The 285,714-nt window shown below is 42.8% G+C and overlaps 12 protein-coding genes across 31 annotated transcripts; 2 read left to right on the top strand and 10 right to left on the bottom strand.

The window, feature by feature from the left end:
• The first annotated feature begins 16,032 nt into the window (after nt 1-16,032).
• TMEM14A (transmembrane protein 14A) lies at nt 16,033-23,561 on the top strand. The gene is made up of 5 exons (XM_082047929.1): nt 16,033-16,310; nt 17,630-17,715; nt 20,334-20,435; nt 21,908-21,995; nt 22,976-23,561. The coding sequence occupies exons 2-5, from the start codon at nt 17,640-17,642 to the stop codon at nt 23,013-23,015; spliced, it is 306 nt and encodes a 101-aa protein (XP_081904055.1). The 5' UTR covers nt 16,033-16,310; nt 17,630-17,639; the 3' UTR covers nt 23,016-23,561.
• Nucleotides 23,562-25,123: 1,562 nt separating this feature from the next.
• LOC309437307 (glutathione S-transferase) lies at nt 25,124-35,553 on the bottom strand. 2 transcript variants are annotated; one of them, XM_082047570.1, is made up of 8 exons: nt 35,494-35,535; nt 34,475-34,598; nt 31,757-31,863; nt 30,614-30,665; nt 30,240-30,372; nt 29,117-29,258; nt 26,094-26,225; nt 25,124-25,465 (listed from the first exon to the last, which is right to left on the bottom strand). In XM_082047570.1, exons 3-8 carry the CDS (start codon nt 31,841-31,843, stop codon nt 25,343-25,345), a joined length of 669 nt encoding a protein of 222 aa, XP_081903696.1. In that variant the 5' UTR covers nt 31,844-31,863; nt 34,475-34,598; nt 35,494-35,535; the 3' UTR covers nt 25,124-25,342. The 2 variants fall into 2 exon arrangements, with proteins under 2 accessions (XP_081903696.1, XP_081903695.1); XM_082047569.1 differs by lacking the exon at nt 34,475-34,598 and having other exon boundaries at nt 35,494-35,553.
• A 2,104-nt stretch (nt 35,554-37,657) lies between these two features.
• On the bottom strand, nt 37,658-45,880 carry LOC309437308 (glutathione S-transferase-like). Its single transcript, XM_082047571.1, has 7 exons — nt 45,801-45,880; nt 42,826-42,935; nt 41,849-41,900; nt 39,896-40,028; nt 38,888-39,029; nt 38,580-38,711; nt 37,658-38,269 (listed from the first exon to the last, which is right to left on the bottom strand). Exons 2-7 carry the CDS (start codon nt 42,910-42,912, stop codon nt 38,150-38,152), a joined length of 666 nt encoding a protein of 221 aa, XP_081903697.1. The 5' UTR covers nt 42,913-42,935; nt 45,801-45,880; the 3' UTR covers nt 37,658-38,149.
• Nucleotides 45,881-47,463: 1,583 nt separating this feature from the next.
• LOC309438392 (glutathione S-transferase-like) lies at nt 47,464-52,427 on the bottom strand. The gene is made up of 6 exons (XM_082049677.1): nt 52,302-52,427; nt 51,326-51,377; nt 49,370-49,502; nt 48,374-48,515; nt 48,066-48,197; nt 47,464-47,756 (listed from the first exon to the last, which is right to left on the bottom strand). Exons 1-6 carry the CDS (start codon nt 52,386-52,388, stop codon nt 47,637-47,639), a joined length of 666 nt encoding a protein of 221 aa, XP_081905803.1. The 5' UTR covers nt 52,389-52,427; the 3' UTR covers nt 47,464-47,636.
• A 13,186-nt stretch (nt 52,428-65,613) lies between these two features.
• LOC309438389 (glutathione S-transferase-like) lies at nt 65,614-70,671 on the bottom strand. Its single transcript, XM_082049672.1, has 6 exons — nt 70,320-70,671; nt 69,498-69,549; nt 67,535-67,667; nt 66,552-66,693; nt 66,244-66,375; nt 65,614-65,933 (listed from the first exon to the last, which is right to left on the bottom strand). Exons 1-6 carry the CDS (start codon nt 70,506-70,508, stop codon nt 65,814-65,816), a joined length of 768 nt encoding a protein of 255 aa, XP_081905798.1. The 5' UTR covers nt 70,509-70,671; the 3' UTR covers nt 65,614-65,813.
• Nucleotides 70,672-83,994: 13,323 nt separating this feature from the next.
• On the bottom strand, nt 83,995-88,852 carry LOC309438391 (glutathione S-transferase-like). The gene is made up of 6 exons (XM_082049676.1): nt 88,748-88,852; nt 87,925-87,976; nt 85,961-86,093; nt 84,961-85,102; nt 84,653-84,784; nt 83,995-84,342 (listed from the first exon to the last, which is right to left on the bottom strand). Exons 1-6 carry the CDS (start codon nt 88,832-88,834, stop codon nt 84,223-84,225), a joined length of 666 nt encoding a protein of 221 aa, XP_081905802.1. The 5' UTR covers nt 88,835-88,852; the 3' UTR covers nt 83,995-84,222.
• Nucleotides 88,853-98,985: 10,133 nt separating this feature from the next.
• Nucleotides 98,986-134,843, bottom strand: LOC309438062 (uncharacterized protein). Its single transcript, XM_082048969.1, has 16 exons — nt 134,810-134,843; nt 134,294-134,358; nt 131,863-131,969; nt 130,053-130,104; nt 129,182-129,314; nt 127,274-127,415; nt 125,998-126,129; nt 125,286-125,428; nt 109,085-109,093; nt 107,373-107,443; nt 104,816-104,925; nt 103,853-103,904; nt 101,523-101,655; nt 100,528-100,669; nt 99,545-99,676; nt 98,986-99,222 (listed from the first exon to the last, which is right to left on the bottom strand). The coding sequence occupies exons 3-16, from the start codon at nt 131,947-131,949 to the stop codon at nt 99,103-99,105; spliced, it is 1,458 nt and encodes a 485-aa protein (XP_081905095.1). The 5' UTR covers nt 131,950-131,969; nt 134,294-134,358; nt 134,810-134,843; the 3' UTR covers nt 98,986-99,102.
• Nucleotides 109,493-121,436, bottom strand: LOC309438390 (glutathione S-transferase 3-like). 3 transcript variants are annotated; one of them, XM_082049673.1, is made up of 7 exons: nt 121,350-121,436; nt 117,965-118,070; nt 117,207-117,258; nt 113,595-113,727; nt 113,102-113,243; nt 111,896-112,027; nt 109,493-109,661 (listed from the first exon to the last, which is right to left on the bottom strand). In XM_082049673.1, exons 2-7 carry the CDS (start codon nt 118,049-118,051, stop codon nt 109,539-109,541), a joined length of 669 nt encoding a protein of 222 aa, XP_081905799.1. In that variant the 5' UTR covers nt 118,052-118,070; nt 121,350-121,436; the 3' UTR covers nt 109,493-109,538. The 3 variants fall into 3 exon arrangements, with proteins under 3 accessions (XP_081905799.1, XP_081905800.1, XP_081905801.1); XM_082049674.1 differs by lacking the exon at nt 121,350-121,436 and adding an exon at nt 121,074-121,204; XM_082049675.1 differs by lacking the exon at nt 111,896-112,027.
• A 1,946-nt stretch (nt 134,844-136,789) lies between the features above and the next one.
• CILK1 (ciliogenesis associated kinase 1) lies at nt 136,790-162,857 on the bottom strand. Of its 12 annotated transcripts, none has more exons than XM_082049571.1 (15): nt 162,738-162,857; nt 161,938-162,029; nt 156,836-157,002; nt 154,916-154,970; nt 153,254-153,375; nt 151,253-151,332; nt 150,416-150,548; nt 149,766-149,937; nt 149,039-149,206; nt 146,293-146,589; nt 145,005-145,195; nt 144,282-144,433; nt 142,760-142,888; nt 140,859-140,972; nt 136,790-140,398 (listed from the first exon to the last, which is right to left on the bottom strand). In XM_082049571.1, the coding sequence occupies exons 3-15, from the start codon at nt 156,934-156,936 to the stop codon at nt 140,244-140,246; spliced, it is 1,869 nt and encodes a 622-aa protein (XP_081905697.1). In that variant the 5' UTR covers nt 156,937-157,002; nt 161,938-162,029; nt 162,738-162,857; the 3' UTR covers nt 136,790-140,243. The 12 variants fall into 12 exon arrangements, 9 of the variants coding, with proteins under 9 accessions (XP_081905697.1, XP_081905695.1, XP_081905694.1 ...); XM_082049569.1 differs by lacking the exon at nt 162,738-162,857 and adding an exon at nt 162,194-162,483; XR_014183762.1 differs by lacking the exons at nt 161,938-162,029; nt 162,738-162,857 and adding exons at nt 142,141-142,165; nt 160,304-160,449 and having other exon boundaries at nt 140,257-140,398; nt 156,836-157,085.
• On the top strand, nt 162,793-182,586 carry FBXO9 (F-box protein 9). 3 transcript variants are annotated; one of them, XM_082049593.1, is made up of 14 exons: nt 162,796-162,963; nt 166,788-166,865; nt 167,840-167,998; nt 168,435-168,492; nt 170,366-170,465; nt 172,864-172,994; nt 175,827-175,941; nt 176,666-176,784; nt 177,078-177,168; nt 178,136-178,231; nt 178,969-179,062; nt 179,806-179,960; nt 181,216-181,364; nt 181,783-182,586. In XM_082049593.1, the coding sequence occupies exons 1-13, from the start codon at nt 162,961-162,963 to the stop codon at nt 181,322-181,324; spliced, it is 1,308 nt and encodes a 435-aa protein (XP_081905719.1). In that variant the 5' UTR covers nt 162,796-162,960; the 3' UTR covers nt 181,325-181,364; nt 181,783-182,586. The 3 variants fall into 3 exon arrangements, with proteins under 3 accessions (XP_081905720.1, XP_081905719.1, XP_081905718.1); XM_082049594.1 differs by lacking the exon at nt 181,783-182,586 and having other exon boundaries at nt 162,793-162,963; nt 179,832-179,960; nt 181,216-181,765; XM_082049592.1 differs by lacking the exon at nt 181,783-182,586 and having other exon boundaries at nt 181,216-181,765.
• A 14,812-nt stretch (nt 182,587-197,398) lies between these two features.
• On the bottom strand, nt 197,399-205,621 carry GCM1 (glial cells missing transcription factor 1). 3 transcript variants are annotated; one of them, XM_082048899.1, is made up of 5 exons: nt 205,442-205,621; nt 203,406-203,658; nt 202,350-202,462; nt 201,238-201,366; nt 197,399-198,056 (listed from the first exon to the last, which is right to left on the bottom strand). In XM_082048899.1, the coding sequence occupies exons 1-5, from the start codon at nt 205,541-205,543 to the stop codon at nt 197,598-197,600; spliced, it is 1,056 nt and encodes a 351-aa protein (XP_081905025.1). In that variant the 5' UTR covers nt 205,544-205,621; the 3' UTR covers nt 197,399-197,597. The 3 variants fall into 3 exon arrangements, with proteins under 3 accessions (XP_081905025.1, XP_081905027.1, XP_081905026.1); XM_082048901.1 differs by having other exon boundaries at nt 197,399-197,718; XM_082048900.1 differs by lacking the exon at nt 197,399-198,056 and adding an exon at nt 200,485-200,677.
• A 25,643-nt stretch (nt 205,622-231,264) lies between these two features.
• ELOVL5 (ELOVL fatty acid elongase 5) lies at nt 231,265-269,841 on the bottom strand. 2 transcript variants are annotated; one of them, XM_082049712.1, is made up of 8 exons: nt 269,762-269,841; nt 248,277-248,344; nt 246,220-246,407; nt 239,114-239,191; nt 238,311-238,482; nt 236,654-236,778; nt 234,629-234,763; nt 231,265-233,198 (listed from the first exon to the last, which is right to left on the bottom strand). In XM_082049712.1, the coding sequence occupies exons 2-8, from the start codon at nt 248,332-248,334 to the stop codon at nt 233,067-233,069; spliced, it is 888 nt and encodes a 295-aa protein (XP_081905838.1). In that variant the 5' UTR covers nt 248,335-248,344; nt 269,762-269,841; the 3' UTR covers nt 231,265-233,066. The 2 variants fall into 2 exon arrangements, with proteins under 2 accessions (XP_081905838.1, XP_081905839.1); XM_082049713.1 differs by having other exon boundaries at nt 248,277-248,342; nt 269,757-269,833.
• Nucleotides 269,842-285,714: the final 15,873 nt, after the last annotated feature.

Raw genomic sequence — 285,714 nt, 5'->3', positions numbered from 1 at the left:
TCCCTCTGAAAACATCTTTTCTGCAGATTGAACAAGCCCAGCTCCCTCAGCCTTTCCTCACAGCGCATGTGCTCCAGCCCTGACCATCTTGGCAGCCTCCACTTAAGTTGCTCCAGTTTATCTGTGTGTTGCAAGGGGAGAACTGGGGGCAAAAATGGACCATCTAATCTAGATGAGGTCTAATGAATGTGAAGAGAAGGCAATAAGCATTACCCCAAATCAACATACCATTACAAGTCCAGATGCAGTTGGCCATCCCTGCTGCCAGGGCTCTCTGCTGGCTCAGGCTCACCTCGCTGCACACCAGGACCCTCAGGGACTCTTCAGCAGAGCTGCCCCCAAACAATCAGGCCCTGGCTTGAATCACTGACAGGGTTTTTTCACAGAATCACAAAATGGCTGAGGTTCAAAGGGACCTCTGGAGGTCAACTGGTCCAATCTCTCTGCTCAAGCAGGGCCACCTAAAGTGGGTTGCCCGGGACCATGTCTGGATTGCTTTAGAGTATCTCTAAAGACGGAGACTCTACAACCTCTCCAGGCAACCTGTGCCCATGCTCAGTCACCTCCCTGTGTTACAGTTTGTGCCCATTGCCTCTTGTCCTGTCACTGGGCAGCACTAAAAAGAACCCGGCTCCATCTTCTTTTTTACCCTCTCTTCAAGCATTTATACACATTGATGAGACTTGCCTGAGCCTTTTCACAGAACATTCGCAGCTCTCTCAGCTTTTCTTCAATAGGAGAGATGCTCCAGTCCCTTCATCATCTTTGGGAAGCCCAGAACTGGACACAGCACTTCAGTGCGGCCTTACCAGTGCTGAGCAGAGAAGAAGTATCCCCTCCCTCAACATGTTGACAACACTTCTCCAAACACAGCTCAGGATATCATTGGCCTTCTTTGCTTCAAGGGCACACTGATGGCTTGTGTTTGCCACTCCAGGTGTACAATTTTGTATCTGTTCTTGTTGAATCTCATATTGTCCCTGTTGGCCCAACAGGCTCCAGCCTGACTAAGTCCTTCTGAACAGCAGTCCTGCCCCAAAGTGTACCAGCTGGTCACCCCACTACTGCACTTAGTGTCATCTGCAAACCTGATAAGAATACTCTCCCTCCCTCATCTCCTCTGGGTCATTGATGAAGATGTTAAACAGGACAGGTCTCAGGACAGAGCCCTGTGGTACCCCACTTGTTAATGACCTCTAGGTGGAGTACCAACCATCAGCCACTACCTGCTGAGCCCAACCATCTGACTACTTTCTTTTTGAACCAAAGAATGCTTAAAAATTTCACTTGAAGGTTTAGAAAACCTTATAAGCAGAGGCTGGCCAATCTGAGACTGATCAAGATTGCTTCATGAAGATCTGGGGTTTCGGTTGTTCTAATTTTGTGGATGAATTGGTTGGAGGAATTTTCACGTTTGGCTCCTCTTATAGTCAGCAGAGAGATAGAAAGAGGAAGAGCCTTACACAAAGGATAACCCATTCTATTCACTCTAATACAGATTTTTAAGACAGATGAGAAAAAATCACTGCGGGTTATATGTCTCCACTGAGGCAAAAGCTTAAGCAACTGGTTCATTGTTAAACAACTAACTTGCCTACAGCTCAGGTCAGTGAGATGGGCCATACACTTGCCATCTTTGTATTTTGATTCCCTGTCTGTAAAATGAGGGTGCTAATGCCTCCTTGTTCCTCACATTCTAACTGTATGTAACTACTAAGTTAATCTGAAAGGTGTTTTGCCTGGTGCCTACAGTAATGATAACTGACATTTTTTTGAGCCTCTGATTGGCTTCATGCTACTACTATTAATGATAAGAGGATGGAAGATGGAGCTTCTAGAGCAAATAAATTGTGAGCATCTGCACACAACATAAAAAACTCACATAGAAGTGGCATGAAGCAAAAAATAAGGCAGTGAATTTTCACAGTTTCTCACTCTCTCAACCTTTTGAACTGCTGCCAGCTTCAAATCTAAACTAGCATATTTCTTATTTTGCTGTTTTCAACATGAGATAATTATAGCTCATTGTTCCACAGCTTACTGTGTAAAATGCTGAGCAGTACTTCTGTCTATTCTTCTTAGCTCTGAGGAACTTTAACTACTTTTGAGTCTTGTGTCCCAGATAACCACCATTTTAGCAGTTAAAAGTTCATTAAAAACAAGGCCAAACATAGATGAAAATGCCAACAAAAACATGTCTGAAAAGACAGATGATTTGGCAGTGCCAATAGAAACAGGTTTTCTCACACTATATTTTTAAATACATCTAATGAACATTTCATAAACTTTAAATATATTTGATGAAACGGTCTTTCTACAAATTGTCCTAAGGCTGGGAAATTTAAAAATGTAAATGATACTCTGAAGCAGCACCCAATGAGGACACTTTCTGCAAATATCCACGTGTATTTTTTTCGTGACCTAGGGTTCAAATTTCTCTACTGTTTAACGCACTATGAAAATAAGTTTATACTATAATACACAATGAAAATGAAGATGGAAAAAGCACGTTTGAGTTGCACTCCTGCACGTTTCCACAATTAGGAAGGCAACAGTTCCCTTGGGGTCGCCTTCTTTGGCTGTGAAGGAAAAGAGCTGGTTAGTATTTCCAAAACATTTCTGTGTTATTCCACAACATCAAGTGGCTCAACAAAAGGATGTTCCTTCTCCCAATCTTTTAATCCAAACTCCAAGTGAAAAACATATCACTAGAAAACATTCTTTTAGAGGTTCCTCAATTTTTCCGTTTTCATCTGAAGTTTTCCACATTGAAAAGATGCTCAGATCATCCCTTCCCTCAGCTTGAAATTTGCTAAAGAGAAGGTCCTCAGCAAAAATGCTAATGAGAAGGTCCTCCGCATTTTTCTTCTTTGTGGGTGGGTAGGGAAAAAACAGTGCTTTTCTTGCCAGCAGAAAAACAGTGTGGGTGAACAGGACAGCAGAATCTTAGATTAGGACAGACATTCATCACTGACAGATGGAACAAAGGTCAAATAATTTCTTACTAGAAAATATCTAATATAACGAAGCACACTTGGAAACACAAGTTGCAACCAGAATTCCTGGCCAGGTCACAGCAATAAAATCTATTTTTCTACATTTAAAACTAAAGTACTAAATGATTATGAGGAAGCTTTCTGTCTTGTAGGACTGGCTGAGGAAGCTGTCAGGGTCAGGGCTGGCAAACAGGCAGCATGGCAGGACCACAACCTGAGCAGGGCAGTAAAAGCGTGTCCCTGTGTCAGCAGGCATGTGCCACAGCCCAGATGTCTGTGGAAACACACACTCACCAGACTCTGAAATGATTGTTCAGAGCACAAGTGGGGCGGTTCTAGCAGAATGCAGGCTCAGTAGCCACCACCCCTGCCAGGGCACTGGCTGGCAGCAAGAGGACACAAATATAACCACTGGCATGATTGTCTGTTATGAGGGGAACAATTTTGTATTTGCCAGAGGCAGCAAATATCCCCACAAAAACTGTTGTTCACTCATTCATAACAGTTTACGGCATTGTTTGCAATGTATTCCAATGAGAACCTGATGGTCATTCAGAGATACAAAATGAGCCTCTTTGTTATGCTGATGATAAAAAGAGGCAAACATAAAGTTCTTGTTAAAGAATTAAAAAAAAAAAAACAAAAACAAAACCAGAATGTTTTCATTAACCCATCAGAAGCCTGACATCGTACCAAGAATCTCTGACTAAAGTCATATTTGTTTTACAGGAATATTTTTGGTGAGAAAAATATCTGGAGTTATATTGATTGGTCCTTGTTTATGTTAAGAAAATTCTATGTAACAGGAAGGTCAAGGCGCTGCACAGAGAACCAAGCAGGGTATGATGCAGTTCTTTAAGGAGATTGAAAATCACCCATATAGTAATTATTTATTATGGAGATGTTCAGAAGCATGTAACTTCCACTAAAAATGTCAGGAGTTGAGTTCATAAATTCCCTGTACCTTCAAAGCTTTTTCTCTTCTAGTGTCATGGAAATTGATGTTGTTTCTACATTTTCTTCTTAACTGCTGCAGAACTTGAGCAATAATGATCCAACTCCAAGTATGCTGTGCTCACATGAACTAAAACAGAAAAATAATAAATCCAGTGAATGTGAAATGTGAAACAGAAGAGGAAAAAAAAAAATCATACAAGTATGTAAGATATAAAAAATGAGGCTAGGAATTATATCTAGTTATGTGGTCACCTTGATAACTTCAACAAAGAGCCTTTCCAGATTGGTTTTGAGCCAACCTGGTGCTTTTCTCTTATTAAATTACTTCAGTGATTTGTAGTCCTGTTTGTATGCTATTTCCTCCTATTTTAGTCTTCACAGGATCAGTGAAATGTTAGCTCAGGGCTACTTTCTCTCTGAAGCACAAGAGGCTTAGTCAACCTGTACTGCATAAACATCTGTAAGTACATAGATCAATTGATTTACCAAAGGCAGGACAGCATCTAACTTACCCTTTCCTTCCTGTCCTGAGATACCAAAGATTAGAGACACGAGATGCATTTATTATCTTTTTTCACTATGCCTGAACAACTGTCATAGAAATACAGTTCTGCTAAGTCTGTAGACTAAGAACCAAGGATACTTTGACTCCCCGTGCTTTGCCACCACAACAGGCCTTTAAGGTATGAAAGCCTATCAGGTAAGCAGCCAAATCCCACTGAGTTTCTTTCCATTTCTGAAGGACAGTCAGGGAGGTGTGTAACGTGGGACTGAAATAAAAGGGATAGCTCCAAATTTGGCAAAGTGAGACAGTCCTGTTCCTTTTTGAGGGCCTGAAATATACAGAAATAGGATAGATAGTTCTTCTTGATGTGGCGCCTTCCATTCAAAAGAATCTTGGGGACAGGCAAATGCTTTCACACGCTGCTGAGAGCCTGATGCTCGCCAGGTGGAGTTCTGGGCCCATGATCTGAGACAGCTGTAAGGACTAACACAGGTAGCTGGAGCTGCAGGAAGCAGAAGCAGGCTGCTCTTAACTAGATCAGACCTAGATAAGTCCCAAAGATAAGTCCCTTTATTAAAACAAGGCCTGTGACATCTTAAACAACCACAGTGTGTCAGGACAACAGCCAAGCCAGTGTTTCCAGTGCCACTTGGAAATTTGATGTACCCATTGAAGAACATTCTTCAGATTCCAGTGTCCCAAACTGTGCAGCTTGATAGTCTCCCAGCTCTACCTGGCGGTGCAAACTGACCCAGGAGCACATCTGATCTGAACCCACCATTCACATGTGTCTTCAGCCTCCTTGTGTCTGATCTCCCTGACACCTGATCACCACCGTGACCAACAAATTTGATCACTCACAAGTGAATCAGACTGAGAAAAAGACTCACTTCCATCTGACAGTTTTAAAAGCTCTTGTTCAAGGAAGAATATTTGTCAACATTGATTTGAGCTTCTCAGGAGCAGCGGAAAGGAGATCTTCTGTTTTCCCATGGTGTGTATTCCAAACCCAAGGAAAAAAAACTGCAGACCGTGAATGCAGCTAAAACAGGCACATCTGTATCTCTGCCTGAACACTACACTGAGTCCCTGTTTTTACCCACTGTTCTAGCTAAGATGGCTGAATTACAAGGTCACGTATTTTGCTGAAGGCCGTATCATGAGTCATTTGATTAAAACTCTGCCCTTCCTGGCTCTCAGTTCTTTGCTCTACTCATTAGCACACACAATGTAATGAAATGTTGGAATATCCCCAGAAGGGAGTCTTGCTTAGACCACTTCCTCTGTAGTTCACCACCACAGACCTCAATTCTTGGTTTGGGCAGCTTTCCAGCTGAACTACATGATGCAAAATAACATTTTAAGTTAAATTTCAAGTGGGATAATGAGCAGCCACAGAACTTCAACATTATTCTAAATTTAAACAAAACAGCAAGAGGAATTTTAGAGAGTATTCAAGAGAGTAAACAGAATAGAGGCTAAGCAAATAGATAGCGGACACTATTTGTCCTTCTTATTATCCCTCTTGACAAGTGTTCTTTGATGCATTTAGTAACTTATGACCTCCTTTGCCTTTTTTTCAATTTTTAGCAAAAATTCTTTACCCAACTCTGTAACCCAGGATAACTGAAAACTGAAAAGCTGGTAAAATTAACCAGCTGTGCTGACTGATGAGAAATCATTGATAACATTAGATACTTTATTAAGGTTGCATTAAAACTCTTCTATTTAATTACAGTTTAAGGTGTGGTTCATTTTATAAACTCACAGGGTGTTGGAATGAAAGATGTGATAGTTCCCATGTAACCTCATAAATTCTCTTGCTAGTCAGTCTCGAGTCTATGAGCTCTAATAAAATTCTCATGAGAACACAGTATCCGTCCATAAAAACTCCTGAACCCCCCATGGGAATAGGCTGGTTTAGAAGGGTTCAGAGGTTCAAGACTGTGGTTTATTTATTAAAATTTTCTCAGTAAATATATCATGGTATAATAGATAACAACCACACTGTTCTGTGCTAGTAACATCCGTCTTCTATAAAACACATTAAGAGTAAGCCTCAAAAATAGGAAGAACCTTAAGTTACATTTAAATGTGGGTGCACCGAACCTTTTCTCAAAAAGAGGCTGAAATCATAAACAAGAGTGAGAATTTGCTTCCTTATTTTTCCCCTCATAAAACCACTGTCACGAGGAGCAGCTAAAATATACCTCTATGCAAAGCTATTAAAAAGGAATTCAGATCACCTGAGCTTTTAATAGACAGGGCTAAGGTTAGACACTTATTGTCCCAAAGGACAATGATGATTTAAGAGATAACACAGCTATAGTATCAGAAGTGTGATTCTGATCAGGAACAACATGTCCATGCTGGAAATCCAAGCACTGTATATCATCGGTGGTTGAAGGCTCTCAACCAACGTCACCTCCTCCCTTACACCACCTCCAAACGAACCCTAAAAAAGAAAAGTGCAGCCTCTTTCCCTTGGACCCAGTGAACAGCAGTAGGAATGTGACAGACAGCAGTAGCTTCTTTGAGGCAATATTATACCCAAGAACTGCTCAGACACTCTAGTGATGAACTTGATAACTTGTTGGTGTCAGACTAATTATTCTAACACAGTCATTTCCACCATAAACAGCTCCTTAGGAAGGAAGAGTATCACTGAAATCCAGACAGATCTAATTTTCTTTTTTTTTTTTTCTGTTGGAAAGCAAAACTATTTGGTCTAGATACTGAATCTCTGTTATTGTTTTCTTGAAGAACACTCTCACCCTAAGAAAGAGTAAGTCCTTCATAGATGGCTTATGGCAGGTCACTTCAGGCCTTCAGAGGCAGGGTGGTGGGAACAGGGAAGTGACAAAGTCCCTTCCCCCCAGCACTACAGCCAGCTGCCAGCTCTGAAAACAAGCAGGCAGCCAACCTGGCCCAAAAGACAGCACAACACAGCCCCCGCACACTGCATGACCCAGGACCACTTCTGCCAAAAGCTCTGTTAGTCTAAGGTGCTATGCGTAGTCTCTACTTCTACTTCTCAGCAGCGCCCATACCCTCCACTCTTCTGCTGGTACTTCTTTATTGGGAGAAAATGAGAGAGGAGGATGCTATGTGGAAAGGGTGGAACACCCTTGCATCTTCCCTGCCATGCCTTCCTGGGACACAAATGTGTAGTCTTCATCCTTAGCTGCTCTGCACTCTGTACCACATCCCATACTCCTCTCCCCGTTCCCTACCACTGATGCGATGTTTGCCTGTAAAGAGCACAATCCTGCACAGCAAATGAACCATTAGCCTCATCTCTCCGTAGTCTGTGCGCATACAGATCCTGCTCAGAAAAATGAACTTTGTTTTGATCACTGCCAACTGCCCACTGAAATGTAAATGTGCTTTATGTTTTATTCTCTGTATATTTCAAATGACTCGAAGCAACTTCACAGACTTCCTTCGCTTACCATAACACCACCTTGCATATGTTCAGAAAATTTGCTTAGCTTGGGTAAAAAGTTCTGGCTTTTTATTTCAAAGCAGTGTACTTTAAACCCTGCTGGGACTGCGTTTTTATTAAAAACTCTCTGTATCTTTCCTTGCTCTCCGTGCGAGCTCAGCACATGTACAGTATTCAAATGCCCGGATTAGAGATAATTAACAAAAATATTCAAACAAACTTTCTTTTTTTTTTTTCCTGAAAAAGGCAAAACTTACTCTGTGTGTGTGCACACATGCTCATGCATGTGACAGAGCTGGTTTCCTTCACACTGACACACCTAATAAAAGTTTAAATAGAAATGCATGTGTAAAATTTGACTGTTCAACATGTAAAGTAACCCTTAAAAGTCTTTCTTAATTTCTTAATGAAATCAAGAGTTTGATATCACAAGTAGCATACACCATTATTTGCTGTTAACCAGCTATAGCTGTGCACATGCAGGAAGTCTGCAGGCACAGTGCCTTTATGTATCTATACTTATTTTCTCTGGAATAGGGCTGGCATTTGCATTTGCCAAATTGCTTACACCATAAGGATAAGAGAGAGCAAGGGAATACAACATTCATTGATTTTGCAAAGTAGAAACTAGATGCAAATTCCATTATAGCCCACTCAAAATCCTAAAGCTTTAGGGAAAGCTTCTGTTTGCATTTTAGCTCCAGTAAGAATAGTGACCTGTAAATTACACAGCACATATTTTGAAAAATGTCAAACTTACAAGGATTTACAGGGGTCACTTCATCCATCAGGGAACTGCAGAGACAGGGGGAAACAAGTTTGTGATATAAAGAGATAGGACACAGAAGTGAAAGACAAAAGACCAAGAATACCGTACTCCCTTAAAAAATGTAGAGGATAATAGGTAGACACACTATAAACGTTAACACTGGATTATCCTTCAGCTTGTAAAATATGTCAGGAGACCTTAAACACCTACAGATGGTCAATGCCTCAATTTTCAATTATCTCTGACACATGGTCCTTCCCTGTGGTTCAGCGCTCATATGCCAAGAACAGTGATTAGAGACTGACTCAGAGGCAAGAGCAGTGCCACACTTTGCAGCTGTATTCAGAGTCAGATCCAGACTTTTCCTTGCATGTCCATCTGCAATTCAAATGCCCACCTGAAGACATACTGAAATGAGCGCAGTCACATAGCTCTATCCCCCTACCCTGATTTACCACCATAAATCACACTGTATTGAGAGAAAAGGCTATTCATCAGTCACATTAAGTCTTCAGAACTTATCTGTATCCTTTCTAGAAGCTAACAGCTCTGCATACACTTAATGCATTAAATTATCAATGCAACTCTCTTCCATTCCCAAAAGCTGAGGATTCTGTTATGGATCAAATCATCAGTTAAACTATTGGCCAGTAACCACAAAATCTGAGCCAACTGCTGACAAACCAAATCCATAATGGGCATTTATACTAAATTAATCATGTAACACGTGGCATTTGTTAGTACTTTACCACATTGTACACAGTCTGGATATTTCCTGACTCCAGTTCCAGTTTCAATCATGGCTCTTCATTTTGTGTAAAACATCCAAAAAGAAAATGATCCAAATGTCTTTATCACCTCAGAAAATAAAACTGTGGGAGTGTGAAATGTAAATTCTTCATCATCCCATAAAGCACCAGGCCCAGATGGCCTCTCTGCACAGTTTTTCCAATGATCCAATTTGCTCCTTCCGTCTCATTTACGATCTCTTTATTGAGAATCATCATAGGTGTCCAAAAGACATTTAGTAAGGCAATCATTAATTTTATTTTGGGATTTTGGAGCCTGAACAGAGTCCACAAATAGGTTTGCTTGCCCACTTATCATTACCTTCAGCCATGTGGGGTGCATCCAGAACACCACATCTCCCTCAGGTTTGAGCAGCGTCAGCCATACAACTACAGGCAGCTGCCTGGTCGTGCCCCTTCTCTCCCTGCTCCCGTGGCCTCCCAAGGATGGTTTTCCATCACCATGGGCCTGGTAGGGATGCAGAGCCTCCCCCTTGACAAATGGCACAGATAATGTCACCTGTGAAGATGAAGATGTGTCCAAAGTGTGTGTGTCTGTGGATCAAATACACCAAACTGATTGTCTTACAGCATTTGCCCAAACTGATCACCTTACAGAAGATGATCGTCAGACAGATTAAACAGTAACCAGGGAATTACAGAGAGACTTCACACAAAGCAGGAGTCAGACTAAAAAGAAGTATAAAAGAAGCACAGAAACTCTTAACAGAAGGGAGAGACCTTGGAGGGGAAACGGCTTTCTTAAGAGCGTGTGGTTCAGGCAACAACTTGTAGGGAGCTGCAGGGCTCTGCATGAATGCAGAGGACCCACATCTCCCGCAGGAGGCACAGGTTAACAGGGAGAGCTGCCATCTTCAGGAAGGGGGGTATTTCTGGAACCCAGACTGCCACGAGTGGGGGTGCAGACAGTTCTGTGCATGTGTGTGCCCATGAGCACCCGTGTGCTTATATGTGCACAGAGGCAGCTTAGGGGTTAGTTACAGGAGACTGTTCAGAAACCTCCCATATGGTTTGCCCGTATGGTTTGTCTCTTGTGTTATTGATCTTGTATGCATAGTTCACAGATTGCTGGTTAATTACGTACTGTTCATCAAGCAACAAACTTATTTGATCCGTATTTATTTTAAACCATGTGAACACAGCAGTTTTTTCCCTGCAATGCCTCACAAGTTGCTGAAGCAAACAGAGATGTCTATAGCTTTATGTTTTCTTCCACAGTATTTACACTGAATATATTCTTGTAAAGAATCAATTCATGTTTAGTTAATCACATCTAAACACAGGTGAGATCACTCAAGTGAATGCAACATTTGTCTCAAAATAATTATTCTGAAGTAAAATATTACATATATGGTTATTTCACACCTATTTCCCAGGAGTTTATATGCAGAGGTTACATAGCACTTGTAATTAAACATGCTCTTATGCTTCAATTTGGGGATCAGCACTCATTTGCACCATGTTTTCCCTTTGAGTTCTCTGTGAAAAGAACAAACCGGGCTGGACTCGGAGCTCAGTTAACACAAGCCAACAAAGAAGAGCCTTAGGTAAGCCCCACTAAAGAATCAAAATCTTTAACAGTACAAGCAGTTTTTGCATGTTGTAGAGTTTCTCTACTCTTACAGAGTTTTTTTCTGTAACATCAACTCAGAATTTCTTTTTTTCTGTAAGGCAGACAAATCTTTTCAATTTTACACATTCAATTGGCCTGGCCAATTCTTCCTCTTTCCATAGCTGTAATAACACACTCCAGTATTCCCCAAAGCATGTTTGCTCCACAAGCCTGGATATGCTAGTTGGTGCTAATTTGCTGTCCTGACTTTCCCAGACTGCACTCATACAAATGTAGGCGGTTTGGTCCAAAGTGTGGACTTGGCGATAGCATCACAGCCCTGAACACGGCCCAGCACTGATGCACCAGCAGCGAGAGCAAACTCGCTGCACATCCTCACAGCACGGACAGGGCATAAGCAGGCCATTGGCTCTAACACTTCCCAAAACATGAACTTTGAACAACTTGGTAGAGGAAATTTAAGAGAAAAATAACCTATTTCTGGACTGAGATTGTAACTGAATATCCCAGCCAAAGATAATTTTATTTCACAAAATTGCAAACCTCACATGAGGGTTTATAGTGGAAAAACACTGGCAGGCCATTGTCTGTGGCATTGTATTCACAATGCTGCAATTATAGCTTTACCATAATGAGTGTAACTCTGTGGTCAGACAGATGGCAAGAATATGATATTTTTCCACTGAATACTTCTTCCTGCATAGATGTTTGGCTTGAAATTTGTAGTTTAAGTTGCAGTGTTATTGGCATTATTTTTCTCACATTTTAATTTTTGGGGACTGATCTATATAAGTGCTTTAACTTGGCTTCTCCTTTTAGGTGTACAAATATAAATTACTTCACTTTTTTTTTTTTCTAAGCTTGATTAATTGCATGTAAAAGTAGACATGTAAACACTTTCTATCATTTGATGTTTATAATCCTCCCTTTGCACCCACAGCAGTACTCCCTTGGGTTTTATCAGCCACAAAAACGAAGACAGCTTTTTTTCTCTTTTTTCTTATTAGGTGACTGCTGTTATTAGGTAAGATCCCTGAGGTTTCACTGAGCTGTGTTCCTCCAGGCTGGCTTGGCAGGAGGTGTATCCTAACCCACGCTGCCTGATGACAACCACCACGAGATACCAGTCTTACGCCTACTGGGAGCTCCTTTACCACATGGTTGTGGAAGGTTTCTGGCCCATCTGCATTGCACAAACAGCAAAAAAAAAAATCCTTAGCAGAGACCAAAGATCTGGCTCCATAATCAAGCAAGCATGAAATACAGTACAGTCTAATATACCCTCATGTACCCAAGTGTGGGATGAGCTTTGGAACAGGGAAAAGGAAAACAACGTCTGAACTGTTAAAAAATGTAACTTCTGATAGGTCTAAAAGATGGGTTGGTAATCATCACTGGAGCCTGATGAGCAGTGGTCTTCTTTACTGGATGTCTGAAGTCTAATGAGCTCTGAAGAGGAAACAAGGTCAGAATCTCACTGGAAAAGAGCTGGAACCAGAATATTACTTTGAGGGCCCAAGCCTATTCACCACTTTTTCTCAGTAGTACTTGTGTAAGCAATACTCCTGATGTTAATGTGATTATCTAAAGGCAGAAGGAATATTCATACAAATAAGGGTTGGGATTCATGCCTAGTCATCTGTCTAATCTGGCACTCTCCTTCGGCTGCACTACATGTTTTCCAGCAGAAGACTCTCAAATAATATATCCAAAACACACTGATACCCTGGGGGAAAATTCTATCATAGCTTATGAAATCTTTCCTAGGACATGAGTATTCATCAAGTTCTGTGCAGACAGCACAGAAGGATCCCAGGGGGAAAGGGCAACATCGGGAGGGCTATTGTGAAGCCTAAGGGTCCCTTTCTAAATATCAGGTTTCACGGAGGTAAGAGAACATGCATTTTAAAAACCATATTTTTCTCCTCTTCCTTTTCTGTAGTCCCACCTGAGGAAGAGAACAATCTTTTGCAAAAAAAAAAAAATCTTCCAGATGCTATCTAAACATGCTCCTTTTCCCCCACTCAGGACCTCTTCTTCTGTCTCTGGTATTTCGGAGGCACTCTTATATTTCTACAGATCCCTTCTGGTATCATATTATGTTCTGGGATAACAGTTAGCAAGAAATCTTACTTGGAGATTACAACTATGAATAGTCTTCAGTGTTAACACAGGATTATCAATAAAAACTGTAAACAGCTGACAGCAGGAGACAGGCCTTTTATGTGACTCATCCTGCCAACACCTGCTCTAACAACAGGTAACCTGAGCAAAAATGTTCAAGGGGAGGGAGATGGGCTACGTTACATTTAATCCCAAGCCCCTTAAAGGCTTCTTGTTTTTTATAGAGAACACTAGCAAAGCAAGGCACAAGCTCAGCCTTTCTCCAGAGAAAGAGAACACATTCAGATGTGAATGTACATGGGCCTAAAAAAGGTCACACATGATCAACATGGGTGGAAATTTCTGGGGACTGGGCTGTACAATTTTAAGAAGCCTCCACCCAACATTTTTAACCCTGTTTCTCTTCAGGTCACATTTTCATGAAGATGGAAAAATATATCCCTGAAATTAAACCAATTTACTTGCCAAATTTGAAAGCTCTTTTTCCAAACCAGAGGGATGCCAGAGGCTGTTCGGTGAAATGGCTACGATTATAATGGACAAAACCGTGTATTCTCCCCTAAATTCACCCTCGTAGTTGGCTCAATTGTTGTAAATGTAACTTTCCAAAAACAAAGCAAACAAATCATAACACAAACCAAAACAATGAAAACAAGTTAAAATAAACAGCTGGAAACAGATACCCAACAGGGGAAATCTCAGCTCAAATTGGCAGTTATGAACAACTGAAAACTAGAATAGAAAACGCTTAGCAACACTAACATCAGCTTTGCTTCTAGCTCTGTTATACCCCGCTGTTAGGACTGAGGGGCTGGATTTATCATGCCACCAACAAACTAATTTAATGAAGTGTCCTCTCATTAAAAACCTCCCATGGGAGACTACCTGTGCTGTAAAATACAGCAGCCATTTCACATTAGACTATGGTTTAAGTAACAGCTTGAACAAAACAATGCCAAATACTTTTTGTAATTGAAAATGGAAGGGAACATGTCAAGCAGCATATAATTACGCTAATTCAAATCTAGCCCAGACTTCAGGGTTACCCAGTCTATTTTCGTGAGGTGTATAACTGAATCAGTAACCACAACTGGTCATTATCCCAGAGGTGCCAAAAGACACTGTATTTTTTCCACTTTGGAACCCCCTTAAATAGAATTGCGTGGGTTTGCTCCATTTAATCCACTGTTTACTGTGCTTTTCAAGAGCCATAAATCTCAGAATACTTCATAAAGAAATCCAAGATTTCTGGATTTCAGCTTATGACTCTGCTTTTGGTTTGCATTTTGGAGCCGTCCTGCCCTCAAGTGTCCTATGTTTGTTTTCTGAAGTTGCTGTACCTTCAGTCTTCCTTCCCACAGACACTGATGAGATAAGGAAAGCAGTTCTGTTTTCCACCAGGCAGATGGAATTGGACAGCTCGCATGGAGTGGGTTTGTGTCACAGCAGTTAAACACTTAACAGAAAAAACAAATGGAACTTTAAGAGTGGAAATTAAATATGTTAACACTAATGAGGATACTGATTCACTTTCCAGCAAGCTCTTTGGAGCGGAAAACACCCACATCTTTAAGCAAAGAAATCTAAAGGAAACACAAGATTTTGGCAGGGATTTTCAAGTGACCCCTGAAGAAGGCAGGTATCCAAGTCCCATCACACAGCATTGTCCGTCTCTCCCTGTTGTGGCCGTGTTTATGCTCAGCTTGTTTGTGGGGACAATGGAAGCATGGGGAATGTCACATACAGGCATCCCTCAATTACTGCTGAAGGACACATTCTTTATTGGTCAAGAACGGCTCACTTGAGAGAAAGCTAAAGAAATACTGAGGAAAGTGAGAAAATACAGATTAAAAATAGCTTTTAGTGGAGTTGCTCCAGCAAATGGGGCTAGCAGATGAGAAGTCAAAGTGTTAAAATAACTACATCAAGCAGTTTCATAAGTTAGCTATGTGTGTAGAATCTGGGTCTTGGACTTTGCGCCTGTTGGTTTCTCCTGACAAAGAAAGAACATCAGCGTTTGGTCCATGTGCCTGCTCGCCTGACTTCACGCAGGCAACCTTCTAAGTTTCAGGGAGGCAGAGGAGGAAAACAGGGAACTGCTTGAGAGAGTCCAGCACAAGGCCACAAAGGTGAATAAGGCAGTGGAGCATCTCCCGTATGAGGAAAGGCTGATTGAGCTGGGGCTGAGGCAACCTCATTAATGTTTATAAATATATAAAGGGTGAGTTTCACGAGGATGGAGCCAGGCTATTCTCGGTTACAACCAATGATAGGACAAGGGGCAATGGGTATAAACTGGAACACAGGAGGTTCCATTTAAATTTGAGAAGAAACTTCTTCTCAGTGAGGGTGACAGAACACTGGAACAGGCTGCCCAGTGGGGTTGTGGAGTCTCCTTCTCTGGAAACATTCAAAACCCACCTGGATGCCTTCCAGTGTAACCTCATCTAGGTGTTCCTGCTCTGGCAGGGGGGAATTGGACTGGATGATCTTTCGAGGTCCCTTCTAATCCCCAACATTCTGTGATTCTGTGAGAAGGAGAAGCCACCCCGTGTGATGGGCAGAGGTGTGCCCGGCACAGCGCTGGCCCTGTCGCCGGGCCGTGGGGTGTCTCTGGGATGGCACAGGCAGGACACCCCAGCCCCTACCCAGGGACGGGCGCCCTTCGGGGACAAGTGGCTCTGCAAACACAACTCTCTCGTTCACTTCTTCCATCCCCCGCAAGGCGGGCCAGGGTTTTCAGGCTGAAAAGACTAGAATAAGCCCTGGACCGTTCTGCTGCCCGTGGAGCCCCGGCAGACGAGCCGCCTGAGGGCAGGACGAGGGAGTCCCACAAGCCGCCAGCCCCGGAGCCAGGACACAAACCGCCGCTCCCCCCGCGCAAGCAGCTCCGCAAGCGGCGGCGCGGCCGAGCCCCGCGGCGGCGCCGCCGTGATGGCAGCCGGCGCCCTCCTTCCCCGCCCGGGAGCCGGCCCGCCGAGGGGCCGCAGCCGGGGAGGGGGCGGCTCGGCGGGCGCCGCTGGCTCAGCCGAACGACGGCGCAGGGCCCGGGACGCCTCACGGCGGCCGCCGGGCGCGGGAGGCGGGGCCGGTGGAGGTCGAAGGGCAGCGGGGCGGGCGCGGCGGGACGAGGTACGGCCGGGCGGCCGAGGGGGGTCTAGCGAGGCTGAGCCGCGGCGGGGGCGGCCGAGAGCGGGCGGGCTGCGGGGAGGGCGGCGGCACACCCCGACCGCGGCCACCGGCCTTCTCCGGAGGCTCGGCCGCCAGGGGCGGGGAAGCGAGCGCGGGGCTGCACCGAGCGGAGGCGGGAGGAGCGGGGGAAGCGGACGGGGGGCGCGGCGGGCAGGAGGGGGAGTCCCCACCCGCGGGAAAGCTCCTGGCCTCGGGCCGCCTGCCTGCCTGGGCTGCAGGGGCCGGGCGGATGGAAGGCCGAGCTTTGAGCTTAGCCTGCGGCTCCGCAGTACTCCGTTTGGGGGTGCTGTGGGTCCCTAAAACCGCCTGCTTTCCTGCGGCGGCGACGGCTGGGGGAGGAGGGTGGGGAAGGCTCGCTGTGAGTTGCTCATCTTAATATTAAAGGCTTGATGTGAAATTATGAGTGTCTCCCTTTTCCTGCCACCCCTTTAACACTAAGACCAAAGACACAGCTGCTCAAGGGAAGCTGGCACTTAATTAAGGGTGCACTTAATTGGGGAGATGGAGGGGTCAGGTGCATGGCTCCGGGCGGTGGGGCCGCTCGCGCCTCTGCCGGCTCAGCCGGCGCAGCGGGGAGCGGTGTCACCGCAGTAACTTCTGAAATGTTTCTTGGAGGACAGAAGCTTAACTTAGGGATAATACACCAACATCTAAAGTTGAAACAAAAGGTGCATAGACAGAAACAGGGTAAAGCTTCTGTATCTATAGCTTCCTGAAGCTGCCCTAGGTTTCTGCCTGGAAGCTTTGTGTCGACTCTGAAAACTCTTCTGCCTGGTGCTGCAGGGCCTCTGACATCCCGCCTGAAGGGCAGCAGGGACAACCTGGTTGACAGGGCTCCAAGCTGTGTGCTGTGAAGATCTGTATGTGTCCATTGCATCTGCCCGGATCCACCGTATGGCACAGTGCAATAAATGTGATACTTCAGGCAGTGGCAAGCTTTTAGCTTGCATGCATGTATTCTTAATGGAAAAAGAGATGCCAAATACGTGCCTGACATACCAATTTTCCCAAATGGAAATGCAGTAGACATAGATACTGAGGTGAAAGGAAGGGCAGCAGTTAGTGAAAAGATAATGAAGTAGCCAATAGACACGCTGTCACCATTTCAGTGTTTCGACACAGTAGTCAAACATGACTTAGGAGAGTGTAGTGTTATTTAGAGCACTTTAAGTAATGACTTTTTTTTTTTCTTTTTTTTTTTTTTTTACGAGGAGGAGGGAACTTGTTTGTCCTCATTTGCAATGTGTTCTCTTCTCCAGAGTTGGGACCATGGCTGTTGACTGGATTGGTTTTGCATATGCTGCATTGCTGGCTGTCGGAGGTGTTGTAGGATACACTCATAAAGGTAAACACAGGGACAGTAGGATTTAGAAATTATGTATTTGAGTTTCATTGCTGCTGTGCTTTATAAAAAATAATTGATGTGAGACGTGAAAACTTTGCTGCATGACTGCATCTTAAATCCATCCTGCACTAAAAATGAGCTGAGTCTCATGAGATTTACTTGGGTCAACTTAAGCATTTAAGTGCTCACTTTTTTTGTTACTCTAACCGATGAGTTTGTTTCCAGGGCAAAAAGTGGCTGTGATGTTATCTTTGACCTTCAGTGTATTTTGGACCTTCTCATTTCCTGTAGCATTTCCTGGGTTGACCAGGTAGATAATCTTCAGGTTTGCTGATGACACCAAGCTGGGAGGAGTGGCTGACGCCAGAAGGCTGTGCTGCCATCCAGAGAGAACTGGACAGGCTGGAGAGCTGGGCGGGGAAAAAATTAATGAAATATAACAAGGGAAAGTGTAGAGTCTTGCATCTGAGCAGGAACAACCCCAGGTTCCAGTATAGGTTGGGGAACAACCTGTTGGAGAGCAGCATAGAGGAAAGGGACCTGGGGGTCCTGGTGGACAGCAGGATGACCATGAGCCAGCACTGTGCTCTTGTGGCCAAGAAGGCCAATGGCATCCTGGGGTGTATTAGAAGGGGGGTGGTTAGTAGGTCAAGAGAAGTTCTTCTCCCCCTCTACTCTGCCCTGGTGAGACCACATCTGGAATATTGTGTCCAGTTGTGGGCCCCTCAGTTCAAGAAGGACAGGGAGCTGCTGAAGAGAGTCCAGCATAGAGCAACAAAGATGATTAAGGGAGTGGAACATCTCCCTTATGAGGAAAGGCTGAGGGAGCTGGGTCTCTTTAGCTTGGAGAAGAGGAGACTGAGGGGTGACATTATTAATGTTTACAAATATATAAAGGGTGAGTGTCACGAGGATGGAGCCAGGCTCTTCTCGGTGACAACCAACGGTGGGACAAGGGGTAATGGTTTCAAACTAGAACACAAGAGGTTCCACTTAAATTTGAGAAGAAACTTCTTCTCAGTGAGGATGACAGACCACTGGAACAGGCTGCCCAGGGGGGTTGTGGAGTCTCCTTCTCTGGAGACATTCGAAACCCGTTTGGACATATTCCTGTGTAGCCTCATCTAGGTGTTCCTGCTCCGGCAGGGGGATTGGACTAGGTGATCTTTTGAGGTCTCTTCCAATCCCTAACATTCTGTGATTCTGTGATCTTCGATTAAAGCTTATTTTCTACAGAGTCATCCTGTCTTGATTTTGAGATTTCCAGGTGTACTCTGGAAAGAAAACCCTTTACCTGCATATGCTGATCTAGTGGTTAATTATCTCTTGGATATTAACTCTGAGATAATCAGGTCTTAGGTTATCATGTACTATAAAGCAGATTTTCCACATTGCAGTAATTTTTGCAGTCCTTTCCAGCGAGCAGCGCCCTGCCCGGCTGGGCACCACATCCCGGCAGAGGTCGCGGCGGTACCGGGGACGTCCACGCGGGGTCTCCAGCCTGGCCCCTGTTTGCTCTCCCTCAAAGTGCACATCCCAGGAGCACATCAGTCTTCTTTGCTGTGGCTGTTATAACCCCGATTCTTGCAACTCAGGGTCACTATTTCCCTGTGTAGTGTGCACATGCTTTGCTCTTAGAAACATGGATTTTCATTTGACTTTAAGAAAACACTGTAGTTTTTTGTTTGCACACAGCTGCACTCACTGACTATCCCATTTGCTTTTTCTCTTCACCCTTTAATAGTTGGTCAGCCCTTGTGGCAAATCTAGATTACTTTTTATTGGTAATGATTTGTGTTTTCATGCAAATTCTTGGTCAAAAATATTCAGTATAACAGGGCTGGGAGCTAAAAGACATCTGGAGATCTCAATTTCTTCATTTTTAAACATTTTGGGACCAGCTTAATCCAGTTAATGCCTGCTGTACTGATTCTACACTTTTATCATACGGTACCCAGTCAAATGCCTATTCAGAAATGTAGGTGTATTACTGAAACTCTGGGCTTTATGAACCAGTTTTGTCATAGCACTGAAAGAAGATACTGAGTTACTTTTAAAAGCTGTACTCTCGTCTTCATTGTCATCGAATTGTTTTAACTCATTTTCAATACATTATTAGTTAAATGTGATGTTGATGATACCATTTGTTTGTCCAGGACTAATGTCAAACTGAAAGGTTTATGACTACACGTGTTGTCCAATTTACCCTTTTTATATATTGACAGATTTCTAACATTTTTGGAGACTCCCAGGTGCTGTAACGTGTAGTTAAAATCAACAGCTAGTCCAGACAAATTATAAAAATGTTTTTAAAGTATGGTAGAGAAAATAGCCAAATTTAGGTTTGTGCTTCAAAAATTATTTTTCCCAAATTGCAAGTATTACGAGATCTTCTTCATCTCCATCTAATCTAGTCACTTTTTCCCAGTGCCATGCAAGAAGATGACCCAGTTACAGAAAAATTACCTGTCTGTGCACAATGTGTGCACTAGTTGCACTGTGGGAAAATTGGTTCTGGTTTTAAACTATTTGGATAATACTCTGTAGAGACAGAACTCCTATGTCAAGATCGAGCTTAAAGATGTATTGAGAAATAACATTTGAATGGTTTCTTGCAGGTAGTAAAATCTCTTTAGCTGCTGGTCTCGCCTTTGGTTCTGTGGCTGGTTACGGAGCTTACTGCGTAACACGCGATCCAAGAAATGTGAAGATATCATTGTGTAAGTGTTTTACTGTAGTAAACAAAGAAAAAAAAACAGCAAAAACAAGCAGTTTCCAGAATTGCATGTAAAATTATCTTGTATTGAATTTTCAGCATTGTTTTGGTTTAAATGTTACTTTTTTCTTAATAGAGTTATACATTTCAACTTAGCTTGCAGAAATCAAGAGCTTAAATGTGTAACTGTTTGCCAGATAAGGCAGATGATTCACACAAAGCCAGCAGGTGTGCATTATCGTTTGGCAGCTCCTCCTGTTACTAGATGGTTGCCTAACACTGCAAATATTGTGAAATCCAGCTCAGAAACATGGGAGAGTACTGGAATAAAATCATTAAAGCTACAGATTAGAATGTAATTTGAGAGGTAAAGTAGGTGTGGGATTCAGTCTTGCATAATGTAATGCATCCTTAGCTCCCAGTGAAACAAATAGCGTGACTTAGCGTTTTTCCTTTGCTGATAAGAAAGATGGGATACAAACTGCGCAATAATTGTCACGTTAGCTGGTTTGCCATGAAAGACAAGGAACTACAGTGATTAAGCAGATGGTTTAACTGCTCCATAAAAAAGGGAAGGGATTTGTGTAACTGCCATAAAGCCCAGCTGCCCGTGAGAAGTCCTGCCTCTCTGGCCGCTTCTAGGAACCATTTCATTTGACAGTCTTTAATGAAGTTAGCCAGCTTTGCAGAGTTTATGTATTCTCATTAATGTTCTCATTTCTGTAGCACTCTGCATCCACAGCTTGATAGGAAATCACCTTGCCTGATCAGTTCATTGCTACCTCCATTTTTAGGTAAAACTGCTCCAGGAAGAAGATGCAATTCCTTTCATGATGTTTGTTCTCTGCTACTTGCACTGCGTTTGTTGCCCTCTTGGGCTGTCCACCTCTTGTCACAGATAAGGATGGTTCCCTCCTAGCTAAAGGAAACAAGGGAGTCTTGATGAAGGAGACATTGGTAGCCATATGCTGTAGTGAAAACAAGTGGCAAACCTTCCAATCTAGTTTTTAAGGCTCAGCAGATGAAGAGCCAGCATTATGAAAGGAAAAGAGATGAAGCAGGATGCTCTACTTAGAAAACACCTGCAATGATCTAGGGTGGTGGGGTTTATGAGACACTATTCTTGTAGTTCAGCATGCATGTCACTGTTATGATGAAGATTCTTCCTATTTTATTTGTATCCCTGTGAATTTAGATATGGAAGAGCAGAATTCACTGTTTGACAAAGTTACTTTGCATTTGTGGAATAGGATTTAGCATTCTGCTGTACCAGGAAACAGTATTTGTAGCTGAAAGAAATCATAGCAGTGTATTTTGGCAAAACAAGAATGTTTTATAGGCCCTCTCTCTGATCTAATTTTTTTTTAAATTGTAGTTCATAGCAAAACATAGCAATGACCTTTGATGCCTCTCCATGTTCCTGAATGGTCCTCTGGGATGAGTGAGAACATAAATATATTGAATTGTCTTTTACAGTTTCAGCTTTTCTTTTGACCATTATAATGGGAATGAGGTTCAAGAGGTCCAAGAAATTAATGCCAGCCGGACTAGTAGCATGCCTGAGGTAAACATGTATTGAGGATCTTAATGTAAATATCTCACTGATTTTGAAATAGTTGCCATTCAATATCTGATTCAAGCCAGTATCAGTGGAAGTTACTATCATCCAGCAACTGTTTTAAGTGAAATTAGTTTGGAGGTCACAGTCCTGTTTCCAGTGGACAGATTTTTCATTTCACTAGGCAGATACATGAGATATGGAGTGACTAGCTCAGCAAAGAAAGGAGATATCTGCAATTAAATATTAATGCATAATGATAAGGTTCTTGGAAGAACCTGAGGTAAGCCTCGGTGGTTTTGAACACATACGTGTAAAATCAGTCATCTAGTTTAATACAACACAGTCATCTTAAAAGAGACCAGCACTTTGGTTCAGAAGTGCTGCATTCACTGCTACTCAGCACCTTTGAAAGCTGAGACATTTTTGACCTGACCTAGGACCTTTGGTCAGTATTACTGCAAATCATGATGTTTCCAACCAGTCTGATGACTTTGTTGCTGGTGCTTATTTTGGCATTCTGTAAAACATAATTTTCTGTACTTATTATTTTGGAATTAAATTATTAAGTTGAAACTTTTTCCCCACTCAGTCTGTAACTCAAAATATTTTTCAACTGTAAGTCAGAATCTCTGTCTTCTGATGGACGAATGACTGTTGCTTCATTGTCACCAGATAGTAAAACTCCATGGACTGTGTTACTCCAAATACATACAGAAAGGAAAAAATCAGACGCAAATTGTCAAGATGCAAAATTTAAGAATCAGGACTTAAGCTGGAAAATGTTATTTTCCATTGTGGTTGGCTTTTCAAGCCTAGGCAGACAGCTGAGGCTGTAGATTTAGACATTTTGAAAGATTGCTTGCTGGGGGCTGTAGTGTCAGGTATTTATGAATGCGCTGTTACTTAATGATGACTTTAGCTGGTTTTGTTCATGCACAGCCGTATTTATGGTTTTTGTTCTGTTGTGTTGTGGTTTTTTTCAGCCTTTTGATGATTTTGAGGCTTGTTTTTATGCTGCTGTAGAAGAATTTAGCAGCTTGAGAACCGAAGTATGACTGCCATGGCCAGCGAACAAAGAGGCAAGCTCTCCAGACTTGAAAGACAAGTTTGAACATGAGTCTTGCCTTGCATTTATTTTCTGTAAAAGATCTGTACCTGTAATATGATTATTGACATTTGCTGATATTTTGAAAGCTTTTTTTAGAAACTAAAACCAATGTTTTATTGAGGATATATTTTGATCTACTTTCATTTAAGCAGTCTGTTGACTCAAGAGATCTTTCCCTGGAAGTTTGATCTCTTTCGGGGGTGTTGAGCACCCCAAGAAATTGAGTTAGTCTTGGACTGTATCTCTAAGAGAAGAATATATATAATACGTTTATGCTAAGAAGATGTATTGAACCATAATTTTGTAGCTTCTGAGATTAAGTAATCAATTCTAATCATATTGTCAGTCACTAATCAATAAAGGCATGAGCCTGTACGGTGTTGCACTAGAAAACCCACCTTTCTGACACCAGTTCTACATGTAAAAACTATCATCAGTGTTCAAATAAAACATAAAATGTTCAAGGCTCCTCAGTTTTTTTCTGCAGACCAGGGCAGTTTTGTCACTGAAAGAGTCTGGTGATCTGCTCTGTACTCACTGCTGGTTTAAAGCATGTACTGTGCTCTAAGTTCCCACTGACATGAACCACAAGCTGAGGAATTTTCACCATCTTGCACAAATAGGTTCTAAACTCTCAGTCTCAGTCCTCTTTAACAGGTTTGCCAGTGTGGTCTTACGCAGATTATCTTGCTGGAGTCCTCCCCAGGAATGTGCAGCCAAATCAATAGGAAACTGATTATGGGTGAGTGCACTACTGAAGACAAAGAGAAATTTTGCTTCATTTTTTTCATACAGTGCTTGCTTACAAAGGGCGTCATATGTAAATCTCAGTGCTGTGCAAATCCATCAGCAGAATACCAGGCTTATTATCCTTGGCGGGGGCTTAGGTGGTGACAAGGTGCTGTGAGCAGCTCAGATGTGTAAGGCGCAACTGACCAGAAAAGAAAAAGGGCCAAAAAAAAAAAAAACCCTAAAACAAACACCAGCCCTAAACCACAGCTTCCAGCACCAGAATCTTTTGCTAATAAATGCTGTTATCAGTCATATCCGGGTCTTGCCAGGCTTTCAGGTGATTTTGCTGGTGTGTTATGGACGTCAGATTGAGATGACAGCTGGACACATAAAATGTGGTTCATTTCATCCTGAAGCGGAACTTCAAGCGATATCAGAGGAATTGAACTGCCACGTACCATAGCAGGTCTTTTGTGTAGGTCAGAAAAGGAGCGAACGTTGCTGAGCAGCAGCTCTGTTTACACACGGCCTAATCAGTTCAAGTTCTACTGAGAAAAGCAACTAATTGCAAGGAAGACGAATAGTTCATGGCACAGTTCTTCAAGAGGACAGCGATGGTTCCCACAAAATTAGGGTAAAGAATCCAAAATAGCAGTGAATGCTTTAAGCACTGTTGAGATAAAATTATTTTACTGAACAGGTAAGTAGGAAGTGCAGTTCTCTTTACAACTACTTGGGAAGTGACTGGAATAGGTAAAACTTTACAAAAAACAAACAAACAAACAAAAACAATCAAGAGGGATTTTCCTTGCTGTGACCCATCTAGCCAAGCAGCCAAAAAAAGACAAAGGGGATAGGTGGTTTCAATGGGTGAAAACCATATCAGGTGAATTGAACACACATGGACTCGATCTCTCAGTGAACAAAATCTCTTCTGAGAGATTAATGTGGGGATTAAACAGGTTTTTTTACTTCTGCCCATGAACTTATGAGGATCATGAATCTATCATTAATTTTTTAAACCACAGTTCTGAAAGTACAGAGCAGAAGTGAAATACAGCAGGGGGACAGTGAACTTTGATCTAGGAGATGACCTAGTGAGGAAAAAAGGATAGATTCGGGCCCAAATTTAAATAATTTCCCCATTTTTATGGAGTGGCTCTTCTCTCCTCCAGTTTATTAAAATGTGGGAAGGGGAAGAGGGGTTTCTTTGCACAGTACTCTGGAAGTTGCAACTGAAACATTTTACCCTACCAGGCTTGTATTGTAATTAAAAAACAAAACAAACATACAAAGTATCAGCATATTTTATTTCATGTAACTGCTCCATGAAATACCACTTTCTGGACTCAACAGGTCCAAATCAGTCTTCTACTCTAATTTAAAAGTGTATCCTGTTTCAATGATTATCACATGATGCAAGCTACAGAGCACATCTCTGCAGTTTACACTTAACAAGGCACAGCTCTGCTAATACACTGCAGTTGTGTTATCTTCAGCAGCCACGCGATTACATATTGAATATTTTCTTCACATTGGCAACAGACTTTTCGTCTAGTGGTGGCTTCCTCTGGCTGCCAGGCTGCAAGAATTTTTTGATTGTTGGAATGTTGCTTGTTCTTCCTTTAAAAGCCTGTAAGAAGCAGCAATAAAGCCAATGAGGTCATGAAACCATAATTCCATTCTTTATAGCTTATAAATCAAGTGACTTGGATTTTTACTTCTCAGACATACTTATTAAAGAGAGAAACGTAGTAGCTCCTTATAGCCAGCTCAGCATTCAGCATTTTCCATTGAAAAAAAAAAAGAGGCAAGGACAGTAATACCTCAATGCAAAGCACTGTGGAAGACAAGACATAATAAACTTAACAGCTCTTGTATATGATTTCTTCAAAATATAATTTTGCCAGAAAAAAAAGGATAGGAACTGCAGACACAACAAGCTGCAGACTTCCCCTACTGATGCCAACTGCTGTGTTTGAAGACATGGAAGGAACAGTTACAAGACCCAACTGGCAGGGTTAGTCAGTGAGCTCCTGCCAGCTGAGAACAGCTGGGAAAAGCAGAGCTGGAGAAAGGTGGAGCTCGCAGCAGCTCTGGGGACAAAGCAGAGCACGTGTGTTCAGGTTGTTGTAGTCAACACAAGCAGACCAGAGAACTGTCAGTACAACGGGTCAGAGATTTAAACATCAGTTAGCGTTTAAAACTGGGCAGTGACATCTGTATGTTACACTCCATCTTGACATCAGGTGGTTACTAACCTGTAGCAGAGGGAATGCAGACAGTACATCAGGCTTACATTCTTCTACCATTAAAATGGCTTCCAGCAGATGGATGTCTGCCCAGCTTAACGTGTTGCCAACAAGATAATCATGCCCATGATCTTTTAAGGCCTACAAAATATCAATGAAAAAGTCACATAAGATGTAAGACTTTTATCTAGGTATTTCATTACAAGTGGATTTCTACAGAAATACACAGCAGAGCAAATCTATGCAGGAAATCTGTAAAGTTAGAAAATGACAGGTATTCTCACAACAAAAAATTAAATCAGAACTCATGTTTCAGTGTGCTAAGGTGAATATTGCAGCACAGCTTCAGAATGGTTACCAGCTCTCCAGCCTACCCTTTTCCTGAAGACTATCACCCTTGTAGCAGAAGGAGGAGAAGGAAATACGTCTGTGCCTAACACACTCTAATGCTACACTTCAACAACAAGTACGTACTAAAACTAGGACATCAGTCTGTAACTTTCGAAGCTGATTCCTTCTCTAGTCCCACCTGCCAGTTTTACTATGGACAAGGAGTAACCTCTGACAAGAGGCAAGGTACCTTCACGTAGTTATTTTCCATATTGTTCCAACAAGGTCCACCACAGCTCGTCTGTCAAAGCCCTATGGAAATTCCCAACCAGAGCATCAGAACCAGTTCACCTGCAGTGCTTCATGTTGCCTTGCGCTGCTCTATCTGGCTGCTGTTTAAAGTGAACACTCATAGCTACCAGTACTTTCTATCAGGATTGCATAACACACAGAGTGCAGGTCCTGCTAAGCGGAATCAAAATACAATTTAAACAGCTGGCAAAGAAGGAAAATTCCTAATCCTTCTAACAAAGTTAGCTAGGGTAAAAATCATGGAGAAGTTTAGCTGTGTCTTTACCATAAGTGAACAAGGATTATTTTAAATACTTTCCTCCGGTGAGCAAACACACTAAAACAAAGGGGAGGATGATAGTATCAGGCTTGCCCATGACAAACTGTGGGATGGGACACCACGGTTAGAGGCACAGGGTGCTAGTGACGGCCCTCAGCCTGTGGCTCTGAGACATGCTGGGTACACTGCAGCACACTGGAACTCTTATGGAAATAAGCCAGGGGCTCCTGAGGTAACAGAAACCAACAAGGCAACACCAGTGAAATACTTCAAAGGAACTAAGGGGTGTTCCTCTAAGAAGGTGACACGGCTGACAGCCCAGCTGAAGAGCCTCTACACCAATGCATGCAGCATGGGCAACAAACCAAAGGAGCTGGAAGCCACCATGCTGCTAGAAGGCTACAAGCTAGTTACCATTACTGAAACTTGGTGGGACAGATCCCATGACTGGAGTGTGGTGATCAATGGCTACAGGCTGTTCAGAAGGGACAGATGAGGATGGAGGGGTGGAGGGGTTGTCCTCTACATTAAGAGATGGATAGTGGTAAAGACCTGTCCCCGAAGAATAACCACAAGCAGGTCGAAAGCTTATGGGTAAGAATCAGAGACCAGGGCAACAACGAGAACCTTGTGGTTGGTGTCTACTACAGGCTGCCTGATCAGGGGGAGACGATTGATGAAGCCTTCTCACACCAGCTACAGGAGGCATCGCACTTGCAGGCTCTTTTCCTACCAGGGACTCTACCCACCCCAACATCTGCTGGAAAAGTAGCCCAGCGAGCTGTAAGTAATCCAGGAAACAACTGGAGTGCACTGAGGATAACTTCCTCAGCCAGGTAATAGACAGCCCTACCATGGGGGATGCAAAGATCAGCATGTACAATCAACCTCTCTCAGCACTGCCTTCCACTGGTACGGCAGTGGATCTGTGTGAATTACGACTACAGGAGTGCTGGCTTATGTCATTTATGTGCGCTTTTTTTTTTTTCACAGGGCAGCCTCTGTGGGTTTCACTTGTACAATTTAAGGCTCTGATAAAGAACAACATGAAATTGCATCAAGTCCTGTATTTTTTGAATGGACTTCAGCTGCCTGTGAACCAAGGATTCAAGCTAGAAATCTGGCCCAGCTCTGAAACAACACAGCTTTGTACGCTTAGCACAGACTTCCAAGGAGACTGCTACACTCTGAAAAAGCACTGTGAGAGTCTGTATAGTACAACCATACAAGGTACAAAAGGTAAAACTACAAATAGAAGTAGGATAGTGAAATTAGGATCACAGCTGGCTAAATTCAAACAGAAGAATGTTAACACACACACACACACACACGCAAAAATTAAAATATCCTGAAAGGAAAAACAAAGCACCAGAACAAACAGCAAGTTGGTAGAAAATGGCAACTAAGTAACATCCAGCTACATTCCAGGGAGAAGCACAGAACAATCTGTCCCCTCCTGACCAAGTCTTCCCTAGCCAGAAAGACTCTCCATGTGCTCTACTGGGGTAGCAAGCATACCAATGCTTCATGTAGCTCATCAGAGGCCAACTCTTGAGCACGTGCAAGCCAGTAAACAATTGCTTTATGCTTTTAAGCTATAATACATCTATCTTGTTTGCAGAGCCTCTTTGTGCACACCTAAGGATGCCCAAATAGTAATTTAGAATAAGACAGTAGTAGTCTGTAAGTATAACATGTTTAAGCAATGAGTTTGAGAAAAATCACAGAATTAGGACCTTAACTATAAAGCCCAATTATATTTAATGTTGAACAGCAAGAGTATATATGCTTTCAGACAATAAGTTCTGAAATCTGGCACAGGTATTTAAATTATTAATTTATGCAAAATGCTAGGAACTATCAGAGTAGCTTAGTAGCTCAGTTTAAGAAGTAGGATCTGTTCTTTGAGGAGTCTTAATGAAGACAGCAAAGATACTCAGTACTGAAACCAGCCCAATATTATTTTGTGGCCCTCTTTTCACATGGCTGAATACTGGCTCCATCATACAGTTCCAGAGTCGTACTGTCGCTTCCCTTCTGGAAGGGAGGTGTGTGGGGACAGGGGAGTGGGCTGGGAGCGAACCTGTACCCCACTTTACTGTCTGTGGACTACTGGTGATATAGCACTTACCTTTTCATAAACAGGAAAGTACCTGGTTGTAGCTCGTTCAATGATCAAGGCAAGATTCTTTTCTTTTGTGTCAGCTGGTTGAAAAGGGAGATGCATGATCATTCCCATCAGGTCTGTTGTTCCCTCCACATACATATCAATCCTGAAACAAATATTTTTATTTAACATTTATCATTTGAACATTCCATTTTGGTTACTTTCCTGAAATACGATGCTGAAGTGATAATGGAGTAAAGTGCTGATTAATGAATGTAGCATTAAGACACTAGTTTCCTTCCTTGTTCTTCCACTTTGATTACAGCTCAGTTTTTTTCAAAGCACAGATCTTTATAAAAAGGCACAGAGTGTCTGCAACAAGCCAGGCACAAATAAGAGTCTGCAACTAATGTATTTAAAGTGGAGTTCACACTGTTTTCCACTGATAACCTGTTTATCTATACTGTGGGAGAAAAGACCACATAAGCAAACCACTCTAGTGGAAAAAAGTTTTGAGATCTAATTGTGAAAGAATCAAGCAATAAATTGCCAATTGCCAGCTCAGACATGCCAGTGCATAGTAATTCCCACAATCTCTGGAGTTGCCCCTCCATTATCACAGAATAAATCCTTTGCAATAAGTTGCAGTCACTTAGATTAAGGACTTGACCTTCTGCATGACTTGTTTTTTAAGAAAAGAGTAAATAAGGATTTTTGCTTTTGCATTATCCTTTTAGTTATGACAATGGAAAGTATCTACAGCTTACATAGGAAAGCAATATTAGGAAATATTGCTTAAACTTTCAGTAGCATTAAGCCCCTGAACATGCCTTTTTTAAAATTAGCTGTGAAAGATTTTGAATAAGTAAATTAGAACGCTTTAAAGACATTTCATTTTTTGCAGTCAGCTGTAGTTTTTACTACTGCTTTCCAGTAAAACAAACAAAAGACAAACTTAGCCTTTATTATTATATTATTATATTCATAAATCAGAAAGTCCATTCACCCAATCCCTGGATCCAAAGAGACAAAGCACTGGCAGATGTATATGCACCTTTACATGCAGATATTTCAAAGCAATATTCTTCTCACAAATTTTAGAAACAATAGAAGAGTATTAGTAAGGATGGTAGCACCGGTACCATACCAGGCTCTCTCCTTCAGATCCTTCCCATAGAGGTTGTACTTTGCTGCTATGTAGCTGAGGATGGCTCTGGTCTGCACCATCTTCATCCCATCAATCTCTACCATGGGCACTTGCTGGAACATCAGGGATCCATCTAGGGAAGAAAAAGCCGCAAATGACTCAGACTGCTGCAGTACTACACTGAATCTGAGAAAGAGACCTGGTAACACACAAAGACATTTCTAGTTCTGAGGGATGAAAGCATTCGCAAGCTAGCAGGTCTCTCAAATCTCTCTAGAAGTCATATCATATTGGAGGTCTTAGAAAAATCTCAACTGTTGTCCTTTTACTATATTGGTGTGAATTTATGTTCAGGGTACAGTTTACAGACTCACCATTGCGTAATTTTTCTAGGTCTTCCTTCTTTTCTATGAATTCTTCCTCAAACTGAAAAACACAGACAGGAAACACTGTGTCACTGTGAAGGGAATGGGGAAGTGGAAGGAAGCCTGGAAACTAGACTCCGCCTCTCCACACTATTCCCCATACTTCTCATGATTACATTGACTCCCTACGCCTGTTCTTCATCTCTGCTCCAGCAAATAGCCCAGGACTAGAGTGTCCCAACCCCACAGTAACATATAGTGCTTTACACTTAAAAAGACCCTTTCCTTCATTATAAAGACCAGTCTACATGACTTCCCGAACAATTAACAGACACCAAATCATCCACTGAAAAGCAGCTGATGCCGCGTGAAATACTGATAAATTTCTAATAAGTTACGCCTCTGTTACAAAGCATTTATCTCCTTCTTTTCTCCCACTGGCATGTTGGGCTTTTTTCAGTTAGGAGGGCATTTGAGAGAGGGCAAAATCTCCGTTTCCTCAGCACTCGTGCTCTGCAGCTTCTCCATCAGCAACATTCACAAGTGAGCATCATTACAAAGCCATTTCTTTCTAATACAGTATAAATAGTTTCTGAGAAAACAATTTCAAAGCACCGTATTCAAGCAAAAATAGCATGTAGAAATTAAGATGCCTTAGGATGGTTTTCACCTGATGTTAATGTAGATAGCTGCACTGCAGCTTCACTGATTTCTCCCACTCGGGTAGGAACTAAAGAATAAAAAGCACTTTGTTTGGAGATAATGTTCTAAAGATTTTCATGTGGGACACACGGTCTTTCAGTGGAGAACAATCATGAGACTCAGAGAAGTAATGAGCATTCAGAAAACCTCAGACATAACACAGTTTTGGTCTGGAACAACAATTTAAGATCTCCTCAGCTTAAAGTAAGTTTCAAAAATGACACTTAACAATCCTCTTTATATGTTAAAATCCTTTTACTGGGCAACTGTTGCTCAAAGAATACATTAAATAAAACCACATGAGACAGTGTATCACTGAATCTAAGTATTCTGCATCACAACATGTGATGTGCATATCTCTAAGCATAGATGTAATTGGGAAACATTTTCAAAGAATACTTACTTTAATCACAGATTAATCTTATCACCTTATCGAAGAAAGATACAAACCTCAACCCCAGCAGCTGCTAACAGCCATCGGATTGACTCCATCTTCCCCCTTCCCTTGGTGTAGTGCAGCTTGGGTTTCCCTGCCATGATTTCAGAGTTCTTGTTTCCTGATAAATTCAAGAAAATGATCTTATAGCAAGCACGTTCTAAATTAGCATTTAAAATGTTCCACTCTGAACTGCTAAATCGTGTTGGATGAATGTGAAAGTCGAAGGGCAATGAAGACCCAGATACTTGGGCTTGATTCAACCAAGTTTCTTGTGGATTAGTGGAAAAAAAGAAAAAGTACACATTACCAGGAGAGTATGCAGCGATTCAAAAAAGAATCACGACAGAATGTAATAAGTATCTATCAAATCATATCTTAACACAGCTTTAAGAACTCATGAGAGTTTTACAACGAAAGCAGAATTGTAGGATATTCCTGAATAAATACATTTTAAAACTTGTAGTGATATAATCTATTTAGTAGGTGTTGGGTTTTGTGACAGTGTCCCTGTCATACCAGGTTTGAAAATGTACAATGTCAAATTAATTGCTTCACAAGAACACCAACCCAGAGACACCAGCACTGTCTTCATGTCTCTCATTATGAAGTTTCAGAGCTCCATGCTGTTCTGCCTTTAGGAATATGAGCTTATAACAGCAATATATATTCCAGCATATATTTCTCCAGGCTTGCTGTCTTCCATATTTAGCTAGTTATGTTTTGACCACTACCCAAATAGCAACGTATCAATTATAGATAATCTGGTCCAACTTCAAGACCCATTCCAATTTATAAACAACAGTTAAACTGTAACATGAATTTATAACCTATTTGCTCTGAAAATTAACTTTAAAATCAAAACCAAACAAATGAGACCACGACCTCTGTTGGAAAGACAAGTCCTGGACAATGCCCCCAGCAGCAGGGGGCTGAAGTCAGCCCACTGGATGAAGGCGCTGGGATGAAACACTTAACTTCAGATTTCACTAACACCAAGGGCAGTCACACACCACAGTATGAACCCAACAGCTGATGTGAGCCTGGCGCTGGAAACAAAGCTAACACTGTATTCTTATCGCTAATGGGTCCCAGAAGGATGAAGCAAATTTAATAAGAAGACAGAGTCACAGATTAACAGAGTGCTTCATCATTAAGGCAAAGTTTTGTCTGTTTACATGCAGGATTATTTATTCTTGCATAGACTGCACAGTATGTAATTGAGCCACAAAATGGAAACTTTGGCCATAATTCTAAAGACACCAATGAAGAGGCACACATAAATAGCACAGCAGTGAGAGGAGAGACTGCATCCCTGGCCATCTTCACCAAACTCCTTTGTGTTGGCTGGACTCACAGAAGAAATCTGGTACCTCAGCCCAAAATACAGGTCTTCAAAAACATTGCTAAGCTTCCACCAATCCCTGGCAATGCTTATAACCCCAAATGCCTCAACCTCTTCCAACAAAGTTCTCCTGACACATAAATATGTGCTTGATAAGAAAGACTTGATTACGTCTTGAGAGTTCAGACTTGGCATCCAGTCTAGTGCTGCTGGATGCCCAGCTGGAGTTCTAATAACAGCAACAGGGCACATAAACAAGGCATTTAGAGAAGGGACTTGTGCTCTAGACCCCTCACAAGCCTCATCACCCTCCTCTGAACTCTCTCCAGCACCTCAATGTCCTTCTTATGATGAGGGGCCCAAAACTAAACACAGTATTCAAGGTGGGACCTCACCAGTGCTGAGTACAAGGGGTTGGTCACTTCTCTGATCCTGCTGGCCACACTATTCCTGATGCAAGCCAGGATGCTGTTGGCCTTTTTGGCCCCCTGGGCACACTGCTGGCTCATATTAAGCCCGCTGTCAATCAACACCCCCAGATCTCTCTCTGCCAGGCAGCTTTCCAGCCACTCTTCCCCGAGCCTGTAGCGCTGCCTGGGGTTGTTGTGACCCAAGTGCAGGATCCGGCACTTGGCCTTGTTGAACCTCATACAATTGGCCTCAGCCCAATGACCCAGCCAGTCCAGATCCCTCTGTATGGCCTTCCTACCCTCCAGCAGACCAACACTCCCACCCAATTTGGTTTCACCTGCAAACTTACTAAGGGTGCGCTCAATCCCCTCATTCAGATCATTGATAAAGAGATTAAACAGAACTGGGTTCAGTACTGAGCCCTGCAGAACACCACTCATCACCGGCCACCAACTGGATTTGGCTCCATTCACCACAACTCCTTTGGCCCAGCCACCCAAGCAGTTTACCCAGCACTACAAGGACAGGTCAGCATAAGCAGAAAGAACAAACTTCCCTGACCTCTCCCTGAAGCAGAGGTAGAGCTCATAAGGGTGAGCCCAGCCAGAGCCCTGCCTGCCAGAGCTCAGTGCTCCACTTCAAACAGCCAGGAAAGCTGAAGAACAGAGCAAGTTCAGATACCAACACAGGAAAAAAGTTCAGGTATCAACATAACTTGTACTTGTTCATCACGGTTTCGTGTAGGGATTGGCCAAGGTTTGAGTCTTCTTGCTCAGGTACCAAAAATCTTACATTTTCCTAAAACTGCACTGCTTAAGGACTGAATGCTTACACAGGGTTGCAAAGTACTTTGGTGACACTATTACTGCTCTGCATTGAATACCCGTTGGTAAAGCAATGAGTCATAAAAGAGTGCCCAAGCTGGTAAATTATACTTCTTAAATAGCAACAATGGACCTGAAAAGAAATCACAAACCTTCTTGATGTTCTAGTGGATCCGACCTTCCTTGGACCTCAGCCAGGTAGTTGACAGAGTAACAGCTACCACTGTGATCACTGTATTAAAGAGTCACTTTGTCCAAAATAATTCAGGCACCAGCCTTTCAAAGAGAAACAAGTTAAGTGAAATTAACAGCAAGCTCAGAATTGGCTGCAAGATCTTAAAGACTCTTCCGAATTGGACGTGGACCCCAAAGCAGCTCCTCGCAACCCTCACACAGAGCTGCACAGGGCTGCTCCACACAGTGACCCTCCAGCACAGACCTCGGACTGCACTGGGCCCGGCTTGCTCTCGGGGCAGTCTTAAGACTAATTGCTAATCAGTGTGGGCTTCCTACCAGGATTCAGGCCAAGTCTGGGCTCAAATTGCCTTCCTTCCGCAACCTGGGCTAGGAGGAGCGTTTGAACGAGGTGAACGGCAAACTACCCCGAGAGATTTTGAAACCTTTAACTCCAAACAGCAACTCAGGTTCAGATTCCCTTCTGATCCCACCCAGAGCCAAACACAACCCCGCTCCGCGCACACCCACCCCCCGGCCTGGGCTCCTGCTGCCGGGGAGCAGGTGGGGTCGCCCCGGACACCCACCCCGGCCAGCGCCGCAGGACGCTCCAGCACCTTCCCGGAGCAAAGGCCGCTCTGCCGCGCACCCGCCTTTCGCCCTCCCGGCTGGGGCCCGGCTGGCGGACCCAGCCCCGGTGTGCGGGCTCCGACCCCTGCGCGGGTGGCCCGAGAGGACAGGCAGCCCTGTCCTGCCCTCCCTCCCTCCACACCCCGCCACGGCGCCAATCGCACTCCTGCGGCTCCGCAGAGGCGGCAGCACACGGTCCCACGGCCGGCGATCAGCCCGCGGAGCAGCCGCCCGCCCGGCGCCCCGCCACAGGCCGCGCTTCGCAGCAGCAATTCACACCGGGCACACTTCCTCCGCCGCCCCGCCCCGCCCCGCGGAGCCGCCGACCCCCGCAGCAGGTCCCCAGCCCGCCGCTGACAGTACTCACCGCACCACCGCCTGATCTCCGGCCCCACCGATCCCCCCAGACTGCCCGACCCAACCGCCGACCGGGCCCGCCCCTCAGCGGCTCCGGCTGCTGCTCTCGGGGGCCGTGCTGGGCAGCCTGCCCGCCCCCTCCCTCCCTCAGGCCTGGTGACCGCAGCTTCACAGGATCCTAGAATAGTGTTAGTTGCAAGGGAACCTTAAAACCAGCTCGTCCAACACCCTCTGCCATGAGCAGGGACATCTCCAACTACATCAGGCTGCTCAGAGTCCCGTCCAGCCTGACCTTGACTGGGGTCGGGGTCGGGGTATCTACCACCTCTCTGGGCAACCCGTACCAGTGTTTCACCACCCTTATTGTAAAATTTCACCAAGGGCCAGTTAAGTCCTGCAGCTAAGCTGCATCCCTAAGCCTGCAAGTGTAGCTGAGGGAAAAGCCACCTCAGGCTTGTCCCCGAAGGCTTGTGAAGTGACTTTCTCCGTGGCGCTGGCTTGGAGGCAAGTGGAGTGCTGCGGCTGCACCTCAGAGGGACACGGCAGCCGGGGCACGGGGGGCTGGAGAAAGGATTTGAGGCCCCTGAGGCAGCGGTGAGAGGGTCACAGGGATGATGTGACTGGGGAAAGGGCCTGGGCCACAGCCCCTGTGCAAGGGCTGCCAAGCTGTTGGCGTGCCAGGGACTCTGGCTCTGTGTGGCCAAACGCTGGGGTGTGTGCACGGGCTCCTAAAACCACTGGGCTGTGCAGGGACTCACACAGCAGAGAGTTGGCAGCCACAGCCAAAGTTTCTGCCTTGAGTTTCTGACAGTGCCCAGCAGCTGCAAGTGCTGCCGGAATGCTTTGGTGAGGCACGAGGGAAACAGCTCTTCCAACAACGCTGAGTGATATGTGCTCTGCTGCAGAAAAACATTGTGTTTTTTCCTTTCTTGATGCTAAAAACTGATTCTAGCTTCATGATATTGCTTCTAAAGAAACTGTTTGCTTTAGCAAGAGTTTTAGTGCCCTGAGTTTGCCCACCCTAAAACTGCCAGTACTAGACCATTAGTCGGTTTTAGTGTACTGGCTGTTGCATTTACATACTTGGTTGATTTAGTCTTAAATAATATACATATTTATGTGTTCAACTGTCTTGCTATCCTCTCAGTAGCAGAGATTGATATAAGTGATTATAATGTACAACTCACATGCAACTTGTATTTCACTGAGGTTAATATAAAGTGACATAACAAAGTGGTGCAAAGTGCTTTTAGCTTCTGTATTAGACCTTTTGTTAAAGGAAATATTGGTGAAGCTACAAGAGTTTAAATGTCTAGTGACCAAACAGAGGTGCAGTGGGGCCTTTGGTCCCAGTGTACTCCAAGTTAAGTTCAGAGGAAAGCTGAATCCAAAGCTGTCATCCCTATGAAACCAGAACCTGCAGGCTTTGCCTGGCATTTCCCAGAACACATGCATCACCCACTGTTTGGGCTAAAAAGTCTCTTCATTTTCCAGCCAATCTTGGCAATGCCAGAAAGACAGAACCAGAGAACCCTTAGGTGTGTAAGTAGCAGCAAGAAGTCATGAAACAAACTGGTCTTCATTGTCAAGAGTAAGACTTTATTTCAGGTATTCTCTGTGAAAAATGCAGTTGTGATTCGTGCTAAGATGTTTAATGTTTACAGGTATAACCAAATGAGGCACGGACTCTGAACCTGGAAAAGGGAAAGGTGGTTAAATTCTATGTAAAAAGTTATGTAACTTGTTTAGGAATTTATATTGATAGAGCGAACTAACATTTAGGGTTAAGCAACTATATAATAAGGGCCTACTAACAAGCTAACATTTTAAACCACATAATTAATATCTACTTTAGAGCTGAATGTAACTAATTGTGCTAAAAAAAGCAGGACTTCATTAAATGCCAAGATAAGAAGTTTTACAGCACCAGCTGCAACCTTGAGGAGACAAGATAGTCAAGATGTACAGCAAAAAGGGGGCGCCAGTCTGGTTTCAGTCGGTTTGGTAGCTTGGGTTCCAGCCAGTTCCTCCTAATGAGCCAAAGGTAAAAAGTCCACTGTGACGAAGCTGAAGGAGCCTTCATCAAAAGACCTCTAAAGACCCTTCCTCAAATTCACCAAGTGACATTGCGCAGGCGCAACAGGGGAGGGTCAAGGAGGGGAGTATGTAAATGATTATCTGAGACTTATTTTAATAAAAAGCGGGAAAGGTCATGAATATGTATAGGCATTTCTGGGGTCATTATGAATATGTAATACCATACTGTATTTAAGCACACTTCTTATTGTTAAAAGTGTGCGTGTTGGGCGGAGTGAATCCCCCGCGCACCCAGCGCTGTTTTACTTATGCTCTAATGAACACGTGTTTAAGGAATACAAGGAATTGGATTAAACGTTGTTTATCCATAGAAAAAGCGTAAGTTATTTATTTCACTCTTAAGTAATTGAAGACATTTTTGCTGTCCAGTGTATCCCTTAATTCAGTCAACTATTTCATTTGCTGGCATGCTCCTGCAGATTTACATTAGAAATGTCTGTGGTAGTCTAAAACCAGTGCTGTAGTTAAGGAGAGATCAAAAACTTTTTCACTGTTTTCATTAATTCCACTTCACTGCTATCAGCAAACACAAGGACCGTGATAGAGTTTCTGTGGGTTTAGGTTGCTGCTCAGTAGAAAATTTCCATGATTTTTGGTAAATCTTCTTCTTTCGTTGGTGGTTTCCTCTGGCTGCCAGGCTGCAGGAATTTCTTTATTGTGGGGATATTGCTTATTCTTGCTTTAAAACTCTACAAAACAAAACCAAAACAGCACTATGGTAACTGTCAGACATTTAAATGTTATTCATGCTCATAAAAAACCCATTGTGCATTGATCCTGCAAAAGAATCTACATGCTTCACCCTCTTACACTTTTGTGGCTACAGTGACAGCAAGTAGCAATAACCGTCAGTATCTGGGGCCAACTAAAAGTACTTTGGATGTTCGGTTTTGTCTTTCATTTCTTTCCTCACCCTCCCACTCCACCATATTTCTCAGCCAGTTTAAATCAGTGGTCCTGCTTTGATTCACTGTCCATTAAAACTGTCCATTCGGTTACCTGCAAGAGAGGAAACTGGGCAAGGATATCAGGCTTGCATTCCTCCATCATTAAAATCGTTTCAAGTAATAGCACATCTGCCCTGCTAAATTGGTTGCCAACAAGAAAGTCTTGTCCATGGTCTTTCAAAACCTGAAAACAGAGAACCAGAAGCAGATGTGATTTTTTGTTTTACTTCAAAGAAATGTCAAACACTGCATGGAGTTATCCTTAAAAGAAGGAATTACAGTAAGAACATCTGTAGTGCAAAGGAACAATCTGACCACACTGTGCCATATTAACTAAGCTGCTACATCTTTGTCACCTACCTTCTCAAAGACTGGGAAGTATCTGTTTGTGGCCTTGTCCACAATAGTAGCCAAATGTTGCTCCTTTTTATCCGCTGGTTGGAAACAATGGTGCATGATTAACTCATTCAGATCCAATAATCCTTCCACGTACATATCAATTCTGAAATGAAGATATTCAGCTGGTCAAGTCAAACACAGTAGGTCTGAATAGCACGACATCTACCAGCGATAACTTCACTCTCCACCTCTTCTATCCAGCAGATTGGGGCAGCAGATTGGGGCAGCTCCCCCCGATTGCAGTAGCTTCTGGGGGGAAAAGGGAGAGTGTGACAAAAGACAAGTGCAAAGGGCCTCACCAAAAACTAGAGAACTGCACCATATCCATTTTTCACTACAAGCAATACTTATCTGTATTAAGTGGGTTTATTTGAACCTGAGTACAAAATTGGCATATGTGTCCTCCAAACTTGTGCTAAAAGTCCAATCGGACACGGTAAGTTACACGGCGGGTCTATATAGTTCCTAAAAAAGATCCTAAAATATATTAACCTGTGCTAATTAACTTGAGGCATTTAAAAATACTTCAAGTAAAACCACATGCCTTCAGAGTCCTGCCCTTTAATCACCAGTTAATAATTCTAATTCTGATTACTGGTTGTTATTAGAGAGAAGGGTTTTGTTTCCATCAAAGACATTTCTCTGAACTTCATGTGGTGAAAATCCCTGCTGCTGACAACTGCAGGAGAAAGCGCAAAGCTGTGCCAGTGAGACAGTCTGCCCTCTGCACTCCCAACTGCTTTCATCTGATGACTCTATTGACCTTGGGCCTTCATGAACTTCTTTGCTCCGTCCCGCCTACCTAATGGAGCTGCTGTTGGAACATCACCTGCAGCCACAGTCAGCACGTGCCATGTGAAAAACTGCTCTATCACCCTGAATCTCACTGTGAGCTGGGATATTCCTGTGTTACACAGAGAGGTAGGACGGACTCTAGTCTAACAAACAAAGGTGGTACTGCTACCGTACAGGGCTCTCTCCTTCAGGTCCTTCCCGTAGAGGTTATACTTTGCTGCTATGTAGTTGAGGATGGCTCTGGTCTGCACCATCTTCATCCCATCTATCTCCACCATGGGCACTTGCTGAAACAGCAGGAATCCATCTAGGGAAATGAGGACAAGACAAGGAGACATTCAGTCTCTGAATGAGAATCATTAGTGGGTGTTTGGCAAAGTAACCACACATACTATTTTTAATTAGAAACATAGAATCATAGAATTATTTAGGTTGGAAAAGACCCTTAATATCCTTGAGCCCAACCATTAACCTAGCAGTGCCAAAGTTAACCACTTCCCTGAGCAGCCTATTCCAGGGCTCGATAACCCTTTTGGTGGCAACCTTCCTCATTCCCATAGCACGGATGGAAAATGCTTACCATGAAACCAAGAACCACCTTTCAGGGACATGTTAATAACTTACTATTATATCAATCTGCTTCTTATATTTCTTCAATTCTGAGGAAGCAGCCAAGTGCAGAACTTTTAGCAGTCAGACAGTGAAAAAGGACAAGTCCTACACCGCACAGCCCTAACTCAGATGATTTTCATGGAGGTTAATACAGATCTGACCTGCAATGAACCTGTTTCTGTCATGCTTTGGTAAGTGTTATGGAAATCTGTACTATTTAAGGGCTCAACAACATATGATAAGAATATAAATACAAATATTAATATCTTTGTGACTACTGTATTGATTTTATACAATTACATACATTATATACATTATGACAATGACATACATTATATACATATATATACTTTATACAATGACATACTTTATACAATGACGTACAGGCATGAAGCAGGAAGTATTGATATTTGACAAGAGCCAAATATCACTTGTTGTGAGACTGCAGCCATGTAAATCCCTTACTAGTCTGTAGAAATCTTATTCTGGCAAGGAAGAAGACAAAATACCTCCAGGAACTGATCAAAGAAGCAAGTCAGAGTGTTTTCTTTATGGAATCATATCTTTTGACTCAACTGATCAGCTACATCCATCTTTGTATCCACTGTATGCCAAGAAGGCAGAGAAACTGCCTGCTATTAAGGGCCCATTTTCATTTATGCTTGTGTCTCAAAATTCTCCTTGAAAGCTGGCAGGCAGATCCAGTCATTTTTCCTAAAGAAGAGCAGGACTGCAAATCCCAACCCTGGCTTAGGCAGGTCATTGCCCAAATGCCTCTTAAACAGTGACAGTCTTGGAATATCAAGCACCACCCCAGGAAGCTTCTTCTGCTGTTTGACCACCATCTTGCTAAAGAAATGCTTCCTAATGTCCAGTTTACACCTCCCCTGGTGCAGCTCTGAAACATCCCCACGCGTCCTGTCACTGGATACCAGGGAGAAGAGATTGGCACCTCCCTCTCCACTTCCCTTCCCAAATGTCAGTGTCATCTGCACAGGATGGAAGACAAAGATAGCAAAGGGAGAAGCTGCCATGGGAAACAGGAATGCATCAGAGGTACAGGTTAACCTCAGAAATGTGGAACTCCGGCTTCATATGGATTGTAACACAAAAGCTTTGTAGGTAACCTAAAACACAAATGAATTTCAGGATGACCTGACGACAAAAACCTGTATTGTTGCAGGATGGGAGGCATGGTCACAAACTGAAACACAAGAGAGTCAATTGCCTGGAATTCAGCAAGGGTTTTTTTACTGTGAGAGTTACTCAACATGGACATGGGCTGTCCAGAGATCGGGGCAGATGATCTTGAGAGGTTCGTTCTGACCTCAGCCCTTCTGTGATTCAGTGAAGTCTGAAACAACTGGGTGAATGATGCCATGTAACACTGCAGGGTGCAGCTGTGTTACCCCATGTACACTGCAGTCTAGATGTTCTTTTTAAGAGACATAAGCCTCCATAGGCTTCCTAAGACAAACTATTATTGTTATTAAAAATCGTAAGAAGCGAACTCACCCGTCTTTAACTGCATTAGATGATCCTTTGTTTCTATAAAAGATTCATCAAACTGCAGGAAATAGAGAAGAAACGTTATGTTGTCACTGCATGTTTTACGTTCTATCAATGGCTTCTGCTTTGCATGGGACAGTGAGGGCACAAAGAGCTGTGTTTGGGGGAAGCAATATCTTTAATTTTTTTTTTTTTGCCTCTGTCATATTGTCTCCTCTTCCCTCTCCCATACGATTCATATTTTTGTGCAGGCAAGATTTCTTTTAAGCTGAGGTGACTGAGAGGCACAAAACTCTGTCTGCCAAGCAAACAAGGACCACGCCATGTCTGTTGTCAGTACTGGCAAGAAATGGTGCAGGCAGAGGAGGGGATAAGTAAATTCACATTGCAAGCAAGACTGTGTTATAGGTCCTTGGCCACAAGCTGGCAAAAGGATGGATGAAGAGATGATGTGCCCTGTGCAGCTTTCTACGCAGTGCCCGTCACCATGACAAAAACTCACAGCTCTTAAAACGCACAAATTCCCACACTCCCTCTCCCATTTAATATCAGAAATTGTAAGAGGTAAAAACAATTACTTGTTTTTTTATAATATGCAATAGCTTCAGGGATGAGCTACATGTTAATAGGCATAATATTTTTTTGCTATTTTGAACACTGGGATTTAACTGGAGGCTTTCTGAGTTAAAAGTCCTGGACCCTTGTGATCAGAAGTTCTTCTTCTGTGACTATAATTTTTTTCTGTCACTAGCTACAGGGGAGAGGCATTTGTGGTGCTACCGGTAGGCTTGACGCATGATGCTTGGAAGGTGAAATGGGAACCCTAAGCCCTCCTGCTTAGGGTAAGTGGGTGGTCATTGTTGGCTTGGTCAGCAATGCCCTAAAGACAGACCTTGAAACTTCTGGTCACTCATGTTTTTTTATATGGAACAGTGAAAATATGTATTTGTCACACACTCCTAGAATAAAAAAGAATGACAAACCTCAACCCCGGCTGCTGCCAGTAGCCACCGTATGGATTCCATTCGGCCTCGTCCATTGTCATAATGCAGCCTGGGTTTCGCAGCCATGTTTCTATGTGCCTGATTTCCTACTGTTTGAAATAAAGAAGTAAGATTTGCAAAATAAGGATTCAGAATGCTGGTTTGGGTCTCTAACTGGTTCCAAAGCATTGTTCAAAGTTGCTTGTTTGAAACCAATTTAGGTCCAAGACTCTCTTCACATAAGTAGAGGAGGTATAAGTCTGTACTGAGACACTGCATGTTGTCATTTTGCCTTAAGATATCTTTTCTGTGAGTAGTTTCATTAAGCAGTACTCTGCAATTGGCCTGTGTCAGAAAACAAGCAAATCAAAGCCTCTTTGCATCACAAAGCATTCTGCACAGACCAAAAAGTAGGGTGCATGAGTTACACTGCTCTGTTTATTTTGGCTTTATCTCATAGAATCATAGAATCATTTCAGCTGGAAGAGACCCTCAGGATTATCGAGTCCAACCATAACCTAACCTACCTCTAGCACTAAACTATGTCCCTTAGAACCTCGGCTAAACACCTTTTGAACACCTCCAGGGATGGTGACTCCACCACATCCCTGGGTAGCCTGTTCCAATGCCTCACAACCCTTTCCATTCAGAAATATCCAATCTAAACTTCCCCTGGCACAACTTGAGGCCATTTCCACTTATCCTATCACTTGCTACTTGGGAGAAGAGCCCAACACCCTCCATCTTACAACCTCCTTTCCAGTAGCCCTAGACAGCAATTATGTCTCCCCTCAGTCTCCTTTTCTCCAGGCTAAACAGCCCCAGTTCATTCAAACACTCCTCATAAGACTTGTGCTTCAGGCCCCTCAACAGCTTTGTCACCCTCCTCTGCACTCTCTCTAGTACCTCAATGTCCTTCTTATGATGAGGGGCCAAAAACTAAACACAGTATTCAAGGTGGGACCTCACTAACACCAAGTACAATGGTAAAATCTAGTCTTGCTTGTGACACCATGCCTGATACAAGTCAGGATGCTGTTGGCCTTTCTGGCCACCTGGGCACACTGCTGGCTCATATTCAGCCCGCTGTCAATCAACACCCCCAGATCCCTCTCTGCCAGGCAGCTTTCCAGCCACTCTTCCCTGAACCTGTAGCGCTGCCTGGGGTTGTTGTGACCCAAGTGCAGGATCCGGCACTTGGCCTTGCTGAACCTCATACAATTGGCCTCAGCCCAATGATGCAGCCAGTCCAGATCCCTCTGTATGGCCTTCCTACCCTCCAGCAGACCAACACTCCCACCCAATTTGGTTTCACCTGCAAACTTACTAAGGGTGTGCTCAATCCCCTCATTCAGATCATTGATAAAGATATTACACAGAACTGGGCTCAGTACTGAGCCCTGCAGAACACCACTCATCACCGGCCACCAACTGGATTTGGCTCCATTCACCACAACTCCTTTGGCCCAGCCACCCAGGCAGTTCTTTACCCAGCACTACAAGGACAGGCCAGCATAAGCAGAAAGAACAAACTTCCCTGACTTCTCCCTGAAGCAGAGGTAGAGCTCATAAGGATGAGCCCAGCCAGAGCCCTGCCTGCCAGAGCTCAGTGCTCCACTTCAAACAGCCAGGAAAGCTGAAGAACAGAGCAAGTTCAGATACCAACACAGGAAAAAAGTTCAGATATCAACATAACTTGTACTTGTTCATCACGGTTTCGTGTAGGGATTGGCCAAGGCTTGAGTCTTCTTGCTCAGGTACCAAAAATCTTACATTTTCCTAAAACTGCACTGCTTAAGGACTGAACGCTTACACAGGGTTGCAAAGTACTTTGGTGACACTATTACTGCTCTGCATTGAATACCCCTTGGTAAAGCAATGAGTCATAAAAGAGTGCCCAAGCTGGTAAATTATACTTCTTAAATAGCAACAATGGACCTGAAAAGAAATCACAAACCTTCTTGATGTCCAATGGATCCGACCTTCCTTGGACCTCAGCCAGGTAGTTGACAGAGTAACAGCTACCACTGTGATCACTGTATTAAAGAGTCACTTTGTCCAAAATAATTCAGGCACCAGCCTTTCAAAGAGAAACAAGTTAAGTGAAATTAACAGCAAGCTCAGAATTGGCTGCAAGATCTTAAAGACTCTTCCGAATTGGACGTGGACCCCAAAGCAGCTCCTCGCAACCCTCACACAGAGCTGCACAGGGCTGCTCCACACAGTGACCCTCCAGCACAGACCTCGGACTGCACTGGGCCCGGCTTGCTCTCGAGGCAGTCTTAAGACTAATTGCTAATCAGTGTGGGCTTCCTACCAGGATTCAGGCCAAGTCTGGGCTCAAAATGCCTTCCTTCCGCCACCTGGGCTAGGAGGAGCGTTTGAACGAGGTGAACGGCAAACTACCCCGAGAGATTTTGAAACCTTTAACTCCAAACAGCAACTCAGGTTCAGATTCCCTTCTGATCCCACCCAGAGCCAAACACAACCCCGCTCCGCGCACACCCACCCCCCGGCCTGGGCTCCTGCTGCCGGGGAGCAGGTGGGGTCGCCCCGGACACCCACCCCGGCCAGCGCCGCAGGACGCTCCAGCACCTTCCCGGAGCAAAGGCCGCTCTGCCGCGCACCCGCCTTTCGCCCTCCCGGCTGGGGCCCGGCTGGCGGACCCAGCCCCGGTGTGCGGGCTCCGACCCCTGCGCGGGTGGCCCGAGAGGACAGGCAGCCCTGTCCTGCCCTCCCTCCCTCCACACCCCGCCACGGCGCCAATCGCACTCCTGCGGCTCCGCAGAGGCGGCAGCACACGGTCCCACGGCCGGCGATCAGCCCGCGGAGCAGCCGCCCGCCCGGCGCCCCGCCACAGGCCGCGCTTCGCAGCAGCAATTCACACCGGGCACACTTCCTCCGCCGCCCCGCCCCGCCCCGCGGAGCCGCCGACCCCCGCAGCAGGTCCCCAGCCCGCCGCTGACAGTACTCACCGCACCACCGCCTGATCTCCGGGCCACCGATCCCCCCAGACTGCCCGACCCAACCCCCGACCGGGCCCGCCCCTCAGCGGCTCCGGCGCTGCTCTCGGGGGCCGTGCTGGGCAGCCTGCCCGCCCCCTCCCTCCCTCAGGCCTGGTGACCGCAGCTTCACAGGATCCTAGAATAGTTTTAGTTGCAAGGGAACCTTAAAACCAGCTCGTCCAACACCCTCTGCCATGAGCAGGGACATCTCCAACTACATCAGGCTGCTCGGAGCCCCGTCCAGCCTGACCTTGACTGTCTTCAGGGTCGGGGTATCTACCACCTCTCTGGGCAACCTGTACCAGTGTTTCACCACCCTTATTGTAAAATTTCACCAAGGGCCAGTTAAGTCCTGCAGCTAAGCTGCATCCCTAAGCTCTGCAAGTGTAGCTGAGGGAAAAGCCACCTCAGGCTTGTCCCCGAAGGCTTGTGAAGTGACTTTCTCCGTGGCGCTGGCTTGGAGGCAAGTGGAGTGCTGCGGCTGCACCTCAGAGGGACACGGCAGCCGGGGCACGGGGGGCTGGAGAAAGGATTTGAGGCCCCTGAGGCAGCGGTGAGAGGGTCACAGGGATGATGTGACTGGGGAAAGGGCCTGGGCCACAGCCCCTGTGCAAGGGCTGCCAAGCTGTTGGCGTGCCAGGGACTCTGGCTCTGTATGGCCAAATGCTGGGGTGTGTGCACGGGCTCCTAAAACCACTGGGCTGTGCAGGGACTCACACAGCAGAGAGTTGGCAGCCACAGCCAAAGTTTCTGCCTTGAGTTTCTGACAGTGCCCAGCAGCTGCAAGTGCTGCCCGGATGCTTTGGTGAGGCACGAGGGAAACAGCTCTTCCAACAACGCTGAGTGATATGTGCTCTGCTGCAGAAAAGCATTGTGTTTTTTCCTTTCTTGATGCTAAAAACTGATTCTAGCTTCATGATATTGCTTCTAAAGAAACTGTTTGCCTTAGCAAGAGTTTTAGTGCCCTGAGTTTGCCCACCCTAAAACTGCCAGTACTAGACCATTAGTCGGTTTTAGTGTACTGGCTGTTGCATTTACATACTTGGTTGATTTAGTCTTAAATAATACACATATTTATGTGTTCAACTGTCTTGCTATCCTCTCAGTAGTAGAGATTGATATAAGTGATTATAATGTACAACTCACATGCAACTTGTATTTCACTGAGGTTAATATAAAGTGACATAACAAAGTGGTGCAAAGTGCTTTTAGCTTCTGTATTAGACCTTTTGTTAAAGGAAATATTGGTGAAGCTACAAGAGTTTAAATGTCTAGTGACAAAACAGAGGTGCAGTGGGGCCTCTGGTCCCAGTGTACTCCAAGTTAAGTTCAGAGGAAAGCTGAATCCAAAGCTGTCATCCCTACGAAACCAGAACCTGCAGGCTTTGCCTGGCATTTCCCAGAACACATGCATCACCCACTCTTTGGGCTAAAAAGTCTCTTCATTTTCCAGCCAATCTTGGCAATGCCAGAAAGACAGAACCAGAGAACCCTTAGGTGTGTAAGTAGCAGCAAGAAGTCATGAAACAAACTGGTCTTCATTGTCAAGAGTAAGACTTTATTTCAGGTATTCTCTTAAGTAATGGAAGACATTTTTGTTGTCCAGTGTATCCCTTAATTCAGTCAACTATTTCATTTGCTGGCATGCTCCTGCAGATTTACATTAGAAATGTCTGTGGTAGTCTAAAACCAGTGCTGTAGTTAAGGAGAGATCAAAAACTTTTTCACTGTTTTCATTAATTCCACTTCACTGCTATCATCAAACACAAGGACCGTGATAGAGTTTCTGTGGGTTTAGGTTGCTGCTCAGTGGAAAATTTTCATGATTTTTGGTAAATCTTCTTCTTTCAGTGGTGGTTTCCTCTGGCTGCCAGGCTGCAGGAATTTCTTTATTGTGGGGATATTGCTTATTCTTGCTTTAAAACTCTACAAAACAAAACCAAAACAGCACTGTGGTAACTGTCAGACATTTAAATGTTATTCATGCTCTAAAAAACCCCATTGTGCATTGATCCTGCAAAAGAATCTACATGCTTCACCCTCTTACACTTTGTGGCTACAGTGACAGCAAGTAGCAATAACCATCAGTATCTGGGGCCAACTAAAAGTACTTTGGATGTTTGGTTTTGTCTTTCATTTCTTTCCTCACCCTCCCACTCCACCATATTTCTCAGCCAGTTTAAATCAGTGGTCCTGCTTTGATTCACTGTCCATTAAAACTGTCCATTCGGTTACCTGCAAGAGAGGAAACTGGGCAAGGATATCAGGCTTGCATTCCTCCGCCATTAAAATCGTTTCAAGTAGTAGCACATCTGCCCTGCTAAATTGGTTGCCAACAAGAAAGTCTTGTCCATGGTCTTTCAAAACCTGAAAACAGAGAACCAGAAGCAGGTGTGATTTTTTGTTTTTCTTCAAAGAAATGTCAAACACTGCATGGAGTTATCCTTGAAAGAAGAAATTACAGTAAGAACATCTGTAGTGCAAACGAACGATCTGACCACACTGTGCCATATTAACTAAGCTGCTACATCTTTGTCACCTACCTTCTCAAAGACCGGGAAGTATCTGTTTGTGGCCTTGTCCACAATAGTAGCCAAATGTTGCTCCTTTTTATCCGCTGGTTGGATACAATGGTGCATGATTAACTCATTCAGATCAAATAATCCTTCCACGTACATATCAATTCTGAAATGAAGATATTCAGCTAGTCAAGTCAAACACAGTAGGTCTGAATAGCACGACATCTACCAGCAATAACTTCACTCTCCACCTCTTCTATCCAGCATGCGCAGCTTGGAGCAGTTCCCCCCGATTGCAGTAGCTTCGGGGGGAAAAGGGAGAGTGTGGCAAAAGACAAGTGCAAAGTGCCTCACCAAAAACTAGAGGACTGCACCATGTCCATTTTTCACTACAAGCGATACTTATCTGTTTTAAGTGAGTTTATTTGAACCTGAGTACAAAATTGGCATGGGTGTCCTCCAAACTTGTGCTAAAAGTCCAATCGGACACGGTAAGTTACACAGCGGGTCTATATAGATCCTAAAAAAGATCCTAAAATATATTAACCTGTGCTAGTTAACTTGAGGCATTTAAAAATACTTCAAGTGAAACCACGTGCCTTCAGAGTCCTGCCCTTTAATCACCAGTTAATAATTCTAATTCTGATTACTGGTTGTTATTAGTTAGAAGGTTTTTGTTTCCACCAAAGACATTTCTCTGAACTTGATGTGCTGAAAATCCCTGCTGCTGACAACTGCAGGAGAAAGCGCAAAGCTGTGCCAGTGAGACAGTCTGCCCTCTGCACTCCCAACTGCTTTCATCTGATGACTCTATTGACCTTGGGCCTTCATGAAATCCTTTGCTCCGTCCCGCCTACCTAATGGAGCTGCTGTTGGAACATCACCTGCAGCCACAGTCAGCACGTGCCACGTGAAAAACTGCTCTGTCACCCTGAATCTCACTGCGAGCTGGGATGTTCCTGTGTTACACAGAGAGGTAGGACGGACTCTAGTCTAACAAAGGTGGTACTGCTACCGTACAGGGCTCTCTCCTTCAGGTCCTTCCCGTAGAGGTTGTACTTTGCTGCTATGTAGTTGAGGATGGCTCTGGTCTGCACCATCTTCATCCCTTCGATCTCCACCATGGGCACTTGCTGAAACAGCAGGAATCCATCTAGGGAAATGGGGACAAGACAAGGAGACATTCAGTCTCTGAATGAGAACCATTAGCGGGTGTTTGGCAAAGTAACCACACATACTATTTTTAATTAGAAACATAGAATCATTTAGGTTGGAAAAGACCCTTAATATCCTTGAGCCCAACCATTAACCTAGCAGTGCCAAAGCCACCACTAAACCATGTCCCTAAGCACCACATCTACATGTCTTCCAAATAACCCCAGGGCTGGTGACTCAACCACTTCCCTGGGCAGCCTATTCCAGGGCTCGATAACCCTTTTGGTGGCAACCTTCCTCATTCCCATAGCACGGATGGAAAATGCTTACCATGAAACCAAGAACCACCTTTCAGGAACATGATAATAACCTACTATTATATCAATCTGCTTCTTATATTTCTTCAATTCTGAGGAAGCAGCCAAGTGCAGAACTTTGAGCAGTCGCACAGTGAAAAAGGACAAGTCCTACACCGCACAGCCCTAACTCAGATGGTTTTCATGGAGGTTAATACAGATGAGAAGGACTGGAGGAACTGACCTGCAATGAACCCGTTTCTGTCATGCTTTGGTAAGTGTTATGGAAACCTGTACTATTTAAGGGCTCAACAACATATGATAAGAATATAAATACATATATTAATATCTTTTTGACTACTGTATTGACTTTATACAATGACATACATCTGTACAGGCATGAAGCAGGAAGTATTGATATTTGACAAGAGCCAAATATCACTTGTTGTGAGACTGCAGCCATGTAAATCCCTTACTAGTCTGTAGAAATCTTATTCCGTCAAGGAAGAAGACAAAATACCTCCAGGAACTGATCAAAGAAGCAAGTCAGAGTGTTTTCTTTATGGAATCATATCTTTTGACTCAACTGATCAGCTACATCCATCTTTGTATCCAGTGTATGCCAAGAAGGCAGAGAAACTGCCTGCTATTAAGGGCCCATTTTCATTTATGCTTGTGTCTCAAAATTCTCCTTGAAAGCTGGCAGGCAGATCCAGTCATTTTTCCTAAAGAAGAGCAGGACTGCAAATCCCAACCCTGGCTTAGGCAGGTCATTGCCCAAATGCCTCTTAAACAGTGACAGTCTTGGAATATCAAGCACCACCCTAGGAAGCTTCTTCTGCTGTTTGACCACCATCTTGCTAAAGAAATGCTTCCTAATGTCCAGTTTACACCTCCCCTGGTGCAGCTCTGAAACATCCCCACACGTCCTGTCACTGGATACCAGGGAGAGGAGATTGGGACCTCGCTCTCCACTTCCCCTCCCAAATGTCAGTGTCATCTGCACAGGATGGAAGCTAAAGATAGCAAAGGGAGAAGCTGCCCTGGGAAACAGGAATGCATTAGAGGTACAGGTTAACCTCAGAAATGTGGAACTCCGGTTTCATATGGATTGTAACACAAAAGCTTTGTAGGTAACCTAAAACACAAATGAATTTCAGGATGACCTGATGAAAAACCCTGCATTGTCGCAGGATGGGAGGCATGGCCACAAACTGTAACACAGGAGAGTCAATCGCCTGGACTTCAGCAAAGGCTTTTTTACTGTGAGAGTTACTCAACATAGACATGGGCTGTCCAGAGATCGGGGCAGATGATCTTGAGGGGTTCGTTCTGACCTCAGCCCTTCTGTGATTCAGTGAAGTCTGAAACAACTGGGTAAATGATGCCATGTAACACTGCAGGGTGCAGCTGTGTTACCCCATGTACACTGCAGTCTAGATGTTCTTTTTAAGAGACATAAGCCTCCATAGGCTTCCTAAGACAAACTATTATTGTTATTAAAAATCGTAAGAAGCGAACTCACCCGTCTTTAACTTCATTAGATGATCCTTTGTTTCTATAAAAGATTCATCAAACTGCAGGAAATAGAGAAGAAACGTTATGTTGTCACTGCATGTTTTACGTTCTATCAATGGCTCCTGCTTTGCATGGGACAGTGAGGGCACAAAGAGCTGTGTTTGGGGGAAGCAATATCTTTAATTTTTTTTTTTTTGCCTCTGTCATATTGTCTCCTCTTCCCTCTCCCATACGATTCATATTTTTGTGCAGGCAAGATTTCTTTTAAGCTGAGGTGACTGAGAGGCACAAAACTCTGTCTGCCAAGCAAACAAGGACCACGCCACGTCTGTTGTCAGTGCTGGCAAGAGATGGTGCAGGCAGAGGGGGGGATAAGTAAATTCACATTGCAAGCAAGACTGTGTTATAGGTCCTTGGCCACAAGCTGGGAAATGAATGGATGAAGAGATGATGTGCCCTGTGTTGCTTTCTACGCAGTGCCCGTCACCATGACAAAAACTCACAGCTCTTAAAACACACAAATTCCCACACTCCCTCTCCCATTTAATATCAGAAATTGTAAGAGGGAAAAACAATTACTGGGTTTTTTATAATATGCAATAACTTCAGGGATGAGCTACATGTTAATAGGCATAATAATTTTTTGCTATTTTGAACACTGGGATTTAACTGGAGGCTTTCAGAGTTAAAAGTCCTGGACCCTTGTGATCAGAAGTTCTTCTTCTGTGACTATAATTTTTTTTCTGTCACTAGCTACAGGGGAGAGGCATTTATGGTGCTACCAGGAGGCTTGACACATGATGCTTGGAAGGTGAAATGGGAACCCTAAGCCCTCCTGCTTAGGGTAAGCGGGTGGTCATTGTTGGCTTGGTCAGCAATGCCCTAAAGACAGACCTTGAAACTTCTGGTCACTCAAGTTTTTTATATGGAACAGTGAAGATATGTATTTGTCACACACTCCTAGAATAAAAAGAATGACAAACCTCAACCCCGGCTGCTGCCAATAACCACCGGATTGATTCCATTCGGCCTCGTCCATTGGGATAGTGCAGCCTGGGTTTCGCAGCCATGTTTCTATGTGCCTGATTTCCTACTGTTTGAAATAAAGAAGTAAGATTTGCAAAATAAGGATTCAGAATGCTGGTTTGAGTCTCTAACTGGTTCCAAAGCATTGTTCAAAGTTGCTTGTTTGAAACCAATTTATGGTCCAATACTCTTTTCACATAAGTAGAGGAGGTATAAGACTGTACTGAGACACTGCATGTTGTCATTTTGCCTTAAGATATCTTTTCTGTGAGTAGTTTCATTAAGCAGTACTCTGCAATTGGCCTGTGTCAGAAAACAAGCAAATCAAAGCCTCTTTGCATCACAAAGCATTCTGCACAGACCAAAAAGTAGGGTGCATGAGTTACACTGCTCTGTTTATTTTGGCTTTATCTCATAGAATCATAGAATCATTTCAGCTGGAAGAGACCCTCAGGATTATCGAGTCCAACCATAACCTAACCTACCTCTAGCACTAAACTATGTCCCTTAGAACCTCTGCTAAACGCCTTTTGAACACCTCCAGGGATGGTGACTCCACCACATCCCTGGGCAGCCTGTTCCAATGCCTCACAACCCTTTCCATTCAGAAATATCCAATCTAAACCTCCCCTGGCACAACTTGAGGCCATTTCCACTTGTCCTATCACTTGCTACTTGGGAGAAGAGCCCAACACCCTCCATGTTACAACCTCCTTTCCAGTAGCCCTAGACAGCAATTATGTCTCCCCTCAGTCTCCTTTTCTCCAGGCTAAACAGCCCCAGTTCATTCAAACGCTCCTCATAAGACTTATGCTTCAGGCCCCTCAACAGCTTTGTCACCCTCCTCTGCACTCTCTCTAGTACTTCAATGTCCTTCTTATGATGAGGGGCCCAAAACTAAACACAGTATTCAAGGTGGGACCTCACTAACACCAAGTACAATGGTAAAATCTAGTCTTGCTGGTGACACTATTCCTGATACAAGTCAGGATGCTGTTGGCCTTTCTGGCCACCTGGGTACACTGCTGGCTCATACTCAGCCCGCTGTCAATCAACATCCCCAGATCTCTCTCTGCCAGGCAGCTTTCCAGCCACTCTTCCCCGAGCCTGTAGCACTGCCTGGGGTTCACCACAACTCTTTGGGCCTAACCAGTTCTTTATACATCGCAGAGCACACCCATCCAGGCCATGAGCTGCCGGCTTCATAAGGAAAATGCTGTGGGATACAGTGTCAAAGGCTTTACTGAAGTCTAAGTTCACAACATCCATGGCCTTTCCCTCATCTACTAGGTGGGCCACCTTATCATAGGAGATCAGGTTGGTCAAACAGGACCTGCCTTTCATAAACCCACATTGACTGGGCCTGATAATATGATTCTGTTGTAAGTGCCGTGTGATGTTACTCAAGATCATCTGCTCCATGACCTTTCCCATCACTGAGGTCAGACTGACAGGTCTGTAGTTCCCCAGATCGTCCTTCTGGCCCTTTTTGTAGGTGGATGTCACCTTAGCCAACTTCCAGTTAACTGGGACCTCTCCAGGTAGCCAAGATTGCTGGTACGTAATGGAAAGTGGCTCAGTGATCACCTCTGCCAGCTCCCTCAGCACCCTTGGGTGTACCCCATCTGGCCCCATAGACTTGTGGGTGTCCAAGTGGTCTCTAACCATTTCCTCTTGGTTTATTTGGGCTTCATTCTGCTCCCCATCCCTGTCTTCTGGCTCAGGGGGCTGGCTACCTGGAGCACAACTGATCTGACTATTAAAGACTGAGGAAAGGAAAGCATTTAGTACCTCAGCCTTTCCCTCATCTTCTGTCATGATGTTTCCCTCCACATCCATCAGGGGATGGAGATTCTCCTTAGCCCTCCTCTTGGTGCTAATATATTTATAGAAACATTTCTTGTTGCCTTTCACAGTGGTGGCCAGGTTCAGCACTAGTTGGGCTTTGACCCTTCTGATTTTCTCCCTGCTTAAGCTCACAGAGTTCTTGCATTCCTCCTGAGTGGCCTGCCCCTCCTTCCAAAGGTTATAAATTCTCTTTTTATTCCTAAGTTCCAGCTGTGGCTGTGTATTCAGCCAGCATGGCCTTCTTCCCTGCCGGCTCACCTTCTGGCACACAGGGGCAGCCTGCTCCTGCGCCTCTAAGATTATCTTCTTGAAGAGAGACAAGCCTTCCTGCACTCCTTTGTCCTTCGGGACTGCCTGCCAAGGGACTCTGCAAACCAGCCTTCTGAACAGGTCAGAGTCTGCCCTTTGGATGTCCAAAGTAGCACTTCTGCTGACCACCCTTCTAACTTCTTCAAGGACAGTAAACTCAATCATTCATGATTGCTATACCCAAGGCAACCTCCAACTGACACGTTGCCCACAAGCCCTTTTCCATTTACAAACAACAGATCTCATGGGGCTCCTTCCCTGGTAGTCTCAGTAGCCAGCTGTAACCTCAGCTGTAATCTCAGGACACGGTTTACTTTTTAATCAGGTATACAATATAAAACTCGGCAATTGCTGGACTTTCTCCAGCAGCTATTACACTGTGATATAAGTTTTTTGTTTGTTTGTTTGTTTGTTTTTACCGCATTGTAAGCATTCAATCTCATTTACAGTGCTCCCTGCTCCTCTTATTTCTTTAGGCAAGCACCCAAAGATGTGGAATTTGATTTTGACTCTGGTAACCTTTAACGCAGACAGAGCCAAGGTGCAATATCTCCTAGGTTCAATTTTAATTCTTTGCTGGAATAAAAGCAATGAAGGTTTCTAGACAGACCCTCATCCCCCTGCTTCAGAACCAGTGCATGCACATCAGCAGCAAGCACATAGGCAGTGCCTGGTTTATAGTGGCTTCACAGTTATTAATATTGTGTCAACAATAAACTGAAGCTTTAACAGCAGCACAAGCAAATTGCTACCAAAAAATATATTCCCCTTGTAAATAACATGTAATCTTCTCTACAATAGGGAGACAAGGGTGAGAGATACCACTCCACACTTCTGAAATCTAAATTTCTTGGTTTTTAAATCTGTCCACCTAGAAAGCAGTTGATTAATAATTGAACATTTGATGCACATAGCTGTGTTAGTAAAAAAGTACCTACAGGTATTTAATCCATAAAACCCAGTCACTGACTTAGTTTCAAGTACACCAATTCCCTCTGTATATCCAAAAATCCAAAAAGCTTACCTTGTATCCAGTGTAATTCACTCTAAGCTCTCAGCAGCTTTGCCTTGAGATTATATAGGTCTCTAGCCCCTCCCGACAAATAATAGTACACAGTTCTCTGGCAATGGGAAACTCCTATCTCATATAACAATGAATAAATAATAAAAAAATAAGATCTGTTTAATCACTTATGACCTACAGAAAATAAATTCCTGACTCATGCTGTGTACAAATCTGAGGTTCACGAGAGTTCACGATCATTGCAAACATCTGTGCCAGCAGAAAATTGTATGCTTCCCATTTTCATTGTTTGGCAACCTGCTAGTTGAAAATAATCGGAAGAGCTGAAAAGCTCCCATGATTTAAAAAAATACTGTGGTAGTAATCAAAATTTTATTTTAATATTTTATTGTTTGTCACTTTTAGCAGATTGCTGCTTTACACAAGTCACATCAACTAATTCAGCTTGAATCCTTCATAAGCTTCCTTCTCTTACTTAGAGATGGAGGATATTCCTTCAGGACGTTTTTATCTGCTGAATTTCATTCCTGGACATCATAGAAGATTTTTTTCTGTTTCCGTCAAAAATGTTTCCCTGAATTTGACCTGGTGAAAACACATGCCAAAGACAACTCTAGGAGACAGTGACCAAAGAGCGGCATCAGAACACAGACTGCCCTCTGCACTCTGGACTGCGTTCTTCTGATAACTCTGTTGACTTCCGAGAGTCAATACAGCAGAAACTCCTGTGCACCATCCTGCCTGTCTAATCCAGTTGATTAACTGTTGTAGATATCACCTGCAGGCAAGGTCAACGTGCGATACAAAAATCTGCTTAATCACCCTGAACGTAGCTGTGAGCTGGGATATTATTCTTGTATTACACAGGGAAGTTGTATGAATTGTAGTCTATCAAACAAAAAAATGAGTTTTTACTGTATAGGGGGCTCTCTCCTTCAGATCCTTCCCATAGACATTGTATTTTGCTGCTATGTAGCTGAGAATGATCCTTCTCTCATCGGTCTCCACCACTGGTGCCGGTTTGACCGATGTGTTCCATGACCGACATTAAAATAAGTGGCATTATTTATTTAGAGCTAGAACCACACAAGGACAAGGCTTCAGAATGGTCATCACTGCAACGTCTTGTCTTTCAGGAGATGCCCAGCTCCCAGATGGAGCACTCTGTATCCCCTATGGCACCTGAGGAGATTCAGCCTTCACAGAATGGGACTGACAGCACATCCTTCTGGTTCGTGCTCTTTTCTTTCTGATTTCCCTCTGTCCCCTTCTTACATTTGGGAGGTTGTTCTCTCCAGCCTCCAAGAGCCTGCAGCAGGGCTTGGTCACCTATGCAGAGGTGGCCACACCACTGTGCACGTTCCAGGGCGTCCTTGGCCCCCAGCCGCTGCCGCGGAGAGCCCGGCACTGCAGGCCGCACCGCGGCAGGACAAACAGCCCTGTGGGGATGTCACCGAGAGCCTGGCTGTCTGTGCTCTGCACAGCAGAAACCCACTCTTGGTATTTCTAGAGAAGCACAAGCTGCCTACATTCGGTTTTCTGTTAACATCCAGCCTGAATTAGTTTGTTCATGTTTTACAATGGAACAAAACTCTACCTGAGAATTTGCTTGCTTGAGAAGTGACAGCTTTCCCCTCTGGCTCCTGGGAGTGCTGATGTTTGCTGTTAGCACAGGGCCTTTTAAGAGTAAAAGATCAAACTGCACTACCGGAAACAGTGTTTCTGGCACTGTTGGACAGACATGACTTAGCACGCAGCAGCAAGCGCAATGTGGAGCTACAATTGAACCTTCCCCTGCACAGATATGCGTGCTGAGGTGTGTCTGGTAGTGTTTCAGAAATCCAAACTCACTCTTAGGTAGTTTGGCTGGATTAATCATTTGTAGGCCTGGCCGTGATAAGCTCTAGGAGATCTGCAAGGTCCGGTGACTTGACCTCCACCGTGTTAGAGAACTGCAAGGTAAGAAAACATGCTTTCAAGCATGAAAGTTAGTGACACTGTAGACAACTTGGGAAAACTCATCTCACCTAACTTGGTAGACACCTAGTCTAGCTGTCTAGTGTCTTTTACATAGGTGTCAATTCAGGTCTAAATTCAGGAGGAATCCCTCATCATGCATTTGAGCTACGTTAGATATCCAAACTACTCAAAGGGTGCTGTCTCAGATGAGCAGTTAAAAATTGAGATGAAGCCAGTCTCTGCAACCTTTCCTTAGGAGTAGAAGAGAGGAGAAGGAGTCTTCAGAGTGTGATTCATCCCGACACTGACATTTCCTAACCTATCAGAGGTTTCCATCAAGATTTCAGGAGAATCCTCTTCAACAAATGTACTAGCCTAAATAAAAGTGAAATATACAATACAGTCTGTCTTCGAATTTAACAGGATGTTTGGAAACGTCACTTCGCTGAGCTTGTAAAGTGTTTTGGAAAACGCTATAAAAGTGTCATTTGTATCTTACATGCCCGAAGGCATCCAGTCTCTTGAGTACTCTAGTTTCAGAGTCACCATCCAGGAGTTAAAACTAGGGGAAATCTCAAAGATACCCTAATAAGTTAGGAGTGAGTGTTCACCTCAGCTACTGCTGCTGGGCACAAGCTTGTTTCCATTTAGCCTCTTCCTTTAAAACAATAAGGAATAAATATATATGTAATTCTTCAGACATGATACTGTTTTATTGACAAAGCATTGGAAAATGTTTTGTGTCATCTGGATTTGTGAATTTCCTCTCTATATGAAACACATCAGAGCTATATTAATTTGGGATGGAGCTGTGTTAAAAATTATGAGCTAAAATTTAAAATGTACTTGCAAGTGAAATAGGTGAACACACAAACTGTTGTGTCATATTGTATCAGCGGGGACAACAGAGACTGTAGAGAAGGGATGCGAGGGCGAAAAATCATGGACTCCACAAAAAAGCCAAATCCACACACCGAGATGAGACACAGCCTATCACAGAGTTGCACAAGTCTGAATATTGAAATAAAGCTAGCATGCTAGAAAGAAAAGTAGCAGCTGTCGCACACAAAATCTTATCATCACGTTCACGCAGTAAGGAACTAAATTACTCATAATCTTCTGTATTATCACAAACCACACATTTTGAGTCAATGGATTCTCATGATTTAACAGTCTGTGAACTTACTGTACCATATAACAGGCAAAGACTTACCAAACTATAATATGCTTAAACAGATACCTACAAAGAAAACAGATTAATAAGGAAAGCATCTTGCAAACTTCAGCAAGTTTTCTATGATCCGTGTGTTATCAGTTAATTCTCAGCTTGTTGAAGTTCAAACCGTTCCGCCTGTAAAACTGTCTGAAATGATTTGATGATCTCTTGTAGAGTTTTGTTTTGTCCTGCTCTTCTCACCTTAAAGACAACATTAATTGCAACAAAGTGTTATACTTCAAGAGCCTATTCTCCGGACACTTTTCCCAATCATTTAACTTATACAGCAGCCACCATTAATTACAATATTTCACACGATCTTCCTTCTTCATATTTTCAAGTGCTTTCCTATGTTTTAAAAAACATTCCACTACCGATTTCTTAGGAACATGACTGAAAACAGTCATTCCTGACCCCATCTCGTAAGTAAAAACCATGAGAAGAGGGAGGGAAGGGGGAAGCCCAGGGCTGCTTGCAGCGCAAGTGGGAAAAGTGGGGAGAAGGTTTTTTACGGTGTACTTGTACCACAAAGAAACAATTCTAACAACAACCAGTAAAACAATTAACTCACATTCCTGACAAGCTGCTTGATTTTCAGAGAGGCAATGCACAGAAGCATGTAATATGTACTGTAAAACTCGCAGATAACATGTTGATAGCAAACATTAGCATTCTCTACTGCTAATTTCAACACCAGTGCTTCCTTAACTTCTAAGTTTTCAACCTGCTTACTGATGGCCTCTTGAAGATGGTCAATAAATTGCATGTGATTCTCATTGGGACCCTGATTAATGCCCGGTCCAGCTTGCTGCGGCGGGGGGCGGGTGCCACTTGGGCTCCAGCGCGCACTGACCTGTTTTGTCAGGGAGACCCAGCAGCACCGTTACCTGGCTGAGCAGTAAGCGGTTCAAAGGTGCAATGCAAAAATTGAGATACTGTCTTGAATAAGTGTAACTGTGATCCATATGCATATTTGAATTTGGTATATGGTTTTCATATCTGAGCTCAGTATTTTAGTTAGCGTATATATATATTTGGTACCAAAAGAACTTTGTTTGGGGAGATAATTACAAAATGGGAACTGGTTCCACTGCTAAAATTTCACTTTGCTCCCCCTTAGGATGCATCCTTACACGTTAGAGTAACTTTGAGGGGAAATATTCTGAAAAAAGAAAACTTGAAATGATACTTTACTCGAATGTGGCTTAAATGTGGAATTCTGGGGTTTAGTGCTGTATTGCAATTAATGTTGTTATGCAGAACTTTGGAAAAAATTTGGTGAAGTGTGGTACTGTAAGTTAATTTGTCAATTTTTGAGGCCAGAAAAGAATTTAAATTGTTAAAATCTGAATCGCATAGAAAAAAAACCAAAAAACATAAAACAAACAAAAAAATCAAACCGACAAAAAACACAAACAAAACAAACACCTAAATGCTATGATAGATGTGAATTTGGAAGAGGTTGTATTTAAAAGTTGCTAGAATATTAACTGATTTGGATCTAGGAAAATAGAATCATGGATTTATGTTTATTATACTGGTTTTTGACATCTGTACATTGTAAAAGGTAAATGGAGCTAAGGAATGAAACTATTGCTGAGCTACTTGAAATTGCATATAAAGTGTATTATGGTTGGAATGAAATGGGAAAACAAAAAAGCAAAATATCCCAGGCCTGTGTGCAGCTCATTGTAACTGAGGAGTTTACCAGAGCCTCCCACTTCGTACCAGCCATTATGCCAGCTGTGTGACCTTGGTTATATCTAAACTGCAGCAAGAAGAGAAAGGAAAAAAAAATGGAAAAACCTGGCTGCCCGCTTTTAAAGCGGTGAAAGGGGGGTTTTCTCTCTCCCCCACTGCAGTGATGTAATACTGAATGGAGCAGTCCGAGGGTGAAGCTTAAAGGCATCCTGAGCAGACCCGTAGTTCTAATGAAACTGGAAAATTAAACCAAAAATTTGTTAATAGACTTATTCTGTGGTAACTAGTTGTAAGAGACTTCTTAGTAAATTCACCATGCTAGTTTTTGAGGTCATGGGAGAGAACGAAAGAAAGGCCGTTTTTTGAGACCAATAGAATGCCAAATCTGGAACAAAGTTTTAATACATGAATTCTTGTAGTTGCCAGAAAGTCCTATACCTCTCTTAGGTTAAGATTTGTTAAGTAAATTGTAAGCTCAAATAACCTTTTCTGAGAATTCTGTTTAGTTGCATGTCCTGCAAGAAGCTGCTTGGATGGTGCAGATCTGCTTGCTGCAAGTGAGAAATCTCCAAGGAAATTTCAAATGCTGTATTTCCACTAGTATTAACAGCCAATGTTGCAATAAAGCAAATACTACACTAATAGATCTGAAACAGGACTTTGATCTGGGAAAAAAAAAAAAAATCGAATAAATATGACAGCCAAAATGGAGTTAGAAACTTTGAGGAATAAATTTATGAAAACCTTACAGGCTGACTGCATTCGATTGGACTTGCAGAATTGTCTGTTTATAGCTACAACACAGAAACAACCTTTGGCTATTGTGGGACAGTATGATGAGATTGCTAACAGACTGATATGCCAATTGTTACTCTGATCAAGAAATGCAGGGAATGAATTTAAGTCTTAATAGGCCATGATCCTTTTGTCATATATGTACCATTTGTGAAATTTAATTCTGATTTTTTTAGTATTTGTAATCTGTCTTTGTAAATTGCACTAGCTGATTTTCTTAACAGCACAGCTTTTGGCATGCATAAATGTAAACTGTAAATTGCTGCAGAACCTGCAAGTCTTTAACATCAGGTCACAGACCGTACTTGTATCTGGTCTGATCCTACATACTTGCACAGTTTTTGTTGATGGTTCTGGGAAGTCTCATAAAGCTGTAGTGGTTTGGCGTGAAGATAACAATTGGTATCATTCTGTAAAAATTATTGAAGGTTCAACCCAATTAGCAGAACTTGGCTCAGCTTTACATTACTTAGAGCTTTTAAGGAGCAACCTCTAAATTTGATTTGTGATTCTGAGTATATAGTCCAGGTCCAACGCACATATCTGATTCTGAACTGTGATTTTGTTTTGGTTTGGTTTTTTAAAAACAAAAAGGGGGGAGAAGTAGGGAAACCACCACAAAACCAATTGTCAAAAGCATTCTATGTGATGAATCCCTTATATCTAAGTAGTGCAGCCCAAATTTGCCCTGTGATGAAACACTTTGCAAGTGTGGCCCAAAACCATGCTAAATCAGAAAGAACCTACATTAGTTATGGCCAAATCACTAGTTAATGGTAAATGGAAAAGGCCACATCAATTAATAACCTGGGGGAGAGGTTATGCTTGTGTCTTTACAGATCAAGGGCCGCAATGGTTGCTGGCACGAAACGTGAAACCTGTGTTATGTTCCTGACAATGATTGTTGCAGCTGCTGTGTTTTGGATGCCTGCACAGACAAAGACTAACATGTGGAGTACTTTAGCCAACATGACTGACCAGGACTCTATATGCCTAACTACGATGTCTCCGGAAAACCCGTTCCACACATGCTTGGTTGGTGTCTTCCTTGATGACTACAGCAGCATCACACGACTGTTTCAAAATAGTGGTCGATGCAGAGGCATTGCAACGAACTGTAATAATACTAACATGGCACTTTGGATTAATTGCCTCCTGGAAGCAGACATTGAACCACAGGAACTGGAACTGCTGGCATCTATGCCCATGGACACTTGTATCAACCTGGTTTGTGAAGAGTGTCAGAACAATATACAAGAACATGAATGGATAAACTGCAAAATATTAATGCTACCCTTGGTGACTATAGAAATGAAACTCAATGGTGTAATGCCTCGCAGAAGAATCCAAGGGGTGTCATTGATAATGTGGGAGAGCAACCCCAAAACCTCCTGTATGGTGTATGATTGATCTGTGGAGACAGAGCCTGGCCAGGAATTCCTTCTAATGCTGTTGGAGGACTGTGTATTTCGGGACTATTAACTCTCTTAACGTCCAATGTATCTATGATAATAGATTACAGAAGAGCAAGATGAGAAAAACACATTTTGCATGCATATGAATAAAAATGTGATGATAATGTAGATTTTTGGGGATCAAGGTTAAGAGTTTTAGGATCTCTTGTATCTGGTGTTGGCACAGCTAAAGCTTTAAATATTTTAGAAAAATTAGGATGCTGGCTAGTTAAGCAAACTAACAGAACTTCTAAGGCTTTAAGTGGACTTTTGTTAGATGTAGATTCTGTAAGACATGCCACACGGCAGAGTAGAGCTGCGATAGACTTTTTGTTATTAGCTCAAGGACATGGGTGTGAAGATTTTGATGGGATTCGTTAAATAAATTGCTTAGTGGTTGGGGGTTTTTAGGATGGTTGTTATCAGTAGCGAAAAGAGGACTGATTGTTTTGATGATTGTTGTGGTTGTGTTAGTAATCTTGCCATGCATGATTTCTCTGCTGCAAAGGGCCCTGCAGCAGACAATGAAGGCAATTTTTTTTAGGACAAAAACAAAAAGGGGAAATTGTGGGAGACTACAGTGGGTCCGTGGATTCCCTGACGGAGGGCATGGGAACAGAAATTAGCCTTGAAGATATGAAGGCCTACCCGTGAGAAAGATGGGAGTAAAGGAGTATCCAGAGATGTTAAGGATGTACCCGTGAGAGAGAAGGGAGTAAAAGAGTAACATTGATGATAGCAAAAATAGCCAATGACATGTTACTGCTGTAACTTGTAACCAATAGTGAAGAGACACATGAATTGGTAAAACTGTATAAAAATGCACTTGTGGCAATAAATGGCATCTACTACTTTCATCCTGGAAGAACTTGGTCTATGTTGTTTGTCCATCTCAACCACGACACGTGGGTCTCTCGGGGCACGAGCAAGATGCTGCCGCCGAGAGCCCCCCTCCCCGGGATGGAGACTCCGCTTGCCTTGCCGCCACGGGTGTGAGTAAAACTTCTCACAGAATTGCGAGTATATTTATACTTTCCATGCTCAATATTAGCACGTGTAAAATTAATCCTCGCAGAATCGCGGGTGTATTTTCCTTCCGTGCACATATGCACGTGTAACTTTCCGTGCACATTTGCACTCGTAACGTTCAATGCTCAATACGAGCACGTGTATAAATTATTTCCTTGCACAATCATGAGTGTATTTTCCTCCCGTGCTTCCACATAAGCACGTGTAGTATTCCGTGCACATTTGCATGTGTAAGTAACTTAACCCTCGCAGGATTGTGAGTGTATTATAAATTTACCCTCGCAGAATTGCGAGTGTACACTTCCCGTACTCACTACGAGTTCATGTGTCTTTTCATTATTGGTTGCAAGTTACAGCACTAACATCTCATTGGCTAATTTTGCTATCATCCATGTTATTCTTCTATCCCCTTCTCTCTCACGGGTACATCTCTTCTCTCTCACGTGTACAACTCCATATCTCCAGATGCTCCTTTACTCCCATCCTTCTCAGGGGTAAACCTGCCCTGAGTTTGCCCAGCCTAAAACTGCCACTACTAGACCATTAGTTGGTTTTAGTGTACTGGCTGTTGCATTTACATAGTTGGTTGATTTCGTCTTAAATAATACACATATTTATGTGTATTATGTTCAGCTGTCTTGCTATCCGCTCAGTAGTAGAGCTTGATATAAGTGATTATAATGTACAACTCACATGCAACTTACAAGCTCTCTTCATTTTCCAGCAGCTCTTGGGAATGCCAGGAAGACAGAACCAGAAGCTGCTGGTGACCGCAGCTTCACAGGATCCTAGAATAGTTTTAGTTGCAAGGGAACCTTAAAACCAGCTCGTCCAACACCCTCTGCCATGAGCAGGGACATCTCCAACTAGATCAGGCTGCTCGGAGCCCCGTCCAGCCTGACCCTGACTGTCTTCAGGGTCGGGGTATCTACCACCTCTTTGGGCAACCCGTACCAGTGTTTCACCACCCTTATTGTAAAATTTCACCAAGGGCCAGTTAAGTCCTGCAGCTAAGCTGCATCCCTAAGCCTGCAAGTGTAGCTGAGGGAAAAGCCACCTCAGGCTTGTCCCCGAAGGCTTGTGAAGTGACTTTCTCCGTGGCGCTGGCTTGGAGGCAAGTGGAGTGCTGCGGCTGCACCTCAGAGGGACACGGCAGCCGGGGCACGGGGGGCTGGAGAAAGGATTTGAGGCCCCTGAGGCAGCGGTGAGAGGGTCACAGGGATGATGTGACTGGGGAAAGGGCCTGGGCCACAGCCCCTGTGCAAGGGCTGCCAAGCTGTTGGCGTGCCAGGGACTCTGGCTCTGTGTGGCCAAACGCTGGGGTGTGTGCACGGGCTCCTAAAACCACTGGGCTGTGCAGGGACTCACACAGCAGAGAGTTGGCAGCCACAGCCAAAGTTTCTGCCTTGAGTTTCTGACAGTGCCCAGCAGCTGCAAGTGCTGCCCGAATGCTTTGGTGAGGCACGAGGGAAACAGCTCTTCCAACAACGCTGAGTGATATGTGCTCTGCTGCAGAAAAACATTGTGTTTTTTCCTTTCTTGATGCTAAAAACTGATTCTAGCTTCATGATATTGCTTCTAAAGAAACTGTTTGCCTTAGCAAGAGTTTTAGTGCCCTGAGTTTGCCCACCCTAAAACTGCCAGTACTAGACCATTAGTTGGTTTTAGTGTACTGGCTGTTGCATTTACATACTTGGTTGATTTAGTCTTAAATAATACACATATTTATGTGTTCAACTGTCTTGCTATCCTCTCAGTAGTAGAGCTTGATATAAGTGATTATAATATACAACTCACATGCAACTTATATTTCACTGAGTTTAATATAAAGTGACATAACCAAGTGGTCATGAAACAAACTGGTCTTCATTGTCAAGAGTAAGACTTTATTTCAGGTATTCTCTTAAGTAATGGAAGACATTTTTGTTGTCCAGTGTATCCCTTAATTCAGTCAACTATTTCATTTGCTGGCATGCTCCTGCAGATTTACATTAGAAATGTCTGTGGTAGTCTAAAACCAGTGCTGTAGTTAAGGAGAGATCAAAAACTTTTTCACTGTTTTCATTAATTCCACTTCACCACTGTCATCAAACACAAGGACCGTGATAGAGTTTCTGTGGGTTTAGGTTGCTGCTCAGTGGAAAATTTTCATGATTTTTGGTAAATCTTCTTCTTTCAGTGGTGGTTTCCTCTGGCTGCCAGGCTGCAGGAATTTCTTTATTGTGGGGATATTGCTTATTCTTGCTTTAAAACTCTACAAAACAAAACCAAAACAGCACTGTGGTAACTGTCAGACATTTAAATGTTATTCATGCTCTAAAAAACCCCATTGTGCATTGATCCTGCAAAAGAATCTACATGCTTCACCCTCTTACACTTCTGTGGCTACAGTGACAGCAAGTAGCAATAACCGTCAGTATCTGGGGCCAACTAAAAGTACTTTGGATGCTTGGTTTTGTCTTTCATTTCTTTCCTCACCCTCCCACTCCCCCATATTTCTCAGCCAGTTTAAATCAGTGGTCCTGCTTTGATTCACTGTCCATTAAAACCGTCCATTCGGTTACCTGCAAGAGAGGAAACTGGGCAAGGATATCAGGCTTGCATTCCTCCGCCATTAAAATAGTTTCAAGTAGTAGCACATCTGCCCTGCTAAATTGGTTGCCAACAAGAAAGTCTTGTCCATGGTATTTCAAACCCTGAAAACAGAGAACCAGAAGCAGGTGTGATTTTTTGTTTTTCTTCAAAGAAATGTCAAACACTGCATGGAGTTATCCTTGAAAGAAGAAATTACAGTAAGAACATCTGTAGTGCAAACGAACGATCTGACCACACTGTGCCATATTAACTAAGCTGCTACATCTTTGTCACCTACCTTCTCAAAGACCGGGAAGTATCTGTTTGTGGCCTTGTCCACAATAGTAGCCAAATGTTGCTCCTTTTTATCCGCTGGTTGGATACAATGGTGCATGATTAACTCATTCAGATCAAATAATCCTTCCACGTACATATCAATTCTGAAATGAAGATATTCAGCTAGTCAAGTCAAACACAGTAGGTCTGAACAGCAAGACATCTACCAGCAATAACTTCACTCTCCACCTCTTCTATCCAGCATGCGCAGCTTGGAGCAGTTCCCCCCGATTGCAGTAGCTTTGGGGGGAAAAGGGAGAGTGTGGCAAAAGACAAGTGCAAAGTGCCTCACCAAAAACTAGAGGACTGCACCATGTCCATTTTTTACTACAAGCGATACTTATCTGTTTTAAGTGAGTTTATTTGAACCTGAGTACAAAATTGGCATGGGTGTCCTCCAAACTTGTGCTAAAAGTCCAATCGGACACGGTAAGTTACACAGCGGGTCTATATAGTTCCTAAAAAAGATCCTAAAATATATTAACCTGTGCTAGTTAACTTGAGGCATTTAAAAATACTTCAAGTGAAACCACGTGCCTTCAGAGTCCTGCCCTTTAATCACCAGTTAATAATTCTAATTCTGATTACTGGTTGTTATTAGAGAGAAGGGTTTTGTTTCCACCAAAGACATTTCTCTGAACTTGATGTGCTGAAAATCCCTGCTGCTGACAACTGCAGGAGAAAGCGCAAAGCTGTGCCAATGAGACAGTCTGCCCTCTGCACTCCCAACTGCTTTCATCTGATGACTCTATTGACCTTCATGAACTCCTTTGCTCCGTCCTGCCTACCTAATGGAGCTGCTGTTGGAACATCACCTGCAGCCACAGTCAGCACGTGCCACGTGAAAAACTGCTCTGTCACCCTGAATCTCACGATATTCCTGTGTTACACAGAGAGGTAGGACGGACTCTAGTCTAACAAACAAAGGTGGTACTGCTACCGTACAGGGCTCTCTCCTTCAGGTCCTTCCCATAGAGGTTGTACTTTGCTGCTATGTAGTTGAGGATGGCTCTGGTCTGCACCATCTTCATCCCGTCGATCTCCACCATGGGCACTTGCTGAAACAGCAGGAATCCATCTAGGGAAATGGGGACAAGACAAGGAGACATTCAGTCTCTGAATGAGAACCATTAGCGGGTGTTTGGCAAAGTAACCACACATACTATTTTTAATTAGAAACATAGAATCATAGAATCATTTAGGTTGGAAAAGACCCTTAATATCCTTGAGTCCAACCATTAACCTAGCAGTGCCAAAGCCACCACTAAACCATGTCCCTAAGCACCACATCTACATGTCTTCCAAATAACCCCAGGGCTGGTGACTCAACCACTTCCCTGGGCAGCCTATTCCAGGGCTCGATAACCCTTTTGATGGCAACCTTCCTCATTCCCATAGCAGGGATGGAAAATGCTTACCATGAAACCAAGAACCACCTTTCAGGGACATGTTAATAACTTACTATTATATCAATCTGCTTCTTATATTTCTTCAATTCTGAGGAAGCAGCCAAGTGCAGAACTTTTAACAGTCAGGCAGTGAAAAAGGACAAGTCCTACACTGCACAGCCCTAACTCAGATGATTTTCATGGAGGTTAATACAGATGAGAAGGACTGGAGGATCTGACCTGCAATGAACCTGTTTCTATCATGCTTTGGTAAGTGTTATGGAAATCTGTACTATTTAAGGGCTCAACAACATATGATAAGAATATAAATACATATATTAATATCTTTGTGACTACTGTATTGACTTTATACAATGACATACATCTGTACAGGCATGAAGCAGGAAGTATTGATATTTGACAAGAGCCAAATATCACTTGTTGTGAGACTGCAGCCATGTAAATCCCTTACTAGTCTGTAGAAATCTTATTCCGTCAAGGAAGAAGACAAAATACCTCCAGGAACTGATCAAAGAATCAAGTCAGAGTGTTTTCTTTATGGAATCATATCTTTTGACTCAACTGATCAGCTACATCCATCTTTGTATCCACTGTATGCCAAGAAGGCAGAGAAACTGCCTGCTATTAAGGGCCCATTTTCATTTATGCTTGTGTCTCAAAATTCTCTTTGAAAGCTGGCAGGCAGATCCAGTCATTTTTCCTAAAGAGGAGCAGGACTGCAAATCCCAACCCCGGCTTAGGCAAGTGATTGCCCAAATGCCTCCTAAACAGTGACAGTCTTGGAATATCAAGCACCACTCTAGGAAGCTTCTTCTGCTGTTTGACCACCATCTTGCTAAAGAAATGCTTCCTAATGTCCAGTTTACACCTCCCCTGGTGCAGCTCTGAAACATCCCCACACGTCCTGTCACTGGATACCAGGGAGAAGAGATTGGGACCTCGCTCTCCACTTCCCCTCCCAAATGTCAATGTCATCTGCACAGGATGGAAGACAGATAGCAAAGGGAAAAGCTGCCATGGGAAACCGGAATGCATCAGAGGTAGAGGTTAACCTCAGAAATGTGGAACTCCAATGTCATATGGATTGTAACGCAAAAGCTTTGTAGGTAACCTAAAACACAAATGAATTTCAGGATGACCTGATGACAAAAACCTGTATTGTCGCAGGATGGGAGGCATGGTCACAAACTGAATCCCAGGAGAGTCAATCACCTGGACTTCAGCAAAGGCTTTTTTACTGTGAGAGTTACTCAACATGGACATGGGCTGTCCAGAGATTGGGGCAGATGATCTTGAGAGGTTCCTTCTGACCTCAGCCCTTCTGTGATTCAGTGAAGTCTGAAACAACTGGGTGAATGATGCCATGTAACACTGCAGGGTGCAGCTGTGTTACCCCATGTACACTGCAGTCTAGATGTTCTTTTTAAGAGACATAAGCCTCCATAGGCTTCCTAAGACAAACTATTATTGTTATTAAAAATCGTAAGAAGCGAACTCACCCGTCTTTAACTTCATTAGATGATCCTTTGTTTCTATAAAAGATTCATCAAACTGCAGGAAATAGAGAAGAAAAGTTATGTTGTCACTGCATGTTTTACGTTCTATCAATGGCTTCTGCTTTGCATGGGACAGTGAGGGCACAAAGAGCTGTGTTTGGGGGAAGCAATATCTTTAATTTTTTTTTGCCTCTATCATATTGTCTCCTCTTCCCTCTCCCATTCACATTGCAAGCAAGACTGTGTTATAGGTCCTTGGCCAGAAGCTGGCAAAAGGATGGATGAAGAGATGATGTGCCCTGTGCAGCTTTCTACGCAGTGCCCGTCACCATGACAAAAACTCACAGCTCTTAAAACTCACAAATTCCCACACTCCCTCTCCCATTTAATATCAGAAATTGTAAGAGGGAAAAACAATTACTTGTTTTTTTATAATATGCAATAACTTCAGGGATGAGCTACATGTTAATAGGCATAATATTTTTTTGCTATTTTGAACACTGGGATTTAACTGGAGGCCTTCAGAGTTAAAAGTCCTGGACCCTTGTGATCAGAAGTTCTTCTTCTGTGACTATAATTTTTTTCTGTCAGTAGCTACAGGGGAGAGGCATTTATGGTGCTACCGGTAGGCTTGACACATGATGCTTGGAAGGTGAAATTGGAACCCTAAGCCCTCCTGCGTAGGGTAAGCGGGTGGTCATTGTTGGCTTGGTCAGCAATGCCCTAAAGACAGACCTTGAAACTTCTGGTCACTCAAGTTTTTTATATGGAACAGTGAAAATATGTATTTGTCACACACTCCTAGAATAAAAAAGAATGACAAACCTCAACCCCGGCTGCTGCCAATAACCACCGGATTGATTCCATTCGGCCTCGTCCATTGGTATAGTGCAGCTTGGGTTTCGCAGCCATGTTTCTATGTGCCTGATTTCCTACTGTTTGAAATAAAGAAGTAAGATTTGCAAAATAAGGATTCAGAATGCTGGTTTGAGTCTCTAACTGGTTCCAAAGCATTGTTCAAAGTTGCTTGTTTGAAACCAATTTAGGTCCAAGACTCTCTTCACATTAGTAGAGGAGGTATAAGACTGTACTGAGACACTGCATGTTGTCATTTTGCCTTAAGATATCTTTTCTGTGAGTAGTTTCATTAAGCAGTACTCTGCAATTGGCCTGTGTCAGAAAACAAGCAAATCAAAGCCTCTTTGCATCACAAAGCATTCTGCACAGACCAAAAAGTAGGGTGCATGAGTTACACTGCTCTGTTTATTTTGGCTTTATCTCATAGAATCATAGAATCATTTCAGCTGGAAGAGACCCTCAGGATTATCGAGTCCAATCATTACCTAACCTACCTCTAGCACTAAACTATGTCCCTTAGAACCTCTGCTAAACACCTTTTAAACACCTCCAGGGATGGTGACTCCACCACATCCCTGGGCAGCCTGTTCCAATGCCTCACAACCCTTTCTATTCATAAATAATCAATCTAAACTTCCCCTGGCACAACTTGAGGCCATTTCCACTTGTCCTATCACTTGCTACTTGGGAGAAGAGACCAACACCCTCCATGTTACAACCTCCTTTCCAGTAGCCCTAGACAGCAATTATGTCTCCCCTCAGTCTCCTTTTCTCCAGGCTAAACAGCCCCAGTTCATTCAAACACTCCTCATAAGACTTGTGCTTCAGGCCCCTCAACAGCTTTGTCACCCTCCTCTGCACTCTCTCTAGTACTTCAATGTCCTTCTTATGATGAGGGGCCCAAAACTAAACACAGTATTCAAGGTGGGACCTCACCAGCACCAAGTACAATGGTAAAATCTAGTCTTGCTGGTGACACTATTCCTGATACAAGTCAGGATGCTGTTGGCCTTTCTGGCCACCTGGGTACACTGCTGGCTCATATTCAGCCCGCTGTCAATCAACACCCCCAGATCTCTCTCTGCCAGGCAGCTTTCCAGCCACTCTTCCCCGAGCCTGTAGCGCTGCCTGGGGTTCACCACAACTCTTTGGGCCTGACCAGTTCTTTATACATCGCAGAGCACACCCATCCAGGCCAGGAGCTGCCGGCTTCATCAGGAAAATGCTGTGGGATACAGTGTCAAAGGCTTTACTGAAGTCTAAGTACACAACATCCACGGCCTTTCCCTCATCTACTAGGTGGGCCACCTTATCATAGGAGATCAGGTTGGTCAAACAGGACCTGCCTTTCATAAACCCACATTGACTGGGCCTGATAATATGATTCTGTTGTAAGTGCCGTGTGATGTTACTCAAGATCATCTGCTCCATGACCTTTCCCATCACTGAGGTCAGACTGACAGGTCTGTAGTTCCCCAGATCGTCCTTCTGGCCCTTCTTCTAGATGGACGTCACCTTAGCCAACTTCCAGTCAACTGGGACCTCTCCAGGTAGCCAAGATTGCTGGTACGTAATGGAAAGTGGCTCAGTGATCACCTCTGCCAGCTCCCTCAGCACCCTTGGGTGTACCCCATCTGGCCCCATAGACTTGTGGGTGTCCAAGTGGTCTCTAACCATTTCCTCTTGGTTTATTTGGGCTTCATTCTGCTCCCCATCCCTGTCTTCTGGCTCAGGGGGCTGGCTACCTGGAGCACAACTGATCTGACTATTAAAGACTGAGGAAAGGAAAGCATTTAGTACCTCAGCCTTTCCCTCATCTTCTGTCATTATGTTTCCCTCCACATGCATCAGGGGATGGAGATTCTCCTTAGCCCTCCTCTTGGTGCTAATATATTTATAGAAACATTTCTTGTTGCCTTTCACAGTGGTGGCCAGGTTCAGCACTAGTTGGGCTTTGACCCTTCTGATTTTCTCCCTGCTTAAGCTCACAGAGTTCTTGCATTCCTCCTGAGTGGCCTGCCCCTCCTTCCAAAGGTTATAAATTCTCTTTTTATTCCTAAGTTCCAGCTGCGGCTGTGTATTCAGCCAGCATGGCCTTCTTCCCTGCCGGCTCACCTTCTGGCACACAGGGGCAGCCTGCTCCTGCGCCTCTAAGATTATCTTCTTGAAGAGAGACCAGCCTTCCTGGACTCCTTTGTCCTTCAGGACTGCCTGCCAAGGGACTCTGCAAACCAGCCTTCTGAACAGGTCAGAGTCTGCCCTTTGGATGTCCAAAGTAGCACTTCTGCTGGCCACCCTTCTAACTTCTTCAAGGACAGTAAACTCAATCATTTCATGATTGCTATACCCAAGGCAACCTCCAACTGACACATTGCCCACAAGCCCTTTTCCATTTAAAAACAACAGATCTCATGGGGCTCCTTCCCTGGTAGGCTCAGTAGCCAGCTGTAACCTCAGCTGTAATCTCAGGACACAGTTTACTGTTTAATCAGGTATACAATATAAACTCGGCAATTGCTGGACTTTCTCCAGCAGCTATTACACTGTGATATAAGTTTTTTGTTTGTTTGTTTGTTTGTTTGTTTGTTTGTTTTTACCCCATTGTAAGCATTCAATCTCATTTACAGTGCTCCCTGCTCCTCTTATTTCTTTAGGCAAGCACCCAAAGATGTGGAATTTGATTTTGACTCTGGTAACCTTTAACGCAGACAGAGCCAAGGTGCAATATCTCCTAGGTTCAATTTTAATTCTTTGCTGGAATAAAAGCAATGAAGGTTTCTAGACAGACTCTCATCCCCCTGCTTCAGAACCAGTGCATGCACATCAGCAGCAAGCACATAGGCAGTGCCTGGTTTATAGTGGCTTCACAGTTATTAATATTGTGTCAACAATAAACTGAAGCTTTAACAGCAGCACAAGCAAATTGCTACCAAAAAATATATTCCCCTTGTAAATAACATGTAATCTTCTCTACAATAGGAAGACAAGGGTGAGAGATACCACTCCACACTTCTGAAATCTAAATTTCTTGGTTTTTAAATCTGTCCACCTAGAAAGCAGTTGATTAATAATTGAACATTTGATGCACATAGCTGTGTTAGTAAAAAAGTACCTACAGGTATTTAATCCATAAAACCCAGTCACTGACTTAGTTTCAAGTACACCAATTCCCTCTGTATATCCAAAAATCCAAAAAGCTTACCTTGTATCCAGTGTAATTCACTCTAAGCTCTCAGCAGCTTTGCCTTGAGATTATATAGGTCTCTAGCCCCTCCCGACAAATAATAGCACACAGTTCTCTGGCAATGGGAAACTCCTATCTCATATAACAATGAATAAATAATAAAAAAATAAGATCTGTTTAATCACTTATGACCTACAGAAAATAAATTCCTGACTCATGCTGTGTACAAATCTGAGGTTCACGAGAGTTCATGATCATTGCAAACATCTGTGCCAGCAGAAAATTGTATGCTTCCCATTTTCATTGTTTGGCAACCTGCTAGTTGAAAATAATCGGAAGAGATGAAAAGCTCCCATGATTTAAAAAAATACTGTGGGAGTAATCAAAATTTTATTTTAATATTTTATTGTTTGTCACTTTTAGCAGATTGCTGCTTTACACAAGTCACATCAACTAATTCAGCTTGAATCCTTCATAAGCTTCCTTCTCTTACTTAGAGATGGAGGATATTCCTTCAGGACGTTTTTATCTGCTGAATTTCATTCCTGGACATCATAGAAGATTTTTTTCTGTTTCCGTCAAAAATGTTTCCCTGAATTTGACCTGGTGAAAACACATGCCAAAGACAACTCTAGGAGACAGTGACCAAAGAGCGGCATCAGAACACAGACTGCCCTCTGCACTCTGGACTGCGTTCTTCTGATAACTCTGTTGACTTCCGAGAGTCAATACAGCAGAAACTCCTGTGCACCATCCTGCCTGTCTAATCCAGTTGATTAACTGTTGTAGATATCACCTGCAGGCAAGGTCAACGTGCGATACAAAAATCTGCTGAATCACCCTGAACGTAGCTGTGAGCTGGGATATTATTCTTGTATTACACAGGGAAGTTGTATGAATTGTAGTCTATCAAACAAAAAAATGAGTTTTTACTGTATAGGGGGCTCTCTCCTTCAGGTCCTTCCCATAGACATTGTATTTTGCTGCTATGTAGCTGAGAATGATCCTCCTCTCATCGGTCTCCACCACTGGTGCCGGTTTGACCGATGTGTTCCATGACCGACATTAAAATAAGTGGCATTATTTATTTAGAGCTAGAACCACACAAGGACAAGGCTTCAGAATGGTCATCACTGCAACGTCTTGTCTTTCAGGAGATGCCCAGCTCCCAGATGGAGCACTCTGTATCCCCTATGGCACCTGAGGAGATTCAGCCTTCACAGAATGGGACTGACAGCACATCCTTCTGGTTCGTGCTCTTTTCTTTCTGATTTCCCTCTGTCCCCTTCTTACATTTGGGAGGTTGTTCTCTCCAGCCTCCAAGAGCCTGCAGCAGGGCTTGGTCACCTATGCAGAGGTGGCCACACCACTGTGCACGTTCCAGGGCGTCCTTGGCCCCCAGCCGCTGCCGCGGAGAGCCCGGCACTGCAGGCCGCACCGCGGCAGGACAAACAGCCCTGTGGGGATGTCACCGAGAGCCTGGCTGTCTGTGCTCTGCACAGCAGAAACCCACTCTTGGTATTTCTAGAGAAGCACAAGCTGCCTACATTCGGTTTTCTGTTAACATCCAGCCTGAATTAGTTTGTTCATGTTTTACAATGGAACAAAACTCTACCTGAGAATTTGCTTGCTTGAGAAGTGACAGGTTTCCCCTCTGGCTCCTGGGAGTGCTGATGTTTGCTGTTAGCACAGGGCCTTTTAAGAGTAAAAGATCAAACTGCACTACCGGAAACGGTGTTTCTGGCACTGTTGGACAGACATGACTTAGCACGCAGCAGCAAGCGCAATGTGGAGCTACAATTGAACCTTCCCCTGCACAGATATGCGTGCTGAGGTGTGTCTGGTAGTGTTTCAGAAATCCAAACTCACTCTTAGGTAGTTTGGCCGGATTAATCATTTGTAGGCCTGGCCGTGATAAGCTCTAGGAGATCTGCAAGGTCCGGTGACTTGACCTCCACCGTGTTAGAGAACTGCAAGGTAAGAAAACATACTTTCAAGCATGAAAGTTAGTGACACTGTAGACAACTTGGGAAAACTCATCTCACCTAACTTGGTAGACACCTAGTCTAGCTGTCTAGTGTCTTTTACATAGGTGTCAATTCAGGTCTAAATTCAGGAGGAATCCCTCATCATGCATTTGAGCTACGTTAGATATCCAAACTACTCAAAGGCTGCTGTCTCAGATGAGCAGTTAAAAATTAAGATGAAGCCAGTCTCTGCAACCTTTCCTTAGGAGTAGAAGAGAGGAGAAGGAGTCTTCAGAGTGTGATTCATCCCAACACTGACATTTCCTAACCTATCAGAGGTTTCCATCAAGATTTCAGGAGAATCCTCTTCAACAAATGTACTAGCCTAAATAAAAGTGAAATATACAATACAGTCTGTCTTCGAATTTAACAGGATGTTTGGAAACGTCACTTCGCTGAGCTTGTAAAGTGTTTTGGAAAACGCTATAAAAGTGTCATTTGTATCTTACATGCCCGAAGGCATCCAGTCTCTTGAGTACTCTAGTTTCAGAGTCACCATCCAGGAGTTAAAACTAGGGGAAATCTCAAAGATACCCTAATAAGTTAGGAGCGAGTGTTCACCTCAGCTACTGCTGCTGGGCACAAGCTTGTTTCCATTTAGCCTCTTCCTTTAAAACAATAAGGAATAAATATATATATAATTCTTCAGACATGATACTGTTTTATTGACAAAGCATTGGAAAATGTTTTGTGTCATCTGGATTTGTGAATTTCCTCTCTATATGAAACACATCAGAGCTATATTAATTTGGGATGGAGCTGTGTTAAAAATTATGAGCTAAAATTTAAAATGTACTTGCAAGTGAAATAGGTGCACACACAAACTGTTGTGTAATATTGTATCAGCGGGGACAACAGAGACTGTAGAGAAGGGATGCGAGGCTGAAAAATCATGGACTCCACAAAAAAGCCAAATCCACACACCGAGATGAGACACAGCCTATCACAGAGTTGCACAAGTCTGAATATTGAAATAAAGCTAGCATGCTAGAAAGAAAAGTAGCAGCTGTCGCACACAAAATCTTATCATCACGTTCACGCAGTAAGGAACTAAATTACTCATAATCTTCTGTATTATCACAAACCACACATTTTGAGTCAATGGATTCTCATGATTTAACAGTCTGTGAACTTACTGTACCATATAACAGGCAAAGACTTACCAAACTATAATATGCTTAAACAGATACCTACAAAGAAAACAGATTAATAAGGAAAGCATCTTGCAAACTTCAGCAAGTTTTCTATGATCCGTGTGTTATCAGTTAATTCTCAGCTTGTTGAAGTTCAAACCGTTCCGCCTGTAAAACTGTCTGAAATGATTTGATGATTTCTTGTAGAGTTTTGTTTTGTCCTGCTCTTCTCACCTTAAAGACAACATTAATTGCAACAAAGTGTTATACTTCAAGAGTCTATTCTCCGGACACTTTTCCCAATCATTTAACTTATACAGCAGCCACCATTAATTACAATATTTCACACGATCTTCCTTCTTCATATTTTCAAGTGCTTTCCTATGTTTTAAAACACATTCCAATACCGATTTCTTAGGAACACGACTGAAAACAGTCATTCCTGACCCCATCTCGTAAGTAAAAACCATGAGAAGAGGGAGGGAAGGGGGAAGCCCAGGGCTGCTTGCAGCGCAAGTGGGAAAAGTGGGGAGAAGGTTTTTTACGGTGTACTTGTACCACAAAGAAACAATTCTAACAACAACTAGTAGAACAATTAACTCACATTCCTGACAAGCTGCTTGATTTTCAGAGAGGCAATGCACAGAAGCATGTAATATGTACTGTAAAACTCGCAGATAACATGTTGATAGCAAACATTAGCATTCTCTACTGCTAATTTCAACACCAGTGCTTCCTTAACTTCTAAGTTTTCAACCTGCTTACTGATGGCCTCTTGAAGATGGTCAATAAATTGCATGTGATTCTCATTGGGACCCTGATTAATGCCCGGTCCAGCTTGCTGCGGCGGGGGGCGGGTGCCACTTGGGCTCCAGCGCGCACTGACCTGTTTTGTCAGGGAGACCCAGCAGCACCGTTACCTGGCTGAGCAGTAAGCGGTTCAAAGGTGCAATGCAAAAATTGAGATATTGTCTTGAATAAGTGTAACTGTGATCCATATGCATATTTGAATTTGGTATATGGTTTTCATATCTGAGCTCAGTATTTTAGTTAGCGTATATATATATTTGGTACCAAAAGAACTTTGTTTGGGGAGATAATTACAAAATGGGAACTGGTTCCACTGCTAAAATTCCACTTTGCTCCCCCTTAGGATGCATCCTTACACGTTAGAGTAACTTTGAGGGGAAATATTCTGAAAAAAGAAAACTTGAAATGATACTTTACTCAAATGTGGCTTAAATGTGGAATTCTGGGGTTTAGTGCTGTATTGCAATTAATGTTGTTATGCAGAACTTTGGAAAAAATTTGGTGAAGTGTGGTACTGTAAGTTAATTTGTCAATTTTGAGGCCAGAAAAGAATTTAAATTGTTAAAATCTGATTCGCATAGAAAAAAAAAAAAAACAAAAAACATAAAACAACAAAAAAAATCAAACCGACAAAAAACACAAACAAAACAAACACCTAAATGCTATGATAGATGTGAATTTGGAAGAGGTTGTATTTAAAAGTTGCTAGAATATTAACTGATTTGGATCTAGGAAAATAGAATCATGGATTTATGTTTATTATACTGGTTTTTGACATCTGTACATTGTAAAAGGTAAATGGAGCTAAGGAATGAAACTATTGCTGAGCTACTTGAAATTGCATATAAAGTGTATTATGGTTGGAATGAAATGGGAAAACAAAAAAGCAAAATATCCCAGGCCTGTGTGCAGCTCATTGTAACTGAGGAGTTTACCAGAGCCTCCCACTTCGTACCAGCCATTATGCCAGCTGTGTGACCTTGGTTATATCTAAACTGCAGCAAGAAGAGAAAGAAAAAAAAAATGGAAAAACCTGGCTGCCCGCTTTTAAAGCGGTGAAAGGGGGGTTTTCTCTCCCCGCCACTGCAGTGATGTAATACTGAATGGAGCAGCCCGAGGGTGAAGCTTAAAGGCATCCTGAGCAGACCCGTAGTTCTAATGAAACTGGAAAATTAAACCAAAAATTTGTTAATAGACTTATTCTGTGGTAACTAGTTGTAAGAGACTTCTTAGTAAATTCACCATGCTAGTTTTTGAGGTCATGGGAGAGAATGAAAGAAAGGCCGTTTTTTGAGACCAATAGAATGCCAAATCTGGAACAAAGTTTTAATACATGAATTCTTGTAATTGCCAGAAAGTCCTATACCTCTCTTAGGTTAAGATTTGTTAAGTAAATTGTAAGCTCAAATAACGTTTTCTGAGAATTCTGTTTAGTTGCATGTCCTACAGAAGCTGCTTGGATGGTGCAGATCTGCTTGCTGCAAGTGAGAAATCTCCAAGGAAATTTCAAATGCTGTATTTCCACTAGTATTAACAGCCAATGTTGCAATAAAGCAAATACTACACCAATAGATCTGAAACAGGACTTTGATCCGGGAAAAAAAAAAAAAAATCGAATAAATATGACAGCCAAAATGGAGTTAGAAACTTTGAGGAATAAATTTATGAAAACCTTACAGGCCGACTGCATTCGATTGGACTTGCAGAATTGTCTGTTTATAGCTACAACACAGAAACAACCTTTGGCTATTGTGGGACAGTATGATGAGATTGCTAACAGACTGATATGCCAATTGTTACTCTGATCAAGAAATGCAGGGAATGAATTTAAGTCTTAATAGGCCATGATCCTTTTGTCATATATGTACCATTTGTGAAATTTAATTCTGATTTTTTTTTTTATTTGTAATCTGTCTTTGTAAATTGCACTAGCTGGCTTTCTTAACAGCACAGCTTTTGGCATGCATAAATGTAAACTGTAAATTGCTGCAGAACCTGCAAGTCTTTAACATCAGGTCATAGGCCATACTTGTATCTGATCTGATCCTACATACTTGCACAGTTTTTGTTGATGGTTCTGGGAAGTCTCATAAAGCTGTAGTGGTTTGGCGTGAAGATAACAATTGGTATCATTCTGTAAAAATTATTGAAAGTTCAACCCAATTAGCAGAACTTGGCTCAGCTTTACATTACTTAGAGCTTTTAAGGAGGAACCTCTAAATTTGATTTGTGATTCTGAGTATGTAGTCCAGGTCCAACGCACGTATCTGATTCTGAACTGTGATTTTGTTTTGTTTTGGTTTTTTAAAAACAAAAAGGGGGGAGAAGTAGGGAAACCACCACAAAACCAATTGTCAAAAGCATTCTATGTGATGAATCCCTTATATCTAAGTGGTGCAGCCCAAATTTGCCCTGTGATCAAACACTTTGCAAGTGTGGCCCAAAAACATGCTAAATCAGAAAGAACCTACATTAGTTATGGCCAAATCACTAGTTAATGGTCAATGGAAAAGGCCACATCAATTAATAACCTGGGGGAGAGGTTATGCTTGTGTCTACAGATCAAGGGCCGCAATGGTTGCTGGCACGAAACGTGAAACCTGTGTTATGTTCCTGACAATGATTGTTGTAGCTGCTGTGTTTTGGATGCCTGCACAGACAAAGACTAACATGTGGAGTACTTTAGCCAACATGACTGACCAGGACTCTATATGCCTAACTACGATGTCTCCGGAAAACCCGTTCCACACATGCTTGGTTGGTGTCTTCCTTGATGACTACAGCAGCATCACACGACTGTTTCAAAATAGTGGTCGATGCAGAGGCATTGCAACGAACTGTAATAATACTAACATGGCACTTTGGATTAATTGCCTCCTGGAAGCAGACATTGAACCACAGGAACTGGAACTGCTGGCATCTATGCCCATGGACGCTTGTATCAACCTGGTTTGTGAAGAGTGTCAGAACAATATACAAGAACATGAATGGATAAACTGCAAAATATTAATGCTACCCTTGGTGACTATAGAAAATGAAACCCAATGGTGTAATGCCTCGCAGAAGAATCCAAGGGGTGTCATTGATAATGTGGGAGAGCGACCCCAAAACCTCCTGTATGGTGTATGATTGATCTGTGGAGACAGAGCCTGGCCAGGAATTCCTTCTAATGCTGTTGGAGGACTGTGTATTTAGGGACTATTAACTCTCTTAATGCCCAATGTATCTATGATAATAGATTACAGAAGAGCAAGATGAGAAAAACACATTTTGCATGCATATGAATTAAAATGTGATGATAATGTAGATTTTTGGGGATCAAGGTTAAGAGTTTTAGGATCTCTTGTATCTGGTGTTGGCACAGCTAAAGCTTTAAATATTTTAGAAAAATTAGGATGCTGGCTAGTTAAGCAAACTAACAGAACTTCTAAGGCTTTAAGTGGACTTTTGTTAGATGTAGATTCTGTAAGACATGCCACACGGCAGAGTAGAGCTGCGAGAGATTTTTTGTTATTAGCTCAAGGACATGGGTGTGAAGATTTTGATGGGATTCGTTAAATAAATTGCTTAGTGGTTGGGGGTTTTTAGGATGGTTGTTATCAGTAGCGAAAAGAGGACTGATTGTTTTGATGATCGTTGTGGTTGTGTTACTAATCTTGCCATGCATGATTTCTCTGCTGCAAAGGGCCCTGCAGCGGACAATGAAGGCAATTTTTTTTAGGACAAAAACAAAAAGGGGAAATTGTGGGAGACTACAGTGGGTCCGTGGATTCCCTGACGGAGGGCATGGGAACAGAAATTAGCCTTGAAGATATGAAGGCCTACCCGTGAGAAAGATGGGAGTAAAGGAGTATCCAGAGATGTTAAGGATGTACCCGTGAGAGAGAAGGGAGTAAAAGAGTAACATTGATGATAGCAAAAATAGCCAATGACATGTTACTGCTGTAACTTGTAACCAATAGTGAAGAGACACATGAATTGGTAAAACTGTATAAAAATGCACTTGTGGCAATAAATGGCGTCTACTACTTTCATCCTGGAAGAACTTGGTCTATGTTGTTTGTCCATCTCAACCACGACACGTGGGTCTCTCGGGGCATGAGCAAGATGCTGCCGCCGAGAGCCCCCCTCCCCGGGATGGAGACTCCGCTTGCCTTGCCGCCACGGGTGTGAGTAAAACTTCTCGCAGAATTGCGAGTATATTTATACTTTCCATGCTCAATATTAGCACGTGTAAAATTAATCCTCTCAGAATCGCGGGTGTATTTTCCTTCCGTGCACATATGCACGTGTAACTTTCCGTGCACATTTGCATGCGTACTTTCCGTGCTTAATACAAGCACGTGTACTTGCCGTGCACATTTGCACTCGTAACTTTCCGTGCTCAATATGAGCACGTGTATAAATTATTTCCTTGCACAATTGCGAGTGTATTTTCCTCCCGTGCTTCCACATAAGCACGTGTAGTATTCCGTGCACATTTGCATGTGTAAGTAAATTAACCCTCGCAGGATTGCGAGTGTATTATAAATTTACCCTCGCAGAATTGCGAGTGTACACTTCCCGTACTCACTAGGAGTTCATGTGTCTTTTCATTATTGGTTACAAGTTACAGCACTAACATCTCATTGGCTAATTTTGCTATCATCCATGTTATTCTTCTATCCCCTTCTCTCTCACGGGTACATCTCTTCTCTCTCACGGGTACAACTCCATATCTCCAAATGCTCCTTTACTCCCATCCTTCTCAGGGGTAAACCTGCCCTGAGTTTGCCCAGCCTAAAACTGCCACTACTAGACCATTAGTTGGTTTTAGTGTACTGGCTGTTGCATTTACATAGTTGGTTGATTTCATCTTAAATAATACACATATTTATGTGTATTATGTTCAGCTGTCTTACTATCCGCTCAGTAGTAGAGCTTGATATAAGTGATTATAATGTACAACTCACATGCAACTTACAAGCTCTCTTCATTTTCCAGCAGCTCATGGGAATGCCAGGAAGACAGAACCAGAAGCTGCTGGTGACCGCAGCTTCACAGGATCCTAGAATAGTGTTAGTTGCAAGGGAACCTTAAAACCAGCTGGTCCAACACCCTCTGCCATGAGCAGGGACATCTCCAACTAGATCAGGCTGCTCGGAGCCCCGTCCAGCCTGACCTTGACTGTCTTCAGGGTCGGGGTATCTACCACCTCTTTGGGTAACCCGTACCAGTGTTTCACCACCCTTATTGTAAAATTTCACCAAGGGCCAGTTAAGTCCTGCAGCTAAGCTGCATCCCTAAGCCTGCAAGTGTAGCTGAGGGAAAAGCCACCTCAGGCTTGTCCCCAAAGGCTTGTGAAGTGACTTTCTCCGTGGCGCTGGCTTGGAGGCAAGTGGAGTGCTGCAGCTGCACCTCAGAGGGACACGGCAGCCGGGGCACGGGGGGCTGGAGAAAGGATTTGAGGCCCCTGAGGCAGCAGTGAGAGGGTCACAGGGATGATGTGACTGGGGAAAGGGCCTGGGCCACAGCCCCTGTGCAAGGGCTGCCAAGCTGTTGGCGTGCCAGGGACTCTGGCTCTGTGTGGCCAAACGCTGGGGTGTGTGCACGGGCTCCTAAAACCACTGGGCTGTGCAGGGACTCACACAGCAGAGAGTTGGCAGCCACAGCCAAAGTTTCTGCCTTGAGTTTCTGACAGTGCCCAGCAGCTGCAAGTGCTGCCCGAATGCTTTGGTGAGGCACGAGGGAAACAGCTCTTCCAACAACGCTGAGTGATATGTGCTCTGCTGCAGAAAAACATTGTGTTTTTTCCTTTCTTGATGCTAAAAACTGATTCTAGCTTCATGATATTGCTTCTAAAGAAACTGTTTGCCTTAGCAAGAGTTTTAGTGCCCTGAGTTTGCCCAGCCTAAAACTGCCATTACTAGACCATTAGTTGGTTTTAGTGTACTGGCTGTTGCATTTACATACTTGGTTGATTTAGTCTTAAATAATACACATATTTATGTGTTCAGCTGTCTTGCTATCCGCTCAGTAGTAGAGATTGATATAAGTGATTATAATGTACAACTCACATGCAACTTGTATTTCACTGAGGTTAATATAAAGTGACATAACAAAGTGGTGCAAAGTGCTTTTAGCTTCTGTATTAGACCTTTTGTTAAAGGAAATATTGGTGAAGCTACAAGAGTTTAAATGTATAGTGACAAAACAGAGGTGCAGTGGGGCCTTTGGTCCCAGTGTACTCCAAGTTAAGTTCAGAGGAAAGCTGAATCCAAAGCTGTCATCCCTATGAAACCAGAACCTGCAGGCTTTGCCTGGCATTTCCCAGAACACATGCATCACCCACTGTTTGGGCTAAAAAGTCTCTTCATTTTCCAGCCAATCTTGGCAATGCCAGAAAGACAGAACCAGAGAACCCTTAGGTGTGTAAGTAGCAGCAAGAAGTCATGAAACAAACTGGTCTTCATTGTCAAGAGTAAGACTTTATTTCAGGTATTCTCTTAAGTAATGGAAGACATTTTTGTTGTCCAGTGTATCCCTTAATTCAGTCAACTATTTCATTTGCTGGCATGCTCCTGCAGATTTACATTAGAAATGTCTGTGGTAGTCTAAAACCAGTGCTGTAGCTAAGGAGAGATCAAAAACTTTTCCACTGTTTTCATTAATTCCACTTCACCGCTATCAGCAAACACAAGGACCGTGATAGAGTTTCTGTGGGTTTAGGTTGCTGCTCAGTAGAAAATTTTCATGATTTTTGGTAAATCTTCTTCTTTTGGTGGTGGTTTCCTCTGGCTGCCAGGCTGCAGGAATTTCTTTATTGTGGGGATATTGCTTATTCTTGCTTTAAAACTCTACAAAACAAAACCAAAACAGCACTATGGTAACTGTCAGACATTTAAACGTTATTCATGCTCTAAAAAAAACCATTGTGCATTGATCCTGCAAAAGAATCTACATGCTTCACCCTCTTACACTTTTGTGGCTACAGTGACAGCAAGTAGCAATAACCGTCAGTATTTGGGGCCAACTAAAAGTACTTTGGATGTTTGGTTTTGTCTTTCATTTCTTTCCTCACCCTCCCACTCCCCCATATTTCTCAGCCAGTTTAAATCAGTGGTCCTGCTTTGATTCACTGTCCATTAAAACTGTCCATTCGGTTACCTGCAAGAGAGGAAACTGGGCAAGGATATCAGGCTTGCATTCCTCCGCCATTAAAATCGTTTCAAGTAGTAGCACATCTGCCCTGCTAAATTGGTTGCCAACAAGAAAGTCTTGTCCATGGTCTTTCAAAACCTGAAAACAGAGAACCAGAAGCAGATGTGATTTTTTGTTTTTCTTCAAAGAAATGTCAAACACTGCATGGAGTTATCCTTGAAAGAAGAAATTACAGTAAGAACATCTGTAGTGCAAAGGAACAATCTGACCACACTGTGCCATATTAACTAAGCTGCTACATCTTTGTCACCTACCTTCTCAAAGACTGGGAAGTATCTGTTTGTGGCCTTGTCCACAATAGTAGCCAAATGTTGCTCCTTTTTATCCGCTGGTTGGAAAAAATGGGGCATGATTACCTCGTTCAGATCCAATAATCCTTCCACGTACATATCAATTCTGAAATGAAGATATTCAGCTGGTCAAGTCAAACACAGTAGGGCTGAATAGCAGAACATCTACCAGCAATAACTTCACTCTCCACCTTTTCTATCCAGCATGCGCAGCTTGGAGCAGTTTCCCCCGATTGCAGTAGCTTTGGGGGGAAAAGGGAGAGTGTGACAAAAGACAAGTGCAAAGTACCTCACCAAAAACTAGAGGACTGCACCATATCCATTTTTCACTACAAGCGATACTTATCTGTATTAAGTGGGTTTATTTGAACCTGAGTACAAAATTGGCATGGGTGTCCTCCAAACTTGTGCTAAAAGTCCAATCGGACACGGTAAGTTACACAGCCGGTCTATATAGTTCCTAAAAAAGATCCTAAAATATATTAACCTGTGCTAATTAACTTGAGGCATTTAAAAATACTTCAAGTGAAACCACGTGCCTTCAGAGTCCTGCCCTTTAATCACCAGTTAATAATTCTAATTCTGATTACTGGTTGTTATTAGAGAGAAGGGTTTTGTTTCCACCAAAGACATTTCTCTGAACTTGATGTGCTGAAAATCCCTGCTGCTGACAACTGCAGGAGAAAGCGCAAAGCTGTGCCAGTGAGACAGTCTGCCCTCTGCACTCCCAACTGCTTTCATCTGATGACTCTATTGACCTTGGGCCTTCATGAAATCCTTTGCTCCGTCCTGCCTACCTAATGGAGCTGCTGTTGGAACATCACCTGCAGCCACAGTCAGCACGTGCCACGTGAAAAACTGCTCTGTCACCCTGAATCTCACTGCGAGCTGGGATATTCCTGAGTTACACAGAGAGGTAGGACGGACTCTAGTCTAACAAACAAAGGTGGTACTGCTACCGTACAGGGCTCTCTCCTTCAGGTCCTTCCCGTAGAGGTTGTACTTTGCTGCTATGTAGTTGAGGATGGCTCTGGTCTGCACCATCTTCATCCCTTCGATCTCCACCATGGGCACTTGCTGAAACAGCAGGAATCCATCTAGGGAAAAGGGGACAAGATAAGGAGACATTCAGTCTCTGAATGAGAACCATTAGCGGGTGTTTGGCAAAGTAACCACACATACTATTTTTAATTAGAAACATAGAATCATAGAATCATTTAGGTTGGAAAAGACCCTTAATATCCTTGAGCCCAACCATTAACCTAGCAGTGCCAAAGCCACCACTAAACCATGTCCCTAAGCACCACATCTACATGTCTTCCAAATAACCCCAGGGCTGGTGACTCAACCACTTCCCTGGGCAGCCTATTCCAGGGCTCGATAACCCTTTTGATGGCAACCTTCCTCATTCCCATAGCAGGGATGGAAAATGCTTACCATGAAACCAAGAACCACCTTTCAGGGACATGTTAATAACTTACTATTATATCAATCTGCTTCTTATATTTCTTCAATTCTGAGGAAGCAGCCAAGTGCAGAACTTTTAACAGTCAGGCAGTGAAAAAGGACAAGTCCTACACCGCACAGCCCTAACTCAGATGATTTTCATGGAGGTTAATACAGATGAGAAGGACTGGAGGATCTGACCTGCAATGAACCCGTTTCTGTCATGCTTTGGTAAGTGTTATGAAATCTGTACTATTTAAGGGCTCAACAACATATGATAAGAATATAAATACATATATTAATATCTTTGTGACTACTGTATTGACTTTATACAATGACATACATCTGTACAGGCATGAAGCAGGAAGTATTGATATTTGACAAGAGCCAAATATCACTTGTTGTGAGACTGCAGCCATGTAAATCCCTTACTAGTCTGTAGAAATCTTATTCCGTCAAGGAAGAAGACAAAATACCTCCAGGAACTGATCAAAGAATCAAGTCAGAGTCTTTTCTTTATGGAATCATATCTTTTGACTCAACTGATCAGCTACATCCATCTTTGTATCCACTGTATGCCAAGAAGGCAGAGAAACTGCCTGCTATTAAGGGCCCATTTTCATTTATGCTTGTGTCTCAAAATTCTCCTTGAAAGCTGGCAGGCAGATCCAGTCATTTTTCCTAAAGAAGAGCAGGACTGCAAATCCCAACCCCGGCTTAGGCAGGTCATTGCCCAAATGCCTCCTAAACAGTGACAGTCTTGGAATATCAAGCACCACTCTAGGAAGCTTCTTCTGCTGTTTGACCACCATCTTGCTAAAGAAATGCTTCCTAATGTCCAGTTTACACCTCCCCTGGTGCAGCTCTGAAACATCCCCACACGTCCTGTCACTGGATACCAGGGAGAAGAGATTGGGACCTCGCTCTCCACTTCCCCTCCCAAATGTCAGTGTCATCTGCACAGGATGGAAGACAAAGATAGCAAAGGGAAAAGCTGCCATGGGAAACCGGAATGCATTAGAGGTACAGGTTAACCTCAGAAATGTGGAACTCCAATGTCATATGGATTGTAACGCAAAAGCTTTGTAGGTAACCTAAAACACAAATGAATTTCAGGATGACCTGATGACAAAAACCTGTATTGTCGCAGGATGGGAGGCATGGTCACAAACTGAATCCCAGGAGAGTCAATCACCTGGACTTCAGCAAAGGCTTTTTTACTGTGAGAGTTACTCAACATGGACATGGGCTGTCCAGAGATTGGGGCAGATGATCTTGAGAGGTTCCTTCTGACCTCAGCCCTTCTGTGATTCAGTGAAGTCTGAAACAACTGGGTGAATGATGCCATGTAACACTGCAGGGTGCAGCTGTGTTACCCCATGTACACTGCAGTCTAGATGTTCTTTTTAAGAGACATAAGCCTCCATAGGCTTCCTAAGACAAACTATTATTGTTATTAAAAATCGTAAGAAGCGAACTCACCCGTCTTTAACTTCATTAGATGATCCTTTGTTTCTATAAAAGATTCATCAAACTGCAGGAAATAGAGAAGAAAAGTTATGTTGTCACTGCATGTTTTACGTTCTATCAATGGCTTCTGCTTTGCATGGGACAGTGAGGGCACAAAGAGCTGTGTTTGGGGGAAGCAATATCTTTAATTTTTTTTTTGCCTCTATCATATTGTCTCCTCTTCCCTCTCCCATTCACATTGCAAGCAAGACTGTGTTATAGGTCCTTGGCCACAAGCTGGCAAAAGGATGGATGAAGAGATGATGTGTCCTGTGCAGCTTTCTACGCAGTGCCCGTCACCATGACAAAAACTCACAGCTCTTAAAACGCACAAATTCCCACACTCCCTCTCCCATTTAATATCAGAAATTATAAGAGGTAAAAACAATTACTTGTTTTTTTATAATATGCAATAACTTCAGGGATGAGCTACATGTTAATAGGCATAATATTTTTTTGCTATTTTGAACACTGGGATTTAACTGGAGGCCTTCAGAGTTAAAAGTCCTGGACCCTTGTGATCAGAAGTTCTTCTTCTGTGACTATAATTTTTTTCTGTCAGTAGCTACAGGGGAGAGGCATTTATGGTGCTACCGGTAGGCTTGACACATGATGCTTGGAAGGTGAAATTGGAACCCTAAGCCCTCCTGCTTAGGGTAAGTGGGTGGTCATTGTTGGCTTGGTCAGCAATGCCCTAAAGACAGACCTTGAAACTTCTGGTCACTCATGTTTTTTATATGGAACAGTGAAAATATGTATTTGTCACACACTCCTAGAATAAAAAAGAATGACAAACCTCAACCCCGGCTGCTGCCAATAACCACCGGATTGATTCCATTCGGCCTCGTCCATTGGTATAGTGCAGCTTGGGTTTCGCAGCCATGTTTCTACGTGCCTGATTTCCTACTGTTTGAAATAAAGAAGTAAGATTTGCAAAATAAGGATTCAGAATGCTGGTTTGGGTCTCTAACTGGTTCCAAAGCATTGTTCAAAGTTGCTTGTTTGAAACCAATTTAGGTCCAAGACTCTCTTCACATTAGTAGAGGAGGTATAAGACTGTACTGAGACACTACATGTTGTCATTTTGCCTTAAGATATCTTTTCTGTGAGTAGTTTCATTAAGCAGTACTCTGCAATTGGCCTGTGTCAGAAAACAAGCAAATCAAAGCCTCTTTGCATCACAAAGCATTCTGCACAGACCAAAAAGTAGGGTGCATGAGTTACACTGCTCTGTTTATTTTGGCTTTATCTCATAGAATCATAGAATCATTTCAGCTGGAAGAGACCCTCAGGATTATCGAGTCTAGTCATTACCTAACCTACCTCTAGCACTAAACTATGTCCCTTAGAACCTCTGCTAAACACCTTTTAAACACCTCCAGGGATGGTGACTCCACCACATCCCTGGGCAGCCTGTTCCAATGCCTGACAACACTTTCTATTCATAAATAATCAATCTAAACTTCCCCTGGCACAACTTGAGGCCATTTCCACTTGTCCTATCACTTGCTACTTGGGAGAAGAGACCAACACCCTCCATGTTACAACCTCCTTTCCAGTAGCCCTAGACAGCAATTATGTCTCCCCTCAGTCTCCTTTTCTCCAGGCTAAACAGCCCCAGTTCATTCAAACACTCCTCATAAGACTTGTGCTTCAGGCCTCTCAACAGCTTTGTCACCCTCCTCTGCACTGTCTCTAGTACCTCAATGTCCTTCCTATGATGAGGGGCCCAAAACTAAACACAGTATTCAAGGTGGGACCTCACCAGCACCAAGTACAATGGTAAAATCTAGTCTTGCTGGTGACACTATTCCTGATACAAGTCAGGATGCTGTTGGCCTTTCTGGCCACCTGGGTACACTGCTGGCTCATACTCAGCCCGCTGTCAATCAACACCCCCAGATCCCTCTCTGCCAGGCAGCTTTCCAGCCACTCTTCCCCGAGCCTGTAGCACTGCCTGGGGTTCACCACAACTCTTTGGGCCTAACCAGCTCTTTATACATTGCAGAGCACACCCATCCAGGCCAGGAGCTGCCGGCTTCATCAGGAAAATGCTGTGGGATACAGTGTCAAAGGCTTTACTGAAGTCTAAGTACACAACATCCACGGCCTTTCCCTCATCTACTAGGTGGGCCACCTTATCATAGGAGATCAGGTTGGTCGAACAGGACCTGCCTTTCATAAACCCACATTGACTGGGCCTGATAATATGATTCTGTTGTAAGTGCCGTGTGATGTTACTCAAGATCATCTGCTCCATGACCTTTCCCATCACTGAGGTCAGACTGACAGGTCTGTAGTTCCCCAGATCGTCCTTCTGGCCCTTCTTCTAGATGGACGTCACCTTAGCCAACTTCCAGTCAACTGGGACCTCTCCAGGTAGCCAAGATTGCTGGTACGTAATGGAAAGTGGCTCAGTGATCACCTCTGCCAGCTCCCTCAGCACTCTTGGGTGTACCCCATCTGGCCCCATAGACTTGTGGGTGTCCAAGTGGTCTCTAACCATTTCCTCTTGGTTTATTTGGGCTTCATTCTGCTCCCCATCCCTGTCTTCTGGCTCAGGGGGCTGGCTACCTGGAGCACAACTGATCTGACTATTAAAGACTGAGGAAAGGAAAGCATTTAGTACCTCAGCCTTTCCCTCATCTTCTGTCATGATGTTTCCCTCCACATCCATCAGGGGATGGAGATTCTCCTTAGCCCTCCTCTTGGTGCTAATATATTTATAGAAACATTTCTTGTTGCCTTTCACAGTGGTGGCCAGGTTCAGCACTAGTTGGGCTTTGACCCTTCTGATTTTCTCCCTGCTTAAGCTCACAGAGTTCTTGCATTCCTCCTGAGTGGCCTGCCCCTCCTTCCAAAGGTTATAAATTCTCTTTTTATTCCTAAGTTCCAGCTGCGGCTGTGTATTCAACCAGCATGGCCTTCTTCCCTGCCGGCTCACCTTCTGGCACACAGGGGCAGCCTGCTCCTGCGCCTCTAAGATTATCTTCTTGAAGAGAGACCAGCCTTCCTGGACTCCTTTGTCCTTCAGGACTGCCTGCCAAGGGACTCTGCAAACCAGCCTTCTGAACAGGTCAGAGTCTGCCCTTTGGATGTCCAAAGTAGCACTTCTGCTGGCCACCCTTCTAACTTCTTCAAGGACAGTAAACTCAATCATTTCATGATTGTTATACCCAAGGCAACCTCCAACTGACACATTGCCCACAAGCCCTTTTCCATTTACAAACAACAGATCTCATGGGGCTCCTTCCCTGGTAGTCTCAGTAGCCAGCTGTAACCTCAGCTGTAATCTCAGGACACAGTTTACTGTTTAATCAGGTATACAATATAAACTCGGCAGTTGCTGGACTTTCTCCAGCAGCTATTACACTGTGATATAAGTTTTTTGTTTGTTTGTTTGTTTGTTTGTTTTTACCCCATTGTAAGCATTCAATCTCATTTACAGTGCTCCCTGCTCCTCTTATTTCTTTAGGCAAGCACCCAAAGATGTGGAATTTGATTTTGACTCTGGTAACCTTTAACGCAGACAGAGCCAAGGTGCAATATCTCCTAGGTTCAATTTTAATTCTTTGCTGGAATAAAAGCAATGAAGGTTTCTAGACAGACTCTCATCCCCCTGCTTCAGAACCAGTGCATGCACATCAGCAGCAAGCACATAGGCAGTGCCTGGTTTATAGTGGCTTCACAGTTATTAATATTGTGTCAACAATAAACTGAAGCTTTAACAGCAGCACAAGCAAATTGCTACCAAAAAATATATTCCCCTTGTAAATAACATGTAATCTTCTCTACAATAGGAAGACAAGGGTGAGAGATACCACTCCACACTTCTGAAATCTAAATTTCTTGGTTTTTAAATCTGTCCACCTAGAAAGCAGTTGATTAATAATTGAACATTTGATGCACATAGCTGTGTTAGTAAAAAAGTACCTACAGGTATTTAATCCATAAAACCCAGTCACTGACTTAGCTTCAAGTACACCAATTCCCTCTGTATATCCAAAAATCCAAAAAGCTTACCTTGTATCCAGTGTAATTCACTCTAAGCTCTCAGCAGCTTTGCCTTGAGATTATATAGGTCTCTAGCCCCTCCCGACAAATAATAGCACACAGTTCTCTGGCAATGGGAAACTCCTATCTCATATAACAATGAATAAATAATAAAAAAATAAGATCTGTTTAATCACTTAAGACCTACAGAAAATAAATTCCTGACTCATGCTGTGTACAAATCTGAGGTTCACGAGAGTTCATGATCATTGCAAACATCTGTGCCAGCAGAAAATTGTATGCTTCCCATTTTCATTGTTTGGCAACCTGCTAGTTGAAAATAATCGGAAGAGATGAAAAGCTCCCATGATTTAAAAAAATACTGTGGTAGTAATCAAAATTTTATTTTAATATTTTATTGTTTGTCACTTTTAGCAGATTGCTGCTTTACACAAGTCACATCAACTAATTCAGCTTGAATCCTTCATAAGCTTCCTTCTCTTACTTAGAGATGGAGGATATTCCTTCAGGACGTTTTTATCTGCTGAATTTCATTCCTGGACATCATAGAAGATTTTTTTCTGTTTCCGTCAAAAATGTTTCCCTGAATTTGACCTGGTGAAAACACATGCCAAAGACAACTCTAGGAGACAGTGACCAAAGAGCGGCATCAGAACACAGACTGCCCTCTGCACTCTGGACTGCGTTCTTCTGATAACTCTGTTGACTTCCGAGAGTCAATACAGCAGAAACTCCTGTGCACCATCCTGCCTGTCTAATCCAGTTGATTAACTGTTGTAGATATCACCTGCAGGCAAGGTCAACGTGCGATACAAAAATCTGCTGAATCACCCTGAACGTAGCTGTGAGCTGGGATATTATTCTTGTATTACACAGGGAAGTTGTATGAATTGTAGTCTATCAAACAAAAAAATGAGTTTTTACTGTATAGGGGGCTCTCTCCTTCAGGTCCTTCCCATAGACATTGTATTTTGCTGCTATGTAGCTGAGAATGATCCTCCTCTCATCGGTCTCCACCACTGGTGCCGGTTTGACCGATGTGTTCCATGACCGACATTAAAATAAGTGGCATTATTTATTTAGAGCTAGAACCACACAAGGACAAGGCTTCAGAATGGTCATCACTGCAACGTCTTGTCTTTCAGGAGATGCCCAGCTCCCAGATGGAGCACTCTGTATCCCCTATGGCACCTGAGGAGATTCAGCCTTCACAGAATGGGACTGACAGCACATCCTTCTGGTTCGTGCTCTTTTCTTTCTGATTTCCCTCTGTCCCCTTCTTACATTTGGGAGGTTGTTCTCTCCAGCCTCCAAGAGCCTGCAGCAGGGCTCGGTCACCTATGCAGAGGTGGCCACACCACTGTGCACGTTCCAGGGCGTCCTTGGCCCCCAGCCGCTGCCGCGGAGAGCCCGGCACTGCAGGCCGCACCGCGGCAGGACAAACAGCCCTGTGGGGATGTCACCGAGAGCCTGGCTGTCTGTGCTCTGCACAGCAGAAACCCACTCTTGGTATTTCTAGAGAAGCACAAGCTGCCTACATTCGGTTTTCTGTTAACATCCAGCCTGAATTAGTTTGTTCATGTTTTACAATGGAACAAAACTCTACCTGAGAATTTGCTTGCTTGAGAAGTGACAGGTTTCCCCTCTGGCTCCTGGGAGTGCTGATGTTTGCTGTTAGCACAGGGCCTTTTAAGAGTAAAAGATCAAACTGCACTACCGGAAACGGTGTTTCTGGCACTGTTGGACAGACATGACTTAGCACGCAGCAGCAAGCGCAATGTGGAGCTACAATTGAACCTTCCCCTGCACAGATATGCGTGCTGAGGTGTGTCTGGTAGTGTTTCAGAAATCCAAACTCACTCTTAGGTAGTTTGGCTGGATTAATCATTTGTAGGCCTGGCCGTGATAAGCTCTAGCAGATCTGCAAGGTCCGGTGACTTGACCTCCACCGTGTTAGAGAACTGCAAGGTAAGAAAACATGCTTTCAAGCATGAAAGTTAGTGACACTGTAGACAACTTGGGAAAACTCATCTCACCTAACTTGGTAGACACCTAGTCTAGCTGTCTAGTGTCTTTTACATAGGTGTCAGTTCAGGTCTAAATTCAGGAGGAATCCCTCATCATGCACTTGAGCTACGTTAGATATCCAAACTACTCAAAGGCTGCTGTCTCAGATGAGCAGTTAAAAATTGAGATGAAGCCAGTCTCTGCAACCTTTCCTTAGGAGTAGAAGAGAGGAGAAGGAGTCTTCAGAGTGTGATTCATCCCGACACTGACATTTCCTAACCTATCAGAGGTTTCCATCAAGATTTCAGGAGAATCCTCTTCAACAAATGTACTAGCCTAAAGAAAAGTGAAATATACAATACAGTCTGTCTCCGAATTTAATAGGACATTTGGAAACGTCACTTCGCTGAGCTTGTAAAGTGTTTTGGAAAACGCTATAAAAGTGTCATTTGTATCTTACATGCCCGAAGGCATCCAGTCTCTTGAGTACTCTAGTTTCAGAGTCACCATCCAGGAGTTAAAACTAGGGGAAATCTCAAAGATACCCTAATAAGTTAGGAGCGAGTGTTCACCTCAGCTACTGCTGCTGGCCACAAGCTTGTTTCCATTTAGCCTCTTCCTTTAAAACAATAAGGAATAAATATATATATAATTCTTCAGACATGATACTGTTTTATTGACAAAGCATTGGAAAATGTTTTGTGTCATCTGGATTTGTGAATTTCCTCTCTATATGAAACACATCAGAGCTATATTAATTTGGGATGGAGCTGTGTTAAAAATTATGAGCTAAAATTTAAAATGTACTTGCAAGTGAAATAGGTGCACACACAAACTGTTGTGTAATATTGTATCAGCGGGGACAACAGAGACTGTAGAGAAGGGATGCGAGGGCGAAAAATCATGGACTCCACAAAAAAGCCAAATCCACACACCGAGATGAGACACAGCCTATCACAGAGTTGCACAAGTCTGAATATTGAAATAAAGCTAGCATGCTAGAAAGAAAAGTAGCAGCTGTCGCACACAAAATCTTATCATCACGTTCACGCAGTAAGGAACTAAATTACTCATAATCTTCTGTATTATCACAAACCACACATTTTGAGTCAATGGATTCTCATGATTTAACAGTCTGTGAACTTACTGTACCATATAACAGGCAAAGACTTACCAAACTATAATATGCTTAAACAGATACCTACAAAGAAAACAGATTAATAAGGAAAGCATCTTGCAAACTTCAGCAAGTTTTCTATGATCCGTGTGTTATCAGTTAATTCTCAGCTTGTTGAAGTTCAAACTGTTCCGCCTGTAAAACTGTCTGAAATGATTTGATGATTTCTTGTAGAGTTTTGTTTTGTCCTGCTCTTCTCACCTTAAAGACAACATTAATTGCAACAAAGTGTTATACTTCAAGAGTCTATTCTCCGGACACTTTTCCCAATCATTTAACTTATACAGCAGCCACCATTAATTACAATATTTCACACGATCTTCCTTCTTCATATTTTCAAGTGCTTTCCTATGTTTTAAAACACATTCCAATACCGATTTCTTAGGAACACGACTGAAAACAGTCATTCCTGACCCCATCTTGTAAGTAAAAACCATGAGAAGAGGGAGGGAAGGGGGAAGCCCAGGGCTGCTTGCAGCGCAAGTGGGAAAAGTGGGGAGAAGGCTTTTTACGGTGTCCTTATACCACAAAGAAACAATTCTAACAACAACTAGTAAAACAATTAACTCGCATTCCTGACAAGCTGCTTGATTTTCAGAGAGGCAATGCACAGAAGCATGTAATATGTACTGTAAAACTCGCAGATAACATGTTGATAGCAAACATTAGCATTCTCTATTGCTAATTTCAACACCAGTGCTTCCTTAACTTCTAAGTTTTCAACCTGCTTATTGATGGCCTCTTGAAGATGGTCAATAAATTGCATGTAATTCTCATTGGGACCCTGATTAATAGTTGTAAATTATTTGGCTGCTTTGTTGGTTTCAGACACCTTTGTCATAGCTTAATATGCAAGATCTGTTGACTGCCTCAGAATTTCAGAAACTAATAGTACCAATTAGTGTCTGTTCCAAGAGTTGGGGGATACCCGCCCTTTTCAATCAGTCCCCATTGTTCCATCCTAAATGTTTTATAGCTGTTAAATTGCATAGGTCTAATTTTGCTTGAGTCTTTCATAGTTTTTATCTGATCTCGGGCAACACGTACACATACTCGTTTTCCATTTAACTTTTCAAAAAAAAAAAAAAAAGTTGCAGACCCTCATCCTCATCGGAGTCATCAGATAACGCGGACTTCAATGGCGCTGGAGAATCGTTGGTAACAGGGGGGTTCAGAACAGTGCACGTTCTCGCCAATACTTTCTAACATCATAATTATTCTTATAACCCGAGTCCCCAGGAGCACCCCTTTTCCCGTCACGATCAGCATGACCGTATTGCCGACTGCTGGATTCACTCACTATTGGCTGATCTAATCTGTCACACAGTTCTGTTGTTCAGTTCTTATCCACTGACTCCTGCTCTCTCCTGGAAGTTGGAGAGTTAAAAGGTGGTAAAGGCAGATAGAAATTGGTAAAAGGACTGATAGTACACTTGTTTACGACTTTAGCATTCTCAGCTTTCACAGGTTCTTTGGGCATGTTGTCTGACTCCAGTCCTCTGGACTTGCTGTTCTCATCAGGGTTGGGCAACAGTACAGGAGGCCACCCACAAGGCGTTTTTCCTTCCCTCACCCCAGACTGGCACCATCAGGGCTGCCAAAGGCACAGCAGGGGATGGAATAGGGAGGGTATCAAAGACACGAACTGGGTAAACTTCACAGCAACTTTCAGGATACTTTTCAGGCTGCAACGCTGCAAAAGTTCCGGCAGCAGCAGACCGTTCAGCCTTAAGATCTTTTAAGGTGGTAATTACAAGCTTCCATGTAGTTGTTAATGATTTAGCTTCTTTATCTCCATTGCCGACTTTATCCCATAATTTCTGCCATGTGTCCTCCCAAAGTTCAAGTTTGAGTCACTAATGCTCATAACAGTCTTTTCAGGTTTTAATTGCTTCAGTGTAGTAATTATCAGTTTCCAGGCAGTTACAAGGCCGAGAATATCTTTTTCACTGCAACTGATTGCCTTCCACAACACAGTTCCCACTTTTTCCCAAGCTCCTAACAGATCAGCAGGAAACCCATTGCCTCTGCACCAAACTAATAGTCTTTTGAGGTTACTGTCCTCATACTTCACCCCTGTCTTAGAATATTCGAGAGGAGCTGCAGTATTTCTTCTTCTTCTTTAAAAATATTCTGCCCCATCTCCTCTCAGCCCCAGCTGCTCACCTCTTTGGGTGTCCGCTGCAATGATATCGGATCCTTTATCCCTCCTCTGTCGCTTCTGTAGCGATCCATCAGGAGTCACGCAGCCCGCAGACTGCGTCCCGGTCACGGTCCAGCCGAGCCGTTCCAGCTGGGGCTCGCTCCCCGCAGCAGTCGTCCCCCTTCCGTAAATTCTCCTTATGGATCACGTCGGAATCACCACTTGCAAGGGCAAAAAATCATGGACTCCACACAATCCAATATGAATTCAAGCAAAGCCATTTATTACAGAAACAGGCCTCCTTATATGTGCAGTTATTTCCTGATCACGAATCCACGCTCCAAGCATGCATTAGCTGATTGGATATTGTCCATATTCACGAACTGACCACACGCCCGAGTCTCACTGCTAACAGGTCTGTTGATTTATGTCTTGTTGAGGCCCTGTTATTGTAGAACTGCCTCACTCCCACAGCAGGTCCTGTCGCGGTTGAGACGAACAAACGACATGGACCAAGTTCTTCCAGGATGAAAGTAGTAGATGCCATTTATTGGTACAAGTGCATTTTTATACAATTCTACCAGTTCATGTGTCTTTTCACTATTGGTTACAAGTTACAGCACTAACATCTCATTGGCTAATTTTGCTATCATCCATGTTATTCTTCTGTCCCCTTCTCTCTCACGGGTACATCTCTTCTCTCTCACGGGTACAACTCCATATCTCCGGATGCTCCTTTACTCCCATCCTTCTCAGGGGTTAAACCTTAATATCTTCAAGACTGATCTCTACTCCCATACTTTCTCTCAAGGATTCCACAGACCTGCTGCAGTTTCCCACAAGGTCCTGTTTTCAGCTTTCGAGCTGGCCTTGACATTTCTTTTGGGCCTGGCTAGTCCAGAAATAAATCTCCATCTAATAGAAACCCATTCACACAACAACCTGAAGAAAATCCCTCAAATCTCCCACAAAGGAACTCAGATGTGCCTAATGAGACCTGTTGAGATATGTCCAGTGCTGCTGTGCTGCAGAGCTGATGTGCAGCTGCAGTGTTTCATATTGTTTAAAACAAAGGTCCCATTTGTTGTCGTTCTTCTAAACTGGCACTACCTGTGTTCAACACACCTGAAAAGCGCAGCTCACACATTATGTGCCATAATGCTGCTGCAGAAAAACATTGGGCTTTTGACTTTCCTGATGCTAAAGCTTGGTCCAGCTGCATGACATTACTTATAAAAAAACTCTTGGCATTAGCAAGAGTTTCAGTGCCCTGAGTTTGCCCAGCCTAAAATTGCCACTACTAGACCAGTAGTTGGTTTTAGTGTACTGGCTGTTGCATTTACACAGTTGGTTGGTTTGGTCCTAAATAATACACATATTTATGTGTTCAGCTGTCTTGCTATCCGCTCAGTAGCAGAGCTTGATATAAGTGATTATAATGTACAACTCACATGCAACTTATAAGCTCTCTTCATTTTCCAGCAGCTCTTGGGAATGCCAGGAAGACAGAACCAGAGAACCCTTAGGTGTGTAAGTAGCAGCAAGAAGTCATGAAACAAACTGGTCTTCATTGTCAAGAGTAAGACTTTATTTCAGGTATTCTATTAAGTAATTGAAAACATTTTTGTTGTCCAGTGTATCCCTTAATTCAGTGAACTATTTCATTTGCTGGCATGCTCCTGCAGATTTACATTGGAAATGTTTGCGGTAGGCTAAAAGCAGTGCTGTAGCTAAGGAAGGAGGGATCAAAAATTCACTTCAGAAAACACAAAGACAATGAAATAGAGTTTCTGTAGATTTAGGTTGCTGCTCAGTAGAAAATTTTAATGATTTTTGGTACATCTTCTTGTCGTGGTCGTGACTTCCTCTGGCTGCCAGGCTGCAGGAATTTCTTTATTGTGGGGATATTGCTTATTCTTGCTTTGAAACTCTACAAAACAAAACCAAAACAGCACTGTGCTTAAGAACTACGGTAACTGTCAGACATTTAAATGTTATCCATGCTCTAAAAATAACATTGTGAATTGATCCTGCAAAAGAATCTACATGCTTCACCCTCTTACACTTTTGTGGCTACAGTGACAGCAAGTAGCAATAACCATCAGTATTTGGGGCCAACTAAAAGTTGTTTGGATGTTTGGTTTTGTCTTTCATTTCTTTCCTCACCCTCCCACTCCCCCATATTTCTCAGCCAGTTTAAATCAGTGGTCCTGCTTTGATTCACTGTCCATTAAAACTGTCCATTCGGTTACCTGCAAGAGAGGAAACTGGGCAAGGATATCAGGCTTGCATTCTTCTGCCATTAAAAGGACTTCAAGTAGTTGCACATCTGCCCTGCTAAACCGGTTGCCAACAAGAAAGTCTTGTCCATGGTCTTTCAAAACCTAAAAACAGAGAACCAGAAGCAGATGTGATTTTTTGTTTTTCTTCAAAGCAAGGTCATAAACGCCATGGAGTTACCCTTGAAAGAAGAAAATGCAGTAAGAATATCTGTAGTGCAAAGGAATGATCTGACCACACTGTCATCCTTGCATAATTTATCAATCCTTTCTCCTTTGCGCTCTCTGGCAGCTCAGTTATATCTCTCTTGCCCGCAGTTCTGTAGCTCATGGAATCAGCGCTGCTGTGTTGAAAGCTAAGCTTTATGGGATAAAACCATCTCTGCAAATGCCTACAAAATTTACATCAGGCTTAAGTTCAGCACAGGGTATAGTAAGAATATCTTGGATTCTTTCAAATTATGGGCAGCTCCATGACTTCTCACCTGTTTCCTCTTGAGTTTTGGGAATACTGCCTTGAGAGCTCTCCTCATGTAACTTGTGACTCGTGGTCTTGACACCCAGCTAATGTATTCTTCCTTTTACTACAGAAGAAGCTGTCAGGCACTACACAGCATGTATGGTACAGGGAGTTCTGCACAGTAGGAACAAACTTTATGTAAAAGCTGATGCTATAGTGTCTTTTGTCTGAAGCAACATCCAGACTGAAACATGGACATTTGGGGGCTCACTGTTTCCTGAGTTTTGCAGCTCTGCATCTCTCCCAGATGTGTAGTGCTGTGTGTCCTCTCTGCAGTGTGCTGTCTCCATCCTTGTCCCAGTCTCACGAAAAACATAGCATTTATATGTTAAAGTGGCAATTTTTGTTCCCTGTTTTACTCAATAAAAGTATGTAGATCCAGGATGGAATTTCAGGAAAACAATATTAACTAAGCTGCTACATCTTTGCTACCTACCTTCTCAAAGACTGGGAAGTATCTGTTTGTGGCCTTGTCCAAAGCAGTAGCTAATTGTTGCTCCTTTTTATCCGCTGGTTGGTAATCAGAGGTCATGATTAACTCATTCAGATCAAATAATCCTTCCACGTACATATCAATTCTGAAATGAAGATATTCAGCTGGTCAAGTCAAACACAGTAGGTCTGAATAGCACGACATCTACCAGCAATAACTTCACTCTCCACCTCTTCTATCCAGCATGCGCAGCTTGGAGCAGTTCCCCCCGATTGCAGTAGCTTCGGGGGGAAAAGGGAGAGTGTGGCAAAAGACAAGTGCAAAGTGCCTCACCAAAAACTAGAGGACTGCACCATGTCCATTTTTCACTACAAGCGATACTTATCTGTATTAAGTGGGTTTATTTGAACCTGAGTACAAAATTGGCATATGTGTCGTCCAAACATGTAATAAAGTCCAATCGGACACGGAAAGTTACACAGCAGGTCTATGTAGTTCCTAAAAAAGATCCTAAAATATATTAACCTGTGCTAGTTAACTTGAGGCATTTAAAAATACTTCAAGTGAAACCACGTGCCTTCAGAGTCCTGCCCTTTAATCACCAGTTAATAATTCTAATTCTGATTACTGGTTGTTATTAGAGAGAAGGGTTTTGTTTCCACCAAAGACATTTCTCTGAACTTGATGTGCTGAAAATCCCTGCTGCTGACAACTGCAGGAGAAAGTGCAAAGCTGTGCCAGTGAGACAGTCTGCCCTCTGCACTCCCAACTGCTTTCATCTGATGACTCTATTGACCTTGGGCCTTCATGAAATCCTTTGCTCCGTCCTGCCTACCTAATGGAGCTGCTGTTGGAACATCACCTGCAGCCACAGTCAGCACGTGCCACGTGAAAAACTGCTCTGTCACCCTGAATCTCACTGCGAGCTGGGATGTTCCTGTGTTACACAGAGAGGTAGGACGGACTCTAGTCTAACAAAGGTGGTACTGCTACCGTACAGGGCTCTCTCCTTCAGGTCCTTCCCGTAGAGGTTGTACTTTGCTGCTATGTAGTTGAGGATGGCTCTGGTCTGCACCATCTTCATCCCGTCGATCTCCACCATGGGCACTTGCTGAAACAGCAGGAATCCATCTAGGGAAAAGGGGACAAGATAAGGAGACATTCAGTCTCTGAGTGAGAACCATTAGTGGGTGTTTGGCAAAGTAACCACACATACTATTTTTAATTAGAAACATAGAATCATAGAATCATTTAGGTTGGAAAAGACCCTTAATATCCTTGAGCCCAACCATTAACCTAGCAGTGCCAAAGCCACCACTAAACCATGTCCCTAAGCACCACATCTACATGTCTTCCAAATAACCCCAGGGCTGGTGACTCAACCACTTCCCTGGGCAGCCTATTCCAGGGCTCGATAACCCTTTTGGTGGCAACCTTCCTCATTCCCATAGCACGGATGGAAAATGCTTACCATGAAGCCAAGAACCACCTTTCAGGGACATGTTAATAACTTAAAGTTTATTCAATTCTGAGGAAGCAGCCAAGTGCAGAACTTTGAGCAGTCGCACAGTGAAAATGACAAGTCCTGCACCGCACAGCCCTAACTCAGATGATTTTCATGGAGGTTAATACAGATGAAAAGAATTGAAGGATCTCACCTATAATGACCTTTTTTCTGGCATGCTTTGGTATTATGGAAATCTGTACTCTTTATAGCTGGAAAACATACGATGAGAATATAAATGCATATAATGTATTTGTGACTACTATATTAAATTTATACAATGACATACATCTGTACAGGCGTGAAGCAGGAAATACTGATATTTGACAAGAGCCAAATATCACTTGTTTTGAGACTGGAGCCATGTAAATCCCTTACTGGTCTGCAGAAGCCTTATTCTGGCAAGGAAGAAGACAAAATACCCCCAGGAATGGATCAGAGAAGCAAGTCAGAGTCTTTTCTTTATGGAATCATATCTCTTGACTCAACTGATCAGCTACATCCATCTTTGTATCACAGAATCACAGAATGGTTGGGGTTGGAAGGGACCTCTGTAGATCACCTCTGTAGATCATCCAACCCACCGGCTAAAGCAGGTTCACCCAGAGCAGATTGCACAGCAATGTGTCCAGGCAGGTCTCCTTCTCTGGAGACTCCACAACCTCTCTGGACAGCCTGTTCCGGTCAGTGCTCTGGCACCCTCAAACTAAAGAAGTTTTCCAGTGTATGCCAAGCATGCAGAGACATTGCTTGCTATTAAGGGCCCTTTTTCATTTAGGCTTGTGTCTCAAAAAACTCTCTGAAAGCTGGAAGGGGGATCCAGTCGTTTCTCCTAAAGGAGAGCAGGACTGCAAATGCCAACCCTGGCTCAGGCATCTTTTAAAAGACAAGTGGACTGGAACAACACAGACATGTAATTTCCTTTGGAGTAAATAGAATAATTTCAGCTGGAAGGCACCTACAACAATAATCTAGTTCAACTGCCTGAGCACTCCAGGGCTGGCCAAAAGTTAAAGCATGTTTTTAAGAGCATAGCCCAAATGTCTCTTAAACAGTGACAGTCTTGGAATATCAAGCACCACTCTAGGAAGCCTCTTACACTGTTTGATCGCCCTCTTGCTGAAGAAATGCTTCCTAATGTCCAGTTTACACCTCCCCTGGTGCAGCTCTGAAACATCCCCACGCGTCCTGTCACTGGATACCAGGGAGAAGAGATTGGCACCTCGCTCTCCACTTCCCCTCCCAAATGTCAGTGTCATCTGCACAGGATGGAAGCTAAAGATAGCAAAGGGAGAAGCTGCCATGGGAAACAGGAATGCATCAGAGGTACAGGTTAACCTCAGAAATGTGGGACTCCGGCTTCATACAGATTGTAACACAACAGCTTTGTCGGCAACCTAAAGCACAAATGAATTTCAGGATGACCTGATGACAAAAACCTGCATTGTCGCAGGATGGGAGGCACGGTCACAAACTGAAACACAGGAGAGTCAATCGCCTGGACTTCAGCAAAGGCTTTTTTACCGTGAGAGTTACTCAACATGGACATGGGCTGTCCAGAGAGACTGTGGAGTGGTCCTGCTGGAAGAGGGGGTTGGGGCAGATGATCTTGAGAGGTCCCTTCTGATCTCAGCCCTTCTGTGATTCAGTGAAGTCTGGAACAACTGGGTGGATGATGCCATGTAACACTGCAGGGTGCAGCTGTGTTACCCCATGTACAATCTAATCTCATTTTTCTTTTTAAGAGACATAAGACTCCATAGGCTTTTTAAGGCAGCTATTGTTATTGTTATTAAAAAATATCAACAAGTGAAGGAAACTCACCCTTTCTTAACTTCAGCAGGTCATCATTTGTTTTCATAAAACATTCGTCAAACTGCAGGAAAGAGACAAGAAAAGTTGTGTTGTCACTGCACGTTTCATGTTTTATCAATGGCTTCTGCTTTGCAAGAGACAGTGAGAACACAAAGAGCTGTGTTTGGAGGAAGCAATATCTTTATAAATTTCTTTTGCCTTTGTCACATTGTCTCTTCTTCCCTCTCCCATGTGATTCATATTTTTGTGCAGGCAAGATTTCTGTAAAGCTGAGATGACTGAAAAGCACAAAACTCTGTCTGCCAAGCAATCGAGGACCACGTCGCTTCTGTTGTCAGTGCTGGCAAGAGATGGTGCAGGCAGAGGAGGGGATAAGTCAATTCACATTGCAAGCAGGACTGTGTTATAGGTCCTTGGCCACAAGTTGGAAAAAGGACAAAGAGAAGAGATGATGTGCCCCATGCGGCTTTCTGCACAGTGCCCATCACCATGACAAAAACTCACAGCACTTAAATCACTTCCTCTGACTTTTAATATCAGTAATTGTAAGAGGTAAAAACAATTACTGGGTTTTTTAATGATATTCAGTAACTTCAGGGATAAGCTGCATGTTAATAGGCATAATAATTTTTTGCTATTTTGAACACTGGGATTTAACTGGAGGCCTTCAGAGTTAAAAGTCCTGGACCCTTGTGATCAGAAGTTCTTCTTCTGTGACTATAATTTTTTTCTGTCAGTAGCTACAGGGGAGAGGCATTTATGGTGCTACCGGTAGGCTTGACACATGATGCTTGGAAGCGAAATGGGAACCCTAAGCCCTCCTGCTTATGGATAAGCGGGTGGTCATTGTTGGCTTGGTCAGCAATGCCCTTAAAGACAGAGCGTGAAACTTCCGGTCACTCAAGTTTTTTATATGGAACAGTGAAAATATGTATTTGTCACACACTCCTAGAATAAAAAAGAAAGACAAACCTCAACCCCGGCTGCTGCCAGTAGCCACCGTATCGGTTCCATTCGGCCTCGTTCGCTGACGTAGTGCAGCTTGGGTTTCGCAGCCATGTTTCTATGTGCCTGATTTCCTACTGTTTGAAATAAAGAAGTAAGATTTGCAAGATAAGGATTCAGAATGCTGGTTTTGAGTCTCTAACTGGTTCTTAAGCATTGTTCAAAGTTGCCTTGTTTGAAACCAATTTATGGTCGAAGAGTGTCTTCAAATTAGTATAGTACAAAACTATACTGAGATGCTACATATTGTCATTTTGCCTTAAGATGTCTTTTATGTAAGTAGTTTACTTAAGCAGAACTCTGCAATTGGCCTGTGTCAGAAAACAAGCAAATTAAAACCTCTTGGAATCCCAAAGCATTCTGCTCTGACCAAAAAGAACGCTGTGTGAGATATACTGCTCTATTTATTTTGGCCTTATCTCAGGATACAGTTTACTGTTCAACCAGGTATACAATAGAAAATCAGCAATTACTGTGTCTTCTCCACTAGCTATTATGCTGCATTATAAAGTGATATAAGGGGTTTAGGGTTTTTTTACGCCATCGTAAGCATTCAATCTCATTTGCAACACTCCCTGCTCCTCTTATTTCTTTAGGCAAGCACCCAAAGATGTGGAATTTGATTTTGACTCTGGTAACATTAGATTTGCCTTTACCACAGACAGAACCAAGGTGCAATATCTGCTTGGTTAATTTTAATTCTTTGCTTGAATTTAAAGCAATAACGGTTTCTAGACAGACTCTCATCCCCCTGCTTCAGAACCAGTGCGTGCACATCAGCAGCAAACACATAGACAGTGCCTGGTTTATAATGGCTTCACAGTTATTAACATCGTGTCAACAATAAAGCTGAAGCATTAACAGCAGCACAAGCAAATGGCTACCAAAAATATATTCGCCTTGTAAATAACATCATCTTCCCTACGATAGGAAGACAAGGGTGAGAGGAAGCACTCCACAATTCTGAGATTTAATTTTCTTGTTCTTAAATCTGTTCACCTAGAAAGCAGTTGATTAATAATTTAACATTTGATGGACATAATAATGTCAGTAAAGACGTACCTACAAACATTTAATCCATAAAACCCAGTCACTGCCTTAGTTTCAAGTACACTATTTCCCTATGCATGTCCATAATCCAAAAAGCTTACCTTGTAGCTGGTGTAATTCACTCTAAGCTCTCAGCAGCTTTGCCTTGAGATTACATAGGTCTCTAGCTCCTCCCTACAAAAAATTGCACATGGCTCTCTACCAATGGGAAACTCCTATCTCAAAAAAATAGATCACTTTAGTCACTTATAAACTACAGAAAATCAATTCCTGTGTCATGATATGTACAAATGTGAGATTCACAAGAGGTCATGATCATTGCGAACATCCGTGCCAGCTCTTAAAAAACCCTGTGCTAACAGCAAATATCAGCATTTCCAGGAGCCCAGAGGGGAAAACAGTCACTTCTCAAGCAAGGCTGTTATCTCCAGCAGTTATTATTTAGGTCTTTAGCTGAATTTTGTAACACTTTAAGACACATCAGAGCACTTCAGTTCTGTTACCAGCCCTCTTCCTCCATGGAGCCTGAAACATGCTTGTTAAACTGCTTGTGCTGTCTGTCACCACAGTTTCGGCCAATGTGTGCCCTGTGCCAGTGGGCAATGCAATTGCTTTGAACAGTTTTTCATACTTCTTACAGAATTAAGCTGCAAATGGGGTATGCTAGAAGTTTTCCTGCACCTTTATTTTCAGAAGATTTACTCTTATTCTGCTGGCCTGAAGGCTTGCTGATGCTAAGCGACGCTTTTTTTTTTTAACCTCTGGTTAAAAAAGTGATAAAATTTTACAGGAGGGCCTTACCTTATACGCACTTGTGAATAACTCACATAAAGATGTTTTCTACTTCAGTTCTGTGTCTGCTTAGAGCATAAGGGTGCCCTTGCTTACAGAGCTCACTAGCACTCACTGTTTGAGTTAATGGCTGTACCTAAGCACACACTTGGCTTCAGGTGGACAAAAATGAGATTCAGTGTTTTCAGGTCATAGCCAAAAAGCTACAAATCTTATTAGATATAAAAGATAAATCACCTCTGACAAAATGCAGAGCATATTCAGTTGAAAACTACTTCATCTGGTTGTACCCTAACAGAAATAAATAATTCACTGTCCTTTTGCAGTCTGCTGTGCAGGAGAGGCATGGGGGAATGCTGGAGAACAAGCAATCTGGTAAGGAAGCTTGTTCTTCTGTTTTCTCCCTGTCAGGTTCATCTTCCAGTATTTTTCTCAATTTCCTTTTTTCTACACATCTGTCATGACAATATTAATGTCAGATTTGGTTACTGACATCTACTGAAACAAAGTTTCCTTCTATGCAGATGCTGCTGTGCCACATCAGGCCCCCTCACAAGACAGGTTTTGTCTGCTGTAAATTTATATAAGCCCTAATATTTTTGTTTTAAAATCAATAGAACCTGAACCTCTGTCTCTCTGTGTTCTGTCCTACAGGTGTAGAAATAAACCACGTCTGCCTTACCCTGAGTCTGCAAAACAGGTTGCTTGTTTCTTCCATGCCACTTCATTCTCAAGAGATAAAGTATTTGTAACCTGCATGCAAAATGCTGGTAAGATCATACACAAGGTTTGAAATAACTGATTTATGAAGAAAAATAACCAGTTTTGTGAGGAAAACTTTGCAGAAGGATCTTAAAAAATCCAATTCACCCACAGTCCTTAATTTACAGATGGTAATATTAACTACATTTTGACCTGTTACAGGTGTGTAGGCAAGTGATGTACCAACCAGCTCACAGTAATTCCATTTTCATGTTGAAAAGCCCATCCTGCTCCTCAGCATGGAGAGGTAGCAGCTGCAGGGACTGCGTGGAGCTGTACATACGTCACTGCAGTAGCAGCTACTAGGGAGGTGGGGTCCCTGCGCAGGCAGACACGCAGCAGCTTTCTTGTTGGGACAGGCCGGAGGTGCCACCTCTGTCACCACCAAACAGGATTGCCGGTGTTGTGGAGCAAGGTGCCGATGCCAACCACAACAGCTGCCACCTCTGTGCCTAGTGACTTGCTATTTGGAGCAGAGATTCAGGGTGAAAGCATCGCAAGTCCATTCCTCTCTTCAGCCTGAGCTGACCTTGCCATCAGACCTTGGAATCTCTTGGGTAGCATATTCTTCAGTGCTTACATTGGACCCAAGTCACTTTCCAAGAAACCTTAAATGTTTTTTTGGTATAGAGATAATGAACACAACTCACTAAACCATTAGTAAGCTTACCTGCACGAGAAGAGGTTCATAATAAGGGAAATGTAGGAAACTTTATTGCATCTTTAAGGCACCTGAGATGTTTCAGCCATGAAACCTGCACGGCCCTGTGACCTCACTCCTCCCTTCCCCTTTGCCACTCTATGAGTTGCCTCCACCATCACCAACAGCCCTCACTGGCAGGAGCTGGTTCCACTGGTCCCACCACTTTGCTGCAAGGGCAACGCAGAAGCACCACGTTTCACTCTGTGCAAAGTGGCAGCTCAAGCTCAGTATTTCCCCCTGGAAGGGCAAAGATCTGCAAAGATCACGTCAAACACGAGGCAGCGCTCAGGCACAGGTGCTGGAAGATGCCATGTGTGTAACTGAATTAGCAGAACTTTGCTCAGGGGTTAGTGGTCCATGGCCACTGCTCCCTTCCAGATGGCTCCCAGCCACAGCCAGTCCATGCCAGCACCAGCTCCAACAGACAGCTTGGACATGGCTGCAGAGCTCTGGGTAATCAGAGAGTTTAATAGTGTGTATGTGGCCTCAGAGCCAGGGAAGGGAGCCTGGTGCTTATTGTTTTACTGGGACAAAGACGTAGCTGGTTGGTGCCCAGAACTGAGTCCAGGAAGGAGCTGAGAGTCCTCCAAAGTGGCAGACAAATGCACAGTAAGAAGCATGAACAAATGTTGAACCTGAGTGTCCCTTTGAGGATGTGGCTCTGTCCTCCTCGTCCTTTGAAGAGGTTCATCATGTGAAGAGGTGCACAGATTCTCGTGCACTGGGATCACTGAACTAGGTTGCCTCAAAGAATCACATTTAAAAAGTAGAAGAAGAAAATAACGTCATGTTATAAGACACGGTTACTAGGCAAAATCTGGCAAGTATGAGAAAGCAAAGAGATTTGGTTTTAGTGGCAGCAGATGAAACTAATATTAGTTTAGAAGTCTCACATAATACTGTAAAAATAATGCAATATAAGTACTTACCAAAAATTGCTCTGAAACAACTCTACTTCTTCAAAGAATAAGTGATTCAGTGACCCTTCTTCTCTTTCTTAGCTCTGATCTTGAAGCCTATTTTTATCCAGAAAAATATCTTCTTCAATAAGTTACATTCTGACAATACCTGCACTGCATCAGTCTTTTTTCAAAGAAATAATTTCCCTACCTTACAAATAGTTCTTTCCTTCCATACTCCTTTGTTTTCAGGTTTTGCCAAGTATTTGATATCAATAAAGACACATCTGCTGTTACATTGCCAGAGTAATTAGAATGCTTTATTTCAATTTTGGGTGGGTTGGTTTCTGTTTGTTTGTTTGTTTTATCATTGGTTTTAGCTACAATGATAATAATTTATTGAGCTTCCTACTTCCATTAAGGGTTTGAATTTTTGGGATTGTTTTTTTCAGTATTTTGAGTCTTAGTGAAGGTATCAAGGTGTTCATATCTTCAAAACCTTCCGGACAGTTTCTACATAACATTCATCCGGTGGGGGTTTCCTTGGGCTGCCAGGCTGCAGAAACTTCTTAATTGTAGGCACATTGCTCATTCTTATTTTAAAAGCCTAAAAAATAAAACCAACAGAATAAGACAGAAATTCCAGCTGTTCCAAAAGCAAACTGTGCGCCCTGCACAGAACTGCTGCTTCCCCCTGCTGGCAGAAGAGATCCTGACAGTCACTGACATCTCATGGCTCCTACAGTCTCCTGTCCAACAGGAGGACTGAGCTGCTGCAAAGAGCCCGTTCTTACCAGTGAAGGCAGTACTGGAGCAGACAACATCTAAAACTCTGCTGCCTGAAAGAAACTGAAGGAAAAAATTCAATATCCAGGGGCACCAGGGGATAGTTTTGAAGGTACAAATACACTAACCCAGCCCATGGCATTTTTCATTGCCGGTTCTGGTGGTACAAACTACCATGTGGGCAGACCACAACATATGTTAAAGTGATTTCCATTTTTATTACACTGCGTAAGTATCTGAGCTCTGTTTGCACGTAGCATAGCCACTGTTCTCACACTGTCCCAGCACTTCTGGGACTGTACAGGTGAAGGTGAAATGGCTGGAGGCATCCTTGGCTGAGTTCAGTTGTTCAAGTAGAGGGAGTCATGTACTATGTGATGTTCCTTAGGGTAGTCAAAATATCTGCATATGCCCAGCAGATAAAACACAACCCCTCAGGGAGACCTGTTCCCTTCTGGAGCAGTGGCTGGACATCAGGACTAGTATTAGCAAAGAGCTGGGCATCTCAGGTGGCAAGAGATGCCTGTGTTAAGGCAACTGAGTCAAGGATCCTGAGACATCTCATTGTAGAGGCAGTCAGATGGGACTCATTGATGCTGACTGCAAGCAGCTGGAGACCCCACGGTTACCTGAGCAACCTTAGATGCACAAGAACCTCTTCTAACAGTGGGGCTAAGGGAGAGGAGCTTCACAGACCAGCAGCCAGTGCTTGCTGACAGATGTATTAATATAATTTCCTCTTTCTTACAGGCACTGGAAGGATAAGAGGGAAATGCAAAAAGAAGCAAGAAAAGTCAAAACTATGAAATAAGTAACCACCAATTTCAGAAACTTTTTCCCTTCTGGCAGTGAAGAAATCCCTTCATAATTCAAGGCCTGGCTTCAACAGAACTGTGTCAATACCTAGCAGCTAAGCTCTCTTCCTAGAAGAGAGGAGCTAGAGGCAAGAATTACCTGAGGCTGTAAAACTGCATATGGTATAAAGTCTCACACACATTACTGCCCACTTTGTGGCTGAAGTGCTTCATTCTATCACACTAAATTCAGACTTAAACTGTTGTGGTTGAGATTTTAAATAAATAAATAAATAAATAAATAAATCAATCAATCAATCAAAGCCCTTTTCCTCATCATTTCCAAGCAAAATACTTAACTGTGATATTCCAATGCTGGACTGTTTCTTTTGTTGATGGGAATAAAGCCAAAGTCTTTGAGTGCGCCCTGCAGATTTACAGTTTGTAAGCACAAATAAGCATGACATTCTCAACCCAAATTTGCATTGTCTGTACTGCTTTTTACCGTTATTACAGGCACACGGGAGGAGTACTGAACACTATCTGCTTTGTTTCCTGTCCACTCTATCGCAATTCTTAGCAACTCCTGCAGGTCATGCCCCTGGTTTGCCCATGCAGTGTGCTCCACTGCACGCTGCATATCTGGAGGCTTCTGATTTTGGGTCAAATCTCTCAGCAGAAGTGCCTCACTTCTGTTTGGTCTCAGACTTTGTACACGTCACAAAGGCCGAAAATTCATCCCTGATTGTATTGAGTTGATTGTTGAAAAAAAACTGTGGCTTAATGCTAAGGCTTGAGTTTCTAGTCATACTGTAGAAGGCAGAAGTGAAGCGAGCTTATTGGGATCCAAAAATTGTAATACCAGCCAGTAGAGAAAATAGCGCACCGTACCTTATTCTAACATGTCAACCTGTATCACAGATTTAATTTGTTATCTGGTGTTAGATGATACCTACTGACAGAAGGCAGGAACATGAAAACAGGGCAGCTTGGATCAGGGATTCCCTTGGGATGACATTAATTTATTTCTATTGAGGAGGCACATACCTCTGAAAGAGGGACAGCTATACCCGAACAGATTTAGTCAGGAGCACACAACAGCTCAATCTATTCCCTCTTGTCCTTGATGTCAAACAAGCACATGGATAGTGACAGTTCCTTGAAGAGCCCACACTCCTGATTTACACAGCATGGAGAGATGATCACTTCAGGGCAATCAGTTCTCATTCTTCAATACAGGCATGGGCAAGTACAGAATTACCTGCAACTGAGGAAACCCCGACAGCACAGCAGGTATTTTCTCCTCCACTGCTAAAATGGCTTCAATTAGCTGAACATCTGCCCAGCTGAATTTGTTGCCCACAAGAAAGTCTTGCCCATGTTCTTTCAGAACCTGTAGAACACAAGAGAATGTGGCTGAAGATGAGAACAGGACATGTGATGCCTGGCAGCTGAGCCTCTCAGCACAGCTGTAGAGCTGAACAGCAAGTATATCTGCAATCTCAGGGTGGAGTTTTCAGCTGGAAGATGTGAGCATAAATCACTTCATTATTGCTGAGAAAAAATCTGAACTCTTGTAATAGAGACTACAAACTTTGGTCACTTGGTAATGATGAATGATGACAGGCACTGGGAATAGAGACAAAACCATGTGCTTAAGTAGACTAGTACAGTCATAGAATTAAAAATAGGGGTAATGGAGGAATTAAAGAGTAATTTTGAGAATATATAAAACTGCCATTTGGATGTTTCATTTAAAGTTATGTCCAATAATACCAGGAAGCAAACTTAGAAATACAGAATTACAATAGCTAACCAAAGAAACTCCCTACCTTTGAGAATAGGTTATTATAGTCATAAGAACTTATGGGATATTCAGCCTTTATTATTGCTGTCCATTAAAATTAGATGAATGTTACAAAAGTGAGAAATGTTGCCAGATGTCTGAGTCAGATGGGTTTGGTTTGTTGTTTTTTGAAACAGGGACGTACAGAAATCTATGACTTGTTTTACTGAAACACTCCTAATCTCTCTGCCTGATTTATTTACATGAGATTTTTGCACCCTTCTAAAGAAAATGTTCCAACTGAAACTAAGTAGAGCAGAGAGATGTGCTCTAAACAAATAAAAGTGTGGAACTATCCCCTCAAATTAAAAAAACAAAACAAAACAAAAAAACCCACAACAACAAAAACAAGAAGAAGACAAAATACATGCTTGCTTTTACTTTAATAAAAAGTTTTGCTGTATAGCTGAGAACATATTGCTTTGTAGATGTTCAAATACCACAGCCCTGACAACACAAGACAACAAATAGAGAAAATGTGCTGCCGTATTTTCCCTTCTTTGAGACAGCCAAGAAAGCTGAGGATTTGGAATTGACCTGCACTACAAACATGTTCCTATTTGGGGGAAACTTTGGTAATTGTAAATATAAGTTTTATAGGCACATCTCACTGTCGCTTACCTTTTCAAAGACTGGGAAGTACCTGTTAGTTGCCTTCTCCTTAATTGAGTCAAGATTTTTCTCCTTTGCCTCAGGTGGAGAGAAAGGAAACATCAAAATCATTTGCATCAGATCTGTTATTCCTTCTACATACATGTCAATACTGTTGGTGAGGGAAAGACAGTAGAAAATAGCACAGCAGTTATTCAATCTGTTTTCCAATTAACTAAGGCTCCTTATAAAAATTTTATATCACCACTGTAGTGCCCATTTTCACAGCCGAAACTAAACATAAACTAAAGATAAATATTTTTTCAAAACACTAAGATCTTGTTTCTGTTCAGCAGGATTTTAGCAGCAGTGGTTAAAACATAAGCAAAGGCTAAAGTCCTTGCTTTCTATTGTGTTAGCCTTCTCACACCTTTTTACTGTATTTACAGGATTGAATTCGTTAAATGTAATGCAACTATCAAATAACAGATTGCTCATTAAGTGAAAGAAGGTATTACGGTACAGGGCCCTCTCCTTCAAGTTGTTCCCATAGAGGTTGTATTTCCCTGCTATGTAGCTGAGGATGGCTCTGGTCTGCACCATCTTCATCCCATCAATCTCAACCAGGGGCACTTGCTGGAACATCAGGACTCCATCTAGGGTGGGAAGTTGAGGAAAAGCTTGTTAGTTCCTTCTAGACTTGCAGCTTTACAGGAGGCTGAGAGGCTGACTGTGTTTCTTTTGTGGTGTAGGAGATCACTGATGTCTTGCCCTAACTGTAAAACTCCATGCAGTAAACTAACGTTGTGGGAAATATCAAATTAGTTAGCCCGCATCACACCAATTATTCTGAATGCAGATCAGTTCCCTGCCAGGGACATAAACACGAGTAGAAAGTATGGGAGGGATAGTACCACAGCAAGGCTGAGCTCCTGGGATAAAGAAAGAGGTCAGGCCGCTTCAAACATTGTGAAGCTACAGACAGTCACTTCAGAAAGACGAGTTTGAGAGTCTTCACAGATTTTCATTACAGGCCTACCCTCAGTGTCATTCCACAACAATTTAAGCCTCTCTAGATACATCTTTATAGTCCATTTTTTCTCCTGGTGCTGGTAGAAACATTTGGCTGGGCCTTCAGTGAGGCAGCTCTGAGAGCTGAGCTGACATAGAGATTCAGCATAACAAAATCAGTCTTTTAGAGACCAGTTTTCTGCTGGACTGAATCACAGTCTTTGGAGATACTCCCTCTTCCATTTACACATTAAGGGCATCCAGAGAACAATCCCGCTCTGTTGAAATCACAGCAAAATTCCAAATCCAACTAGGCAGCTGTCACTTTGCATTATTCAAAATGAATTATTTATTTTAATTGCTCAGTTTTAATCCATTTAGTGCATCTTTCTGTCAGGTACAAGAGTTTATTTTAACAGGCACACTGTTCACTTTTTTCCTCCACAGAGCTATTAAAATACTTTGCTAGTCTAGAATTAATAAACATTCTTCACTCATTCTATATTATTAATTTACAATTTAAATTCAAAGAATAGCTCTCTCTGCAGCAACAAATAGCCTATGTTTGTTTGTTGAATGTTTGTTGTAAACATTCACAGAAATATAGTGTGTGTTCATGTGTTTCCAGAACACACCTCTGCAGCTTAAGGAAGAAATATCACTTGGTATCGATCTAGCAGGAACACAGTAAAACAGGAAAACTAACAACTTTGCAAGGCTCTTTTTCAGCAGAAAGACATGAAGTGAAAAATAAAATCTGACTTTCTGGCCCTTGACAAAAAGTGATGCAGCAAATGAATGCATGGTTTCTTTATTATCCACAGAAAAGAGGGATTTCTCTCTCATGACCAGTAGCAGACTGCTTCTCCTTCCTTTGCAGCAAGAACCACTTCACATCGCCACTGCACAGAATATATACACAGGATTAAAAGCAGTCTGCCAGTCATGTTGTGGATTGCATTATGCTGTCAGAAGGTGGTCTGTGGATCACATGTTAAAAAACCACTCATCTGGACCCACTATTAGTCCAGCTCTGCTGGTTGATACCCAGGTAGCAACTTGGGCAACCTGTGGCTGCACAGATTGAGCCAAGGCAGTCATCTCTCAGGCCAATGGGTAGAGGTCTGGCAAGGCTGGTGATATTTAACTCTCTCAGCCTTCAGAACAGCTGTCTGTCTGCAAGCTGCCTGTCAGGAACAGTCCCTGGCCCAGGTTTCATCCTGGATGCTGCTGGGGCATTGCTTAGAAGATCATCAGCTGGCATGGGCTAAAGTCAAGCCTTAAAGTTATGCCTGTTTGACAACCAGTGGTAAGACAAGGTGTAATGGGTTCAAACTGGAACACCGGAGGTTCTACTTAAATTTGAGAAGAAATTTCTTCTCAGTGAGGGTAACAGAGCACTGGAACAGGCTGCCCAAGGGTGTTGTGGAGTCTCCTTCTCTCGAGACATTCAAAACCCACCTGGACACATTCCTGTGTAACCTCATCTGGGCGTTCCTGCTCCAGCAGGGGGATTGGACTAGATGATCTTTTGAGGTCTCTTCCAATCACATTCTGTGATTCTGTGAACCATTCTAACAATGTGGTGGTGTCTAAACACAGGATACCCTGGCAAAAAGCATGTTGGTAGGGTGAGAAAAAAAAAAAAAAAATCAGAGAGAGAGAGGTAATGTGGGTTTATTCTTGTTCAGTCCTGCCCTGCATGACCAGCAGCATTCAAGAGATCCCTTTGTCAGGATGACTAATTTGTCTTTATTCAATCTGTCATGTTAAACCCCACCTTTTAAGTTGTGTTCTTACACTCTTAAGCTCAATATATATATCAAAAAGCCCTTGATCTTCTTTATAAAACTTCCCTATCTTTTTCATCATCACTTAATTCTCTCTGGATAGAGATGAACAGGAATGCTGTATCCAGGATTCTACCACTCTGTTTGAATTAACTAGTCCTGTGAAGCAAATTCATATTTTGGCTTTCAGTACCTGAGCTATCATATTTATAGCTATAACTGGTATCTTTACACTGCACTGCCCTCCCACATTGTAAGATTCCCAGCCAGCTGGATCTGCAAATTTAATTCTCATTTTCTTTATACCATTTTTTTTTTTTTTAATTTTTGTTCATTTTAGTCTTCTTGTCACAATTTCTTTAAACACAGCTTTTCCTTTCTGAGCAAGCAACCAGAATGCAGATCAGTCCTCTTCCAAGTCTCCTAGTAGGTCTTGTCAAGCTCAAGCTTGCTGTGAGGTATCTCTTACCTGCCTTGGGCAGCAGGTAAATGTGGGGCAGGTGCACCCTGTGGTGCTTCTCACAGCTCGAACGCATCCCTCACCCCAGCAGCAAGGTCTTCTCCTTCCAAGAGGACTGCTGGGTATCATCTGGCCAAATATCAAGGGCAGTGGCTGGGTGTATGCACTGGTGTTTGAGAACCGATCTCACTCCCAAGGCTGCCATCAAGCCTTTGTGGTTTGCTGCTTTGACCGTATCAGACTTTCTAAAGTTGTCTCCCCAGTCAGAAAACAGGGAGACAGTGGGAAGAATGGCTTATCCTGCTTAGGACTGTCACTAGTCTGCCCACAGAGAGCCTAGCACAAACGAAAACTGGCTTTTCTGGGTGTTTTGGTGCCATGCCGGCCTTTTATTTAGAGGTTTATGTCACTGAGGTTCAGAACCGATGTGCAGGTACATCTGTACCAGTCAACTCAACCTCAGCTCAGGCCAGCTGGCACAGACTGGCCATGTTTTCTCTGTTCAGCTCTCTCTGCCTACAGAGCATGGCGGTCACTTCTAAAAGGCATCTTGGAAACGGCCCCTGGCCTGGTCAGCTCCCAAATGATGCCTAGGAATTGCTTTGGGGAGTGCTGTTTGGCCTGGACCAAAAGGGTGCCAGGAACCATGCTAACAGCTCACCAGCATAGATAATTAAATTGCATTAAATAGGGATGTTTGCTACTCCTGTTTGATGTACTATGATAAACATAGTCACAGAAGCGATGGCATTTAGCTTATAGGAGTTGCTTGGCACTGGAAAGAACAGGTTTAAATAAACTGATGTTAAACCACAGATTTAGCTAAATTGAAACAATTTTTCAAAGGACTAAGCCTCAGGTGTCAGGTTCTTACCTTTGATTAGCTTTTCGTACTGCTCTCTTGTTTCCAAAAAAATTTCTTCAAACTGGAAAAGGAAAGAGTGTTACACTGCTGTATTTCAACCTTTTTCTTCTGTAAATGACTGCAAGTAACCACACACAGAATGACCCAACCAAGAAGAAAATAATGAGCCGAATCTTCAACTGTACTGTTTGGCCACCGTGTTCTGAGGATCCCCCACCCATTCTCAGAGCTGGGGAGGAGCAGGAGGGCCTGGCCGCTCCTGCCTCAGGGCACTGATTCAGAAATAATCTTAGTGTGGGAAAAAACAGAGTACAGACATCAACAGGAGGAAGATGGGTTGCAGCCCATGCCAAGAGAAGCACAAGGTAAATCAACTATTTCTAGCCCCACTGCAGAGCATGTAAGTCAACAACACTTTTCTTTGCACACATTGTAACTGCAGACTAAGACTGAATTAAGGTGGTTTTGCACCAGTGGAAAACTCAGGTTGTTTTTAAGTGTCTTTAAATAAATCCTCATTTTGACCCATTGTGATTAATTACTTCAGGGGACTGATACCAGCCTTATAAAACTCCAATCTCCACTGAGTTTGCACTCAAAATATTAACCACTGAACAGGGTAGTTACGAACACGCAGTGCCACTGGCCAAATTAATGTAGCCAGTCCCTGGCAGCTGCTTACCCTCCATGTGCGTGTTGAATTGTTTCTTACAATTGAGAGCAGCTGAAAACACCGGTCTGAAACACCGTACTGAGGGTCAACTAACCTCCACGCCGGCTGCAGCCAACAGCCATCGGACGGCCTCCATCCGCCCCCTTCCATTAAAGTAGGTAAGCCTGGGCTTCCCCGACATGCTTCTGAGCTCTGCTTCCCTGAAAAACATTAAGCAGAAAACAGTGTCTCAGAAAACTGGTGTAAGTACCATTATTTGGTGGGGAGGAGGGGCCTTTTATTCGCACTATGCTTGTTGGAATTGCACTGCAGCTGGTTTAAAACATAAACGAGCGAGGGACCAGTAAGACCACACAGCATGTGCTAAGAAAGGAAAGGTGTGAAGACGTGTAAAGCCCTCCCCAGTGTCATTAGAGAAGATTTTTAATTATTATAAGCAAACACAGACATTTAAACAGGTAGTATGAGTCCAGATCTACAGGGGAAACCTTGCTGCATTTTAAGACAATTATACAAAGCCACTGAAAATGCTACCACATCCTCAGGGAAGTTACTCAGTTATGCTTATTGCCATCATCCTCACTGAAAAGACGAAGGGAAGAAAAGGAAAACATGTTTTACTGGTAGGCTGATATTTGTCTAGCTTCTTTGCCAGACATCAGAGCACATTTTGCAGCTTCAGCTGCCATCCATTTCTGTCTTCAAGTACAAGCAAATCCATTGTCCATCTTCCCTTTATTCTGCAAAACAAGTTAACCTTCCTTGGCAGTCCTACTGAATGGCTACAGCCCATTTCCTTGCTGCTTACGGCAGCCTTGAGGTGTCCCTTAAAGCCAGATCTGGAACCTTGCTGCATTGGCTTTAGGTGCCCCCACAAGTATTCCACGGGCCACCGGGGACCTGCCTGCCCAGGGGACATCAGAGGCTGCCTGGAGGCTTCTGTGACAGCCCCTCACTCTGCTCCAGGAGCAACAGAGTGTGTGGCAGGGACAGAGCATCTGCGTTGAGCTGTTTCTTACTTTGGGACAACCAGATAGACTATTTGTGCTGACACTTGAGTGTGTTTGTAAATCCAGGCCTTAATTTCCCTGTGCTTCATTGCCCTAATTAATTAAAAAAAAAAAAAAAGGCCACTAGCATTCTTCCTTCACAAAGATGTGGGTATCATACACTAATGATTGGGAGAATAAAAAGATTTAAAAACAGTATCTTAATCATGTCCTAACAGTTCAGAGACCAGAGTAGAGTGCTTGATTAAAAAAAACCCAAACATATATATGTAGACGACCCCAGTTTTCTCAGAGGTCAAAAACAAAGCTGCAACATTACATGTGTCACACTTTGCAATCACATGACATTTCCCATTCGAATCAGGTTTAGTACACTCTAGTGACTTTTTTTCTTCAAGTTGTTGTAGTTGAGCTAACTTTTACTGTATCCAGGGTTTTTCTGTGTTTGGTTTTGTGGATGGTGTCCAGGATGCTGTGTCCAAGGTTTTTGCTTTACTTTGAAGTTTTTCGGGTTGTATCCAAGTAGATGTGCATTCAAGCATGATCTTATATAACCATACTCTATTCTTAAAATTGACATAGATTTATGACCTATTCTTTAAAACAGGTAACTGAGAAACAGCTGCTAAACATGCGAATGTTACTTTAACAACTGATAAACATGCGAATGTTACTTAGCATCGCTTAGATAGACAGTTTGTGTTAGAATAAGTGTGGAATATGCTAATGGTTGTCAAGAATTGTAATGAATATGTACGTAACCAAATTGTATAAATATAGTGAAGTTTGAATCGGTGGTCGAAGCCAGCTTTGGGTGCGAACGCCTGGTTTCCCAGCGCTGAAATAAAGCACCACATATAACTACGCCCGTGGTTATGTGTCCTGATTGCTAACAAAGTCACAGTGCTTTTTAAGTGTACTTAAAATACATGTGGAACATTTTTTGCCAAAACTTGATTTTAAAGACCAATCAAATTAAGAGCTTGCCCTTGAGCAATTCTGTAAAAATCAAGTCACATTACTACAATAAGTGGGGATATTTGGGGAAATTTGGACAATATCATCAAAACACACATAAAGGAACAAATTATTCCCTCCAGTTTTAAAGTATGAATAGCTGTTGCTAATTACAATCTTTTGCCTGTAAAACAGTGGGTTTACTCATTTCTGTATGTTGTGTGACCAGCTTTCTCTATATGGCAGTGCAGCTTATCTGTGTAGTTCACAAGAGCTAAGTAGTGCCTCTTTCATTATCACACTTCTCAGATACATTGCATCCTTATCATTTCAATGCCTATTGCCTCAACTTGTAACATGCAGACACTCACAGCAAATAAGACTTTCCCTTTAACTAAAAAAGCCAAAGACTGCAATGCCAAGAACATGCAATTTATGCTGTAGCGTAAGTACGTGTAGTCATGTCTTGCATGCACTACTTTAGCCTTAATTAATGTTTAGCAAAGATCTCAACAACAACAAAAGTCTATATAATGATATCTTTACTGTTTTTGACTAAGCTCCCTGTTTTCATCCCATTTCCTAGTGAGCCTTAATGACATGCCTGTCCTGACCCCCCCTGGGGATGCTTCTTAGTGATGTACTAATTGTTGAAGAGAGTAGACAGCATGACCCACATCCAGCGTGAAGTGCTGGGACCAGAGCCCACCTTTCCTGCTCAAACCCAGGAGAAACTGGCAAGGTGCTGGAGGCTGCACTGTGTTCTCCCAGCCATCTTTGCCTTCCCATAGTGTCCTGGTTTTGTTAAAAACAAGACCGGTTCTCTTTTAGTGATTTTTCTTTCAGCTGAGTTCTTCTAGGTGGCTGTACTTTTCTGTACTTCCCTGCAACCAGGTTCGGGTTTGCTGTGCAGTCCCGCCCGTGACTTCCGGGGCCTGAGCTGCAGCTGCTGGAGCCGCCATTTCCGCACACCCAGCTCTGCTGCTGGAGTGACGCCAGCTCCACATCGAGCACTTGAGATTGCTTTTGTATATCTTGTATATATATTCTCTATTTATTAGTAGCATTAATAAAAACCTTTAAAACTCTCCAACTTGAGGTTTAAGTCTCTCTTCCTTTCCTCTTATCTTTCCAATCATCTTTCCGATCTAAAGGAAGGGGTGGCAGGAAATTAGGGGATAACAGGGAGCGTCTGCCATGGTTTATTGCCGCCTTGCCTTAAACCTTGACACATACCTCCCCCCAGCAGTTTCACACCACCTGCTCAGCTCTGAACAGCACCACAGGATGCATTTCCTGGTTAAAAAAACCTCTTTCTCTTGCGTTCTCTCTCCTGCAGCTTACGGCTGGTGAGTAAATATCGAGCCATGCGTAGTCTACCGGGCACACGAACTAAAGAAAGCAGAGAATTTATATTACCCCAACAGATGCCCTAATAAATTTGGAAGCAGCTTCACTATAAACAGCCACTCAAACACTTGAAGTAAAAGGAATTTGTAAGTCAGTACTTACCTCTTGAGCTTAACTCAACCTCCACCCAGCACAGCCACGTTTGGGGAGTGTTTAAACTGTAGCTTAGGGGAGTTTCCAGCCATACCCAATTAGAGACGAAATCAGCTATGGAGCTGCCACTACCCATCTTAAAGGTGCAGGTGTCTGAAAATTGCCATCCAAGGCAGAGACTGTGTTTCAGTTTGCTGATTTGACTATACCATGTGGGTAGCCTCATCATTTCTATGACAGCCACCGATTCAGGCTGCTGTCTTAGAATTATTGGGGCATTTTACCCAAATACAACGGTGAGACACTTTAAAACACTGAGCCAATTATGGATCTTTCTGGGTCATATTTAGAGTACTAGTAACTATTTAAAGACTTACCACTGAAATGTCTAAGCTTATTTCACTATTTAACAGTAACCCGGATTTTTATTTTCAGTGCTGTATGACACAAAAAGATAGCCAAAGTATGGGATAACCACGCTCAATTACTGTGAAATACAGTTTGCCAGTATCAAACTTATTTAGTGATAACTTGATATAAAAATAGATGAACAGTTTATGTCACAGCTCACCCGTGTCTTAAGGCAACAGCATTCATTTTGGAAATTGAGTGTATGTGGCTAATACTCAGAGATTAAACAAACTATGATTTTCCTACCCTGTTTCCATGAGAAATAACTGCTTTGGCTTTGCTATCTACATTTCAGGTGAAAATACCAAAACTGAAAGCCAGCGTGAACAGACACAAGGATGGCATAGCAGGTGGGAAATGGGATTTGGGTGCCAAATACTAGGTTCTCACCTCTAGCACAGAGGGAAGTGATTGTCCCCCTGTACTCAGCATTGGTGAGGCCCCACCTTGAATCCTGTGTTCTGTTTTGGGCCCCTCACGACAGGAAAGACACTGAGGTGCTGGAGAGAGTTCAGAGAAGGGACACAAAGCTGGTGAGGGGCCTGGAGCACAAGTCTGAGGAGGAGCAGCTGAGGGAACTGGGGCTGTTTAGCCTGGGGAAAAGGAGGCTGAGGGGAGACCTGATCACTGTCTACAACTACCTGAAAGGAGGTTGTAGCACGGAGGGTGTTGGTCTCTTCTCCCAAGTAGCAAGTGATAGGACAAGAGAAAATGGCCTCAAGTTGCAGGGAAGGTTTAGATTGGATATCAGGAAAAATTTGTTCAAGGAAAAGGTTGTCAGGCATTGGAACAGGCTGCCCAGGGAAGTGGTGGACTCACCATCCCTGGAGGTGTTTAAAAGATGTGTACTTCTACTAAGTATAACTTTTGCCTGGCTATCAGAATGATGCTGCAGGCTGATTTGTACATAAATAGGTCTTACCAGAGCAAGGGTTGAAGACAAACCCAAATCCTTCTTGGAAAATACATGAAAACTGTCTAACAACTAAGTGCTTTGGGACAGTTAAGAGTGAAACAATTCCTGAGATTATCATGCATTCTTAACTAATTTGAGCCAGGAACTATTGGGCCAGCAACCCTGAGAGACAGGAGAAATGGCATTAAACATCTGTGTATCTGCTTTGTTTACTACTTTCTTGAAGGCTGGTAACAGAACTGAAGTGCTCTGATGTGTCTTAAAGTGTTACAAAATTCTGCTAAAGACCTAAATAATAACTGCTGGAGAACTGCACCAGAATGCAAGGATACTTAGTATAGGGGTCTTTTTTGAAAAGACTTAAATCTAAGCTGATTTCCTCCCTAGTTTGCCCAGAATTTGGAAGATCACAGTAACAGTCTATAGACTCTGTACAGGCTAGAAAATAAACTGACAAACTGGTGTGGGAATATCCAAATAAGAAATGCTACATCCTTAGACAGGGTTAACCCACAACCCATATAGCCCTGCAACAATAGCATAAACAAAAATGGCTATAGCTGTGATATGGAGAGGTGCACACTAGCTCATATATTAACACATTTAGGTCTCTTCATTTCAAGCCAAATCAAAATGATAAAAAAATAACCAAACAGAACACAAGTTCTTATTAATGATTTACTGAAATATCAAGAAATGACTTATCAGTTGGGCCAGACCTGGAGCATTATGGAGTATGTCTACATTAGTGGTCTGGAACAGGAGTATGATTTTAAAATTAATTTTTTAACTGTGCTTTGGCTCCCGTCACAGTGAGATCCTGGAGTGTACAAACTGGATTCTTTCTGGATTAAATTAACTGAAAGATGTGCTCCAAGAGTGCACCTAACGCAGGTGAAACAGCGTTCTGCCCACACAATCACTCAAGTTAGGCTGAAGTAACCCTGTCCCCAAATACAGTGTTGACGACAAGGTTTCAGTATTAACTGTTCTTCTGTTCACCTTCATTCCTACTGTGCCACCCTATTTACCAAAAGCCTAATAGCTAATGGCCATGCCTTATCACCGAGCAGTACTAACAGACAGTCACCTCCTGTATCTTCTACATCTGTGCTTGTGGAACTTTTGTTTGAAGAGCATTACTCCACAACTTTTCTCATATTCTGCAGAAGAAGTTCATTTAGCAATGGAATTAAAATCAACAACTACAGGGTTTTCCAGACTTTGTTACTAAACTAATTGGAAATTAAACCAAGGACTAAACCGTAATTGCAATTGACATTAGGAAGGTGGGTAACAGATAAGCCAGCATAGGTCAATATCAACTTTGTATTCCCGGCAATGAAGGAAAAGTACTTGTAGTGCTGAGAACTTCAGTCGTGCTGAAGATGGGGAGACTCATTCATCAAATGGGCAACTCATTCATCAAATATCAGATGGGTGTACTCACTGCATTCCAAAGTCAGGCAGCATCTTATTTCTCAACCCGTACCTAACACAGGAATGAAACAAATCCATTTGGGATTGAACACTAGCCTTTCTTATGTATCCTTAATACAGAATAATACATAGCAGATATTAAATTCCAAGACAACATGCTACAGAGCAGTTTTTAAAAGCATATGTGCCATTTATCGAAGAGATTAAAAAAAATCCGAAATTCCTTTGTCAAGTCATCTGCTGAAACCATAGATTTAAACAAAAAAAAAAAAAAAAAAAGGAGGAAAAGAAATAACTTTTTGAGTTTGGCAGGTACTAGACTTTAGATAGGAACTAAACCAGGTTTGTGTAATGGTTCATTACCTCTCCTTCACATCTCTCTTTGCTGGTATATAAACGCAAATGAAACGCCTTTTCATGAGGTATACGGGTTAACAAGCATCCCATTCATAACAAGTATAAAGAATTTATCCTCCAAGAAAAGTAAAAATGAAGTTTGCAACCCCCAACTTTCATTCATGACACAACATGGCAACATGACTACATAAAAAGTTTATTTGATTAGAACAGTTCCTCTAGATAAAGCAGTTACATAAAAATGCCATTTGGCAGTCAGTTTGTTTCCTAATTCAGTAATAAAAGTGCAGCTTAGTTAAAAAGGCACAATACTGATATTTCAGAAAAGTCATTAGTGTTCAATAGAACTGGCAAGAAAAGCAACTCCTTCCTACTTTCTTTCAAAGCCACTTGTTTCATTTGCCTACAGTGATATTAAAAACAGTACAGGCCTGAATTAGAAACAATCATTATACAAAAATCTGAGCTGGATCTCAGAAGAAAACCTTCAGAAGCAGAAGAAGCTGAAGCTGCCAGTCAGCAACTCATATTTCTTTTATTTTTGCTTTCCCCTCTTCTCAAGAGTCTCCAGGAAGACAACGTGCTTGCTGCCATTTCACTTGCATAAAATTACCAGAAGAATGAAGGAAAAGAATAGGCTAGTAGCAAAGCGTTACAAAAAATACCTGCCTACTACTGTATTTTGTATGAGAGAACAGGAGATACTGCTCACTGGAAGTCCTCTCGAACACCTTTTCACCTTCTGTCTGCAGTGTAATTGTACATCTGCCATCCGATCGCTCTCTTCAGCTGAGCACAGCTGTTGTTTTAGCCAGACACACTAATTTGCTTTCACGTCATAATACATGCAGAGAACTCTCCTCACAGTCTCCACATATTTATCGTCAGGAACAGGTTTCCTCTGGCTTCCTGGCTCTAGAAATTTCTTGATTGTGGGGATGCTGCTTATCCTTGCTTTAAAAGCCTAAAAGGTAAACAGTAAGTACATGGTATTTAAAGAACAGAAAGTGACATAAGAAAAAGCAATTATACAGATTTCTGTAACATCCTTCAACAAGCTTTATGTCAAGGCAAGACAAGAAATATAGTTTTAGCCATGGATGAATTTTACTCCTCCTCACCCCAACCTTGTTATTTTAAACAGTAATAAGGCAGCCCTCTGTCTTCTATTGATACGGGATGAAGCAGAAACAGTTATCTCTGGTTTCCAATGTGTACTTTATTCAAATCACTTCCTATGATCCAGAAAATATCTTCTGCTTAAAGGTGTCACAGAACTGGTGAGAGGAGGGGGGGGGAAAAAAAAAAGAGGAGGGTGGATTTCTTCAGATCTGTTCAGGATTTACTGCAGAAAATAACAGACTCTCTAGATGAAACGTATTACAAGGTTTTTCCTAGAGCAAGCAGAGCAAAACTCAAGTGAAAGAGAAATGACAAATGCTCTTGTTTTGTGGAATCACCTACACATAATAGACTCTGAAATATAATTTATCACATTACCTGCCACATGAGTGTATTGTTAGCGTAAGGTACCTGTAACTGAGGAAAGCCTGAGAGCACGTCTGATTTCTTCTCTTCTACCATCAAAATGGCTTCAAGAAGATGAACATCTGCCCAGCTAAAATTGTTGCCAACAAGGAAGTCGTGCCCATGGTCTTTCAAAACCTAGAAGTGTCGTAAGTGAACATGTGAAGATGTGGTTAGCCAGCTGGGGTTGATGTTTTCCAAACGCACAGGCACACGTTCTTTGACAATACTTACTGCCTCCTTTTCACCTTTCTCTCCCATGCAACTATAGGGATACTACGAGTGTGGGGGATGTGGGCTCAGTGCCTGCAGTCACTGATCCTTTCACGAGATATCTATTGAGCAGTCCTCACAGTGGCAATCTAGAATATTGGGGTTTCTCTTAGCCATCCTTCCCAAGGATGCCCAAGCTAACTTCATATACTGGACTACAGGGTTAGATACCTCCTTGGTACTCACTCCTTTGCAGCCTCTTAGATCTTGAATTTTTCTGTATGTAGTTACAGCTTCAGTGGGAAAATGGAGAATGTAAAAGAGAGGTGATCAGCCTAAAGCACTGGGGCTAGGATACAACAAGGGGAATCCAGGGTGGAATGAACTCTGGCACCCATCTATAGGAGAGCTGCTATTTAAGTAGGAAACTGTCTTCCCTTTAGACTTCAAAAGAGAAAAGCAGCTATTTCTGCCAGATCATCCTGTCTGTGTGTATTAGTTTCCATTGAGAGCACCTGTTGGGTCCTATCTCTCTGAGAATCGGTTAGAGAAACACCAAAATTCCAGGGGGGCTTAAGCAGCCAGACCACTGGGACTAGAAGACAGCAAAGACAGCTGTATATTACTGTTGTTAAAAAAACCAGTTGGATTAATTTGAAATGGTAAATAAAGCTGACAATTAGCTATTCTAAAACTGTATTCCTTTTGCAATGCAAGTCACACAGTTTCATTTCTCCTCTGAAACAGGAAATTGCTAATTTAACTGCATATAGCTATGTTTACACACTCATTAGATCATAACAGTTCTGAGCCAAAGGGGAAACGTGGACCCGTCAGTCTGAATGTTGATGCTGCTCAGGCCATGAAATCTCACTTAGGACTTTCTGCAATTAACTGACCCCAACTTGTCTCATACTGCTCTGACCTCCCTCTCATCTCTCCAGCCCGCAGACAGTACGATGTCCTGGTTTAAAGTACTGCACTGACACCTTTCTGCTTTGGGTAAAATACCCAGTGATCCCATTGTTATCCTTCCAGAACAATGGAATTAAATTATGCTCCTACATACCTTTTCATATGCTGGGAAATACCTGCTTGTCGCCTTTTGAACTATAAAAGCACGTTGTTTCTCTTTATCCTCAGCAGATAAGAATGGGAACATCAAAATGAAGCCCATAAGGTCATCAGTTCCTCCAACATACATATCAATCCTTAAAACCAAAGGAAACAAAACCGTTAAATAAGAAGGCACCTGCATAATCAGAGTTTTCTTAGATTTGTGTTGTGACAGTAAAAGTTGAATTTCCTGTCCCACTTCAGCTCCCCCCCAATGAAAATTATTTTGGCAGTTAAAAAAATGTCACAGTCTGACTCTCACTCAGATTTGTAGTGTTGTTGGGACTTTACTTGCCTCATTGTGCAGGATGAAACAGGATAGTACAGAGGTTAAAAAAGTTTAACTTTGGTGTTACAGATCACTTCAGAATCACCAAAGAAATACACAGCACCACAAGAAGATTCGTCCCCAACTGACTTAGTCACCTGGATGTATCCCACCTTCAGGGTTCACCCAAAATCCAGGTGGTGCCATATAGTTTAGTAATGGGGTTGGAAACCTGAAGTCTACCAGGTTCCGCATCTAGCTAAATTATTCATACAGCAGTTCTTCAGATCGTCCCTTTTATCAGTTTTTCCAGAGCTCTGACAGCAGGTTTTGTACTGTAGACAGGACTCAAATTTAAATTAAGTCCTCATGAATATGAATAAAATACCTGGTAAGATAGTCTAACAAAATCTTCTAACCATCTTGTGTCATAAAAGATGCGAGTTCCTGCTGTGTAATAAAATTAAGTGCAGTTTTTGTTGTCAGGCACCAGCCTCTGTAGGGATTAAACATGTTATGTGCAGTAAGAATCTATCAGTTATTCCTGCAAGCCTTAATGCACGCCAACTTCTCACCTGCATCTACCTGGTCTTCCAAAACTGCATTTCTGCACTGTACAAGGCCCAGCTATACAAAGTACTTCAACCTGGACCAAATGACAGCAACCCTTCCTTGAAATAATGATGCTCCCTTCCCACTGCTCAAGAACAAACTGACAAGTATCCGCTGGTAAGAGAGCAAGAATAGGCTCCAGGTTAAATAAAAACTTGATGGAGGAATACCCTATCTGAAGGAAGAGGCATACAGGGAATGCAGGCTACAGGAATGATGGCTTTTTAGCAACACAAAGCAGATGATAAGCTATGACTGAGGCTCCTGTTTGAATATGCATTCTTTTTGTTACTTCCCCCTGAACCTACTTCAGCCAATTTTTCCAACCACTTTCACCATTTAATTGCAGTTTATTGTAAAGTATCTATTATAGTTAAATGCTTTACTTGTTGACCTTTAGTTTTCCTTCTTTTGAAAAACAGTAAGAAATGGACACTCAAAGGTTACAGACTGAGATATCCCAATTACATTTTTTTTCCTTCACACAGACACAACATCAAGATCTGGATTTAATTTCACGTGAAACCAGAAGTTTTTCAACAGCTTTTAGCTGTTCTTCCCCCAGTTTCCAAGGACCTAAACCATGCACCTTTTACAATGCTGTGGAACATCGTGCAATCACAGATAACATCAATGACAGATCTTATTTTGCAGACAAAACTTTAAGACTAACCATTGCCTTCCAAAAAGTTTTCTGTTTACAAAAATAGTTCAACATTTACACGCCAGTCACCTCCCAAATATCTGTGACAAGGTGTGTTAATCTTTTACTAACGCACAATAAACCTCCGTCTCAAGTATTTTTATGTAAAAGTAATCTAACTGGAACAAATCAGTTGGCTTGCATCTAACTGTAGCTCACTGCAAGTTTTGTGTCACTGAGGAAGACAGGTGGTTCTCTGGGTGTGCAAGTACGTAATTAATTCCAGATGTATCTAAGCTACTATAACAAATTTAAGATGAGTAGTACTGCTACCGTACAGGGCTCTCTCCTTCAGATCCTTCCCGTAGAGGTTGTACTTCGCTGCTATGTAACTGAGGATGGCTCTGGTCTGCACCATCTTCATCCCATCGATCTCCACCATGGGCACTTGCTGGAACAGCAAGGATCCATCTAAAGGGAAAGACACATATTATTCTACTAGATCTAGTAACTCCATATCAGATTTCTTGCTGTCTTCAGAGGATCATTACTTCTGTGGTGATCTTGCTGTGGGTAGTCATTATATTAAACTGTGATTCTTCCACACAAATAAATTACAGTGGTGGAGACAAATTAACCTGCAGAATACAATTATTGTGGATTAACATCTTTCCTTTTAAAAAAAATTAACTGATATTACAGTAAGGATTGTGTACAGCAGCTTTTGTGCTGAAACTGAAATACAGTAGGGCCAATCACATGAAACACATCAACTAGGTAAAAAAGTGTCTAAGTCTAAATACATTTAAAAATTCTGTTTCATTATTTAAAACACAGTTGAAGAAAATGCCAGATTCCCAAATTTCTCCCTCATAACCAGTATCTTAAGCTAAATAAAGACATCCAAGGAAGTTTTAGGATATGTTTTCACAAGTTACTGGAACCCAAGGTAAGTTTGTGGGACCAAGTGGCACATGTAGACAAACACAGAGGCCTGGGAAGCTCTTCAGTTTGGAAAGACACAGAATTTTCAACTGCATCTCTTCACATATGGGAGAAAAATCATCCTCTGCAGCTGTTCACAGTTCTGTTTCACCCCCCTCTTTGCTGTGAGAAAGAAAGTCCCACACTGTCTTCAAAGTCTCCATGTCTTCTCTGAGACTAAACAAGGTCTGGTCACACTTTTCTTGAGGTTTCACATGGACTCACCTTGCAGGAGCTTCTCATACTGCTCTCGGGTTTCCAAAAACTCTTCTTCAAACTGATAAAAGAGAATGAGGAAGAAGAGGAAATGAGCATCTCCTCACATTTATAGAACAGATAAACTTTTTAAACATAATAAGAAAACACATGTCATGGTTCCCTTCATTCCAGATATGTCTCCAAGGGAGAAAATACCAAGGGCACAAGCGCTGGCAAATTCTCTTGGACTGTCATATTTGACAAAAGTTGCTAAAGACAACCCTAGCAGAAAAACAGGCAATAGGAGCTGGAGCGAGGATGGTTTGTTTGGTATGGAACAGGCAATCTAATGTAAGACAGCCAACAACACCACCAACCATGATGTCTTTAAAATGCTTTCTGGTATGTGGAAAAAATCTCTGCTGTGGGATATTTTGATTTAGGGGCTTACACAGCAAGCAATTCTTAGAAAGCTAAACCAAAGCTTTTACAAAAAAATGTAGAAGTATTATGCCCAGCAGGAAGTTTAGTACAGAAACATGTTTAGGACACCTAAAGATGAATTATGCACTAGATGAGAAATAAAAAGATACAGAATTGCCTGTGATCAAAATTATGTAGTTATATTTAATAAGGTTGAGTCCAATCAGTGCTGCTTACAGAGGAATTCAGTTCAAGATTCAGACACCAAAGTTACATGTCCACATGTACATGTTTGCATGTGTCATCCACGTCTATAGTCAATGTAGATCACAGAGATTAGAAAATGCCTGAGCTTACCAATCCCTAGATGCATGGCTATGGACTCCCAAGGATCCTTCCTCAGACAACCTTGCTCAGAACATCTTATGTTCTGAGTGACTTATGTTAATAATTAGGAATGGCTGTACTAGGCAAACCCCAGAAGATTAGGCAAGCTAATGCAGTGCTAATGTTGGACCATTGTGAGTCTGATCACATAGTCTAAAATTCAGAACCCAGGTTTCTGCTGATGAAAAGCTGGGAAAAGAATATCCCAAGGCAAAATGTAATAATTGGTACCTGTCAAGGTTTTGGTTTTTTTTGCATTAAAAAAAAAAAAAAAAAAAAAAAAAAGGAAGAGAGAGAATCAAAACACAGGAAAAAAATTATGCAGGGAAGCAGCCTGTTGTGTCTTCTGCAAGGCCTTCAAATAAAGACTGGTGGTCTTTTTGAAAAACTCACGTTCCTTGTGTCGTGGTGGCTTTGGAGATCCCCCAGTAGAGAGGTAACTAAAATAAAATTTGCTCTTTGCAATGCATTCGTGGCCTCTGGCTCTTCTTGCGACGTGCCTGTGTATGTGTACACATGGCCAAAGTGCAGGACCTGGCACTTGGCCTTGTTGAACTTCATGATGCAAGTAAGACAACATAAAATTCATGCTATAGCTTACTGTGCAGGATGTAGTCAGTGGAGTGAAAAATAAAATAAAAATCTGCGTGTGAGCATGCAGCTGAAAACAGAAAGACTAGAAAAAGCAAATGCACTGCAGTTTAACTTGGCACAGATAATACTTGTTAAGCCAGGAACACACCCGTTATTCAGCTCAATGGCCCTGGGTCAGTAATCAAATGCTTGATGAAGCATTACGCAGTCTTGCATTAAGCAAGAAACTGGTTTACAGTGTCATTGCTCAGATGACATGTAACTTGAAGCCATACTTTCGTGTACATAAAGTAACAGTGGTTTAATTATACCAAATAGCAAACACTCATTTACTACTTGGTCTGTGGATGCTTTTTCTTTTTTTAGTTAATAACCTGTGATCTGCCTCAAAGACAAGCTTACCAATGTGCAGCTTAAAAACACTAAAACAAACCTCGACTCCAGCCGCAGCTAACAACCAGCGAACTGACTCCATCTTGCCTCTTCCATTAAAGTAGTAAAGTTTCGGTTTTCCAGTCATGACTTCAAATTTCCCGTTACCTAAAATAGTTATAAAAAATAATAAGTTAATAATGATCGAAAAATCTGATGGCAGCTGGAATAATGGCTCACAGGTCACTCACATGTCAAAGATTAAAGTTAATTTTTTAAAAAACATTTCAGTAAAGTTTCAGTCTAAACTGATTTGGTTTCACCACTCAACAGTCAAGTCACAGTATTTCAGAGTCTTTTCATTCCCCTGAAATTCAGGAATGGTAAGCATTAAGTTGCTAAGTATGAGATAACAGAAAAAAATTAACTCACTGCTAAACAAATCCTTGAAACTTTTAGAAAATGTAAGTTTTAGCACTAGAGCAGTAGCTCTCACCACTGAAAGCCAAGTTTTGGCTGCAGGGGAGAAGGGGCAGTAGAAAGGTTTTTCCAACCTGGCAGTCCTTTTATCAAAGAATGCCAAAAGTATCTAAACATTAATTCTACACATACTTAGGTAAAGTATGGGAACACATTTTCAAAGCCTCTCACTTGTCTTTGTAGTTGTAGTGATGTAGGGTAAGTATGTGACCCAGAATCAGCAGAAACTTCAAAATAATTACCATTTTCTTCTGTAATAATCCAAATTAAAATACAAAGATTCAGACTGTTGCACTACTTACCCTTCTACTGGTTGCACTTCTTTCTCTTAATATTCCCTGTTGCTAAGAAAAACCTTATAGAGTTTTTAGTTGATCAGATGCTTTGCAAGCAGCACTTCAGTTCTCAAATGGCCTCATAAACAAGGCTATTAATTGTTTTTTTTTTTGAACAGACTAGTGTTTAGGTCTCAGCAGGAATTGGATCCCGCTGTAGAGCCATAAGCCAAGGGAGCATCAACTTCCATCATACTGGCACTTCACACGCAGAACTCAGTAACAGCCTGTCCTGGCTGCAACTGAGAGCTGCTCCCCCTCTGCAGGGAGATTTCTTGTCACCCCAACCCACAGCTCAAGTAATCCTGGAAAAGAGGCTGTTGGCATGCAAACAATAACCTCCAGTTCCCAATGCTGCAAGCATTCCTTCATAAGTGGAGAGGAAAAAAAACAACGTATGAAAGACCTTGAACAAACCCGAGGCAAGCAATTCGCCTGTTAGCCAACAGGCACAAAAACAGAACACATAATACAAGGCTGCATCAAACCATGGGAATTCAGATGAGCCAAGCTGTTCAGCCCTGCACGCTTGCTTAGGGACTTCCATTTCTTCTTAGGTAAGTCACTGGAAACTAAAATATTGCTGAGTAGTATCTATACTGCTAATAAATGTAACAGCAGATGAAAACCAGGAAAAAATACTAAAGGAAAGTATCACAGAATGGCTGAGGTTGGAAGGGACCTCTGGAGATTGTCTAGTCCAACCCACCCGCTAAAGCAGGTTCACCTAGAGCAAATCACACAGGAATGTGTCCAGGAAGGTTTTTAATGTTTCCAGTGAAGGAGACTCCACAACATCTCTGGGCAGTCTGTTCTGTGCTCTGGCACCCTCAGATGGAACCTTCTGTGCTTCAGTCTGTGCCAATTGCCCCTCATCCTATAGTTGGGCACCATCTGGTCCCATCCTCTTGACACCCACCCTTGAGATACTTATAAACATTGATGAGATCCCCTTTCGGAAGAACAGAATGAAACAGGAGTTGCTTGTACTACAGCTAAATTCACAGAAGAAGAAGAAAAAAGCCAAAGGTGATTCTTAACTTGAGGTTTAAAACATTAAAGAAACAGAACAGTCACTTTTCTTCAGTGCACCTTCCCAAAACCTGCTCCTAGCATCACAACTGGCATATCAGCACAGGAGATAAGCGAGTCACTGTTGCCCAGCACATACTGATGCTGCAAAGGAAAACAGAAGGTAAAGACACAGTGGATGCTTGTCTTGTAAATGCAGGGGGATCGATGAGCTTTGAAGCAAGCTGTAGCATTCTGGTTCCTAAGACTGAGTCTGACATGCAGTACTGGAAGACAAAGTCCAGCTTGTGAACTTTTAGCCAGGAGCTGCAATCACAGCTGGGTTGCTGCTCATTGCCCTCAGCCTGGGATCTCAACAGCAAGAGGCACTTGGGGAAAAAAAGGATCTCAGTTTACTCCCTTGTGATTTGTGAAGGCCACCTGGGCTAACAGGGGGAAAGAGGGAACATATATCCACGCAAGAAGCCACTGCTCCCATGCTGGCTGCACAGACCAGAACACTGGTGAAGAGGCCAGGAGACCAGCTGCGCCTGGCGTGTCCTGCAGACCCACGGCTCTGCTCGCACTCAGCAGCCCAACGCCAGCTGTCCTTGTCACAGCTCTCCTGTCACACCAGCCCGGGGGAAAGTCCCCTAATCAACTTACAACAGGTAGTATCCTCCTGGGCCACTGACTCCAACCCCTTCCATTTGTGACACGTTCTTCATAGCCTGAAGATGAAGAGCAGTTCATGTTATTAAACGGTGAGCCATAATAGTAATAGTTGGCAGTTAGGGGAGGGCTCGGAAGCAAAGAGCAGAATGGAGAACACTCTCACATAAGAGATGAGAAACGCTGGAGTACGCACCTCTTGTACTAACACTCGTCTGGCTTGGGGCGAGCAGCCCAGTACCAGCGACATGACATCCTGATCAGACACCCCAGTGGCAAACTGCACCTGGCACAGCACCCACCCCCCGCCCCGGACACCGGGGTGCTGACAGGAAAGGCAAAATCACCGAAACCCACATTATGCAGACAGAGAACGCGAATAATAACAAACAAGCAAAGAAACGAACGCGGCTTTTAGCTGGCGAGGCCCGCAGACCGCCGCCCGCCCGCTTGCCAATCCGTGAGGAAAGCGGCCGGGCCGGGCAGCGGCCTACGCACGCACTCACCCACCTCCCCCGCCAGCAGCCACAGTCACCGCCGCTCCGCTCCCCGCCGCAGCGCTATGGGGCGGTGACAAGCGGGACAGCCGCCAATAGAAAGCCGCTACTCTGCATAGTTAGCGAAGGCTTCTGGGAGGAAACCGTAACGAAAAACAAACGGAAAAAAACCTTTAAAAGTTTGGGGTGGTTTAGCCTGGAACGTTTGGTCTTTACTCAGAGGTAACTCCGTGGTGTGCGTCACTGAATATTCCACCTCGGTGGCATCGCCGTAAGGTTCAGATAATTTAACTTCATGGCCTTTATATAGCTTTTGAGCACAGTTTTAGCATGGATGTGAGGGCGATCTGGCTGCGACATCTGTCACCCCATTGATCGCCAGGGTTGATTCGGCTGATCTGGCTGGCTAGGCGGGTGTCCCCTTCCTCCCTCACCGCTCCATGTGCGTCCCTCCCGAAGCTGCGCGCTCGGTCGAAGAGGACGACCTTCCCCGATAGAGGCGTACCGTTCATCGGTCAAGGGTATACGGTAGCTGCGCTCCCCTGCTAGAACCTCCAAACAAGCTCAAGCGGTCCATTTGTAGGAGAACGTAGGGTAGTCAAGCTTCCAAGACTCCAGACACATCCAAGTGAGGCACTGCACGGGGCAGTCTGCCATTCTTTTGCACCGCCCCCCGGAAAATAAGCCTTTCCAAACCCTCCAAAACTCCCACTTGGACATCTCCTTTGCACTGCAGCAGGAAGTGGTAATTACTTTACATCCCTGTGAGTCTTCCTCAGTTTATCACTTCTACCCACATCCATCCCCACATCACCCATGGCTCCTCGAGCTCCTCACCTTACACACTCCAGCTACAATCCGGTATTTTTCACCTAGTTTATCACCTGTACAAGTCACTTTAAGTCCATGTAACAGTTACTGAAAGGGCTGGGTTTGTAAGTTATCAACCTTCTCCAGCTTCTACTGTCTTGAAAGCAGGGGGAGAAAGCTGAGGAAAGGTGACACAGACTCACAGAATCACAGAATCGACTGGGTTGGAAAAGACCTCAGGGATCATCGAGTCCAACCCTTGCTCCAACTCCAGTCCATTGACTAGATCATGGCACTAAGTGCCATGTCCAATCTCAGTTTAAAAACCTCCAGGGACAGCGAGTCCACCACCTCCCTGGGCAGCCATTCCAATGCCTGACCACTCTCTCTGTAAAGAATTTCTTTCTAATATCCAGCCTAAATTTCCCCTGGCAGAGTTTAAGCCCATGCCCCCTTGTCCTATTGCTAACTGCCTGGGAGAAGAGATCAATCCCCACCTGGCTATAACTTCCCTTCAGGTAGTTATAGAGAGTGATGAGGTCACCTCTAAGCCTCCTCTTCTCCAGACTAAACAACCCCAGCTCCCTCAGCCTCTCCCCATAGGTCTTATGCTCAAGTCCCTTCACCAGTCGTGTTGCTCTTCTCTGGACCTGCTCCAGCACTTCAATGTCTTTCCTGAACTGAGGGGCCCAGAACTGAACACAGTACTCCAGGTGTGGCCTCACCAATGCAGAGTACAGGGGAAGGATCACTTCCGTTGACACAAGACACTAAAGATTAGAATAGAATAGATTTCAGTTGGACTAGACCTACAATGGCCATCTAGCCCAACTGCCTGTCCTTCAGAGGTGTTACGCATCTTCAGTTTGATTCAGCACTGCAGTCAGTTTGGTGCTCAGATGTCAACTCCTCTGAAACTGCCAGTTTCACACGAAGCTCATGGTGTAGTGCGGACACTACATGCTTAGACTCAAACCACACGGGCCACAAACCTGCAGAAAGAGCACAGCTGCCAGGAGGCAGTACCCCTCCCACAGGGCACCACAAGTAAGGCTTATTTAAAAAAAAGCAAAACAAAACCAATCAAAACCCCAACACCCCACAATTAAAGAAAGAAAGAAAGAAACAAAAGCAAAACTGAAGTTCTCTTATTATAAAAGATCTAGACTCCACTCAGTCAATATTTCTTTGAGAGTAACTTTATTCTGGAAAGGAGACAACACAGAAGGAATGAAACAAATATTTATAATGTTTTTGAACAAAAGCACTGAACAAACAAGAACCATTATTTCTTCAACAACTTACTCCACCCTCTCCTTCCACATTAGTTCAAAAACATCCTTTCAATATGTTTTCTTCCTCACATTATGGAACAAACTACTCATATCAACAGTCTTATTAGGTACAGAAATACCATGGAAGTGGGTTTTCTGGGGTGGTTTTTATTTTAATTAACATCATGGCACTTACACAAAACTTTTATGAAAATCTGGGTTACAAAGGTGAACGAGTCCCTTGTCAGGCTCCTTTATTTCCAACAGTCATTATTACATGTTATGCGTAAAAGCCTGAGAAAATGTAAACAGTAGGATTCTAAAAACATTTTGCATAAAGATGCTGCTAAATATTAAAACACAAAGTAGTATGTTACGTATGATAAATTCTCAGATATGCTGCCTGTCCAGCTTTCAGTATAATAAAGCCCTACATCTTTTCCGTATCTGTATTGCACACTGAGACAGCACAGTAAAATACATAGCTCAGTCTTTGCTCAAAAATAACTTTCCAACTTCAGTAGGAATTTGCGTGAGTAAAGGCTACGAGACTGCTGCCGTTATACTTGTACTCAGCAATTCTTCTGTCCCACTAAATTAAAACTAGCAGAGGTGATTCTGAATATCAAGATTATTAGCTTTTTTTCCTAAAGGTAGGCTTTAATTCAGGAAAGCAGGAGATATGCGAAAAAAAAGTACTACTTCTTTTTCTAATCTTTTTGCCAGACTGACCAAAACCTGAATGCTGTGGTCAAGAAAATCACTGCAGGGCTGAAAATGGCTGAGAACTTTAAACACATGGAGTAGTCCCCATCCTTAGCAGAGAGATCCAGGCATCTCCAGAGGGCTGGCAAGTTCTCAGGCGAGCTGAATTTCTCTCAAGATGATTCTCACTCACCACTCGTTGACAGCGTCAGCTCACAAGAAAGGAGCTCACACTTCGGTACGTGCCGTTAAGTAGGACCAATCCAAGCCCCAGCAGCCTGTTCTAGTGACTTGTCAATCTCTTGCTTTCACTAGTAGGAATTAAGTATATGGAACATACTGGTTAAATTGCCTACTTAGGTCTAGGGATACTTAGGACAAGCTCAGGTTGTTCCCTCTTGAGACCAATAATTCAGTGATAAAATAAATTAAATGATATTAAATGATATCTAGACATAAATACTGATATTTTCCCCAAGGGAAAAAACTATCTTTCCAGTTCTAACACAAATATACCTATCATCTCCCCTTCTGCTCACGCAAAGATACCATCACTATGTGCTTTAGAAATTGAATGGCTGTTTTAAGTTCACTGTGACACACTAGCACTGCCGCTTTGGAAGCAGTTAGATGTGGAGTTCATACTTCCTATGAACAAAAAACTGGGGTGGCTGGACACGTTAACATGCCCTTGGCATCTGTAAGTCTTGTATGCATACTTCTCTTTAATGCATAGACCCTTCTGCTCCCTTTTTGTCTTCTTCTGTGGACTGAGTCCATAAAGTCCAACAGCTACCAGTGGTCCTCACAGCTCCCTGTAGCACAGAGCCAGCAGCCTGCTCTGGGGTACAGCTTCCTCCAAGTCCCACACATTCTCCATGGGAGGACTGGAAAGGCCAGCATGAGTTACCCATCTCCAGTCCCCAGCAGCTGCCCATCGTGGGAGCAGGCAGACCCCACAGGCAGGGTCTCGCTGACACACTTGCCCTTTACCTCCTTCAAAAGGCCCGGGTGCTGAGAACTATACCTGCCCTGATCCCGTCAGACTGGATCTAAGTCTCATAAATACAAGATTTGCCTGATCTGTTCACACAATGAGGTCAGAAGGTGAGCATCTCTGCACACATCTGCGGGAAGCTGCACTTTCACAGCAGGCTGCAGCTTTGGCAGTACTGGTCTAAACTACAGCGATAAAAGATGCTCTCCCACCACACTGTACTGTTTTATCTTCCTTCTGTGGAAGGAGGTGCAGGAACACCCAAATGCTGTTTCTGATCTACATCAGTCTTTTGCTGATGGCTGGACTCTAGTACAACTTTCCCGTGCAGAATAAAACCAAAATAAGGGGCCATTTTCTTTTCTCTGCAATCTGATAATTCATCTTCTCTTATAAACCGAGTTAAACTGCTCCTCAAAGAGCTGCATCCGCTTCTGTGAAATCAACCACAAATTCACAATGTTTTTTAGCAGGACCAGGTAAAGTCCCACTTTTCCCAGTAGAGCCTGGGGGACTAACTTACAGAAGCTGACTTGCTCTTCACAGTGTGAGTAAAGATGTACTGAAGTAAGCTGAAACTGACTCATTTCCTCTGCATTTTTTTTTCCAAAAATGATTTAAAGCAGTGATGAAAATTAAGTCAGCTACACAGATACTGTTTTCTTAAACTCTGCTGCTAGTGTATTGTATCACTAATATGTTGTTACTTTGAAACCAGATTTATAATTGTTAATACTGTTTCAAATATGTCTTCAGATCTCATATTCCTAACAACAAAGCAGCAGCAGAATCTGATTTTTCTCTTTAGACATCATTAGAATATTTAAATTAATTTAACAGAGGTAGGTCTGCATTCTGTTTCCTAGCAAACAATGCCAAGAAGCAACTTTGAAGCGGAAAAAAGAGCGCTGTGTCAGAAAACAGATCTACAGAAGGGTATTCACCCTTCACCAAACAAGAAGACTCCCCGAATTTGGTAAAAGCAAAAGAATGGAGCTGGAAAGCTGGACAGCAGTCCAACAAAAACCTGGTAAAGGCAAAAATAAATAAATTTTAAAAAAAGCTTCCCACCAACTTTCAGCAATCAGTGTCTGCAAAGGAGAGTTTCAGCTGCTGGTCACTCATTCCTTTGATGTCAGTACAAAGCAAATGAGTACAGGACAACAGAAGCTTGGCATCAAGACGTGGCATCACTGAAATTATACAGACTCATTTAGCACGTAAAATTCAGAAAATGTGTAGTGAATGCCCCTTCCTCGGTACTTCTCTTCCACTGCAATATTGCACCACTTCACTTTTTTAATCCACTTTTATAAAAAAGTTAAATCTAATAAAGGAAAATTTAATTTTAAAAAAAGTTTGATATAAAAATTTCTCATATAAAAATGCCAAACCCCCTAAGCCATATATACAAAATGTATCAGATTTATGAAAATAACTGGACCCAATTATATAACAAAACAATTTTATACAAAAAGGTACAAGATTGCATTCAAATTAATACAAATAAAAGTAAAATAAAAAAACCCTTCAAAATGTCTCACTCATATAAGATCTGTTTCTTTTAAATATACAGGTACACAAAACAGTATATCAAATTGTCTCATGTTATCCATCATTTGATGGGAAACATGCACTAGTTCGGAGAGTATTTCCGCATATCACCGGTGAGCACCATACTTTGCAGACCAGTCAACGCGCCCATGGATCGGGTGAGCTGGTGGTGGGAGAGGCATCAACCTCGGGGTGCTTTTGGTAGGTGAATTGAATGATGGCCGTCCAAGATGTGGTCTTATTGACTTCAGAGCAGTATAATCTAATGGATAAAAGAAAATGCTATGAGATAAAGGTTCAGTGAGTAGCTGACTACACTGATCAGCAACCAGATGCACGTCCATGTCCTTATTTCTTCAGGTAATAAGCCTCCTTTTTAAATAGAATTTGCTGATGGGAAACAATAGTGTGGATCCAATCCCTGAAACCTTATCAGACAAGGAGTATTTATATCACTGATTTGATAACCATGAATTCTGTGCCAGCTCTCACACCAACCTCTAGGTCCCATTGAAATATGCTGTGGATGAAACCACATATTTCATAAACAAAGTAAAAATAAATGAAGTCCTTCTTCATATGAAGTACTGCAAGGTGACTAGCTGTAGTTCCAGTCAAATATTTACAAATAAAGTAAAGCAAAGACGTGGTTCAGTGCTGTGGATATACAGCATTACTGGAGTAATGAGTAAGGTACAAGACAACTTTGGTACCGTACTTACTAGAAGACGGATCCACAACTGGTGCTAACTGAACCCTCTGCCCAGCAGAGCCGACCTCCTTCTTCAGAAATGAAGGGACACAAGCACTAGTTAGACCGCTCGATCCTACAGGCCCTGAAAGAAACAGCAAGGAACACTTGAGCTCAACCCAAGGGATCTCCCGTATTATCAATAAATGGCAAAAGTGTGCATGGATGGGTCATACTCAAAATCAAGCTTGACCATGGACTGATGAAAACAAGAACTTTGCTGAAAACACTAGAAATCCACAGATCCTACACATGCCTGCATTCAGGAGGCTGTCAGCACCAGACTGTGTTACAGATGAACGGAAACAGGTACAAATCACACTCCTAGAAGGACAATTTCCATTTCTACCTGAAAACTCAGATTTTTTTCAAGGTTTCTCAAAGTTTTCAAAACGTAGCATCTCAGTTGGAATTATTTTGTCTGACTTTCACCAACTGCATCCTATATGTATACTCACGCCTGATTTCTGTGCAGTGAGTCTGGGGCTCTGGTGCCACACAAAGCTCTTACTGAAGCCAATGAGAGTGCAATTTAATAAACTGGGACAGGTGCATGCTCCAAATTTGGAAAGTCAGCTACAAAACTTGTCCCTAGGATGAGCAGGAACAGATCTGACTGACCCGTAGGATAAGCTGTAGAATAAGCTGTAGAAACTGGAACAAAAAACAGTCTAGAGTCATAGTGCACATGGACACTAAACACGTCAGCATGCACAGATCGGGCCCATGGCACATAGGCCTATAATGCACAAGAGCAGTAGAGCAGTAGCAAAGCATATTGTGGGAAATTATGGTATTAAGTACAAAAGGGAAAAACTTAATTATATCTTATGCAGCTACAAAAGCAGCAAAAACTTGCAGAAGAGCCAGGAAGGAGACGTGCTACGTATGTAAGGTTCTCATGTAGTTTAGCCATTTACAATATCTTCCCATCTTGAATATTTAAAGAACAATTTTCTGAATAAATTACATGCAAAATCTTAAGTCTTTATTTTTTAAAGGCCCGAAATGCTTATTGGGGCCAAGATTCAACAGAAATTTTCCCAATCAAACATTTTTATAACAACATATACAAAACAAGTACTTCACTGCAGAACTGTAACATCACATGAAAACCTGAAGCCAAGGAAGACTTATAGAGGGAATACATAGATATGATCTAGAAACATCAACATGTTTAAGTATATCTGGTAAAACCTAATGTGAAAATCAACAAATTAATGACTTCAAATCAAATAACAGGGATTAAATACCTGAAATACCAAATGCCCCAAAAACCTGAAGAAGAAAAATTGAAGAGTTTTGCTTTTTTTCAAATCTACAATTATTCCACTATTTTAAACAGCATCCATTGAAAAACATGATGAGAGATTATTTTATTTGCTTTATTCACATAACAAGAGTGGTGTGTATAGCTAGCTCAGTTTAGATCAGCTTCCTCCTCTACGACTATTTATATACCAGCTGGCCTAAAACAATTTGGGAACCTGAAAATATGACTTACAAGAACAGATGAGGGAAATTGCAGGTGAGATGAAGTATTTCAGGTTGAACAGACCTAAGCTATCCATCCTTCTCCGCATGTGGTACTTCATAGACTCATAGAATCATTTTGGTTGGAAGAGACCCTCAGGATCAAATCAGACTTTTGGGGACTCATTACAAGAAATTACTGGGTCTCCGTTTAAGGTAGTCTCCAAATCAAAGGAACAGTGCTCATAAACTGATTTCAACAGAAATAACAGATACTGTTAGCAAATATCTTCAGAACCAACAATGTATTATAAATAGGTGAACATAAAATAGAGCTGTCTGGAATTGCAGAGATATCACCCATTATCTTTTCTCAGAGTGTTAAGCACAGCTTCTTACCTGAATTCATCCTGTTAATACTACCTCCCAAAGCAGAAGTTTTCCCAGGCAAGCTAGAACTGGGCCAGGCATTCGATGGAACAGACTCTTTGTTTGAAGTGGAGCCTGTGCTATTCCTTGTGCTTATTCCTATTGCAAAAATGCAAAAACAACCATGCTGAAATCTGCTACACAGGCTTGCATTAATTTCATCTGATGCACAGTCTTAGAGCAGTTGTGCAGTTCAGTGAACTGAACCAAAACCTTTCCACTCTAACATGCCCCTGGGTTACAGCCCATCCTCTCACATGGGAAAGCTATGCTGAAGCATAGGCCCTGTTCCTGCAAAGATAATGGTGTAAATAGTTCCACTGGTGTCAATGGCTGCTCTATGCCAGGGAACAGAACCCTTACATTGAGACCACAAATACTTTCAAGTCACAGAAGATGAACATTGCTACGTAAATGAAATCTATGCTTCATATCAAACACAACATTTTACAGCTTTTAGCCTAACAGTGGCAAGATAACCTGAGAGTAAATAATGGTAATTACATTTCCCACAGTACTGTACTTGTCTTTGGTGCATCTATTGAAACCACAGATTGTGCAAACAGTTTGCAGTAGAGTTCATATGTTGCATATTATTTGTATTTAATATACATTCCATATTTCAGCAGGGTGTCTAACATGCAAGGATGCAATTACAATTTATGTAAAGCAAAGGCAGGCTTGGGATCAATGTGTTTTACAGCCTCCTCTAGTAACACAACTCTTGGCTATCAAAGCTCTACTTAAGCAGTAATCCAATTTGAAAGTCATTGAACTTAATTGTTTCAAGAGAAAAGATAGAGTTTACCATCACGATACCTTCTAGTGTTAATTTTCAAGTACTAGTACTACTAGTTAACAAACAGCTAACACTGCCTTTATAAGCAGAAAAGACGATTCATTTATATCCAGCTTCTTTTAAAATACAGGCAGGCACGCTGCCCACCTCCTGTACTTCTTCCTGTCCTACTGCTTGTCTCAGTATAGCAAAGGTTAACATGAAGACAGGCGCATGGTTCCTCTAGAGAAACAGAGATTTGCATTCTCTTTAACTCCAAGCTACAAGCAAAGCATATTCCCACTATTAGTCAGCTTCTGTTGCTCATGGCATTATACACTCATGAGGTAAACCTAGGGCACTTCCTTTTCCAGTCTAGGAGACCAGTCTTTTCCTTCTTGGGAAAATGGAATAGCTTGGCACGTTAACAGACATTTTCTAACACACTTTAAAGTACAAGACAGTATCCAGCAGGACGAAGTACCAACCATCCCATTCCTTCTTGCAAGCAGGATTTATCTCAGTTGCTAGACTGCTGGAATGTAGTTTCTCTCATGGCCATCTACATTAGTAAAGCTCTTCCTCTCTTCATCTTCTTTATGCAGTATCCTCCCCCACTGCAAGCTCAAAGGATAAAGCCTAGTGTACCAATGACTATTTCATACTACTGCTGGAATTAACAGAAAGAAGAAGAAATAAGTATTTTTTACTAACCAGGTAGATACCTAGAATGTCTCAAGTAGTGTTGCTTTGCTGCAGAAACTCGCAGTGTGGGAGTGTCCTGCCGTGGAAACGTCACGTGGGAAGGTGCGCTGCTGCCGGAGCCTACAGCATCTGAAGGCTTCAAGTCCAAAATGCTTTCAAATCTATAACACAAAAATTGCTACACTTAGTCCAATTCTTACAGTGCATGTTTATCTGCAGTTGGCCTTCTCATCTCCAGGAATCATTCCCTCATATTGTGTTTGCTAAAGCATAAACACACGGACAACAGGGAATATTTTCGGCCTGAAGCCATACCAGTGCCTTGAAAATCAGATTTGTGCTTCTAGTTCCCTTATATATTGCTTTTAAAGTTTTTATAAATCAACCAGTAAGTTTTTCTCTGTTGTGTATGACCCTCAGAAACTGTAGCTTAGAGTCACCCAAAACAGTGCACATGCATCGAATACATCAAAATGGTTCATATGTGAAATAGAAAGTATATATTCAAAGATTAACTTGGGAAGACTTAAGCTAAGCATCATTTTCAGTGGGGAAAAATGAACAAGGAATTGTATAGAAGGGCGCACTGTCCACCAAAATAGGTTTGCAATTCAAAGATCAGCACGCAACAAGCAGCCAAGGCAAAGACTAATGAACAACATTACGAAAAAAGAAACAAAGCCTAAGGAAATATGTCCAAATAGCACACAAACATAAAAGAAACCAACTCACCTACAAATAGTTTCATCACTCTGCTTCTTCTTGTTTTTCAGGTCTGTCCTCATGATGGAAGAGCTGAAATCAAGGTCTTCCAAGTCATCCCAGTCTTCAGAACTCTTCACCGTTCTGGCAAGATGTCCCCATCTTCGCCTAGTTTTTGGTTTAAGTTCACCATTTATATTCTCGGTCCCAGCAGATGTTTTCTGTTATGAAGATTGAAAAGAAACAAACCCATGTGTTTACATCACAAACCAGGTGCCAGGAACAAAGACAACTTTTTTAGCCTAACAGTGTTTTCCCCCTCAAAGAGTGACAGTGGTAGTTAAGTTTTAACAACAGAATCCTAATCTTTCATTAAACATGGTAAAAACACAATCTGTAGCCTGTAGACATTATTACATACCTTCTGCATTTCATCCTTTAATAAAGCATCTCGCACTGACAGAAGAAAAAATCTCTTAGGTCTCAATTCCAATTCTATTTACGTTTCACTATAAACCTCCTAAACAATTAGCTCATGCTCAATTTTTATTTCTTGATTCATCTTGGGAGTACAAAACTGCAGGTATGTTCATGTTTCCACAAGCCTGTACCTAGATACTTAACAAAACATCTTTCTTGAGGGACAGTGCTGGTACAAATTTGTGCCTCTCATCTATTTAAGCTCATCAGTACATTTTAACCTTGCACAACTCTGTATATGGCCAGTGCAGACCCTGCTTCAGACCGATCTATTAGCAGCAGTATTCACAGTCTGCTCTCATCATCATGAGTCCAGTCTCCTTGTAAAATCAACAGAAAAGGTAGCTTCTGCTGACAGAAGAATCTGTTGTTTTCCATGGCCAGTACAGAAGCCCAAAGGGACTATTATTCTCAGTTACAGAAACTGGATGCCTTAAGTGGATGAAGGCAATAGCTTCCCTACCTCTCATTTCAACACACTTTAGCTTAATACTTTGCTCTCTGGCATCAGTCTCATTAATATTCTGACCACTGTACATCCTTTTTGCTTGTATGAAATCACAGTGTCATCCTTTAAGTGGTGCTTTACAACATAAGTAAGCATAAAATGGCTTTGAAATGAGAAAATGACTTGCTTGCTTTACAGCAATTTGATTTAGATTCCAACAGAGTAACTTCCCATTTCTAGCAGAAAGTTGTAAACTATTCTTTATTCCCATTTCATGTCCTTTTAGTAAAGTATCAGAATCTCATGAAAGAGAACAAGAAAAAGAAACACAATTAAGGAAAAAGCAGTCAGTATATCAGGAAGCATATCTTAAGCTAGGTAGGCCTTTACCTGCTGAGGAACCTTATTGTGAATTGCAGGCAGAAGAACCTGGTTAGACTTATCTTCCTGTAAGTAGTTACTGTGCTCGGCCCCCATGTTGTCCGTCTTATATGGGTACACCAAGTGCTGAGAAGACTGGTTTTGTTGAAAAGGCCTTGATGAAATGCGGGCATGAGGTTTCGGAGGGGGTTGTGCTGGAGGTACAGGCTTAATATGCAGAGATGATTTATTATGCAGTTCCTTTTGTTTCCCGAGTTCCTGAACACCCAGGGCATGCCCAACCTGGAAGTACTGATATCGAAGTGCCTAAAACACAATTAAGATGTTAGGATCCACCTTAGGAAAACAAAGTTTTTAACTTACCCTACCCTTGTTTAACAGTATGAATTTAATTCCCTTTTTATCTGGGGTGGGAAACAGCAGAAGACCCATCTCTCAACACCAGATTCTAGTGAGTACAATCCATGTCAGAATAATGCTGCAACAGTAAGGTTTCAACAGATACCATGTTATCAAATCCTCTGTGGACTTCTACAAAAGGAAGAGGTTCTGCAGAAGCAAGACAACCATGTAAATGGTACCCAGCAGCATGTTTCATTATGTGCTGTCTCTTCATGTGTGTCTGTGTGTACATGTGCAAACACATGCACACCTGTCATCATAGATTCAGCCATCAAGACTTGAATGACTCCAGAGACACCCCATCTCTTCCAGTTTCCAATTCCAAGAGTGAATCAAGCGAAAGAAATAAAACCCTTATGAAAAACAGCCTCTCTCTTCTTCAGAAGACATGTTGGTAGAAATATCTTTATCCTGCCTTACAAGTAATTAAGGAGTTGTCAATAAAGGCAATTAATCTCTGCCCATCCTGATGTTTCAGGTCTACTCGTCTTCCCAAAGACTTTTCACTGAAAAATAAGCTTCTACAAGCTCAGAATCCTCAACATATTTGCACCTTACTGTAAAATATTTGTTAATGGCTCTTAATACCAAGCTATAGTAAATATTTTTTGCTTTTCATTACGTTTGAGAGTTCTCCATCTATTTTACTTTGTAACTGTTTTAATTAGCTTTAAAACTTTTTATTACAATTTGTACTGAAGGTCTGATCTAATCACAAAGCTTCAGCTATGGTTTTACTGCAGTCAAGTCAGATTTGAACCTAGAATGACATCTGGTTTTCAAAAGGTTCCCTGTTCATTTCATTAGCTGGGTACCACCACTACAGTACTGATATCTGAAATCAGTGGCAACTGTCAACATCAACTGGTCCCATTGTATGTGCAATACTGTTACTTGGGCTATGCTCATGTACAGGATGTTGGGACATATCCACAGGGCAACTGAGCTGAGCGTGCCCTGCAAACTGCCTTGCATAAGCCAGCTTTATCCAGGCAATGCTGGGCTGGATGAGCAGCCAAAGAGGTGGACTGAACGCTGGCGGAACGGCCAGGCCCAGAGGGTGGCAATCAGTGGAAGAAAATCTGTCTGGAGGCCAGCAGGTATCAGCGTACCACAGAAGTCAATATTGGAGCAAATACTGTTCAACATCTCCATTAATGATGGTGATGCAGAGTGCACCCTCAGCAAGTTTGCTGATGACACAAAACTGGAAGTAGTGGCTGATACAGCAGAGGGTTGTGCTGCCATCCAGAGGGACTTCGACAGGCTAGAGAAAAGGGGCTGCCAGGAACCTCATCAAGTTCAACATGGAGAAAGAGCAAGTCCTGCACCTGGGGAGGAACAATCTCATGCATCAGAACATGCTGGGGTCAACCACCTGGAAAGCACCTTGGCAGAAAAGGACCTGCTAGACACCAAGTTGAACAGGAGCTACCAATATTCCCCTGCTGCAAATAAGACTAATGGTATCCTGGGCTGCACAAGCAAAAGTGTTGCCAACAAGTCAAGGGTGGTGATCCTTCCCCTCTGCTCAGGAGTGGTGAGGCCACACCTGAAGTGCTGTGTCCAGTTGCAGCCTCCCCAGCAAAAGAAAGAGATGGACATAATGGGGAGTCCAGTGAAGGGCCACAAAGACAATTAAGGGATCAAAGCATCTCACATATGAGGAAAGATTTAAGTGAGCTTGGACTGTTCAGCCTGAAGAACAGAAGGTGAAGGGGGATCTTATCAAGGTATGTAAATACCTGAAGGGCAGGTGCAAAGAACATGGAGCCAGGCTCTCTTCAGTGGTGCCCACTGCCAGGAGAAGAGGCAACAGGCACAAACTGAAACACAGGAGATTCTCTCTGAACATCAGTAAACAGGTTTTTGCTCTGTGAGGGTGACTGGGCACTGACACAGGTTGCTGAGGGCACGGGGGTTGGACCAGGTGACCTTCAGAGGCTCCTTCCAACCTTCACCATTCTGTGATTCTATGGCACATAGCAACAGAATCACAGAATGCCCTGAGTGGGAGAAAGAATGGCATCACAGCCTTCCGCTATACATCCTGCCTTCACTCTGCTGCCATTCATAGTCATTGGATTACACTTAATTCAGGTGTACTTATATATGCTGCGGTCACACACGTGGCCACTCAGCACACACGCCATGCAGTTGATGCTACCTGCGAAAGACTGATTACTCTCTTTTAATTACTCTCCTTTGTCTTGCAAATTGTTCTTGGCTTCTGCTCTTCTCCCTTATAAGAACTGCACTCCTGAGCAACTGTTAGTTGACTGTCTATAAAAGGTGTCTTGTAGCGAAAGAAAGTGCACCATGCAGATGTGAGAAAAAGAAAACAAAACCAAACCTGACTAGCTGTTGGCCGCTTTTTGGGGTCCCACTGCAGCATGTCTCTCATGAGCTGCACTGCTTCACTGCTAGCATTAGGTATGAGGGTTTTTAGGTTGTTAGGCACACACTGAGGCCAGCGAAAATTCATGGAGGCTGAAAGTTGGTAGCCTTCAGGCCAGTCATTCTGGAAGAATAAGATTTTGAATTATAAAAACAGTTCAGCTGTAAAATACAGTGTCTAGGTACACTAGCGTATGGTCTCCTACCAGTAACAGATTATGTTCAGCTTGCTCTAAACTCTTAAAGATTTCACTAGTAATTTTCACCTCAATCCTCTGGTGAGAGGTAAGTCTTGCTTTGCATCTGACCAAGCCAAAGCCACAAAAGGAATCAGGACACAGAAGTATTGTCATGATTCCAATTTCTAGCCTCTTAAACCATAGGTTTATATGGAATATGCAAGAGAAAATGAAACTTACACCTAATGAAATCACAGTCTAATTACTTTTTTTGCTGTTCAGGGGTCTCTTTCTCCTCCCCTAAATGTCAAGTTTTATGGCAGAATTACATAGTGCTTATTTCACAGAAAATAAGTTTTAATTTAGTTTACTGTATCTGAGATGAATGCTGTATGGTAGCAGTAAGTGCTAAAATCGATTCTTTTTATGCTTACTGCTCTTGTGCTATTCTGTATTTTAGAACACTTGTAGTATTATTGCAGTGTGGAATGCCACTGTAGCTACCTTCTTTGGCGTCCCCAAGACTTGGCAAATTTTGAATATAGTATCAATTTCACTGGCGCCTGGGAAGAGAGGCCGCAGTGTGTAAACTTCTGCCATTATACAACCAACAGCCCAAATATCTATTGGAGAACTATAGCTGGTGGATCTCAGAAGGACTTCAGGAGCCCTGTACCTGTAAGAGAGAGAAAAAAAAAAAAAAAGAAAAGAAACAAATCCCAAAAATCCAACAATCAAAACAACTCAGACATATATGAAACCACTCAGCTCTTCATTCTTTGCTGCTAAGAGCAAATATCCCTTTAAAAATTCCTATTCTTTCCTATCCTATAGACAAGGTTTCATTTTTTTCTAGAATGCAGAATTAAAACCTACATAAACTCTTCTAAGCTCTCTAATGCCTTCCTGACACACAGCAATCCCAGCATGTCCCACCTGCCTTATCAGGTCCCTTCTCAGTTCCTGTGCTGCTGCTGCCATGTGTAAACTATCTTGCATTAACTGAAGCTTTTCAAATTATGCCGAGCTTAAATAAAAGTTTAATAAAGAGGAGGCATCAAAACTGGAACTACCTTCAGCACAAATGTAATACTTTACTTCTTCAAAGGCTTGATTATAAGTTTCACACAATGCAGGCAAATACCAGCACCTACCATCTGGTGGATACATAGTCGGTGTAGGGAGGTCTAGATCGAATTTCTCGAGCTAAGCCAAAATCTGCTATTTTCACAAGTTCCGGTCCCATGCAAAGGAGGTTTTCAGGTTTCAAGTCTCTGTGAAAGAACCCTAAAATTCAAATGAAATATTGATGTGCATTGCAATGTCAACTCTAGCTTTACAGGGCTCTGACTTCCAGGACTTTGGCCACTGATGATCACCCTGAGAGCTGACCAGCAACATACACTACAGGGTACTTAGCACGCAGAATTGCAGAGGGCAGCAAAACATGTTGAGGGAGTTATCATTAAAATAAGTAATTGTTTTTGTTAGTAAAGTGGGTCTTGTTACTACTGGCTGGTACACCAGCTTCAGCTTTTACCATTATTGCAAAAATTAGTTGGCATGCCATGCAATGAAATCTGTTTGTCACTCAGACTGTATTACTTTATCTTACAGAAAACATGCATTTTATTCTGGTATCTATGGGTACCTTGAGAAATGAGTAATTATCCCTTTATTCTAAATGTCATGGAACCACTAAATCAAGAAATGTCCCCATTAGGAGCAAATGAGTTTTAGAAAGTGGCCAGCTACCAGTTTGAGAAAGTAGAAATCTAGAGAAAAGGAACTAAGCAACCCCCCCAGATCAAAATATCAGGCAACTATAAAATATGGATATTTTCAGTAATCTGAATCTCTCATACACTGTCATTCTTTCGATCACTCCCTGTACTGAAATTAGTAATGTAACTGTTAGTGTACTCATTAAAAACTTACATAGACACTATCTTGCTCTAATTCAAAATGTTTACAGCTAAAACATAACCTACCATGCTTATGGATAAATGCAAGCCCTTGCAGGATCTGATACATAATATTCCTAACTGTAGACTCAGGAAAGAGTTTGTTTCTGTGGGATAAAAGGGAGAAAATAAATATTAATGATTAAGCTCACACATCAGCTTATACTATCTAATGAACCAAAGATAAAAGGTAACAATGACAATAAAACTGTCAGATGCATTTTAAGCACTCATATGTAGTTTATTTCTCCAACAAAATTTACTAGTATTTGCAGAACTGCCATATTACATTCTATTAAGACTATGTGACATCAAGCTGTGTGGGACAGTAAATCAAAAAATGAAAAAGAAAAAAAAATTGGCCAAATTGAACAAACCTTAACACGTACAGTTCATCAGGCACGCTCCTCAAGATAGCAAGGGTTCATGTTAATTTAGTGCTTTTCATGCACAGTTTCTTCTCTCCTCTCTTCTAATGCACATATAAGCCATACTTTTGACTTTACCTTGTTATTACCTAGCAGCTGTTGTGCTACTTCCTTCTCTGCTGTTATCTGAAAAACAGTCTCATCTGCTACTACTGAAAACAAGAGTTTCTTCTCATAATATTCAGGTGAGCAGATCAGCCATGGCAGGTGGTTTAATGACAGCCCCTCTTACCAGTTGCCCCTCCACATGCCAAAACAAAGTAGAGATGGGCTGGGATGGAAATCAGTGACTATTTTGCTCAGAAAGAGCCTAACAGTGAATAAAGAAGAAGGCTGGGGCCTTGTTCAATTTCCTGAGCTTGACTTCTCTCAAAAAAAACCCTGACCGTCACATATTTCAGAAGTGAGATCAGCTACTAGAGTCATATTTTCATATTTGCTTGCTTATTTTTTAAATTACAGCAGAAAGAGAGTCGTATTTCCTCTACAGTCCCTTCCAGCAAGACTGGCAATTTTAACTAAGACTTTAGCAAATAAATCTTATTCTTAAAGGTTTGACTTATACAATGACTAAGCCCAAGCCTAGCTACACTGTAGAGAATATGATGTGTAGCACACTTTTACAGACATCTGCCCTCTTTGTTTTCATAAGGAGGTCGGATATATCAAGCATTTCTAAGAAATTCCTAAAGATCATTGGTTTGTATGTTATGCACTCAAACTATTTTCTCACAGTTCATCATTTCATATAATTAAAAATCAGCATCCATAAATATGTACACAATTTAACTGAAGTTGTTCTATACCTGTGCATGCACAGTAAGTATTTTTATGCTTAAAAAGGTATTTTATGTAGTATTCAGAGATATAACAATAACATTACTGTGTTAAATCAAGTAAGATTGCTGTCATCTCCCAGGCTGATCCTATGGCCCATAAAGAGATAATGGCCTCTTCAGAGAACAATTCGAAGGAGGGAGCTATTTTGCCCTGAATTATCCTCTGGAGGATGCTATCACGGTCCAAAGGCTAAAATAAAGACTTTATTAATGCTCCAGCAAATATAAAAAAGCTAGACTTCATTGAGAATGGTGACAAATGAAATAAACAGTCTTTTGACATGTCAGTTCAAATTGCACGGAAAAAAAAATTCCTAGAACAAATCCAGAATTTGATCCCTCATGATTATCATTTCAGCCACTTTTTATTTATTCATTTATTTGAGGAAGGCATAAGAGAAGAGGTGGTGGTACCACCCTCTAATAGAAAAAGCATTGCTGGAACCTAAGAAATCAAAAGCTCTAGGTTCAACACCTCTTCAGCATGAGGGCTGTTACAAGTCCACAGTTCCTAACTCTCAGAAGAGTGCCCTACTTATGTGCCAGGCTAATCTGGGAAGAGACACTGGAAAATCTCACTGAATTGTTTGGGATATGCTCAAAGGTGACAGCCACAGCTTCTACTGTAGCACACAGCTTTAAGCCATAGTGATCTAAGCCTAAACAAATTATCCAAAGTCCTTGGAAAAGTAATAGGGGTGTTAGAAGCACATTACGCAAGTAATGAATTTATATCAGGAATGGGTTATGATGTTACATACCTTTCTTTCATTAACTGATAAAGATTTTCCTTCATGTATTCAAACACAAAATACAGATGATCATTTTCTCTGATAACTTCTTTCAGTTTTACTACATTGGCATGGTTTAATTTCTTCAAAGACTAGAAACAGAAAAGACAAACAGGATTTTACAAGGGTTTTACTCTAATGAAAAAAAAAACCAAACAACTATTTTGCTCATGCAGAATACTTGGCTCCAAAAACTCTTTACTATTTTAAATAATCAGACAGCTCTGAGAACAAAGATCAGATCTTCAAGCATTACCAGATGCACATATAGTATACGTATTAATTAAATGTGCTCATCATTCAAAAGCCAGCTATCTGGTATCATAGGAGGCACCAGAACAACTGCATTTGCTCTATAAGTAACTTTCTACTGGCAGAATCCACACTCTTCTTGTACTTGCACTGGCAATAGTCAGGTTAGACTCAGGAGAAAATATAACTCTGGAAATTCTCCCTTGGTATTGTGGATTAACCCTGGCGGGCAGCTGAGCTCGCTTATCCCACAGTGAGACGGGGGAGCGAATCAAAAAAGTAAAAGTGAGAAAACTCATGGATTGAAGTAAACACAGTTTAATAAGTAAAGCAAAAGCCACAGACACAAGCAAAGCAGAAGAAGGAATTCATTCACTGCTTCCCATCATCAGGCAGGTGTTCAGCAATCTCCAGGACAGCAGAGCTCCAACACACATAACGGTTACTTGGGAAGACAAACACTATCACCCTAAACATTTCCCCTTCCTCCTTCTTCCACCAGCTTTACATACTGAGCATGACATCATATGCTGTAGAGTATCCTTCTGGTGAGTTGGGGTCAGCTGCCCCAGCTCTGTCTCCTCCCAATTTCTTGTGCATACCCACCCAACTCACCGGTGGGGAAGCATGAGAAACAGGGAGGTCTGAGGTTGTGCAAGCACTGCTCAGCATAACTGAAACATCTCTGTGTTATCAACACTGTTGTGGTCACAAATCCAAAACACAGACCCCTACAAGCTGCTATGAAGAAAATTAACTCTATCCCAGCCTAAACCAGCATACTTGGGTCTTCATTCTCCCCCTTTTTAGATTTTCAGTGTATTCTGCGTTCATTCTTGCTGTAGCAACAGAGTACCAATATGTGGTACTATGAGAAAAGTGACTTAGGATTTCTGCATGTTTGCAACAGTGGTAGCAAACACTAGAAATAAAGGGAAGTTCTTAGAACATATCCCTAAAGCTTTGCTGGTGTCACAATTTCATGCTAAGTGTCTGCCCCCAAACCAAATATCCAGAAATAACTGCATATACAAAGGTTACTGCTGAGCAAAGGGCATGTGTTCTCAAGCCCTAAAAAACAAACACCAATTGACTTCAGGTTTTGTGATAGGAAAGCTCTCTCACCACTCACTGCAAGAACCAAGCAGCTCTCTACAACCACATGATTGTTTGTAAGACTACAGAACTTTAATAAGAATTTTTTGTGAGATTACAGTCGCCCCGTTCAAATACAAAGCCAGAAAACAGAACTGTAATACCATATGCCACAGCTCATGTTGGGGGGACTTTTTGATAAAAGGGGTGGAAATAATTTGATGTTACCCCAATATGTGACAGGGATTGTCTAATTTTAAGTCAATCACTGAATGGAACAAGTACCTTAACCTCTCGAAGGTTCATACACTCCTCCCAGGAATAAAACTTTCTCTTCATTCTACAATAGTAGAGGGAAAAAAAGCAATTAATACATGGTCAATATCAACCGGTCTTAGACCTGTAAGTCTCATTACATCTTAACAATTCAGTTCTTCCATCAAAAAATAAGGTATTATCTTCTTTGTCAAAGAACTTTAGATCTCTAGACAAGGTACACTCTAATAGAATTTAAAAGTGCTACCATTACACAGGATTGCCTTTTTTCATATATATATATATATATATATGTATATCTTGGTACAAAAATTTCAAAGCCTTTAACAAGTCAGGGTATGCTATTTTTCTTTCCAGGGTACAATGTGATGGAGTAGAGTCTAACTGTAAAGACAAGAAGGGTTACAACAGTTATGAACAACTCTGACTAAATATTGAAACAAATCTAACGAAGACCAAATTAAATCACTTCACTGTGTCTCTCATTTTATCATATTCTTCTTGCTCCCCTTATCTATATTTTGATTTCTCTGTAATTTCAATATCTTTCCCCTCTAAGTTGTATTTCTTCATTTTTCCGTGTTCACTGTTTCCCACGTTTCTCTCTCCCTCCCAAATCACATCTATCACGCCAACTGCTTTTTGAATTCTGCCTTTCAAGCTTCTCAGCAACTCAAACAGGAACAAATTTCTGTTTTGTTGTAAGCCAGAATATAACTCTGAACATAGTATTAGTGTGTAAAATATGGTCTTGTTTGTTCATATGCATTTTGATTACGACTCAGTTCTTTCATACATACATTAACTCTATGCTTTAGGACCAATAGGATGAAAGGTCACGTGTATACATGCACAAAGAGCACACATTAAACTTATAAAAATACCCAACTGCTTAGTGTCTGGATTTCGGAGGGAGTTATGCACCCTTTGAAGATCTGAGTCTTTGTTAGACATTAATAATAATTCAGTATTACTTATTATTGTAGCAAGTTTGTAATCACCTCTTATAATTGGAATAGTTTAAGAACTATAAGCCCTTCATTTCATGAAAGGGCCTGTACTATTTTTTTGTTTAAGCGGTGTTTTTGCAGTTACTGTCTTGTGCGTTCAGTCACCAGGCCATTTAAATTCTTAATAATGAATTGGCATTAACGTGTAAGCTAAGAGAGTATCATCTTCTGATTTGTTCTGAAATTTTTTGAGTTTATGCCATGCTGCAAAATGAAAATCAAAGGTGCCTCTGGCAAGGTTTCATACAGAAAAAATAGCCTCCGCACAGAGGACTTAGAAAGTTGCTAAAGCCAGCTATTGACTGTTCATACAAAACAGGATTGTACTGAAAGCTCTTTTGACCAGTATGTCGCTGGGTCATGGTCGGTATTTCAGGAAGGTGCCTGCAATGCTTTACAGCCATCTCTTACCAGAACTAGGACAAATAAGCCATTTACAAACTAAGGTCACTGCTGAAGCGGCAGAGAAAATACAGTGGCTTTCTTAAGGAATTTTAAGAAAATCTTAAGCTGAAAAGACTAACTTGTAATTGCATATAAACATAATGGAAAATGGGATTCATTATGTTAATTATCAGTGCGGTATTAACATTACACTGGAAATTAGACCATGAAACATATGTTTCATGTGAGGAGCAGGGAAGAGGCTGCAGATTCCAAAGCACCATTGCAGAACGCTTGTTTGACTGCACGTAGTAGCAAAGCACTGTTACAATAACCCGGTACATCTCACCCTCCTTATCTTATGCTGAGGCTCTGGAGAATATAAGGAACCTGAGCTTTGCATGCTGCCCCAATACAACTGCAAATACAAATGTGTGCAGTGTGAAGTACTCAAACTGGCATGACCAAGTGATGCAGACCATAGAATGGAAAAACCTGGACCATCCACTCTTCAGTAACAAATGAAAATACTTACTTTTTAATGGCTATTAGCTCTCCAGACTCAATGCTTCTCCCTAGGAGGACAGAGCCATAGGTCCCATCGCCAAGCTGTCTGATAGTTGTGTACCTATTCATGATGAGGATACTTTAGCTGCAAATGCATTTCAGTCCTTAGTGTTTCTTCTCCGAGTGTAACCAGTTCTTTCTGTGGCAGCATAAATATAGAGCACTCAGGACAGTGTGAACAGTTGCAGGAATCATGTTTTCAAGACTTAGCCTTTGGTCTGAAAGCACAGAACATAATCCATTTGATTTCTGTACCCTTCTAAGATTGCTTGCTTGCAGACTCTTCTCCTCCAAGAGACAGGCCCTGTAAGCTACAAACACACACCTGCCTTGGTTACCCACCCGAAAGAGTCAAGCCTGTATCTGGACGTAACTGGGTATGATCCCCAAATCCACTTTTACAGTCAAGCTAGAGGTACCTTACAGCAAGCCTGCAGGCAGCCCTAGCGGGAAAAACTACTACTGAAAGCAGAGGATAAAGTCTCACAGCTTAGAGAAAACAGTTTGCTATCAGAAAAATGAAGCATTCTAGGAGGGCATCTGCTCTACCCAAATTATCAGACACGTAAGTCATCACTCTCACAGGCCACACTGCCATCAGTTAAAACAATTTCCTGACTTTTCATAAGGTCCTATACTAGAGATACAGCCATATGTATTCCCTTAAATCTTCAGAGGAAGAATATTATATTCATGCCAGATAAGACCACATGTATTTCACTACAGTAGCTCTAAGCATGAATCAGTCGCTAGGAGTAGTGGATATATTATATCATCTGTCCAACCTTTTGTCCTGACACTGCAGGAACAATGGAATAGTGATAATAAAGAAAAAAAAAGTTCTTATTCCATCATTTAACCTAATTGCTGATAACATTTGCTACACTTCAGTTTAGAACAAATGTGGTCTATTCTATGTAAATTAATCATACATTTGGAATAAAATAGAATTACGCTGCAGTAAGAGTTTTGTCCCCACATTCTGTCTTTCACCAGTTCTAACAGGACAGCAATATCTTTGGTGGGTGACTTTTCCCTTTTTAACATGCATTTCAGCTACACTTCCACATTTTTTTAGCAGCCTTAAATCTCTCCTCCACCTCATTTCACGGAGACACATTACAGTTTTAAAAGTAATGGGATTATGTTGTTTGAACTCTGAACTGACATTAATGCAGAGCCACAATCCTGTGGGTACAAGATGTCATGAAGATCCTTTGTTTTCAGTCTTCTAAGCCCATTAGTCCCACTAACACAGCCTCAACAACAACAAAAACCCACAAGAACTAAGAAATGTGAGGTTAATATACCTTTTGTCTATTTTACACATCGTGTATGAAAAAGAAACAGCACGTCTCTAACACTATGAATAGACACTGAGTGATGGCTCAGACAGGCAGGAGGAATTGCCCTTTTGCAGTACCAGCTTCTCTCTACACGCTCTACAGAGAACCAGAATTGATCACCTTAAATTAGAGATCTAATCCCTCTTTTTGAACTACTCAGCAAGGAACACAGAGCCTGTCTTTGGCACTTTGGAGTACCAGTTTCTTTTTGGCTAGTTTTCAGGCTGTGCACCTGCCAAGCCAAGCTCAGGCAGTGTTCTGCATCCAGGCTGACAAGCTTTGGTTACTCCAGCTCGTCAATATCTGGATGGCAACTCAGAAGGCTCGGCCCCTACATCTTTATTCAGATCCTTGCTGAAAATTTCAAACAACAAAAAAGCCTTGCACAGTCTCCTAGCCCGAAAGTGTAATATTTTTTGGTATCCAAACAAATAATTTTATACAGTAACTTCAAAGAGAAACAGATGGGACTTGAGGATTTTTCAGCGCATACTCCTCTAATGACAGTGTTCCAAAATGGTAATCATAACAGATGGGAAGGTTTACAATTCACGGACCATTATGCTGTCCCTGGCTTACCATTCCCACATCCCTTTCCAGGGGACTGCAACTGCAGACTGGAGGAGAATCTTTGCCTCATATTTGATAACCACAGCAAACCAAAAGATGCATAACACGGCTGGAATGTGACATTGCTAGTAATCACCACCAACAGCTATCATGGCTGGATCATTTGTCTGATGTCTCTTCAACAGATGAAGTGGCAAACATAACTGCCTACTCCTTACTGTGGATACTAATTTAAGACCCTCTCTCTTCCACAGCCACTGATTTTCACAGAACTTGTAAGAAATTATCAGGATTCCAACTCTGCTGTGAAACATGACCAAAACAGACAATAGAACTGAAATATTTTTGAGGCACAAAGGGGAGGCAAAGAACCTCAGAGAGGAAAAAACAGCCAGAAAATAGAGATTTCAGTGAGGAATGCATGTTAAAAAACATGCCAGGATGCACAAAAGTTAACATGGTTCCTATGGAAGCACAAATCCACTGAACAAAACCTAAATACGGTCATCTTTGGTTAATTACATCAGTACCATTTCTTGTTGGGCTCAGTAGTGGAGTTGTTTTCAAAAGTCTGTTTTATTCTGCAAGATTTATTTTCTGTCCTTACCGCCTCCTGCTATGTCTCACTTTCAACTATGAGTATAAACTAAGCCTTAGACCGCTTCACCTAAGTGGAGTCCCACTGAAAAGAGCACGAGTCTCCGCAAAGCAGTTTGCAGAGCTACAACATGTACAACCTAGCCTAGAACAAAAAATCTAGGCAAATTCGCATCATTGGGCATGTAAATACAAACTGCAAAACTGTCTTGAGTAAAAGACTGTGTTGACACTAAAAAGAAAACAGTAAAAGCCTTATTTTCACCACATTGTAACGCTGCGTTCAGACTGTACCTCGCCTGTTTCCCGCCCCCCCGCTCCGAAATCAGCCAGCAAAGCCCCTTTAAAAGCAACCCTAATTTAATGTACCAAGCTTACTTCCTGAAGTATAACTCAAACTTACTATTTCGCATATGAACATGTTAAATGAGAATCCTCTCCCGTTCGGAGGGCTGCAGCGCTAAGAACTGAAAGTGAAACTGGCTCACTCTGCCCAAGCTGAGAAACGCAAACAGTAAACAACCAGCAAGTGCCTTTTAAAATGTGTCCTGTGCTTCGGCAATAACCTGGAGGTGTTACTAGCGGGATGCACAGAGACGGGCGGGGTTTCCAGCCGCGGGTTTCCAGCGGTGTTGTCCCAGCAGCCGCTGTTTGTTTGCTGGTGAAGGCTTTGGGGTGCCCCTGGCGCTGAGAGCCGCGCAGGAGCAGCGGGGGGCCGGGGGCATTAGTGCGATAGCGGGGGGCAGCCCCGGGCCCTGCGCCCGCCCGCCGCCACAGACCAGCTCGGGGCTCCCGCCCGGCCCTCACACCGAGGCGGTGACCGACTCCCGGCCCCGACACACGCGAATAACCCCACTCGGTCATTTATGGCCCTGGAACGCTGCGCTTCCCTCCCGCCGTACGGATCCCCGCGCGGTACTCACGGCGTGCGCCTCTTCCCTCCTCCAGCCGAGCCCCAGCCCGCGGAAGCCGCACCGAGGCCCCTAATGGCGGCGCCGCGGCCCCGCCGCCCCCCGCGGCTGCCACCGCGGCCCTCTGGCCCAGCCTGCGCCGCCCCGGACGCGCTGCGGCCCACGGCGGCCGCCGAGCCCATGGCGCGGCCCGCCGCGCCCCCCGCCCCGGCCGCTCCCCGCCCGCCGGTGGTGGGGCTCCCCGCGGGGGGATAGCGCCCCACGACCGCTCACCTCCGCGCCGCCCGGCCGGTCCCCTCGCAACAGGGAGGGCAGCGAGGGCCCGCGGGCCTCGTTGCCGCGGCCTCGGCGGCGCGGATGGTTTAGGGGTCTCCCCAAAAGTGGGCGGCTGTCGGGGGGTCGCAACAGACGGTGGAGCAGCACAGCACTACTACTGCCGGGGGGGGATTATGGCTGAGCTGGATTTTAACGTAATTAAAAAAAATAATAATAAATCCTCTGATGACCGGCCTCTCTCACACCCCCAAGAGGAGTTTAAATAACAAAACAGGGACACAGAAATGCCAAAATGTGAACACATGGCAAGAATACCGACGTTTTAACCACTGCCCAGGGGGCCTAAGCTTTCCCCAGCTGAGGGGACCCTGGCTCCAGTAGGGTCAAGCTAAGAAATGGAGGCGGGGGAGGCAGAAAGGAAACTCAGAACAAAGAAAAATTGGCCTTGAGCAGCTGATCATCAGATTTGACTGTAATAATGATTCTGTAAGTCCTAGCTTCTTTTTGCATGTCTTCATTTAGGTTTTAAAAGTAAAACACAGAATTACTTCCCGGTGTTTGCAAGACAGGGTGAGCTGGTAGCATAATTCAGGAGCATGGCACAGCCAGCTCCTCTCGTTGGGGAGTATTCTACATCTGCAAATCCCACAGTGAAATACACTTATTTAAGACATTAATTCGTTAAAAAGGTGTGACGGAACTCTGAAAAGCTCTAGATGCCCCAGCCACCCACATCTAAATAGAGACTGGTCTTTGGAACATTTATGCTTCCTACACTGAAAAAAAGAATAATAATGAAAATGGTTAAAATTATCTCCTAGGGACATGCATGACTCTCAGTGAAGCCAGTAGGAGCCGTGCATACTTACTTGGAAAGATTGCTGCTTTGAGTCATCCCTATTACATCTCATGCATAAACATGTACCAGTACCCAGCCCAGGGACAGCCCTAGTGCCCTGTTTTCCTGTTGCCAGAGGCTTCTTCACACCCAGGCAGGAAAAAAGCCCAGCAGCTTTGATTCCAACCCTGAACTAGAAAGCAGCATTAAAGATAACCAGTTGTATTCATGATTATCTGAAAACCGCATCTGCACTGCTGTCATCTCAACCATTCACACAGAGTCCACCACCATGCCAGTACCCAGAGGCATCCCCAGCCCTCCCACCCAAACCACCCTGCAGTCCCCCACCACCTCCAGCTGCCCAGCCAGGGACGGGGACTGGTGAGGCAGACAGCCCCATCACCTCTCACACTCTCCGCAGAGCAGCTCTACAGCCACCAGGATCTGAAACCCATTGCAGGTGCCCAGTTCCTGCACCACTCAACCGCCCCTGGCCACAGCCACCTGCCCCACTGCCATCTCCAGACACCTGCCTCCTTTTGCTCCTAAAAACCTTCAGGGCTGTAGATACAGGTAAGGGTTCACAGGTTATATGTAAAGACCCACACATCTGGTTTTCTTCTGAAAAAAAAAAAAAAAAACAGAACATTACTGTAACACAGATTCAACCCCCCAGTTTTAGTCCTATTTTATAAAACCTGACGAGGTGCAGAGGGCGCACATACTGACAGCTCACTGAACGGGACGCGCAAAGGACATTCACGTGACCTCAGCAACATTATTACCTACACAACCGCAGTACTAGCCACTCCTTTGTTACCGGGGTTTTAATTTGTCTCTAACGAGGCCCCGCTCTGCCCGCAGCCACAGGGGAAACGGCTGCTCCCGCACCGAGCCCTGCTCCTGCCGACAACGGGCCGAGGGGCCGCGCCGAGGGGGTGGGAGGCCGCCCGCGGGGTTCGGACATCGCCGCCTTCCCTCGGCTCCCGCACCGGAGCAGCGGTGACGTCCTGGGCCGCGCCTCAAGCAGAGCACCGACCCCGCGGGGAGCCGGCGCCGGCTGCCGGGACCGCCGCCCGCGAGGACTACACTTCCCGGCAGCCTCTGCTCCGCCGCCGGGCGGGGTCGGCCTGGGGAAGCGCCGCTTCCCAGCCGGCACGCCCGCAGCCCAAGGGTGTGTCGCCCGAGGACTACATTTCCCAGCAGGCAGCGCGCCGCAGCGCTGCAGCAGAACAGGCGGTGCGGGGCTGCGGTGCACGCTGGGACGAGTAGTCCGCGCGGCCGGCGTCCGCGTCTCAGAGCGGCCCGTGCGTCAGGCGGCGCTCTGACCTTGCGGGTTTGTCTGGTCGCGTGTCTCCGCTGCTCCCGGTCCGCCTGCCCCTCACTCGCCGGGAAGATGGCTGCTGTACGCAGGGCCCGCAGTTACTCCCGCTGCGTGGTGCGCTTCTCCGACCGAGAACTCTGCTAATTTCCCCCCGCGGGGAGGACACACGGACCGAGCGGGGGGGCAAAGACCCCCGGGACGGGACAGCGCCGCCCGAGCGTTGGCAGCATGGTGAGCGGGCCCAGGCCGGCCGTGCCCTGCGCCCCGCTGCACTGCGGCCTGGGGCGGGGGAGGGACCGAACCGGGAGGCGGCGGTGGGGGCTCGGCCGCTGTGGCAAATGCGGGCGGAGGCCGGCCCGGCCCGGCCCCGCCGCCGAGGGGCTGAGGCGGTACGGGGTGTGTGCCCGGCGGCTGGAGGAGCGGCCCCCAGCCCCGCTGCTGCCGGGCAGCCCTGCCCTGTCCGCCTGCCCGCGGGGCGGCCGTGGCGCCCGGGGGCTGTGTGGGGTCGTGGCCGGGATCGCACGGCCGATGACTGCGCCGCACGGCGGCACGGCCCCCTTCCGCTGAGGGGTTTGGGCTGATGAGTGGGGCTGCTGGGTTCAGGACCGATGTAGCTGTCTGTAGAAACACCGGAGCAAATCCCTGTGACATTACAGATGGGCGTGGCCCACCTTTCTCTTTCTTTCCTCAAAAAACATGGCATGAAGTCACTTGGTAATTTAAAGGGGTCTGTGAGCCAGGCACTCTGCGTTTGAGTTTGTGATTTAACATATCAGGAATAATGTTTGGTTCAATATTGCTTTTCTGACTGCACCTCAATGTGGGTTCAAGTATCCATGATGAGAACTTGATCATTCAGACTTAAACTATTTCTGTAATTCAGGAGCTCTTAAAACTCCTTACTACTGTGATTACAACTCTTTTTTTGAACACAGTGTTGCTTTTACCACATTGACAGAAAAATTGAGTGACCTCCTCGTTTTTTTTTGTAATACCAAGCAGAACGTTTGCTATCAGTCACTGTTTCACTAAGTCATGCTTGCTTATCCCTTCATTCAGTACAGTTCACATGTAGCCGTGTTCAGTTGGTGACAGTCAACTTTGAACTGTTTGTGATCTTGGCTTTCTTTAGCTGAAACAAAGATCTGAACTATTGAAGGACTTGGCATTACAGACAGTTTAGTAAGTGATTGTTGTGCTCTGAGGAAATTGGCATGCAGTTATTGATTGCAAAAGAGTTAAAACAAAGCTGGGCAAATAAACTAGTTTTGCATTTGGCAAATGATTATACAGCTTTGCAATCAAATCAGAATCAAATCAACTCAGCTGACTTCTTTTTACAAGTTGCAGTCTAATTCAGATGTTTGCTTTTGACACGTTGACCTTTTGGTCTGGACTGGCTACCACTTTTCTCATGGAAAATTATTTGAACTGATGGGTACACACTAAGGGTGTCTCACTTTCAAGCTGGATAAAGTCAGTGTTCCATATGACAACCAACTTGTAGCAGAAGGGATGCCAGCAGCATAAAGATGAATCCATTAGATCTATCCACCAAGTAGCGGTTACAGTGCAGTGTTCTGTGAACTTCAGAAACTGTAACTACAATTTAAGTATTGTGTCAGACATGGAGGCAGTTTTTACAAGTTAAAACCTGCTTTAGTTGTGGTCTCATGATCTGTCTGTTATTGAAGATCCTTGCTTCAGCAATACCTGTGTTTGCTCATTTGTTTTAGCAAAACCATAGGGTTTCAGCAGATCAAATAGTGAAGAGGTTGTTAATAGAGATCGGTTTTCTGGTTCAGTTAGCCATGCAGTAGCTATGTGAATGAATTACTTTACTGGTGAATTTAGAGGGATGGCCACTTAAGCTGCCACTGCTGCCAGAAGACAAACCTTTGATATGAGAGACTTCAGATCACAGGGGCACTCAGTACAGAGAAGGTAATGACAAAAAAAAAAACTTTGGTTGTAATCAACTTCGTTGTGTTTTTTGGCAGCTTTTGGGCTGTGGACTAGATCTTCATAGTATGGTGTATTTTTTGTTTTGTTTTGTTTGAGAGCACATTTACATTTTAAAGAGCATTGAATGACGTTTTGGAAGCAGTTGGTCCAGAACTGTGATTGACAGTTGACTCAAAAATGAGGGAGAAGTAGGGCAGTTGAACAGAGACAAGGGGAGGAAAATCAAGACTCTTAAACAGATTACTGAAACAAAAAGTTTTTGAACATGAGGCAAACTTCAGCCAGCTTCATAAGCTTCTAAATAATTTGAACTCTTGCTCTTAAATTAGTTTATTTACAGACTTCATGAGTTAAAGGTTTTAATGGGTGTACCTTTATGCACAAGAAGATAGTGTGTTGATTTAGTTTAGAAATAACTTTACTAGTCTCTGCATTTTGCAGATAAAACCAGGCATTTTCTGCCCGGACTGGGAGCTAACTAGACGGAATTCAGCTGCGAACCAGAAGCCTTGCATGCTGCGCAGGCGGGAGTAGGCCTTATTTGTGTCAGCCCAGCGCCATAATAATGCACTTACAGGCATCCATTTCAGTGCTGGCTCGTTCCTAGGTATCTCTGCTTGGCCAGTGTAGACATAATCCCTGGATGCTGAAATAATGTGATGATAGGATTGCTGTACTCATAGACATTAACTGCCTGCAATCAACTTCTGGAATGAAAAACCATGAAATTTCTAAGTTATTTGCTGCTCGCACAGATTTGCTTTGGAGCGTTCTGGCTTAACTGTTTTTTCCACTGAGAAATTAAAAATGCACAGCCTTAAGATCAGAGTGTAAAAACAGATGCAATATCTGTTTATTTTAACCAACCAACACTGCATTGTTAATTGTAAAAGATAAATTGACTGAGACATTAGTGAAAATAAGTTTATAGATGACCAGCCGTGTAAGTTTGTGGAGCTGAGCTCCAGGGAAGTGCTTATCACCAAGACAAAGAGATTAAATGTTGCCTTCTCATCAGGTTTGCCAATGTAGTTTGTTCATGAACTTCCAGATGCTATAAAAATTTTATAAATTTTCTGAATACAAAATGCTTTGATTTGCACTTTTTTAAGTAGTTATGGTAATCTTAATGCCAGGTTTAACTTCTTATCATCTCACTTTGCTTTAGGTACTTGCAGAACTATAGAATTTCAGGGCAGAATGACAGAAAAACTGGGATGTTTCAGCTGCAGAAAGAACTTTAAACAAATATCTTAGTCTTTGTTGAAGTGGTTTTTTTTTTTCCTTGCTGACATCTTGATGCTGTTGTAATTGTAGTGGCTCATCACTGACAATCAGAATTAGTTTTTATTTGGTTTAGTATAGGTTCCATAATCTAAGGATATTTGACAATGAGAATATATTTGCATGTTTTTAAGTTTTGCTCTTAAACTAGCTGTCTATCTCCTACATAGAACCCTGTTAAATTTAGTTAAATGTCTTACTTAAGGTCTTATTTGTGTAACCTGTCTCACAGCAGTACTGTAAATAAAACCAGCTGTCAAGCTCTCATGCTGTCTTTTTGTGTTCTGTTTACTTTCACATGCAGTTTTTGAGATTGCACATATTGTCCCATAATTTTCATAAAGTATTCTTATGCAAAGCACTAGTCTTTTTGTGCTTTTGTAAATATTAAACAAATAAAAAACTACTGGTTATCTTTACAATGAGAAGATAGTGATTGAATTTTAATTAGTAGTACACCACTGTTTAATACTGAAGCTTTGGTTCTGTGCTTTGACTTAGACACCAAGTGTATTTATTCTGGTATTATAGCATATAAGCCTTCAGGTGATACAAAACTGTGTTGGATTGATGTGACTGAAATGCAAAACTCAACTTCATTGTTTAATAGGAAAGTGCAAACAATACCAGTATTTTAAGATTAATTTTTATCGTCAATTAAGATTGATCTGTTGGGTAGGTGAGCAGGGTGGGGAAAAGAGCAACATGCTATATTTTTTTTTGAGTGTCCATGACAGTCATGCTTTGTGGATGTGCTATAGGGACTTATGCAGACTGTATAATCATGTCTGACTGCTCTCTACTAGGCAGAAGCTGAAGAAGATTGTCACTCTGATTTGGTAAGGACCGATGACAATGAAAGATCCGGTGAAGCAGATCTTCAGGTATGTCTCTCATGGTAGTGTTTTTTACAAACATAGTACTGCTGTGATTTAAGCTGCATTACTTACGCTCCTTTAGTTACCACATGTTTGTTGATCTGACAAATGCTTGATCTGTGTGTCCCTCCAAAAGCAAAATAGATCAATTTTGCATTGTGCTCCAAATGTCAAATTCAGCCTTCAGTTGTCTGTGGAGATGAAAAGAAAGTTTGTGGCAGATTTGGAATTTATTTGAAGAACTGTAGAAATTGGACAACAGTTTCTGTATGGATCAAATTCCAGTTTAAGTTGTCACTTTCTTCTGGATAGTTTGATAGAAAAGTGAGTTCTCTTACAATACTAGATTTCTATGTAGTTGCCCCCCAGAAGTCGTGATGATTGGAAGGGACATGTAAAGGGTAACTTCAAAGATGCTGAAAAAAATGCATGGCGAGAATTATAACTTCTTATTGCACAGAGCATAGTCCTTTTTTTTTTACAAGAGAACAGAGTGTGAGGTCTTTCTTGTATATTGTATAAATGATGGCTTTGATTGTAATAAAGCTTACTATGCTTGTGTACAAAAAATCAGGTTTTCTAAATTTTCATTTCAAGAGTTAATTGACTTCTTATTTAAGAGAACTCTGCATAAACAAGGACAAACATTGTGTGTAGGAAGGATACTTTTCTATGGAGTCGTAAGTGATTACCTTAGTACTGACAACCTCTTCCTGAAACATCATTTTTTCTTTTGAGGCGAACAGTCCAGATAAAAGCGCTTCTGTTATTGAATGAAATTGAAGAAGTACTTGTGCATTAAAAAAAAAAAATACTATAAAACAATTGCTAACTCTTGTGTCTAAACTCACTGAAATTATTTAAGACTTGGAAGTGTAAAGCATAATTTTGAAACTCTTTTTTGTGTTTGTACTTTGTAATTTCTTCTCAGAAGATATCTGAATATGTGATACTAAAACAGAATTAACTGGATTTTCTAGGCGGAGCTTCAGATGTTCAGAGCTCAGTGGATGTTTGAGCTTGCCCCAGGTATGAGTTCTAGTGGGTTGGAACCTCTGCCATGCAGAGCATCTTCAAGAGGACCTGGAGTAAAGTCTGTAGATGCCAGAGGGAAACAGGAGATAGCAAAAGAGGAAAAGGTACGAAAAAAAAAAAGAGAAGTATAATTTTGGGGTTTTTGAGTGTGTTAATATGGCAGTATAATTATCCTAAAAGCTAATGCTGAATTAAATGTAGAGAAACAACAGAGGTGTTTAACCTGTTGTCTCCATACCAATGTGTTTCCATAATGCTACACTGATTTTTCTAGTTTTTATACTTCACTTTGTGTCACCTTCCACATCTGCTTTCTGAAGGACTGTGGGTAAGGGCAAAGTAACAGGAACGGGGGTAGTTTGTTGATTGGGAATTCCAGTTATGGCTTGTATCACGAGTATGTCTTCTCACTCTATTTGTGGAATTATTTTATTAATCTGTTTCACAGGGTACAGTAGATAAGATGAAAAATAAGTCAAGTGACAATGTACTTGTATTTGTAAGGAATTTAAGAAGTGTTCTGTGTCATGTATTGTGCAGGCAAAAGAACTTTTCCTGAAGGCGGTGGAAGAAGAACGAAATGGGGCCCTTTATGAAGGTACTATGGAAGTCTACAACAGACACCCTTAATGCAGAGGAATCTAACACTCTGATTTATGTGCAAGATTGCATGATGCCAGTGAACTTAAATTGCAGGCTACTAGTAATTTGAGAGCTCAGTTATTTGGATAAGCAAACAAGTTTGCTGTAAAAGGAACCATCGTAGTTCTAAGGTTGACTAAGCTTTTTCATACCAACAGTTGCCAAGTAAATAAAAAAAAAATAGGAAAGCAGCCTATTTAAGCATTATGTATACAAAATGGAAGCTATAGCTTCATCTGCTGGAGTGCACTGCTTGTATGTTTAATACAGCAGTGGAAAAGTAGTAGCAGCCGGCAGAGTTGCATTCACAAAGGTGTTTTAGGCATCTGGGTTGCATGAATATCAATCCATTCTTTCTCAGTTGAATTTGGTTTGAGACTTAAAGAAACAAAACAAAACTGTTTCTATACATACACCTGTATCAGACCTTGGAGACACAGTCCTACGCCAGACACAAATATATTGCTGAGCACACGTTGGGACATCTGTTTGCTGACCACACTTTTATCTGCTGACTTGACCTGGGTCGCTAGAATCCAAGTGACATTTCAGCCTGCTGCTGAGATATGCTGATACCTGATGTTTGTGAGACACTTATGTGCAGCAGCTTATTCATGTTGAAGTACAGTACAGGCCTTGCTGCAAGATTAAATGCTAAAGTTGAGGCTGATCTCTGTTTAGCTGGCTGCTGGTTTTCCTCATCCTCACCAGCCAAAGGATACTGCTTGTCAGTCACCAGTGCTGACATGAACTCAAGGAAATAGGAACACTTACTTGCCCCAAACTCGTGCTTCTTAGACTCATTAGGGTGTCAAATTCTGACTTCCAAACTCACTGATGTTTTGGCTTTTGTTTTGTTTTTAAGGGTCCAAAATGAGGGAGAGTTGCCCTCTGGTCTTGGTATCACCATGAGAGAATACGGAGACATATAAATACATATATGATATTAATATTGGTATTTAAAAAGACTGAATGTACTTAAATTAAGGAGGATCCGCAGAGTTAACTCAGAAAAAAAGACATTCTGCAGCTTAAATAACAGTTTTTTCCTAGAAGGTGATTTTCTTGGGCCTGTTTCTGTATTCAGTGTTACGGCATCTTTGGAGTGTTAAAGGCAGAGGGACTTTGCTCTAAGAAGCCTGGTCGGTCTGATTTTCCTTCCTTTCCTGTAGTCTTGTGTTTGCTGCTGTCCTCCAGTTGGGTTCCTCACCCTCAGTGGCTTGAGTGGCTTGCTTCTGTGCCCTCTGTAGTTCTAAGGGTTTTGCCATAGTAAAATTTACTTGTTTTGTTTCTGTCGTTACGTACAACAATATTTTGTTGATCTTTTTCAGCTTTTTAATGTTACGTATGGCTGAATGACTATTTGTACTGTACTGTGTACCTGCATCATCTTTCAAATTCTCATTCATGTTCCCCATAGTTTCTTATGAATATAATGCCTAAAATCTTCACGACTTTTTGAGAAAGCTTCGTAAGTGCTGGGCCACAAAGGAAAATCAGGTCTTTGTAATGTTTTAATATAAAATTTTGTACTCCATAACTGAATTTGTAGTGGTTAAGGCAAATCTGTAAAAGCTGACATACATCTGAGAGCCCTTCACTCTGAAAGAATACATGAAGTCTTTAGTTTTAGAAATAGATGTTCAATATGCCTCTCTTCTTTATTGAACATAAGCCTTATCAGTTTAGATTAAATAAGATTTACTAGGCGAAGGCATTTTCTACCTTTTTATTCCTTTAACTGAAGCCATCTCTCTGTAAAAAAATCTTTGCTTTGATAAGCTAGTATAAGCATCAGACATATTTAAACATTAAACCTTTCTTTTCAGCCATCAAGTTTTATCGTCTAGCCATGCAGCTTGTACCTGACATAGAGTTTAAGATCACCTACACACGGTCCCCAGATGGTGATGGAGTTGGAAAGAGGTGGTGAGTATGAAAATTTACTAATTAAGTGCCTAGGAGTACTAAAACCTGAAAATTTGTTTCTAAAGCAGGTGAATGGTCTGCTGTCATACCCAGTTGTAAGTCTCTTAAAATTTGAAAAGCTTGTCTGCTTTCATTTGAATAGACTGCTTTATAGAAAGTTTAACAGATGTATTAGTCTAAGGAGGGCTTTTTTTTATGCTCTGGTTCAAAGAAGGTATTGATCTTGTTTGTTAATTCAAATGTAAGGATTACATATAGTTATGTTGTTACCAAAACCAACCAACAACAAAAACCACAAACAAACCAAACAAAAAAAAAACAACAAACAAAAAGAAAAAAGCATCAATCATTTTATTACTTTTGACCTCTGATGTTCAGATTTATAAATTATACATTTAGGATCATCCACAAAATTGCAGATGGCAAAAACATAAATTATTAAAAGCTTTGTTCCATGGAATAAGCATTGTAATTAAGCAAGGAAATATACTACTGTTCTTGTGCTGACTAACAGAGCCAAATTGGAACATTTCCAATAATTAAGGCAATACATTTAGAAGCTTATAGATTGTAATCTGAGTAGTCTGGTCTTTGGTCATGAGAATACCCCTAGCCTCAACACACCAAATATGTAGCAGTTTAAGGTTGACCTAGCTTGAGCTCAAGTCTTAAGGACAGGATTCAGGTTAGGGCCAAAACTTCTGTTACAGCTCAGCATACTGAAGACAAGTTCATGAATCAGAGCTTTCCAATTCACTGCTTACTGACAGCAGACGTAGATGCTGCTGACTGCTACAAGAAATCAGGAGTTTGAAAACTGAGAATAAAAGAGTAAAGTACAACCATGTCCTTGTGGTATTACTAGCTCAGTATTGTTGCCCCGGGGCAGTATAGCTTCAACGCAGTAGTTGACTCAGTATAAAAGAGTGAGATGAGCTAAGTATTTTATTTACAAGTTACTTTAGTTTCTGAATGCTTTGCTAGCATGACATCTTTGCTGTGTGTTTGTGCACTAGGAAAAATATTGGATAATAAACTACAGTCACGTACAAAAATTTGTTTTCTTAGGATTATTTTCTTATTTTAGCATCACTCTCTCCATTCCCTTAATTAAGCCTCTCTATTTCCCACTTACTGTATGAATTTTCATTTAGTTTTGTAAATGTTGCTGCACCATCCTGCGCACTATGTGACAGTGGGGGAAAACCAGCCAGTATTCTTAATTGTTGTTTAAAAGCAGTATTTGTAGAGGTGTGTCTTTTCAAGAGACTCTAGTTGTGCCTTTGCTTTCTGAATTACTGTTGTAGGTGTTTCATACAATCTTGGTGAGGAAAAAACAAATTACACCATTACATTTGAAAAAAAGCAATTTACAGTGTGGCCTGAGACTGGCCATCCTACTCATCAAAATAAAGGAAGGTGTGTTGTGTATCATCTTACTGTGGTCTTCTTTATGACAGGCCCAAACATAATTGTCTTTTCTATAATTCTTTAAACCCATTGGTAGGTCTGCTAGTTGCTTGCTTGCATTCTCAGCTCGTTCGATCAAGCTTGTTTAGAGCAGAATTTAATAATATTAAAAAGTGACTGAAAGATCCCTTAGCTAGTTTGTATACCAAGGCAGGGGAAAGAAAGCTTTTTGTGATGAGATCAAGGAGAGTTGTGTAATTTGTGGTTACTTGGAGCAAGCAAGCATGTGCCCGTTAAATGATGATATTATGACATACAACTTAAATTCAGATTTTTTTTTTTATGTGGTAATGTTCTTTTATCTTTAATCCTTCAAATGTACTGATGAGTAGCAAGCATATTACTTTTGTTCTGCCATCTTGTTCTTGATCCTGAATGTTTTTTATGTCTGCCTGTCTATAGCATTGGTAAAAAATAGTTTTCCTAAATGAAAGTTTTCCTTCATAATTGATGAATAAACACACTGAAGATCACTCTTGACTGAATAATGCAAGAGTAAAAAAAATCCTTAGTTGTTTTCAGTGTCCTACATTGTAACAAGGATTACAAAATATAGCTTTCTGTCAATTATGGTAAATTATTTCCCGCATATGGCCTATCTTAGACAAAGCAAAAGATCAGTTTTCTGTTTCAGTGGGGTCAGGCAAATCTTCAGTGACTTCTGAAACCAGTGAACCATGAACTCTCAAATCCAAAATAAACTGGAATTTAATGAAAAAATAAGTGTTACTGTCAGATTGGTTCCAGTAAAATGTAAATGGACTTGATAGGATTATAGTAGTTGTTTTATCATATGATGAAATGAGATTATTTAAAAACATACTGGAGACAACTACACTGAATGAGGTTAAGACAGCGAATTGATGCCAAGATACGGACATCTGTTGGTGTGTTTTGTCCAATTGTGTTGGCATTTTCCCTTTTCTAGTGTCGAGGATAACAAAGAGGATGACAAAATGGCTGATCTCCTGTCGGATTTCCAGCAGCAGTTAACTCTTCAGGAATCTCCAGTCAAACTTTGCCAGCCCGAAGTTGATGTCAGCCAGACCCATATCTCAGGTATGAGATAAGATGATCTGTAAGAGGTCAGAGGCAGAATTTATAGAGATGTTTCACTCAGACTTTATTAAGACATTTGTCTCCTTCATTCTAAAGCCACCTTTAAAGAAGTGTACACAATATCTATTTACTTCTGTAGTTAGATGTGAGGGGAAAAAAAGATCATTAACGAGCTAAGCAGATATTTTTCTCATACATGATTTTGCCTTTCTTGCACAAGTAGATTTTTTCGGGATCAGAGTCGTACTTAAAAGTAGCATCTTAAAGAAACAGACTTGCTGAAGTACATGTATTCCAGTTTTCCTTCCCGTTAATGTTTGAAAAAGTAAAATGTGGGTTTTTTTTGTTTTGGTTTATAAATATTTATTACAATTCTTAATTGTGAATAAGAGACAATTGTTCTGTGAAGAATATGCATAAATGCATTTATTGTTTTTATCTGATTCTGTATCAGATTTTTCAAACAAATATATTTTCAGGTTCAGCAAGACTATATAATATGGCTAGAAAGGCTTTTGAGGGTTAGTGATTTTCAGTGCTTCAGTTCTAGGGTAGTCATCCTGTGACTTCCTTATGAGATCTAAATTACAGAGAGCACTTGTAAGCTATGAACTCTCTTAAAATGAGATGCCTCTAAAACGTGTGTGTTTTGCATCCCACATTATCAGTTGCTCTTGGAAATTGTGGCCTGACCTCCTCTATTCTGCTCAAGGAAGGAAAATAAATGCAGCAAGCTGTTCAAGTCAAAACATAAAGCAAATGGGATTTTTAAAAATTATTTTAACAACTATGGCATTATACACTGGGAAAAGCATCTTCTGTTTTTTTGCCAGCAAAGTCAAGATGTTGTAGACATTGCTATAAAGTGATCTCAGGAGATGTCTCATTGAGCAGCAGTCTTAGTCTCTTTCTAGCCTTCCTGCCAGTCCTGTGTTACAGTGTCTTGTTTACCAACTTCTTTATAGCAGAGTGAGAGCTGTTCAAATCATGTTGTCTGCTTCAAAAGTTGGTAGGCTGGAAAGGAGCTCTCTTGGTCATCACAGTGGTACAATAGTCACAAATCTCAGCAGCCCAAGGAAAACTGGAACAATATGAAGCAGCAGATCTAGATGAATTGATTTCCTCTATTCCATTTTACTTGTTATTGGTGTTCCTAATGTTATAATACTGGTTAATGTTTAGTACAGCACAGGATCAGACCTCTGTATGGAACTGATGTACTGAATATAGTTACTTCCCCTCTGTAGCGTATCATGAATTTTTCATAGTAGTTTGGTTTTTTGTTTTTTTCTTTCACACGAGTAAGGCTTTGGACTAAGATAGCATTCTTTGCCAGAAATACTATGTGCCCAGTATTTGGAGCAAAGTGTCTTAACAATTCCTAGTTTACTGGAAACTTAGAAACATGGATGGTAAGATAGATAATCAAAGGCTTTGGCTGACCGGTGACTGTCAGGATGGCAGATGTATGTATACCTGTCAGCAGATATTTAAGCCTCTGTGTCTCCTGTTCTTCAAGACATTAAGAGCTCAGATACTGAAGAGCTCTTAAATTTCCAGAGACTATTTTGTATCTTGTAGCAATAAAGGCATCTGCACAATTTTTGTTTATATTGGAACATTAATTTAATGATTGCAAATACAGGCAATATAGCAAATTTATGACTTGTCAATAATAAAATGTAGAATTAAGTCAGATCCATGAAACCAGATGTGTGTTAAATGACTACAGAAACTGGTGCCCAATGACGTGTATGTACTTTTTATCATGTTAGTATCCTGAAATGTGAGACTTAAGTTTCATCAACTTTTATAGCAAAAACTGTCTCATTCGATTTGTGGGAGTGCAGCAACACAGTTTTTTAAAAAGCATGTCTTTTTACTAACAATCGGAATTCCGTTAAATTGCAGTTTCTACCACAGCATTTACAGTTATACTGTTTAATGTACTTTTGTGCCGCTCAGCTGTTTTCTCCATTTGATCTCAAAGCAGTTAGACTAAATAAAATCATCAAGTCTTATGTGCATCTGGTGATACAGTTGCAACCATAGGCTCTGGGAAGCAGCAGTAGTTGAAAATAAAAGAAGTGTAACTCCTGATGCTATTAGTGAACAAGATTATACACAACTGAAGCAACAGAAAAGACTTAGGGAGGCTGAAAGGTATTCGATGTAATTTTGGCTTATTTTCCCAGGGCTTTCTCACTGAACTTTTAATGCTGTGAAAAATTTTTTATATGATCTTGTGGAGCTTTCATGAGGATTGTGTCATCTTTTATTACGTTAGAAAAAGCCATTCAACACAACAATGCTGTGTGATACCATTTTAAAACACTGGAACTGTACCACAACATATAGAGTGGTATCATATCAATTTTGCGGTGAATAGGTTGTCCTTAGGACCTCTTCTCCAACACAGAACCTGACCTGAGCTGATTTCGCTTGTCATGCAGGAGCATTATGCTTTGAGGTAATGTGACACACTAGGACAGTTTGAAGAAAATACTGCTTTGGAGGCACTGTGGATGTGCGATACGTATGTGGAAGTTTTAGTGTAATGCTTTAGAGTTGTGGATATTTGTACTCTAAAACTATGTTTTATCCTATAATCTTACCATAATGCACTTTCAACCCCTGATTTTTGTTCTTTTGTTATTCTAATATATAGTGACTGTTAAACCTTTTTTTTTTTTCATGGCATCTGGCTACAGTGTGAGGAACTCAGATTTTATTATGGCAAGTCAGAACTTCAGTAATGGTCAACCCTGGGATTATAGGTGAACTATTGATTTACAGGTTACCATCTAACAAGGGGTTTTTTTCTCTTTGCAGTGTTGCCTATGGAAGTACTAATGTACATTTTCCGATGGGTGGTTTCGAGTGACTTGGACCTAAGATCATTAGAGCAATTATCTCTTGTTTGTCGAGGATTTTACATTTGCGCCAGGTATTGCACATAAGTTATCTAGAGTGAAGCTTCTCTACTCTAAGGAAGAAAAAAGAGCTCTTTTTATGCTTAAGCATATGTAAACAGTATGGAGAAGTGGATAATAAATCCATAGAGCGAAATTGTCTGTGTTGGAAAGGTGGTTTTTGGGTTTTGTTTTTGTTTGTTTGTGGGGTTTTTTTGTTTGTTTTCCCTCTTCCTTTCCCTTCCCTTTTCCCTTTGGCGTCTAAATTGTACATGTAGGACTTTTTCTTCCCATGGCAATTTTCATGTTACACTCCTCACAGTGCCAATCAGCTTTTGAATACACCACTAAATGATAGGTTAGATAGATGGCTTCACTGTGATGGAAAATGTTGCTCAAAGTCTTACTTGCTCGACCATGTTCGAAAGTCAGAGTTGCAGGGTCTCCAAACTAATGTCTGTTGTGTCATCATCCTCATATGGCCACACAGAGGAGTGCCTGGCTGCTGCAATGTTTTTGTTCCGTCCTTGGCTGAAAATTTCATTGTGTTCTTCAATTTTACTGGGAGAAGGCAGTGGCTTTCAAAAGCTCCAGGATTAAGTAAATTAGTCAATGATCTGAAATTATGAGCTATTGTTGTTCAAAAAAGTTTCTTTTAGTTGCCTCCAACTGAATAATGGAGTGTGTTACTTTGATAGAGAAAAGCTAAGCAAGGGTCACGAAAAAGTTACGAGGTTTATTTTTTCTCATTTTCACTAGAGATCCTGAAATCTGGCATCAAGTCTGTTTGAAAATATGGGGCAGGAGCTGCAATAAGCTTGTTCCATATGCCTCTTGGAGGGAAATGTTTTTGGAAAGGCCTCGTGTTCGATTTGACGGTAAGGTGTACTTTTGGAAACAGTTGTATTTTTACTGCATGTAACCGTGACAGAAGCAATCAGGTGGATTTGGTGTTTATGACGTCATTATTAGACCTAATCTGAATTTGTTTGGGCATTTGAATCTGTAGAACATCTGTAAAGAGAATGGAGGGGTGCCAGGGACAAAACAAAAAACTTTCATGTGTTTAAGTAACAAAAGACAAATAAAAAGTTTTATATTATTTGTTTTTTCATCTTAAATATTTTATGTATTTAATTTTTATTTGTATTTTTATCTTCCTTTTCTGTAGGTGTATATATCAGCAAGACAAAATACATACGTCAAGGAGAACAATCTCTTGATGGTTTCTATAGAGCGTGGCACCAAGTGGAATATTACAGGTAGAACTGTAGTACAATGAGTGAGTGAAATGTTTCTCTCTCTTAAGTTCTTTAAATCCAGCCCTTGATATCACAAACATTAATCATTCTTTAAAACTCAGTGGAACTACTACAGTGTGTAAAGCTATTTATATTTTTGAGAATAGGTCTTAAAAAATAGGATTTATTATTATAATTAGAGGTGGGCTTAGCAACACATTTCATCCTCAGTTATACCATTTCACTTGGATATAGCTTAAACAATAACAACAGTAATACTTATCCACAGGTTTCTTTCACCAAATCACTTCTACTTTACATTTATGATATAATAATTGTTTTCAGCAGAGGGAAAACAAGTTACTTTAAAATAATTTTCTTTTGACTTATGTGTAACCAATTGTAAATAACCAAGAGGCTGGGCTTTCTCAACTTGCTGTGAATACTTTGTCATTTATTTCCTCAGCCTGTGTTTCTGCTGTTCTTCATCTCGCTGTTCCCTTCTGCCGTCTGTTCTGAGGCTATTTCTGTAGTATCACAAACATCAGCATGGTATCTCAGTACTGTAAACATTTATCAGATCCCAGAACTTGAAAAAGTCCATATGACACTGTCCATTCTGTACTGATACTGTAATTAAGATTTTGTTGATTTGTCTCAATCAATGCTAGGAATGGAGAAACTTACTTGAGATTAGTTTTGATTCCAGGGTAGCCTTCCTGCTTTGATTAGAGGTGACAAAACTCCTGAACTTCTGCCCTTTTTCATAACTCTTCATAATTTGCTCTTTTAATCTTCAGAACTCTCTTTAGGTTTCGGATTTCTTTTTTTTTTTCTGTTATATCACCTATGAAGAAATATTTTTTTTCAAATCTTATTACCTACCAAGTTCTATATCCTCTGGGAAATATCCTGTGATTAAAAAAAAAAAATCAGAGAAAAAATAATTTGTTTTCTAGGTTTGTATTGTGTAATTATATTCTTGCAGGTATTTGAGATTCTTTCCAGATGGCCAAGTTATGATGCTAACAACTCCTGAAGATCCACAATCTATAGTTCCTCGCTTACGGACTAAAAATACAAGGTTATTAAAGTAAAATACTTTTATCTACAGTTTTCATCTTGCTTTTACCTGGCAGTTTGTATTTACTTCTGTATCAGATTGTATATACTGGCTTACCAAAACAAGACTAAAATACGATATTTTTATATTAAAATTTGGTCTTTATGCAAAGATATCTTTCATTTTAAGGTCCTGCTACTGTAAGTAGATTTCCTTTGCAGTTTATGTGATTTTCAACTTTTAGAGGAGGTAGATGGAATAATACGTGCTATTAGCTTGGTGGTTTTAGAATACTTTTAAAGATGCTATTTTGTTCTTGACTGCCTTCTCACAGTTCTTGACTGTTTGAAGTAGAGTGAAAATTTTGGTGTGATATGACTAAATCATTGCTTGATTTCTTTTTGATGTTTGCATGAACTTGTTAAAAACATAGAAAATTGTTTGTGACTTCAGAACACATTTGAGCTGTTCACCAGAAGTCTGAAAATATTTAGCAGTGGACTGGGTAGAAGTGACTAACTCACTTTTACTGTCCTACCTGGACAAATTAAAAGCAACTTTCCAAAATGTTTCCATTGATTCGTATCGTCAGTGAGCCTGCTACTTTACTAAATGGAAATTAAAAAATGTCCTTGATTATGATATGTAGTCAGTGCTCTTTCAATTGTTGACATTTGCATTATAAGACAGAGAACATTTGCATTTGAGACAGAGAATATTTTTATGTCCTTGACACTCTCTTCCTCTTAACCTTCCAGAACGGATGCAATCTTGCTTGGCCATTATCGCCTTTCCCAGGAAATGGACAATCAAACCAAAGTATTTGCTGTGTTAATGAAGAAAAAGGAAGAGGTAGGTAGCAGAAGAGAATAGAGGAAAAGTAGTTTAAAGAGGTGGCTTTTTAAGAAGTTTTTTCTCAGACCAAATATTTTAAGGCACCTGAAGATTTGCATTGCACCAGAGAATTAAAAAAATAATTTCATTTTTAAATGGTTTAAAATTAAATTATAAATGAGCATCGTAATTTAATGTACCTTTTTCCTGCATCTGTAATAACCTGTTTATTAAGACAGATAAATATCTCATTCACATTTGAGCAACAGTTCTCCCCCTTAGGCTTAATTGCTGTATGTGATGCTATTTAGGTAGTTTGTTAACATTGTTAACAAACAGAAGGGAAGGATGAAGAGGTCATTTTCTGAGATCATTTTAGACTCTGGCAGTTATATTCCACAGCATTAAATAAAACTAAATAAGCAGTATTCATTAATTGAATGATTTAGTCAATTTATTTACATCACAAAATTTTCAGATTAACAAAGTGTCTGTCAAGAGAAACTTGTGAAGAGTTAAAAGTGTTACACTACTTACAGTGAGTTTGCATAGTTTGGGTGGTGCCTTCCACACTTCTATTACTTTCTGTAAGAACTTCTTCCGTAATTAACAGCTAAATTGATGTATCTTAGAATCATAGAATCAATACCAGTACGTAGCCTTAAGTATAAGAGTTTAACAATACTTAGGCCTCGGGATAAATAGTTGCACAATATGTTATTTATAGGTCATGAAACTTCTCTTCTCTTCTCTTTGTACAGAAACCAATTGACTACCACAAATACAGGTATTTCCGCCGTGTTCCTGTGCAAGAAACAGATCACAGTTTTCATGTAGGACTGCAGCTGTGCTCCAGTGGGCGACAGAGATTCAACAAACTTGTCTGGGTACATCATTCTTGTCACATAACTTACAAGTAAGTACATGGGGAATAAGATGAAAGAAGGATACTTAACTGCAGAAACAGGTGGCATTGATTTGTCCAGTGCTAAGTGCAGAAGATGTAAAGACTGAGACTTCAGAGGCTTTAACAGAATGTCCTGAAAACAGTAACTGGTCCTGATTTGATATATTGTAATGAACTTCTACTTTAAGAAATCCCAAGATTTTAGTAACACTTTTTAATGGTATGGGAAGATTCCTCAGTAGTAGAATTGCAGTATTTTAGCTGTTTCAAGGATTTAGGAACAGTGTTTGAATGATTTCAGAACTGAATCAGGTTTGAATGACGTAGTGTGGTGCTAGTAATGGGATGTGGAAAACACATATTCATTAAGGTGTATTTATTTTTCTCTGTGGATGTGCAAGCTAGAAATGTCTGCACCCATCATATGAGAACTGTAGCACTTACAAACTGCATAATCCAGCACTGCAAAATATGGGCATGAGACCAGCCCTTCTGGTCACTAACCGTGGCCACTCTTCTTGCACCTGACACTGAATTACTGGCAAGTTGGATGTCCAGATGTTTGATGTTGGCATTTAGGGTGGATTTAGGCCTTGTCTTCCAGTCTGTTTTTAAAGGAACATAGCTCAGCTATTGGGCTGCAAGTATATAAAAGCTAGGAAGTAAACTACTGGTGGTTGGGAGTATAGGTAACTTCCATAAACACAAATATTGCTTTTATACAAACTAATATTTTCAGACGTAATTTATGAAGTTTCTGTACTGCTCAGGTTCTGCTGTACCTCTCAGCATGGTGGTATCCTTTTGAAACTAGAATAAAGATGAGTATAAAACACAGCTGGAGGATGTATGCTTTTGGTCACTGATATTCAGAAATACTTGGGTTTCTTTTTTAAAAAGTTCTGCAAACATACAAGTTATTGCTGTCCCTCTGTATTCTGAATTCAGGGTTCTAAGTGAAACAAATAAAAGTGGATTTTTTACTTCAATATTAATATGGTGACTTGAGTGACATCCTGTGCTGTTTCAAGTCTTGGAGCTAATAAGAACGGAAGGAAAAACTGGTTTATTTGGTATTTATATAGAAGTATAGTCTATATAGCGTGATTCATCCAACATTCACATGCTTTCAGAACAAGGCAGTACGAAAGATGCATTCCAGCTGTAATTTGGAGTACGCATTGTACTGTGGAACTTGATTGCTTTATTGAGGGACTTGAATAACAACTTGTCTCTAATTTAACTCTTATGGTACCCTTTGCAGATCGACTGGTGAGACAGCTGTTACTACTTTTGACATCGACAAAATGTACAGTCCTTTGTTCTTTGCACGAGTGAAGAGTTTTACTGCATTTTCAGAGAAGCCGCTCTAAGAAACACCTTTTCCTCTTACAGTTCTTGCATGAATAAAAGGTTGTAGCTAATGAGCACTTAAGTTATAAATGTGTATATATTTGGAACATTTTGAAATTCTGGGGAGTTTTTTGAAGGCAGCATGTTCTGTTTGATAATGAATGGCTGGGGTTTTGTTTTGAGATCAAGCTTGAAGAATTTGGCAACAAAGTTTTGTTGTTTGTTTTCATTTTGATTTTTAAACAGATTTTATAAATTGGTCTGTTAAAAATGTGAGTTCATCTGCCTGGACACTAGCTTGTCCAAAAGGAATTGTTATAGGAAAACCTCACTGTCCATGGGACAGTGTGTGTGATCTCTGGTGAAGGCTTGAAATCAGAAGCGGAGAAAGTTGTCTTATATCTGTTAAACTGTGTGGCTTAAAATAACTTCAAATAAATGTTTTCTTTAAATTAAACTTATTTTGTTTGCCTTTAAGATCTGGCATTTTGTCAACATCAACCTTAAGAAAAAACAATGAAGGGCAAGCAAGCATGAAGTAGAAAATGTACCTGCAGAGATACATCCGCACCAATGCAGTGATGTCAGTTGGTCACACATGTAATTTGATGTTGATGGAAGCTGAGTGGAGCCTTCTCGACAGGATGGGCACAGAGGGCAGAGGGCTGTGGGCAGTGAGTTGTTCTCCTGTACGGTAGGACGAGTTTGCAGGGTACGCAGCTCTGCGTGGGGAGTGTCACCACACGGTGGCGAAATGCTGGTGTGTACCACACATGCATTGGCACAGGTAAGCAGGGCTCACTTGGACGTGATCGGAATGTGTTACAACCCTTCATCTAACCTTGCTACAGATGCTGTAAATCCTTTGAGCATTTGTTGTACTATGATAAATGTTGAGGCTGCTGTAGATGTTCAGGTGCTGTGTACTGCTAATCATGAAGTGTACCTTGAGGTTCGGTGCAGGTACTGTACGCTGCTTCTCCGGCATGTATCAACTGGGGGGGTAGTGCAGACACTGTAATGCTGCTTATTATATATGTATCTTTGATTCTAAAAGAACTGAAGCTTTTTAGTGTAGTTTTTTAAAGCCATTTTGCTTAATTTACCTTTGAACATCTCATTTCAAAATACTGACCTGGGCTTGAAGACTGAAATGTGAAAGCTGGGGAAAGAACTAGACTTGTTCCATAATTTATAAAGTGTATCTTTGCAAGGAGCTACGTGATTAAAAATAGATCAATAAATCATGATTTTGAACACGCAATCCCTTGCAATTTCTTATTTTGCTGAGAAATCATTATTGTCATACAGTTTAAGATGGTCAGTTAGGAGTTACCATGCATAAACTACATGCTAGGCAGGATTGACAGAATTAGCCTCTTAATGCCTGTTTATTATGCTGTTTACAGGTTGTCTGAGAGAAGTAGATAAGCTTTCAGGTACATGAGTTCTGCATGAGGAGGTGGATATCTGAAACTTTGTAGTTTTTCTAGCTAGACCAATAAGACTGGCTACAATGCCTCTTTGGCTGATGTCCTCAGACAGCAGTTGCACTATGACTTCATACAATACATTGTTTAATAAGGAGTGTATTGTGTTCTCATTGCTGAAGGGAAAACTGATTGCTTAGAATTTCAACTTCATGTTTTGAAATATTGCCAAGTTTGTACACAGAGAAAGATGTTAGTTACCTACACTTTTGTTGAGGGTGAAAGACAAAGATCTGATTGTTCCTGCTGAGAAGTGTCAAAAGTTTTGTCACAAGAATCACAAGACGATATCAGTTTTTTGTTTAGGTATGGCTTTGTCCAGTACCCATTGTTCAGTACCATGGATGTAACAGAAGAGCCTTTCAATTCAAAGCCCTTTTCATACCAAGATTTACCTGCTGCTTCTAAGCTTTTGTTTTTTCTTTCCTTGGCCGTGTGTTTGAAATACAGGGTGTTTCAAAAACATGGACCAAATTTCTTCCTGAATTGCAATTCAAGTTGAGTCCATCTTTTTGAAACACCCTGTAAACTCTGGGTGTAAAGGAAAAGCTAGCTAACATCCTGGTATACGCTGAGATCTGTTACAAATTGAGATGTTGATTCAACAGAAGTCTCAGACAATTAGTGTTTTAAGATTATGTGAAATACTCCTTCACCAAGAAAAATTACGTGAGCCTTCTATCTGTGAGACTGAGCTGTGGTTAAATGCTTGTTCCTTTGCATTTAGCAATGCAAGCAAGTCAAGCTAGTTTGGTCTCTCAGAGTAGTTTATCAGCAGATGCTATTGCTGTCCATGTGCATCTATTAAAATAGTACTTGTTTCAGTAAATAAATGGGTGACTAGTTGCTCTTCATCCTATCTAGTGATTTTTGATAGTCCAAGGCTTTAATTGCTAGAGGCTCTATGTTTTTATAATTTAGTTTTATTTTCCTTTTAATTACCATATGAAGACATTGGTGTAACTAGTTTACTGCTGGGAAATTGCCCTTTACTAATTTTATTTGTAACTTGAATAAGAGAATAAGGTATACAACTATGCGGTCCTTTTCCCCAAGAATTTCTTGTATGAGCTGAGACAAATTCACTTACAAAAATGGAAGGAGGGCTACAAGAGGTGACAGAGACACGATTATGAGAGTTGTAGATCTCTTAGCATTGTATTAGAGTGGACAGTTTTGTGGAGAAATGATCCCCAGATGATCAGATGTTAGGCTGACTTCACTCAGCAATGAGCAGCAGTTAAAGGTTTTGCGTGTGGTGCTGGGCTGTAGAAGGGGCAGGAAGCAGAGATGGGGGTTTGGTGCTGGGAGCGAAGGTCCAGCTGTGGGCACTTCCCAACTGCTGAGTTCAGCTCCTGGTTCACTCAGTCACCATGAGCCAAGCTGGTCAGAATTTCAAAAACACGTGATGTTTACACAAGGTTTTTGTTTCGAGAAAGAAAACGATAGAGTCAGTTTTTGACTCTTTTAATCCAAGAAAATTCCCCTGGAATGTGTGCCCAGTGTATTTGGAAACTTCTGTCAATGTTAAAAGGGTTGAGCTATTGAGGTGCTTTTCAGTTTTGTCTTTTCTACTGTCCAAGATAAAAAAAAAACAAACATGAAAGCTTATATACATTTGCAGAACAATTTGGATTTCAGAAATTAATGTTACGTGTGCTACTGAGTATTTATAGCACCTGTAAAGAAATCAAAGACTTCTGTTTGACAGTCAAGCTTTGTGCTTTATGCTGAAACTAGTAGCTTTCTTAGGAAAACGACTCATGTAATTGTTTGCTTAGAAGGAGCAGTTAGTGCTTCTTCGCCTTACCTCTGTCTGGTCCAGAGTATAGTTCCTGAGTCCTTAAAATAATTCTTAAATCCGCAAGTCCTAGATAATGTTGGCTGAAACAAAGGATTTGGAAGAGAAACTAGAGTCTGTTATTAAACAGAACTTTTCGGGCTATTTAAAAGTGGCATTTTGCGTCTCAGCTAAAGCTGCTGTCAGCTCTGGTAGCGTAGCCCACTTGAAAGGGTCCAGATGCACCAGGCGGATGTGCACTTACCATTCCAGGCTGCAAGAAACAGGTGATAAAATTACAGTATAGTATGATTTTATGGAACACATATTCAAAGTATTAATAGGAAAAAAAATTAATAATGAAACATGACTGCTTCTGAAGACAATATTCCTGCATCTCGTAGGATTGACAGCCTTCTCACCTTGGCAACTGCAGGTATTCTGACAACTTTTGAAGATGTCTGCAGCATGTTTATTAATTTAGCATCAGAATGCTCTATGAGAAATAGCTGGATATGATGCAGAGCTAAGAAAGGCAAAAGTAATAAAGTCCTGCCAAGTTAAATTTTTCTTTAATGTGCAAAGGCAAGATGAGTAGACATTTTTTCCACACATTTCATTTCTGAATTAATGAATTCTCACCTGATAAGTAGAAGCACTGCGACCCCTTCATGTTTCTGTGCCAAGTTTATGCCCGAAGTAAATTTATTTTCATTAATTCTACTTCCATAATGGTAAGAGATTGCTAAAATTGCTAAAACAGAAGTTCTGCCCGGTTTAGTTTGCAGACTTTTTTTGGAAAGGAATTTGCTTGATTGATTCCCCACCCCCCAAAGTAGCACTACCCCTGCAGGTCGTTGCAGCTTAGTAATAAAGAAGAGCTTTGGGATGCGGCTTCCCGATACGTGTTTACTGGTACCAGTGCACAATATTGCTGTTCTGCCACGAGGTGGCATGCCGCAGTTTTCTTTTGTATTTAATAAACCAAGTGTAATTTTTTTTCCCTACAACTTATTTAAAATTTGAGAACATTACAGCTCCTTATGTTTCTGCACTGGTGAGATGTCCATGGTAACACAACTGAATGGGACTAAACAGAAAGGCCAGTTCTTCAAAGGGATTTTAAGTATCTGAATCTTGGACTCCAGGAGGGGATCTGAAGCAGCCAATATGTGAAGCGGGAACATCCTTACATGACAAAAGATGATGTGCTGAGCAGATGTGTATGTTAAGCCTCTCATATTTTTAAGAAGATACTGCAGGTTTGTCTCACTGCAAGAGGAGCTCAGGAAGCTCCTTCCTACACTGCCAAGAAATTGGATTTAGCTCTGGTACTTCACACTTTGGCGTTTATTAACCTGGGTTGGCCAATTAAGATAAGTTTATAGGGACATTAATTTTTATCAGCTCTCAGTCGCACATTTGAAGAAAAAATAAAGTACAAAATATTGGTCCTTTTTCTTCTCTTTTCTGTGAAGCCCAATGTCTTTGCCTCCTGACTTGAACTGTGGTCATACAAACAGCTGACTTTGCTTTTGAAACAAATGGGGAACAGACAGCTCAGGGCAGGACTGGTGGGGAATGGGATTCAGTTCCTACATGTGGGAGGAAAAGGCACAAATCTCTTCAAATTATACAGGAAATCTGATAAATGTGTGAAAGTAATAATAATTTACAGTCAGTTTTCATTCAGAGTATATCTGTCAGGGAGGTTAGATTTGGTTGTTTTTTTTTTTCCCCTCAGGTGATCTATCCCAATGACTGTGGCATCTTCTCTGAGAGCAGCAATACTGGAGATCAAAATGGAGACAGAGCTTAATCTTTTTGCCAACGTGTCTGACACGATGTGCAGGATGAAGAGCTGGGTCCTGGGCCGCCTGACGCCCACAGCAGCACCCACAGAGCTGCCTCTGTGCCCGCTGGGGACGCTGACCCACGCTCCGTAACCCCCCTGCACAGAAAGGACGGCTGCACCAAAAGTTACTTAGCAGGAACTGCATTTAGGCTAAACATAATGGTTCTTCTTCCAGCACAGCCAAATCGTTCTCTATACAGATTAATATAGGGGTGGGTGTGATCTCTCTAATTGCTTCTCAAAAGCTTTTCCATTTTCTCTTTATAGTAAGCAATGTTAATTCATAACTCACTGCAGCTGAATCCTTCTTCCCAAACCTCACTGATTTTTTTGGAGATATGGGGGGGAATACCCAGGGAAACGATTGTTCCTGTTATACAATCCACAAGAAAACCTTTGAAATTCAGGGTATTTTCCACAACTTCTGTACTTTGGTTGCAGTACTATATATATATATATATATATATATATATATATAAATGAAAAGGTCTTCAGTTTGTTTTGGACAATGTGATGTCTGCCTGAAATGACAAACGTGAATACAGTGGCTTGGTTCAGTGCTGCCTGGAAATTTAATCACACGGAGAAGAAAATATTGAGTACCTTTAAACTCACCTTGAGTACACATATTAGTAATTGACAGTGTCTAGACAGATGGTGATCTGGAAAGTAAAGTCTGGGAAAGACAAACTTAAAGATATTAAAGTTAGCAGCATTTCCCTGTGGTAATAAAGTGGGAAGATTGGGGAGGTTAACACTCATAGCAGCAGACAAAACAGGTGCCAGCAATTTTGGTTGGAACCTGGTCTTTAAGGAGTGTGTCTTTTTTAAATGTTTCACATAAAAAAATAAGAAAACCACTGAAGTCTGTAGAACCTGAAAAACTACCATAAAAAGTAGTCTGATGATAAGATGAATATTTGTCTGGGTGTGTACAATGCAGTGAATCAAGTTTTTCTTTCTTTCCTCTTGAAGGGCTCTAATTTAGAGTCTTTTATGAGACTAAAATCATACAGCGTGTTGTCAGCGTGTGGTTACTTTTGTTCACAAGATTAGAAAAATGATGGGGCGCACTGCTGATCAGCTGCTGATCTCTGAGCTTCAGTATGGCAGCATTCCTGATCATCCTCTGCTAAAATTGCACCTGTTCTGCTTCTCATCAGGCTTGGAAGATGATTTGCTATAGAACAAGTGTAACCTAAGCAAAGTTTAAACTTACGGCATATGAACAGAGAAAAGATTACTGTTATCCTAGTTTTACAGTCAAGTCTGAGTTATGGTTTTCCCAAAGACCCAAGAAAACTCATTGCTGCACTCTCCTTCAATTTAGTGATTTTTGCCTCGCTGTAGTACACAAGGACCACTGAAAATGAAGAGGTATTAGAGTGATGAAAGGCTGAAAATGTGGCTAAAAGTAGGAGCCCACAAGCTTTGCAAGAGCCCCTGCATTTCAGAAATGTGCAGAGTATGCTCGCTGGTTTGGTTTGCTAAAAGCAGGGTGGGCTGAAGCCATAATGACACAAGCGTCTTTCTGCACTACTTGCCCTGGGACGGAGCAGCCGCAGGGTTGTGGGGACAACCCACCACAGTCGGGCTCAGTCTCTTGCTGCGCAGGAGTCCGGGCTGTTCTTGGGAGGACGCGGCTGCCCCGTCTCCCCGGCGCTGGCTGTTTGCCTTTGCCATGAGGTGTTTGGGGTTAATGATGTACAGCCTGGCCAAGCAATCCTAACTGTAGCTATTCCCGAACCACCCACATTTCATGTAGAAGTGATCTTGAACTACACGAAGATGTGTGTGAACTTAAGCTTTCTCTCATTTTGCTCTGTTGCTTTCCTGAAGCCCTTGAATAGGCAAGAAACAGACAGGGAGAAAGACTTTTGTCTCTGAATCGGAGGAAGTTATGTTGTGGTTGACAGCTAGAGGCGATCATGGGTAGGAACAGTGACCTCGGTGGAAGTAGTTACAAGTTCCCACAAAGTCAGTGCCTGCTAAATAGACGCAGCCAGCCTGCACACTTAGGCTAAGATAAAGCAGGACTTCTGCTCTCTTGCTACAACTGCATTTATCAACAGGACCAGGATGGGACAGCAGCTGGTAAAGTCATCATGGAGATGAAGAGACTATTTTGATGAAAAAAAGACCACATTATATAGTTTACCTGGATAATCACAACTACCTGCAGCAGCAAATATGCCTGTGCTGCCAACACCCTCCAGTGAACCGGCATCAAAGCCTGCCTGGATTCTAAGCCCTGTGACTGCCTGCAGGTTGTTTTTTAGCCTAACGCAGTGAAGGATGAAGCAGTCATCTTGTCAGCCTGGCAGTTTCCACCAGTAACTTTTGAGCTTGCTGACCAGTTTCGAAATAAGTTTGACAGAGGGACCAAAGATTCAATTGTATGAAGTTCTGACAGGTTTGATGAGAGCAGGTGATGGGTAAAAGGAAACACTACCAGTATCTCCATGGAGAGAAAGCCTGCCACATAATGTCTATTTTCAGTTTTTATATCATCACAAATGATCTTTAGAGTACTTTAGTAGTTTGTTTATACTGTTCTGTTATTAGACCCCAAAGAATTCACAAGGGAGAGTGGCAGGGGAAGCCAAGCTCTAGCTTCACAATTTCTGCCATGTAAGACCATGGTTTTAATCAAGTAGGTAGACATTCAGAATGAAGTTTAAGTTAAACTAACCTCCAGGAGTAGGTGAGGAAAAGCGTAAACGCGCTCTGTGCAACGATAGGAGGGAGGGAGAAGGCTGTCTGGAGTTTGGAACACTGTATTCCCGGGATGAGGCGCTGGTCAGGCATGGAGGAGTTTGTCCACATGCTGCCCAAGGGGGTGTGGGCAGCCAAGAAGAACCCACAGACAGCGTTAAAATGATCTACTGAGGAAAACTTTAAGCTGCTTCGGGCATAAAAAAAAGGTTTTCCTCTCTTATTGGAGTGGGGCTTCCGAGAGACCAGGCATTTAAAAACACCAAAGCGCTCCCTTAGTGCCTGTGAGGGACCTTTCGAGAAAGCATTAGTTTCACAGGAAAGAGCAAATCACGCGCTTTATCCCGCGGTCAGGCGAGATCAGGAAAGGCAGAAGGACAACGCGGTGGGGAGGCTGAGTGCCAGCTATCGACAGCGAGACGCCTCATCTCTGCTGTGTGGAGAGGCCACAGCCTTGCCAAGCTGCTGAAGCCACCACAGCCCAGCTACATGCCATGGAGCAGTGCTCCTCCATCCCTCTTTTCCTCCCTCCTTTCTTCCTCCCCTCCCTCAGCTGGGGCTGGAGCTCACTGCCACGCTGCAGGGAGGCCACAGACGTGTTTCTCGCTGGGCTTCTCATGCAAATCATGGTTATGGAGAATAGTTCTATCTGGCTGAAGATAAACCTTTCTGCCTTACATCAGGCAGTACTACTGTGTGTAAAGGAGTTAACAGTGAACATGGTAATTTAACGAAGTCAGGCAAACCTCCTCTGCTCCCAAAAGAAGGGCTCCACAGGTCACTGGGAGGAAGCAGGGTTAAGCGGCACACGAGATAGTACCCCTGAAGGAGTGTTTTCTGGAAGTTCACAAGAGAAGGCTGGTCCATGACAAGAGTTTTAGTATCACTGCAGAGAAGTACTCAGTGAGCACCTAGTCCAAGTGCTTCAGGTAAGTCAGAGCTTGTCAAGTCACGACAAGAACCCCTATTAAATTAGCTGTACAACTATTATTAACTAATGAGCTACAAAAGAAAAGGAAAACCAGAATGTACCTCACTTGAACCAGAGGTAAAAACCTCCCTCTGCCCATTCCTGGTGGGGGGGTTGTCCTGTTGGGGGAGGAGAGAACGGGAGGATACTGGCAACCCAGCAGCCTGCTGGGTGGTGCTTTTCAGACGATGCTCTTCAGGTGAGCTTTATGTGCTTCACTGCACTGACCTGCTGCTACCTGTAACTTCAGTGGCACAATGGTAGTCGTGGCACAAATTTCCCATCAGCAGCAAGCAGCCACACCTGTTGTGCTGTTTGAGGCTCTCCTCTGGGTCCCTGCTCTGAGTAGCAAGCACCCATGGCAAAGGGACTCCCTGCCTGCCCCCGGGCTGCACAAGTGGCAGAGGAAAAGCAAGAAACTGCCCCTCAATACTCAAGTTTTCTCCTTAACGTGTACAGAGGCCAGTAAGGATCAATTACTCCAGTAGAGAAAAACGGCAAAACAACATAAATTTACTTCTTATTTTGACTCACTTTGGCCAGGGTCTGTTTCTTCATCTTAGTTTCACCCACCCTGAGTCTGGACACTTGTTCTTTTTTCTCCTGCCCTTCTTCTGCCCCCAGACTTTCCTCCAGGCACGGGTGTCAGTGGGTCTCCGCTCACGCCATTTACATGTGTATCATCTTGTCCTACCACCCCCGGCCCGAACAGGGAATTGCATTCCTCTCTACAGGGAGTCAGGAAGTCCAGATGAATGAACATGAGCCACCCCTCTTCCCCTCTGGAATTCATTGCTGCTTTTGCTGTCAGCTCGGAGGGCCCTGTCTCCAGGGACCCTGCTCTGCCCGGGGCTGCTGCTGCCTGGGCTGAAATCCTCCCTGAGGTCACAGCTTCTTCCTGTCTTTGCTGTGACTTGAGCAGAGGAAATCTGGATGTTTGGCAAACAGCTTTTCACAACAGCCAGTGTTTACACTATCCACAAATACTAGTTTCATCACAGCTGTTCTCGTGGCACCAGTAACTCATTCCCATAAGTGTCTGAGCACCGTCCAGCATATGGTCAGGATTACACCAGCTTGCCCTGACACCCCTGGTCCTGCAGGTGCCAGGGCAGGGACTACAGACATGGCGACAGCAGCAAGTTGTTGTCCCCCTGCTCCTCACCTGGCATTTGGGACAGGAGAAAGTCCCACCAACCAGCCCCTGATGTGTCCTGGCAGGGACACTCTGCTGGGGCAAAGGGCTGAGGGATCTGATCCTGCCACAGGCATTTGCTGTCTCCTCTAGAAGCAAAAAGGAGCTGGATGCTCAGTTGCCGTATGGCTTTTGCAATAAGCAAAGAGGACACTCTTGTGCTGTGGTTTGTATTATTTATGACTATCTGTCTTTAAAAAAGCAAATAGATTGGGCAATCTTTGGTGACAGAAGACTTAAACCACGTCACTGGTGATACAGTTGCCAAGCGTTGTGAAGTCTGAATCTTGACATAAATGGTTTTGAGAAGTGAAAAGCACTTGTCTGAGACAAGCCCTCCAGTTTTGCTTCCTCAGTTACTAACTGGAAACAGAAGGAATAAGTACAGTGTGAAAAGCTGGGCAAAGACCTTCCTAGCTTGCCCTGTCCTCTGAAGAGACTATCCATGCCTCAGGAATACTTGCCATCCAAGAGATCATCTGGCATTGCGCAGAGAAACCAAATAATCCATTGAGGAGAGCAAAGGATGCTTGTGGCATCCAGATTGCTGATGCCACTGTCTGCAAAGCCACAAAGGCTGTGTCCTGCTGCCCCAGGGTATTCCTGGAATGTCAGGACTTTGGATGACTTTCCAGTTATTCTGCATGGTACGCAGCTAATTTGAGCAGAAGAGGGTGGAGACTGCAACTGTCTGGTATGAGAAAAGCTACAGCTGATGCTAAATATTCCCAGAATAGGTGAGGTTTCAGTCCACCTCACTGTCCGCTTATCAAGCCCATACTTCATCAGCTTGTCTGTGAGAATGTTATGGAAGACAGTGCTGAAAACCTAGCTAATGTCAACATAAACCTCTGCTGCTCTCCCCTCATCTACCAAGCCACTCTTCTCATTGTAGAAGGCTATCAAGTCGGCTAAGTGCAATTTCCCCTTCGCAAATCCATGCTGACTACTACTTTTTAGTCCTTCATGTGTTTGCAAAGTTTCCAGGAGGATTTCCTCCATCAGCTTCACAGATTTTGAGGTGAGACAGGCTGGCCTGAAGTTTCCCAGACCTTCCTTCTTGTTCTCCTTGAAGACAGGATTGACATTGCGTTCTTCCAGTCTTCTGGAAACTCTCTGTCACCATGACCCTTCAAAGATTATTGAGAGTGACCTCACAATGACACCTCCAGCTCCCTCAGCACTTGTGGGTGGTTCCCATCAGGGCCCATGGACTTAAGTATATTTGGTTTATTGAAGTGCTTCCTAACCTCGTTCTCCTGCATGGATGGTGAGTCCCCCTTGCTCCAGGAGATGAGCAATATTGGTGAAGTTTACCTTGTGAAAGTTAAAACCCCATAGTGCCTGGGGACTGCAGCAGCTCTGGGAGAAATGGGCACTGTATTGCATCAGGGCCAGTCTGCATAGCTGGCACAAGAAGCAGGTCCAAACTGCTCAGGGTGTTCAGATGTGCCACGTTAATATCCTATTCACGCTTCGCTTTGATTACTGATTGCACCTATTTTCACTCTGACACCAGCAGACTTCCTTCATTTTTTTTTCTTAAATAATGTCTCACCCTCCTCTGCCTTCCCTGGGTCCTCCTGCCAGTCACTGCCCTGCCACGTGAAGCCTGTTCCTGGCACAGACAGGCTGTATCCCTGCTGAGGTCCACCATGGGGGCCGCCTCTACCTTCTGCTTGCAATAAAGGAAAACATGTTAGATGTTCCCATTCTAACTCCTTGAGCGTAATTACTTAAAAAGTCCCAAATGACTATACTGAGGGGAAGCAGAGCAAAATTTCCAGGAGTACCAGACACACGGATTAGTAAACTTCCCAAAGGCTATGAGGAAAGAAAAGCTTTATGCAGTTACTCGGAGTGTATGCCCTAAAGCTTCCTCAGCTGGAGTCCTTTCTACCACCAGCAATTTGTCACACTTGTTTCCTTAAAAAATACAGAGAATGTATTTAGGACTATATTTTAGAAAGTATTCCATAACCTTGTCATTTGTATAGAACAGTTCATAACCTCAGCCTGCCGAAGGGCAAAGGCTTTGTACAAGGGGTTGAGAATGAAAACATCTGGTTGTGCTCAGTCTGACCTGCAATTCTTTTCACATGCAAAGTAGAGGCCCGAGGGAGAGGGGCAAGAAATTGGGCAGGTGTGTGCCCAGGGCTGGAGAGATGTGGGTCAAATCCCCATTCTGCCTTCTCATCTCCCCATTGCTATGACTGATACAGAAGCGTTTCCCTTTCTCACAATGACATTCTGAGGATAAATACACAAAATCCAAGTGGTGTCCAGCTGCTGCTTTGAATTATGAAGATAGCACCTTCTGATTGTATGTCTATATTTCATCTTTAAATGCTGCATGAGTCAAAAAAAGACCCATAAAAGCTGTGTTTCTGGAAGATACGGTGTGGCTAATGTCTCATTCTGAGCAACTTTGCTGTGGTTCCCTGATGGCCTCAGGAGAGCCCTTATATATAAAAATATTTGCTTCGGAGCAAGCACAAGGATTACTTCCAAAGAATTACCCCTTAAACACTGAGGACAGTGCCCTCAGAGCTAAGACCTTGGGAAAGCAGTGAGTGTAGATCACACATACCATGTAGGGATATTTGTGTGAGATTTGTCAGTAGCTACAGCCATGTGAAACTCCGGTAAGCCAGAACAAAACATTTTGCCTGTGTAATCATCCACATCCTGACCTCCTTGCATCTCTGCTGCCTTCCTAATGTTTTACCGCATCTGCACCTTGCAGAAAACCACTTTCTGCAGCAGAGAGTAAAGTTACAGACTTGCCTGCAGGTAGATCCTCACATATCAATTGGTGTTTCTTCATGAAGCTACTCTGAATATCCTCAGGGTTCAGTATGTTTTCCTAAAATTGCAGAGGAAAATGCATTTAGTCCCATCTCTCACCTCTGATTCTTATCGCCACCCAGCTGGGTACAATACCTTAGAGCTGGTTGAAAGAGGCCTAAAGCAGTGACATATATATACACTTATTTTCACATATCCAAAATATGTTGCAAAAAGTCATTTTTGCAAAGGTCAGAGCTGGGATTACTATCTTCATATTTTGAGCTGTACAGATATAAATTTGGGACTATATATTGACCCACCGTGCTGATTGTATCTAAAGTGGAGGGAGCTGCTGCCAGCGCGGAAGTCACTGCAAGAATGTGTAAAGGTCAAACTGACCCTGGCAGCTTGTAAATCTGGAAAGCCTTTCGGTGTTCAGCCTTAGAAAAATCATGAAGTCTTAGTTTCCTCCATTTTAAAGAGGAATAAGCTGTCCTCTTAGAACCTGAAATATGTTCCTCTCAGAAACATACTGGGTGCAGTGAACACTGTGGGGCAGCCATGGGTGCACAGGCCCAGGAGCACGGGAGCTGCAAGAAGGCCCAGCCCTGCTCTGGCAGGAGATGTTGCGGGGAACTGTGCTCACAGGAACAGATTTGGTTTTGGAAAACATTTGGTTCAGACTTAAGGACAAAGGAACAAAAAGCTTCCTGCTTCTCAGACAGGAAGATGGGTTTGGTAGTAATTGTCTTCTAGGAAGGTTTGGTAGTAACAGTCCTTTAGGAAGCCTATGAAACTCAGTAGCTGGAGTTTCCTCCAGAAGAGCTGCCCATCTTCAAAGACTTGAAGAAATGTTTGATCTGCAGGAAGGAGAATCAAACATGAGTTAAAAAATGCTAATAGTTAGGATGGGGACAGTGAAGCCATGGAACAGGTTATAGGGCCAGTTATCAAATCCCCTCTGCTGTAGGTTTTGAAAAGCAGAGGAAGGTGTTGGCAAGTGCAAAGGGGATGGATAGATGGCACTTCAGTGTGGGAGCCATGTCTGAGGAGCCTCCCAGCCGCACACCCGTGTGGCACCACTGCTGCAGGGCCGTGCTGGCAGCGGACGAGAGGGGACACAAGGCACAGCAGGACGGCAGTGGGCAGGGTCCGTACCCTGCGCGGTCCCTCACTGGAGCAACTGGTTTGGCAGTCACAGAGGAATCTCATCTATGGAACATGCAGCCCCAGGGAACCGGCCTGTCCCTCGTCCTGCAGCTCACCTCCCGAAGCACAAAGCTCTTGTGGCTCCTATTGATTTCCCTTTTTCTGTCTTAAAAGGTAGAGGTTGTTATTACCCTTGATCAAAGTTTCCTTCTCTGAGTTACTGATCCAAAGAATCACCATAAAACATGCAAAGTTTGCAATTAGCATGGGAATAACTCATAGACTAAAAAAACTTTGGATGAGCTGACCCTCCCCTCCAACAGCGGACTGTCATTTTGGGATCTATATTTCAATTTTTTTCTGCATAAAACAAATCACTACACATCCCCTGTTTCACAAATTGCAATAAACATTTTGGAACAGTCCATAAATATAATTTGTTCTTTTCTTGTAAATGTCTCTAAACTCCACCCTCCATAATGAGAACTATTTCCCTGGTAATTAATGTATTCCAAAAAAAGAGGGAATCTGAAAATTAAAAGCAAGAAAAAAAAAAAGAAATTATAAGACTGAAAATGTTAGGTGGACACAAGACACACCACAGTCTGAGGTAATGTGAAGAGTTTTTATTGTCACTTACTTCTTAATAGTGTCCTCATAGGCTCATCCCAACAACTGTAGCCTGTGGGACCACAACTTTCTCTGCAGGCAGGGCAGGACACAGTCAGAACCTCCAGCTGGGCAGCCCATGGAGCCAAGGCTCTTTACCTTTGCTGTGATTAAAGGAACCAGCCACGAAATGTGGCTTTGGACACAACCCCCTCAGCTCTTTCTGGCAGAGGGGACAGCAGGGATGTGTGTCAGTGCCTCCCTCTGCAGGGTGAGGGCTGGCAGCCCCTGGAGCGCAGTCCTGAGAGCAGCAAAAGTGCATGCAGGAAAGTCATGTAGATGTGAATTACGGGAAAACTTAAAGATATCTTTATGAAAGATCTCCGCGCTGGCCACTAAATTCAGGAAAGAAAATTCACATTTGGCACCCTACTTTTTTAAACAAATGTATGAAACTGACAGCTCCTGCTGAAATATAGCTCATGAAAGTGGTCAGAAAAGGGGGTAATGTATGGAAAGGATGCTGGAGGATTTGTTAGAGTCTGCAATGAAAGAAATGAGAAGTGGCTGGAAAAAGCAGCAGGGCACCTTGAATATGTGCATGAATGAAGCTGGGTCAGACAGTGAATATATACATGTATGAAACTGGGCTCAGCCATGCAGAAAAGTGTTTGGGGATACTGGTGGATGAAAGATTGGACACGAGCTGGCAGTGTGCGCTTGTAGCCCGGAAGGCAAATCATATCCTGGGCTACATCAAAAGAAGCGTGTCCAACTGAGGGAGGTGATTCTGCCCCTCTGCTCTGCTCTGGTGAGACCCCACCTGCAGTTCTGCATCCAGCTCTGGAACCCTCAGTACAGGAAAGCCATGGACTTGTTGGAGAGGGGTCAGAGGAGGCTACTAAGATGTGATGTGGAATGGAACACCTCTGCTATGAGGACAGGATGAGAGAGTTGGGGCTGTTCAGCCTGGACAAGAGGAGGCTCCAGGAAGACCTTATTGTGACCTTTCAGTACTTAAAAGGGGCCTATGAGAAATATGTGGACAGGCTTTTAAACACGGCCTGTTACGGTAGGGCAAGTGGTAAGGGTTTTAAACTAAAAGAGGGTAGATTTGATGTAAGGAAAAAATTATTCACTATGAGGGTAGTGAGGCACTGGAACAGGCTGCTCAGAGAAACTGCGGATGCTCCATCCTTGGAAGTGTTCAAGGCCAGGTTGGTTGGGGCTTTGAGCAATGTGATCTAGTGGAAGATGTCCCTGTCCATAGCATGGGTGTTGGAACTAGATGATCTTTAAGGTCCTTTCCAACCCAAACCCTTCTATGCTTATTCTATACAATAGAATTTGCAGGACTGGCGCAGTGGAGGGACTTAGATCACTACCTGAAGAAGCGGGAAGAAAGCAGAGGGTCACACACAACAGTTGTGGTCCTTGAGGTCATCTTCCACAGTCCCACAGGCTTGAACAAACAGGGTATCAAGGGGGATTGAAATGCTACCAAACCAGAATGGCAGTGAGGTGGTCTGTAAGAGCTGATACTTTTATTAGACCAATGAAATAGTGGGAAAAAATATTACAGTTAAAAAAAAATAACAAAGGCAAGTCTTCAGGTATGAAAGCCCCTCCTGAGGCTCTCAAGAGGAGCTAATGGGGGAACTGGTGCAGTAGCACTTTCACATCTGCGTTGCAATGGAGCATTAGGCTAGTTGCCAGAGGATGAGGATGGGGAGAGGTCATTTAAAGCTGTTCACCGTAGCGGGTACAGGTTAAAAAGCATGTCGCCATTGCAGTAGTTGAGACCTGTATGGTGCCTTCCCTTGGCCTTGTCTCACTCGCTTCCCCCTCGAGGTGCTGAGAGCTGCGTGGGACATGATGGATGCCGGGGTGGGCGCAGTGCTGGGGGGAAGCGGCTGCACAGGGCGGGTTGGCTGTGGGGCTGGCATGGCCTCTGCAAGGCCTCCCGGCGCTGGGCACCCTCCCAAAAGCCAGGCTCCTGCTCCAGGTTGGTAATTCTCCAGTGCCCCCGTCCTCCCCAGCTGCCCTTGGGCACGGCGGCCACCCAGAGCAGCTGCCCAGTGTTGGCTCCTGGAAGCTTTTGCTTAAATGCCCCCTGAAATTAGCAGGTAGAACATAAGCATCCATGTTGGAAAGAAGCAAAGGCAAAGTCTCCTGCGTCGGCAGTGCACCTGTCAGAGACTTGGAAAAGCAAGGCATAGTTTAGTAAAACAAGGTGTACTCTAGCAGCATGAAATAACCATCCTGCATGAGACCCTCACGAATGCATTAAATTAATACAGATAGTGAAGTAGACGCTGTTAACAGAACCCCCTTGAAGGTTAATGCCAGTGGGCTTTAGGGGCAAACCAAACAGGGGGCCCAGATCATGGGTCTGGGTTTGTTTTACCATTTTTTGCCCAAAGCTTGTTTTACACTGAAAGAATTGTTAGACTGCACATTCACAGCCCTCAGGGTCCACTGCCAGCATATACTGAAGAAGCATCTGAGAATGAAATTATGCTAATACATTTGACACAACAGAATTTCTTTTTTTTTTTTTTTTTTTTCTATGGAGTTTGGAAAAGCTAAGCATGATGGTTTTTTAACTGGTTGTTAGGAAGTGATCTTTTCATTACAATAATATTATGCTTCAGCTTTTCCAGACTGCACTTCTATTTCCAACTGATAAATTTTCCTCTTTACATTTCTTTATCCCACAAACGGAAATTTCATTCAGGGAGGGAGCAGCACACAAGAATTATTCTTCTGGGTCTTTTGTTCTGGATATTTCACAACTTCTTTAATTGCCCTAATTATTGGTTATAATTTTGCAAACTTTAATTCCTTTCAGAATACTCATTCTGTCCTATCCTTTCTGATGAGTACTTGCAGGTCTCTCTTCTTTGTAATTCTGCTTTTGCATTCATTTAATTACAGTGATTTTGCTGACTGCCAGAGTAGCAAAGCTTCTTTCAGCTGTTCTCCACCTAGCACGAGAAGAAATTCCAACAGCCTGACATAGGACCCAGCCCACCTTCAGCTAAAGACCTACTGACACCATAGGGAAAACATCCTATGTATCACTTGCTTTATTTTGGGCTCATATATTTTTCTAGTTCTCCTCCCTGGCCTCTTGTGTGCATATGAAAATTGAATCTTTTCAGAAGACTTTTTGCAGATTCAGCAACAGAGGTTCTGCACGTCACATCAGACTCCTGAGTTGTTTGTATTGCAGTTAGTCTTGGCAGAACACAACTATGGTTATTCCCCCAAAAAAACTGCTGGAGACCCATGAACTGGAAGGGTAAATGGTATCACTCTGACTGCACAGTTAGACCAGCTAAGACCACGCTCTACAATTAGATGTTTATGACATCTTTGGTCTGTTGTTACTCCCATACAATTTGAAGTGAAAGCACCAGGAAGATGATACAGGAAGGAAAAGATGAAGATGTGTCTAGAGGGAACTTGACCTCAGTAAGACCAGTAAGCTCTGGTATAAAAGAAAAAAAAAGCCCTGAGGTTCAGTAACATTTCCTAGGTGAGGAAGATTTTAGTGATCATGGGGACAGAATTAAACCAGTGATATGAATATAATTGTTCCTTTGTTCGTTAGACACATACACAGTGGCTCAGCTGCTTTTTCTTATGCTCATGTTCCCAGACACTTGTGTCAAGAGGCCACTGTCAGTCCATCCTGTACTCTGACTGTCCCATCCCACACCAGTGTGTCTCCATGAGAGTCACTCCTGAGCTCTGGATTTTAGTGTCCTCCTGAGTATTTCCATTAGAAACAGCTGCAGCTCTTACATTCATATTTCATTTCAATGGGTTTAACTTCCTCTGTTCACTCTTTTAAATCTGTTTCTTGGTCTCCCGGATCCCCCTGCTTTCCCATTTAAGAAGTCTGTCCCCACCTAGCGCAATCATCCCTTTTATCTGTAGCTGAGGGGGCACTGATTACTATCCCAAACATGGGGCTGGGAGGATGCACCACCTCTAGCACATCAAAAGACAAACTGAAGACCAGTGTTACAGAGGTATGTGTAGCACAGCCTTTGCAAGGAGGGTCACTGGAGGCAGCCTCACTGAGGTGGCCAAATGCTGCTCAGGGGCAGCTGTCCCTGCAGCACAGCATCTCTCTCCCTGGTGGGCATGGAGTCTGTGAATAAAATGATTCAGGCCTGTGTTTGAAGTAACTGGGTTTTCTTAAGTAAGGGCTGAGTGACCGGAAGAAGAAGGAATAAGGATTTCTGGATTTCCCTTGTTAATGACAAGTTGTTTTGTCAAGGTATCACAGAGAGTATATAACAGGCATATCATAGAGGTAATGTTATATACTGTATTCTATAGTAAAATAGTATATAGTGTGTGTGTACGTGTACACATATTTGTGTGTGTGTATGTGTGCACACACACGTGAATCTTCCTCCTGAGTTCACTTGTTCTCAAAACGTTTTCAAGTGTTAATTTGTTACAATTTTCTCATGGGGTGGTGCAATCAATACTATAAGTTAAATCTAATTAAAACCTTCTAAAATTTTCCTTCAATGTCAATACTGGTTAGACTAGGTATCTAGTTACTTTATTTCCAGATTTCTTTGTAAATAATTTAATTTTTGGAGCAGCACTGACAAAGAACTTGTAGCAAATTTTTCTAAAGGCAACACTTGCATTTATAAAAGGAAGGAGCTGGGGTTCTAAAGCTGTATCCATGCTACTAAATAAAATGATGCCGAGGACTGCTGTTGGTAACGGGGATCAAGAGACACAGCCTGGCAGCGTCCACGCTGCATCCTGGCCTTGGGTGACCTCTGGACCTGAAGTGAAATGATGCAAGGCTATTTTTCACAGTGTCAGCTTGAGATTGTTAATGCTGTTGGCTTGGAGCATGACAGTGCGAAGGGGCACGGGCATGTTCAAAGCAAGCTGTGTACAGTGATTCGACCCAAACCTGATACAACCTTGTCTGAAATCCTGCCAGGGAGTGGTCCCAGGCACGTGCTGTCCTCCTGACCTGTGCCAGGGCATTTTGTCTGTGAGCATGAGTTAGCACTGGCCAAATCCACAGCAAGGACCATGTGAATAGTGACATGACCAAGCCTGCCCTCTGGCCTTGTTTTGTTTACCAGTATAGATATAATCCCCTGCTGCCATCAGGCCCCAAGAGACTCCAGATGGAGGATGCTGGCAGGGGATGACAGTGCTGAGCAGAGCGGGCTGGTCAGGACAGCCCTGCTCCTTCCTGGGCTGATCACAGGAAGGCAGAACGTGGAGATGTAAAGCCTGCGCCCACCCAGACCCAAAGCCCACACAGCCTCCACTGTGCCTTGAATCATGGATCGCTGACCCCACAATTTCATTGATCAATAACAGTTACCTCAGTTTCCTGGCTTCTTTTTAATCTTGGAGAAGATGGAGAAAAAGCTGTCTGTGCTTTTTGGATTGATCTTCTTGCTTCTGCTTCTAGTTTTGTTTCTGGGCGTGGATGGTCATGAGCTCCTTTGGACTTTAGAAAGGAATTATGATATGCTAAAGTTAGAATCAACTTTGTTATTAATCTTAATGGAGCAGAATTTTTGTAGCACCAGCCAAACCCACACATATAGCTTGATATAATGCTTTGTATTTAATAAGAGTTATTTAATGTGAGCTCAAGTAACAAACATATCTTGGATGAAGTGTGATGGGGTAGGAAGTCTCTGAAATCATAAATCCACATTTATGTGCAGAAGAGAATCCACACACTAGAGCCTCAATTAAAGCCATAAGGTCTTTTGCAGCCTGGCTACAGTGTCCCTGCAGTCATTTCCATTCTTCTCACACTTTAGACATGTTTATCAGAACATTACTTTCCATTAGTGTCCACAGATAATTAATTTTATTTAACCTGCACATAAGTGAAAGACTGGAAAACAAAAATCAGCTCGGTGGCTATGGTACTAAACTAGGACTACAGCTTCCAGAAATAGTGCCCATTATTTAAACACTTGCATACACTGTTTTCAAGAGATAAGTCACATATAATGCACAGACAACATTTTCCATAGACAGTCCCTTGGGTACAAACATTTCCTGCCACAAGATACTCTCATGCTTATGCGTGGTGCCTTGGAGAAGAGGTTGAGATAACATGGCATTTCTGACTTTCGTTGGTTCTTATGTACTCAAGACAAAGTGCTTCAAAATCAACAGATTTTCATGGAACCCTGAATGAAAAATATAATGCACTGTAACATGATAGTAGCATAGGCTAATTTAGGTTGGAAGGGATCTCTGGAGGTCTACCTCAACCTCCTGCTCAGGCAGGACTAACTTCAGAGTTAGATCAGGCTGTTTAGGACCTTGCCCACCCATTGTGAGATTTCTTCTCTTTCCAGTCATTGTCGTATACAATTACTCTTATTTGTTGGAACAAAAGATGTCCTTAATAAGTCTTAAATAACAGTTTTCTTTAAAATTAATGTAAATGTAAAGTAATTTTATACCAACCTGAAAAAATATGAATCGGCCTTCATGCCTCCAGAAGTTGGTAACTGGGTAACCACCATGGCCTCGGCAGGAAAGGAGCCGCAGGGGCCCATTGCAGTTTGGACAGCATTTCCCTGGGGCAAAGATGGTTGGAAACATTTTCTATACAGCATTGATCAGCTGAATCCCATGTGATGCAATGGTTCAGTGGTGGTGGACTGTCACTTCTGGCTTGGGGATCAGAAACTACACTGAGAAAAACTATGCAAAAAACTTTCAAAAATAAGCAAAAATAATAAAATCAAACTAATCATTGCCTTCGTTCTGTTCCATTATTAAATGTAACTGGCAACAAATATTTCTAGTATAGCTTTATTATAAATTTTTCATGATAATAACATGGTCAGGTTTAGTTGTTTTTAACTTGGTAATGTCTGAATTGTCATATGTGTTCTTGTTTGATTTTTCTAGAGTACATCATTACGACCTTGGCCAGTGCTTGAATAACATCTTTCTTTAGCCAAAATGTTCATCAAATCCGAAAATCAGTATGTGCTAGCTCTACTGAGCAATCAACAATTGTTTGGAATGGCCTCAAAAATGTGTGTGCGGCTCATGTTCTCTATTTGCATTGTCTTGCTCCAGAGACATGGCTATGAGGCCTATTTTCCAGTCATCACGGTTTATGAACAACTTCTTTCCTGCCAGACTTGCCTCCTGAGTTACTCTTGGGCCCATACAGTGATGAAGCCAACACTTGGGTCAGCCTGCACTGCACAGCTTTCTCAGTAGCCTGACCCATGGGCTTGAGAAGGCTGCCAATCAATCTCTAACCATCAGAAACAGAGAATTAAAATGAAAAAAAAAAAAAAAGAAAATAAAAGAAAACAAGAAAACAACTCCCCTCCAACAGTAAGAAATGCAAAATGGATAGTTATAAAATCCAGAGCTGCATTTTAATGTAATGCATGGCAGTGGAAAAGTTGGATAATCCAAAGGGTATCCTTTGCTTTGATTTCCTTTATGTTGTGTTCACTTATGAATTGCCATATAATGAACAGCCATGCTCGTACTCACGCTGTTGTTTTTGCCTAGCTTTATCACATATGGCTGGTCTTAGGTAGATCTTCCTTCCATCCAAGGTTGAGCAGTCATTGCCGCAGACCACCACCCCAAGGCAGGACTTTTTTAAGACGCGAGAGTTGTGGTTGTTGGTGTTTCTCATCGCCCAGCTGCTGTGGTGCCTCTGAGCATTTTTATCCTCTGAGCTATAGATACGTTTTACATAGGAATCAGGCCATTCTTGAAACCAGTCAGTCTGTCTTACATCCTGTGGAGAGACCAAAGCAAGCCACGTTTTAGGCTGGGGAGGAGAAAAGCTGTGCAAGAGCCCAGCAGACCTGGTCTTCTGCTGGGTGTCCTCTAGCCTGGGTGACCCCAGCACCCCGGCAGGCAATGCTGGTCAGCAGAATGGAGCAGTGGAGAGAAGGCAGAAAATATACAGCTCCCCGTGGCTCCCTGCAAGCCCCAAAGTGTCAGAAAAGCCTGGCCAAGAGGTGGTTCCCACCCACCCTCAGGTCCAGCTCAGTGCAGGGCCTCATGGGAGGGGAAGATGGAGCACTTGAAGTAAAATAGCAGATAGTTTGCTTGCAGGCAGCAGTCACCACCTGACTAACTTCTGTTAGCTTTCATGGCAGAGATCCTGCTTTACCTTTCAGGCCATTCGCAGCAGCGTTACACTGAGCCATTTGCCTTGGCTAGCTGGAAGAAGGGCAAATACTGAATCAGATTGAGACCATGCCCACATTTGTAGGACTTCAGTTCTGGACTGTGTATTTTGGCCTAACTGCCGTGGAAGACTTCTACAGTGATCTATATGAAGTCGAAACCAAAGAAACTGGACATCCTGGTCAGGTTTTATCTTCACTGATGGGGACTAAGCAAAAAAAAACCACAAGGACAACACTGTAAGGACCAATAAAAATAAAACTCAATGGAAAAGAAAACTGCAAACGACCAAACAGACATCACCTCAGTGGGTACAGTGAACACGGTAAAATGCAGTAAGCTGGAAAGCACCTACATACCTGCTGGTGGTTTTGATAAAAGGCTTTATAGGGGTACAAAAACTCAATAGGATTTTCCTTGAAATTGCTGATCCCAGGCACCGAGAGCCATTGCAGCAGCAAGAACATCAACTGAGAAGAGGAAAACTCCTGTGTTGCCCCCAGATCCATTGGATGGTGTAGGAAAGGGTGTGGAGAAAGACTCCGGCTGAAATGTGGGTAAAGGTGGCCTCGTGGCAGAGGGCAGGGAAGGAGGCAGCCTGGGACACGGGGGCTTTGGGTGAACAGCAGTGACCTAGCAGGGAAGAGACTGGGATCAGGTGAGAAAACAGGGCTGGGAGATGAAAGAGCTGGATAGTGAAGGATAGCGGCAGGAGGAATCTGGCACAAATATGCTAAGGCGAAGGACAGGGAGACAACATTGGGGTGCTGAGGGCTCTCAATGGAGAGCATGAGTGAGACTTATAGATAATAGGACTAGAAAAGGACCAAGGGAGGGAAAGATGACTATTCTGCCTTGCGGCAAACCTCTGCCCACTGCAGCAGGCTTTTCCCCGGTGCTGGTGAGAGAAGTGTTGCCTCCATATGGGAAGTCATCCCGCTTGCCTGAAGCCTGATCTGCAGCGGGGCTCAGCACCCAGAGTTGCAAGGCAGCCATGGCTGCTGTGCTCACTCCTCACAAAACACAACCCAGGGCAAAAAGCAGGTCCTGGACATCGCTAATTGAGCAGCCACAGCAGGAAATAGTCTTTTAGCCCTGCTTTCTCTGCAGCTTACACACCAGTGGACTAGAAAGGCAACACATCTGCAGTATCACTATTTTTCACGTATCAGCAGATCTTTCAATAATATGTTTAAGAAAAAATACATGGACATCTCAATATTTTGCTCGATATTTTCTAGTTTTTCAGCATAACACCCATAGCTCACGGTGGCAAAGAGAATAAAGGCAATGTGGCACAGATGACTGAGACAGCACTTAAGATCAGTGGTGAAGTGGAGAAGACTGATCAGAACTGGATAAATTTCTAAGACACAGACACGTACCTGGGGAAGTTTGATGTCATTGATATCCCAACTTCTCATTTCTCCATGTCGGGAAGCAGAGTCCTCCTGCTCCATAACAACATTGTCTGTACCTTTCAGCATTTTTAATCTCTTCCCAAAGTTAGCAAAAAAGTTTCTCTTCTGGTGCTTTTGAAGTTGACTGGCTGTCAGCACTCTCAAGCAGTTTACAACCAGGAAGCTGTTTCCTGAAGCTAAATGATAGAGAGGCTGCTCATTAAAGATAAAAATCAGTGTTCTTCTGCCAGAAAAACTTGTTCCATTAAAAGTTTTGCAAGCCAGCAATGCAGTGGAAAATATAGCTTAGAAACAGCCTGTGATGTTACAAAAGCATTGCTAACAGCAAACAATTCATGCTTTTATCATCTGTTTTGTTTTGCTCTGTCTCCTCTCATACCAAGTTTATTGTCTTGTAACTCTGCTCTCAGCCTCTTTGTACTTCTGATATGACTTTGGCTCAATATTTCCAGAGCCACACTGACTGAACATCTCAGCAACTGCTGGGGCTCTTTGAGTCGCTGCTTATCCATTAGATATTCTACATGCTGCACATGACAAAGGTGAGCAACAAGAAGCGACAGCTGCATCATTTCAGATGAAATGGTGCTCAGTCATTTCAAATATTGCTGGCATCTCTGAGAATTTACCAATTGCATGAGAGAAGTGTAGAAAAGGAGGCTGGGCTGCCTGCATTTTTCTGTCTCAACAGCAGACTGAAGTAAAAACCAAACCAAACAAAAATCTCCACACAAACCAAAAACCAACCAACCAAATAAACAAGCAAACAAAAAGCCCAACCAAACAACAACAACAACAGCAACCCACACCAAGGTATGTTTGATAAAAACATTTTTTGCCTGAAATCTCATAAAGCAGGCAGTTGACCTACTCTGAATTTCAGTACCGGCCAAGCTTAACAAAATATCCTCAGGGATCTCATGCATGAAAAAGTTTTTAGGTTTGTTTCCTTTGGCAGAAGTCACTGAAACTGAGAGAAAGGGTGAATCAGAAAATGAACAGGCCAGTTTTCTGTGTCTGGAAAATGGGAAATCTTCAGTGGTATCAGCAAGATCACTGTAATTTATGCCAGTTAAGGATTTGTTAAAGACTACTAAGTGGTGGGAGAAGAAGTAAAAACTACTTCATGTAACTCTATTTAATCAAATTTATTGAGTGCAATTTATTTTATTGTTATTTCTGGCTCATAGTTGACCCTTGGAAAATGACTTAGCCTTCATGCCTTAGTTTTCCCATTTATAAAATACCTGTGATCTTCATTTCTCTTGCTATATTATCACCTCACCTATAAAGCAAGAGTTTGTGGATATTTGCGCAACAGAGTCCCACTGCTCCACTTTTTGGCTCAAGCTGTGGCAGTTGGGGAGAAAGAAGGCTATGGCAGAGCCCCCCGCAATGGGAAAAGGCCCCACAGAGGGATGCCTGGTAGTCAGCACCAGTGTGCTCGGGAATCTGAACTGAGGCTGGTTCTTGGCTCTTTGTCGTGGGTTAACCACAGCTGGCAGCTAAGCACCACGCTGCCGCTCACTCAATCCACCTCAGTGGGGTGGGCAGAGAATCAGAAGGGTAAAAGTAAGAAAACTCAGGGGCTGGGATGAAGGCAGTTTAATAGATAAAGCAAAAGCCACACACAAACAAAGCACAACAAGCAGAACAATTCACTATTTCCCATCATCAGACACGTGTTCGGCCATCTCCAGGATAGCAGGGCTCAATCAGGCACAACTGTTACTTGGAAAGACAAACACCATCACTCTGATGGTCTCCTCACTTCCTTCTCCTTCCCCATATGCTCATCATGATGTCATATGGTGTGGAATATCCCTTTGGTCAGCTGGGGTCAGCTGTCCCAGCCATGTCCCCTCCCAACACCTTGTGCACCCCCAGCCCACTCACTGGTGGGGTGGTGTGAGACGCAGAGAAGTCCTTGACTTGGTGTAAGCACTGCTCAGCAGTAGCTAAAATATCCATTTTACCAACACTCTTTCAGCACAAAACCAAAACAGATCCCCATACTATCTACTGTCAAGAAAATTAACTCTCTCCCAGCCAAATCCAGCACACCATCATGGGTTCAAATTAGAAGTTAGACCAGAGGAGAAGGGAACATCAGTGCTCAGAAATACTGAAGGCTGTAAGAAACATCCAGACTTCATATATTTTCATATTGCACTACAATGAAGACTGAGATAATAAAGTTAAGACAAACAAAATATGAGCTGCATTGGAAAACTGAATTGAATTTCCTAAATAAATGACCCTTGAAAGTTGTGTTGCTCTAAAATATGAAGTGATTTGTTATATAATTCAAAATGATAGTCTCATTGCTTTTAAAATTACTTTTCAAAATGAGATGTCTTAGATATTGATTTTTAATTTTCTTCTTGTTAGACAAAATGGGATATTTATTCTTCTATGTTATACTGGTAGAGATAAAACAATAACTAAATATTACCTTAAAGATTAATGAAAGACAGATAATTTTATAGTAATACACACAAAAAATTAAATTACAGAGAAACATACGTTTTTTAGCTACTTGCAGGCAAAAGCTAAAATAGTAGCAAAAACTTTGAGTAGTAATTAACAGGATGATGTGATGTTAAATTTCTGATTTCTCTTCCCTTCCCCTGAGCAAACTGTTCTATTCTCTTAAATAAAAAAGTGAAAATTTGGGTGCCAACACCATATTCTTTTGATTTGGGAAAAAAACCCTGTAAAAATGGGAATTGTTATATTAGGAAGGAATGGTGTAAGTTGCACCTCTGTCTGGCACTGGAATGCGATGCAATTCATTGTGTTTGAAAAAAACAGTGAAAGTAATCTAGTTCTTCTCCTGCCCTTTGGTTTGGTGGGGTTTTTTGTTTGTTTCTTTGGGTTTTTTTGGTGTGTGTTGTGGGGTTTTTTTTTGTTTGTTTGTTGTTTTTTTGTTGTCATTTTTTTTTCTTATTCCTTGTAAATGCTCATGGGTACAGAAAGTAAGCAACAGGGTGTAGCAAGGTTCTGTTTTTGGTCCAATGTTTAACCTATCTGCTGATGATCTGGAAGAGAAGAAAACAGAAAGGGAGAAAAAAAAATGTCCACAGATTGCCATTCAGATGTATGTGAATTAATCTGAATAAATCCTTTAGAAGAAGTATTTATTTTTCTTACAGAACTGTTCTCAGTTAACTCATGGAGATGACCAAGGGACCCTTATGAGCAGTTCCACAAACACGAGGTGTCAGGCAAAAAGCAACTGTGCTGTTGGAAGGACTGCAGTGAAGAGCCATACAATAACCTGTAGTATTACCAATTCATGGACCATCATTGATTTTACAATATTGTGCAAAAAGACCAGTACTTCCCAGAAAAACAAAGGGCTCAGGGCATAGGAAACCCATAAAAGCTAGGATTGTTCACTCTAGAAAAGAGACATATAAGAGAGGCCACTATAAAAATGACCTAAAAAACAAATGGGTGTAGAGAAAGCAGGGGGTGCTTCTTGTTATTTAACCACCCAAGAGCCCAGGGGCACAGGGAGAAAACAAATGGCGAATTCAAAAGTGAGGCAAAGAAATGCATTTTTCATTCACAGTATAATTAGGATCAATTGGTGTAATGAAATCTATTTCCTCTCCCTACAAGCCTTGCCCTGCTTACTTCTTTAGACCCTTGTGCTATAACATTACTGCTAGTATCGCTGTAGCGTGTCATGAAGGTTGAACACTAGTTAAGGCTAAAGAGATCAAAAACATAGGAAAGAAATAATGTTGGAAGAAATTATATTTTATACTTACATCTGTGTGACATCTGAAATACGTTAGGATAGAGTTAGAAGATATATTAAGCCTCATATTTTATGATTTATGGCACATTCTGTGATTCTGTGTAATTTTTAACTAGCAAGAATTAGGAAGGTTTCTGCTTTCCTTAGAAGTGCTTGGTGTTGACCACTGTTAGGAAAAAGATTATGGATCTTTAAAAAGATTATGTGTTACCAATTTTACATGAACCTACAGGTTAAATTAATTCAATATAATCTGCAAGCTCTTATTTGGAAGGGAAGTCTTTCAGACCATAACTGCAGGTGGATGTCAGGAGTCCTTCAGGAGTCACCTATGGCAACAGATCAAGGGCTAGAAAAAACCCTGGAGTCCTAAAAAATCTCCTTGCGTCCAGGCTGGTGGTCCGGAGGAGGCTGTGCAGCTCCGCAGAGCCGCGTAGGGAAGCGGCTGCCTGGCTGCACAGGTTGCCCACTGCTGTCTTTTGCTCAGGTGCCAGGCTCTGCCCAAGGACGGTGGCTGGTGACAAGGACACGTGGATGGAGGCTGTTACAGACCCAGGGGCCGGCAGAGGTCATGAGAACAGACTCCTTTCTTGTACTGTTTTACTGCCATGTGAAGAAGGTGCTTTCGGCAGTGCTCCCATCGGTCTTCCTTTTTCTCTCTTTGGTGCCACTTTTTAGCAAGCACAACCTTGAACTGACCTCGGGTGCAGCTGGTAGCCCTTTACATGGGCTGAGTTACCTTTCCTGCCAACAGCCTGTGTTTCCCTGTCTTCCAGGTCCTGCCTTCAAGTGCATGATTTTCCCTGCGGCAACAGCTCGACACGAAAAGGTTCTCCCCGCTGCTCTGACGGGAGCTCTCCTGCCCCTCTGCCACTGCAGGCCTTGGCCTTTGTGGCCTCTTGTCCTCCTTTGGTCCCCCTTTTATTACTGCAGAGTTTCATGGTGCTGCACCACAAGTACCAAGGAACAGGTTTATTAGGATAACAACAATTGGTTTTTTACAATGAGGGTGGTGAAATGCTGGCACAGGTTGCTCAGAGAGGTGGTAGAAGCTCCATCCCTGGAAACATTCAAGGCCAGGCTGGATGTGGCTCGGAGCAGCCTGATCTGTTGAAGATGTCCCTGCTCATGGCAGGGGGGTTGGAGTAGGTAACCTGTGAAGGTCCCTTCCAACCCAAACGATTCTATGATTCTGTGATGCTACTGTGGAATATTTCTCTTGATTGGCCTGTCACTTTTTTTTTTTTTATTATTCTTTCAAATGCATTCTATAGACTTAAAAATAACAATTTTATCTTCCAGTTCAGACTTACGATTTTGTCAACTGCAGGATGAAGTAGTATGATTAAACCCCCAGACGTGGAGCATAAACTCACTACAAATAGACGTCATTTGTAATGAGAAGACAGTTTCGGCCCATGCACAAGAGCATTGGGGATACTCCTCAATTTCTGGAGACGAGCTTTTGTTCCCAAATGGCCCTGATGTATTCTACATCATTTGAACTGCTTATGCCATCTTCACCATTCAGTATCCAAAAGTGAAAGCTTCTCTCCTGTGGTATTACTGTTTGAAAGATGGACACTTTCTGAAATCGAACTATTTTGAAATCCTTCGTTGCTCTTGTGTGTCCATTGTTTGTCTTTAACTCTTTAACTAAAGTTAAAACTGGTCCTGTTAATGCCCTTGATATCAGAACAGGCTTATAATCTCATATTTTATTCAATTATCATATTTCTGAATTCCAGACTGCTCTGGATAAGAAGTCAGTTGTGGGTAGTATAGTTCTTCCAGCTTTGCTGCTTTGGTCACATTCATGTCACGCTTGTTTTTTTTTTGTTTAAAAGTATAATTTCCCATCCCTGTCCAGATATCCTCTTTGCAGAAGTGCTGTCTGAGGTGACATACTCAGCAGGGTTCTCTGATGGTTACATCATGTAAGACAGACACGTCTACAGCATAGATAATAAACCAGACAGATTACCCCAGATTTCACCTCAGAGCTCAAACACTGAGTTTAGTCTTGGACTATTTTTTTGCCAGACTACAAATATGTAGTTTGCATCACTTTTGCCCTGATGGGGTTAGGTCACTACTCGGTACCGACTCTCAGGGTGGCTCTGTCAGACCACTTGGGAGGTTCTGTGCATTATCTGCCTGTATTTCACAGAACAGAGATGCACATGCAGACCATCGTGCCGCCTTACTAAATGGACATTAAAATCCTCCTGATTACCTGATGGGATGGTAATTCCTTGGACTACGCTAACTCAACAGCTTGAAACCATCTCAGTTTTTCCTCTGTGTCAATAGAATGATACTTCGGCTGATTGCAATATTCTTGGTTTTAACTTGCTTCTTATGGGTCCTTCCAGCAAATGGGGGAGCTGTGGGCATGATTTGCCGAAGGGTCTGCCACATGCACTTCATGTCCGCACACTTGTATCGCATAAAGTAAAATCTCTGCTAGGCCACTCGGTCCCTTTTCTTGAGGAAACTGATATTTGTACACTTGCGGGTGGGCTCCTAAGTGGCATTCCTGGATAATAGCCTGCTAGTTGTATGACTTACTATTGAACAGCATAGTGTGAACAACTTATTAAGACAGGGCAGTGCTTTAACATTGAACGCTAGGAATATATTTTTCTCTGCCATGTGAAGAACGTGGCTCCAGTTGAAGGATTTAGGGCCTCAGCTCTTTCTTAACCACCTGTTTGGAGTGCTTTAGTGTAGGCAAATAGATGTTTCAATTAATTTCTTGATAGCTCTTTATTAAAGCTGTGACCTCTAATGCTTTAGCAGTGAAGCTTAGCTTTCTATTCACTATATTAATCTCCATAATTTTTTCCTCTTAATATATCAGATACTCTTCAAAGCATGTGAAGTTTTAGACATCCTAGTTACTTCCTGGGGCAAAATTCTTGGCAGCTAGTGCACAAATGGAAAACCATCACGGTAATATCATAACAGCATTAATATTGGGATGTTGTGGTGTAACTGGGTCTGGATAAAATTTTGGCTTAACTTGTGCATCTTGTTAACTGTCTAAACTATCTTCCTTTTTTTAAAAAAAAAAAAACTAAAATCAGGAATGCATATGCTTTAGTTGAAATCACTGGCTTCTATAGATTAACTAATTTTAATTGGAATGCTTTTTGTGGGTCTTATGCTTAAAATTTACAATATCTTAGTGGCAGTATTATAATGTAATCTAAAATTGGTTTTAGTTTATGGCCATTCTGCTTGCTTATTTTGCTAGTCTTCATAGCATAGTGTATTCACTTGTGTCCTCCCTTGATACCTGACATTCTGTCTCTCATCTTATCTTTGCATCTGGTGCAGATACATTTTAATTTTGTTGTTCTGTCTGGTATGAACATCACATGCTTGAAAAATCTCATCTCATGGATTGACACTTGCTATTGAACATGGTGGTTTTTCTCTTCCTTACAATTCTGTAGTTTTCCCTTTTGTGATTTAAAGAATGTCTAATTGCTAAACGAGTTGTCTTTCACATCCATCTGCTTCAGAACAGGAATTTGGTACATGTCTGTGATTATTGCTTTCCTTGTTCCCCCTCTGTTGTTGCAATATGCATTCTAATTTTTGTGTTGTAAGAACTGACTCATTTCTGATATCTCTGATAGCACTCTCTGCTTTTCCCCAGGGTCAGGTGGAGTATCACAGCTGCTGAATCTAGTCTCATCTATAGGATATTTCAAAATAAATACCCACCAGATAATCATGCCCTAACTTCAGAACAGTTACTGTTTCTGGTATTATCACCTGCTGTGGTGATCCTATATGCACACTGTGTTCTGGTTTCTACAGACCACATCATCTCATGGACTTAAGTGTTTGGACAGAAATTACAAAGCTTTAACTAATGAGGTCTGCTATATATTCAAGAATGGGAGAAATTTTCCATAGCCTAGGCAACTGAAAGGGGCACCCTGTAGGAGAAACAGAATTTCATCCTGGTTACTTGTTTTGCAACAGGGCACATCTTGCTTTGCCTCTGAGAAGGCACCCACAGCTGCTCTTCCAATTGGGCTGGGCTCTGTATCCAAGGGATCAGTGGAAATTATAACAGTGACACAAGATCACATCTTTTTCAGTTTTGGGTGTACCAGATTATACTTGATTATGTATTTGGTTCCAGTTTCTACTTCTGTTGCTCTTAAGAGAGAGAAATCCCAACTCTAAGCCTAGGGTTGGCAGTCTGGTCTAGCCTCCTGAGATGGCCTCTGTCACCCCTTGGAATCCCTCAGCTCCCTCACCTCATCTGTCCCAACACAGCAGAAGCTGCTTCAATATTCTCTATTCAGATATTTCTCCTTGGCTTTCATGGCTCTCTCCAGCATCTATTTTGGTTGGTCCCCAGCAAAACACAGTGAAGGTCAGCTGCACTTCTGCCTCATGGGAAATGGAAATAAGCCAAACCCAGACAGATGTGTCCACCCACATGGGAACTCCCTGCATGTACTGATGCAGTGGTAGTTGTTGCCTCTTTCCTTGTCAAAATGAGGGCTAACGTGCTTTTTTCTCATTCTATGTCTATCTACCACATCAATGCATTTCTAATCTTATCTCTTTCTCAAGACTGGCTTGGAAAAAATCTACCTTCTTATGAGTTTTGTATCTCCTTGCTATTGCATCTCACACAGGAGCAGGTTGCACAACTGAGTTTCTCAGGCTTCTGAGCTGGTGCCTGTTGCCCGCAATGTCCCCACGAGCAGGAGGACACCCACAAGTTTGCTTTCCTGTACAAAAGGCCTGTGCATCCACTCTGGCCCTGCCATGTCCTGGCTGTGGTAGCCACTTTGCATTCCTGGTTTCACTGGCAACAGGGGTTCATATTGAGACAACTGTAATTCTGACAAAGTAATCCAAAGGTGCAAGAAAAGACCTTTTTCTCTAAAAATCCAGTGGACTCTACCGCAGTTAAAGTCCTCACACACTAACAGAGGAATTTCCTAAAAGTGAAGTCAGAAGCTTTGTTCTGCATTTCACGTCCCTTGTCCCGGTTCCTTTCTTCACTCACTCACTCACTCACTCACTCACTCACTCACTCACTCACTCACTCATCTATCGCTGAGCTAACTGGAGAGTGCACAATACAGTATCTACTATACCTACAGCTTTTCCACATTTTTTTTTCCTCATAGAATAGTAGGCAGCAAAACTAGTAGCTCAGGATGCCTGGTTTGTGCTTTAGCTCTGAGGCTGACCTCCCCTATTTTCCTTGACTGAACCATGTTTGCAGAATGCCTTGTCAAACACTCATGCAACCTGAACCCCAGGCTCACTGGAATCTGGGTATGTCTCTATAAAGCAGCGTAGTTGGCTAGGTATTGGAAGCTGTACAGCTGCATTACCAGGTTGCTCTGCCAACATTGCTTAGCTCTGCTGGCTGTAGTTTTTCCGTCTTGCACTACATCATGACATGGAGAATTTCTTTCTGCCTTTCTGCTCGGCTTTGTGGGTGTCAGACCAGCCTTGTTATAAAAGTCCATCCACACAAATGGCGTGGTATTGCAGGTTGCTCTGAGTCTGCTGCGAACACACCCCTGCTCTCTCAGAAGATGGACCCTGCATTTGAAATTAAATACTGTACTGTTTTCAACATATCTAATAACATGGTGCAGCAATTTCCTGGTAATCTGATGACACATTCTGGTGATTGCCTATGTATCTGCTGTCATCCTGCAGCAAAAACTGCAGTGGGAGTTTGATAAGTGTCCCTGGGTTTCCTTACACATTCGGCACAGAAGGACAAGACTGTCTTTGTATTCTCTGTATTTCACTTGCCCATTTGTCCTTCATGAAGAAGAGTCCCAAGAGCTTTTTCTACAGAGGCTCTTACTAAACTAAAGCCCCTGGACATGTAGCTGTGACAGAAGCCAGGGGAGACACCCTGCAGGGCAGTCCTGTCCCCACAGATCGAGGAAATTTGCTGTCAGCCTTGAAACCAAGAAGCAGAGACCAGGGACAGAAGGTATGGCACGGCATGCGCAGAACAAATGCAGGTTGTCACTGACGGTCTCAAAACCCCAGACCTTGACACTGATTCCCCTCTGCGGGGCCACCAGCAGCAAGAAGGCTGATGAAGAGCAAAAGCACATGGGGAACCCATGCATTTTGGCAGAGGCCTGTAGGAACACCCGCAGCCTGACTTCAGCAGAAACTCCTGCTGACTATGTGATGGTATTTACATCTCATAACCTTATGGAAACAAGGTACCTGTGGTGCCATACAGCTCACTCCAAAGCACTGAGACTAAAATTATTTTAGTGTTGCTTTCTGAATTACCTTTCTTCTAGCTGCACTTTAGCTAGTTGCTTCTTAGGGGATAGTCTAATTTTGTGCAAAAATGTCTTTTTTATTATTGTTGATACACACGTGAATATTGATTTTAACGCCTCCCTCCTCAAGCAACTCCAGGGCTGCTAAGCAGAAGTTGTTGCAAAATGAGCAAGACAGAGAAAGTCAGGATGTCCTCATTTGTTCTTTCCACAGTATGTGCATGACTCCAATCCCAAGGAGGCAAGTGGATCTGGAAAGCTCCATCAGAGGATTTACATCTTCAGGAATGCTGTTGAAACAGCATGGGGTCCTAGTGCCTCTAACTGGTGGTAGTTTTCATACCTTCTCTGAAGCACGCTGCCTGCATCCTCGTCAGACACCAATTCCTGCTACCCACTCCTGCTGGGGTGAGCCCTCTCTCCTGTCCACATGGATTGGCTGTGGTTTCGTCTTCTGGCTTTGCATGTGCTGATTTCCATTCCTAGTTGCTGTTTGTACGCTTCATTTCACTGATCCTCCTTCTGAGGTAAAATGTAAAATAATTTAAATATTTATGGTTTAAATAGATAAAAGCAAGAGATACTCTTATAAATTCCCTTGCACTTAAAGGTGATGATTTTAATCTTGCTGCTACTGTGCATATTTGGCATACACAAGATTTCTAATACATGTTGTTCCTTGAGGCAGTCAAATCACTTTAAAAAATCTCTGGAAGTTTTTGTATAGAAAAACAGAGAAAAACAACAGCAAGAAAAGGGGCAATACTGTCTACTGGCATTAAGACCTACTCCTGCAACTTTTCTGAGGAACATGTGGAAAGTGGTGACTGGGATTTGGTATCAGCCCTTTACAACCCAGAGGTGGAGACTGCTGCTGCCAGGCAACAGCTGAGCTCATCGAGGCTTTTATTTTAAGACATTAAAACTCACTTATTTGTATATAAAGGACTTGTGCAAAGGGACTTTTCAGCAATAACTATAGAAATAACTACAACATTCATTAGTCACATAACAGTGAAAAAAAAAAAAAAGCAGAAACATGGAACTGGTTGGAATGTAAAGTTTAAGCGGTAATTCGTTCAGGGAAAGCTCCTTCTTTCACTTCCATTCAGCAAACTCTTCAAAAGGAAAAAAAAGGTTGGATCAGTCATCTCATTCAGAACACACATCTTCTTACAGAAAACAATCAAATGAGTGGCTGGATTTGGGATAAACAACGCCTGTTAAGATCATACTTAACGTATTACGCAACACAGAGGAAAACCAGAGGGCAAACAGAGAAAGGGCTTCTTGCAGGTGCAGGATGCACAATATGCCCTTAAATGTTGCTCTGGTCCATTTTCTCTTTCAGTCTTTGACAACCTATGGAGAGAGTTCATATGGTAAAATGACATCCAACCACCTACAAACCCTGCTTGGCTACACAGGTCCGGCAAGTGAGTCTGATTAAATTGCTGTGAGGAGCTCAGCTGCTGGTTTCAGTTTTCTTGCTTCCCTTTCTTCCTTGATACTGGCCCAAGCTGTATTCAGGTTGTGCCCAAATGCCCAAAATTTTTCCTTAGGGTAATTATTTTTTTGAGGGAAAAGTGCTCTGTGGCAACCTGAATGAATAAGAAATGGACCCCTATGTTATAAAAGATCTTAAAAGCTACATTGGAAAGTAAACACTACACAGCTAAAATATGCTTTATACCTTCCAGTGGTGACAGAGTACCAATACTAAAATGATTTTAAAATCTCAAGAAGAAGTTGCCAAATATTTTCAGAGGGCTGAAATGAGCTGTGCTTGCTGAGGTCATTAACAAGACCAAGAAAAGCTGCGTTCAGTGCAGTTTCCCATCTATTAGCTCACCCTGCCTCTCCAGCAGTCTCCACGGGGGCAAGGAGGAGGATGACGAGGAGAACAGATGAGGATGGGGTAGGATGAGGAGGAGGACAGGTGAGGATCAGGACGGACGAGGATCAAGGTGGGTGAGGATTGGGAGAAATCAGGTGAGTTCGCCTTCGAGTGCTCTGCTCGCAGTGGGAATCACTGGAGAGCGCAGGAAATCTGACCGGACAGGCAGGCTGTCAGTGGCCAGATGGGCTTGGGGACAGCGTGGGGTCGTCATGGCAACACGCGGTGACATCAGAGAGGCCTTGGGAGCCAGAATTTTCCAGAAGGTTTTCCACAGCTGTGTAGATGTGACTTGAATGAGAGCCTTGCTTCCTCCTGTTCATCCACACCGGCATGAAACATATTTTTTGTTTTCATGTTTTTCACCTTTTTTATCCTATTCCATAGAACTAATATACTTGGATCCTCCAGAACCTGGACATTTGTCTCTTTGTTTCTAAGCTCATGGCATGGGGCTGGACTAGATGAGCTTTGCAGGTCCCTTCCAACCCAAACCATTCTGTGATTCTGTGACTGAATAAAAATAGTGGAGATGCGCAGGTACTCGGGCCGTGCAGGGTCGGGATGAGCAGGAGGTGGGAGCAGCGTTTGGTTGTCTGGGGCTGTGACTGATGCAGCTGGACGGAGCTTGATTGGAGTACAGAGAAAGCTGGATTCATCAGGTGGCTTTCTCCTTACTATCATATCCCTTTCCTTTCCCTCCCTTTCCTTTCCTTTCCCTCCCTTTCCTTTCCTTTCCCTCCCTTCCCTTCCCTTCCCTTCCCTTCCCTTCCCTTCCCCTTCCCTTCCCCTTCCCTTCCCCTTCCCTTCCCCTTCCCTTCCCCTTCCCTTCCCCTTCCCTTCCCCTTCCCCTTCCCTTCCCCTTCCCTTCCCCTTCCCTTCCCCTTCCCTTCCCTTCCCCTTCCCTTCCCTTTCCTTTCCTTTCCTTTTTATTTTTATTTTTAAATGTTTGTGCCCCTGACACCTGAAGATACGATCAAGAGAAAAGCCAGTAACTGTGAAATAAAAAGAAAGAAATTGTGTAAAGTTTATGAGCATCCTCTTCTCATCCTTATTACATCCATGTTTGCTCGACTCACATCAAGGCACATTCCTCTCTAATCCCCTGTTCTTATTTTCAGCAGCAGCAGGATTCATGTCCGTGTCTCCTTGTGGAACGTTCTAGTTGTGCTTTCTTTCCAGGCCTCTATCAATTGCTTTCAATGAGTATATTTGCTGTGAAGACTGTTTTTTTTATTATTATGGGTGAGAATTAAGGGGCAGGCTGGCAGGGGAGACACTGTTGTGGGTGTCTGTTACAGGCCACCAGATCAAGGTCAGGAAGTTGATGAGGCCTCTACAGGCAGCTGAGAGCAGCCTCACAGTCACAGGCCCTGGTTGTGGTGGGGATTTTAACTTCCCTGATGTTTGCTGGAAGGACCATTCAGCCAGAGAGCCACAGTCCAGGAGGTTCCTCCAGTGCATTGAAGACAACTTCCTCATGCAGATGGTGGAGGAGCCCACCAGGAGAGGAGCTGCTGGAGCTCATCCTCACTAACAAGGAGGGTCTGGTCGAAGCGGTATAGGTTGAAGGCTGCCTTGGTTGCAGCGACCATGAAATGGTGGAGTTCAGGATCTTGTGCGGCAGGAACAGAACAGCAAGCAGAATTGCAACCCTGGACTTCAGCAGGGCCAACTTTGGCCTTTTCAAGCAATTGCTGGGGGAAATCCCATGGGCAAGGCTGCTTGAAGGTAAAGGGGCCCAAGAGAGTTGGTTAGTGTTCAGGGACTGTTTCTACCGGGCACAAGATCAGAGCATCCCGACACGTAGGAAGTCAAGGAAGGGTGCCAGGAGACCTGCGTGGTTGAACAGGGAACTGCTGGGTAAGCTTACGTGGAAGAGGAGAGTTGATAGATCATGGAAGGAGGGGCTGGTCACTTTGGGGAGAATATAAGGCTGTTGTCAGGGGATGAAGGGAAGCAACTTGGAAAGCTAAGGCTTCCTTAGAATTAAAGCTGGCACGAGGGGTCAAGGACAACAGGAAGAGCTTTTTCAAATACGTGGCCGATAAAACTAACACCAGAGGCAATGTAGGCCCACTGATGAACGAGGTGGGTGCCCTGGCGACAGAAGATACAGAGAAGGTAGAGTTACTGAATGCTTCTTTGTCTCTGTCTGCTCTGCCGGAGGCTGTCCTGAGGAGCCCCGCACCGCTGAGGCCCCAGAGGAAGTCAGGACGGTGCAAGAATTTGCCTTGGTTGATGAGGACTGGGTGAAGGAACAATTAGGCAATCTGAACATCCACAAATCCATGGGTCCAGATGGGATGCATCCGCGGGTGCTGAGGGAGCTGGCTGAGGTCATTGCTGGACTGCTCTCCATCATCTTTGCCAAGTCTTGGGAGACGGGAGAGGTGCCTGAGGACTGGAGGAAAGCAAATGTCACTGCAGTCTTCAAAAAGGGCAAGAAGGAGGACCCGGGTAGACTGGTCAGCCTCACCTCCATCCCTGGGAAAGTAATGGAACGACTTATCCTTGGTGCCACCTCAAGGCATATCAGGGATAAGATTGTCATTAGGGGCAGTCAACATGGCTTCACCAAGGGGAAGTCATGCTTGACCAACCTCATAGCCTTTTATGAAGATATAGCGAGGTGGATAGATGATGGCAGGGCGGTGGATGTGGTCTACCTTGACTTCAGTAAAGCATTTGACACAGTCTCCCACAGCATCCTCGCTGCTAAACTGAGGGAGTGCGGTCTGGATGATCGGGTAGTGAGGTGGACTGCGAACTGGCTGAAGGGAAGAAGCCAGAGAGTCGTGGTCAATGGGGCAGAGTCCGGTTGGAGGCCTGTATCTAGTGCAGTGCCTCAGGGGTCGGTGCTGGGGCCAGTACTGTTCAATATATTCATCAATGACTTGGATGAGGGACTAGAGTGCACTATCAGCAAGTTTGCTGGTGACAGCAAGCTGGGAGGAGTGGCTGACACTGGAAGCTGTGCTGCCATCCAGCGTGACCTGGACAGGCTGGAGAGCTGGGCGGGGAAAAATTTAACGAAATAGAACAGAGAGAATGAAAGAGAGAGCCGCTGGCTGCTTCTTAAGGTCACTGAATCATTTCACTACAGCAAATGATCTTGCTAGCTGGAAATGTTGGAGCGGCTCCCCACACTTCGTCGCTGATGTATCAGTGAGACACTTTAATCCCTGCGCTCACAGGTGAAAATGCACCAGGCCCAACCTCCCCGCTACCTCCTCCATTTTGTTTTCCTCGTCCTCCTTCATGTTCTTTTATGTTCCTAACAGCATTAAACTGATACAGATCTGTGTATTCTACAGTCTGTGGGCAGAAGGAGAATAGAGACCTTAAAGGAAAAAGAGCAAAACTCCAAACTCCACCAAGCATTATTCAGCCTCTCTGGTCCTGGGAGTCTTTGGCTTTGCCACTTGTAGGCAGTTACAGGAAGGATTTGGCAATGTTCCTGATTGCACAGGAGGACACGGTGTCCTGGGACAGGAACAAAGCTCTCTTCCGCAGCACTTTTAGCTTGGAGACAGCAAGTATTGACAGTCAGGATGTTGAAAGGTGTGCTGGTTTAAGAGTAGATGTCATGCATGGTTTGGCACACTGTGTAATCAGTAACAGAAGGAATGAGCGGTCCCATTGGACACGACTCTGTTACAGCAGGTGCTGACATCTCCAGGCTGCAATCCAGCAGACCACATGGATGAATAAGACCAATATATATTTGATAAATGCCCTTATTTCCCTCGATAGGAGATAGAAAGCTGTTCCCTTGGTGAAACAAATTCAAACACATTATCTGCAAGCCCTCGGTAACCTTCCTCAACCTGCTGGTCAAACTCTTCTTAATGCACCCCAGGATATCGTTGGTCTTCTTGGCCACAAGGGAACATTGTTGACTCGTGGTCAGCCTGTTGCCGACCAGAACTCCAAAGTCCTTCCCCGCAATGCTGCTTTCCAGCAGGTCCACCCCTAACCTGTACTGGTGCCTGGGGTTATTCCTCCCCAGGTGTAGGACCCTACACTTGCCCTTGTTAAACTTCATTAGGTTCTCCTCTGCCCAGGCCTCCAGCCTGTCCAGGTCTCACTGAATGGCAGCACAGCCTCCTGGTGTGTCAACCCTTCCTCCCAGCTTGGTATCACCAGCAAACTTGCTGAAGGTGCACTCAGTCTCTTCATCCAGGTCACTGATGAACAGGTTGAGCAGGACTGGACCCAGTACAGACTCCTGGGCAACCCCACTAAGTACAGGCCTCCAACCAGACTTTGCATCATTGATCACAACCCTCTGAGCTCTGCCGTTCAGCCAGTTCCTGATCCACATCACCATGCATTCATCCAGCCCACACTTCCTGAGCTTGCCTATGAGGATGTTGTGAGAGATGGTGTCAAAAGCCTTGCTGAAGTCAAGGTAGACAACATCCACTGCTCTTCCCTCATCTACTCAGCCAGTCAGACTATCACAGAGGGCTATCAGATTGCTCAAATGTGATTTCCCCTTGGTGAACCCATGCTGACTACTCCTCTTGAAAAGTGACTACTCATTCTTGAAAAGTGAGGACAATTGAAAGACTTCTGGTATCTTAAATACAGACAAACCACTTCAAAATACCTCAAGTTGCCTAAAAGCCCTCTGGAATCAGGGAAAAAGGTCACCTCCACTTAATGTTAGCGACCTGGGTATCCAGCCTCACTCAATTAGAAGTTAAACATGGGACCCTGCATTTACTTGTTCAGTTCTTATGCTGCTAAAGGCCCAGGTAGGATTTGATCAGTTTCAGAGGACAAAAGAGTCAAGCCAGAGTGTCCTCTATGATTGCATCTTGCAGACCTCTTCATTTACCCACTAGATTACATTATTTTTAGAATGTGTTCAGTCTCCTTATGACCTGGTTTCTTCACATTATACTACGAATGATTAACGTATAACCTTTCCCTCAGGAGGAACCAGCATCTCAGCAGCCAGCAAAGTTATTACAAGCAACTCAAGTGCACTTCAAGTCTGATCATCAAACACATTTGTCATCATTATTTTGGTAGAAAGTTGCTGCACTGAAGTGATTTGATCTTTCAGCAGCTGATGGGACAAGGCTTGCTTTACAAGTGGCTGCTTTAGTATGGCAAAGATCAAGCAGGCTCCCAGACACCGAAGACTGCATGTCCTGTTTTAATTTATGTTTTAGTACTGCTTGTAGGACACTATTTTTGTTTTCTGTCTCTCCATAGATAATTTTGACAGAAATGGAGACGCATTTTTTCCATAGGGAAAAAACACAATGTTTTCAGCAAAATAACTGAAAAATACCACCTAAAATAAATAGCAAGGAAATGTTGTCTTAGTAGCTCAGTAACATCTGGTGTTCAGGTAATGGACATGATGTTCCCTAGGGGAGGGTTCCTGGGCACTTGCCAGACCACTGCAGTGCAGGCATCTGAAGGGACAGTGTTTTGATGCAGGAGCATCGCAGAGGGGAGAGAATGAAAACTCGCTCCCAGCTGCAGGCTCTCCTCACTCCCCCGGGGTGCTCTGGCAGAGCACAGTGCTGAGGATGGTCCTGGGGAGGTCACCGTGACCAAGGAGAGGAGGAAGACCAGCACCATTTTCCTTCCTCTCCCGTAGCCCCCATACTCCACCCAATATCAGGTTTCCCCCAGGGTGGGGCTCAGCTCATGCTGAGATCGCATTGCCAAGGAAAGAGAACGAGTACCAGGAGGCAGACTTCTCCCACAACCTGCAGCTAGCCAAACCACTCCATCTGAAAGGTGTCAAGGGTTAACATGACCACCAGCAGTTGCAGCACTTGTTTCAACATTGGTATTGGGATGCTATTCGTGCCACCTTGAATGTCAACCTATTTTCCCTCTATTCAGTATTTTAAATGATCCTACTTAGTGAGAGCCATCAAGACCAGAAACAAGATTTATAAGATGCAGAAGAGCTTTCAGTAAGAAAACTATTGCCAGATAACCTACTCCATGAGGTGCTACTAGTGAACAGCAACATCAGTATATGTGGTTGAAGTCCACCACCAGGTTTCTGTGGAGGCAAGAGGAAGAGAGGCAGCATGATTGCCAGCTGATTTAGTAATCATTTGACCCAAAATAACACCCCGAGAAGCAAAACCATGCCCAGACAGTGGATGCGCACGTTTGACATAAAGCCAAAGGAAGAAAGGAGTAACGACAGCGAACACACGTCTTGGCACTGCTTGAAGGAAACCTACCTTTGCATCAGGCCTGAGCTGCAGCTGCCCTGCAGATGGCAGGGATGCCTTTGGGTGTCCATCAGTCACTGAGACAGACAGTAAATACAGCTGATCAGAATGCCGCTCTAGTGTCGTCTTCACATCTATGCAGAATCCCCTTCACCTTGCTGGAAATGAGAGCAATTCAGTTAATATTCTCCAGTTTCTCTTCCCACCCCTGTTCTAAAAACTGCCATCAGGGCGCCCTTCTTTCCTGCCCACCAGACTCTCTCTCTTCATTGCCTTTTCCTTATGACAGTTTATGTGTCTTCTGCCTCCTCCAAAAGTTTTCCACTAGGCCATGTTCCCTCATTTTTTTTCCTAAATAGCCTCCTGCTTTGCTCAACAGAAGGGGCCAACTGTGGGTTTTGCCCAGTGCTCCAGCTGTGACCTCTGGACAACTGCAGGACCTTGATTATCATGAATTCTAATTAACATAACCAATTCCCTTCATCCCTCACTCACCACACTGCTGTAGAAGCTCACTTTTTTCTATATTCCCCTAATTCTGGACATTTTCACATTTGCTCACAGGTGAGTCAGTCAGACCCAAAGAACTCTGAGGTGTCAGAGCAGGGAGGACGCATTGTTCTGTAAGACAAAGGAGATGCTGTCCCAGCACCACCCTTCCTGGCGCTCCTCGAAGGCCAGACATTTTGGATTTTGCTCACCCAACTTTATCTGGTAAAAAGCACAGTAAATACTGAATGATATTAAATAATTACTAGCCACTTGTATGTGCTGGACAGATGGTGATGTATTATGTTAATAAACATTACAGGTTAAGCTTTCATGTGAAAATACATTTGTTTTGAGATTTGGACTGAGTTTAATTAGTTTGTTCCTTTTTTTTTTTTCCTTCTTCCCTGCTTAAATGCATTCTTTCACCTCTAACCATAAAATTCTCTGAAATAGCCCCGGGTATCAGGGTGCACAGATCAGCATTCTGATAATTTTAGTCAAAGCAGCTCCTGTTTTTCCCCGAAAGCCAGCGCTACCAAGGTTATTTGTGTAGTCAAGGTTAGATGCATCATAAAAGCCATTATGTAGGATAGGATATGCTTGCTCTTAATCTCCTCTTCCTTTACGATCCCTGTTTCCACACTAGGAAAAGCTCTTGATTACAAAATCTTTGCAGCGGTGAATAAAGGGCAACATGCTATTAATATTTTATTCTTGTCTCTGTTATGCAAAATTAATTGTACCTTGATCATCTGTTCTACTAGGAACTACTGTGCAGATGTTTCCAATACAGGGTGGGAGCTCTGTTTACCTAAACCTTACCTTTCTGTCCTCTTTTAAAAAGGGACTAAACGTGGTTTTGAAGAACATACTACAGTGCAATTGCAAGGGAAAAATCTCCAGCTGTGAAATCTGTATGACAATGTAAATAGTTATATGCCACCCTTGCTTGTACTAAATTCTGGCATGTTTGTCACTGGTCTCATTTCCATCTTTTTATGAAATTCCTCTGGTCCTGCCTTGCAGACAGGCACTAGCCTGTCCCCACTGTCACCTCACAGGTGCCACCAGGAAAGAGCATCTCCATGGGTGCATGTTCCTGAGTTACCCCCCTGCTTTTGGATCCCTGGGTCTAACAATTCCCTTCTCTGCTTCCCCTCAGCCTGCAAGGCTGGCACCAGTCCTGGGTTTAACCAGACCTGATTTGTGGCAGATGTGCTTATGTTCTTAAACCTCCTTACAGTCATCTGCGTAAGAGAAAACACCTCTACAGATGCTGCTTAGACCTGCTCTCTTTACCTCTGAGGCCAGACAGCAAAATTTAATACAATCATGCTTGGGGGATCTTGCTTGTTTGTTTTGGCAGGTTGGAGTATGTGGGTTTTGGTTGTAAAAGGTTTTGGGGTTTTTATTTGTTTAGTTGGTTTGGGGGGTGTTTTTTACTTCTACTTCATACAGTAAAATCTCACATTGGCTATAATTTCTTTCCAAGTACTCTAGCTACCTGAAGCTGTGGAGTGGGTTCCATGCTTGTTTTGGAAGTTTTTGGAAAACCTTGTATCTCACTCCTTTCTGACCAAACAGGAATTAGTTCTTAATTATTCTGATTTTCCTGTGTTGCAAATGAACTTTTAGTTAATAGTGCGTATTGGAAAAATGTCGACAAACCATGCAGAGCATCTGTCAGCAAATCACCTGGTGTCGTTTCAGGAGTTCCCACTCATTTAAAAATCTTCTTACGACAGTGGAAAGGGGCAGCAGTTCCTCCCATTGACTTTGTGTGGAAACCAGAGTGTAACGATGACTTCTTAGCTTTTTGTTTGAACTTCTGAGGACAGAGGGATCTTTCTCATTATGATTTGCAAAAATCTTTACAAACTTTCCTTGAAAAGGGCAACAAAGCTGATAATAGTTAGCTGATAATAGTTCTGCCATCTGTATGCATGGGAGGTATTTCCTGGTCTTTTCTGCAAACTCATCACTATTCCACTGAGGAAAAGTGCATTTGCATCGAAGATGTGTCCAGCTGCTGTTTCTCCCAACCCTGAGCACTGTGGGAAGCAAAGCAAATGGATAAATTAACAGAAGGTCTTTCAGAGAGGCAATCCTTTCTAAAGGCACAGAAACATGTTAGGCACTTAGATCTAGAAAGGCCCTGAAGCACCAAGATCCTATTGATTTTAAAGGTAGCAAAATGCTTAGGTAACTGCATAGGCTACAGATTTTTTTTTTTTCTTTTCAAAAATCTCCTATTTCTCCCACGTGAGCTGAGATTCTGATTTCCTACAACAGCTGGTAAAATTGAATTAGCAGCATTTAGTAAAATTTGGCTTCTAGTGGTAGGCAGAACAGTTCATGAAGACACGGCTTCCCGCTTGCTAAACAGGATGAGACACCATATGTCCAATAACCTGCACAAATACCACGACAGTATGCATGGAAGAATTTTCACTTGGTTTCACTTTAAATACTTTTACCATGTAATTTATCCCCATGTGGCATTATCTCTGGTGCAGGCTAATCCTAGAGAGAACGCTGTGAATATCCACTGAGACAAGTCTAAGGCAGTAATAGTGCAGCTGTACCGCAGGGGTTGTGCTTTCCCCATTACACCAGCTCAAGAGCAGCAAATACACAGGTGGAGACAACTCATAAGGGACTGCATTTTTACATCAACAGATACAGTTCCCTTCAAGTTTTACCAGCTCCCAAACGAAATGCAGCCAGAACGACTTTGCATTTCTCAGTGAGACACATCCAGACCATCCCTGATTGAAAAGCAGGAGCTCCAGCTCAGGGTGTGAGGAAATTCCTCTCTCAAGGACATTTAGGACCTTTCTGCTGAGCATGGGCTTCCTCCACACATGGCACCACTGGGGTACCTTTCTTCAGCAAACAGGAGGTTCCTCCGCTGCCTTTAAAAACTTTCCAAGAATTACGGGCCACATACTTAGAAACAAGAATTCGATTCGGAAGAAGCAAGGTTAAAAAACAAAACAAACCACAAACAATTGCTTTACTCTACTGAGCGTGTTTTCCTGAACTACAAAAGCTCCAGCTGTGACACGTTGGCCAATTCCCTTTAGGCTATACTTTCTGGTGCTGTGGTGCCTCGCAGCCTTTGGCAGATCTTCCTTGTGATCAAGAAAGTTGCCTTCTGTCCAAACTGTTGGGTTTGTAAGAAGAAAAAGTGCCCAGGTGGGGTGGGGTGACCTTGGCCAGCAGCAGACACCCACCCAGCTGCTCTCTCCTTGTTGTCAACAGGACTCGGGGAGTGGGGTGGGAATAAGACAAAAAGCTTGTGGGTTGAGATAAAGACAGGGAGGTCACTCACCAATAATTATCATGGGCAAAACACATTTGGGGAAAAATAATTTAATTTATTACCAATTAAAATGGAGTTGAATGGTGAGAAACGAAGACAAAAACTAAACCACTTTCCCCATAGACCCTTCTTCCAAGGCTCACCTTCGCTCCTTCATTCCCAACTGCTCCACCTCCTCCCTGCTCCAGGTGGTGTGGGGGGCTGTGGTCCATCCATAACAGCTCTTTCTGCCACTCCTTTCTCCTCTTGCTCCAGCCTGGGACCTTTTCATGGGCTGCAGTCCCTTAGGACAAACTTGCTCCAGCATGGGCTCTCCTCAAGCTGCAGTTCCTTCAGGGCATGTCCACTTGCTCCATCATGTGGTCCCTCGCAGGCTGTGGTGTTGCTATCTGCTCTGGTGCGGTCCTTGCTGGGAAGGAATCTGCTCTAGTTCCTGGAGCACCTCCTCCCCTCCTTCTTCCCTCACCTTGGTGTCTGCAGGGTGGTTTCTCACACTTCTGTCCTCACTCCTCTCTCTGCTGGGTGGTATTTTGCCCTTTCTTAAATATACTTTAATAGAGGCACCAACAGCTGCATTTTGCCAGAAGGCAGAGTGGGACACCAGGGAGTTCCATCCTCTGGTCCTACAAACTTTAGAAGTGGCCAGTGCCCCATCTTCAAGCAAAGCCCCAAACCTCCACACTACTCTTATAGGAAAACTGCTCCAGAGCCGTATTCCACTAGCAAAGGCCCACTTCCAATTTCTAGCTGATGTTAACTCCTGGTTAGCCTATATCCATTTGTTTTGTGTCAATACAATTATAATAGTGATAGGCTGTGATTACGTTCCCTCTCAACCCTGGTCTTGCTCCACTCCCATTTTGCAAGACTTCTCAATTTCTCTGACCATCCCAGTAACTCTTCCGTATGGCTGATCTTTTATAACCAGTTTTCTTGAGAGTAGGTGACCACAGTGGGGGAAAAACCTGTACTCATCAGAAGGAAGCCCCATCAGGGCCTCAGCCTCACCCTCCTACTCTAGCATGTTCCTCTTTCTATCAAAGACTGATTAGCAAATATGATTTTTCCCCCCTCTCTTTTCACAGTAGTAGCTCTAAGTTGTTGAACAGATGACTTTCAAATATCTTTCCTTCTCTTCAGTTTTTTTCCAATTAAAACTCCCATGGAAACACCTGGAATCCTGTTACTGGTCCCTAAATGGGGATTTATACTCACCCCATCCCTTTTACTCCAGCCACCAAGGTCACCTGGTTGTTACTGTAGGATACGTCATCTTCCTTGGCACTGACAGTGCTTCCTCCTGTTGTCATCTGCAAACATCACTGCAAATATTCCTACTTTTTATACCAAGATCACTGCTAAAAACATTATTAATGGGCTCCCTTCAGGCTTAAAGCATTGAGACAAACCACCTTCTCGTCAGGCCAATCCTTTCTTGTCCATAGATTCTGTTGCCGGTCACCACACGTTCTAGTTTAGACAATAATTTCCAAGATTAAAAGTAGTACCTGTCACAGATGGATGGAAGATGTATTTCCTTTGTCTACACGGTATTTTTTTATTGAACAACAATATTGGTAAGTTAAGTGTGATCACTTCTAGAAAACCTGTTACATTTTTTCTCTTATTTTCTGTTTACTTCCTTGTACTCAAACATTCTTCCCATTTTATTCCAAAGTCTTTCATCATACTGGAATCAGGCTATTGAGCCTACCAGCTACCAGGTGCCACTTTTTATACTCTGTCTACAGAAAACATAGTATCTACATGATATATCCTTGAAACACAAGATGTGTAATTCTTTTTCCTCCTCCACATCCCAGCTTGACTGACTTAAAACATATATATATATATATTTTTTTTTTTAACTAGACCTTTGTTACTCATTTTCCCCCTTCTCTTTGAGATTATTTTAACACCTTTGACTTAAAATACAATGCCTCTGCTACTGTCGTGTCTTGGGAGCCCCGGGGGACTCTGGTTTCTCCTGCTCATCCAGATTTGCTGGATTGAAATTGAGACATATGTATCTTCTTTTGTATATCCATCTGTTTAAATTAAATGGATTGTCTAACACAAGCTCTCTAACCATTTTTTAATCACTCCTGCACTGCTTCTGGGAGATTCTCAGCAGAACCCACACTGTCAGAGTAATTTGGCCTCTGGTGTTATTTACACTTTTCTTCAGCGTCTACCTTATTTTTACATCTCTTTTTTGAATGATGCATACCTTGTAACAACATATATTCCAATCACATGCAACACACACACATTTATATCAACTTATGTCTCAAGACAGCTACCAAATATTAAAGGTAGAGGCAACCCCTGGAGAGCTTTCCATCACGCTTTAGGCTTTGGGGGTTTCTTTGCCCTGATTTTGGTGGCAGTTGTCCTATCAGAAGCTCCAGCGCTTACTTGATGTCTGCCTTGGCACTAGGTAAGTAAAACACACAGTCAACCAGAGAGATTGCCTGGATTTCCAGAATGGTTCTCTGCTTTTCCACTGCCCCCTGCAAACTCCAGGAATCCCAGCTCCTGAGCAACCAGGGGACAAGCCAACCCAGGAGTGGCTCGTACCTCTGTGACATTCCAGGTCTTCACACCAGGATGGCTGTAAGAAAAGCTGTGTTCCAGGCATTTGAGTTCACCTCCCTCTCCATCATGAAAACATGTCAGGGCCCAAGCATGGGAAGTTCATGAAGTGTATGGGATCTTAACATGGCAGTTTGAATCTTGGTCATTCCCTCTTTGCAAACTGAGGTGTTTCTTTCTTCTCAGCCTGCTTTACGTGACACCTCTGTCACAGTGGCAGCAGGTGGCCTTTTTGTGTCTCTCCAGCCTTTACAACTCAAAAAGCCCTTTCAGAGGATTCTTAGTGCCAAGTGCCAATCACAGGCACACAGACCCAGGCTCCTGCCTCTGTCCATCAGTCTGGTTGTTGGTTATGGTAAAGTGTGTCTGATCTAAGCCCTGCAGCTCTTGGGACATTCTACAGCTGCTGCAGACACTCCAGGAGAGCACCCAGGAGCAACCATCTTCTGACATGCAGGTGTGAATGCTACTGATGCTACACTCTTCCCAAGACCACAGCTCCTGCCAGTTTTGGACAAAGTCACTGGGTCTACGTGGTGGCCACATTTTGTCACCGTGTGCCCCTGACCTTGAAGGCCAGGTCTGGAGTGTAGAAGCCCAGTTGCCCCTGGCTCCCCAGCAAAGGCCAGGTTGGTGCTGTGGCTTCTGCCTTCCAGGTACTCCCTGCAGGTTGGGCCCAGCTGAACTTGCACATGCAGGATCAAAAACTGTCACAGCAACCATCCCAGGCATTTGGAGCTCCCTCACAGACCAGCAAAGCATGAAACCTCTGAGCCTTTCACTTAAAGCACAAACCCCATTTCCTTGGTCTATGTTTCTTGCATTCGGAGCCTGCAAATAAGATGACAGACAGCTATGTAGGTAGTTCTGTTTCCACCAAATCCATCTCCAAGCTACCGGGGCTTGTTGCAATGTGCTGATTAAAGACTCAAATTGGAGAAGGCTCAGAAATCATCACTTAAGAGCAAGAGGAGCTATATGGAAATTGCAAAAATGCTCCCATTGTGGAGAGAGGTGTTATTGCCATTTGAAAGACAGGACATTTGAGGCAGAAAGTCCACCCCAGCCATGTTAAGCTTTGCTCCCAGCACTGATCATCTCAGAGCCATCTCTGTTCCTCCTTGGCCGGATATAGGATGGGGCAGCACATGAAATCTGTACAAACCCACCAGGATTCAGGCAGAGATCATCAAAAGTATTTTAATGATTAAACCATGTCAAACATTAACAATGTAGGTATATTCAGATGAGCCAGGGGTTTATTTCTAGCACATTTAGACAGCCTATTTTGAACATTATAGCTGCTGTACTTAGCTATGTAAAGACTCTGCAAACCAATACCTAGAAATGAAGACATACGCACAAGTTTTGATAATGTAAACATAACAGACACTGTCTCCTTCAGAACAAGGAATGAAAACCCACAAGGCTAGTAGAACTTATTAATTCCCTAAGAGATGTGCAAAAATTTTTAAAAAGATTTCATTAAGAAAAAATTAAACATTAAAACTGGCATTTATATAAATATCAAAACCCAAATAGTTACGAGCAATAATCAGCAGAATGTCTTGCACGATTCAATTTTTCATAGCTAAATGAATAAAATATTCATCAGCCAAACTCCACCACAGCAGATGCTGGAATACCAGCAATAGACATTGGCTTTGCAACTGACTCCTCATACGTGCAAGGCAAGATTTTACAAGAAGGAGTAACTTTAACAAACACTCGAACCAAATCTTCAGATAACAAGCCAAAACATTACCGGTGACATACACAACTCACCTTACAGAAACAGACATTTCCAGCACATTTCAGTAACATTTAAAAAACATTAGGTATGACTTAGGTGGTTTAATTTTGCTTGTTTGGGAAAAATAAAACCCCACATATTTGTGTTAGGCACATTTTTTAAATGAACATATGCTACATGAAGAACAGTACAGATACCAACTTAAATACAGACAATTCCACCAGAAAAGCATCTTTCTGTCTTCATTTTTAAATACACTTTCGGATTTGTCACAGACTTAAACAGTAGCTCGTAAAACGTGGATATGGCTATGGTAATAACACTTGAAATTCTGCCAGTTTCCATATTAAAAACCACTTCGCATTGAGCAGTTAAGAGTTCTCAGAGACAAGAAAAATAAGAAAAAAGAAAAAAGTTTAAAAAAAAGATGGGTCCACCCTGTATACACTCTAAACCTTAGAGACAATACTTAAGTCTTACTGGACTGTGTAAGCGCCAATTAATTTTACATTAGTGACATACTTCAAATAAAAAAATAAGATCTATTAAAAAGGTAAAATAACTTTTCCATCTGGTTCGTGACTGTTTAGTCAGTTAAAGCCAAATATACAAAACTAAACGCACCATTTCCGATTTCACTGTATCGCGTAAGAGATACGTAACATCGTGTATCACATACAGAACAGTAAAATGATCAATGGATTCTTCTACATGACTTTTTAATAAAAAGCCAGTCAACTGAAAAGTTGAAACATACCCTAATTTTTAAACCAGTAAAATAAGCTTTGGGCCCTGCTTTTAATTTAAGGCATGTGTGTTTATCTACTGAAACCAGCATTGTACAAATTACCTCTACAATCACATGCATGATCTACAGTAAAAAAAAAAAAAAAGGAGGTTTAGATTACAGTGTTTTCAAATCGTGAATCATAATTCAGCACCTATCATATAGACTAGTAAGGCAACAGCAGTGTCGGATACTACGATAATACTCCCTTCCACAGTCTATAGCAGGGTCAGTGACAGCCCAGAATTATTTTTAAACTTTAACCTACTCTTATGTTCTGTATACAGTTTCTAGGGTGTTTGCACTGGTTAAGTCCTACATAAATCACACTATTCTAGGCAGGAATAGTTACAGTAGCTGTTAGAGTATTAGTGCACAACTCTTATTGTGCTTACAATCAGATGATTTTGTTGTTGGGGGTTATCAAAATGGTTTTTCAGTTTGGTGTTCAATCCTTCCTTTGTTTCCTTTGTTTCACATTGTTCTCAAGGGAAGAAAAGCTGTTTGTGTACCCATTCACAGTGGCCGTAGAGCCGTTCTGATACTCTTTCCTCCTCGAGGACGCCTTCTTGTTGTAAGTCTAGAATATATGGAAAGACACATGGTTTTGCTTAAATAGATATAAATAACCATTTCCTCGCCATAACTCTAGGAACACAAAAGCAAACTCGCATCCATCATTTTTAAAGACTTTGTGCGGGTGGTAGAGTCTCACAAGCTTTACAACTTTTTGTGTATGAGGCTACACTGTGCCTTTCATTCATCACAGCAAGAGAATTAGTTCACTGGAAAAGAAAAAGGCTTGGTAGTATGATGGTGGCATTGGTATTGTTAACAGTAAATCAGAAACAAAGGAAGCGACTTTATAAGCAGGCTATGGCATAAGAATATAGTCAAAATGACAAGTGAGGAAGGAGGTTTGATGCACTGCAGGTGACAGTACCTTGATGAAAGCCAGAACAAGAAGCGGGTAAACACGAACAGTGAGGGAAGGTCAGAGACAGAAATGTGAAAGGAATTTGCACTGGCCAACATGGGAAGCAGAAACTAACAGAGGCTTGGGACACAAAAAAACCCTACAGACAGTGAAAATATATACATGAATTAGGCTTTGTCAAAGGGGCTCAGTCACCTGACATGAACGCATTGCCCAAAATACATGTGTGTGAAAGAAAGTTAAATGGTTAAAAGTTAAAATACAAGTAAAATCGATGAAGACAGTCAAGTCATATTTGGAATATACTATCATGTTTGATTAACATGTTCATATGCAACTAATTTTAAGAAGTACTGGAAGATCAGATAGGGAAGCCACTGTGCTTCCTCTCATGAATCACTCTTGCCAGACCCAAAATGCCCAAATCTTTCAAGACACATTTAAAATACATAACAGAGTTTGCTTGTTTGGGGGCAGTAGGCCACGTTGGTTCGATTTTCAGAAGATGGGTACACATCTTTGCACAGAGCCTGATCGTGAACTACTCAGAATAACACATATCAAGTCTGGGTCTGTTCAGGCATGAAATCAGTTTTGTAGGAACACAACTCAAACCACTAATTTTTCATATGGGAATAAAGACAAACGCCTGTAAAGGTGAGCCAAAACCAGATGTCTGTATGTTGGGAGTTTGGGAACTTTCCCTGGGTATAAAACAAGCATTTCCCCTTGTAAGAGCAGTAATGAACAACTCCTCTGGGTGCTTCCCAGGCTGCTTTTTATTTCAGACTGGAAAGCTGTTGCTTAAATAAAGGTCTTTCTCTCCCTTACCTGCAGTAAAAATTGCATTAGTAAAGCACCTCTGTGGGCCACTCTGCTTACTGAAATTGTGGATACAAAACATCAGATGTTTCAAAATTGGATGGCAGCCCAACAAATACAGTACTTTAGGAATATACACATGTTACTGAAAGTCACAAAAAGGCTTTTTCAAGCCTATCTTTCTGTAAACAGCTTTGCAATGCGATACAGACAGCAGAACACTACAAAGAATTGACGAATATTACTTTTACCTGAATATAGAAATTTGTGAAGAGGATAATCAGAGAAATCATGTAAAAAATCTGGAAATACAGCCAGCCCTGAGGAAATGCACATGGCCAAACAACACCACAGCTGGTCTGGAAGATTGTCAGGACAAACTGAGTCTGGGGAGAGAAAAAAAAAGAGATATGGAGCACATCAACACAAGGAGGAACAAAAGCCATTACTGACCAAAATCTCATTAGTTATTTCCAAAACAAGTCAAAAATACGTAATACTGTGTGTCTGACAAGTTTATCTTCTCTGTCTCGCTAACAGTGGAAACCTGAGTTAGCAGACATTCAGGTTGTGGTATCCGGTTGTTTAAGTGGCTTTATTCGATTAATATTGTTCCATTTTAGAGCATTAGAGTAGCTGATGTAGAACTAATGTATAAATATACTAAGGAACTAAGACCACCTTCTTCCCAGTGAGAGCTCATTAGGGTTTGACTCCACCATCCTGACAGTAGATCTGCATTTCACTGCTTCAGTTGCAGAAGATTTCAGGTCACTGGGTCTACACACAGATCCTGAAATCCTCTCCCACAGACAGGCACTGCCTCTGGGGTGAAGGCTGCAGGGAAGCTAGGAAGGCAAGGAGGAGGACTGGGGTTCATTATCTTCAATTATTTGGAAAAAAAGAGTTTGGGCTTAACTTCTGCAGAGGGTTGCAGGCAAAATTCATCCTTACATGAAGGCTACCAGATTAGGGAATGTTGATTTAAAAAGGGAAAGACTGTTGTGTTCTACTCTGCTATTTTGCTGCCCTAACAGCTATGCATGTAGAGCAGTGAAAGCAGCTATGACAATATCCAGGAGAGGAACAAGGCACTGAGACACTTGCACTCTGTAGCGCTCCAACAACCAGGAGGAAGATAGAGCCTAAATCTGAAAGAGACAAAAAAACCCCAAAACAAAAACAAGAAAAAAAAACCCACAAACCCACAAAAACAAAGCCACAAGGCAACAATCCAACACCCTTTCCCCCAGCTACGATCCCCACTGCTATAATACTTTAATACTTGGCCATCCTTCAGGAAGGGAGAGTGCTAAAAAAATAAAAACGTTTTGAGAATCACCACTCTGAATTGCTGGCAGCAAATATTATTAATCACCACCAGCAAATGTTATTAAACCCATTCAGAGGTCTGAGAGGGTGCTAACAGGGAGGCGGCAGTTGCGGGGAAGGTAAAAAGAGAAGTCTAGGCTTCAGCTTCCCCACATACAAAAAGGGGAAGAGCGAACACCCACGCACATTTTCTTGTGGTGTTCTGACACATTATACATGCTGAAACCTGGTTCTCATGTAGTATCACTACAGTACATGCCATATTGCTTAACTTCATTGCTCTTTTCACCTCCAGTACACAGCATCTGCGCTTCATCACTGTACACACGGGAAACAACACAAATGGATACAAGGAGTCCAACACAGAATTACAAGAGAAAAATCTCTGCCCATTTAAAGTGCAGAAGGAGACCAGAAATATTGAACAGTTTTGAATAAACCATTTTCAACTGCATGCAAAAGTGAGACAGAAAAGTCATTGTCCCGCAGGACTAGAATGAAGGGCCTTGTTAGCCATGGACTGCGTTGCACTTGGTTTCTGGTCTGTCACCTCAACATCAGCCTGAGCCACGAAGCACAGAGAAGAGCACGCTAGCTCAGGTGGGCTTGGAAGAAAAGCTGCTCCCTCTGACCTGGCTAGAAAGTCCCAGAAAACCCAGTGCTGTGACTCCCAAACACATCCAGCATGGGGAGACAGAAAAAGATCCCACTGATGTCAGCACTGATTTGTGCACACCATCAGTCCCCAGCATCCTAAAAACAGAGCAATGGGAGGCGCAGAAGCTGGATATCTAGAGTGATTTAGGCACTTAAAGATGCAGAAGGTACTAGGTTTCATTCTCCTTTCTTCTACCCCCTGCCAAAATTTTCCAACTCAGTAAAGAAAAGAGGGCCTCATCACAAATACGAGAGGTGGCGGAAGCACCAAAGAGCTCGTCACTCACCAGCTGCCCCTGAGTGATGTACTTCTTCCACCACAAATAAGGACGCATCGCTGGAACAGCAGACAATCCGTAGTAGGAGTACATGAGGACATGGATAAAGCTGTTCAGTGTCGCACCAAAGTAAGCTAAAAAAGGGACGAAGGAAAAAGAAAGTACACTGCATTACCAGGAACATGCTGTTTCATGTAACCTACAAAAATAACAAGTTCATAATGTTACTATTTAAAATATGATTTCTCTTAGAAAACAGGCAAGAGATTATTTTTTTTCCCCCTGATTTTTCTTCTGCTCACCCAATGGAGTGGCTGAGCTGCTTTGCAGCTGTGCACTTTATACAAGCTTTCTGGGTTTGTTTCCTTGATTTATTCTTTTTCACATCTACATTACAGCTTCTCAAGGGAACTGAGGAAGCTGATAAAAAGGAGGCACGTAAGCATTTCCAACAATTGATAGCTTCATCCATCTAATTTTAGGCTTAGTTCACTTCCTTCAGACAAGAGCCTGTTTTGTCATTTATAACCAAAAGCAACAGATATCTTCAGAAACTGCAAGTTAATGATTTTATTTGTCCTTGTTCACAGTACCTTTAGACATTAGGGAAACTTTTAGCTTAACACCTAACTGCACAGAACTGTGATGACCAAGCAGAACATAAAGCTTGGAAAGGAAGAAGAAAAACACATCACCAGAAATAGCACAAAGTATTTTCAAGACCGCAAAAACACAAGATAGACTCTGAGTATCTGCACTTTTGACTGCTGTATAAACAGGGATTGACTTCCCTGGAGGAGGATGTGGTTCCAGATGCACACTTTTTATAAGTGCAGCATTGCTCACAGTTGTGCCGACAACACAAAACAAGTAAGAGTTGCTATGTTGTTTGGCTCAGAAAGCAGACTCCTGAGCAACCCAGCGTCTTGGTCTGCACTGCTGGGAGTTCATGTCCACTGGATTTGAAAAGGTTTCTCTTGGATGAGTGTTCAACAAAGCCAGTATCTATAAGCTGCTTGTCTGAACCACAGCTAAGCCATGCTAATGAAGTTAGGAAACTAGATGCCCGCTAAAAGCAATGAAATTAAAGAATCAAAGCAAGATTGCCAGAGGTCAGCAGGATTTAGACAAGAGACACATGGACATCTTCCATTTAAGATGAATTCGGTCTAATTCATTAGTGCTCAGGGGACAAGATTTTAATTGAAATCATTTGTTATGGCTTGTGGTATAATAAGATTAAATTAATAAAGTAACATCTCAAGTGAACTTGACAGATCCAGGGACAAGAGTCACTATTAGCCATCTTGCAGCTGAAATAAGCGTCTGAACCTCACTTGGAAAAGAGCATTGTTTCATCAGAGGGTCTGCAGTCACCACACAAAGAGAAAGCAAAGTTGACAGGTGTCAGACCTGGACTGCTGCAGCTGATAAATGTCACGCTGTCACACAAATCCTTCAAGCTATATAGGCACGCCTTTTCTAGGGGCTCTGTGCACAGCTTAATATCTGTAACTACCTGTAACAGCTGCAATTCAGCAAAGCAGCTTAATATCGGTCAGAACAAACCCTACAGCTGTAGGTACCAGAGATGTTTGGTTTTACCAAAAGTAAACCAAAACGATGCCCTTCTTGCAAACATTCCCCACCATAACCCAGTACTTACAGTGACCACAAGGCACCCAGTTCATAACAAACCACCAAATGTTCAGCATCGTTGCATGGTGGTAGACATGCAGAACAGTGATCTGATGATTATTTTTCCGCAAAATGAAAAAGAAGGTATCCATGAACTCAATGAGTTTGGAGAAGTAGTACCACCAGAGGACACGTATGATCTAGAAAGGAGGAAACAAGTTTCAGAAGCGTTGCACATCGCAGGGGCTTTCAACCCTTTTCCTACCTAAGTAATTAAAATCCAGATTCTGTCCAGCACTACTTGGATTTCAGACACTGCTGAGATCTTCTGCAGTGCTTCAGCCTCAGGTGTCTCCATAGGAGATCTAGGTACAAACCCACAGTTACAGATGAAAACGGGATGACAAAGACTGCTTTATGAGGCTATTGCTGTGCACCTAGGGTGGCCTGGGAGAAAAAAAAAGTTCGTCCCACAGTGCTCTCTGTAAAGGAGAGATATGAGTGGTGACAAGAAGAAATCATCATCACATCTCAGAAAGAGAAGGGGAGTCATGACACACAGTGCATGGACACAGTCTGAAGACCAAGTCCCTGTTTTTTGAGCTGGGAACACTTGACAATGTACAGGTAATGACTCACTCAAATTGGAAATACCAACCACAAATACACTGTGGATCAACTATTGACTACACATTGTCCATTGTATTGTAAAAGAAAAAAAAAAACTATATAGTTTGAACAAAATCTGCCTCATCAATACTGTTCTGCTCTCCACTTACACACAGGCAGATAATTTGAAATGTTACTAGCTATAGGTCTCAATAACATTACCTTCATATCAGCTTCTCCTCCACTGTGCGTATCCTGACAGAAGAAATTGTATCCTCCTTCCCATACTCCTGTCACCAGCTGAGAAGATCAAAGAATAAAGTGTTATTTGGGGAGAAGGTTGCACCCCGCAGCACGTGCAAACCTCGACAGTGGCTCTGCCGAGATGTCTGGGGCCAAGGGATTCATGGGCACCCAAGTGTGGCATCAGGTTGAATTCAAGCTCCCAGCAGTGAACAAATCATAGTGGAGGGTGAATTAAGAAAATCTTCCAACTGGGTTATGCCAGAATAAAAATGGGAGGTAGAATCTTATCCCCACTTATCCCACATAGTGAGTGTTTTGCTCAGTCATATTCCAGACAGATTCTTAAGAAATATCATTCCTTCTTGGCTGATTATCTCATTGTTGGAGAAAGTGAACGGCCAAAGAAAAGTCAATATATTTTTCTTCTGATTATTTTTGGAATGAGAAAGTTTTATTTTTAAGAGATTTTATACATAGAGATCCGACTATAATCTTTTCAGCTGTGTAATAGAGCAAATCTTAGCTTTGCTTAAAAGCTAACAACTGGTGTTTTACCATATTTCCATTCTTCAAGATCTTTTTACAAGATTCACGTATCCCAAGTACACGATGTCCTTCCCAGTACAAGCGGCTTCCCCCACAGGATCTGCTGCTGCCTTCCTGACTTTCCGGCCAAACAAATAACACCTCCGACACGACAAGGTTACTTTTGAGAGTAATGACCAGCTATTAAGCACAAGAGGCTGACGATGAGCCTTTTGCAGAGGGGCTGCTCAAACCTCCAAAGAAGCAAGAGGCAACCTGGATGTCATGTCCCACCCTCCCATGGGTGGGAGATGGAGGAGCAGGTCGAAGGTGGGATGGGAGGATGGGCAGGGTGCAAAGACAGGCACGAGCATCCCTTTAATATCGCAACAGAAGGGATAATTGAATACTGTTTATAAAGTCATTTTTCCTCTCGGGAGTAGCATGAGGAGAGGACTAACAAATTTAGATGATTCTTGAGTGAAAAAAATAATTGTTAGGTATCCTAAAAAAACATTTTAAAGGTGGAGACAGATATCCTGCACAAGCAAGTTGTCTGGTTTTGGCCTTATCTACACTCGTGCAGGATAAAAAAAAACTTTGCAAAGCCACGGTGAAAAACTCTTTGTACCATCAGTCACTTAAAATGATCACTTGATTAAAAGACTACAATAACTGGTATGATCAAATGCTGCTCACAACCGTGAATGGGAAGCTAATTCTAAAAGGTACAATAAAGGTTATCACTTAAATGAGCTACCTTTTCATAACGTTGTTTCTTTCATGGCTCATTTTCCCCCAGTCAGCCTAGGTCATTATTTTTGACCTTCTGAGATAGAATTATTGCCACTATTTAGGAGGGGGGGGAAAAAAAAACAGACATCTAGTTATATCATAGCATATAGACCTGGAATTATCTCATGTATGAAAGACAAATCAATATCACTGTGCCACAGCACAAGCAGGGCAGCCGTGCACGACAGCAGGCCCATGCAATTCCCCTGCCCAAGCAGCAAGGGAGGACTCCTCTCCCTGCCGTAAGGAAGACCCTGAAGTGCAACGCACACCAGTTAAAAGCCGTACCCAGCTACAGCACCAGCTACATCTCGGGGCAAGCTCTGCACTAAACCGCTCCTTACGCTGCGCCCGCCAGTCCCTGGGACAGAAGACCACATTGTGCTGTGATCATGTTGTTAAGAGCTTACAGATGTTTTCACACAGTTCTCATAGTTTGAAGTGTTAGCAATAGAGGGGTAACCACAATGTTTATATTGTGATTAATCCAAATAGTCATCTATCATAGAACCATAGAATGTCCTGAGTTGGAAGGGACCCATAAGGATCATTGAGTACAACTCCAGTCCCTGCATGTCACAACCCCACAGTTCACACCATGTGTCTGAGGGCACTGTCCAGTCTCTTCTCAAACACAGTTAGGTTTGGGGCCATGACACCTCCCTGGGGAGCCTGTTCCAGTGCTCCACCACCCTCTGGGTGAGGAACCTTTTCCTAATGTCCAACCTGAGCCTCCCCTGGCACATCTTCCTGACATTCCCTTGGGTTCTGTCAGTGGTCACCAAAGAGAAGAGACCAGTGTCTGCCCTTCCTCCTCCCCTTGTGAAGAAGCTGTAAACCATGATGAGGTCTCCTCTTAGTCTCCTCAGACTGAACAAACAAGTGGCTTTAGCCACTCCTCATACAGATTCCTCTCCAAACCCTTCACCAACTTTGCAGCCCTCTTCTGGACACTCTTTAGTAGCTTAATATCTTTTCTTTCCTGTGGCACCCAGAACTGCACACAGTGCTGCAGCTGAGGCCACACCAGTGCAGAGCAGAGTGGGACAATCGCCTCCCTTGCCTGGCTGACACTGCTGTCTGTGCTTAACACATCACTAACCCTGTGGCCCATAAACTTCTCCCAAGGAAAGGGGAGCACAGTGAAACCCAAAAAGCTTTCCCTGGAAGTGACACAGGTTCACTACCTAAAGCATAACACAACCAAAGGTGTCTGAATGGATCCCACCTCTCTGAAGTGTAAAGGCATCAGTGAGGCTATAGGCAGCTTCAGGTAAACCCGAGTACTCCCTCCTTTCCAGAGGAATATATAATAATATGCTAGGAGTTCTATATACTCTTACAGCCACAGGGGTTCCAATGACAGAAGCAAATCAACATTTGTAGGAAAAGAGAACATCTTTTGGCATATAAAGTTAGTATAGTCACAAAAATAACTTAATTGCCCCCTGTCCAGAAGGAACTAAATGGTGAAAAGCTGCTACAGCTGCCCACAAGCTTGTGCCCACCAACCTTGCTTCATGCAACATTCAACACACATAGGTAATTCTTATTCCGAGTTAGCCAGCTGCTTCTTTGCCTTACACCACTATTTCTTGCACCCACAATACTTCCAGCACATGCTGGAAGGCTTCAGAAAAAAAACCCAACACACTGCTCTGAGACCCAACCACGAATGGTTCCCCGAAGGCTCCACTACACACGGGACTAGGCACACAGCAGCGGGGAGCTGCTGACATGCCACCTAGAAAGCAATAAACAGAGGTGCCATAAATTGCCAGCGAGTGCATTTTAGTCATTGCTCATGCTTCTTGTGGTCTGCTTCCAGGATTGCCAGAGTTTCTAACCCCTCCTCACAGCTACTGCTCCGCAGGTCTCAACTCGCCCGACGCTCCTGATCCTCCCCATGACGGGCTGGAGACCGCAGCCACCACGGGCTGGAGACAACCTGTCCCTGCTCACTGTCCCGAGGCGGTCCTTCATCTTCAGGCTGGCGGGAGCCTGGGGTTGCTAATGGCATTGCTGATGCACAACCACTTCTCTCGAGAAATTAACCTGTCCAGAAAAAGCTGACTATAACCATTTTCATCAAGAGTACGTGATTTTTAAATGACACAAAAAGAGACAGCTCCTTCATAAACCAATTAGAATTGTGCTCAAAGTCAATGTTAAGTCCCTCAGATCGGGAGAAAACCCTGCAGCTTAAAGTTGCTTTTGTGCTCAAGCAATTCGTACATCCACTGCACAGAAATTTTCTGTTTTTAATATCGCCTTCATTTTGTAATTCTGTTGCCAAATTCTTTATAATTCTGTACCATGTGCTTTTTTTTATCAGCTCTGCTACCAAAATAAACCAGCACACTCATGTCAGTCTGACCAGGCTGTAGGAGAGGCATTACTGGGGCATATTTTGTCTTCTCGTGATAAAACCAAACTCTGAGACATGCTGGAGAGGAGCAGATAAGGGGCCCGGCATGACGGACTTATGAGCTTCAAAACACAGCTAGACTTGAGAGGAAAGAAGCAGAAGTTCACGTCTGACCAAAGAAAGCAAACACATGCAGAGATAAGAAATTTTATCTTTTATTAACGCAATCACCTCAGCACAGAGATAAGAGCTTCAGGACCTGTAGAGAAGGCAAGGGGAGAAGACAAAGCAGCCCAGCAGCCACTGTCACCCACGGCACCTCTTCACTGAGTCCCCTCCTTCCTAAAACAGGGTGCTGCTCTTAGGATGCTTTTCCTATCTTCAGATACAGCTGTGCCAGCCTGCGGGACACCAGCCCATGTCCTGTAACCCCTCTGCCACCTTATCCACCATGCAGGAAGCCATCCCTCGCTGTCCCTGCCCAAGGCAGGAGTGTTATTTCGCCTCGAAATCCAAGCCCGTTAAATGTCTATAGAATAAAATGTTGTTGTTTCTGCCTAACATCATGTTTCCTCCTTTCTTGAAGTACGGGAGTGACAGGTCAGCCTAGAGAAACCTCTTGCACTCCCCTATGTCTGCCTTGGGCCTGCCTTTTATATTGCCTGAGACAAGCACAGTCCACGACTCTGTCCTGCTGGTATCAGAACCCAGCCTGGTCATGAAATGCTCAAATAAATAATTTATAGCAAGTACACACAGAAACTATCATCTTAGGAATTCCAAATAAGAGGAATAAGATTTCCAGTGACTTTAAAATAAGGTTGTATTATACTATATTACATCACTAGACCAAATGGTGCAAGTACACAATAACTAGGAATTATGCAAAACCTACAATGCGATTTTTTTCCTTCCCCACGTTACTACATACAAACCTTTGGATGTAAAAGTCAGAAAACCAAGGTCATCTTTCTCATCCTAATTTGGAGGGTGCCTCGCTTTAATATCTTGGTTTGGTCATATAGTATTTAAATTGAGCTGTGATGCTATGAATCATGACGTGAACCATCAGAGCTACAACTCAGGAAAAACTCCAAAGCAGGGTGTATCACACACAAGCTATTAAATTGGCTTACTTTCAGACAGGCTACTGAACAAGTTCATTAGTGGTGATGGTTTACAACTTCCCTCAAACTAGGACTGGACAAAGTTTAATCCAGCTGTGACTCAAAGTAACAACAAGGAAGAGAACAGGCAGTTACATAATTGTTTTTTTTGAATGCTGCCTTTCACCATTTTACCTTAAAAGCAAGAACATGTACTATAAAGTGCTACTGATGTATTGCTGACCCTTCAAAGCCAAATTTCCATGACTGACATGATCCAAGTGAGGGTATCACCTGCTTCGCACAGGCACAGGCAGCTGCGGAGGCACTACAGCTACAGAACATACCTGGAGGTGCAGGAATCTCTTTTTTTCCCCTATCACCTGGCCCTTCGTCTCTCTCCCTGCAAACACTGAGCAGTGTGGTGTTAAATCAGCACAGCTCTCTACTCAGTAGCATTTTTTATGGGATCACTCCCTGGTTGCAGAACATCCCTTGGCCCCACGTCCAGTTTGTGCGTGCCATCAAACACGTTTCATTGCAACTACCATGAGTTTCTTAGTCTTCATAACACTGCAGCTTTGTGTATTCCCATTTATAAAGAGAAAGTATAGTTACAACAATGCCAGTGAACACTTCTACATAGATAATGTTACATAAAGAGCAATATTCACTTTGATGTAAAGCATTTCATAATATAGGAAGAAGCCTTAATATTCAGCATATTTTAGTTGTCTCAGTCCTTCAAGCTATTCAGCCAGTTACAAGTATGAGGACTTCTTCAGCATATAATAAATAGTCCTTTCTTGGTAACAAGTTCATTGTTAGCAAGAAAAAGGCATTTATAAAATCAACAGTTCAGATCTTTTCATTGTTTAAACTTATCAGCAGGTTTTGTAACATGGCAGAATGTTACAGTAATTTTCATTTGGAAACTATGAGTATTATTCCAAGTATTCAAGGGAAAAAGATTGCTTATCAATTAGAGTTTTATCCACATTTGGTACAACTGAAGACAAGTCTGCACTTGTAAACCCTCAATAACATAACCTGAGGTTAAAACATTATTTATAATTATGTAATAATATATTATCTGCATAAAATAAAGCAGATGTTGCACATGAAGTCCACAGCAACACTACTTTCAGACAAATTAAACAGATCAACACAAAAATTTAAGCACATCAAGAATACAAGTTGTTCCAAGCACCTACTGAATCCAAAACCGCTCCCTCCAAAGAATTAAGTATGAAAGTTCTCACTAACCCGCTCAGTAATTTTTGACTAGACAATTCACTACACAAGAGAAATAACTTAAAATTTAAATCACTTCCTATCTAAACACTCACCTCATAAAACACCATAGAATTAACTACAAACTTAAAGGAGAATCACAGCTTGCATATAATTCTAAGCAAATGCTAAAAAAGCTCCAAAAAGAAAACAAAAAGAAAAAAAAGAGATCAGTAGATTTTGCTATAGCCTGTAATCACTTGTTGAAAATGAACTCTCTCCTTACAGAAAGGAGAAATGCAAGCCAGAGTATTCTGTACATTAAAGCCACACACTAGATCATTTTCTGACCACATTCTTGTTTAGTCTGGCATTGGTCTTCATTTTCACTTTAACAAAAAACATACAATCCTAAGTAAAAGCAGCTAAAGTGCTCTCTGGAAAGTAAAAAACTTTGCCTAAATCTTTGTTTTGTTAGCAAAGAAAATAAGTGCACAGAAAGTCCAATTCAGTTTGAAATACGTTTGTATTTTAACTTCCAAGAAACAGATGGATCACTACGGCATTGATGCAATTGATTCAGCAAAACTAAGAGGACACAAAAGAAGCTATTGCAAGCTTAGAAAAATGAATGAGAAGAGTGTGTGCATGGCTGAACACACTCAAATAAAACACATTTTGCACTCCAAGCCGTGGTTTTGCTGTGAAGTACTTTGTACAATCCACCAGCACAAAGACATTGAGCGTGACTTCCAGGCAAGGAAGAGCCAATGAAGGAGCAGCCAGGTTGGTGTTGAAAGACCAGCCCTTCACTTGCACTAAGCGAGAGGAGGGCATGGGAAACACCACTAACCGAGCTCAGCACCCATGTTCAGCACAAGGTTTGTTTCATACCATTCCTAGAGGTAAAACCACAACCCCCGTTTTCTCCCCTGAGAATGGTTGCAACATTTCTGCAGATGTTTCCCCAGGAAGACTGTCCTCAGAGATCATTTTCAACATATCATTAAAACAGATACTGCAAAATAACCCAGACCAAACCCCTTTTCTCCTACCTCATGGAACATATACAGAGAAAGCAGCGTAAGTCCGAGGTTGTAGACTACTAGAATACCCCTGCACGAGAATGGTTGCTTATTCCGCATGTACTTTGGTCCTAGCCATACGATTAGTAAGTACAAGACTGAGAAGATAAAGGTAGGTGTATAGTTCTCCAGAAGAAGCCATCCTTTTACTCTGGGGTCTGAAAGAAACAAACAAAAACATACAAAAACTTAGATTTTGTAAGGGAAAGAATCCACTACATCCAGAAAAAGCTGTACCCAAAATGCTTCCAGTGCCTGAATACAGGAGAAAGAAGAAGGAAGAGCAGCAAGCTCTTCTATTAAGAGCTAATTACAAACAACCTACACAAACAAGAAGATTTTAGTTATGCAATTGTTAAAGAAAGCAGAAAAAATTATCTTCTTAAGGCAAAAATATTCTTAAATTATTACCGCTATTATTTTAAAATATTATTTTAAAATACCAGTCAGAATCATCATCCATCTTGAATACCACTGATGAACTTAAATTATAAAGAAAAGCTTCAACAACTCTCTCCCCTTTATTATCTCAAACCAGCCTTTTCTGAGAGTACACATCCTATTTCTTCAGAGAGCCAGCAAAGCTAAGAATGAGGCAGATACCCTTGTGTTTTTCTAACCAATACTAACCCAATTAGACTTACATATGTGCTACTCAAGAGGATTCAATTTTGGAGTCCTTGTATGTGCAATGAAATACGGAGCAGTGAGTGCAGCCTGACTAACCAGTCTGGTCAGCAACATGTCAGCTGCTCAGGAAAAGTCCATAAACCACCCCGAATGAGAGGATTTCAAGGGAACACTTGGGAAAAGCATATGATCCTTTTGAACCGCAATGGTGTTGTCTACACCCAGCGACAGCACGGTCTTTCACTCCTCTCACTAAAGCTGGCCCAAAGTACCAAACCATAAATGAACAATTCAAGTACTGCTGGCATTCACAGCCCTGACTTAATTTTAAAGGAGTCATATGTGGATCCTGAATGCAAGAAATTAGGCCTTAAAATGTAGGTTGGGAAGTAGTTAAGACATCCAGGGAATAGTTTGGAATTGCCACCTTTATGGTTCATTATTTTTAAGACACAACAAATATAGACCATGTGCCAGCACATGCAATAAGTTATATCAGAACATCCAGACTAACTTAAACAGGATTAGCATGAAGAAGGGGTCAACAAGGGCACTGGGCTACTCAAACAGAAAACACACTTTGAAGGACCAGAGACTTCTTCCACCTCCTGTGGACTTCATGCTGTGAGAAAGCGGCCCCACAACTGGAGTTTCACTGGAGCAAAGACAGAGGTAGAACAGACACTGCTGAGGCAGAAAGCCCGTGCCGCTGGGCAGCACTGCCATGCACACTGCCGGTGGGATGAGGCCATGTCACTCCCCCTGGTCAGGAACAGGTGAAACAGGGCCAGCCCTACCCTGGCTGGAATCCCCCACCAGGAGGCCACCCCCTGTGCTTTTCTCACCTCCTGTCCTCTCCCTTCCTCGTGCTGCCCAGGACTGTGCTGTTCTCCACCTACCAAACCCCTTGTTTCTTTAAAAAGAATGGTTTCAAAGCAGCACTGCTTTTCAAAAACTACAGGGTTTTTTTTCAGTGAAAAATTCCTAGCAGCTTTAGTTATGAGGGCAAGAGTATTATTTTATCAAATGCAAATATTAAAAAAAAAACCAGATTTTTAAAAATAAAAGCTATTATTAAATTCTAAAAAAAAAAAAAAAAGCGGCAAAGATCTGAGTGAGATAAGTCATTCACTAACAACACAAGTTTAACTGATAGTAAGAAGAATAGTACCTACGACTGTCACAGCAGAAAAATCAGCAGCTCTTCACATCAACATATCAGAAGCATTGAATAGACTTTTTTATTTATTACAGAATCATACATTTTGACACTTTGCAGATGCTAAAGAAAACAGTCACCTGTCAATGTCAGGATGTTAGAGGCTGTTTCTTATGCTTTAGTATCTACATTTTAATAACAGTTTTATTTATGTATTTATTTTTTGAAAAAAACTTACCTCTGGGTCCAAGCCAAACGTCAAGGTAGCTATTGATTGTTTTATCCAGAAGTTCCATTCTACAACCTATTGAAATAGAAAGAAGATAAGAAAGTTAGTTCTTCAGCTCACAAAAATGGTTTAATCATCTGGATACCATCTGCTAGGGTTAACAAAGAAAACACTAACAAGCAAAAATTGCATCAGACATACTGGACATAACCACCATATATATATAGAGAGAGAGAGTGCATAAAGCTTATTCTAGTCTCAGAGAGCCACTGGTGTAAAAGCAGTATTTCCCGCTGAAGTATTTAATCACGGATCTAGATAAACTGAAGCTTAAAATAATGAGTTCAGATTAACCTGAAGTTCTTTTTCATTCTGTATTTTTGTAAGTGTAAATACAACAAGACATCTTGCAAGATCCCTCTGCAAGGAGGAGGAAGAGGAAGGAGGAGGACTGGACCTTGAAAAAGCCAGCAACACTGAAATTCTCAAATAAATACTATGAACCTCTTTTAACAAAGAGCCTCAAACACCTGGCAATGCTAGCTAGGGAGGAGGACGGAAGAAAAAATAAAAGTGAAAACTGGCTCTGCTATCACTTCTGCAGATAGGTGACTGATTACAGCCCTGATTAACAGCCCATAAAACCAAGAGATCAACAGTCACCGACAGACAGAGAGGGCTGGAGAGGCCAGGGAGAAAACATTGCAGTTTATGGCATGGGCATCTCCCGTTCCAGAAACATTATCACACAAATCTCATCTGACATCAGTAGAGCAGAGTGATTCAAATGTCACCTGTCAGCTCCCCACGCAGCCAGCACATACTGCGGTACATAAGTCGCTGTACCTCCCTAAGGTTAAAGCAAGAAAGAAGTAGCAACACTTTCCATGAGCAGGGACGAAACTGTTCTCAGGAGAAGTCGTTGTCATTTTCTTTTTGCTTAAGAAAAAAACAACTAAAACAAGCAAACAAAAAAAACCCCTTCCAATTTTCTCTTTCCTATCCAGAACTGTACTGAACTTTCACTAAAATAATTTTATTCATTTTAATAGGATAGTTTTTACTTCTTGGTGTTTCTATCACTTCACCCCCAATGAAGTACTAATATTAAATGGCAATTTTTATTTCTGGGGAAATAACATACACAATGCATAAGCTGTCAACATACCCACAGCACAAACCAAAACAATTACACGAGTTTACATGTGGTTGCTAACAACAAAAACAATAATCTCTATTTTTTTTCAGTTCTGGCTAAAGAAACACCTCTCTTCCACCTGTTAAAACCCTGCCTCTAGGGGATTTCTGATTTACACAAGTAAAATGAATAGGAGGTCCTCTGGTCTCAGTCAGCTGGGGCTGACACCTCTGTTTATTTCAAGTCCAGCAAGAAAAGCCAAGCAGGATGCAAACGATGTCCTCTCCCCAGTCCAAAGCAGGACTGGGAGCTGCCTGGGACCAGGAAAATACAAAGACTTGGATATACGCCTTTAGATCACCTGGTCTTCTGTGCCAGTCCCTGTCCCCTCACCGCAGGGCTCCAGGCAGGAGGGTTTCAGCTGCATCCCCAACCCACCGCTTCCCAGGGGGCTCCTGAGGACACCCACAGAAAAGGACTTTCCTCTCAGTGTGCATCAAGTCTTTGTACAACTTTGGACCACACAAAGGCAGAGAAACTTCCCTGGAATCTGGTCACCAGGAACAAACAAAAGAGCTCGCTTAAAATAACCAACCAGGAGTGTTAAAAGTTTTTTGCAGCGCTGATTCATGCGGGTTTTATTTTCTGACTGAAGAAGCCCAGCCCACGCAAGCACACCCTTCACAAAAAGGTGCATTTTTGGGATTACATCGCTTCATCAGCTATGACACACAAACTGTGAGTGCATGTGTGAACGGCCACAACACTGGCATGCTTGTGTCCTAGGAATAAGGAAATTTAGCCAAGAAGCCCATGCTGTTCTACCAGAAGCATGAACATCAGGAAATCTGTAAGAAATTAGTATAGAATTTCCAAGGAGAAGAAAGTAAGTGATCCAGAGCAAGCTCTTCTTTTTCTTTTCCACCTCTGTTTTTTTGTTTGTTTGTTTAATGTCAGCTATTAAATATGGCCAGAAAAAGCATTTCCTAGCGGATAATTAATTTGCTGCTTGAAATCCCCACTTACTCAATTTGTCCGTCGCTCCTTTGATCCACCAACTGATTTAGTGAGGCAGCACTGCAACATCCCATAACCCCGCATCAGTGCCTGACTCTAACTCCCCTTTGTGCAGAGGAAGACTTCAGGTGGGACAGTTTGTTTCAAAAAGAAAGGAATGCTATACAAAAATATACAAAAAAGCTCAATTCAGAACTGACTTGCTATACAGTGTTGTTTGCTGGTCACTGAAAACGCAGATATAGAAATGAAACAACTATGAAAGCAGAAACAAAGACAGCAAGAAATTAAACTGTGTTCAACCCTTCCATAAAATTGGAAGAAAATCTCATTCCTCAAGAGGAGGAGGCTTTCTGCAGAGGTCTCAGCTTTTTTGGGCTGCTACCCCAAAGGAGCTTTTCTGGTGCTGCCCCAAAGCAGCTTTTTGTGGCAGCATTATCAGACAGCAGTTTGTAAGGCACAGCAAAGGAAGAACTACTCACGGTGTTGATTTCCAGAATTTGCAGAAAAAGAAATTGTTTCAAAAGGAACTCATTTGTGTAACAGAAAAACAGAGGGAAACAATCTGCTTTTGTTCCAGAAGGGGTCATGTGAAAATGCATCAAGTCTCCTGCCAACAGCCACACAACATTAAACACTGATTCAACGGCAGCAACTACAAGGGTTCTTTTTTAATTGGAATAGTTTCCCGATTCAGAGGAACATCAACTCCCAGAAAAATTAAACCAGTGGCCATTTGAAACACTGTTATCTGCATGTTTCCTAACACTCAAAGTAAGCAAATTCTGCAGCTGACCAGGTACATGAGCAGATCACTGGCAATGCTCCTTTACCTCGAAGCCATCCCACAGCAAGGCACACTATCCATAGAATCATGGAAAAGTTTGGATTGAAAGGGACCTTCAAAGCAGGGACATCTCCAACTAGATGAGGCTGCTCAGAGCCACATCCAGCCTGGCCTTGAATGTTTCCAGGGATGGGACATCTACCACCTCTCTGGGAAACCTGTGCCAGTGTTTCACCAACCTCATTGTAAAAAAAATTCTTTCTCACTAAATCTACACTTTAATAGTTTAAAACCATCATCCCTAGTCCCATCACAATGGGCCCTCCTAAAACGTTTGCCGTTATCTTTCTTATAGGCCCCTTTTAAGTACTGAAAGGCCACAATAAGGTCTCCCTGGAGCCTTCTCTTGTCCAGGCTGAACAACCCCAGCTCACTCAGCCTGTCCTCACAGGAGTGGTGTCCCAGCCCTCTGATCATCTTGGTGGCCTCCTCTGGACTCTCTCCAACAGCTCCATGTCTTTCCTGTACTGAGGGTTCCACGCAGAACTTCAGCTGGGGAAGAATCATCTGCCTCAACCTGCCGGACACTATTGGCCTTCTGGGCCACAAGCGCACATTGCCAGCTCATGTCCAGTCTTTCATCTGCCAGTAACCCCAAGTCCTTCTCCGCAGGGCTGCTCTCAGTCTCTTCATCCTCCAGCCTGTATTGATACTGGGGGTTGCCCCGACCCAGGTGCAGGACCTTGCACTTGGCCTTGTTGAACCTACATCACCACTCTGAGGAAAGTGTTACTGAATACTGAAGTATTTTACCAGCTCCTGCCCTCCAAAGCAAATTGTCTCCTACACTATCCACAGAAAACACATTCTGGGGGGCTTATGCCAAAAAGTGATTTAGTAATTCTTACTCACATTTTAATGTTGTTTCTTGAGTTTGGTTTGTAGGAGCAAAGATACAGCACAAAAATATAAAGGATTGCCCCCCGTCCCTCGCCACCCTTTTTAAGCAAATCAAAGGGCAGCAACAAAACATTTTGGGCTGAAAGCTCAAAGCATTGGGAGCCTGCAGGATTCAGCAGGATCCTTCAGCTCTCACCCTTCTGCATGAGAACTCCCTGAAGCAACAGATCCCAGTTTTAACATTTCAATGCCTGAACCTGAGTTCCAAAAAATCCCCAAAATAGGCATCTAAACAATTGTGCTGGCTTCTGAGAGCAACGCGCCATCAGGCCTGGCTGCTCAGCCTTCTTGGAAAACAGCCACATTCTCCATTCTTAAATTAGAACTTCGAAGCCTAATTTTAGGTACTTAATTTCGGAAATCTTGAATTGTGTTTTCTAGTTGATGTTTCCCAGTCCCTGTCATTGCAGAGGTGACTCCTCTTTTCCCTCCTCCAAAAGTACAAACTATCCCTCCTCCAAAAACACAATGATCACACTGAAATTTGCTTTTGTAAATGTACTAGAATTGAAAATGCTCAGCTGCTGGAGAACTGGAAGACAGCACCAACAATCGAAGCTGTCAACCATTGTCTGTTCTTTCTGCAAAGCTGCCCAGTTTCTCCTTTCTGTTCCCAAAGCCTTAACTTGCATGTGTTCCCTTTGCTTTTGAACTTGCAGCCAACCCCAGATCCCTTTTTGTTTGGCTGTTTTTTTTTTTTTTTTTTTTTTTTGTTTTGTTTTTCCCTTTCCTTTTCGAATACCCTTGCAGGTCCCAAGCATGCTTAACGTTAGCAATAAAAAGGAGTTTAGAACAAATCACAGTCCAGATTGATCTGAAAGTGCAAGTATATTTATTTTATAGGAAACCAAGCGAAGCACGAGTGCTGTGGATTTTGTACTTTAGTTTTGTTTAAATGCAATAAACTACTTTTAAACTTTATTTTGCAACTGCATCTCTAGCAAAGCGATGCAGGTTTTTGGCCCATCTTGCACCAGCAGCAAATCCTCCAGCCGGCTGCTGAGTCAGCAGGACCCACAGTGCTGAGCTTTCACACTCACCAGCACCACCAGTGCAATGAAGTGTAGAAATAAATGATTTGTAAAAAACTCAGGGAAGTGTAAAGAATGCAGGAAAAAAAAGAGAGAATCTAGTCTCAAATAGTTTAACCTCAATGATATTTCAAATAATTTAAAAATGCAGGGGGTAAAGGAAGACTTTGGACAGTTACCAAGGGGGATGATTTCATGCCACTACTTTTCATGTCATTCCACCCCTCCAAATCTCTCAGTAATTATTACCTTCATACATAAACACAGTTGTGGTAATTAAAGTATTTTACAGAACAGAAACAAGTACAAGAAAGAATACTGCAAAATGGAATAACTAATCATACTCAATAACCAATAACTCATTAAACCAGAATCTAAAAACCTCCAGATAGGCAAATCAAGACAAGTCACAGGTCCCTGCAGTTTTATTCACATTTTCAGCAGGCCTAAACTAGCTCAAATTAGGAGCATCCTAGATTAGGACATTCACATGCATTTCATCCCCTTGCAGTCAATGGTTCTCGCTGTGCCACGGGATAACGTCAGCCAGAGGGAAAACACCGAGGGCAGTGGCTGAGTGGGACGAGCAAGTTGGAAGCAACCACACAAACGCACCCATGGAAGCATTGAGAATTAGAGGAAAATGGTACATCTCCGCCTCTCCATCCCAGAAGGATGCATCCTGCTACAAACACGGATCTCTCGTGCTGCAAAGCCCCCCTTAGCAGCAGCAGATCTGGCATCCCTCAGCAATGTGGGAAAACGCTTTTGCAGCAGCATGTGCTTTCCTGGAATAAAACATTCGAGGGGGCACCCTGTGCCAGACCGCAGCACTCACACCGCAGCATCGCGATACTGGAAACTTCCTCGCCGCTACCGGCTTATAGAACGGTGCTGTTAGAGTAATAAAGTGTAGACTGCAAAAAGCATTTACAGAAATAGAAACGGGAGGAATAAAAGGCAAAGCTTGCAGGTTTATTCAACTGTCATGTTTGTAACAGCACACAACTATAAAATGTGCGAGGACACTGTGCAGACAATTCCCAGCTGGGGGTTGAAGAACTGGTTTGTTCATTATTTATTTTTTTTTTAATGTGAAAGAAACAGAAGAGAGGCTCTGTAGCAAACTAGGTTAGATATAAACAGGGAGAACATGTACATAGCACAAGAGCTACAAACTGACTTTTTTGGAAGGAAAGCCAAAGCACAGCGTTTGTTATATAGCTTCACTCCAAAGCCCTTCCCAGGCAGTACACGAGTGTTTATTAACAGCTACTGTTTGCATCTGAAGCTTCCCCTTTTTTCAAAAGCCACACTGGTATTGCAACTGGAAAAACTTTGCTAGCTGTAGGTCACAACGGCAAATTAGCCAGAGGAAGCCTGGGAGGCTAAAGAGAGAGAGCTGAGAAGATGAAGGAGTCAAAAGCTAAGCCCAGAGGGCCATAAGGACCTCAGCTTTCATTTCAGGTCTCCCTTCTCTTATTCAAGTGCCACCTGCAAGAAGGTCTGAAAAACTCCTCTCCCTTTTAATAAAGGGATTCCTCTAACCTCTGTTTGTGCACTTCACTCAAACTAATTTTTTACTTCCACAATACAGAAATAAAGGTGTGGTCTTCAAAGCCTATTTTAATGAGGCTTCTTGGTCAAGAGCCAATGAGACCAGAGCCAACAGAACCAAAGGACAGAGAAGCCCAGTCTTGCATGACCAGAGCTTGAGTGCTCTGTAGTTGTGTCAATCTACCTTTTTATATTTTAAATGTCCACATCGCATAATTGCATATTAAATTTAAAAAGCAAGAAGTAGGGGGGGGGGGGGGGGAAGAGTTATAAGTGGGGCCATCCTCCCATGTGAACCCTCATGTCCTCTACCACCCCGCAGCAGCGGCGCCAAGAGAGCATCGGCCACCAGGCTGCCCCTTCCCTTGCCGAAACACTGCTGCACCGAGGTCTGAACCCAGGCAACACCACTAGAATAAAACTGAAAGTACAGGACAGGCCTATAATTCTTAAGTTACCTTCTTTCCATTTATTAGCTTGGTATATGAAAGCTTGCTATCTGACCCCTAAACACACCCGCAATTCTCCTCCACATGTGAAACACCGTGCAAAGCAAGGAATGGCTGTGTGCAGCTACCCAGCAACCAAGGTTTAACTATAAAAAGGTTATCTGCGTTCACAGTCTGACTAGATATAGTGATCCAATAAAAAGTTGAGAAATTAGATGAAGATCATGAAAGCTGAGGGTGCCAGTCACGCAGGTCACGCTGCGCTATGCAGCACTGTCTAGGACAGGGACACAGTACACACAAAAACTGAATTAACATGCCCTGCTGAGATGTGTAGCGACAACCCCTGTGTTCATATAGGTAAACGATACCTTTTGGAGAACCTCTTGTGTTTGGGAAACCAGATCACACTGAAAAAGTGCATGCAAGCAAGTCATGCTTAGGCAAGTTACAGTGTGTTATGTATCATTTGCATGCTTACTTTTATTTCCAACAAGCATAGGGTAGTACCTGGGGTGCTATGGGAGAACTCCCTGGTGAGCCATAACACATAAAAACCCCCATGTAATGCACTGAACTACCTACATTCCTCAATAACAGTGAACTTCTACACTTTTACCTAAAGGAAGAAAATATGTATACTCATACTGTACATGTCCAGCAGAGCTTGCCTTGCTGCTGTTTCTTCATACAGCCAGCCATGCTATGAAAAGTCAATCTTCAAACTTATCTGTTTTCCAGCTGTACCCCCACCATGACTTAACCCTGTACAGCTACAGCTGGACCAGTACTCAGTGTCTTCATTTTAAGATGCTGAACATCATACCAGACAGTATGTAGTGAACAGTATTAACAAAAAAAAGTCAGGCAAGTATGAATGATGGCCATCTTAAATAGAAGAAGGTACCAAAAACGTTCATTTTCTCACCATTCTGAGAACTAAGAGAAAAGAAGAAAAAAAAAAAAAGACTCTAGGTACAACTGATATGCTGTGGCATCATGCTGCTCTGGACAAAACCCTGCCACCAGGCACCCTGTTAAACCCCCTGCCTTCAAAGTAGTATACAAATTATAGCCTCATCATTCAGAAAAGCAACCACCTTTGAAGATCTGATCTGCTTTCCAAAGAATAAAGGGGCTAACACTATGTAAGGCAAGATTTTGACCTTGTTTTCTTCCTGCCTGCAACTGACAAGGAGTGTTGAGAGTGAAGACAACAAGTCCTGCTACAGGACCAGAAGACAACGAGACAGAATATTTCTTACAGATGCACCAGTCAGATCATTTCCCCCATTTCCGTTCTTGCACAACACTTAGCACATCTGTAAACAAAGAGCTGCCAAAACCAGACAGATGGCATTTCTGCTACACAAAGTCAGGGCTGAGAAGCCTTGTGGGTCCTGAGGAGCTGGACGTCCTTGCCTGCACCAGACCTGTGCCAAACCAGCCACTGCTGAAAATCAGCAAGTTTCAGGGTAACAGATCATCGGCTGTAACAAGGAATCCTGAAAACAATGACTCCTAGAGCGGGTAGAAAAGAAAGCATTTCTACCTGTACATTTCCTTGGTTTGATGTTGGCAGCACTTTCCTAAACGTTACTTCATCAGAAGACCCTGCTCCAGCAGGCAATTACTGAAATTTCTTGTATTTTATTCTTCGTTTTAAGGGGGGAAAGAGAAATCAACCAATTAAAAGGAAATATTGCAGTGGTAAAGCTTGGTGTGATCTTATCACTGACTCTTTCTATGAACTTTAAACAAAATACTGGAGGAAAAACCAACAAAACACACTGTCCAAACATCTGACAACTGCCAAGCTATTTTCTATGAGCTCATAATATAGAAAATTCAGGCACCTGCAGAAGTCTTGCAGGGAATTCCAGCAAAATAGGTCAATTTCCTCCAAAACTTAGCCACTTGTTTATTTCAATAAGAAGCAAAAAATTCCTTGTGTAGTGCAAGTCCCACTAAATGGTGTTAAAACCAGTTCCAGTGAAGAACCCAGCTAGACTGAAGCCCCAGCTTTAGTGCCAAGGTGCAGAAGGTTTTACGACATTTTCTTCACACTTTCAAAGGCACCGGAGCAAAGGCAGGGTCAGTACTGTAATTTGCTAAAAAAAAATACATGCTTTAAACACAGGCACAAACCAATACCCACACAAGCAGCAGGCAAGAAGTTTGCTCCCCCACCCCTGGAGATGGGTGTACCAGATGCCCCTTCTCTGTCCCGCTGCTTGGGCAAAGTCTCTCTTGAACTATGTCTTCGGCAACTTACCTGTGCCTAAAGATGAGAAGCTCCCTGACATACAGGCAGTTTTCCTGCTCACGCCTGTCCCGGTGCCGGCTCACTGCTAACCCTCAGGCTGGCAGCCCGTGCATCTCCGCACCCTCACTTCAACTCCTCCGCTCAGCCAGGTCGGTCCATGGCTATAAAACCACACCCAGGGCTTGTGGGGTGACCAGGAGCGGCCAAGAACAGATTTGATGCTGCTGCAAGGGCTGCTTTCATTCCTCCCCTGCACTCCACCCTGCCCAGGTGAAGGCATGCAGGAGGCAATTGAGGTAGCCCCCAAAAATAACCAAGCAAGAAGATCAGGTTCCAGCTGGGTCCATCCACCACCTGATGTACTGGAGGAGCAGCACCAGCACAAGGCAGGCACACGGAGGTGACCATGAGGTCTTACCTGACTGGAGCTCAAAGCCACTGCATCGCATCCGGCAAAAAGGAAGATAAATAAAATAGACGGACAAAAAAGAAATACGCTAATTTTTTAAAGCAGAATTATAAAACGTTCTCACAAGAAAGCCAAAATAAAATGCATTGCACACACATCATTTTACATATAGGCATGATCCTAGCGAAAAGTGCAAGAATTGCAGAAAAAAGAAAACGTGAAATGACAAAAGGTCATAGAGGGTATGTTCATGTAATGCAGATCTAACTTACAGAGATTTCTTAACTATAATCATAACAGCATTAACTGTCAGATTATTGCACTGTAAAAAGCAAACAACAAAAACCCTCGAAAGGTTCAGAAGACAAAGGAGAGAGACTTTAAGATGTGTTGCTATGTTTCTGTCTTGAAAACTGCAGGACTAAGGACAGTCTCAAGGCAAGAGAGCAGGAGGCAAGGGGAAGAGGGAGAACATTAAACATGGAGGGACACAGCAGACAGAGACCAATGACAGATTTCTTTCCAAAAAAAGGCAACTTGAATGTTTGATTCTATCTAAACACAGCAAAAGTATTCCAATAGAAACAGAGCTAATGGAAATAAATACACAGAAAGGGATTGAAATAAAAAGCTAAACAGGTGGCGAATATAACCAAAAACTCTTACTACACGCTGGTGAGCCTGCAGCTGAGAACCCTGAAGACAGAGGGGAAGCATCCCCTTTAATTATCAGCCTTAAATCATGTTATCCTGTAAGAAATTATAATCAACAACCTCACTAGCGATTTGAGACACACCTTGAATGCAGTAGCCTAAGGCTAAATTTCAATGGGAAGTTTGATTTTCCTTTTTTTCACTTGATGCCCAAAGCTTACAATTAAACCTACTATATGAGAAAAACACATTGCTAGATAATTAGAAAGTGATTTACACACGGAAAATAAAGTTTTCTCCTTTACTATGATGCTTGCAGAGAAGTGTAAGTTAGATTTTAACTTACAGTGTACTTATAAGCACTCAAATTTTGCCAGGATTGAAAGATAGGAAAGAATTAAGTTGTATTTCATCAACCACACTTGTAAAGCAGCTGTAAACTCTGGGCAAATGACAAGCTCTTTAGCCATCTGTTATACAGATGGCAATATATTAGAAGTTGCTCAGCAGGTAAACACAAACCTTTACATTCTGAGTGCACCTATTTCGTGTATGTTTTGTACAGAATGTGTAGGATACAGACTGATGGTTCAGGCAATGAACTTGCTTATTCATGGTGGTAGCTCTCTGAAAGTTTTTCCCTCTGGAATCTCGACATCACCATGGCTCTATTTTTACTGCATGCTAAAAGCAAAACATGCTTTTGTGCAAAAACACACTTTCATGAACCAATTTTTCAAATACAAAAAGACAATTCCAGTGGTTGAAGGTTATTTTTCCACAATGTTTTTATCTTGCTGGAACACAAGTCCTCCACACAGATGTGTCACCTCTAAAATAAACAGCAGCAAAGGGACCCTTCACTCAAACAGACCTGTTATTCTGAACCAGGGAAGCTAAATGCTCAAGTTTATTGTGGCCTCACACAGGAACTGGTACTTGGTGGAGGAACAGAGGAAAGAAAAAAGCAAATAAACCAGATTTGGCTAATATTCTGCTCTCAGGCAAATGACTGACAGCTTAGATGGGAATTTGGTAGGGGTCTTGAAAGAGCAATGCTGCTCTAAGGAGGGACGTGTTAGAGCTGCCGATGGCCGATTAGGGCTCCTTCATCAGTTCAGCCCGAAACCCAGCCCTGCTCCTCTGTTCTGCAAAATAACCTTCCATGGCACCAGGCAAATAAGCTTTTAAAATGCAAAGCCTGAAAAATAGATACAGAAAGAAATACAAACGTGAGAAAAGGAGCAGCAAGGACAAATGAAAAGGGGATGGGGGTGGACAACTCTGTAACTTCATGGCTAAACTCCTTCATGCGTGAGATTGGCAAGTCACTTACAGTCCCGTCACTGTAGGTTCAAAGACAGTCACCTCCTCTCAAGGCCAGATATCTCTCCTTTGGAGACAACACAGCACTAAGGGATGTAAAACACTAACTCGAAGATCATTTTTCACATCCTGTAGATGGTAGTTAAAACCTGGCGACACCCCTGTGTTCTCACCAAGTGCGTCCTTCAGGACTCAGACCTGTATTTTAACAGCTTCTTAAATGTGTATTTTAAGACACTACGTCAATCCCCACAAGCACTCAGAAAACTGAACTATGCTGTTTGCAACTGATACCTGTGTTGGTGAATTGTTTGAACCTGATGTGTTTTGTGAAACCAATAAATATTCAGCCTGCACAACTGGAAATTCATGATAGCTCTGCAATTGCTAAACCAGAGTTTAGATTTGAATATCTTATCTAAACGAACTCTGCACTGAATTTAGAAAGAACAAGCCAATTAGATGGACTTCAAAAAACAGGATAAACATCTTTGAAAGCACCATTAGCAGTCCCTTCCTCTACCTTAATGCAACCGCTTAGCAATGATGATAGAACAAGAATCAATATAAAGAAGTACCAGAAGATGTTAGTTTTGTTCTGCAAGGCATGGCCAGACTTGCAGCCTGTTTTTGCTTGCTTCGAAGAAAGGTGATGATGGTTTTGGAAGAGCAGAAGGAAGGGTAGGGAAGTTAGAGGTTCTGGGAATCTGTCAAGTGAAAGTGGAGGACCATGTATGACCTCTGGAGAACTACCCGGGAACTAGATGAAGGCTATGAAACTAGAGGACAGTTACAACCATTTAAACTCTCATGACAAGTGGTCCAACACCACCATTTGCTCTAAGAATGGCTTAAGTCCATGCACAATTTTTACCTATAAGCAAGAAGAGGCAGCAGCAGCAATTCATGCATTAGCAGGGCAATGATCTACACTGAAACACAGAGGCCTTTCTGTGACTACCTGTATTATTATAATTTTTTCTCCTCATTCTTAACTGAACAGACAAGGCTTGACAAATGCAGTACTGCTTACTGACTTGCTTAGTCTTGTCCCTCTCCATCTGTATGGAATGGGTCTGCCACCCTATATATTGCTGGTGTTTTCTCAAACTTGCGTTTTCCTCTAGCCCTGACACTACCTTTTCACCTCTTGAAGGTGATGGGGACACCCACCCAAAGTTTCCCAGTTCATGGTCAAGTCCAGCCACCTCTGTAGTAGCCAGAGCAAATGAGAGGCTGCAGAAGGGACCATGGTGTTAGCTGCACCTTCTGGGTGGCATGCAAGTCGGAATTCCATGAAACATGAAAAAACGCACTAAAATCTTCCACAAGAGGCTTTTCTGCTTAGGCCTCTTCAGGAGGCAGAGAAAAATTCCTAAGTAACCAGGCCTGCTGGACTAGCAGCTTATTTCCACAGAATCACACAGAATGACTGGGGTTGGAAGGAACCTCTGGAGATCATCTAGTCCAATCCACCTGCTAAAACAGGTTCACCTAGAGCAGATCACACAGGAATGTGTCCAGGCAGGTTCTGACCATCTCCAGAGAAGGAGACTCCACAACCTCTCTGGGCAGCCTGTTCCAGTGCTCTGGCACCCTCAAAGTAAAGAAGTTTTTCCTCATATTTGGAAGGAACCTCCTGTGCTTCAGTCTGTGCCTGTTGACACTCATCCTATCATTGGGCATCACTGAAGAGAGTCTGGTTCCATCCTCTTGACATCCACCCCTGAGATATTTATAAACATTGACAAGATCCCCTCTCAGCCTTTTCTTCTCCAGGCTGAACAGACCCAGCTCTTTCAGCCTTTCCTCACAAGAAAGATGCTCCAGAACCCTCATCATTCTTTTTTTTTTTTTTTCCTGTCACTATATCACATATGTTAATTAAGGAAGAAAATTCTGAACCACATTCAAGTGCAGGTATTTTCGCCATTAATGAGGCTTCATGCATGCAGTAAGTCAAAGCACCAAAACTAAAGTAAAGGTTAACACCAGGCCAAAAGGCCATTGTACATGAGTGAACTGAGTGACCAATGTATGACCCGAGGCATAAATGCATGACCCTAATTTAGGACAAACAGCTGAGAGTTTGCACCAGTTCACAGGGTCTGTGATCAGCTAAGAGGAACCTCTCCAGGCCAGTATTGCAAAAGAGAACTGAACCACCAAACTGGAATCAGACATTCACCACAAGCATCTGCTACCCTGCAATCCACATAAGCATGTATATAAAAATGCATGCACAACTAACTATCATTGTGTCCTTCAAAACCAAATCCAGAATCCTGTGCTTCTATCAACATTGTCCTGCAGCAACCACGTGAGGTTTTGCTCAAAAGCATGCAAGCAGCCACGTGAATGAACTGAACACGTAGATGCTTTTCAGTGAGCACACGTGCCATGCACCCTAACCAGCACACCATCTGAACTCCAGCACATGAAAAGGTTTCTCAAGTTTCTTTTTCTAAAGGTCAGGGTGATGTTAAACATTGGAGAATGTCATCCTCCTAACTGGTTAAAGGTTTAATTACTGTTATTTAAGTCAAAGGTTCTCCCTACCGTTTGGCTAGTAGATGATGCAAAAAATGATGATTCAAAACATCAGTATTTTCTAAAAGCCACCCAGGATCAAGAGATAATCCTTCAGAAAAAGGTTAACAGAAACTTTATGACTAAATTATGTGCATAGAAATAGCACATCTAAGGGGAAGTCTGTAAAGATTAAGGTATAAAGGTCTCTAGTTTCCCAAGTCCTCATTATCTTGAGTGAAACCAAATCCGAGGACACGGGACCAGCTCAGGAACTAGATCCCCATGTTCAGACCCCTATGTTGACAATTAATAGAGTAGTGGCAAACATAGAAGCAGATTTCTTTTGCTCATTTCTAAGAGCTCCAAGACCTGATGTGATCCTTGAGACCTCTATCTGAATACAGATGCCGTGGCTTTAACTCAGCAGAGGAGCTCTTACACCGAGCTGCCGCCTGCTCCAAGCCCGCAGCTGTACGGCATCTCAGGGAAGAAGGCATTTTCCCATAACTAGCACCTGCTAGGGGTTCCTTAGCCAACAAGGGCAGAGTAGAAATACAAACTTGCTGGGAAGCATTTCAGATTAAGGGTAACAGTGTGAAGTATGGAAAAGAAAAAAAAAAGAGCAGAACAGGCAGCAATGCGAACTTGCATGCTTATGAATTAATTAGCTAAACACATGGCCTACAACCATATGATACTTTGAAGCATATTAAGTTTAATAAGCTAAATCACATTATTCTTCAAATTAATACTAGTTTTCATCTAACACTGGTAACATCCTTAAGAACAGTGACACCACCAGAAACATCCATCAGCACGCATGCGCCTTAAAAGCCGGAGTGTTACTTGAAATCAAGACTACATCCTTTTTGAAATCAGAGAGCCTGAACTTGCGCGTAAGAAGAAAGCAATTACCCTCCAGTCACAGCAAAGACAGCCAGAAAGAAGAGAAATAGTTTTCTCAAGGTCACAGAGGTAAAGGAGTGCTTCCAAGTGACAAAAGAAGAGGAATAGTCACTTTGTTCAAATCGCTGACCAAGTGTCTCAAAGGGAAAGGTTATGTAGTTATAAAAGAGCAGGACAGAATTTGAAAACACAAGAAAAAAAGGTTTATTCCCTGTTTGTTGTAGCTTTGCACAGGGAAGTTTTGTCTCCTGTAAATGTTAGTGCAACTCAGCCTATTTAGTCATTGCCCAAAGCATCTCACTTGACAAGTAAATCTTCAGTATGAAGCTTTGACATGGATGTCAATTAAATCCAGACAACTTTAGCATAAATACAAGTTCAAGGAAAGTTTTTCTATTTCTACCTGCTCGTTATGCTGCTGGTCATCAACAAAGCTATCATTAACAAAGCACACCTGCCATGGTTTAACCCCAGCCAGCAACTAAGCACCGCACAGCCACTAGCTCACTCCCCTCAGTGGGATGGGGGACAGAATTCAAGAGTAAAAGTAAGAAAACTCATGGGTTGAGACAAAGTTTAATAGGTAGGGCAAAAGAAGGAATTCATTCACGTCTTCCCATCGGCAGGCAGGTGTTCAGCCATCTCCAGGACAGAGGGGCTCCATCACTCATAATAATTACTTGGGAAGACAAACACCATCACTCTGAATGTACCCCTTCCTTCTTCTTCCCCAAGCTTTATATACTCAGCATGACATCATATGGTGTGGAATATCCCTTTGGTTGGTTGGGGTCAGCTGTTGCAGCTGTGTCCCCTCCCAATAGCGTGTGCACCCCCAGCCCACTCGCTGGTGGGGTGGTGTGAGGAACAGAGAGGCCTTGACTCTGTGTAGGCCCTGCTCAGAAGTAACCAAAACATCTCTGTATCATCCACGCTGTTTTCAGCACAAATTCAAAACATAGAGCCTTACTAGCTACTACAAAGAAAATCAACTCCAGCCAGCCAAAACCAGCATAACCTCTATGGCTAATAATGTTTTAATAAGAGCATGTAAAATACCCAGATGCTGAGACCAGCCCTTAATTTGCAGCACTGAGTTCAGCATAAGTAGCATGATTCATTTGTTCTTGCAGAAGTCACAATTAAGCTTAGCAGCATGCACATGTAAAACCTCTACACCTGGTAAGGGAATTTATTAGATTGCCATTGTTCTTTCTAAATGCTTGATGCTTTGTGTTTCATATGAGGAAACCACTTCATCAAGGAAATTAAATAATTCTCCAACGCATTGAATACAGCAGGAACACATTTACCAGCCACATACTTTGGACAAGTTTGCTCTTGTGCTCTTATTTACCTGGTATTTACCTAAATGCAAAAACACAAATAGAGAAACCACGGCAATAAATTTTAGGAGATTAATTTCACTAAACAGATCTAGGGAGAGCCACTGTGTACACAATCCACAGCACAACTCTAAAGTTATCTCCATAGTAAAACTGGAAGCAGCATTTATTTGATTTGTCAATCAAAAAATCAAATCAGGTCACTGTTTACAATACCTTTATAAAACTGAGATAAAACTACTGTTCTGTCAGACATAGGGTACAGGTTTCAGTGCCCTCACAAACCTAGATATAAACCACATTTACCAGTCAGCACTTAGGAGCTTGAGGGATGTCAGCCTAAGCAATACCAAATTTAAACAGCCTTAGGAGAAACCATAGCAAATCAATCTGAACTGGAGATAAGTTTTAAAATAGACTTCCGTGTAATTAATTGATTATCCTTTTCATTTGTCCTTGCATGTGATCTTCCACCTAATGCAAAAAGTGTTTCCAGTGCTAGCATGCATAAACCATTTGGACTGCAGAAATCTTCTGCATTTTTAACACATTTAAGAATCACAAAAAAAAATTAGTGACTATATTGCATATTACAAAACAGCTACAGATTACAAAGATTATTGTCAGTTTTATGAAATGTCTAGAGGTGCACAGTTAGGTGTGCTCTGACTGGCAGTCAGTAAACATCGATTTATCAAGTCTATTATACAGTCAAACAGCTTTCAAAAGCATATGTTGCATCCTGGAAGAACATCTCCTTGTACATTGTAAAAACATGAAAACAAAAGCATTACTGCAAAGAGCTGAGGCCAACAGCCCCAAAAGTATTCCTATGTTTAAACAGTTTTATAGATCTCATCCCTATGTGACTAATTTCAGACACAGCAATAAAAGAAGGTAACAAAAGAGGATTAAGACAACAAAATGAGTGAGTTGTTCAGTTATGCAGGAGAGATTATAGCAAACAACATCATCACCTACACATGCCTTCATGACCTATACGAAGAGCTGCCAAATCTAAGTGGAGCTTTAATACCTCTGAAGAGACAACAGATCTTGCTTGTGACCCACCTCAAGACAGCATGCTGCTCATGGGAGTAAAAAAAAAAAAAAAAATAAAAAAAAACAAGGTAAATGTATTTGTGGCTCTGCTCCTCCGCACTGAAAGAGCATCTCTGCCTCTATTCCAAGTCAGAGAACAAACCTTAAATGCCTGGAATAGAAAAAACACACCGCCAAGAGCCCACCTGCTCCAAAAGCACAGTCCGAAGGAGCCTCTCTGACACGACCCGTCCCACGATACGACTGAGCACGGCAAGGGAGCTCTGGCTTTGTGCCACCACGGCAGAAATTCCAGGCAGCAAGCAGAGCCACCTCCCGTGCAGTGACACCCAAAATGCCACTCGGCCCACCTTGCCACCCAGTCACAGAGGCACGATGCTGCTTTAAAACAAGACTGCATGGAACTGCTGTTTCTCTCCCTAAGATTTGTCTCAGGTGGGACACAGACTGTGTTAATTGGAGACTCCCTTCATCCACCACTGAGCCAGGACTTCTGAGGCCACTAAAAGACAGGCAGAAGATGAGTGCTTCAACCTTGTAAGCACCACCACCTTGCTCTGTATGGGTGGGGAGTTTGCTGTTGTTGTTGGGTTTTTTTTTGTTGGTTGTTTCTTTTTGGTTTTTTTTTTTCTGAACTCAGCAGAAACAGCTTTTGGTGTTGCAACGTTCGATGCCCAGATAATGAGGGAGGTAAAGGAACGAGGTCAGCTCAGTACTTGAGAGCATTTAACCAGTTACCAACTGACTGTCACTTACAAGGAATACACTTCCCAAAGGGCAGCTCTGGATCACTCTCAGCACTGGACTTTCTACCTGAGGCTGCTGGACTTGAGCACCAGGTCAGCCTGACATCCTAAAATTTTGTCAGTTCCATCATCATTCCAAAAATCAGAATCTTCAAACATATTTCCAAAAATCTGGTCCTATCAAGCTGCAAAAGAACGATCAATGAAAGGTGCTGCCTAGAGGCCTGATGTATTTATGGTATTATTTCCAATTTACTTTTTTTTTGTTCCGTTAATCGCATCTTCTCTAAGTTAATTCCTCTTGTATAACAACAGAAATTGAAGGTCAGCAGGAAAAGAACAGATTAGACCAGAGAATTCCAAATATTTTATTCCAACTCTGGCTGTACTAAAGGCAAGGAATGCAATGAGAGGAATTCGTGCTGAGAAACGTAAAGACAACAGCAACTTACTAAAAATACTGTGATAAGTATACCTAGAGACGGATCAGACAGCACATAAACTAAGTATCCTTAATGATGTTATATTTATGTACCAAATATGAATGAGTTTTTGTGAAATATACTTCATTTCGTCAGCTGCTGGTGTGTAAAAGATGTTAAACCATACAAAGTGCAATTGCTTTTTAAAAAGCACAGCGAAGCTAACAGACCATCAGCCAGACTTTTTCCCAGTTTACAAAACAAAGCTCCATGGCACATGAATTTCGCTGCTGCTCCCTCTGGTTGCACTTGAATGCTAAAATACAGGAAACTTAAGTTAGATCACTTACGATAAATTCACTTAGCTACTTAAGGATAAAAACCACAAAGAAGTCCCTAAGGGTTTCCAGCACGCATTACATGTGTAATGTCCACCTTGTAAGGAATTCAGTAAAATCGAGCAAAATTCTGGCATGTCTTTTAGCATCTTTGACCCATGTCAGCTGGCAACAGCATCTTTGAGGGCAAATCCACTTTTAACTTCAGCAAGCTTCCACCTGCTCCTTGGTTCATGGAAAGCTGGGAAGGTATGTCCACCCCGATGACCCCAGACGTCTCCAGGCACCACAAGTTTCCAAGGGAAATCCTTGCTCTGTGCGTGCAAGTACAGCTGCCCCCAGGCAGAGTGCGTGTCTTGGCTACTCACTGCTCTGAGAACAGACTATGTCTAGTGCACCCCAAACATATGAATGTTTTTACAAGAAACTCCAGCTTTCATTGCTGAACAGCATCAGATGACCATGCACGCAACAGGCTTATTCTCCCAGAGCCAGCTTCCACTTCTGTCAGCCAGCCGTGAGGATACACCAATATTTAATTTCTAGCTACAGAGTTTTCTAACACCAGAAAAAAATCTCAGGCTGCAGCTGCACTGAAGGAATGAGGAGGGCTTAGAGTGAAATATCAGAGTTATATCACAAAACTCTTCACGAGTTCATATTAAAAATAAATAAGTACCCCTCTCTACACTAACAGCTTAATCCTGATGCAGCAACACCGTTAGCCGGCATCTACAAAAACTTCGCAGCTCCAAAACCCTCCATCCAGCCAGGGCCACCAGTGATAATTTAAACCAAATGCTTACAGCAGGTCTGCAACTGCCGGGTCCTGGGAGAGAGCTGCTCCTGCAAGATAACCTCACCCTGGAAGCAACCTGGCCCAAAACCCTGGCGAAGACTGTGCCGCCTCCAGAGACGCCTGCACGCTTGCCCTGCTCTGGTGTCAGCTGCAGGGCATGTTTCCATTTGCACAGAGCGGTTTCAGAGACTTCCTGATCGGAAGCATCCTGACTGCAGCCGTGCCCCTGCCTTATTCTCCCTCTGCATCGCTGGCAGCTGCCTGAGGTCTTCGTTCACATTTTCCACCACGGTCCCGAGTCCTCTGCCACAACAGTGAATCCCACAGCACCAGAGATCACGTGAAGCACTGAGAACTCAAACTGGCTGTACGGGGCACTGTCGTTCAACCGTGGGACACGGAGCAGGGCACCCAGCTGCCGGAGGGAGAAATGCCTCTGGTCATCTGCCAGGAGCCCTTCTGGCTGAGCAAACCAAGGTGTTACTATTCCTTCCCAGGTCTACAAACCTAGCCTTTTGTCTGCAAATTCATAGCACCGACCAGTGCCGGAAAGCTCTCCAGAGTCAGATCCTCAGCTGCTGCATCCCTGGGAAACAGGGCTGGCGATGAGGGCAGAAAAACAGCCAGCGCAGGCAGGGAAGGAGAAAACAAACTGCCTAAGACAATACTCTGCATAACCCCAAGCATTGCCAGCTTCTAATGCTGTTGATGTCTGAGCGTTTCCAGGAGATGGAAGAGATAAAAGCAAAGTAAAAGTTTTTAAGAAAGTCCCTGCATGTGCGCCTGACATACTGACATATTTTTATTGCATGCCCTTCCTCTGCTACTTATCTCCTAATGCTTGTACACTTTAAACACTCAGATTTTAAATAGGGCAGGAATCTTTTAAAAGCACCGCACATCTCCATGCCGCTAGTTTAATGTAGCGCCTGCCCTGTCCCGCAGACAAACCCGGGAATTACGGTACCGGCGGCTCCATTTCTGAACCAGGAACGCGGCCAGGGGCTGTGAGCAAGATTGCGAGCTCAGGAAAGAAGAAGAAGAAATCTTCCCTTCCCAGCCCGACGAGACCTCTCGCTGACAAGGGGCCCCTCTCGTTGAGGCTGCTCACACCCGCCCGCCTCCGGCCGCCCCGCATCTCCCGGAGCGGCGCCGGGATGGTCCCGCCCCGCGATGCTCCCGCACCCCACGGGGGAAACGCGGGTCAGGGGTTTTGCGTGGAGCCGCAGCAGCGCCCAGCCCTTCGCGGGCTCCGAGGGCCGCTTCCTCACAGCTCGACACCGCCCGGGTGGGCTCCCCGCTTCCTGACCGTGTTATTTCTCCAGACTCCGTGCCCCGCCACGGCGGAAGGAGCCGCCGCCGCCCCGGGATGGAGTAGCCATGGCAATGGAGATTGCATCATGCTTTTGAATAACTGCACCGGGGAAAGACGCTCCCGGCGAAAACCCCGGCCCTTCCGCCGCCCCGATCCCTCCCTCCCTCCCTCGGCCAGCCTGCCTGCCCGCCGCCCGCCCGCCGCTGCCGGCCGCGGCCCCACCGCTCGTCGCCGGACGCCGAGCCCGCCTTCCGCTCCGCGCCCGCCGCTGCCGCACTTGTTGCGCGCCCCGCGGAGCGGCGCCCCCCGCCCGCCGCGGCCCCCAGCCAGTACCCGCCCCCCTCCTCCGGGCCCGGGCGGCCGCGCCACATCCCGCCGCCGGGCGGGGAGCCCCATCGCTGCCCTCCCGCCCGGGGACCGCGGCCCTACCTGGCGGCGGCGGCGGCAGCGCTGGGGGCGGCGGGCGGTACCGGCCGGCTCTCTCACGCTGCGGCGCCGCGAGGGCAAGGGCGGGGCCGGGGGCGGGCGCGGGGCGGGGGCCCCGCCCCCCAAGCAGCCGTGGGCTGACTGTGACGTCAGAGTGGTGCGGGGGGCTCACGGGCGGCGGGGGAGGGGGCGCTATGATGTCACGGCCGCCGGGGGCCAATCCGGTGGGCGCGGAAGGTTCGGGAGCGGGGCAGGGGCGGCGCGGGGCTCGGGCTGGGCTGGGCTGGGCTGGGCTGGGATGGGCGGCGCCGCGCCGGCGGGTCCCGCGGCCGAACAGCGGAGGAGGGTCCGGCCCCGTCCCACGGGGGTCCGGTCGTGAAGGTGACAGGAAACATCGGGCCGCTCTTCATGAAGTGAGAGTTTTCCAAGCCAGGCTTTGGAAGGAGGAGGCCCTCGTGAAAAACAATAGGGGATCATGTAATTAAAGACTATCATAATGAGATGAGCCACAGGCCTCAATTAAAGGTCACAGGCAAGTGCAGTTGATCTGTGTTACCTGCATTTTGAGTAACGGGCTTTGCAGCATCACGATGTTTTTGAATATAAGTTCTGGGTGCAATAAATATGCAGTACTTTAAGTCAGTCATGTAATAAACCCCTGGTTTTGTTGTGTAGTTTAGATGCGTGAAAGAGCCCGTCCCCAGTGTCAGATGTCCGAGGAAGGCATCTCAAAGCATCATGCTCTTTGGCCCCTCTCCAGTAGCCAGGGCATTTGGCAGAGCAAGTACCCTGTACCTGCTCCGGATGTTTCGTTACCTCCGTGAGATCCTAATGGGGCAACAGCGAGGGAGCCTTGGCCTTAGCATGGCCAGCGTGAAGAAAGAAGTTCGTTTCTTTCCCTCTCTTGTGTAGTTCCTCGTGCTGGAAGGTGACCTTTTAATTTTCTTTTCCCCCCTTAAAGTTTGTTCTGTCTCTTTGCTAATTAAATGAAAATGTTACATAAATAAAGAGCAGCTTTGCTTTGCAAAGGAGAGGAGTCAAGCAGCAATTTGCATGGGTTTTGTTCAAGTATCAGCACCCAGTGGGAAGCAGTTTAGCAAATTTGGAAAGCTGGAGGAAAAAGGGTTTCCTGGAGCTTCCTCTGTGGCTGCAGCAGCAGCCGTGCAGGTGGAGCCATCAGGGCTCACCATGCCAATCCAACACCCAGTAGCTGCTCCTGGGCACTGATACACTGGTCCTACATCCGCGGTTGTTTAGCTGAAGCAGCGTGTTGCAACCTCACCTAACCTGGTTGAAGCTCAGTGTGCAAACAGTCCCCAGAGGCGATGCTGGCCTGGAAATAGGCAACGTGATAATGAGGCGTGTTTGCACAGTGGGATCAGAAATTATGTTCCTTAAGCTCTCACAGGACAAGAAAGAAATCTGCCTCCAAAGTAGACATCGAGGCTATGCCACAGTTTTTTGTTCAATCTTATTTCTTTGTCATAATAAGACATGCGTAGGAATGTTTGGGGGGACTTTTTTGGTGGTTGGTTTGTTTGGTTTTGTTTTAAAGCCCAAGTCTTAATTTACTTTTCTCTTTGAAGGAGTGAACCCTAGTATGATTTCTGTGTGTGTCTTTGCCTATGTATTTTAACACTTTGGGAAACAAAGAAACAAACAAACAAAACCACACCAAACCAAAACCACCCAAAAAACTAAAACCCAGCACAACTCTGGAGCAAGTATGGCCTTCTGAAGGCCGTTTGCCCATGTTTGTGTTTTGCACGTTTCCGAGGCATCCCTTCTAATTTGATGGGAGTCAAGCAATCTTGCTACTGACAAAATTAATGAAATAAGGCACAAGTCCTGTTTTTTCTCACCTGAGCTGAAATGTCATGAGTTCATTGAAACGTGACCAGCATTGGGTCTTTTCACATTTGTAAATCTGAACTTGACTTTTAAATGTGCTTTAAATAAAGTTGCTTCCCAACGGGTGTACGCATTTGTTTGCATGGTTTATTGATGAGAGATGATTGCACCAAGTGTTACTTTCACAGCCAAAACAGCTTTCTAAATCTGGAAGATGCTTAAATAATTAACACTCAATCTGTTGGTTTAAAAATAAAAAATAAGAGCCATTTGCAACTCTAGATGCAAAAAGGGATGGAGCAGGGTGTGGGGAGTGTAGGCAGAGAGGTGAGTGGTAGCTGGGAAGCGAGCAGCACCCTGTGCACGGGAGGGACGTGCTGCTGCCCAGTGCCAGTGCTGTGTCCTGCCTGTGCCGTGGGGGCAGCCAGGTGTGCATGTCCCGAGCCTGCCTGTGGCTGGCGTGACCTGGTTTGCCTCCCTCTGCCATGGAGCTCGCTCTTCTCACCTGGCAGTGGGGTTATAACGAGGCTCTATATGCCCTGAGGGGTTTGCCAGCCCAGCTCCAGCATGAAACCTCCTGCCCACCCACTGGGCTGCCTATTCTTCCCTCTCCTGGCCTCTCTAAAGTGCTCATGCTGTTGATGGTCAGAGAACAAGAGCAAGGTCACAACATGGGAAATGTTATTTCAGCGTTACCCATTTGCGAGAACTAAGCAAACAATGCCAAATGTTTTGGCACTCAATGTTGGGCACTTGGTGAGTGTTTGTGGCCGGTTAGTGTCATTCTGCATTGCAGATGTACTGAGCTTCAGTGTTTGTACCTGTCCTCTTGGAACATCTGCAAGTGTGTCAGGAGTGAAGACATTTCCACTGACCTCTCTGCTGAGCCCTGATGAAATTGCTGCTGATATGTTTGCTCAGGACAGGCTTCAGAGACCTTGTTATCAGAGTGGGGTCAATGATGCTAGAGTTCAGAGAAAGACTACTTAACAATTTTTAGGGATTTAGGCATATTGCTTAAAGACAGATTGTTTAAAATAAATTATACCATGCATTTAATTTTTACCTGTGTTTCGTGATGATTGTAATCCCATTTTTTGAGAGAGAAGAGGCAGAATCTGAGCACTGCAGAAAGCCAAGTCCCAAGTGACCCAGCCTAGGTAGCAGCAGCAGAAGTGACAAGAGGCCTCAGCAGATGTGTTTGTCCTCACTAAATCAATGGTGAGCAAAGGGAAGAGGTTAAGTAGATGCTGGCATTTGAGAGCACGGGTAGGAGGAGAATAGCTGGAACAACTGCAAGTAGAGTGAGGAGTCAGCAGGGGCTGCAGCACTGGGGAGATGAGAGAGTTTGGAGTAGAAGGTCCAACAATGTGGTGTTAGAAATTAGCCTGGAAAAAGCAAGGAAGTGTGTGTTGCAGGAAAATGAGCCTGAATGGTCTTCTTTTAGGGGGGTAAGCTACCAAATGTTTTTCTATCTTCCTTTTAAAAAATCTATTCAAAATCTTAGCTATGCCTGTTTAATAGTGGTTCATCATACTGTAATGAATAGGTCCTTGTTTTGATTAGAAACAAATTAATCCAGTTCTTCCAGAAATAAATTAACAAATTGATTAGAATAAATAATCATCGTTTGCCACTCAGTCATCTTAATGGGAATTTTCAGTTCTGCCTGGGTTTGCCTTGGCTTTCTTCCAGGATGACTGCGGCAGCTCCATGTTCTTTATCAGTGAGATAAGTGGGATGCGATTACTGTTCTCTTTAAATCAAACACTGGACTAAAGTATCAGGCTTGAAATTTCAGTATCTATCTCTTCTGAATACGGTGTTTTCTTCTGTTGTGCAAATCACAAATGCTTCAGGCTGTTTGTACAACTTTGACTAATTTTTAAGTTCTTGATCTTTGTAGAAAAAGCTTCTAACTGAGGTTTTCTTCACAATTTTGTATTTAGCAGGTCTCATAAGCAAGAGGCTGGATGAAGCTGCTATTTTGAGATTCCAAGACAAAACTGGTGTGAACACACTAAGTCTCTGTTCTGATGTATGATCATATTACAAACTGCCGTTAACTTTTGAGGGTGCATTTTGTGCTCTGCCATTGAGGGCAAAATTCTCACAAGCTAGATTGAAGGCAGGCTTTTGGCCCTAGCTATGTTTCTAATCTGATTTCATGCATTTTACATTAAGAGCAGCTACTTTTCTGCATTTTCTCTTACAGCTCCCTGCAGTGTGTGGTGCTGTGGGTACTGAAGACCTGCACTGACTCACCAAATTTACAGTGTATTTTAAGAGCTGGGTTTACCCCAGATGGTATCCCGCAAGAGCAAAATATTTTGTTTCTTGCCAAATAGAAGGTAGGTCAAATAATTAGGATGTTTTTTCTGCAAGTGTTGCTAGTACATCCTTCTCTCTCACCATGCCACTCATCATCTCAGAGACAAAATTTGATTAAAGTCTAGCCTTGTCAATGCTACTTACCTTAATTACTTGAGATATATGCATTTTTATTTGGTGTCATCAATTGGCTGCTAAAGCTTTGACTGCCCTGAGCAGAGAAAACAACAAGCCCCAGGAATCTTGCCACTATATTTGGGGCTGGTTTGCCCCTATGGCACTGCTAGACAGCTGTCACTGGCAACTGCTGGATTGCTAATAGGAGACACACGGAGAATTAAAAGGTATTTCTGGTGAGCAAGTGATGAAGGAGCGAGTAGTTTAAAAATGGACCTGAAGAAAGCGGTCACTTAACCTCTCTCTCTCTGGGGCAAACCTGGTCTATGGTAAGGCACAACCCACTATAGCCCATATGGGGCTTTGCTGATGGTTGCAGGGTGCAAGGGAGGGAGTAGGGTGTCGGGATCATCTCACCCAGAGCCAAAGACCTTGGCTGGATCTCACCCCGGTTCTCCTCTGTCCTGCTGGCCCTGCTGCCACCCCAGAGAACCCTGAGAGCCCAGCCCCGCTCATTCCTTTCCTGCCTGCTTTTGGGCATTCCCATCACGATTTGGGCACATCTGCAGTTAAGAGTAGAAGCTCATCAAGGGGGAAAGTGCGTTGTCACTTCATCTGCAAGCAGCTTCTGCTGTGATTTTTTAAGAGCTAATGGTAATCACAGTTGGGTGAATAAAGTATAAACTGCATTATTTTGCATTAGTAATGGGATGTCTGCTCCTTGCTTGTTACTTTTATGGTGCTTTTTCTTGACTTACTCTATGGATTACAACATCTAATCTTTCAAAACAATGTTTGATCTTCCAAAACAGCACCATAAACCCATCATTGTCCACTGCAGCCTGTCACCAATGTTCTGCTTTGTCTCAAAACTAGTGGGGCTGGGATTAAGATCCATCACGTTACTCAGTATAATGGGAGTGGTAGGAGTACAACACTCTATTTCCATTAAGAGTGTTAGATGTTATGATTTGGAGGGGTGGTTCAGGGCAGCATTTGTGATCCCTCTTCATTGTGCCATGCTCCCTATCCCTTTCTCTTTAATCACAACCAGCGTAAACTGCTTGAGATAATCCTGTTGTTGAGAAAAAACATCTCACTGCTTAGAGCAAACAGTAAATCATGTTGTCCTAATGCAAAATCAGAGAACGGGGAAAGTATTCTTCTAAATGCTCTGATTTGTCTGAAAATGTGTACATGAATCTGAATGGTTGTCATTCCTCTTTGGGATTTTTCAAGTATTAAATCCATTCAGATTGCGTTGTTGCTGAACTTTGTGTCACCAACTCTTACCTGCACAGTCAGCATCGTTATTAGGTCACGACCACAGTCATGTTTTTGAGTAGGCTTTTTCCCTACAGAGCACTCAGATCCTGCTATAGCTCCTTTCCTCTTTCAGTCTTAATTGTTTACAAAAGATCCTTTCTGCATTTTGAGAAAATCATTACACCTGGACATTTGTCCTGAGTTAAAACTGTTGCGTGCCATTTTAATAGTCTGTTCTATTGCAGGATCACTGTCTGTGCAGACCAGCCCACAGCCTCCCTCCCTGGCTGCAAGACACTAAAGCCTCAGTACACCACCCCGAGCCCTCCCCTGCTTGTCTTCTTCCAGGAGACCAGTTCACTGCAAATTCAATGTGCCTTCTCTGTTGCTTGCTCAGCCCACGTCCTAAGGGAAGAGTAACTTTTTTGCCCGATATAAAGTGTTCAGATAGTCTTTCCCACTGCTGAGGACTGTTTCAGGTCCCACCTGGGAAGGCAGGACCTACCTTTACCCTGTGGTATCTGCAGCCTTCTTGGGACCTCAGTTCACACGGCCTGGGAAGAAGGAGGGCTGGGGATATATTTTACAGGCAATCAGAAAAAAATGCCAAGTTAAGATGAAACATTCAAAACAACTGGTGGTTTAGATGTTTTCACCTTCTCACTGACCAACTTCAGAGGGCCCTGAAAAGCAAGCCACCCAAACCAGTGGCTGCTGTGGATGTTTCCAGCCCTGCTGCTGACCTCAGGAGAACCACAAGGGGACCCTCAGTGGGTTTCCTGGCTGTGAGGTACCAGCAGCGCTCTGCCAACTATTTGGAATAATCTCTGATGAGACACATAGCCACGAATCCGGATCAGTTTTTGTGTGGGGGATATTTCAGCATAAGCTTCCTTCTTGTTAGGTGAAAAGTAGTTTGGTTTTCCCTGAGAAGGAGGGGTGGTTTGGCTTTTATTCTCCTAGGAATGTATTTTTTTTCCCAGCTGTGAACAATACTGGATATAGGTAGATAATGAGGTAAATAATGGTGGATACTCATTGCTTCCTTCCTCACTTTGTGCCTGTTTTGACCACTTACACTGTAAACTCCTCAGGGCAGGGACTCTTTCCTATTATGTGCATGCAGAGTGGACCCCAGATGTTTAGGAGATAGGAAAAGGGTATAAAAATGTTGCACCCCACTGGAGCCATTTTGATAATGACCCAAGGAGCTCTAGGGAAAGACTGGTAGCTCTCCAAAGAGGCATCACGAGCTCATCATAGGGTCTTAAGTGATCAAAGGTCCTAAAGGTGATCGAATCCTTTCCCTCACCCTTGGGCATGGTGACATCTTCCTGAGCATCGCCGAAGATACTACACTATTCCTGCTGTGTGAGGTTAGCAGCCAAAATGAACATCCCCAAACACACAGGCCACCATGTCCCGAGTGTGTGGGGTGACACTGCACTGCCAAGCAAGGCCTTGTGTTAAAGTCCACAGGAGGTCATGATGGGGTCCTGGGAAAGAGGAAGAGTTCTGGCTCCAAGACAGGCTGCTGCTGTCTCTGGGGGAAGGGTGCTGCAGTTGTTCAAACAAACAAGCCTGATGTACACTTTTGAAAGTGAATTTTAATGAAAACAATGCCCCAGTCAACCCCATCAATTTCTTCTTCAGCCCGTTGCCTCCCTCAGACCTCTTTTAACCAAAGAAACACCAATAATAATAGCAATTAAAAATAAAAAGTGACTACTAATCTACTTCACATGAAAACAATATTTTAATATACTTGGGTCTCCAGAGGCTCTTACGAATGAATGCATTTGAGTTTACAGTCCTGCCTTTTAGGGTTTTTCATTAAGCCTTGCACCTATTTTGATGACATTTTTCCTGTGCCTCTGTTACAGAATTTAATCTATAATCTTAATTCCTACTTCCTGTTTACATAGTTTTTTGGATTTATGACATTTACAAGCTGCTAAAACCTCTTCATTTGTCTGCTGCAATCTTTGTTTCCAGTGCTTTGATGCAAATTTTCACTTTAGTACTTGAACAGTCTCACTAGCAATTATTAGAGTTTCTTGTATTTATTGGTTTATTTAAAAGGCTGTGGGCAGATGGTATGATTACCCTATTATCAGAAACAATGTTCTAGCATCTCACATCAATATCCACCCTACTTAGCTGCAGTGTGCTGATGATATGATGCGATTTGTGTTGACTGAGTGGGAGGGTAGTACGTCTACACCTGTGAGTAGTCACTTTAATGAACGTATCAGTATTATGAGACCTGGTGCTTGTTTTTTTATCTGTCCTTATTTCTCTCGCTTAACTCCATTTTAAATTAGGCAAGTTCCTCTTTTTGAGTCCCATTACAGATTTGTCTTTGGCATTTAAGGTTAACCTTTTCAGTGATTTCTGTGATAAAAGATTCTGTTTCTGAAGGTGATCTCATTTTCTGGCTTGTCTGTATCACTGTCTAATAGCTGTATCATTATTATTCAATAACTTTAAATACCAAGTTTATACCTAATCAAATTTAGATGAATTCTGTATTATTGTAATTCTTTTTCTCATTTAAAAGAGATTTAGCATGGTTGGACTAGTAGATGTTTTTGTTTTACTGACGGATTAATTTTATGCACTGAATTTTTCTAAAATTGAAAACGGTAGCAACATGTATGCAACCTCAGATTTTTCTTGTGTTTTCAAACAGAAACCAGAAGTGGGTTTTGTGTACTCTAAAAAATCGACTGAAGAGCCTCAAATAGGTAAAAACTGGCTTTTTTTTTTTTTTAATTTTGCAGTAATGCAAGGCAAATAGCTTGTATTTAATGTCATTGTCTCCTGTAATGTGACAAAGGTGAAGGCTCACAGGAGTTTCTTTCTCTCTTATTTCAGGTTGTCTATTAAAATAAGAAGGATTTTAAGTATCTTAAGGTCTACTCCCCTTCAGCTGGGTGATCCCCGACTTGCTGAAACTTCAGCTCATGTCAACCTTGTAAAGTTCCTGTCTTAAGGCCTCCTTGGCATCCTATATTTCATTAAAAATAAGTAAGCACCCAAAACTTCTCTGCAGTCCCTGTGGCTCGTTCTCTGCAGCCTCCAGCCTCTATATGGGAACAGCTGCTGTGGGATGTCCCCCAGACCCTTTCATCTGCAGGATGGCTTCTCTGTGTCAGGACGAAACAGCCGGAACTCAGAAATGCCAAGTTACTGCTGTTTAGTGAGTTACCACATCACTTCAACCACAGAAATACGTTGTTTGTGCTCGTATTTCCTGTTGGAAATGAGAGATTTAAGTACATCAGCCTGAATCTCTGCAGATCTAAGACAGAGCGCTTTGCCTTTGCCGGGGACTGAGAGCTTTTAGCTACTGCTCCAGCACAAAGACTTGCTCAGTGGCAGGGACCACTTAAGTGTTTGAGACCTTACATGTATTTTAACAAGAACTAAATTAGCTCGGTGTAAACTGGGGACACTCATCGTTGCTAAAGAGCTCTCCTTGGCACCAGAAGCTCTTCTAGGCATATATGCGAGAGCGCCTCTGTTCTCATAATTATAGTATCGCTACCAGCATGCTATAATTAGACAAGTTAAAAATTGTCTGAGCTCCTACTTCTTGCTGAAATGTGCTAAATTCCGGATGCGGTTGTCACTGAGAAAAAACACTTAGAAGCTTTAGCTCCAGCATAGGCGTTATCCTCACACCCTCCTCACCTTTCACTTCAATGGAGCTTTTTGTGTGGACTTCTTAACATGCATGGATGGTCTTTGTACACAGCCCTTGTCTTCTTATTATATACCAGGAGAAGCATTAGCGGGTCAATGGAGTGTATTTTTTAAAATAATTCCTTTATGCCACCTGCCAGTCTTAAGTGTCAGGGTTTTGTTATTTTATTACAGCAGTTTCTCACTGAGTTTGTTTGTTCTCTGTGTTTGGGGCTGTGTAGAGCATCCTCTGAAACATGGAAAGAATAATCGTTTCATTCTTTTATTCTGTGTGAGGGGTCTGTGCTCCTCGTCCCTTACCTCTTGCAGATAGCAGGTGCAGGCTCTGCACAGCATGGACAAGAGGTTCTAGCTTTGAACTGCTGCCAAATTCAATCAGCTGTCATCTTCGATGTATCTTGGTTTCTTCAACCTACTTTTGTGAGGGGAAAAAAAAAGCATCACCAAGGCCTATTTGCTTTTTGCTATAATCACTCCTCCTCGTATCATTTTGACAAGGTAGTTGCCTTGTTACATCCCTTGTATGGATCATTGGTCGTGTCGCTTTTTATAACCATCACATTTTTGCTCCAACCCTGCAGTGAGAGCGCTGGCAGCAGTGAAAGGCAGCTCAGAGCTGACGCTTCTGGCCCAGTTCTCATGCACAGAGTAGCAGGGGATTCATCATCAGAGGCTCTCACCAGAAATCCCCATTCTTCACATAGTTTCTTATTTGTCTTCTAGCTCTTGGCAGGCTGTCTGCTTCCACCCACATGGTAAAGGCTTGTCTAATAAAGGCAGCAGCGTGAAGCCATTAAGATCAGAATTACTGACTAACTGAGCCTAAATCTCCCTTTTGATAGTGGAGAGTTATCTTCTTCAAAGGAAAGCAGGGAAGTGGGTTTCTGACATGCAAGCAGTAATGTGTGCTGGCCCTGAACGCTAAGTCAGGCTGATGTGCACATCTCTTCTTCAGCCATGTTTGCCCTGTGCCTGCAGCAGTGAAGTCCTGCCCCAGTGCCGAGGAGCTCCCGTGGACCAGGACCTGGAGCAGGTTTATTAACCGCCCCTCCTGCTTCCAGGAGGTAGCTTTGTTACGCTTGGATCCTGTGTTTTATTTCAAGATACGGTGCTTGCCTTTCCCCTGCCCTTTCCTCAACCCCAGCCTCTGCCAGACCCACACAAAAGCCAGTCATCTAATTTCATCTGGAGCATCACTCTGACAAGGAGACTTAGTGATCCCAGCACCTGGGCTTTAAAGGATGTCTGTCCCCAGGGGCGGCAGGATGGGCCGCACGGGCACTGAACATCTTTGGACTCTGCTCTGTCTATATGAGCACCATGGACTAGTTCCTGTGTTTAACATGTACATTAAGCGGTGTTTCTTACTGCTCTGTTATACTCTACAATAGTGTGTATTTTGCCATGCATCAGCAGGGGAAGCTTACACTCCTCAAATGAATTATGTGCATAATGTTAGCTTTATAAAATATGGATCCCCAGTTCATGAACACGGTACAGCACCCCACACCTAATAGCACACATGCAGAACTGTGCCAGCAACCTGCCCAGGTAGCACAGAGTAAAGATGGTCATCTGTTGTCCAGATCCTATTTTAGCTTAAACAGGGGGTAAAGGCTTCTAGGAAAATGAAGCTTGGCTATTTAAACTCATTTTTTGCCTGGTGGACTGTGTGTGTACAATTTTCATTCCTGGTAAACCCCAGAATGCATCAGGCAGACCACAGGTCAGTGAGATGGGTCCCTCCTCTGGAAAACAAGCAATTTGCACAAATGTCCTGGTGTCTGGAAGATGAAGGAAGGGTTGGAATAAGTGTCTGTAGGCTTATAGCTGTGGAGTAGCTCCATGCAAAACCTTGGCCTGCCTGATCTTCCCACGTTTCTCTTTCCCTTTGCAATGAACCCTTTCTCCCAGGAAGATGGAGTCTTCTTTGGAGAGTATTGCAGATGACATTCCCCTGAACAGTGTCTGTGACGTCTTTTTTCAGGCTATAGTGCCATGGTCAGCTTAGTCTGGCTGCCATGAAAGGCCTGGTCTGCTACTTTGCTCATCACTTTTTGCAACTGCTTGTTCCAACTGTCCATTGTTGCCATTTGCCTGGTCTCAGGGTTGAACCCTGGCTGGAAACTAACCCAGCACAAGCAGGATTTGCAGGAAGTCTGCACCAGCATGAGGGAATTAAACTGGTCCCAGGCAGTTCTCTGGCACTGAGGATGCCTGTGCCCATGCTGCCAGACCCACTGTGGAGTGACCACCTGCAGCAAGGTGACCACCCACAGCCTCGGTTGGGAGTGGTGCTTCCATGTGCCAGCCTCGAAATCATAACCAGGAGCTCGGCTGGCAGGTGGCTAGGAGGCATTGCTCTTCTTATTTAAGCATGGATGCCTGAGCTCCAGTGGCTGGTCACATTTCCTGGCACAGCTTCATTAAATGAATAGGTGTGGTCCATATGGCTGTGTGACCGATGAACAAAGCCCTACCGTGGAAGAAGGCTCAGAGGAGGTAGGCAAGGAGAAAGCTTCATGGGGTGTGCTTATGAAGCTCAGGAAAGAACATAGGAAGTGACCACAGCTATGGTAAAGGAAGCTGAACTTACGTAACCACAAAGGGGACCGGAGGGTGGCCTTTGTTGTAGACAGACCACTATATCAGTTGAGTGGATCAACTGACTGCATAAATGGCCTTCCCTAAAATAGTCAGCAGAAAGTATTATCTTCCTGAGTCAGCCAGACCCGCATGGGAAAGCATATATATGGCTCAGCCCAACATGGAGTATAAAAATTGAACTACTGACAAAATGAACAGTGGAGAGAACAATGGCCTTGAGCTGGCTTCAAACCCACCTATTGCTTCCCAGCAAATGGAGATGCCCAGCATTGTGACAGTGAGCATATAGAGATGGGTAATGAGAATCGTGTTTGTATTGCGATTCAGCTGCGTATTGCAACTGTTATGTCATGCTCGTGTTGTGATTTCATTATGTTCCTGTATCGGTCTGTGAAATCAAAGTCCCATGTAACAACAAATATTATCAAATAAGTAATTTAGTATCAAACATCAAGCCCTGCTCTTATGGGATATCAGAAAGAACCTGCTCAGAGAGCATTAGGCTCCGGCAGGCTGCATGGACTTCGGTGTGGGTGCAAGGGAGAGGATGGGAATGGGAGCTGGGAGCAGGGGGAGGACAGCACCAGCCCCCCCTGCTGGAGCGAGGGCATGTGCTGGATTAAGGGGTCACTGAAATACGGTGTTGGTCACCACTGCAGACACAGGTGTGGGTGCTGCCTCACCGCAATTTGCTCCTGCTGATGGTCTCCTTTTCTAGAAGGTACCTAGGATTAGAACATTAGACCATTTCCGCCACTTGTTTCAAGCAGGCTTTTGAAAATATTGATTTCTTCTTCTGCTTTAATTGCTTGCAGTTTCTCAAAAACAGACACTTATACATTTTCTGATTTTATTCTTTTGTGTTTTTTCATCTCCCCAAAGGTTTATTTCCCTGCATTAGCTCCTCTTTCTTTGGCTGAATTTGCAAGGAGGAAGAAAACCATGCTGTCAGAGCTGAAAGAAAGCAGCTCTACAATAGCGTGTATTGACTGGACCATTCTCAGTTCAGTTGTTTTTTTCTATTTGTCAGTGAAGCCTTAGAGCACATTAGTGCTGTCACTGGCCCCTGCAAATTGCAGCATGTCCACAGGTGGTGGGAGCAATGGCTCCGCTTCCCAGGGTCTCAGGAATGTCCCTGAACCTTGTGAGGATACGCAGGGTAAGAGCTCCTCAAGTCACGCAGCTACAAAAGACCATCACCTACACGAAAACTCTCCGGTCCTATATACTTTGGGAAATTCACATACAGTTGCTGAAACACCACAGATCCATCTCTGTGGGTAATATGATATAAAGGAAACATTTCAGTCAAAAGAGTGAAATATTTTCTGAAACCCTTTTAGAAACATATATCTAGAAGAGAGGGAAACTTAACATGGTGTTGTTTTGCTGGGTTTCTTTTTTAAAAAATAACATGGCCAAGAGGGAAAGATCTGGTTTAAATTTTCGTAGAACCATGGCCCAGTTTCTTCTTAAACTTAAATTGCCATCGATTTTAACAGGAGAAGGAATGAGCCTTGCATTGATTTAGACAACAACTGAAAATTGGATTTCATGTGGCAAACCATCCTTGGATTGTGACTAATTATATCACTTCAGGTAAAAGCTATTAAAACCTGCATTTATCGTGTTTCCCTTTTAAATGCAATTTTATCTGAAAAAACATCTGTTGTGAAGGGGGAAAAAACAAATCCTGTATTCAGTTCAGTTTTATCTACTGGACAACACTTCCGCATTCTGTAAAAGCAGTAAGTAGGGGAGCGAAATTACAGATACCAGAGAATATGGCTGGCGAGCAGGGTCAGCCTGGCTTTCTGAGTTGTTCACCAGCTGCATTGTGACACAGGGAGCAGTGCTGCCATCGCGATATGGGCCTGGAGGGAGGCTGTGCTGTCCCAGGCGTGGGCGTTCGGCCCAGCCCTTGCCGGGAAACTTGTGTTTTGTTTTCCATGGCCTTAGTCAGCGCTGCCTCTTGGCCTCTTGCCTCAGGATGTGCCATTGCGGGCCACTCCCTGAGGTACTTCAAGGCATGTTTTTTGCTGGAGGGGCCAAGAGGTTTTGTTAAATCCAGGGACAAGCTGGGTTCAAGCTCCCTCCTCTCCTTGGAGAACCTGGGGAGGCGCCTGGAGGCTACTGGAGCTGCTGGTAGCTTCCCCGGTGGAGGTCACAGCAGATCTGTAGGGACTGATAACTTGTGTCATGCCCTCTTTGCATTGCTTTAGCCTTAGCCTAGGTGCAAATGTGCCCTGCTCTGCCTGGGGGCAAGCAGTACCGGGTACCAGACATCTCTCTGGGGTGCACAGCAGAGGTGGAATGTGGGAAGGAAGCGCAGGGGTTCCAAACAAACAGAAGGATCAAGGTCATCCTGACCACATCTTTTGAAAAGAAAAATAAGGACTGGAAAGGAGATATCTTATGAGGCTTCTGCTGCAAACCATACACCTTAAGGAAGGAAATAAATTGGCATTATTCAAAGCTCACCCCTCTGCAGAACACAGTATTTGTACAGTAGACATCATTAGAAGCAGCTTTGGTCAGTGGGAGAGTCTTCTTATGATGAAGCGGTCCAGATTTTTATCAAAAATTAAATTTAATTATTTAAATTCTAGCAGCCAGTGCTAGACACAGCTGTCCTGATGCCACACCTGAGGATGTACCCTGGTGCAACATCACAGCCTGCATCATTACAGAGACTTGCTCTTACCCCTCAGGAAGGGTAGCAGCCTGAGGCTGAATGGACATGAGCTAACCAGAAGTTTGGGATGAAAATTGGCTCCATCCTTTTCTGGTATCTAATCTGTTGGTCTCACTCATTTGCAGGGCAGTTTTGTGTCAGTAACATGAACCTCTGCTCAGGATTTTCTTCCCCCACCAACAGTCCCACTGACTCATGTCTCTTCCAGGTTGTCAGCCCATACTCATCTAACCATGGCTGTTCAGTGCAACATGGGGGTGTTGGGGCCTCATTCACTGGAGAAACACAGAAGTCTCTTTCTTCACACTAAATTTGTGTGGTCATGTTGTCATCTTGAATTAAGAACAGACTGATCCCTGTGGTGAGGACCAAAGTTCTTCCATCAGGCCAGGATTCATCCTTCAAATAAATCCAGATCATAAAAGCGTTCACCCGTAGCATACACAATTTTTTCAACACTGTTACCAGCATTTGCTAGCCTCTGCAGGTACTTTCAGACAATTCTCTTTTTCTTCTAAAAATATGTACTTTCTTCTTATGCCTCCCTCCCTTTTACATTATATATTATCACTAAAATCACAAATATTTATGGTGTTGGCTGTTCATTTTAGTTAGCTGAGAAAAAGAATTGAAAAAGAAGCTCAGAAAGTAAAACCGAAAGCTGGTGGAAATGATACCAAATGCTGGAAAGTAAACAAAGGGAAGCTATCTGAAGGACAAAGCTGAGAAACAGAAAGAAATTAGATAAGGTCTGAAGAGATGGTAACAAGGAAATGCTGCCTGGAAAAGAAAATGACATTTTGAACAGGCTAACTAAACTTTTAAACTGTAAAGAATACAGCCATTCATATCAAATCTATTTTAACTTTCTCTTTTTGAAATATCAGTGGCAAAACCCAGAACCATAAATATTTAAAAACAGCAATAGAGGCTGTATGCTTAGCTTTCTTGGAAACATTTGTTAGCACCAGCAGTCTAGCCAGCTGAAGGCAAACGGTCTCCCAGCTTTACCGAGCACCCGAATCCTCCTCCCCGCAGAGGAAAGCAAAAGATGCCGGGGACTATCACTGCTTCTGCTCAGCTCTCCGGCTGGACATGGTGCAAAGGGCAAATGGTGGGAGAGCCACAGAGTCTGGTGGGAAGCACAGTGCCCTGCACTCAGAACCCGGCCGCAGCTAATTAAATAGACCTCATCGTTACTGATCCCCGGTGACTTTTTTTGCAGGGTGCTAATCACTGTCTCGGCTCTTTTCCAGCCTGCATGATTGCATTCTGCCTGCTGAAATAATTACCTTCTGCTGTTTGAAGTTAATTTGGTATCGTTCTGCATGTCCTGGCCTAAGCTGCCAGGGAGACGCGTTCGTGCCACATCGCGACTGCAGGTCC

This window comes from Streptopelia decaocto (genome assembly GCF_964273445.1).
Source record: "Streptopelia decaocto genome assembly, chromosome: 3".
Classification (NCBI taxonomy): domain Eukaryota; kingdom Metazoa; phylum Chordata; class Aves; order Columbiformes; family Columbidae; genus Streptopelia; species Streptopelia decaocto.
The sequence above is the reverse complement of the archived record's forward strand: the minus strand, read 5'-3'. Positions and strand labels throughout refer to the sequence as shown.

Bases quoted from the DNA above. Each gene is read 5' to 3' on its own strand.
- TMEM14A (XM_082047929.1), top strand. From the start codon at position 17,640: ATGGCTGTTGACTGGATTGGTTTTGCATATGCTGCATTGCTGGCTGTC. The intron at 20,436-21,907 runs GTAAGTGTTTTA...TGTCTTTTACAG, and splicing joins AAATGTGAAGATATCATTGT to TTTCAGCTTTTCTTTTGACC. The intron at 21,996-22,975 runs GTAAACATGTAT...GGTTTTTTTCAG, and splicing joins GGACTAGTAGCATGCCTGAG to CCTTTTGATGATTTTGAGGC.
- LOC309437307 (XM_082047569.1), bottom strand. From the start codon at position 31,843: ATGGCAGGGAAACCCAAGCTGCACTACACCAAGGGAAGGGGGAAGATG. The intron at 29,259-30,239 runs GTATGGTACCGG...TATTTGTTTCAG, and splicing joins GATCTGAAGGAGAGAGCCTG to GATTGATATGTATGTGGAGG. The intron at 26,226-29,116 runs GTAAGTGCTATA...GATATTTTGTAG, and splicing joins ACTTTCCTGTTTATGAAAAG to GCCTTAAAAGATCATGGGCA.
- LOC309437308 (XM_082047571.1), bottom strand. From the start codon at position 42,912: ATGGCTGCGAAACCCAGGCTGCATTATGACAATGGACGAGGCCGAATG. The intron at 39,030-39,895 runs GTACGGTAGCAG...TCTTCATTTCAG, and splicing joins GACCTGAAGGAGAGAGCCCT to AATTGATATGTACGTGGAAG. The intron at 38,270-38,579 runs GTAACCGAATGG...TTTGTTTTGTAG, and splicing joins CCCAGTTTCCTCTCTTGCAG to AGTTTTAAAGCAAGAATAAG.
- LOC309438392 (XM_082049677.1), bottom strand. From the start codon at position 52,388: ATGGCTGCGAAACCCAGGCTGCACTATCCCAATGGACGAGGCCGAATG. The intron at 49,503-51,325 runs GTGAGTTCGCTT...CCATTTCCCTAG, and splicing joins TCTAATGAAGTTAAAGACGG to ATGGATTCCTGCTGTTTCAG. The intron at 48,198-48,373 runs GTAGGTGACAAA...CTCTGTTTTCAG, and splicing joins ACTTCCCGGTCTTTGAGAAG to GTTTTGAAAGACCATGGACA.
- LOC309438389 (XM_082049672.1), bottom strand. From the start codon at position 70,508: ATGCTTTGGAACCAGTTAGAGACTCAAACCAGCATTCTGAATCCTTAT. The intron at 67,668-69,497 runs GTGAGTTCGCTT...CCATTTCCCTAG, and splicing joins TCTAATGAAGTTAAAGACGG to ATGGATTCCTGCTGTTTCAG. The intron at 66,694-67,534 runs GTACGGTAGCAG...TCTTCATTTCAG, and splicing joins GACCTGAAGGAGAGAGCCCT to AATTGATATGTACGTGGAAG.
- LOC309438391 (XM_082049676.1), bottom strand. From the start codon at position 88,834: ATGGCTGCGAAACCCAAGCTGCACTATACCAATGGACGAGGCCGAATG. The intron at 87,977-88,747 runs GTTTGTCATTCT...TATTTCCTGCAG, and splicing joins TGGCAGCAGCCGGGGTTGAG to TTTGATGAATCTTTTATAGA. The intron at 84,343-84,652 runs GTAACCGAATGG...TTTGTTTTGTAG, and splicing joins CCCAGTTTCCTCTCTTGCAG to AGTTTTAAAGCAAGAATAAG.
- LOC309438390 (XM_082049673.1), bottom strand. From the start codon at position 118,051: ATGTCGGGGAAGCCCAGGCTTACCTACTTTAATGGAAGGGGGCGGATG. The intron at 117,259-117,964 runs GTTAGTTGACCC...TTCCTTTTCCAG, and splicing joins TGGCTGCAGCCGGCGTGGAG to TTTGAAGAAATTTTTTTGGA. The intron at 112,028-113,101 runs GTAAGCGACAGT...TGTGTTCTACAG, and splicing joins ACTTCCCAGTCTTTGAAAAG to GTTCTGAAAGAACATGGGCA.
- LOC309438062 (XM_082048969.1), bottom strand. From the start codon at position 131,949: ATGACTGGAAAACCGAAACTTTACTACTTTAATGGAAGAGGCAAGATG. The intron at 127,416-129,181 runs GTACGGTAGCAG...TTTGGTTTTAAG, and splicing joins GATCTGAAGGAGAGAGCCCT to GATTGATATGTATGTTGGAG. The intron at 99,223-99,544 runs GTAACCGAATGG...TTTGTTTTGTAG, and splicing joins CCCAGTTTCCTCTCTTGCAG to AGTTTCAAAGCAAGAATAAG.
- CILK1 (XM_082049571.1), bottom strand. From the start codon at position 156,936: ATGAATAGGTACACAACTATCAGACAGCTTGGCGATGGGACCTATGGC. The intron at 151,333-153,253 runs GTATGTAACATC...TTTATCCCACAG, and splicing joins TATCAGTTAATGAAAGAAAG to AAACAAACTCTTTCCTGAGT. The intron at 145,196-146,292 runs GTAAAGGCCTAC...TCTTCATAACAG, and splicing joins ACAATAAGGTTCCTCAGCAG to AAAACATCTGCTGGGACCGA.
- FBXO9 (XM_082049593.1), top strand. The intron at 170,466-172,863 runs GTGAGTATGAAA...TCCCTTTTCTAG, and splicing joins GATGGAGTTGGAAAGAGGTG to TGTCGAGGATAACAAAGAGG. The intron at 178,232-178,968 runs GTTATTAAAGTA...TTAACCTTCCAG, and splicing joins TTACGGACTAAAAATACAAG to AACGGATGCAATCTTGCTTG.
- GCM1 (XM_082048899.1), bottom strand. From the start codon at position 205,543: ATGCTGAAAGGTACAGACAATGTTGTTATGGAGCAGGAGGACTCTGCT. The intron at 202,463-203,405 runs GTGAGTACGAGC...TCTTTGCCCCAG, and splicing joins AGCTAGGCAAAAACAACAGC to GGAAATGCTGTCCAAACTGC. The intron at 198,057-201,237 runs GTAACTGTTATT...TGCTTTTCCAAG, and splicing joins AAAGAAGCCAGGAAACTGAG to TCTCTGACAGGTGCACTGCC.
- ELOVL5 (XM_082049712.1), bottom strand. From the start codon at position 248,334: ATGGAACTTCTGGATAAAACAATCAATAGCTACCTTGACGTTTGGCTT. The intron at 239,192-246,219 runs GTAGGAGAAAAG...TGATCTTCTCAG, and splicing joins CTCTGTATATGTTCCATGAG to CTGGTGACAGGAGTATGGGA. The intron at 236,779-238,310 runs GTAAGTACTGGG...TCCCTTTTTTAG, and splicing joins CTGGGTGCCTTGTGGTCACT to CTTACTTTGGTGCGACACTG.